Below are 262,492 nucleotides of genomic sequence, written 5' to 3' on the forward strand. Positions count from 1 at the left end.
CCTGATGATCGGAATCCAGACGGTGATTTTTTCTCTTGTTCGGTCAATGGCCCCAGATTTCTGGGTAATGACAAGGCTGTGCCACTCTCCATGCTGTACAGAACCTTGTGCCCTGTTGGGCATCTGGCGAATGTTACTTGATATTAATAGTAATAAAGCCTTTTCCTTTAACCTTCCGATCATCTTCAAACGAGGAATCCAGCTCTGCCCTCTCACTAGGAGTGGTTGGCTTACAGGGCTTGAGCTGAGTATGATGTCATTTACCTCATTATGAGATGGGAAGATGAGTGCTTCCTTCCTGAGTGTAGCAGAAGCTGTTGGGAGAGAGGCCAGGCCTCAGCTCAGGCGGAGGAAGGGCGTGTGGTCTTCGGGGGAAGCATATCAAGTGCTACAAGGGTCCCTTGAAAAGAAGGTGACAGAAAACCACCAATGGAAAAACTGGCCTAAAGCAATCTGGGTCTGAAAGTGAGACTTAAAGGAGAACCAATCTGGGAAAAGGTGAGGTTTGAATGGAGAGAAATCAAATACTGAGCATGACTTCCCAGCAGAGAGTCGAAAAATGTGGCCTTTCCAGCAGGGAAGATCTTATTAATAATGCTGATAATGTAATAAAATGTACAGTTGCGAGGTATTTTCCTTCCGAGAGGTCAAAGCGTTCTCCCGTATTGTCTCACTTGAACCCTCCACAATCTGATTTGATGGTGACTGTGGCTGGGACTGAGGTGGGGAAACTGAGGCAGGGAGAGGGGTACTAAACAAAATGACGCCAACAGCATGATCCGTCTGGGGCAAAGGCAGACCCCACGTGAGGGCTCCAGACCTGAAACCCAGGGTTCCTGTTCACTGACATCTCATAACTACAGTGATGAAGTACAGATAAAGTAATAAGATCAGGGGGAAAATGGGCATTTGGATTTGGGAGTTTTTAGGCCCAGACGGGCAAATTAGCTCAGATCTCTAAGATGGGTCCCCAAATGCCACCCCCCAACCTAACACAGGGCAGCCCTCTCCCCTCTGAACTCCCACCACAGCCCTGCCCTGCCTTGCCTGTTCTTGTGCCCTGATTGTACCAACAAACATCGCATTGTGTTCCTACCTACTCTCCTGTGCTGGGGGCTCCCTTCCCCTCTTTCTCCACCTGTATAACCCCTGAGTCCTTGTATTAGTTTCCTAGTTCCTGCAGTAACAGAATGGAAGTTTATGGTCTCACAGTTGTGGAGCCCGGAAGTCCAAAATCAAGGTGTCTGAAGGGCCATGTTCCCTCTGGAGGTGCTGGGGAGGACCCGCTCCAGGCCTCTCTCTGGGCTTTTGGTGGTTCCTTGGCTTGTGGCAGCATAATTCCAATCTTCTCATGGCATTACCCTGTGTGGGTGTCTGCCTTTGTGTCTAAATCTTCCCCCCTTTTTTTTGTGGTACGCAGGCCTCCTACTGTTGTGGCCTCTCCCGTTGAGGAGCACAGGCTCCGGACGCGCAGGCTCAGCGGCCATGGCTCACAGGCCCAGCCGCTCCGCAGCATGTGGGATCTTCCGGACCAGGGCACGAACCCGTGTCCCCTGCATCGGCAGGTGGACTCTCAACCACTGCGCCACCAGGGAAGCCCTAAATCTTCCCCTTTTAATAAGGACACTTTGGGATTAGGCCCACGCCACTCTGATAACCCTCATTTTAAACTTATCTCTGTAAAGACTCTAAATCCAAATAAGGCCACATTCTGAGATACTGGAGGTTAAGACTCCCATATATCTTTTTGGGGGGACACGATTCAACTCCTTAAAGCCACACATTGATTGTCGCCTCCTGGCTGAGGCTGGGCTGGGTGCCCTTCCTCTGTGCTTCTCTGGTGTCCTGCGTGGTGCTCGTCACACCACATTATCAAGTCCACTCATCTGTGTCCCCCACCTGACCATGACTCTGAGAGAAGGAATCCAGAGTTTCATCTCCATAGCCCCAGAGCCTTCTCAGCCCAGTGCTGGGAACATCGTGGGCATCAGACGTTTGCTGATGAATGAACGCAGATGGTCATGGATTTTGCAAGCTGTGCTGCTGGCCCCGTTACCTGCCTTCACTGCAGGATTGCAAGGGAACACATGGTCAGCAGGCTTCAGTGACCTCTGTCCAGACTCTCGCATCAAGGACAACTAGGTGAGCTGGCAGATTTAGTCCATTTGTCTCACACCAGCCTGGTCCCAACAGCTGGAAAGTTCAGCAAAGACAGGGACCCACGGGGTGAAATTTCAGGGCCCCAAACCTTCGCCCTGAATGTCACCTTTCAAGCTCTGCGCGTGAATGGTTGCCAAAATGCAGAAGGAATTTTTTCTGGTTGTTTTCCTAACTGGCCTTTCTCTGAACCCTGTGAACCTCTTCTTCTAGATGAAGATCCTTGAGGTGGAAGAGCAGCAGCAGACTCACTTCTCTTCCAGTGGGTGGGAAGTCGCAAGGCTGGTGCTGTCACCGCTTCTTTGCGCTCGCGCTTCCTGCGTGTCAAAGGCCACTTGGAGCTGCCCCCCTCCACCCCCCTGTTGCGACTGGAGCAGCCAGGAGCACTGCTTGGTGCCAGGCCCTTTGCTACTGTCTGTAGCCCCTGGCCTTCTCAAACCAAGTTTTAAAATAAAACCACTATCTTCTACCTCAGCAATGGTAATAATGCTGAAGATTCATTTGGAAGTAAGGCCACAACTGTCCTTCAGTAACTGGCACACCTGTGTTGACCTTTTCATCCCAACTTAAAGAACTGTGAAACAGGGCTGTCGTCTCTGTGCAGCTGTGCACCCAAGGGAGCCCAGTCAATGAATGTTGCGGTGGATTCACTTGTTCCCAGTGTGTTCTGGTGCGTTTGTGGCAGGATAATCCCAATTTGCCTTACACACTTCCTTCCGATGTGCTAAGATCCTTCATGATGAAAGCAAAGTACACAATCAGGTTGAGAGGAACAACACAGCACAGGTGGAAAGGTGCCCATTGAGGAAGAATCCCACCACTTCCATTCGGCAGAGATTCTTTAACGTTCTTGAGGGTATGATTTCCCCATCCTTATAGCCTTTGCTTTCTACCACTGGTCATTTTGATAATAATGGCTAGCTTTTTATTATGTATCATTTCATTGATAATAACTGTGATCATTTATTGAGCACCTGCTAAATACCATGAAGCCTTCAGAGTAGTCCTAGCTGGAGCACTTAGGCAAGAAAAAAAGAAAGAAAAGGCATTTACTTAGGAAAAGAACTAAAATTGTCTCTGTTTGAAGATGATATAATTTTATATATAGGAAACCCAAAGATTCCACCAAAAATCTCTTAGAACTAATAAGCAAATTCAGTAACACTCCAGGATATAATATTAACACACAAAAATCAGTGGCATGTCTATATATTAACACTGAAATATTTAAAAGAGAAATAAACAATAGCATCAAAAACAACAAAATACGTAGGAATAAATGTAACCTGGAGAATTAGAAATCTGTTCACTGAAAGCTATGACACTGATGAAAGAAACTGAAGAAGACACAAATAAATGGAAAGCTATCCCATGTTAGTGGGTCAGAAGAATATTGTTAAAATGTCTACTACCCAAAGCCATCTAGAGATGCAATGCAATCCCTATGATAATCCCAATGACATCTTTCACAGAAATAGAAAAAATAATCCTAAAATTCATATGGATACACAAAAGACCCAGAACAGCCAAAGCAATCTTGAGAAAGAATAACAAAGCTGGAGGCATTACACTTCCTGATTTCAAACTATATTACAAAGCTATAGTAATCAAAACAGTACATGACTGGCATTAAAAACATATATGTAGACCAATGGAACAGAATTAAGAGCCCAGAAATAAACCCATGCATATACTGTCAACTGATATTTGAAATGGGAACCAAGAATACTCACTGGGGAGAAGATAGTCTTTTCAATGAACAGTGCTGGGAAAACTGGACATTTGCAAAAGAATGAAACTAGACCTCTATCTTACATCACTCACAAAAATTCACTTGAAATGGATTAAAGATTTAAATAAAAGACCTGAAACTATAAAACTCCTAGAAGAAAATACAGGGGAAAAGTTCCTTTACATCGGCAGTGGCAACAATATTTTGGATATGATACCAAAAGCACAAGCAACAAAAGCAAAAATAAACAAGTGGGACTACATGAAACTAAAAAGCTTCTGCACAGCAAAAGAAACAATCAACAAAATGAAGACACAACCTACAGAATGGGAGAAAATATCTGAAAACCATATATGACATAGGAGTTAATATTCAAAATACATAAGGAACTCACACAACCCAATAGCAAAAAACCCCCAAATAATCTGATTAAGAAATGGGCAAAGAACCTGAATAGACATTTTTCCAAAGAAGACATACAAATGGCCAACAGGTACTTGAAAAGACGCTCAACATCACTAATCATCAGGGAAATAAAAATCAAAACCTCAATGAGATATCAACTCACATGTATTAGAATAGTTTTTAGCAAAAAGACAAGCGATAACAAGTGTTGGTGAGGATGTGGAAGAAAGGGAATCCTTGTGCACTGTTGGTGGGAACATAAATTGGTGCAGCCACTATAGAAAATAATATGGAGGTTCCTCAAAAAATTAAAAACAGAGCCACCATATTACTCAGCAATCCCACTTCTGGGTATATATCTTAAGGAAATAAAATCATTATCTCTAAGGGATATCTGCTCCCCCCTTCCCATGTTCACTACAGCATTATTCAAAACGTTATTCAAAATAGCCAAGACATGGAAACAACCTAAGTGTCCACCAACAGATGAATGGATAAAGAAGATATATATATACACACATCTACACACACACACACATACATACACAATGGAGTATTATTCAGCCATGAAAAAGAAGGAAATCCTGCCATTTGTGACAAAATGGATGGACTTTGAAGGCATTATGCTAAGTGAAATAAGTCAGACAGAGAAAGACAAATACTGTACAATATCACTTATATGTGGGATCTAAAAAAAAGCCAAACTCATAGAAACAGAGATTAGAATGGGCATTGCCAGGGGCTAGGGTGTGGGGGAATTGAGGAGATGTTGATCCAAGGGTATAAACTTCCAGTTATAAGATGAATAAGCTCTAGGTATCTAATATATAGTATGGTGACTATAGTTAATAACACTGTATTACATACTTGAAAGTTGCTAAGAGAAGATCTTAAGTGTTCTCACCTCACATAAGCATATTGTAATTATGTGAGGTGATGGATATGTTAATCAATCTCATTGCGGTAATCATCAAATCATCACATTGTATATCTTTTAAAAAAATTAATTACTTATTTTTGGCTGCATTGTGTCTTTGTTGAGGCACATGGGCTTTCTCTAGTTGCTGCGAGCAGGGGCTACTGTTCATTGTGGTGTGTGGGCTTCTCATTGCAGTGGCTTCTCTTGTTGTGGAGCACGGGCTCTAGATGCGCAGGCTTCAGTAGGTGTGGTACGCAGGCTCAGTAGTTGCGGCACATGGGCCCTAGAGCTCAGGCTCAGTAGTTGTGGTGCACGGGCTTAGTTGCTCCGCAGCATGTGGGATCTTCCCAGACAAGGGATCAACCTCGTGTCCCCTGCATTGGCAGGCAGATTCTTAACCACTGTGCCACCAGGGAAATCCAGAAATAAAACTTTGAATTGAATGGAACTTAACTTTGTCCTCTTGCACTTCCAGCATAGAGCACATACACTTATGTCATATCTTACTGACATAACTGGAATCTTCCTCAATTGTCTCCCCCAGCCCCTGCTGCCCCCCAGTTGACACAAACAGTGGGACGAGGCAAGAAGGCAACCTGAGTGGAAGCACAGAATGAAGCAGCACGAAAGAGATGAAAATAACCTCCCTGAACCCCAGTAAAGCTCCAGCAGACTGGGTCCCATGGGCATCCTCGTGCAGCCTCACTGTAAGAGCTGTGCCTTGGATTCCTGTCCCCACACTTTCTACAGACTGTGCAGAAATGATACAGGTTCCTGCACGCCTCACAGGGCAAGTAACTCAGCTTCCGTCAGGCTAACAGAGACAAAAACGTGTCACGGGCTCCTACAGCGGCCATTCACTGTGCCAAGGCCAGAGGCCCTGCTGGACAGGAGTCCAGGGCTTGAGTCACAAGCGTTTGCAGGAACTGAGTAAAGGAAGAGAGGAAGCTGAGAAAGGACTCTGGCTGACCCTGAAGACAGGACCAAATACGTGAATTTTCTTCCTTTTAATTCACTTCTAATTCCTCCACGTGGATAAAATGAGTATTCTTCTGGGAATGTTTACAAAGGTGGACTTGTGATATTTAACAAGGGGCTTGAGTCACAAGGGTTTGCAGGAACTGAGTAAAGGAAGAGAGGAAGCTGAGAAAGGACCTTGGCTGACCCTGGAGACAGGACGAAACGTGAATTTTCTTCATTTTAATTCACTTCTAATTGAGTATCGTTAAAATGAGTGTTGTTCCGGGAATATTTACAAAGGTGGACTTGTGATATTTAACTAAAGCATTGTTGACCCTGCAGGAGGAGCTGGAGGTGCTAAGGCAGGAGAAGAGCCTTCATCCCCCTCCACTGCTTAAAGCCTTCCAGCAGCTCCCAGTCCCTCTGGGAGCAAGTCCAGGCATCTTGGCCAGCACAGCATGGCTCATGCTCCAGCCCCAGGCCACCTGCACTCCTGTGCTCCTGGCTTCCAGAGATCCTCTTAGACACCCTGCTCTCCTGTCCCCAAAGAAGCTGTGCCCTGTGCCTAGAACAATACCCCGACACCTGCTCATCCTCACATCACTGCTTACTCACCACCTCCTCCTGGAGACGTCTCACCTCCCCAGAGGTGCGGTCAGTACGTTTCCTAAATTCTCTCCTAATGCCTCTACTCCCCATCGAAGCACTTGTGCCAATGGAAACTGCTCGTTACTCGATGGAAAGCTCCCTGAGGGTAGGGTTCAATGGATCACTACTGTGCATCGAGAGGATGACATCATGTTGAAAACCTGAACTTATAAATGAATGAGTAAATAAATACAGGATATTAAGTTTGATTTATTCCCTCTGCCCCTGGGAGCCCTCTTCCATCTTCTCTAAAAATAGACCCCTCTTGTTGACAGGGTCTGTCCAAGCAGGGAGTGTCAAGCCAAGGACCCAAGGGTTCTTTGAGTTTTGACTGTATCCCATTAAAAATACAATCCATAAACCTCGGCCCAGGCTCCATTCATCAGACACCAAAGGCCACACCTGCCATCATCAATAACAGGGCTGATCTCGCTGTCAGCACCAGGAAATGAGGAGAGTGATGCAGGCCCAGTAACTCAGGGACACCAGCATCTGTACTAGCTCTGACGTTGCCTTTGGAGGACCAAAGAGCGTGTCTCAAGGCAAGGGGGACTCCTTTGCTGCAAGAAGAGAACTGTGCAGCTATGAAGCTTCGCTGCTGGAGGGAAATTAATAAAATGTTACTTTGTCATCTTAGGTGTAAATTTATTTTTCATCTGGATCAAAGATATACTGCATTTTCCTTATGAATACAAACATGCTGCCTGTTAGTGTCGACCTGCTCAGGAGAAGGAAAACCAACGTAGATTCCTTTCAGTGCTAGAGCAGGGGGGTAAGGCTGTGTATTACTAAGGTTAACCCACTTAGGCCGAGGACATTCTGGCACTTTTCTGTCTTTGGAGTTGTCTGAAGGAGACTTCAGGGAATAGCAGCAACGTACCGGGGAGACCAACGGCAGCATTTGCCCCCATACAAACTCCAGACAGAAGGACTCACACTCGACATCCTCCCCAACCCTCAGACCCCTGAAAAGTGCCCTGCGGAAGACACCCTGTAGGCTGTCCACCTAGTTCTCAACAAGCCCCCTTGCCAAGCTAGGCGTGCCAGGCGTATCTGTACTCTGTGACCCACCCTCCCGGCTACGGGTGGCCTAAGTTGGGCCAGAGTTGGAACTTTGGAGTCAGGGCTAGAAGTATCCAGTTTCAGTCTGGGCTGGCCCCTGAAACAGAGGAGATATAAAGACCCAGGGGCTTTGAATACAGCCATTTTCTGCCAAGTGGACCGAGCAGTAGAGAAAGCCAGTGTAGAGAAAAGGAGCAGGAAGCAGCTGCAGAAGAAACAGAGACAAGAGAGCGGCTTCCTGGGTCTCTCACTTAGACCCTCTCTGCTCCCTCCCTCCAACACTCTCCCCTCCAACCCTGGACCCCTGTCCATTGTAAGTGGATGACTGGACACCCTCAAACCCCACAGAGCTCTGACTTTACCTGACTGACCCTCCTTGACTTGGTTGAAAGCTGGATCAGAAGGGAGCTGATCCCGCCTGGAGGGGTGGGATAGGGAGGGTGGGAGGGAGGGAGATGCAAGAGGGAAGAGATATGGGAACATATGTATATGTATAACTGATTCACTTTGTTATAAAGCAGAAACTAACACACCACTGTAAAGCAATTATACTCCAATAAAGATGTAAAAAAAAAAAAAAAGAAAAGAAGGGAGCTGATCTCAGTACAGCATCATGCCTCTCTCCCCAGATCACGATGGCACTGTATGTGCACAACACATATGCACTGAGTAAGCTGATATCACCTTCCCCTGAGGCCTTTCAGAGGAGGTTGCTCATTCACTCGCTTCCCACACACCATGAAGACACATGGGTATTCTTCCTGCTCCCTATTGCTGCTTCTAGACATCACTCCTCCTCCCTTATAAACCCAAAAAGCACAAGTAAAAAAACAACAACTACTCCTCTGTGATATTTGTGACATCACAGTCATCACCCATTTTCACTCTGTTCCTCAAGGCAAGTTCTCCCATCCTATCGTGGGCCCTCATCAGCCCACAGCCTGACTCCATCCATCAATAATTTCTCCTTGAGACAGAAGACCCGTATGCAGAATTCTATAAGACACTGATGAAAAAAATCAAAGATGATACAAACAGATGGAGAGATATACCATGTTCTTGGACACAAAGAATCAACATTGTGAAAATGACTATACTACCAAAAGCAATCTACAAGTTCAATGCAATCCCTATCAAACTACCAAGTGCATTTTTCACAGAACTGGAACAAAAAATTTTACAATTTGTATGGAAACACAAAAGACCCTGAATAGCTAAAGCAATCTTGAGAAAGAAAAATGGAGCTGGAGGAATCAGGCTCCCTGACTTCAGAGTCTACTACAAAGCTACAGTAATCAAGACAGTATGCTACTGGCACAAAAACAGAAATATAGATCAATGGAACAGGACAGAAAGCCCAGAGATAACCCCACACACATATAGTCACCTTATCTTTGAAAAAGGAGGCAAGAATATACAGTGGAGAAAAGACAGCCTCTTCAATAAGTGGTGCTGGGAAAACTGGACAGCTACATGTAAAAGATGAAAATAGAACACTTCCTAACACCATACACAAAAATAAACTCAAAATGGATTAAAGACCTAAATATAAGGCCAGACACTATAAAACTCTTTGAGGAAAACATAGGCAGAACACTCTATGGCATAAATCACAGCAAGATCCTTTTTGACCCACCTCCTAGAGAAATGGAAATAAAAATAAAAATCAACAAATGGGACCTAATAAAACTTCAAAGCTTTTGCACAGCAAAGGAAACCATAAACAAGATGAAAAGACAACCCTCAGAATGGGAGAAAATATTTGCAAATGAAGCAACTGACAAAGGATTAATCTCCATACTATACAAGCAGCTCATGCAGCTCAATAACAAAAAAACAAACAACCCAATCCAAAAATGGGCAGAAGACCTAAATAGACATTTCTCCAAAGAAGATATACAGACTGCCAACAAACATATGAAAGGATGCTCAACATCATTAATCATTAGAGAAACGTAAATCAAAACTACAATGAGGTATCACCTCACACCGGTCAGAATGGCCATCATCAAAAAACCTAGAAACAATAAATGCTGGAGAGGGTGTGGAGAAAAGGGAACCCTCTTGCACTGTTGGTGGGAATGTAAACTGACACAGCCACTATGGAGAACAGTATGGAGGTTCCTTAAAAAACTACAAATAGAACTACCATACGACCCAGCAATCCCACTACTGGGCATATACCCTGAGAAAACCATAATTCAAAAAGAGTCATGTACCACAATCTTCATTGCAGCTCTACTTACAGTAGCCAGGACATGGAAGCAACCTAAGTGTCCATCAACAGATGAATGGATAAAGAAGATGTGGCACATATATACAATGGAATATTACTCAGCCATAAAAAGAAACAAAATTGAGTTATTTGTAGTGAGGTGGGTGGACCTAGAGTCTGTCATACAGAGTGAAGTAAGTCAGAAAGAGAAAAACAAATACTGTATGCTAACACATATATATGAAATCTAAAAAAAAAATGATTCTGATGAACCTAAGGGCAGGACAGGAATAAAGACGCAGATGTAGAGAATGGATTTGAGGACATGGGGAGAGGGGAGGGGAAGCTGGGACGAGGTGAGAGAGTGGCATGGACATATATACACTACCAAATGTAAAACAGATAGCTAGTGGGAAGCAGCCGCATAGCACAGGGAGATCAGCTCGGTGCTTTGTGACCACCTAGAGGGGTGGGATAGGGAGGGTGGGAGGGAGACACGAGAGGGAGGGGATATGGGGATATATGTACATGTATAGCTGATTCACTTTGTTATACAGCAGTAACTAACACAACACTGTAAAGCAATTATACTCCAATAAAGATGTAAAAAAAACAAAGAAACAAACAAAATATTTCTCCTCAGGGTTTCACAGAATGTATTTCAGGGTAAATTTGGGAATGGTCTGGTGAGAACTAAAATGTCAGGTCCAGCGTAACTATATGGTTTAGATATGGGGAGTTGAGTCAATCCTGGTGCGTTTGGCTCATGTAAGCAGCTAAACTAGAAAAGTCAGCTTGGAGAAAAGGCTCTTCTCCCTTTGACCTGGTAGAGCGCCTCAGCTCCCCACTAAAATTGAACTGAGTGGACATTACAGCTTTGGGCACTTCTCTAAGACAAGAACTTACTTTGCACCGTGAATAATACCCCAGATTCTTTACATTCCTTCAGCACCAGGACAGAACAGCATCATCCATTTATCCCACTGTACAGAGCCAGGATGGGAAGATGCCTCAGGAATGACAGTGGGTGTGTTGCTGGGGATTATCTAGTCTCCTCTTGTAAGGCTCTCAAGACCTCTATATGGTTTAATTATCTGTGAGCAATTAAACCCTTATGGGGAGAAGTATTGTAAAGTAAATTTCAATTATACACACGTGTAGCTGCCTGCACCTCTCTTCAAACCCCTTTTATTTCTTGGTCCCTCTGAGGCACGACAGCTGTGCATGTGGAAAACGATTAGGACTGGAGAGCCTCTTCCCACAGGATCAGAGAGCAGGTGAATGGTGTGACCCCCCCTGCCTGCAGCAGAGGCTACCGGGGGCAGCCCAGCCTGCCTGGCTCGGTGTAATTCCACATCCCTTCCCAGGGCCCTAGCACCATCCCCGAAAAATCAGAGAGTTGAAATGGGTTGGCATTTGAGAATCAGCTACTCTGGTGCCCAACTGCTGCCCACTGCTTCCTGGGTGAGAGGAATCATGCAAATGGCAAGAGAAGACATTTCCCCCTAGGAGGCCCTCACTGGTAATATTATGGATTACATAGGGCCAAGCAATACTCCCTCACCCTTGACCAAATCCAGATACCTCCAGGGCAGCTCCAGTGACAGATGTGCACAGGTCTGCAGAGTCACACCCATCGGCACGTTGGGCCCACAGAGTAGCAGCAATGGCTTGTTCTAGGAATCTGTCAGGAGGGCCTGCTGCTGGGTGTTCATCCCAGAGTAGCACACGCCACCACACACCCACACCCACACCCACACCCACACCCACACCCACATGCGCGCACACACTGTTCTTTGCCTCCCCGACCTGGAGCAGCTCCTGCGTGTGGTGCTGTGGTACAAAGAAGCCCTGGATGCTCGCAGGCGGGCGGCATGGCAGTGATGTTTCATCAACATTGATGTTTCAATGGTCTCGGGTGTTGCCTGAACTCTCAAGCTCAAAACTTACAATATCGTAATCAAATGGCAAAATTATCTAAAGCAATCACGTATATCTTACTTTCCATGTCATATATCATATGAATTACGTGGCATTATATAGCTCAAAAGCATGTAATTGGCCCACAAAATCCTTAATGTTCCAACTGTCCATCTTAGGAAATACCAACCAAAATAGAAATAATATGCTGCATGAGACTCCCTTTCCAATTCATATGCTCACCCAGACATTTGACCAAGCACACGAGCATGTCTAAATCCATCACTGGTGGCCACGCCGCGAGCTGACTTCACATGAGCCATTACTGGCCAGCCCTCACCAATCTTGTCCTGGACTCTGTGACCCTACTTCCAGGCCACATCTCTGGAGCTTCCACGCCCACTGTCCTGCCAGTTGGCCCACTCCACTCCTCCATACGTCTGCTAAGGAGAGGGCCTGGCCCCTTCTCCTGAAAAACACACCCAGTTATCGGCAAGTTACAGCATCCCTGACTCCAACCAAACGACATCATTCAGACCTAAATTGTTTCTAGAAAGCTCGAGGCAAATTTATCAGACAGTTGCCAAAGTCTGTGCTTTACTTAGAAGCAGCAACGCAAGGGCTGATTGAACCATTTCCAGAAAGACGCTCTAGTCATTCGTAAACCTGACTGACGGAGGCTCCATTCAAGCAAGGCTGGATGGGGAAAAGGACATGGTTCTCTTCCCAGGAAAAAGGAGAAAGCAACAGGAACAGCAAGACTCCCCTCCTCACACAGGAGAGCGGGCACCAGACAGGGGCTCACAGTGGGTGTTTGGAAAGTTTAGAGTTCTGTTTTAAAACCCAATGTCTTACTCAAGAGATTTTGATGAGTTATTTCGATATAAACTGATACCTTCCCAGTTTTAGATGAAAATAATCTGCACAGCAATTCATCTTAGCATTGTTTATAACTTTGAAAAACTAGAAGTCTATGTAGGAGACAACACAGTTAAAATAAGATGACTCCACTCAATGGAATATCAGGACATAATTAAACAAGGATTCTGAAGGAATGTCATACTATGGAAAATGCTTAGGATATAATGCTCAGTCAGAAGTCTAAGGGAACAAAGTGTGCATATGTTATGATTTCACATTTTAAAATAACAGTTATACAAAGAAAAAATATGGCCTGGGAGACAGTTCACCAAAATATAAATGGCGAATATGTTTAGGTGGTGGGATTATAGACTTTTTCTTTCTACATACCTATGTTTTCCCAATTTAATGAACACGTACAATTTTTAATGAACCTATTTGATTATAAATACTTATTTGAAAATATAAGTAAACTGTCTCAGACGCCGCACTATAAAAATCACAGACATAGGTGATTCTGATAAAAATCAGAAGACATAGTTAAGAGAATTAATATATGAAACTAACCTGTGCATCTGAAGGAAGATGAGGGGAAACTGAAGCAGGTTAGAAGCTGTTCATCTGATGGAAGATGACAGACAGCTGAAGCGACTGAGAAGCTCCTGGAATCCCTCTGGGAAAAAAATCATGGGACTTATGCTGTGGACATGACCCCCCCATTTCTCCTTTCTTCCTTCTGCTTTACCACAGGGAAACAAAGGATCAAACGACACTTTTCTTCTGAGAACTAGAAACAGTACGTTGAATGCCTGCCTTCACCTGGTGCATTTTTAATTTTGACATTTCCTGCTCTGAAACTCTCAGGAACTAGAGCCAGACACCAGGCACCTTATATATCCTGAAAGAACTGCAATTCCAGGAGAGGTTTTTAATCCATGAGAAGATTGTATTCCGGCAGACTATCATCTCTCTGTGGAAAGGAATCAACTTTGTCTTATTTATTATTGCATATCCGATGCCTAGCACAATACTTGGTATTAAAGGGTGTCTCAAAGCGTATTTGTTGAATGAATGCTTTTAAAATATTTTCTTAGAATCAGGGTTAGCCTAAGAAGAAATTGAAGTGAGTTCAAGGTTACTGAAAATTATATTTTATCATATTGTGGTATTTGGCTTTTAATTTGCTATGACTCTATGTTATTTAGACAAATAACTTTACTATTTTAATTAGTTTAAGAATTGGCCAAGAGCTTCCCTGGTGGCGCAGTGGTTGAGAGTCCGCCTGCCGATGCCGCGGTCCGGGAAGATCCCACATACCGCGGAGCGGCTGGGCCCGTGAGCCATGGCCGCTGAGCCTGCGCGTCCGGAGCCTGTGCTCCGCAACGGGAAAGGCCGCGACAGTGAGAGGCCCGGGTACCGCAAAAAAAAAAAAAAAAAAGAATTGGCCAAATTCACATGTGGTGTTACCTTTAACACAGTGTTTCCCACACATAAGAGAAAGAAGCTGAAGCCAAACAGCGCCGTCCACCTAGTGCAACTTACGTGGATTACAGACAGGCTGCAAAGGAGGAAATGGCCTCTGGAACACCACCCTTGTAAACCCAAATCAGTGGAATGAAGGCACTGGACCCTAACCACTCCCAAGAAGCGTACCTGTGGGTCCGCCACTTGGTACCAGGACTGCAAGGAAAACAGGAGCACCGCCTTGAAACCTCCCAGCCGACGACTAGACAATCACGGCGCCCACGAGTCTCCCGTCATGCCTTGCTCTGAGGCCCTTCTGCCAGGCCCCACCTGGAAGCTCAATTCAATCAAAGTTGCTTTACAACATCATTGGCTTCCATCATTAGTTTACAACGTGTCACCGGTTCGTGGGCTATACAGACAGTTCAAAGATTTCAGTGGTTCTCTCCTTTCCTGTCAGCTCGTCAGCTCCCTGCCATCTCCTCAGTGAAGGGCTCTGTAGATTCTTCCAAATGAATATAAAATAATAATAGTTAAAATGCTTTAAATAAGTGAAGTTCTGGCAGGTTTCGAGGGCTCTCCCATTTAGTATCAGACCCTCTAACCGTCAGAGACAGAATTGGGAAATAAAACTTAGAAAAACTTTTAAGGAAATAGGATTATTGAGTTTAGCAAAAAGAGCTGTGTAACACTGTCTTTCAAGTGTGGGAATGGCTTTCACACAGTGAAGAGCTACTTTTCATTTCCTCTAACGGAGGAAAAAGAAGAGCCCACTTTTAGGTGAAACTTGAGGTTTCTAACTTAGATATGTTACCTTTGGTTCTCTGATATTCCTTCCCCGGAATATTTTTTTAAAGTAGGGTAGCTTCTCAACTTTCTGAGATGCTTTTAAACAATTCAACCTGAATGCAGAAGACAGAGCAGGTGGTCTCTCAAGCACCCTCCCTCTTCAAGATGTTGGACACTCAAGAGTTTCAGGAGGAAATTGTACCTTGACATTTGATGGCCAGTTCAATTCTAACAACATTTCTAAAACACCAGGCACGTAGTTTCATACAGATGATGACCTGATAGCTTTCTCATCCACTTAAACCTACTGGTTGATTTGATCTCCTAGTTATTGGGTACTGTCCACCCTTCCTCCAGCTGTTCTGACCTGTTTCCTCTGACCCTTTCATCCTATCCAAGTCCCTGTGAACTCACACTGTGTCTTCTGCAATGAAGAGGGTTCTTTTCCCCTTAAGTCATATAGTCCTTTAAAAAAGAAGGATTATTAACCACTATGTTTTGGTCAGATTCCAACATGGGAAATTACATTTTGCCTCCCTACAATTTCTCCTGTCATTTTAATTAGAAGTACTATTTAATATCCCACTCAAAATAAAACCTGTTGCAGAGAGGGCTGCCTCCGAGGGAACTGCCTTTGCTAGCACAGAGGAGATGTTTCAGAGATGTGTGACTAATACTCCTGGGGCAGGAGCTGAGTACATTGGGATCCTTTGGGAGTAGAGGTACCTCCAAAGGATCAAATTGATTTTTATTTTATGCCTGCGGCAGACAATCCCATAAGACAGGTTTTTCCCTCCAGCATTTCGCAGTATCTTCTGAGATTCAGAATCAAGGTAAGAGCTGCTTGGTGATCTTGTGTGGATGACGCATTACACGGAGCTGACTATGACATCATGTCATCTTGTTCTCAGTCAGAGCAACCTGATGTGCCCGCCCTGCACACCCCAGCTCTGTGAGTCACTGTGTGATAGATTGTCCAGGAAATGCAAAACGATGCCCTTCTGAAAACTCACCATTGAAAAATTGAGGCTTCCGGCCAGGGAATGTAGAGAGGAAAAAAGTAAGCTCTCGGGAGGGGCAAGTTCTCATTCCTGTTTTTCTTTTCATTACTGTTCAAATATAAAATCCTACAAGGGATTGTGGCATTGCTAGTGCTTTTGTCATTGATGTTTTATTGCCTCAAAAATGAAGTTAATTTTCCACCAATTGAAACTTTCTGTTATGAACAGCTATGCCACTCCACATCCTAAGGAGCTTTTATCATCAAAAATGATGGACTGTCTATGTGTGCATTGTGAACGTGGAATACAATTGGCTACATAAGCTTCACTTGTGCCTGAAGAATCCTGTAATACGAAACAATCTTGATACATACAAACTTAGAGCGGATTTGAATAATGATAAAATAAAATATCAAGGATAATCTACTAAAGAAACAATTAAAATTTAGTCTTATCCAAATATTTCCAATCTGAAGGGGGAAGAAAATCATGTGCTAGACCCCAAACAGTGGGAATTCAACGTTTAAAATCTTTTCTTCTGTTTCTACCTTCCAAATGTCAGTAAACAAAAGAATTACTGAACCAAAGATCCAGTGAACAAAAATTGCAGAGAAACAGCAGAGATTAAGGAAACCAAGATGTTAACAAGGATAGAAGCTCTTTCTGGCAAGGCTGACCTTTCCAACCCAGCACATGGTACTTCTTACTCCTTTAGCTTAAGACATGAGGACAGTCAGACAAATTAGCAAGAGCCCAGACCGCCACGGCTGAAAAGCAGTCAGGCAGCCAGCACATAGTAAATACCTTCCCTTGCCTCCAAACCACTATCCTCCTGCTAGAAATGCACTGTTAATGGGCAGGGCAGCCTCATTTTGGGCTTTGGATGCTATAGGCTTGGTTTTGATCAACATCTGGTTAAATCCCAAGGAAGGCTGCCTCATGAAGGTGACACTGTGGGTTCCATGAGGAAGTCACTCCGTAGTCACTTCAATGGACAAAGAAACCCCTGGAACCACTACTGGATTTGGAGTCTGCCGACCAGGCAAAACCTGAAGGACCCTCTGGACCCAGACACTCTAATACACCACAGAGGAACTTTAGTTCTCTGTGCCACACTCCACTTGTCTAATCACATGGAGCAAGTTCTCCTCACTGGGTGTGAGGCTGAGAACACAGTGGGGTTTCCAGAAATACTTCACGTTACAGGTGCATTCTTGCCCAACAATGCATTCCCTGTGGCTTCACAGCTGGAGCACAGGATGCAGAGGTGAGAAACTGAGAATCAACTTTGGCTTTTTCCCAATATTACTCAGGGAAAGTCATGGGAAACCTCAACAGGAGTCCTAAATGGGTTCAAAGTCAATGTCCTGGAGAAAAACAGTAACAGTGACAGCTATTTTTTAAAGTTGTCAAAATTTCAAAGTTGTAATGATGTTCATCCAAGAACTTAGAAATTATGGGCAATAGCATGGCTTAAAATCAATGCACAAGAGTAAAAGATAGCCAAATGCGTCAGAGACAAGATGGCTCCCAGGCTTGTGGATTTGACCATAGCTTCATTGAAAGTAACTGCTTTTTTTCTTGCGGTTCGCGGGCCTCTCACTCCTGTGGCCTCTCCCGTTGCGGAGCACAGGCTCCGGACGCACAGGCTCAGCAGCCATGGCTCACGGGCCCAGCCGCTCCGCGGCATGTGGGATCTTCCCGGACTGGAGCACGAACCCGTGTCCCCTGCACCGTCAGGCGGACTCTCAACCACTGCGCCATCAGGGAAACCCAACTGCTATTTTTAAAAAGAATAAGTCAATCAAAAGAAGGATGAGTCAGCTCTGGAAGCTCTTATAGGCACTAGCTATTGATGTTATAAAAACATAACAATAATTGCATAGACAGAAATGGCCAAACTGTTTTCCAGGGAGGCTGTGTGCCGTTTTACATTCTTATCAGCAATGTATCAGTGATCCAGTTTCTTTGCATCCTCATCAGCATTTGGTATTATCATATGTATTTTTTCAGCCATTCTTAAAGGTGTGTTATATCTCATTCTACTTTAATTTGTATTTCCCTAATGGGTAATGATGTTGAACATCTTTTCATGTGTTCATTTGCATATGTACATCCTCTTTGGTTTTAAAATGTCTCCTTATGTCTTTTGACTAAATAATTGGATTATTTGCTCTTTTACTGTTGAGTTTTGAGAGTCTTAATATATTCTAGGTACTAGTTCTTTGTCAGATCTGTGGTTTGCAAGTATGTTCTCCTAATCTGCAGCTTTTCTTTTATCCTCTTAACAAAGTCTTCCACAAAGCAAAAGTTTAAAATTTTTATCCAGTCTGATTTATCAAGTTTCCTTTTATGAATTGTGCCTTTGGTGTCCCCCTTAAGAACTCTTTGCCTAGCCCTAGATCCCAAATTGAGTTTTCTCCTGTGCTTTTCCTAAGAGGTTTATAATTTTGCATTTTACATTTAAGTCCATGATCAATTTTGAGTTAAATTTTGTATAAGTTATGAGGTTTAGGCAAGATTTATTTTGTTGTTTCTGGATGTCCAGTTGCTCCAGGACCATTTTTTATAAAGCCTATCCTTCCTGTATTGAATTGCTTTTGTACTTGGGTCAAAATCAGTTGCAAGTATCTGTATTATTGAGTTCTCTATTCTATTCCATTGATCTACGTGTCTAACTCTCCATGAATACCAAACAATCTTGATTACTATTGTTTTACAATTAGTCTTGATACTGGGTAATGATTCCTCCCACTTTATTCCTCTCTTTCAAAATAGTTCCCTTGCCTTTCCATATAAATTTTAGGATAATCGTATCTATCTATATCTATAAAAATTTTACTAGAATTTTAATAGGAATGGCATTAAACATTTCATTCAGAGAGAACTGACATCTTTACTATGCTGAGTCTTCCAAACCATGAACATGATATGTATCTTTATTTAGATCTCTGACTTTTTTATTCAGTATTTTGTAGTCTGTGGAATACAAGTCTTATTTATGTTTTGTTAGATTTCTGCCTATTTTTTATTTGAGCAATTGTAAATGGTATTGTACTTTTAATTTCAGTGTCCACATGTTCATTACTCATATACAGAAAAATAATTCAATTTTATGCTGGATTCACTTAATTGTTCTAGGAGTTGAGATTTGTTCATTTGTTTTTGGGAGGGATTCCTTTTTGTTGATTCCTTGGGATTTTTTACAGAGACAATTATGTCATCTGCATATAAGGACAGATAAATTTCTTCGTTTCCAATCTGTATGCCTTTTATTTCCTTTTCTTGCTTTGTTACACTGACTAGAATTTACAAAACTATACTAAATAAGAGTGGTGAGAGCTGATATACTTGCCTTGTTCCCAGCTTTAGGGGGAAAGTGTACAGTCTTTCACCATTAAATTTGATGTTAGGTTTAGGATTTTTATAGATTCACTTTATCAAGTTGAGGAAATTCCCCACTAGTCCTGTTTTTCTGAGAGGTTTTTTTAAAATCAAAAATGTTAAAATTTTCAAAAAATTTTTGCATCTATTGATATGTGATTGCATCTATTATCATATGATTTTTCTTCTTTAGCCTGTTAATACGGTGAATTACATTATATGATTTTCAAATGTTGAACCAGTCTTGCATCTCTGGAGAAAACCCCATTTGGTCGTGGTGTATAATTCTTTTTATAGAATGCCAAATTCTATTTGCCAATATTTTGCAAAAACTTTTGTGTCTATATTCATGTGGATATTGGTCTATAGTTTTCTTTTTGTTTTTTTGTACTGTCTTTATCTGGTTTTTAGTATCAAGAAATACTGGTCTCATAAAATGAATTGGAAATGCTTCCTTTTCTTCTATTTTGAAGAGATTGTGTAGAATCGGCGTTAGTTCTTCTTTAAACATTTGTTAATATTCTCCAGTGAAAACTTCTGGGCCTGGAGATTTATTTTGGGAGGGTTTAAACTATTATTTTTTTATTACTTATTTATTATTTATTTTAATTTTCTTGGCTGTGTCGGGTCTTAGTGGTGGCACACGGGATCTTCACTGAGGCGTGCAGTCTTTTCAAAGAATCAATATTCTTTAATAACCTAAATGGGAAGAATTTGAAAAAGAATAGATACTTGTATATGTATAACTGAATCACTTTGCTGTACACCTGAAACTAACACAACATTGTAATCGATGATAGTCCAATATAAAATAAAATTTTTTAAACATTTAAAAATTTTAGAAAAAACCAACTTTTTGTTCCACTGATTTCCTCTACTTTTGTTTTTAATTTCATTGATCTCTGTTCTCTTATTATTTCCTTCCCTATGCTTGCTTTTCACTTATTTTGCTCTTCTTTTTCTAGATTCTTGAAGTAAGAACTTAGATTACTTTTCCTCTTTTTAAATAAAAGTATTTTAATGCTATAAGTTTTCTTTTCAGTAGTGCTTTAGCTGAGTCCCACACATTTTGATATGCTGTATATTCATTTTCATTCAGTTCAATTTCTTTTTACTTCAATATAATCAAAACCATGGATTACCTAGAAATGTATTGTTTAGTTTCCAGGTACATGGAGATTTTGCTGTGATCCTTCTGTTAGTGATTTCTAGATTAATTCCACTGTGGCCAGAAAGTACATACCATATGACTTCTATTCTCTTAAAGTTTCGTGGCCCAAGATATGTCCTGTTTTTATGTTCCATGGGCACTTGAAAAGAATATGTACTCTGCTGTGGTTGGGTGAATCTTTCTATAAATGCCAATTAAAGTTTGTCGGCTGATAATGTTGTTGTGTTCTTCTATATCCTTGCTGATTGTTTAGTTGTTCTATCAGTGTTATTAGAGGAGTATGGAAATCTCCAACTATAATGAGGAATTTGTCCATTTCTACTTTCAGTTCTATCCGTTTTTGCTTCACATATTTTGCAGCTCTACTGTTTGATGCATGCACATTTAGGATGACTATCTCTTCTTGGTATACTGACCTTTTGCCATTAAATAATGTCCCTTTCTGACTAATTTTCTTTGCTGTAAAGCTTACTTGATATTAACATAGCCACTTCTGATTTATTTTGATTAATGGTTGCATAATATATCTTTTTCATCTTTTTACTTTCAACCTTTCTACATTGTTATATTTGAAGTGAGTTCCTTATAGATCACGTACAGTTGAGTTATGTTTTTTAAATAAACCCTGCCAGTGACAGTTTTATAGTTGATATATGTAAAACATTCACATTTAATGCAATTATTAATATGTTGAGAATTAAGCCTGCCATTTTATATTTATATTTTATATTTTCTGTTTGTTCTCTCTGTTTTTCATTTGCTTCCTTTTTCCTATCTTCCTATGGGTTATAATAAATCTATGTTATTTTTGAATGTATCTCTTTGTACAGTATTTTTAGTGATTTCTCTGGGTATTGCATTATATATAGATAACTTGTACTTCTACGGACACCATGGGGGCCAGGGAGGTGGTCTCATCACCACTGGACAGGGGTGAAAATCTTAACACTCCATGCGGTCTCCTCTGACACCAGTCCAGGTGAGGGGTTTCCTTGTTCCAGTGTGGAGAGGGTAGGCATCTTTCCTGGTGTTGGTGGAGGCGGGCCTTGGTTCTTCTGTGGTGTCTGGCTGGAGTGGAGCGGTTATTGTCTAACCGTTTTCTGTCTTCCTAAGCTGCCCCTTTCCTGGTCCTTTGGCTAGAGAGAGCAGGCTTGTGTTGGGGTTCTTTCTGTCTGCACTTGGTGTTTCCAGGTTACAGTTTTATTAAGCTCCAAGTCTGGGATTTATGAGACAAAAAGAAAACCCAGGAAATTTACCATCATGTTGTTCCTTGTGTCCTGAGGTTCCTAGCTGGTCTGCTTTCTTCTTTTCATCTTTCAGAATCTTCTTATGTTTGTTTTATATATATTGTCCAGGGTTTGGGGTTGTACTTAGCACATGAAATGGGGAAAAGTACGTCTACTCCATCTTCCCAGAAGTGAAAGTGCTTCTTCCATAGCTATTTAATGAAGAATATTTAAAACAATAGAAAGAAAAAAAACAAACAATAGAAAGACTACCAGCACAGATGTTTTGAGAAGACAAATAGTCAACTAGCCATTATATTGTCAGATAAATATATTTATTATCAGATAAATATATTTATTGTCAGATAAATACATAGTAGTTATCACAAAATTTAAATTGAACCTGTATTTACTCTGATTCCTTTCATCACAAAATTGGGTTTCAATTTAAGGCAAAGAAGAGTTTTTTTGTAATGTGGAATGGTTCCTTTTAATAATTCAAAAGTTTTCAGTTGTAATCTTGATATTATAAATGTTCTTATATGAAAGTAAATTTGTATCAGATTATTAATAAATGCTTGAATTTTGTGGCAGGTTATAGATAAAGCAGTTCTCAGATTAAATTCTGCCACTAATACAAGCACTTATTGGCAGATAGCACAAAGGCAACCTGTTTTCTTAGCTAGATGAAGTCCCAGGCTCTGTCTTTTTTTTTGGCCAGACCACGGGGCATGCAGGATCTTAGTTCCCTGGTCAGGGATTGAACCTTTGCCCCCTGCAGTGGAAGCACAGATTCTTAACCACTGGACTGCCATTCCCTTTTTTCTTCTTTTTTTCCCCCCCAGGCTCATCTTCTTAAATGCTCTAACCACACACCTTGCATTAAAATAATATTCAAGAAAATCATGAATTCTAGAGCCAAATTCAGTTAACCTCTCAGTCAACCTCAAATGACCAGAATCTTCTAAATTGTGGGAACACAAGAACATACTGTATTCAAGTCTCAGGCACCAACCCCACACGTGAGGGAGACAGGCTTCCTAGCTTCTTATACCCTTTCATGCAAAATGGGAGAGTTTCTCTAAAATACTTTGATCAATCCATATATATTAAAGACCAATAATTTCAGCAAAAAAATTCTAAAAGCCATTGTACAAAATAGCAAACTATTAATTTCACCAAGGAGAACCCATTAGTAACGTTTAACAAATGTCTAGTCCTATTTTAATCCAAGATAAAGATGGCTGGAAGGGTTGAGGGGCTGTTTGCAAAGTATGTCGTTTGGTTAAATATCAACAAACTATTCCTAGAAACATGCATGCAGCCTAGGTTAACTGACTGCCCAAATGTGAATGAATTCCAAACAATTCATACACATACACTTACATGTCTATACTGAATTATTTAAAACATAAAGTTGTTGACCACATAATGCACACACTGTTTTAAATAACTTACCCTCCTATTCTCAACAACCCACTTAGAAGAAACAGCATATTCATATGTCAGTGTAGGATGAGCCCTCCACACCAAAAATTGTGCAGCACATTACTTTTATATTTTTATGCTCTTGTAAAAGCTAAGTGACTATTTATGCCCCATTTCTCATTTTTCCTGAAAACACCCACCAGCATCACGCTGTACATCACAGAGAATGCCGATTTAATTGCTGAGAAGTCAGGGCAGAAGGAAGGACAGAAGGAAGGCAGAAGTAGTGGACAGAGCATCTTACAGTTTTCCCAGAAGTGAAGCAGCTGGTAACCACCCTGTGTTGCAGAGTCACCTCTTGTAAGCTTCTGAAAGTCATTGCTTTTCTGATGCTCATACTAGGGTGGAGTAAGCACAGCATTCTTTAGAAAAGCTGTTTTCAGACTTTTTAAAAAAACTTCTATTGTAGTAGAACAGAGGGAAGGGTTGATAAAGCTACCGCTATCCAGCCCCCTCCCAGGAGGTGGTTCTCAAAATGTGGACCCCATCCCAGACTTGCTGAGTCAGAATCTCCAGAATTAATCCAGAATTAATGTCCAGAACCAGCATATTTAACAACCTCCCAGGTAACTTGGGAGATCTCTGCCTTCCTGCCTTGTGGAACACAGTTTGAAAATCACTCACTGCTACAATTAGTTTAATAGTCAACATAACACAGAGAGGAAATTACATCTCTATGGGCAACACTGTGTGGAAACAGAATGACCAAAAGCTGCAGTCACAGTGAACAATTAAAGGGCAACCACCACAGGTGGTCCTGGGGTCCAGAGCAGGAGTGTCCCTGCCCAACCGAGACCAAACCCAGGCCAGAATGACCTCTGGTCGCTTTTGCTTTGTTGAGCTATGAGGTGAATAGTCATATAGGAAAAAACAGGGGCTTTTTACTTCCAAATTCCTTTCTTTATGAAATAAACTTCTTTAAAAATTGTAGCTTATTGAAACACTTTAGTTCTTACTGAAAACCTCTTACCATGGAAGCGTGACATTTAAAGAGAAATATATTAGTCAAAGAATGTAATTAATAAAAGGCGTTCTTTCTGAAGTTGACACCAGTGATTTCATTGATCAGCACCATAAGCTAACATCAATCAACAAAGGGACATGGGTAGCATTCCAATCAGAGGACAGAAAGGAGGAGTTTGGAGGAAGTGTGTGGTATAAAATCAAATATATGTAGAATAAACTAATACCTATGCTCTCAAAAAACAAAACAAAACAAAATTAGCCCTCATAAGCCAAACCACTGCAAGAAGGCAATATTGTTGTTAAAATTGCTTTTACATGAACCGTTTATGTTTTCAATGTTTTCTGACTTCTTGTATTGCTTTTCCTGTATGTAGGGATTTCACAATTTTGGATATAAAAACAAAGCAATGTTTGACTATACTTTTAATACCCTAAAAAAACCCAGAATGCCCAAGAAGGGAATAAATAGATTTAAAAATATGTATTTCCAAAGAATATATAGTGGCATATGGGAAAGTTCTTTATTAATTTAATTTTTTTAAAGAAAAGCAGAGATATGAAACTATGTTTCAGTATAATGAGCTTGATCCCAATTTTGTAAACATATGAACATCTGTGTTTATTTGAGATGTATTAAAAAAAAAACTGGAGTGAAATATACCTAAAATTTTAACAGTTAACTTTACTCTGGGTATTAAGAGTATATTATTTTCTACTTTATACATTTTTGTTTCAAAATTGTCTACAATAAATGTGTATTCATTTTATAATTAATATATTTTTAAGTGACCAAGTTTCCATTCTCTCAAAATAATTCTAGGATCTTTTTCTATTTATTCATGCATGATTCATGTCCCTTTTAGCACTACCACCCCCAACCCATTTGAAAATATCCTTCAAGCACAAAGACATTGACCTCAAACTTCAACAAAGATCACTGAAGCTTTAAAATTCTATTCTAGGCATCTCTAGGTGCCATATATTGGCGCATTTATTTCATATATAAACAAGTTATAGGGTAATAAGAAATTTTATTATTTTTATCATATCAGGCAGAACCTGATGTGTCTGCCATTTTGCAATTCACATTCTGTTGTACTAATTTTAGGCTTTATAGAGGATATTTCAAATAGTAACAACTGAGACTTCACCTGTTGGAGAGTTATAGCTTGAGGATTTAAATCATGCATACATCCTGTTCCTAATTAAGGAGGAAGATTGTCATATGTCATTGGAGACAACATAACAGACAGCTGCTTCTACCACGCCAGCCCTTGCATCTGTCAAAATATTGCTTAGAAATACTTGTGAGGATAAGACAAGGATAAAGATACTCATGAGGCTGAGGATAATCACCAAACACACATGTACAAGACAAAAAAACTTGCTACATAAGATCTTTATTCTCAAGTTATTCCAGTAGCACATATAGCAAAGAGAGGGTTTGGGATTCACAAGGGACAATGGAAAGGGAATTCAAGCTCCAGAGTTGTTATATATAGGAGAGAGCTGGGGGCAGTAATCTCACTGATACAGAAGAAAGGTACCTGGTCCTGAAGCTGCAGTCAAACAGTCTTTGGTTCAAGTGCCAATTATCCCACTTATTACCTTTGTGACCACTGATGAATCACACAGCTTCTTTGATCTCATTTGCTTCGTTTGTGAAAGGAGAATGAAAATATCAAATGGATAGGATGACTGTGAGAATTACATGAAGAGATATATGCAAATTATTTAGGTCATAATACGTCTTTGGGTTCCCCAGTAAATGCCCATTCATTTCTGGTCCATCTCTGTGGAAGAAATTAAAGCATTTGGTTGTTGTCCGGAATTGGGTTCCATTGGCTCAGGAAAGGCAGTGTTGCTCCCAAGGTAGCACAAGGCCCTGACAGCAAAAGAGCAGAAGTCAAGCCTGAACCTTCTAACACTATGTTCTCCAACTATGGGTCATGATACATTAGTGGGATATACAACAACTTAGTGTGTTGTGACTAACATTTTTTAAGTGAAATGGAATGGACCGCATTAGAGCTCCTCAAATGTGGTAAGGGTAAATTTCATGGAACTCTTATTTTGGCTTCATATATGTGTGCATGTTCACGTATACATACTTCATTTTTACTGTGGATCAAGGTCAAAAATTTTTGAAAACTACTTCTTTAGAGAAAGCCGGGTTCCAAAGTCCCACCTCAAAGGCTCATGTCACACTGATTCAGAGTTTGAAAGAAGCGAGATAGGAACTAATTAGGAAGAGTGTGAGGGCAGGATTGCTGGAACAAGCCTGAAGTATCCACAATTCCTATACTTATCAATGGTTATGTAGTGAGCTAGGCTTAACATGGGCATAGCAGATCCTAGATACTAGACGGATTTGGTTCCCAGGATGCTGGGGGTTAGCAGCTTCCTTCACATTCCCCAGGAAAACCACTGATCCCCTCTACTGGGGCACCTGGGTTTTGTTTACCTTCTGCTCTGTGGTATGCCTCACCTACGACCAGTTTTCTTACTTCCCTCCTTCCACGCACAACTCTTGGGGCTGAGCTCTGTTCTCATCCTTCCCCACATCACCTCACTCGGTGCTCTGTGGACTCAAGGGCCCCTCGTTACATTCTACGGCCAGTCCCCACACTCTCCCTCCCCATCACATCCCAGCATCTGGCCCCAAGTGGAACTGATAGCCCACAGCTCAACTCAGAAAATCAGAACAGATGAAACCCTTCTCCAACATGAAGACCTTCAAATATTTGTCACCTCTTTAAATTTGATTAAATTAACTTGTATGTCTTCACCTAATCACCAGAACAGACCAGAGAGATGCAGCATCACCAGGAACCTCTTCCTAGGGCCCTGGTGCCAGAATGTTGCCCCCACCAGCAGGCAGGAGTCCTTCTGTGTGTCGTACCTCCCAGCTTATATTTGCCCACAAGGATCTCATGTACCATTATCAGGGGTCTTGCTGAGGTCCCAACAGCCTGGGTGTACCACTGTCCTGTGGGGCATTATCCTGATGCCATTGCAGGTTACCAGAATGCCGAAAATACTACCAGGAGGTCATAGGATGGTTTGTTGAAAATCCATTTGTAACACATAGTGAGAAAGAAGGGAAAAGAGACCAGGATGAGTTAACACACTTAAGATAGGGTGCAGCCAGGGTGGAAGGACCTCACTGCTTGAATCCTGGGTTAGCAGTGTTCATTTGTCTTCTCTCTCTCTCTCTCTCTCTCTCTCTCTCTCTCTCTCTCTCACACACACACACACACACACACACACACACACACACATGTCTTTCCTACTGATGCCATAGTTACAAAGATCAAAATTGAGATTTGAGCAAGGGGGCCCAAGGATGGAAGTTGCCCTGGGCCCATCACACATTGGCTCCATTGGAGAAACAAAGGGACAAGTACCTCTGACCACAGCTATAGCTCACCAGTTAGCTGATGACCAGCCCTGGGTTTATGTGTGTTTCTTGGGCAGAGGATACATGGGGCTAGAATGGCTATGTGAATTAGGACCTCATTAATATTATGTGCTCATTTAGTAACCTGAATACTTTATGCCTTTTTTTATATTTAGTATCTCATATATCCCATATACATTTATATGACTGAATATTTAATACCCAGGACCTCATGAATATCAGATATCTTTTGGTCACTTTACGCCTTCCCATCTATGTTTAACACATATGTCCTACTTACTAACTGCTTGCCTATATCTAACACACCTTAAAATGTTTCACCTATATTTTACAAATTTCTTCATCTTCTATAATAGAATTGACTTATTTCAAAAGCAAGTGCACATTACACCACTTTGCTCTGATTGCCAGTTTTGTAGGCAATTCATTTAAGGAAAGTTAAATTTCCTTCCATTTAGAAGGAAATTCATTTAAGCCAACCTAATTGACCTATATTGACATGCGGACTCAGCCTGGCCTCCAGAGCAGGCTGGCTAGGTTTAAACCACTACGAGCCACGTGAGTTTAGTCAAGTCACTTCTCTCCCTGTTTTTCAGTTTCCTCAGATGTAAAACAGGGATGATAAAAGTATCTACTGCACACAGCTATGGTGAAGATTAAATGAAACCATCTAAGCAAAGTAATTAGAGCAGTGCCTGGCACACGATAAATGCGATGTAAGTGATACTGTTATAATTTTCCATAGACTCCTCAGGCAGGTGCCTGGGAACATCTCTTTTTCATCTAAGCCATCATCTAGACTGAATGCCATCTCTAGGTCTGGAATCTACTTCCATCCCCTTTGGGAAGGTTAGGATGGTGCTTATCTTATTCCAGATTATGTTGACAAGGCAAAGCAAATGTAAACGTGACATGATTGCAACACAACGAGGTCAGCCCAACGCCTAGAGTACTACAATCTCCAGTTCACTTCCCCAACTGTCTCAAAATCACAATTTCCCACTTTTAACTCACAATTCCTATTCTCTGTAGAACCAATTTCAGCGATTTATCTGGCTACGGTTTTCTCTCTTCTCTGGCCCTGCTCAGTGTAAAGCTCGACATCTGTTAGCTACCCCCCGAACAAATGCAATCTGCCCCTCCGTCCATTCTTCACACTTAGCCAGGAATGCATCATCCTGGTGTCTTAAACCACAGCTCGCACATCCAAATTCCATTTGTCAATACCATCTGCATAGCCAGCCACCTCCCTCTAAGACCTTCCCCTATCGTGCAAAGGCAGAAATGATGAATAATGATCATAGCGACCACTTGCCAAATATCTGCTATGCGCCAGGGAGTGTGTTTAGGGCTTTCCACTGATCTCTAATCCTGGTACCATAGGCACTATTGTTAGCACCCACCGGCTTTCGTGTGAAGTGCCTCCCAGAAACCCAGAGACAGGAGAAACCAATACATAATAGATCAGAAATGTGCTGTCACCTTAAATAACCAGAAAGTGAAGAATCTTGCATTAATTGATCAAAACCAGATGGAATGTGTCAAATTATCTAAAGAAAGACTGTGTCACAAAAACTCTAGAAAGAAGTCAGTCATTAGTTGGTGGACCTAAGAATCATTCTCAACTCCTGCTCCCTCATCACTTTCCACTATACAGGATGGAAAAGCCAAATACTTGCCTTCCCAGCCTGCTTTGCAACTGGAGGGGTGGGGTCATATAACACAATTCTGGCCAGGAAGAAATAAGTGGGAGTCTTCTGGGGATGACACAGCAGTTTTTGCTTTCATAATAAAAGGGACAGGTAAGGATGACGCCACCCCTGCCTTCACCTCTTACTGCCTTGAATGAGAGATGTAATGCTTGCAGCCAGAAAAGACATGACATTTAGATTCAGACAGATCTGTACTCAAATCTGTTTCCTCACTTACTGGAGGTGTGGCATTGGGTACATTCCTTAACATGTCTTATCTGTAAAATGGGTTTAATAATACCTGTAGATGTTCCAGTGATAAGGGAATGATGCACCACAATGGTCAGATGTTCAGTCCTCAGCTGGTACATATAGTTTCCAAGTGGCAGCTCCATGGGATTGCCAATTATCATCAGAAGGCACTCTCCACTGTTGCTACTCTCTGGGTGCTTCATCCTTTGCTGATTTCCTTGGCCCCGTCCATGTCTCTGAAAAAATCCATTCATTAAACTTTCTCCAGGGGCTTCCCTGGTGGCGCAGTGGTTGAGAGTCCGCCTGCCGATGCAGGGGACACGGGTTCGTGCCCTGGTCCGGGAAGATCCCACATGCCAGGGAGTGGCTGGGCCCGTGAGCCATGGCCGCTGAGCCTGTGCGTCTGGAGCCTGTGCTCCGCAACGGGAGAGGCCACAGCAGTGAGAGGCCCACGTACCGCAAAAAGAAAAAAACCCAAAACAAAACAACAACAAAAAAAACTCTCTCCAAGTGACCATTTCAGCGTACCATGTATTTCCTGCTACAGTCCCAACTGACGCAATCACTGATGGAGTATGCTTGTTGTGCAGACTTCCCTCCAACAAAGAGGAGCCAGCCCAACCAAGTCTCAGAGGCCCCTTTGATCTAAAGGCCCCCGAGCCAAGCCTTCCTTCCCTTCATGTCTGCTGTTGACCCCTAAGTTACCAAGAAAGGATCCTGGCCCTGGCCTCCCTGCTGGAACATCAGTACCTGCCTCAGGGACACACACACACACACACACACACACACACACACACACACAGCCATACCACCCCAACCAAAGAAGAAGAAATAGCATCCAGGCAGCGTCAATAGCTGGATTAAATTTTCAGAGGAATAAAGAAAAATCAGGAAGGACCAAAACACTTTAAACTCCATCTAGTTTCATGCTATATCCCTAAAGCCTACTATAACACAGTGAGTGAGCTCAAGAAATGAATGTGCCTCTTCCCACATCCCCACCCCAGGCCTGGGAGAAGGAAAAGCAGGGGTGACAGGGCAGAGCCTCCCTTATAACTCTGCTGGAGAGAGAAGAAGGCCAGCAATGGTTAGGTAATCTCAGTAGTCCGGAACTACTTTCCTGTTACATATCATGCACACACCCTCCATTAATTCTGATCACGTTATCAAAATCTTCAGTTCCCTTGTTTCCATTTGGCATTACGTCTCTTATTTTATCCTGGATTCCTTCAAGGATCCTGACACACTGAGGTGTTGAGAAGCAACTTTCCTTAAGCTTGGTGGCCAACTTCCATTCATCATTCAATATAAACATTAACACAGCAGAGTCCCAGCTCCTGCTGAATCATGCCCTCTGTCTCCACACTCTTGGTAGCCTTGGGCTCCCAAGAGAGCTTTTGCTCCTGGCTCCCCTTGCTAAGTGGCTTGTTGGGCTGCCTGGGCATTCTGGGCTTCTGGGTGTAGGCAGCTCAGCACCACCTACACCATTCTATCCCTACTCCTGTTATCTTGGGACAAGCCTTTCCTGCTGCCAGGACAGTCGCTTGCTATTGCCAGCAATTCATCAGCAATCAGCAGCAATTAGCAGCAGCCTGAGTTAACACACATTAGAAACCACTCAGCAAACTCAGAAAGGAAAACCTCTGAGGATTTTAGAGAACGGCTGACCTCTTCCCATCCTCCAGCTGCAGAAGGCTTACACCCATCTCTCCAGAACTCTAAAGAGGCTGCCGATGTACACTAGGTCTTGTAAACCCAGAAGAGGCTATACCTTCTTTGGGGTCTGCAACATCTCTTTCCAGAGCTCCCACCTTGAAATAGGGTTTGGCTAGATGGCAAGCAACTAGCTTCATGCTGTCCTGTGATGAAGGCTCAGAAGTCATTCACCTTGAGCTCCTTCCATCAGCAAAGTGGCACCAAGGGATGAATCTTAACACCTTCATTATTCCATCTAAGCCACCAATTGGCGGTGCACACCAGCCAATGCCCAGATGTCAAAGTATTAAAAGACAAGACACAGCCATCAGTATGGAACTGCCAGTCATCTCTTGGAGAAAACCGCTCAGCATTAAACAAACATTTACTGAGCCTCTCCTACGTTCCAGGCACAGTGCAGGCACTGGTATCCAGAGCTGAGGAGTTCACAGCCTGGAAAGATAGAGTGAGATCTAGGTAGATAGTTACCATACAGTGTGATAAACCATGGTAGCAAGAGGCATTGGGTGCTGGGGAAGCCTATAAGAGGACACAAGAAAGCCTTCCTGAGAAGTTGATGCTCGAACAGAGCCTTAAAGAACAAATAGGACTTAGCAGGGCAAAGATGGCAGGGGGCACATCACGCACAGATGCTCTGATCCTGGGGCATTTGGGGAGCTGCACTGGTAGGTCAGGGGATGGGATGGGCACAATGCGGCAAGAGATGAGACTGAAGGAGGAGGGTCAGTGGAGGCAAAACTTAAGAGTTTCTTGATGAATTCCAAGGTTCTTTCAACCACTACCTCTATTTTCTAAAAATAGAGCCATGAAGGAATGGAATTTTAGAAAAGAAGAGAACTTGGACATCAACTAATGTCACCAAGTAAGCTAAGGCCCAGGAAGTTCAAATTAGGATTGGAGGCAGCACACGGAGATGATGGGATGCCAGTAGATCACATAAGACTTTACAGTTCACCAAGCTCTTTCATCATCACATATCAAGAACAGAGGGAAACGCAAACAAGTCAAAAGACCTAATCTATAAGCATGCCTCAACGACTGCCTGGCCTTGGGTCTTCAGTAAATCCTTTTATGGCTCTGGATCTGACTTTCACATCTACAGGGGGAAGAGGCAGGATCACTAGTGCTCTTTCCGGTTCTGACATTCCTTATTTCTAGAATCTGATACTACAGAGCCTTTACTGTCAAGTTGGAAAAAGGTAACTTCTCCTATGAAGACCTACAGTTGTAATTTTCTGAAGGTTTTCAGGGTGGCTCTAACTCATATTTCTAATCATAATCCATTTCCCATTTAAATCAACTGGTCGTGCTTAACCTAGCATCACCCTTATTGAAACTGTCTGCAATTAAACCTCCAAACGAGGTACCTCTGTAATCTCTAGAAAGCCCTCTGATCCCAAAGAAGTCATTGTCTCACTCCAAACTGACACTCTTTCATGATATGCAACCAAAGGCCCCAAAGGATAGCTTGCTTTCTTTTCTTGTTTAAATTTGGGCACTGAAAATCTACAGGGACATTTCATAATAAGGAAATGAATGTATCACACCTCTGCCTTCCTTGTCATTTATTATTACAGACATTTGCAGGACAGCAGGCTCACATTACTTTGGATCCATCCAGGCCTGCTGGTAATTCTCATTATGAGGCGAGGAGCACAGCCCGAGAGGCCCTTCATTTATCACGAGTGGAACAACGTGGATGTCACCGCAAGGACTGAAGACGCAGGAGGGACCAACTCAGCCCAAGCCAAAGGATTCCTCAGCAGCGGTGACCATGCTTCATGCAAACAACCTGAGAAACAAGAGAAAAGAAAAAACAGAAAATGTAAACTTCCTAACTTTTCAACAGTGGAGTTTTCTGTTTTTTGTTTTTTAAATCAGGGTTACGTGCTTCTAGGCACTGTGCTCTAGTGTAGGATCCGAACATGAAAAAACTCAGCCCTGCCCTCAAGGAGCTTACAATCAAACAGGGGAGATGGAAGAGTGAAAATAGAAGTTGCAAGAGATAGGTACCACGAAACCAGAAGTTGAGTTCAGAGAGGAGAGAAATCCCAGCACCCTGGGTGGGCAGTGACACCTGCAACAAACAGGGCAGGGGCAGGACTTAGGCAGGAAGTGGGTGTGCAGCATCTGCTTCCCAGGTCGCCAGGGGCCACCTCCCTCTCACCCTGCACTCTCCTTCACTTAATTATTTCCCTCACAGTTCTCATACCCCCTGAATTTCCTTCCTTCCTTCTTCCCTTCATTCTCTTGTTGACAGTGTGTCTCCCCCACTAGAAGGCAAGCATCACGAGAGCAGGACTTCACCTTGTTCTCTTCAGTGCCCAGAACAGCGCCTGGCATGGAACTGGTGCTCAGTCAATGTGTGAAGGCAGGAAGGCAAGGCAGGCAGGCAGGACACGAGGGAAGAAGGGAGGGAGAGAGGGGGGCAGGGAGGGCAGATACCATTCACAGAAATGGATTCATGTCCCTACTCATCTCTGCCTTGCATCCTATTGAGATTTTAAAGACTGCTGTGGATTACTTCCACCGAGAGATCTGCCCCGATGCCCTCAGCTCACCTAATTCTTAACCTGGCCCTAAATTCTTTTACAGTCTGGCTTACTCCCCACCACGCATCCCACAAAACTGCATGATCACTTGCACATGCTGTTCCCTGTGCCAGGAATATCATCCCTTCGTTACACCTTTACGTGCCAGATAAACGCCCGCTCATTCTTCACAAGTAAAGGTGGCAATTTAGTGATATCTAACAAAATGTTAAATACGCACCCCTTCTGACCCATCAGTCCACTTTTGTAAATGGACCCTTGGGTTTTCTCACACAGGGCAAATGTCACCTCTTCTGCGAAGTTCTCTCTGAACTCTGAAGCCGGCCCCTGGCTCCCCTGTGACCCAGTAGCACACAGAGCATCCCTTTCATATATCACGTATCCTGCAGCGTATAACTATCATTTACAAGTTGTTCTCCTGATACTGAACCTGAGCTCTTCACGAAACTTAACATTCTTGTGAGGAGACAGACAAACATGTAAGTAAGAGACCAAATAAATGCATAAACACATACTTTCAGATAAGGGCTGAAAATAAACAGGATAATGCAATCTCCAAGCAAAGAATGAGAATCTCCCTTTTCTAACTTATTGTGCACTTACTGTGTGTGTATTATGATTGTCATGTTTTCAAATGTAAATTCTCCTCTAAGGGTCTGTACTGTGAGTGCATTTTGATATTCTACGGGATGTTGCAGGCAACTGGGTCCTGTCTGCCCAAGTATGCTGTAAGATTATAACAGCAGAGACCATATCCTGTACATCTTTTCCTGCCCCCTGGCACCTAACATAGCAGGATTTCAATTACCCTCTGGTTGATTAGTCATAAAAGTAACTTAAAGCACAGGTGCTACTGATGAGTCTGAAGCGTCATCTTTGAATTAAATGTTCAAACACATGGAGACGGATGAACCCCAAAATGTAATGTTCACTATCAACCTGACAGAGATCTGTGCCTGGCCCCTGACCAGTTCAGATTTAAAAAAAACAAAAACAAAAAAAACCCTCTAAGGCTATAGATCAGTATAATTCTAACAGGTAACCTGAATTTATTGTCTTTAAAGTGAATTTATGACTTATGAGAATCTTTATTTTGAAGGAGTATAGAAACTTATAGGAAGTGACTCATGTGCAGCCCCTAATTTCTATACCCTCTAGTTCCTGTTTTATAGCAGCCTCATAAGAGAATAATTGCTATCATTAGACGTATGTTTGTAAAAGAAAACAACAATGCTTATTTAGAAATTCCTTCAGAATGCCAGGGAATGTTGCAGGAAATTGATATTACTGAATGGGTAAGATTTGGGGTGTCTTTTGCAGTAACAAATCTAAAATACCTATTTAAGAGAAAAATTACTTTCTCAGTCTTAACCTATAATATTCATACAAAAACATGCAGTAATTGTTCTTTTAATTATTTTCCTGTTTGGCTTTTTCTCTTTTGGTTTTCTAATGGGCAAACAATGTAGTCAGTGAAGAAAAAGGAAATTCTTTTCAGAACAAATAGGAGGGTAAAGAGAGGCTCTATATTGTTTGTACATTTAAGATGGGAACATTTCCTACACGAGGAAGAGAGTAGAGGTGAGCTAGTTTTCAATGGAAAAACATCACAGTGACTGAAATGTTTACTTTTTATTGTTGTTATGCACACCAAACTCCACAGGGTTCTTTTGTTGTTTAAAAATGAGGCATCAAAATTGTTACGATGATAATTTTCTCCACATTGAACTATAGATTCAACACAATGACAATTATGATCCCATAAGAATTTTTAGTGAAAATTGACAAGTTTATTCTAAAACATATATGAAAATGTGAAGGACTTAGGAGATCCTAGACCTTCTTGAAGAAAAAGCAGAAGAAGAAGAAGGAGGAAGAATGGGAGGAGAAGGAGGGGGAGGGGGAGGAGGAAGAGAATCATACATGTAGTTAATAAAAGTGAATAGGCAGGGCTTCCCTGGTGGCACAGTGGTTGAGAGTCCGCCTGCCGCTGCAGAGGACGCGGGTTCGTGCCCCGGTCAGGGAAGATCCCACGTGTTGTACGGAGCGGATGGGCCCGTGAGCCATGGCCGCTGAGCCTGCGCATCCGGAGCCTGTGCTCCGCAACGGGAGAGGCCGCAACAATGAGAGGCCCGCGTACCGCAAAAAAATAAATAAATAAATAAAAATTTAAAAAATGAATAGGCATTAGGAGTTTGGGATTAATATACACACACTACTGTATAGCACAGGGAACTATACTCAATATTTTGTAATAACCTCTAAGGGAAAATAATCTGAAAAAGATATTTCTGAATCACTTTGCTGTACACCTGAAACTAACACAACATTGTAGATCAACTATACTTCAATTTAGAAAAAATGAATAGGCAAGTCACAGATTGGGAAAAATCATCACCATATATATTATTATCATATCACCATATATATATTATTACTACCAGATGGGCAAAATTTTTTAATTTGTTTAAAAAACATTTAAAAATTAATATATATTTTCAAGAATGTGGCTCATTGGAAACTCATATATTGCTGACAGAAGTATAAATTTCCAACGACAGTTTATTCTCATTTGTTTCAGTAGTTATATTGAATTAGCAAATATTGAACCATTGCTCCTAGAAAAAATAAAGGGTTAGTTCCCTGCTAGTCTCTAGTCACAATATTTTTGTCAACCAATCAACACATAACCTGGTTTTATGTGTATTTCTATTCAAAGACACCTTATTTAACGTATACTGTTGATTCATTAATATTGAACTCATAGCCAACAGTACTATAACTCATACCTAAAGGAAACATCCAACACACATCTCTGTAAGGCACATCCTGCAGACAGTTCCTACTATGTGACTCTGCCCTTTTGGTCATAGCTGATTGGATCATTTGTGGACACCCGACTGAAGCTGGGCCAATCAGAATCTACCCCTCAAGAATTTAAACTGAGAGCCATAGTGCAGAACCATTGGCAGCTGTAATATTAATGGCGAATTCTCAAGTGAAGGTTGAGCTGTAGAGGTTCCCAGAACTGCCCTGCTTAGCACCCCCTTCCTGAATACTAGTTTTTCAGGTTTTCCTAGAATTCCATGAGGTTTCTTCTCACAAATCTATGTTCCACAAGTTGTAACTAAGACACAGTCATTTATTCATTCAACAAAATTTTCAAGCATCTACTACGCACCAGGCACATAGCTGGAAACTTACAGGGTGGACCCAGATGTCAAGACAACTAACTACACAAATAAGTGTATAGTTACTGGCTGTGAAAAGTGCCACAGCAGAAAAGCACGGGTGCTCTTAGGGAATTACTTTTGTCACAAATGAGATAACGTATGTAAAGCACTTAGTACAAGGCTTGGCTCCTAATAGGCTCTCGGTGTACTATATTCTTTGGCCAAATTCTCTCTAAATAATTGTCCTGGCACAATGTCTTCCTGGGTGAGGCTGGCCCATATCCTGCCAAGCTGTTCTAATTGGCTGCTAGTTTACTCCTTGCCTTTACTTTCTGATGCCAACGTATTAGTCCCAAAACACCACTTTGATTATACTGCCTGGTTGTATCCCATGCCAAAGAGTTTGGACTCTTTCCTGTAAGCCAGCTGTGAGGTCTCAGATGGGAGAAATGTAGGTAAGCAGGATTCTTGGTCACCTGTCTCCCTACTCCAAAGGAAAATAAAAATGCTGCTACTACAGAGGGAAAAAAGGAAGGACTGGGCGTCAAGCAGGCCACTGCTGCGCTCGTTATTTCTACTGAGTTAATTAAGTTATCCAGTTGTCCAAATAAGTTTTGACCAAGAGGGAGGTGAGGAGGGAAGGAGACAGCAGCTCTGAGGTAGGCCCTTCATCCTTCGGCACTGGAGAGAAGTCTTTGATTGCTCAGAACAGACTGCTGCAGGGATGGTCAGTTCAATAAAAAACGTTCAGCCACCTGCTCTGCCTTCCGCCCCAGAGCCCCAGTGGATATCTGGGTGCCAGAGACATTCTCTTTGAGGGGTCCCACCAGGTGCTACTCTGCCATCTCTTCTCTCCTCCTCCTTCTCTTTCTTTGCTTTATTCTCCCATTCTAAAGCATTTTGTGGCATTTAATATGGCTACACAAGATAACAGTCAAATGTAGGAGAACCTAGCTTGTTTACAATAGGACTTACACCTTCAGGAAATAGGGTTTATTCCTGGAAAGGATAATTAAGGCATAAGAGCTTTATTTTATGAATCATACCATCCTGTGTGGAAGCAAAGTGTACCTTATGAAAAACTCATTACTGTTCATAAAACCAAATCCAAATCTGCTCCTAATGGAGTAGTGAGTGACGGAACACACTCCTCTCTCCAGGGAGATGCTATGATACCCATTAAATGGCAAATTTGAAATGACCTAAGACTTAGAAAAATTGCTTATAAACTAGCACTTAAATGTAAACTCCTTGACTGTCAGCTATTCTTCTCCCCTCAGTTCTTAAATATAAGTTAAAAGAGATCCTTAGAGAAAGTTCAGCAGATAGGGCAGAATGAAAGCAATATTTTCTACCTCCATAGTGGCTTCTGTCAACCCAATCACTTCAATAGGAGTTGAGCTCCTCTCACCCTGAGTCCAGGAATTTCTGCTTTCCTCCTTACCACGAAGTGGAATTCTGTCAGGGACAGAGGCCACCTGTCCATGGCATTAGTGGCTTTGGATCCCAGTTACCTAGTCTGCCTCCCTCCCATCACTGACCCTTAAATTCTAGCATCGCTTTCTCAGGAGGACAAATGGAAAGGAGCTAATTTAGAGTTTCTCAAAGATGTTTTCTGGGGATGATAGTTTCAAAAGCCATTATGCAAAAGCTCTGGGGGCCTGAGAGAATAAAGTAGAAGCACTTTAGAAAGGATGAATGCTATTCAGAACAGACTTTAGAATGAACCCATATCTCCAAAACTGACGGCAAGAACCACTCACTTAACAAACACTTACTAAGCCAGGAACTTCACTTGGAGCTAAGTATTCAAAGATTAATATCAGGTAGTATTTGCCCTCAAGGAACTCAGAGTCTAATAGAAAGACAGCCACTTTAAATACTTTCAGGAACAATACAAGTTTATGCAATATTGAAAAGTATATTTGCTGTTTTGATGGCCAGCGTCCATTCCCCCTTCTGATATCAGCACCCAGTTTTGCCTCCCCCATTGGACGCAAGCTGGGTGGAATAACTCAGTCATCGTATTCTGCCCAAGACCCAAACTAAGTCAACTGGACGCCAACCACTGAGAATTATATAAAGGTGCTATGGAAATACAGGGAAGGATTCATAACTCTGCCAGGAAAGATCAGGGAGGACCTCTTGAAGTAAGTGATGGTAGGTTTGAGTCATGATGGCCAATTAAGAGTTAGAGGAACAGGGTCAAAAATAAAGACTTTCTAGGAGCATTATATGTAAAAGAAAAGAGACATAGCAAACAAAAAACACACAAAAAAGAACAGCACATTTGGAGACCAGACAGGAGCCAGGTATGACTGGAGTAGAGGTTGAACAGGCATGTAAATTTTATTCCGATAAAAAGTTTGAAAACAATATTGGTGTTCAGGCCTCACCCCACACCTACTGAGTCAGAATCTTTCGGACTGGGACCAGGCATTGGACTTATATAAAAGTTCCCCAGATAATTCTCATTGTAGTTGGAAAACCAGCACTCCAGGAAATAGAAGGCAAACACCTTACCTGCACAGCAAACCCTTCACGGTCAGGTCCCAGACTTCACTTTCTATTTATTTTTCCATCTCTTGTCCCTCTGACGTTTTTGTGCCAAAAATACTAAACTTCTTGCAGATCTTCAAACATACCGTGCCTCCTTGACCATTTTACATGGGCTCATCCTTCCAGCAGGGTTACCTTCTTCCTGGCTGGACATCTGAAAAGTTGTCATTCTTCATGGCCCAGCTGGAGGTCTAGCTTCCCCAGAGAGCATCCTCTGACTCCACGGCAGGTAGAGGACTTTCTTGCCCCACATTCCCCAGCACCTTCTCCCTCTGGTCCAGGGGAGTGACCATCTTACTGCTTTACAACAGTTTCCTTTTTTTTTTCTAACAACTTTATTGGAGTATAATTGCTTTACAATGGTGTGTTAGTTTCTGCTTTATAACAAAATGAATCAGCTATACATGTACATATATCCCCATATCTCCTCCCTCTTGCATCTCCCTCCCACCCTCCCTATCCAACCCCTCTAGGCGGTCACAAAGCACTGAGCAGATCTCCTGTGCTATGCAGCTGCTTCCCACTAGCTATCTATTTTACATTTGGTAGTGTATATATGTCCATGCCACTCTCTCACTTTATCACAGCTTACCCTTCCCCTTCCCCATATCCTCAAGTCCATTCTCTACGTGTGCGTCTTTATTCCTGTCCTGCCCCTATGTTCTTCAGAACCATTTTTTTTGGTTTTTTTTAATATTCCATATGTATGTGTTAGCATACGGTATTTGTTTTTCTCTCTCTGACTTACTTCACCCTGTATGACACACTCTAGATCCACCAACCTCACTACAAATAACTCAATTTCGTTTCTTCTTATGGCTGAGTAATATTCCATTGTATATATGTACCACATCTTCTTTATCCATTCATCTGTCAATGGACACTTAGGTTGCTTCCATGTCCTGGCTATTGTAAATAGAGCTGCAAAGAACATTGTGGTACATGACTCTTTTTGAATTATGGTTTTCTCAGGGTATATGCCCAGTAGTGGGATTGCTGGGTCATATGGTAGTTCTATTTTTAGTTTTTTAAGGAACCTCCACACTCTTCTCCATAGTGGCTGTATCAATTTACATTGCCACCAGCAGTGCAAGAGGGTTCCCTTTTCTCCACACCCTCTCCAGCATTTATTGTTTGTAGATTTTTTGGTGATGGCCATTCTGACAGGTGTGAGGTGATACCTCATTGTAGTTTTGATTTGCATTTCTCTAATGATTACTGACGTTGAGCATCCTTTCATGAGATTGTTGGCAATCTGTATGTCTTCTTTGGAGAAATGTCTATTTAGGTCCTCTGCCCATTTTTGGATTGGGTTGGTTGTTTGTTGATATTGAGCTGCATGAGCTGCTTGTATATTATGGAGATTAATCCTTTGTCAATTGCTTCATTAGCAAATATTTTCTCCCATTCTGAGGGTTGGCTTTTCGTCTTGTTTATGGTTTCTGTTGCTGTGCAAAAGCTTTTAAGTTTCATTAGGTCCCATTTGTTTATTTTTGTTTTTATTCCCATTTCTCTAGGAGGTGGGTCAAAAAGGATCTTGCTATGATTTATGTCAGAGAGTGTTCTGCCTATGTTTTCCTCAAAGAGTTTTATAGTGTCTGGCCTTACATTTATGTCTTTAATTCATTTTAAGTTTATTTTTGTGTATGGTGTTAGGGAGTGTTCTATTTTCACCTTTTACATTTAGCTGTCCAGTTTTCCAAGCACCACTTTTTGAAGAGGCTGTCTTTTCTCCATTGTATATTCTTGTCTCCGTTATCAAAGATAAGGTGACCATATGTGTGTGGGGTTACCTCTGGGCTTTCCATCCTGTTCCATTGATCTATATTTCTGTTTTTGTGCCAGTAGCATACTGTCTTGATTACTGTAGCTTTGTAGTAGACTCTGAAGTCAGGGAGCCTGATTCCTCCAGCTCCATTTTTCTTTCTCAAGATTGCTTTGGCTATTCAGGGCCTTTTGTGTTTCCATACAAATTAGGAAATGTTTTGTTCTAGTTTTGTGAAAAAATGCCATTGGTAGTTTGATAGGGATTGCACTGAATCTGTAGATTGCTTTGGGTAGTATAGTCATTTTCACAATGTTGATTCTTCCAATTCAAGAACATGGTACATCTCTCCATCTGTTTGTATCATCTTTAATTTCTTTCATCAGTATCTTATAGTTTTCTGCATACAGGTCTTTTGTCTCCTTAGGTAGGTTTATTCCTAGGTATTTTATTCTTTTCGTTGCAGTGGTAAATGGTAGTGTTTCCTTAATTTCTCTTTCAGATTTTTCATCATTAGTGTATAGGAATGCAAGAGATTTCTGTGCATTAATTTTGTATCCTGCTACTTTACCAGATTCAATGATTAGCTCTAGTAGTTTTCTGGTAGCATCTTTGGGATTCTCTAGGTATAGTGTCATGTCGTCTGCAAACAGTTACGGTTTAAGTCTTCTTTTCCAATTTGGATTCCTTTTATTTCTTTTTCTTCTCTGATCGCTGTGGCTAAAACTTCCAAAACCATGTTGGATAATAGTAGTGAGAGTGGGCAACCTTGTCTTGTTCCTGATCTTAGTGGAAATTATTTCAGTTTTTCACCATTGAGAACAGTGTTGGCTGTGGGTTTGTCATATATGGCCTTTATTATGTTGAGGAAAGTTCCCTCTATGCCTACTTTCTGGAAAGTTTTTATCATTAATGGTGTTGAATTTTGTCAAAAGCTTTTTCTGCATCTATTGAGATGATCATATGGTTTTTATCCTTCAATTTATTAATATGGTCTATCACATTGATTAATTTGTGTATATTGAAGAATCCTTGCATTCCCGGGAAACCTCACTTGATCATGGTGTATGATCCTTTTAATGTGCTGTTGGATTCTGTTTGCTAGTATTTTGTTGAGGATTTTTGCATCTATGTTCATCAGTGATATTGGTCTGTAGTTTTCTTTTTTTGTAACATCTTTGTCTGATTTTGGTATCAGGTTGATGGCGGCCTTGTAGAATGAGTTTGGGAGTGTTCCTCCCTCTGCTATAGTTTGAGTTTGAGAAGGATAGGTGTTAGCTCTTCTCTAAATGTTTGATAGAATTTGCCTGGGAATCCACCTGGTCCTGGGCTTCTGTTTGTTGGAAGATTATTAATCACAGTCTCAATTTCAGTGCTTGTGATTCATCTGTTTATATTTTCTATTTCTTCCTGGTTCAGTCTCGGGGGGTTGTGCTTTTCTAAGAATTTGTCCATTTCTTCCAGGTTGTCCATTTTATTGGCATATAGTTGCTTGTAGTAATCTCTCATGATCCTTTGTATTTCTGCAGTGTCAGTTGTTACTTCTCCTTTTTCATTTCTAATTCTGTTGATTTGAGTATTCTCCCTTTTTTTCTTGATGAGTCTGGCTAACAGTTTATCAATTTTTTTTATCTTCTCAAAGAACCAGCTTTTAATTTTATTGATCTTAGCTATTGTTTCCTTCATTTCTTTCTCATTTATTTCTGATCTTATCTTTATGATTTCTTTCCTCTGCTCACTTTGGGGGTTTTCTGTTCTTCTTTCTCTAACTGCTTTAGGTGTAAGGTTAGGTTGTTTATTTGAGATGTTTCTTGTTTCTTGAGGTAGGATTGTATTGCTGTAAAGTTCCCTCTTAGAACTGCTTTTGCTGCATCCCATAGGTTTTGGGTCATCATGTTTTCATTGTAATTTGTTTCTAGGTATTTTTTGATTTCCTCTTTGATTTCTTCAGGGATCTCTTGGTTATTAAGTAGTGTATTGTTTAGCCTCCATGTGTTTGTATTTTTTACAGGTTTTTTCCTGTAATTGACATCTAGTCTCATAGCACTGTGGTCGGAAAAGATACTTGATACAATTTCAATTTTCTTAAATTTACCAGGACTTGATTTGTGACCCAAGATATGATCTATCCTGAAGAATGTTCCATGAGCACTTGAGAAGAAAATGTATTCTGTTGTTTTTGGACGGAATGTCCTATGAATATCAATTAGGTCCATCTTGATTAATGTATCATTTAAAGCTTGTGTTTCCTTATTTATTTTCATTTTGGATGATCTGTCCATTGGTGAAAGTGGGGTGTTAAAGTCCCCTACTATGAGTGTGTTACTGTCAATTTCCCTTTTATGCCCGTTAGCACTTGTCTTATGTGTTGAGGGGCTCCTATGTTGGGTGCATAAATATTTACAATTGTTATATCTTCTTCTTGGATTGATCCCTTGATCATTATGTAGTGACCTTCTTTGTCTCTTGTAATACTCTTTATTTTAAAGTTTATTTTGTCTGATATGATACTTGCTACTCCAGCTTTCTTCTGATTTCCATTTGCATGGAATATCTTTTTCCATCCCCTCACTTTCAGTCTGTATGTGTCCCTAGGTCTGAAATGCATCTCTTGTACACAGCATATATACAGGTCTTGTTTTTGTATCGATTCAGCCAGTCTATGTATTTTGGTTGGAGCATTGAATCCATTTACATTTAAGGTAATTATCGATATGCATGTTCCTATTACCATTTTCTTAATTGTTTTGGGTTTGTTATTGTAGGTCTTTTCCTTCTCTTGTGTTTCCTACCTAGAGACATTCCTTTAGCATTTGTTGTAAAGTTGGTTTCATGGTGCTGAATTCTCTTAACTTTTGCTTGTCTGTAAAGGCTTTAGTTTCTCTGTCAAATCTGAATGAGATCCTTGCTGGGTAGAGTAATCTTGGTTGTAGGTTTTTCCCTTTCATCACTTTAAATATGTCCTGCCACTCTCTTCTGGCTTGCAGAGTTTCTGCTGAGAGATCAGCTGTTAACCTTATGGGGATTCCCTTGTATGTTATTTGTTGCTTTTCCCTTGCTGCTTTTAATATTTTTTCTTTGTATTTAATTTTTGATAGTTTGATTAATATGTGTCTTGGCATGTTTCTCCTTGGATTTATCCTGTATGGGACTTTCTGTGCTTCCTGGGCTTGATTGACTATTTCCTTTCCCATATTAGGGAAGTTTTCAACTATAATCTCTTCAAATATTTTCTCAGTCCCTTTCTTTTCCTCTTCTTCTTCTGGGACCCCTATAGTTTGAATGTTGGTGCATTTAATGTTGTCCCAGAGGTCTCTGAGACTGTCCTCAATTCTTTTCATTCTTTTTTATTTATTCTGCTCTGTGGTAGTTATTTCCATTATTTTACCTTCCAGGTCACTTATCCGTTCTTCTGCCTCAGTTATTCTGCTATTGATTCCTTCTTGAGAATTTTTAATTTCATTTATTGTGTTGTTCATCATTGTTTGTTTGCTCTTTTGTTCTTCTAGGTCCTTGTTAAATGTTTCTTGTATTTTCTCCATTCTGTTTCCAAGATTTTGGATCATCTTTACTATAATTACTCTGAATTCTTTTTCAGGTAGACTGCCTATTTCCTCTTCATTTGTTTGGTCTGATGGGTTTTAACCTTGCTCCTTCATCCGTTGTGTGTTTCTCTGTCGTCTCATTTTGCTTAACTTACTGTGTTTGGGGTCTCCTTTTTGCAGGCTGCAGGTTCGTAGCTCCCATTGTTTTTGGTGTCTGTCCCCACTGGCTAAGGTTGGTTCAGTGGGTTGTGCAGGCTTCCTGGTGGAGGCGACTGGTGCCTGTGTTCTGGTGGATGAGGCTGGATCTTGTCTTTCTGGTGGGCAGGGCTGTGTCTGGTGGTGTGTTTTGGGGTGTCTGTGACCTTATTATGATTTTAGGCAGCCTCTCTACTAATGGGTGGGGTTGTGTTTCTGTCTTGCTAGTTATTTGGCATGGGGTGTCCAGCACTGGAAGTTGCTGATCATTGAGTGGAGCTGGGTCTTCACATTCAGACAGAGATCTCTGGGAGAGCTCTCGCCAATTGATATTATGTGGGGCCAGGAGGTCTCTGGTGGTCCAGTGTTCTGAACTCAGCTCTCCCACATCAGAGGCTCAGGCCTGACACCCAGCCAAGCACCAAGACCCTGTCAGCCACATGGCTCAGAAGGAAAGGGAGAAAAGAAATAAATAAATAAAATAAAGTAAAGTAAAATAAAGTAAAATAAAATAAAGTTATTAAAGTAAAACAATTTAAAAATATTATTAAAATTTAAAAATACAAAAAGTAATAAAAAAAAAAGAAGAGAGCAACCAAACCAATAAACAAATGCACCAATGATAACAAACGCTAAAAACTAAACTAAGATAAAGATATAAATCAGAAACTAGTCAGTCGCATACAGCAAACCCCAAGTCTACAGTTGCTCCCAAAGTCCACCTCCTCAATTTTGGGATGATTCGCTGTCTATTCAGGTATTCCACAGATGCAGCGTACATCAAGTTGATCGCGGGGATTTAATCCACTGCTTCTGAGGCTGCTGGGAGAGATTTCCCTTTCTCATCTTTGTTCTCACAGTTCCCGGGGTTCAGCTTTGGATCTGGCCCCGCCTCTGCCTGTAGGTTGCCCTCTGGCATCTGTTCTTCTCCCAGACAGGAAGGGGTTAAAGGAGTGGCTGATTAGGGGTCTCTGGCTCACTCAGGCCGGTGGGAGGGAGGGTACAGATTGCGGGGCGAGCCTGCGGCGGCAGAGGCCAGCGTGAAGCTGCAACAGCCTGAGGTGTGCCGTGTGTTCTCCCAGGGAAGTTGTCCGTGGATCACGGGACCCTGGCAGTGGCGGGCTGCACAGGCTCCTGTGAGGGGAGCTGTGGATAGTGACCTGTGCTTGCACACAGGATTCTTAGTGGCTGCAGTAGCCGCATTAGCGTTTCATGCCCGTCTCTGGTGCCCACGCTGATAGCCACAACTCGCGCCTGTCTCTGAAGCTAATTTAGGCGGTGCTCTGAATCCCCTCTCCTCGCACACCCCAAAACAGTGGTCTCTTGCCTCTTAAGCAGGTCCAGACTTTTCCCCGGATTCCCTCCGGGTTAGCTGTGGCTCACTAGCCCCCTTCAGGCTGTGTTCATGCAGCCAACCCCAGTCCTCTCCCTGGGGTCTGACCTCCAATAACCAAGCCTCAGCTCCCAGCCCCCACCTGCCCCGGTGGGTGAGCAGACAAGCCTCTTGGGCTGGTGAGTGCTGGTCAGCACCGATCCCCTGTGTGGGAATCTCTCCGCTTTGCCCTCTGCACCCCTGTTGCTCCACTCTCCTCTGTGGCTCCGAAGCTTTCCCCACACCTACCCCACCCCATTCTCCGTCTCCACCAGTGAACGGGCTTCCTAGTGTGTGGAAAGTTTTCCTCCTTCACAGCTCCCTCCCAGAGGTGCAGGTCCCATCCCTATTCTTTTGTCTCTGTTGTTTCTTTTTTCTTTTGCCCTACTCAGGTACATGGGGAGTTTCTTGCCTTTTGGGAAGTCTGAGGTCTTCTGCCAGCATTCAGTAGGTGTTCTGTAGGAGTTGTTCCACATGTAGATGTATTTTTGATGTGTTTGTGGGGAGGAAGGTGATCTCCACATCTTTCTCCTCTGCCATCTTGAGGGTCCTCTAGACAATATATTTTAAGAATTCAGTCTGCTCTCATCTCCTCCTTATAGCTGTCATTATCTTTTCTATCCCTGGAGATTTATTCTTTCCTTCAACAAATATTTATTAAGAACCTACTTTGTCTAGGTGCTGGGATACAGCAGTAAATTTTAAAACAAAAACAAAAAAACCCAATAATCTCTGCCCTCACAAAGTTATATTCAGTGTGAGAGACAGGTAACAGAAAAACAAAACAATAAATAAATATAATTCTAGACAACAAGTGCTATGAAGGAAATAATCAGGGTGTTTAGGTTATAGAACTTTTCGATTAAGCAAGCTCAGTAGAACCAGAAAGAAGAATCTATCTGGAGCCCTGCTGACTTTAAGTGGCCAGGAGAAGGGCTTTCCATCCCTCCCCTGGGACTGACAACCCTCTCTAAAAGATAACAAACTGTTAGGAAGCAAGGGATTCTGATAGAAGTGCTCAATCCAGGAAGTACTTTTGTACCCAGCAGACCTCTATACAGGCCTAGGGAAACTCCTTCTACTCTCTCAGACAGCACTGGCAGGATTCTGGGACAGCTACAGGCACCAGATAAACCAAGCAGATCAAAATAGTACCACAGGGCTTCCCTGGTGGTGCAGTGGTTGAGAATCTGCCTGCCAATGCAGGGGACACGGGTTTGAGCCCTGGTCCGGGAAGATCCCACATGCCGCGGAGCAACTGGGCCCGTGAGCCACAACTACTGAGCCTGCGCATCTGGAGCCTGTGCTCCACAACAAGAGAGCCCGCGATAGTGAGAGGCCCACGCACTGCGATGAAGAGTGGCCCCCACTTGCCACAACTAGAGAAAGCCCTCGCACGGAAACGAAGACCCAACACAGCCAAAAGTAAATATACATAAGTAAATTAAAAAAAAAAATAGTACCACAAAGGCTCTGAAATTAAAATGACATTGAAACCAGTTTCCAAAGTAGGCCAGGACTTACATACTAAACCTGAACAGGGTGACTGTCTTTTAAAATTAAATAAGATCCAGAGTCTTCTGACATTCATGATATTCAGGATACAATGAAAATCACCTATCATATTAAGAAATAAGAAAATCAAAATGTGAATGAGAAAGACAACAGATACCAACACCTAGATGAATCAGATGTTGGAATTATCTGGCAAGGATTTTGAAGCAGCCATCATAAGAATGCTTCAACAAGCAATTAAAAATGCTCTTGAAATAAATATAAAATCTCAGCAAAGAATCTCAGCAAAGAAACAGAAGGTTATAAGAAAGAATCAAATGTCAATTATAGATCTGACAAATACAATAACCAAAATGAAAAAAACTCACTGGATGGATTCAACAGTAGAGTGGAGATTTCAGGATAGAATCAGTTTGCATAGAATTAACTCAGTATGAACAACAGAGAGAAAATAAGCTGAAAAGAAATGAAGAGACTCAGGGACTCATGGGGTAGCAACAAAAGATCCAACATTAGTATCACTGGAGTCCTATAAGAGAAGAAATAGAGTGGCTAAAAGAGTATTCCAAGAAATAATGGCTAAAACCTTCCCAAATTTGGTAAAAAGTAAACATAAAAAATAAACCCACAGATACAAGAAACTGAGTGAATTTTAAATAGCCTAAACCAAAGAAACCTATACCAAACACATCATAATAAACTTCTGAAAACTGAAAACAAAGAAAAAAATCTTGAAAGCAGCCAGAGAGAAATGACATTACCTATAGTATGAAAACAAATTTGAATGATAGCAAATTTCTCAGATTTCTCACCTGAAACTATGGTGGCAAGAAGCAAGTAGAACATTTTTCAAGAGCTGGGGGGGAGAAAACACTGTCAACCATGAAATTATATCTGGCAAAACTACCCTTCAGGAATGAGGGGGAAATAAACACATTCCCAGATGAAAGAAAACTAAAATGATTTGTTGCTGGCAGACCTACCCTTAAAGAACAGCTAAAGAAAATTTTTCAAAAAGAAAGAAAATGGTAAAAAGAAGGAAACTTGTAGCCTCAGGAAGGAAGAAAGAACAACAGAAAGAGTAGAAATAATGAGCAAATACAATAGGCCACCCTTCTCCTTGTGAGTTTTCTGAATTATATCTGATGTTTGAAACAAAAATGATAACACTATCTGATACTCAAGACAATGATATTTAAAACTTGAAAAAGGGATCTAAATGAAGGTAAGTTTTCCTCACTTCACTCAAAGTAGTAAAATGCTGATACCATTAGACTGTGATAAGTCACATGGGTATATTGAAATACCCATAGCAACTACTGTGAAAATGATATAAAATGATACGCACAAAAACACTATTAGCTGACAAGTTCATCATTTGTACAAATTCACTGAGCCTGGTTCTAAAAAACACAATGTTTTACGTTTAATACTTGACAATTTAAGAAAAATGGGTGTTTGACTCAACCAGAAATTGTTATTATAGCCTGTCAACAATATATAAATTACTAGATGGCCTGCTTGATATTCTTCTCCTGAGATGTGTTTAAGAGGATTTTCTTTATCTCATACTGAACTTTATGATACTCACTTTCTTGGTAACATAGATGAAATTACCATATATTCAACAGACAAGATAAGATTAGCAGGAAAGTATATTTTTAAAAATCCCCCCAAAAAGGTTGGTCCCTTTATTAGGACAAAATTAACCATTGAGGTTAAAAAAATAAATTTCTAGCTCAGAGAGGGTTACTTTAGATAGAGAAGTCAGGAAAGGTCTCTCCTTAAAGACAATGCTTGAGAAGATCCTAGGATAATGAATTCCAGGTAGAATGAGTACTTTCCTTACGCAAAGATTCTCAAGCAGAAAAGAGCTTGGGTTTGTTCAAGTATTCTACTAAGTCTAGCTCATTCATGTGTGCACCTTCTCTTATAGTTTTTATTCCCTATAACACATGGGTTCTTTTTTCCATAAAAGTTTTATTAACACTTGTTAGATGGAGAAATAACCAAGCAATAACAAAATCAGCAAAAATGGGGAAGTTACTAAGGTCCCAGTAAAGTCAGAGTAAATGAGGCCTGAAGTTGTCTTGTACCCATCTTCTGCATCTCTTTGCAAGTGACTCCACGGAGGCATCTATCTTTCTACCTTTCCCCTCCCTAAGACACACACACACACATGCACATGCACACACACACACACACACACACACACAATTTAATCTTATGGATCACTTCTCTAGCTTGGTACTTTTAATATGGAAAATGAGTGTCAACTTGTGAACAATTTAAAGTGACCTTAGATTACTGGTTCTCAACCAGGAGCAATTTTGCTCCCCAAGAAACATTTGGCAGTGCCTGGACACATTTACACATTTAGATTATCACGAGTGGTAGTTATGTGCTACTTAAGTGGGTAGAGGTCAGGGATGCTGCCCAATAGCCTACAATGCACAGGACAGCCCCAGATAGAATTATCTGGTCTAAAATGTTACCTGACTTAGATTATGATTATAATTTCCATCCCAAGGGAATTTCAAGACCTCTGTCTCCCAATCCAGTGTCTAATCCGGACTTCTCCTTGAAAAGTTACCTTACTCATTTCCAGAAGATCAAAACACTGTGGGCAGTAATTCCGAAAGGATGTTTCATGTTCCAACAATTATATGACAAAATTGTTCTATGGTTAAATAAATTTTATAAATTTTATAAATGTTTGGTCATCATGGGTTCCTTTTGTATAGGACTTCTTTGACCCAGCTAGGTCAATAGCATGGCTAAGGCCACAGGTCAGAATGGAAATGAACACCAAGCATTACAGCAAGGGCTCTTTAATGACTACCAAAACGGTAGACAAAGAGACTCGAGTCTAGCAATTCTGCTGATGGAGACTAGAACCAAATAGCACTGCTGTTACGCACACCCATTGATTATCTTCACCCAGACACCCAGCTGGGGAAAGCTAGGGAGATACATGTAACACCAGGAACAATAAATATCTAGGTAGGAATTTAGATCCAGTATTAGTTTCCTAGGGTTGTCATAATGAAGTACCACAAACTGGGTAACTTGCACAACAGAAATACATTGTCTCAGAGATCTGGAAGCTAGAAGTTCAAGATCAAGGTTTTTTCAGGGTTGGTTCCTTCCGAGGACCGTGAGGAAGGAGCTGATCCAGGCCTCTCTACCTGACTTATGCACAGTCTCCTTACATGGTATTCCCTCTACGTATGTCTATCTGTGTCCAAATTTCCCTTTTACAAGGACTTCAGTCATTCTGGATGAGAGCCTACTCTAATAACCTCATTTTAATTTGATTACCTCTATAAAGATCCTATCTCCAAGTAAAATCACATTCTGAAGTACTGAGGGTTAGGACTCCAAAACATCTTTTTGGGGGAAACACAATTCAATCCATAACACAAGCTAGTCCAATCTCTTTGTTTGGGCTGTAGTCAAAATGGTTGTAGTCAAAAGCCAGAGTAGGGAGGAGAACAGAAGAGAAGCCACATGTTGAATAATCAGGACTAATTATGGACATTTGTGCTTTCCAAGGTAAATAAACCGAGCTATCATAAATGCGTCAGCATTTACTTTCAGACTTAGTGTGACAAGAGTTTAGGCAAAGGGCGGTTGTTCTTCTCACTGTCAGAAGCAATCCCAAAGTCTGTCAGACACTGGACACAAAGCTCACATCTGCACCTGTGGTGGCCCTTTCAAACCTATCCTGTCTTCTGCACCTGCTGCCATTTATTCATGTTCAATGGCGTTGCAAACTGCAGCAATTACGTGGATGCTGACCCAAAAGTCACCAGTGCTCATGAACCCCTTCCCAGACATTGTCCCCCCCTAGAGCACATGCTGCTTTCCGTTAGGAAGTCTGGGTCTCTTGGAAACTAGTCTGTGGCTAGTGTGGACAGCAATAAGTGAACCGCTGAAGCTGGTGCGCTTTGAAGTTTGACTGGGAGCCATAACCCAGGGAGATGTCCTTCCATATCAACTGTCACTGGTAATCACATGGCGCCAAATGTCTGCACACTCTCACCCCTCCTCTCTGTATTTTTAATTTTATTTAAAATGTCATTTACTATGTCCTTACTATGTGGCAAGGGCACAACAACCCTGTGAGGTAGATACAACTTCTATTCCCATTTTATATAGAGATGGGTAAACCAGAAGGCATTGAACAGTTAAATAACTGGCCTGAGGCACACAGCCAGTGAGTGGAAGAACTCACATTTGAATCAGGCAACCTGGCTCCAGAGTCCAACTTTTAATCACTGGGCTCTGACTTTCCATTGGCTTTGAGGGCCAAGGTGGGAGGTTTCCAAAGTGACATGACAGTATTTGTTTAGACATGATTATTGAGGCAACCTCTGAATGTTCCACTGTAAGTTCTAAATATATAGACACTGCTCAGAGTAACCCCATGAGATAGGTACTATTTCAACTCCCATTTTACGGTCTGGTAAACAGAAAGACACAAGGAGGTTAAATAACTTGCCCAAGGTCACTTAGAATGTATCTCCAAAATAGTGCTAGATGCTGGAGATAGATCCGCGAACGAGGTAACCACGGTTTCTGTCCTAACTGAGCTTACACCACACACAGAGGCTCAGACAAGTAAACAGGTAATTGGAACACTGTGGTAAGCGTCAAGGTGAAGTTCCACGTGCTATCGGAGCACATGGAAGCAGTATTTAGCCCTCCCTGGTGATGTTAAAAAGACTTCTTGAGGATTGATACTTTGACTTAAACCTCACAATTGAGTTAGACAGGCACAGAGGTAGATAAAAGGAGGAAATTGTTCCAAGAGAGGAAACTGTACTTGTAAAATCAGGAAGCAAGACAAAGAGCATGGTTCGTTCTAGGAGACAAAAGAAATGCAGTATGGCTTAGTGTGTAGAATGCAAGCAAAGGGGGCGACAAGAGGTGAAATGGGAAAATAACACTATGCTCGAAGAGCAATGAGGACTGGCTGAGTTTTAGGAGGTAAAGTAGCATGATCAGGTCTACATTTCATAAAGACAAGGATGGGTTGGTGGGGGGAGACTAGAGGCAGAGTGACACATGTCTCCATCCTGGGAGTCACTGCAATAAGCCCAGCTTAATACTATAGTGACCAGACCTAAACTTGGTGATTGATTGTCTATGAGGGGTGTGTGGTATAAAGATATATGTTTGGTCTTTCCCCCAGTTCCTGGCACAGAGCTCCTAAAACCCTTGGAATTTCCTGAGTGATAGGATTGTCTTTTGTTATTCATAGGGAGCCCTTTTAGAGCACATCTGACTTATGTTATGTGACTTAGAGTCACAGAAAAACCAAGAGATTAGAGGGTTGGAACTTTCAGCCCCACCCACTGACCTCTGGGAAGGGGGAGGGAGTTGCTGGAGATCAAGTTCTATAAAATCTCTCGAACATAATTTGATGAGCTTCTGGGAGAGAAAACATAAGGAGATGCTGGGAGGGTGGCATAGCCAGAGAGAGCATGGAACCTACATGTTGCCTCCCCCATACCTGCCCATGCATCTCTTCCAGTTGCCTGTTCCTGAGTTGTATCCTTTTATAAATAAATCAATAGATCAAGTAAGCAAGTTTTCTTCTCATTTCTGTGAGCCATTCTAGCAAATTATCAGACCTGAAAAGGGGCTCATGGAAGTCCCGATTTACAGGTCAGAAGTATGGTGAGAATCTGGTCTTGAGACTGGGGTCTAAAGTGGGGGCAGTCTTGTGGGATTGAGCTCTTACCCTGTGGGATCTGACTCTATCTCCAAATCGTGTCAGAACTGAGTTAAATGTGTGGGACACCCAGTCATTACCCACTGAGAGTTGGAGAATTGCTTGGTATGGGAAAAACCCCACATATCTAGGATCAGAAGTACTGAGAGTAGAGGAGAAAAACAGAGTTTTCCTTTGCAGGGTGAAAGAGATGTCCAGTGTAACTCCTAAGTCTCTGATTTATACACTTAGATAAGCAGTGTTGCCATTTGCTGGGTGGAGAACACAGAGGAGAAATAAGTTGGAGCACAGCAGTAAAAATGCATTCCATTTTGGACATTTTGAATGAGTTCCATTTCGAAACCAAATGGTTTCAAAAGCTGTAGGACTTCCAAAAGCAAATGGATAGATGGATCCAAAGCTAGAGAGAAATCTGGACCTGAGACAGAGCTTTCAGAATCATCAGCAAATAGGTGGATATAGAAGCCAAGAGAGTGGGTGCACTGACTCAGGACAGTGAAAAAAGAGAAGAGGGTCTCATGTGACATCATCATTTAAGGGTCAGCCCGGAAGAGGAGCCTACAGAACAGACTGAGAAGGATCCTTCCAAGAGGTAGGAAGGAGTTCAAGCAAGTGGGTATCATGGAACCCACAGGAAGCTAAAGGAAGACTTTGCACACAATTTCGTGCTCTAGACAGGTCACTTAGGACAGTGACTGGGGTGTGTCCATCTGATTATGCCATATTAGAAAAGCAAAATGCTTGTTTCTGAAGGTTGTTTAGGAAGACAACAGCGAGCCCTATGAAAAGAGATGAAAAACTAACAGTCATTTCTTATCCTTTACCATCCTGGGCTTGGCTGGTAATTAGATGGATAAATCACTCATGATCTTTGGGTGTCACTTGCAGCAAAAGGATAGCATCTTCAACTCTGTTTAAGAGGCAGTCACATAATAGTATCTAATGTTGAACTAATTTTCTATCTTTGGGTTCTTTTTCCATCAGAGATTTCTGAAGAAATCCCATTATAGTCAGAGATGGAGTTGGATAAAATTGTGAAGGACAGAAAATTTGACTTAACGATCCTTAACTTCTACCCCCTGCCAACGATCTAGTGTCCTACATTTTCCCATTCCATCTCCCCAGACACTATGATCCCTCAAGGCAATACTTCCTACAGCTGTGTGGGCCGCAGACATGGTTTAAACTTTTCCCTATATTCTTTCCACTTTCCATCCCCAAATCAGAAACATCTTTCCTACTTCCCTCTTCTTTACAGCCCCGTGGGCATGAGATAAACCACCCAGAGACATTGCAATGTAAGGAAAAAACCTACTGAATTTAGAATCAGAAAACCTGGTCTGGATTCCCAGTTTTACCTCTTATCAGAAACTGTGTGACATTTGGTAAGCCATTTTTCCCATTAATCTCTCTCAGCCTCAGAATTCCTACCTCTCAAAAGTATACAGGTTAGATTTAAACAAATGTATGTAAAAACACTTTTTTAATGTAGTATAGAGTCATACACAGTTTTCCCAACTGTATCTTATAGAATTCTTAAAACCACAGTTTTTCTGGCATGGGGTGAGATTTCTTTGGTATCTGGTGAAATATTAGACTTTTTTCATGTAAGTTTCTGGGAGACTGTTATTTCCGAAACTCTGTATGAAGGAACAAACACCTCATTTCTGGGTGGGCTGAGTTCTGGTGTGTTTAAGTCAAAGAGGTGTGATGCACCTCAGAGGAGGAATTTCCTGTTACTTCTTGTTACAGCATCTCTGTATAGAAACAGCAAACTCCTAGCATTTTTATGGTGCTTTGTCATTTCTAAAGCATTACTGCACATATGATTTGAAATTACCCCAGGGTAGCCATTCCAAAGTGTGATATCACAACAGATAGAAGGCAGAAGCAGATATGAAATACTCAACTGTCTTCTATTAAGCCAAACATAAAAGCAATCAGCAAAAATGTAAAACAAGGTAACTTATCACAAATATTTTTTTGATTTGGAAAGTATACTAGGTTTTCATAAAAATGTGTTACTTATATTAAAATGTAATGAGTTTTTAAAAATGAATTAATGCATAATTGTTTTAATTTCTAATATGGAAAATATCAATAGATACAACCCATGTCAACCAAGCTGGGAGACTTAATAATTTTTAAGAGTTTAACAGGGTCCCAAGACAAAAAGAGCTTGAAGATTGTTGCCCTAGTGTGGTGCCCAGCAAAATGGAACTTTATTTTTTGTTAAAAGAACTGCCATTTGGAAATTGTTAATTGTTGTTTGGTTTCTGATGGTAGCAACATGCAGCTGCCTTATTAAAGTCTTCGCTTTTCTCAGACAAGTCACCCAATTGCCCTTGAATCACTCAACAGTCATTGTGCCGGCATCAGGGCCCAACTCCCTCACCCTGACCCATACCCCACTGACACAAGCTTAAAGATGGGCCAACAGGGTTGGTGCATTTGCTTAAAAGGCCCAGGGGCTTCTGGTGGGGACCAAGAGGAAGGAACTGAGAACCGCACCTCCTTTTCTGCCTGCTTCAAAGTTACCTTAACTGTCACCTGACCTGTGCTGAGGGGCAGGTAAACCAACAGTACTCCTCAGGGTCACCCTGAGATCAGGGGTCAGGCAGTCAAAAGGGATCTCACCAGGCCATGGAGGCAGTTAAGCCCACAGAAGTGCCTGCTGTTCCAAGAACAGACTGGAAAGGCCATTTCAGTAAAGAAAGTTATCACTGAGAACCTGGGGCTCTCGTGCGTGGGGCACCCCCAGGTGAGAGAAGCATTCCCCCTCCCCATCCTGCCCCAAGTCAGTTGCGCCAGAGCAGCAGTGGCAGCGGCAGCGAGCTTTGTATTTATCAATCTTTGTACCACCGCACTTTCTGCAGCACAGCCCTTGAGTGGGCCTAAAGGATGCCCGGGTTGGGGCAGGGCGACAGCAGCGGGTAGAAGCAGCAACAACATCAGGCTGGAACCGTGCTTACAGCCCTGACCACTTTCCTCCCTGAAAGGCAATACTGACCAAGGCTGACCCCCTGGATTAAGTCCCTGGGGCTCATGGACTCATCATAAGAGGGCCCCTTCCCACCCTCACCTCAGATATAGGACATCCTGCTAGAAAGGCAGGTGGCTGCTTGGGTGTAGCTTTTTTTTTTTTTTAACGTCTTTATTGGAGTATGATTGCTTTACAATGGTGTGTTAGTTTCTGCTTTATAACAAAGTGAATCAGCTATACGTATACATACATCCCCATATCTTCTCCCTCTTGCGTCTCCCTCCCACCCTCCTTTTCCCACCCCTCTAGGTGGTCACAAAGCACCGAGCTGATCTCCCTGTGCTATGTGGCTGCTTCCCACTAGCTATCTATTTTACGTTTGATAGTGTATATATGTCCATGCCACTCTCTCACTTTGTCACAGCTTACCCTTCCCCCTCCCCATATCCTCAAGTCCATTCTCTAGTAAGTCTGTGTCTTTATTCCCGTCTTACCCCTAGGTTCTTCATGACTTTTTTTTTCTCTTAGATTCCATATATATGTGTTAGCATACGGTATTTGGTTTTCTCTTTCTGCTGTACTTCACTCTGTATGACAGTCTCTAGGTCCATCCACCTCACTACAAGTAACTCAATTTCGTTTCTTTTTATGGCTGAGTAATATTCCATTGTATATATGTGCCACATCGTCTTTATCCATTCATCTGTTGATGCACACTTAGGTTGCTTCCATGTCCTGGCTATTGTAAATAGAGCTGCAGTGAACATATTGGGTGTAGCATTTTGAAAAAACACCATGGGGTGGCATTGTTTGCACTCTAAACTGATGGGACTAGACACCCAGTTTCAGTTTCATTCCTGTGGCAGGCAGAATCATGTCCTCCCAAAGATGTCCAAAGTCCTAATCCCTGGAACCCATGAATATGGTACCTTACGTGGCAGAGGGGCTTTGCAGATGTCATTAAAGTGAAGAACCTTAAGCTCAGGAAATTCTCCTAGATTGTCCAGGCAGGCCCAGTCTAATCACAAGAATCCTTAAAGCAGAAAACCTTTCCCGTTATGGTCAGAGACAGACTTGACCACAGAAGAAGGTGCAGAGAGAGGCCATCTGAGGAAGGCTTTCCAGGCCCTTGCTGGCTTTGAAGACAGAGAAAGGGGGCCATGGGCCAAGGATGCTGGAAAAGGTAAGGAAGCAGACTCCCTCCTAGAGGCTTCAGAACTGAACTCCATTCTACCGACAACGTGATCATTGTGCAGGGGAGACCCATGCTGGAACTTCTAAGCTCCAGAACTATAAGATAATAAATTTGTGTTGTTTAAGTTTGTGGTAATCTGTCACAGCAGCACTAAAAACCAAATGCCATTACTAATCAGGGCCTTGCTCAGAGGGGATTCGTAAACTCTCTCAAAGAAACTAGCTTGAGAATCATGTGTGGAAAGAGCTGGAAGGGCCAGCTGAGCACAGAGTGAATGAACGCCTCTGGAGAAGCTGAAGCGGCGGATCCCAAGTAGCAGAGACATTGCAGGAGACTCGAGGAGTCCTGTGGTAGCCCACCCCCCGGCCCAGGAGCAAGTGACCTTGATGACTACCTGAAGAGCTGGGATTATTGAACTCTGTTGCCGATCACCTCAGGTCTTCATGAATTTTTGAAGTTACCTTAGGAACCATCTAGTCCTTGCATCTGCCCAATATATGATTCTCCTCCATCAAATGGCAAAAGGTCTTTCTGTGACATTGTGAGCATTTTGTTTGCAAGTGGGGACCTTGCTATTGGCTTCCCAGAGGGCCAAGGGGAGCCCATTCTCTCATACTTCTGGGCAAGGGCTTGTGTCAGAAGAGGTCGAGGCAGTACGGCACCATGGTTAAGAGCACGGGCTCTGGAGTCAGACTCACCACTTACCAGCTGTTTGACCTTTGGCACTTTCTCCGTTAACCTCGCTGTGCCTCAGCTGTAAAGTGGGGAATAATCACAGTACTTCCTCATGGAAGATTTAATGAAATGGGGCATATAAGGTACCTGACACACAATAAGTGTTTTTATTAACATGTAGCCAAGGGTTACATTACTTTATTACAGACCAAACAAATGGTCCTTAAGGAAAGATTCATCCATGTGTTCACACCTCTCCCATCAGTGCAACTGACAGAAACAAGTCACAGCTGCCAGCCAAATTAAAGTTGGATCATGTCTGTTCCCAAGAGCAGTAAAATTATTCTAAACAACTCAAATAATAATCTTTAACCCTTATTGGGGATTGGCCATGTGCCAGGTACTATTCTAAGCCCTCATTTAATCTTTGTTTAATCTCCTATACCATAGTACTATAACTACTCCCATCTTACAGATGAGTAAAGCAAGGAACAGAAAGGTTCAGTAATTTTCCCAAGATCACACAGCTGGGAAACAGTGGAGCCAGACTTGCATCCAGTCTGCTCTGAGGTCCAGGCCCTTAATCACTAAAACATACCGTCTTTAAATCAAGCCATGATATGAAACATACGCCATGAATAAACCCACATCTTAAGTACTGGCCCCCTCACTAAGAAATAAGCAAGTATTGATTGGTCGTTAATGATTTAAAGGAGCTAATCTTCTTAAAGGGTCAAAGGTTTCTTGGTAAGTTTTCAATAGCACAGTGTGGACCAGGCTTAACTGATCTTACTTAAACACTTTGGTTGGGTGCTGTGAGGTGTTTGAAATTTTTCAACAAAACTAATATAGCTTATAATATTACTTGAGGAGGAACATGAGAAGTACTTTCGGATGATTTATTCTGCCTGGCCCTATGCAATCAAGGCATTGTGCAAAGAAGGAAGTGGTTTGGGACACTATGGAAAGGAAATACTAACCCAGGCACAGGCCTAAGACGTGACAATATCCATGTATCCCTTTGCCCCTCGAGTTTCTCCCTACAGGCATTCTTCTAGCACTTTTCCTTGCTGGATTATTCTGTTTTTCAGTGGCTGCCCAGTGACCCCAACTGAGTTGCTGGTTGATCTCATCTCTAAACCGTTACATTCTACTTTGCGCTTTCCCTAGGTAGATCTCAAAAGGATATTTAAAAACTAATTACTTCTCCTCTGAAGGAGGCCCCCTCTGAGACCAGAAAAGAGTCATTCTGGGTGTAAATGAAAGAAAATGTCATGGGAATGGGGAAATTTGAGCCTCCTCTTCCCTGCCTGACGCTGTCCTTGCCATTCCAGTGAACGTTACGTTTGATCCCGCCTGGATCCCCCTTCTTGTCCTTGCGTTTCCTCCTGCCCAGCTGCTTTTAGGGTATTTGGGTTGAGGCTATAAAGTTAAAGTTCTTTATACTTAGTTTTCTTCCTTGCTCCCCACTCCCCATTCCACCATCTTAGCCAAAGCAATTCCCCCAAACAATGTAAAAAGACCTTAATTAAAATGTTCTCACGTGGCTCAACTTGCTGCTAAAGCTCCTACCCCCGGCGCAGCAGCCTATCTGTCTCTTTGGGAAGTTACTGAATTATCTCAAATGATATAAAAATCAGTTTCTAAATCAAAGTCACATTCACTGTCCATTATCACCTCTCCCCTCCCTGGTGCTTCCCCATTTGGTTAGATTCCATCACAGGCCCTGAGTCGTCGGGACACCATCCCTATCCTCTTGGCTACTATTGAACACTCGCCATTGATTCACTGCTCAGGAAAAGCCATGGTTCTCCGTGATTGAAAGGAGGCATTTTGAGTCCCTGAGCCCTTGCATCAACTAATTAGCAGCAAAGGATGTGAGCAAGGAGACCCTGTTCATTGGCTCATTAACTCGCATACCCTAGACCTGTGTAGCAGAGGGGAAGCCTTGACCAAAGCCTGGGGCTCTAGGAAGGCTTCCCTGTCAGTCAGGAAGGAGCTGGAACAGCGATCACAACGTTACCCGCGATGGCTCAGTGCGCCTGCGCAGAGCCGCTTCCCTTAACGAGGGAGAGGCTCCGAAGCCTCCCACGCCGTAGGAAGGAAGCAGAGCCCTACAGCGCTACATCCCCGCTTCCTTTCTGTCCTTAAAACTCGGTTCAGCGTTTCTTTGTGATGTACCTCACTTCTACCAGCTGCGAGGGCAGGAGGAAAAGCAATTAAGGGCATTATTAATCACCAAGTTCCCACTGAGAAGGGTCAAACTGCAGCAGGATTTGACAAAGCGACAATCCTATCACCAGTGGAAGTATAAAAGTAGATAGCTCAACATCTTAGAGCTATATTTGGGCTTATTCTTTCTTGGTCCTAAAAATCCTTATTGGAGGTGAACATCCCGGAGGTGATTAAAAACTTGCCTTCCTTTGAGTTTTGGAACTGTTTGAGTTCTAACAATATTTGAGTTTGGCAAGCTTTGAGTCTCTCCTTTGGGAAGTTGCAGCAAAAATGAATTGGAAAATGTATCTGTGCTTTTACAGAAAAGAAGAGAAAGGGTCTAATTGCCTTTTATTATAATGTCTATACTAGAATTTCTTCTTTACTGAAATCCATGGAAAATCAGGAAAACATTTTACTGAATTAGCTATGTAAATGCATTAAAAATATCTATTGAAATTCTGTTCATTTTATAGGATTAGCTCTATTCAAAAATTCTGAAGTGGGCAGTGTTTCTTTCGGTGACTACAAACTTTTACCCCAACCAACACTCATGTAGGGGCCCACTGGTTACTGCCCCTGAGTGATCTGACTGCTCTTCATGCTGCACTTTTATCTGTGTGGTTCCTACATATTAATTTACTCAATCAGTCAAGAAATATTATTGAGCATCTATTATGGGTCAGGGATACAGTAGAGAATAAAAAAGGCACTCTCCTCCCTTGTGAAGCTTATAATCTAGCAGGGAAGACAAATACTGATTAACCAGAATTATTAAACATAAATTATAGATACCACATTGCAGATCCAAACTAAAACGAAGTCACTTATGCCAGGGACACAACGGAGAAGGTTAATGCAGATGCATAAAGGAAACTTAACCTAACCTTACAGGAATTTACAACTCTTCTCAGAAATCAGCAGAGGACATCAGCCAATACCCAAATGCCAATTCTGTTCATGCCATCTCTGGACTTCCTTGTTCCCCTAATTTACGTACCCTTAGCAAGTAAGAAAGAAGACCACTAGGCAACCAATCAGTGGAAAAAGGCAAATAACTTCCATATTTATTCACATAAATATCCCTCGGCCTATGAGCAACTAAGACCTCATTGCTCCCACAGTCTTTAGTTTCCTGGCTTGCAGGTCGAAAGCCTTGCAATAAACTCATCCTTCTGTTTTGTTTCATTCAGTGTGCAGAGTTTAGTTTTATACATCATTTTACCTTTAAGTCCATGAGTACGTACATCTAAAAGATAATCTCAGGTTGTCTTACCTATGCTGCTAACTATATTAAGGGAGGAGTTTCTCTCGAGCCCTCGGGGTCTCTGTTGCCTTTAGCTCAAAATAATCCATATGCCAAAGTAACACATCTTGGGAGGCCTGTTCTGTTGGGAGGGTAGACAGCCTCAAGTAGCAGATCGTCTTGAACTTAAAAAAGGCAAGGATCTAAAACCTCAAGGAACTCTAGCCAAGAGAACATCTGTAAGATACACAAAGACTGATTATAAAATGTATTGAAGCGGATCACCCCAAAATATGCCACTTTGGCATAAGGATTATTTTGAGCTGAAGGCAACTGAGAAATAGCAGACACAGGAGGAGCTTTATGCCCTCCTCTATCTGACTAAAAGCAGGACATAAACTTACCTTTCATAAAGGAAATTTCCATTTATAAAGGTACCCCCCTGTCCTATACCAGGAAGAGAACACCAAGATGAATCTGCATAAACAACCCTTATCTACTATTAGCTTCCCCCATACATTTCTTAGTGACCTTCCCACAATTTAACTCCTAAAAACTCCCTTTTCCTTTGTCTAATTACTTCTCTGCAATTTTTATCACCCTTTGTTAGAATGATAAATAAGTCCCCAGGTCTAACCACCTCTTTGGGTTTTTCCATTCTTTTCTGTGAAGCCCCTGTGCACGTAAAAATATTAATATCAAAAAGTTTGTATGCCTTTTCTCCTGTTAATCTGTCTTTTGTCAGTTTAATTCACAGGCCCTCAGTCACTGAACATAAGAAAGTAGAGGAAAAGTTTCTCCTCCCCTACAGTTTCAATGATGAAATAACTGTCACTAGTCCTCTTTGGCTCTTATGTTCTCTTCAATGTAGATTTTACTTAAGATTTCATAGGAGAAACTGACAAAGGAGGTTACATTATATACCTTATGAGATTCAATGTAAAAATACTCCATTTGATATTTCAGTTCTCCCAAAGTCCCTCTTTAAAGCCAACTATCTCTGAGGCATCTTACTTCCTCTGATCCTAGGGCCTTCCTCCACAACTACAGAAACATTTCAGCAGAACTCCAGCTTCTACCCCTGAATCTGCATACCCCAATTCATTTTAGGTTCTGCTGAACAAAGAGTATCCTAGTTCACAGACTCCCCATCCTTGGAAAGTAACTGCTCACCATTTTTACTACTTGCACAAGTCCTTCATGTTAAAATAAGAGAAGCCATCTGGATGCAGCCAAGTTTCTGCTATGTGTGGCTGGTGAGGAGAGGTGAGAAGCAAATGTAGAGATGGGAAGGAGGTCCTTCCCAAAAGATGGGTCCAACAATCTAAATCTTGTACTTATTTCCGAGTTCTCTCAGGATGTTCAGTTTTAAACTTTCCAAAACCCATCTCTTTAGGAAAATTGAGGAAATAAAATACACTATTTCTATGACAATAGAGAAATGTCTAAATCTATATGTTGACTTCACTGAGAATATCTTTCTGTAATGGTCCAAAATCTCATTTTACTAATTGAACAGTAATCTGAATGTATAAAAATGAAAGTAGGGCTTCCCTGGTGGCGCAGTGGTTCAGAGTCCGCCTGCCGATGCAGGGGACACGGGTTCGCGCCCCAGTCCGGGAAGATCCCACGTGCCGCGGAGCGGCTGGGTCCGTGAGCCATGGCCGCTGAGCCTGCGCGTCCGGAGCCTGTGCTCCACAATGGGAGAGGCCACAACAGTGAGAGGCCCGCGAATCGCAAAAAAAAAAAGTTAAAAATGAAAGTAACCTTTTCAAGATGTTGAATTTCCATGGGCTACTGGCTCCCTACCCCAAAATCAACCCTGAAAAAAACACATAGATTTATAGAAAAGTGACTAGTCTTTTCTTGCATTCTTAGAATATTAACAGAAATTGAATATGTGAGAGGCCACAAAAAGAACAATAAACTTCAAATAATCAGTATCATACAAACTCAGCTCTCTAACCATAGTCCAAAAAAATTTTGATCAATAACAAAAAGATAAACTTTTCAAAACAAATCTCGTATGCTTAGAGACTAAAATATTACTAAATGACTCTTTAGTTAAGACAGAAATAAGGAACTATTTAAAACTGAATGAGAATGAAGACATTGCAAGCCAAAACTTTGTGGAAGGCAGCTAAACCATACTTGAGGAAAATGTATAGCTTTAAATATATTTACCCGGAAACAAATATCGTAAATAGATGACTTGGTCTTCCCTGGTGGTGCAGTGGTTGAGAGTCCGCCTGCCGATTCAGGGGACACGGATTCGTGCCCTGGTCTGGGAAGATCCCACATGCGGCGGAACGGCTAGGCCCGTGAGCCATGGCCGCTGAGCCTGCACGTCCGGAGCCTGTGCTCCACAACGGGAGAGGCCACAACAGTGAGAGGCCTGTGTACCGCAAAAAAAAAAAAGATGACTTAAGGATTCAGCTGAAAATGTTGAGCATTACAGAGCAAAACCAAAGAGACAAGAAGGAAACAGATAATAAAGATAGAAAAAAAGAATCATTTTAGAAAAAAATAGAAGATTAACAAACCAAGAATTACTTTTCCTAAGATTAATAAATAATAAATATAGAGTTTTGGTAACACTGGTCAAAGAGAAAAACAGACAAAATGGAATAAATAAAATACAGAAAAAAAGAAAATACCTAAACATACAACAGGCACATTGACAAAGTTTAAACTGACAGTAAGTATTAAAGAAATTGAATCTAAAAAAATCACAGCCTCGGATGGTTTTACAGGTAAGTTGTTCCAAACTGTCTTATAAAATCTAACTTATACAAGTTGATCCAAAATAGGAAAAGAGTAAAAGATTCCCAGTTCATTTTACACCACTAGTATAATCTTTTACTCAAACCAGGTAAGAACAATAGAAAAGAGGGAAATTTAAGCCTGTTTCAGTTTTACACATAGTTGCTCATAAACTAAATAAAATATTAAATAATTGAATCCAACAGTGTATTTTTTTCGGTATAAAACTGTATTCTATAAGAATTACAGAAATCCTAGCCTTTATGAGAACATAACTTTTAACAATGAAACTTAAGTTTAGGTTTATAACAGAGAAAAGTCACCTTATCATAGCCATATAAAATGAGCACACAGGATAAGAAAAATACCTTTTTCTTGGTTTAGCCTATAGCTAAACCAAAAAAAGCATATACTTTTTTTTAAAAAATATTTAAATATTTATTTATTTATTTTGGCTGCGCCAGGTCTTAGTTGCAGCACGCAGGATCTTCATTGCAGCGTGTTTAGTTGTGGCATATGTACTTCTTAGTTGTAGCATGAGAACTCTTAGTTGCGGCATGCATGTGGGATCTCATTCCTTGACCAGGGTCCCTGCATTGGGAGCATGGAGTCTTACCCACTGTACCACCAGGGAAGTCCCCCAAGTATATACTTAATGGAACAAAAGTACACACATTCCTCTGAAGATAAGGAATAAAAGCAAAGTTCCAATATGATTTTAGAGGTTATGGTTAACTCTAAAATAAAAGAAAAGGAAATAATAGGATGGGAAGAATAGGATGGGAAGAAATAAAAATATTATTTGCAGATGATAAGATCATCAATCTAGAAAATATAAGTGTATTAACAGACAGTGAGTGTTTGAGAACTAAAAGAATAGAGCAAAATTAACAAACACAAAATCATCAGTAAAAATCAACAGTATTGGGACTTCCCTGGTGGTGCAGTGGTTAAGAATCTGCCTGCCAATGCAGGGAACACGGGTTTGAGCCCTGGTCCAGGAAGATCCCACATGCCACGGAGCAACTAAGCCTGTGTGCCACAACTACTGAGCTTCCGTTCTAGAGCCCACGAGCCACAACTAGTGAGCCCATGCACTGCAACTACTGAGCCTGTGCTCTAGAGCCCACGAGCCACAACTACTGAGCCCACACACCTAGAGTTCTGCTCTGCAACAAGAGAAGCCACCACAATGAGAAGCCCATGCACCACAACGAAGAGTAGCCCCCGCTCACCGAAACTAGAGAAAGTCTGCATGCAGCAACAAAGACCCAACACAGTCAAAAATAAATAAATTAATTAATTTTTTAAAAATCAACAGTATTTCTCACAACAGCAATAGCCAACTAGAAAAAATAATAAAAAATAAGATACCATTGAGCAGAGCAACAAAACTCTAAAATATCTGGCATTTCATTTAACAAGGATACACAAAAACACTGTGGAGAAAACCTTAAAACTCTAATTTGAAAAAATAGAAGATTCACTGTATAAATGTAAAGTCACTTCACTATACTTGAAAATGACAACTTAATATTCTAAAGATATCATTAATAGCCAAGTGAATATACAAATTTAATGCAATCCCAATGAAAGTTCCACTTGGATTTTTTTTGAGGAACTTGTTAAACTTATTCCAAGTTTATATGTATATTTAAAAGTCCGAAATTGCTAAGTCAGCCTAAAATTGGAGGGATAAATAAGGGAGCTTACTAAATAGTAAGACATACAACAAAGCCACATAATAAAAACGTTCTTGTTCTGGTACAAGAAAAACATATAAAATCAAAGGAATGAAATAGGAAACTCAGAGTCAGGAACCTAATATATATTAAAAGTAGTACTACAAATCATCGAGAAATGACGTATTACTTAGTTCCTCATTTAAGAAAATAGAAGACTCCCCTGGTAGCTCGGTGGTTGACAATCCACCTGCCAACGCAGGGGACAACAGTTTGAGCCCTGGTCCTGGAAGATCCCACATGCCACTGAGCAACTAAGCCCATGTGCCACAACTACTGAGCCTGTGCTCTAGAGCCCACGAGCCACAACTACTGAGCCTGCGTGCCACAACTACTGTGTGCCTAGAGCCCGTACTCTGCAACAAAGAGAAGCCACCGCAATGAGAAGCCCACGCACTGCAACAAAGAGTAGCCCCCGCTCACTGCAACTAGAGAAAGCCCGCGTGCAGCAAAAAAGACCCAACACAGCCAAAAATAAATAAATAAATAAATAAATAAATAAATTTATTTCTTAAAAAAAGAAAATAGCTAATCATGTGGAGAAAAATCAAAGTGGATTTCTACCTAATACCCTAATCAAAGATAGACTCCAAATGGATTACAGACCTAAATATGAAAGATAAAATATAAAGTTAATAGAAGGAAACACAAGAAAATATCTTTTTGATCTAACAAAACAAGTGATAGCTTTTATTACCTCAAAATTAACTATCATTTTTTAACAGAGGACGACATGGATAAAGTTGAAAAATTAAAAATAAGATAGTTTCTTAAGCTGACAAGTGATTAATATACAAAATATATGATAACTCCCGCAAATCAATAAGATAAAGGCAATCAGCTCAATAGGCAAAATGGGCAGACAATATGAATAAGCAATTTATAAAAGAGAAAACTGAAAAGGCTAACATGCATAGAAGAGATTTCCAACTCACTGGAAATCAGAGAAATGAACAATAAAACAACAATGGATTCTTACACTACCCTTGTAGATTGGTAACAAGTTGAAAACTGAATAATGAAAAATGTTTATAGGAACATGCACTCCTCATAGGAGTATAGACTACTGCCATTCTAGAGAGCAATCTGTAATTACTTAGTCACATACCTAGAATCTAGAATTCTCAGAGAATAATAAAAATGCTGGGAGAAAACAGTTACTATACATATAATATATAAATATATTTATATTAATAAATATTTTAATATCAATATTAATATTATAGAAATATAAATATCCAACAAAGAACTAATATATAAAAACTCATAAATTCATAACAAAAAGACAAAAAATTATAAAAAAGCAAAGAACTTAAATGGACACTTCACAAAGAAATATACACAAATGGCCAATAAGCAATGAAAATGTTCTCAATCTCTTTAGTCATTAGGGAAATGCAAATTAAAACTACAATGTGTTACCATTTCATATCTACTAGAATGGCTAAAATTTCAATGACAGTGGAAAATATTGACAGGAACATGAACACTGAAATATCATATATTACTGGTAGAATTATAAAATGAGACAAACACTTTGGAAAGTTATTTGTCAGTTTCTTATAGAGTTAAACATACATCTACCCTATGACTCAGGAATTTCACTCCTAGGTATTCACTCAAAAGAACTGAAACATACATCTACAAAAAGACTAGTACAAGAATGTTTGTAGCAATGTTATTCATATTAGGCAATAAACTGGAAATAATACAAATGCCTCTCCACAGAAAAGGGGCTACTACTCAGAAGATAGAATACTACTCAGCAATATAAAAGAATGAACTATTGAAACCGAGTCCTCCTAAAATCAAGCTCCCCTGTCAAGTTTATGATTAACCTCTCTATCCAAAACTTTATTCCCTTTCTTGTGCTTCCCCTATTCCCCTCAGGATTGAGGAGTATCAAAGAAGAGAGGGGACTGAAATCAAGGGACACTGCAGGACCCTCCAGGGTACAAAAGCCCCTCTGTGTCCCCTGTTTCTTATTTGTAGGAGAAGGCTTTGGTCTCCTAGAGCTTCCCTGAGTTCCAAAGAGCAGACACAAGCAGTTACTAATTAGGGAAGTGAGGGAGTGCAGAAACAAAGGAAAACCAGTCAAGAAACAATAGTTCAGCAATAAAATAGAGTCCTAGTTCCTCCTCAAGGAATATACATAACAATCTGATGCATATCTTTGAGTTTGATGTAGAAACTAAGACTCCTGCCCAGGTGGAGGATGGTGATTACATGCTGACCACAAGCATGCAGACCCCAGATTAGTAAGAACTAGAAGGTTGATGATTAAGATTCCTGAAATATCACCCTGTTACCTCAGCACCAACCCATCAGGAGAAAATTATACACCTTATAGCCCTCACCCCAAATGTTGCCTTTAAAAACCCTTCCCTGAAAACCATCAGGGAGTTTGGGTCTCTTGAGCCCAAGCTGCCCACTCTCCATGCTTGGTACCTGTCAGTAAATGCTGTACTTTCCACCACAACCTGGTGTCAGCAGATGGGCTTTGCTGCAAGGCTGGCAAGCAGACCCAGGTTCAGTTCGATAACACAATTGATACACACAGCAAGTAAATGAATCTCAAAAACATGTTGAGCAAAAGAAGCCAGATACTGTGAACTAAGTACTGAATGATTCCGTGTATATGATGTTCAAACACAGGCAAAATAATCCATGGTGATGGAAATCATAACACTGTACATGTAAAACTGTACCCTGTAACTTACAAGGTCCATAATGTAGAAACAAAATGATATACCAAGAACATCAAGCCAGTTTGGCAGAACACCAGGGAAACCGCAGATATGGAAACAACTTGCTGACAGCACCCTGACTAAACATTACACAGGTGCTTTAAGGGACTAGGATGACTCATAGTGAACTTGAGACCTCACAGGCCAAAAATCCACTGTGTGTTGCATACAGAACACACCCCCTCCCCTGAATTTGCACACGTGGCCCATGAAGAGGCATGACGAACAGACATGCCTGCCCTGAGCAGAAGACTCTTAAAACTTACATTGAAACTTATACTGACTTTCCACCAATCATTCCCAAGCCCCCTCTCCATCTTGCTCTCTACTTCCACGATAAACACCCTACTCAATAGTCAATCAATGAGGGAGACAGATCTAAGCATCGCCTCCTGTCTCCATGCTTGGCCACCCAGCAATAAAGCCTTTTCTCTCTGCAAAAGACTATCGCCTCAGCATATGGCCTTTCCATTGTGAGGCAGGAAACCAGACCACTTGCTTGGTTACACATGTGGGTTGAGAGTTGACTTGCTGGGTGAACAAAGGAACTTTCTGAGGTGATGAAACCGTTCTTTATCTTGATTGGGATGGCAATTATACAAGTATGCATTTGTCAAAACTCAGTGAATTGTGCACTTAAGATCTGTACATTTGACTTTTGTCAAAAAAAAAATCACCTAATAAAAAATATTGGGGTGATATCACCAATAGAAGGAAGAAGAGATATGGACAAGTAAAAGCTGTGAAAGTTAACTCTGGGGGAAAAAAATGCAATGGTGAAAAGAATGAAAGTAGACACAAAAATCACAGATCTCACTGATTAAAGCAATGTTCCTTGAGATTAACTGAAATCAAACTCTTCTATCTCATTTGGCTCCAGAAAATATTTTCTGAATCCTATAGGATAAATCTTGACCACAATTAATTTTATTTTTTGAAACAAACAAGTCTTCAGTGATTTTTCTTTTTTTGTGTATGTGACTCAAAATTTTCTTAAATATTCAGAACGAAAAATGAAACTTGAAAATCGCTTTATGTTATTCTGGTTGTTGTTTGTGAAGAATTAACATGATACTTTTAAATAAATTTTGAATTAAAATTCATCCAGCAGCCTTGTTACAACCTCCTACACGTATCCTGATATAGCTGCAACATTGCCTTGGGAAAGCTACAAAGTCTTGTTCATTTTATTTTATGATCATCCTTCATTCAGGTAATTACAAGAAAAATTCAGCAAGCATGAGGCAAAGTACTATAATAAGGCTGTGCATTTCAGAGTCCCTTTTAAGCTAGCCTGTTGTGTTTTTATTTTGCATTCTGATATTTTGCCTTTTTTTTCTACTCTCTCTTTATTAAATTCTGCATTCACCTTTTAAAAACTCATCACATATATTATATTCAGATTTGCCAATGCAATAAGACAAACAGTGTAAGGCTTTTTATCAAAGTCTCTCCCAACCCTGTCTTCAGTCACTGGTAAATCTAACAAATACTTTAGCTGAAATGGTTCATATTTAGTCTTGGACAAAGGAGTAAAACATTATTTTCCAGCACAAGGAAAACTCCTAACTCATATCTCCTTTAAAAAAGTTTTCTAATTTTACTTGCTAGTATCAAAAAATGAATAGCATAAATTCCCCACATTTTATAAAATTAGTGGCAAGTTTTTAAAATAAAAAATCTCTATAGAGAATGTAACATATCAAAAATCTCAAAGTTGAAGATTCTCTGAATATAACAACAGAAAAGACAGATATAAAGAACAAACTAGTGGTTACCAGTGGGAGAGAGAAGGGGGAGGGGCAAGATAGGGGTAGGGAATTAAGAGATACAAACTACTATGCATAAAATAAATAAGCTAAAAGGAAATATTGTACAGCACAGGGAATATAGCCAATATTTTATAATAACCTTAAATGGAGTATAAACCATAAAAATCTTGAATCAGTATGCTATACACTTAGAACTAATAAATATTGTAAATCAACTATACTTCAAAAAAATTAATTCTTTTTAAAAGTTGAAGATTCTCTTCAAATCACTATTGTGTTGGGTAGGAAAAAAAACCATTACTTTCCAGTTTGGGTCAACGGAATATGAATTGCAGAAGGACAGGGGTGGTATCTTTTCAGTTCAGCATTGGTTCTGCTGCCTGCCATCATGCCTAGCACATGCCTAGCCTATTAATATGTATTGAATGAACAAAAGGAACAGTTGTTCTCAACCAAACAAGGTATCATGAGATGTTGGAGTGCCATCATGTATTACAAGATATGTTCAAAGCAATTAGTCCTGATAATAAACCTTTCTTCTGATAACCAAATTGTTTTAAAACTTTTTATTCTTGACATACTTTTAGATTTACAGAATAGTTACAAAGATAGTACAAGGAGTTCCTGCATACCGTCACTCAGTTTCCCCTAATGTTAATGTCCTGCATAATCAAGTTACATTTACAAAACGAAGACATTAACATTGGTACAGTTCTATTAACTGAACTGTAGACTTTATTTGAATTTCACTGATTTTTCCATTAATGTTCTTTTGTAGGGTTTTTTTTGTTTTTCAGGATCCAATCCAGGATACCATCTTGCCTAACCTTGATTATTTGGGAAAGATAGTATCTTTCAGGTTTCTTCACTGTAACGTTACTATTTTTCCCTTTCCATACCCTATTCCTTAAAAGCAAGCTGCTACAGGGAGATCAGCTCTGTGCTTTGTGACCACCTAGAGGGGTGGGATAGGGAGGGTGAGAGGGAGACACAAGAGGGAGGGGATACGGGGATATATGTATACATATAGCTGATTCATTTTGTTATACAGCAGAAACTAACACAACATTGTAAAGCAATTATACTCCAATAAAGATGTAAAATAAATAAATAAATAAAAATAAAACAATAAAAAAAAAAGCAAGCTACTAAGTCAAACTCACAATCAAAAGGAGAATTAAGCTCTACCTCCGGACAGAATTTGTGACTATATGTCAAAAACACCACAGTAATTAATACATGTAATTAAATATCTTTGGGGAAATACTTTCAAGCTATGCAAATATCCTGTTTTTCTTTAAAGTTTCACCTACTAGTTTTAGCACTAAGTGCTAAAAGAACACTTTTCTCATATGGTTATATATAAATGTTATAGCCAATTGAAAATTACTCCTATAATGTCACTTTCACTCTAATAGACACTGTTGGTTGCCTGTCCCTTCCTGACTGCTAACAGAACTCTAGCTTCAGAGAAGGTGAACCTCTCTGCCATTTCCCTTGCAACAAATGTTTGGTTTAGAAATTGACCCATGGGGACTTCCCTGGTGGCGCAGTGGTTGAGAATCTGCCTGCCAATGCAGGGAACACGGTCTTTGAGCTCTGGTCCGGGAAGATCTCCCATGCCGTGGAGCAACTAAGCCCCGCTCACCACAACTACTGAGCCGGCACTCTAGAGCCCGCGGGCCACAACTGCTGAACCCACGTGCCACAACTACTGAAGTCCGTGCACCTAAAGCCTGTGCTCTGCAACAAGAGAAGCCACCGCAATGAGAAGCCCGCGCACCGCAATGAAGAACAGCCTCTGTCCACCGCAACTAGAGAAAGCTCGCATGCAGCAACGAAGACCCAACACAGCCAAAAATAAATAAATTAAATAAATAAACCTAAAAAAAAAGAAATTGACCCATGACAGAATTTAGGCCAAGGAGACATGAGAAGAAGTCTTGTCAGGGAGGTTCCATCAGATTCTTCTTCACTCAAAAAGAGACACAAGAAAGGGATGTCCTGTTTTCTATCCTTTAGGCATAGCTACATGAAAATATAAAGCTTGGAGCTGCCATAGACAACTTGTGGCCATGAAAGGATAAACCTGAAGACAAAAGCAAACACACTGAAGACGGTGGAGTGGAAAGATGGAAAGAGCTTGGTCTTGATGTTGTTGACTTGCTGAACTAACCAATTCTGGATCCTCTCTAACTCTGGATTTAGTTTTGTGAAAGAATAAATCCCCCTATTATATGAGTGATGTTGAGTGTTACTTGCAGCTGAAAACGCCCTGATGCACTTCATTTCGAGAGACTTTCTTGAGAAGTGGGGAAAAGGGTAGATTTACAGCTCCCAGTTAGAAATTGTACACAACCCTGGATATGCACGTGGGTGTGTGCCCTGCATATAAACTTCAGTGGGGGAGTGTGTCACAACAGAGGAAGAAAAGGGATTGAGAAAAGTGGCTGTGTGAAAACATATCTGGTTACAGTGTTAACTTCTAAGAGTCAGCCTCAGCACTAAAGATAGGTTCAAAATCATTCTAGGAAATTTTAGCAAGTAGAAACTTTTATTATCCTCTGTTGCTCATTCTTTTTGGTTCTCATTCTTTTTTCTTTCAAAATATTCAAAATCCAAAAAACTAGTATATAAGGTTAAAAGTAGAAGTAGAATTATTTTAACAGGAGGTCAGTAATTAGAAACACAAGATGTAATATTGACCATCATTTTCTTACCTATTCATGTATTTAACAACTTTTGTGAATCTGTTATAGTACAGTATAAACTAAGTCCCTCATGTTATCTTAACTCACTGAGTGATCCCATCTACCCCTTGATTAAATAATTATAAGCACTGCCTAATTCCTTTTTGAAAGTCAACAATTGCTACTTTCATTTCACTTTGAAAGGACTACTTTTTTCTTTTTAACATCTTTATTGAAGTATAATTGCTTTACAATGGTGTGTTAGTTTCTGCTTTATAACAAAGTGAATCAGATACACATATACATATATCCCCATATCTCTTCCCTCTTGCATCTCCCTCCCTCCCACCCCTCTAGGTGGTCACAAAGCACCGAGTTGATTTCCCTGTGCTCTGCAGCTGCTTCCCACTAGCTATCCGTTTTACATTTGGTAGTGTATATATGTTCATGCCACCCTGTCACTTCATCCCAGCTTACCCTTCCCCCTTCCTGTATTAGCAAGTCCATTCTTTAGTAGGTCTGCACCTTTATTCCCGTCTTAACCCTAGGTTCTTCATGACCATTTTTTTTGTTTGTTTTAGATTCCATATATATGTGTTAGCATACGGTATTTGTTTTTCTCTGTCTGACTTACTTCACTCTGTATGACAGACTCTAGGTCCATCCACCTCACTACAAGTAACTCAATTTAGTTTCTATTAATGGCTGAGTAATATTCCATTGTATATATGTGCCACATCCTCTTTATCCATTCATCTGTCGATGGATACTTAGGTTGCTTCCATGTCCTGGCTATTGTAAATAGTGCTGCAATAAACATTGTGGTACATGACTCTTTTTGAATTATGGTTTTCTCAGGGTATATGCCTAGTAGTGGGATTGCTGGGTCGTATGGTAGTTCTATTTTTAGATTTTTAAGGAACCTCCATACTGTTCTCCATAGTGGCTGTGTCAGTTTACATTCCCACCAACAGTGCAAGAGGGTTCCCTTTTCTCCACACCCTCTCCAGCATTTATTGTTTGTAGATTTTTTGGTGATGGCCATTCTGACTGATGTGAGATGATATCTCATAGTTTTGATTTGCATTTCTGTAATGATTAATGATGTTGAGCATTCTTTCATGGGTTTTTGGCAATCTGCATATCTTCTTTGGAGAAATGTCTATTTAGGTCTTCTGCCTATTTTTGGATTGGGTTGTTTGTTTGTTTGATATTGAGCTGCATGAGCTGCTTGTAAATTTTGGAGATTAATCCTTTGTCAGTTGCTTCATTTGCAAATATTTTCTCCCATTCTGAGGGTTGTCTTTTTGTCTTGTTTGTAGTTTCCTTTGCTGTGCAAAAGCCTTTAAGTTTCATTAGGTCCCATTTGTTTATTTTTGTTTTTATTTCCATTTCTCTAGGAGGTGGTTCAAAAAGGATCTTGCTGTGATTTATATCATAGAGCCTATATTTTCCTCTAAGAGTTTGATAGTGTCTGGCCTTACATTTAGGTCTTTAATCCATTTCGAGTTTATTTTTGTGTATGGTGTTAGGAAGTGTTCTAATTTCATTCTTTTACATGTAGCTGTCCAGTGTTCCCAGCTCCACTTATTGAAGAGACTGTCTTTTCTCCACTGTGTATTCTTGCCTCCTTTATCAAAGATAAGGTGACCATATGTGTGTGGGGTTATCTCTGGGCTTTCTATCCTGTTCCATTGATCTATCTTTCTGTTTTTGTGCCAGTACCATACTGTTTTGATTACTGTAGCTTTGTAGTATAGTCTGAAGTCAGGGAGCCTGATTCCTCCAGCTCCATTTTTCTTTCTCAAGATTGCTTTGGCTATTCGGGGTCTTTTGTGTTTCCATGCAAATTGTGAATTTTTTTGTTCTAGTTCTGTGAAAAATGCCAGTGGTAGTTTGATAGGGATTGCATTGAATCTGTAGATTGCTTTGGGTAGTAGAGTCATTTTCACAATGTTGATTCTTCCAATCCAAGAACATGGTATATCTCTCCATCTGTTTGTATCATCTTTAATTTCTTTCATCAGTGTCTTATAATTTTCTGCATACAAATGGACTACTTTTTAAAGCCTTAGTAGGTTATTTAAATACATTAAATGCTTACCACTAGTCAGTACATACCATGGCTTTCCTGTTCCTAGTTCTTTATAATTATGATGTATCATTTAGTTGTCCATATTTCAACATCAAATTTTTTTTCCAAGCAGAGCTCATTAATACCCTGAGACTATGTATATTGGAAATGTCTTTCTGTTATACTTATTTGTAAAATAACTTGGCTAGGTATAAAATTGGAATTCTTCATAGAAATTACTGCACTTTTTTCTGGCATTTGATATTGTCATGGACAAGTCTGAGGCCAGCCTCATATTTTCTCCCTGTAGGTGATGTTTACCTTTTTTTGGTTGGCAAACCAAAATAGGGTCAATGCACTTTAGTCTGAATTTCCTGATTTCTACTTTTTGCATTCATTGCAATAAGGAAACTAGTTAGTTCTTTAGGAAATTATTAGTTCTTTAGGAACCTGTCAGTGAAAGAGAATGCCAGAGCAAGTATTGCTCAACATACATATGGATTCTTTAAAGCATGTTTATCATCATCTCATCTTTTAAACTCACACTACTTGGTTCCAAGCTTTAAAGTTGAATAGTTTTTAATTCCTCTTTGAAGCAGTCACAGAAGAGGTTAAGGTTGAACTGCTCTCCTGGCCTCTTCCCCTTAATGGTTGAGAGAGTGATTAATACCTCTTTGGCACAGGGATGATTTCATCCAGGGATACAGCAGAAGTTCCATTTGCTTCCTCAACCTTAATCTCCAGTTCTCTCTCACTGCTATGCCAAACTTTTTCAGTGTAGTTTATGGGAAATGAGTCATGGAGCCACTGAATTAATTGCTCTTGTTCCAAGCACACTGGGAAGTCTAGCAGCGGACAGAATCACATGACTCCAGAATAAATAATTCAGACATCAGACCATTGTGGTGTCTGTCCAAAGTGAAAATGTCTAGGAAAGGCCACAGTCTCAATTTATTCCTGGTTTTTCTTGACCTCCTTATAACACACTTGACAATACATTTTTGTTCTCTTTGTGCCAAATAACATAACTACACAGCCCAGAGTGCTAATTATTTCAATTCACATGAGCTAAGCGATTGGAAGTTTTTTCCTAAGACCTTCAGACAATCGTACAGATTGAATCTCAGTTCTAAACCCATCCATTCACTACTTCTACACCTTCCTTTTACCTGCAAAAAGTAAAGCAAACCTTGCCCTCTTTTTTTCATCTGGCTATCTGCCTCTACAACACCCAGGTGACCTCAGTTCTGCCCTGAATTGGAGAGGCAAGGAGGTTATCTAACTGATAAGGATCATGGGACCTGAAGACTCATTCACTCACTCACTCGTTCATTCAATATATATTAAATGCCTACAAAGCATTGTACTAAGTACTGTGGAAAAATAATGATGACTCAGATCCAGGGCTTATCCTGAAGGAGTTTACTGTCTACCAGTAGAGATAAAATATGCATATAAATAAATAACTATTATAATGCTGGGAGAGAGTACGATGCAATCCAAGGAGAAAGAGAGCCATAAGGAAAAGCTATTGGGTACTAACTGATAGAATCTAAGAAAGTTTCATAAAGAAGGTGGCATGTAAGGATAAGTAGGGTTTGAACCTTGGAAAGGTAAAGAAGTACATTTAACCTCAGTTGCAAGCCTGAACAAAGGCATAGTGGTGGGACAGAGCACCAGAACATACAGCATCTCCCAACAGTTCAGTACAGTGCAAAGAATCCTGGACTTGAATCAAAAACATGGGGCAAGCCCCAGTTTTCTAGCTTTTAGTCCTGTAACCTTAGTCATTTAACTTTTCTGAGCTTCAGTTTCCTTATATAAAGTGGGAAAGATAACTATTGCTCAAACTTGCATGATATTGTGCAAATAAAATAGGGTAATGAAGAAGTGAAAGTGTATGATTATAATTAAACTCACAGCCCCTTTTCTTAAGAGTCTTCTCTCCATTTGCCCTGAATTTCTACCATCTGATTTCTTCCCACATTTTCTCTCATCTTGCCTTCATAACCCCATCCTCTCCCATCAGAAAAATAATACAAATCTCATAAAACAGTCATCCCTGCTTCTTCCGAGGCTGAGTGTAGGTGGTATTGTTTCCCTTCTGAGGATGGCTCCAGATTGACACCCTTATTAAAACTGTCCACAGAATTTACACCCTTTGATGAGCCCCACTGAGAAACAGAAGGCTTCCAAATTCCAGCACATTGGAGTTGGTATTTTTGGCTCCTCTTTCATTGCCATTTCACTGCATTAGAGATATAGATGAGATGATCTAATCATGGGTCAAAGTCAAACACACATACAGATCCTCAAACTATTTCTTCTGATAATCACATCAGGATTTCCTTGAACCTTAGGTTATAGATTATAAGCAATTATGTTTGTATGATGAAACTCCTTCTAATTCAAACCTATAATCATAGCAGAACTAAAAAATATAAATATTCATGCCCATTATAAGTTATATTGTTGATCTTGATCATTTACATTTATATATCAATCGAGGAAAGTCTTCCTCTTGGTCCTGAGTCAAAAAGCTGGATATAGCAAAAGGAAACTCACGGGGACAGAGTTTACGCTTTTCATCTTTGTATTCCCAGTGACTGATACAGTGCCCGGCACATACTAGATGCTCAATAAATATTCACTGGACAAATTAATGAATGAGTGAAAACTACATCTCAAATCCTGCCTCTAGCCCCAAATTCCAACACAAAGCATGTTCCATTTGTACCTTAAACTCAACAGGTTACAAACCGAATTCACCATCTTCCCCCTCAAAAAATAATCCTCTTTTCATGATTTTCTATTTCTATTAATGGTACCACCATCCTCTGAGTCACCCAAGCTCAAATCTGCATTGCTTCCTCATCTATACTCAGCCCCTTCCTAACAGTTATCAATTCCTATTGATGATATTTTAATGATAATCTTGACATCTGTTCCTTCTTCTTTCATTCATCTCCACTGTGGACCACCTAAGATCATGGACCAATTTATCTTCCTATGGCTATGATCATTTTGATCCCCAGAGGGTAGGGGGATGTTTCCTTTGTCAGATGAACTGTCTAAGCACTTCAACCTGGCACTATGGATCCCCCATGATCACATCTAGAATTACCTTTCCAGCCTTAACTTGTACAAGTCCATTACATACACCTTATGTGCCGATTCAACAGGATTACTATTTGCCATTCTCTTCAGACCCTACACCTTTTCTCTAGCCCGAAGGGTCTTATGTATCCTTGATGTCCAGCTCAAACATTTCTTCATCCATAAGTCCTCACTGACCTCCTCAGCCAGAATAAGTATCCCATCTATGACCTCCCAGATCACTTAGTTCAAATCTCTCTTATGAAACTTACCACATTTGGCTTTGCATTTTAGAAGTTGGTGCCCTTGTTTTTATCATCCTCACTAGTTCATAAATTCATCTACTTGTCCAAAAATTTGTATGGAGTTCCTGCCATGCTCAAGGAGCTGGAATGGACACTTAGGAGTCAGTAATAAAGAAGACAGTCATGGTCTCTGCCCTGGTGAATCCTCCTTTGCAGCGAAAGAAATAGGAGTGTTCAAGGAACAGGAAAAAGCCAGAGTGGCTAAAGGGGGAACACAGATGGAGCAAGCTCAGGGATGTGGACAGGCTCAGCCTAGAAGGGGCCTTTTGGGTCATGATAAGGAATGGTGTAATCTTCTAAATGTGAAGAAGCCCTTGGTGGGCTTTATACAAAGGAAAGAGATATTGGATTTGGATTTGTCAGAGGTCTCACTGGCTGCTGAGAATGGGTTGTAGGAAGACCAGTTTAGGAGGCTATTCCCATTTCTAGGCCAATAATCACAGTGCGTTGCTCTAGAGTGGTAACAGTGAAGATGGAGAAAAGTGGATGAACCAGGGGTACATTTTGGAGATAAAGTCCACAGGACTTGTTGATGGATTGAATGTAGACGGAGAAAGAAAGAGGAAGTAAGAACTTCTAGCTCTTTGACATGAGCAATGGTGTGGACATCATTTACTGAAATGGAAAATGTAGGCACAGCAGGTTTAGGAAGGTGGTGGGTAGATGAAAGAAACTTGAACATGTTTGAATGCTGATGGAAATAATCCAGTGGAAAGGAAATGACTGATGATACATGACAAAGAAGGAATAAGTCCGAAGGGGCCCCAGGGTCACAAAGTCTGGTGACAGTCTAGGTGTTGGAGGGCTCAGTGTTACTAAGTAAATGAGATCTCAAACAATGGACCCCGGTTAGTTAGGATGGAGGAACATTGGGTTACACATACATGCATGAATGAATGAATGAATGAATGAGTCTGTTCAATGACCACAACTCTCTACCCTGATCTTTATACCTTTCAGAAGCAACATTAAAAAAAGAAATATTAGAACATTTTTATAATTGGATTACGAATAATTTTTTCCATTGTCTGCATTTTATACATTTTCTACAATGAACATGCAGTATTTTGTATTAAAACAGAAAATGAATAAATTTTTTAGATAAATATCTTGGGCTTACAGAGATAACCAAGTTCTGGGCGATTTTTCAGGGGGAAGGAGGAGAATAGCACGGTCAGCATTACAGTGTTACTCAAGGCATTTGCTCTGTTTGCCTGGTCTCTTCACCTCATCCACACTGAGCATGTATATCCTCCCTAAGTCAGCTGCTCAGGTCCCAGGCACCATCTTCCACCTGCAGGAGCCACCACTCATCTGAGCAATCTCCTTTACCCACATCGAGAGTCTAGTCAAGGGGCCCACCACCATTTCTCAAGCCACCATTTATAGTTTTTTAATTTTTATTATTTTTTTCAATAGGTATTATATTCATATATTTTAAAATTCAAAAGTCCAAAACACCATACAATATCACTTATATGTGGAATCTAAAATATGGCACAAATGAACCTATGTACAAAACAGAAATAGACTCACAGACATAGAGATCAGATTTGTGGCTGCCAAGTGGGAGGTGGGGGAAGGAGAGGGATGGACTGGGAGTTTGGGGTTGGTAGATGCAAACTATTACATTAGAATGGATTAACAAGGTCCTACTGTACAGCACAGGGAACTATATCCAATCTCCTGGGATAAACCATAATGGAAAAGAATATTTAAAAAAAAAGAATGCCTCTATGTGTATAACTGAATCAGTTTGCTGCATAGCAGAGATCGGCACAGCATTGTAAATCGCCTATACTTCAATAAAAATAAAAAATATAAAATAAATAAATAAAATTCAAAAGTCCAGACAGTATATAATGAAAACTTATACTATACCCCTGTTCCCCAGATACCCAGCTCCCCTCCCTAGGGGAAACAAATGTTAGCAGTTTCTTGTGTAACCTTCTAGAGATAAATTTTGAAACAATAATTTTTTAAAAAACATCTTCATTGGAGTATAACTGCTTTACAGTGGTGTGTTAGTTTCTGCTTTATAACAAAGTGAATCAGCTATACGTATACATATATCCCCATATCCCCTCCCTCTTGCATCTCCCTCCCACCCTCCTTATCCCACCCCTCTAAGGTGGTCACAAAGCACCAAGCTGATCTCCCTGTGCTATGCAGCTGCTTCCCACTAGCTATCTATTTTACATTTGTAGTGTATATATGTCTATGCCACTCTTTCACTTCGTCCCAGCTTACCCTTCCCCCTCCCCATGTCCTCAAGTCCATTCTCTACGTGTGCGTCTTTATTCCTGTCCTGCCCCTAGGTTCTTCAGAACTTTTTTTTTAGATTCCATATATATGTGTTAGCATACAGTATTTGTTTTTCTCTTTCTGTCTTACTTCACTCTGTATGACAGTCTCTAGGTCCATCCACCTCACTACAAATAACTCAATTTCGTTTCTTTTTATGGCTGAGTAATATTCCATTGTATGCATGTGTCACATCTTCTTTATCCATTCATCTGTCGATGGACACTTAGTTTGCTTCCATGTCCTGGCTATTGAAACAATAATTTTTTAAATGTATTACATAATGGAAAAAAATTTAGGAAAATTAGAAAATACAAATAACCACTAAGAAGACAATAAAACCATCCCTCTGATGCTGTTAATATTTGGGTGTATATCATTCCAGATTTCTATGTGCTTAAATTACTTATGTATATCTAAAAAATTAGAATAAAACAAAATAATTAAAATAATTTTAAAAAATTATTTTATATCTCTATGTATCAATTATTTCTCAATATCCTCTTTCAAAATTTAGATTATACTGTAAACTTTTTCTAATATATTGTGAATATCTTTCCATGTCAACAAAGATACTGGTACATAATACCTTTTTTTTTAATTTTTGAATTTTATTTTATTTATTTTTTTATACAGCAGGTTCTTTTTAGTTATCCATTTTATACATATTAGTGTATATATGTCAATCCCAATCTCTCAGTTCATCCCACCACCACCACCACCCCTGCCACTTTCCCCCCTTGGTATCCATATGTTTGTTCTGTACATCTGTGTCTCTATTTCTGCCCTGCAAACCAGTTTGGTACATAATATATTTAATGGCCAAACAGAATTCCACTATTTGAACATAATATTTAAACAACCCTTTCTTCCAGCACATTTAGATTGATTTATATTGTTTAATGTTGTGATGAATATTCATGAGTATGTGTGTCTGTATCTTTCTATGTATCACTGATGATATCTAGAGTATATATTCCTACGAGAAAACTGCTAGGTCACTTTAAGCCTTCCAGAAGGGGCATCTCCAACAGCTGCCCATGAAAACTGGCACTTCAGTTTTGAAAGACTGCTGGTTCCTGATTGGCCGTGAGAGGAAGCTATTCTCATCTTCCTTTCTAGTTACTTCCATGCCCAGCACAATGTTAAGAACATAATTAAGAATTCACTAAATACTTTTTGCATGCAGGAGCTGAATTCATTTAAAAATGGCTACCATCTCCTAACACCCACTGTCTCTTCAAGCCTCTCCCTGTACCTCTTTTCCTCACCCCTCACCCAGGGATGAAGTTAAATTTTTAAAAATCGATGAGCTCAAACACAGAGTTGGAGAGAACATAACTACTGTAAGTGCTTTCTTCACAAAACACTTTAGCTAAAATGACTGACAATCACTCACACATAATCCAGTTATCATTTTTTGAGGGCCTACTGTGTGCTGTGCCAGGTACACCATTCATATGATCTTTTATCCTATTCTATGGGGTAGGTGTTTTATTATCCTCAATTTATAGACAGTAGCTAATGATTTTTCAAAGGGACTCACATTTATGGGGTGATTATCATGTTTGGGGCACTGTTCTATGCATTCCATATTCATTCATTCAACAAAATATGCCTTTAATATCTGCTATGTGCTAGGCAATAGAGCAGTGAGCAAAACAGACAAAATCTCTGGCTTCACAGAGTTTATACTGGGGAAGGTGAACACTTATGAAGCTAAACAAGGAAACTAAAGTGAGATTGTGAAAGGAACCTAAATGGAAAAATGGTGATATGAAGCTCTCATTCATCCTTGCAGCAACTATATGCAGCAGAGACTGTTAACTTCTTTTTACAAGTAAAATAATTTGAGAGAGAGGTTAAGTAACTTGCCCAAGCTTTCTGGAGCTTAAGTAGATGAGCAATGGATGGACCAAGGGGGGCTGCGGAGGGTACACAGCCCCCACCCCAAGCTTTGAAATGAGTAACTTGTGCTTTCTCCGTCTTCGCTACAGAGCCCTGGAAAGCAGCCTCGAAGCCCCAAGGCCTACCAAACTTGCACAACACTACCATATGATCACCACAGCCACTGCTCTGTGGAAATTCTGCAGCTGCTGCATAAAGGACAGAGCTGGTGCGTGATTTACCAATGACAGACAGAGCGGATTAGCACTCATCCTGAAGACAATTGTGGGAGACAGGCATCATTATCTCAGTAGGGACACCAACGCTTTTCAGATGAGCAAAAATGAGAGAAGTTAAGTCTCTTGCCCAGTGTCATACAGGTAACAAAGGCTGAGGCAGGATTCCAACCCACGTCACTCCAGTTCCTAAAGCTAAGGGAGACGATGGCCCCAGTGTGGACATGGCTCCGGACTTCGAGATGCCTTCCCAGAGTCACCTCTTCTGAGGGCAGGCACATCAGATGACCTAGAGCACAGCTGTCTGACTCCACCAAGGTCTTTGAGAGAAAGCGATAGGTGTATTGGTGAAAGAAAGTACTTATGAAATCATTTCTGAGGAAAGAAACAGAAAGACTCTTCACAAGAAACCAGCCTCAAAGCAGCAGTGTGAAGAGATTGGCTGAAAGGAGAGGTGATCTTGAGTCTTAAGTACTTTTCCACTCCCTGAACAATTTATTGGGCTCCCTACCTCTCCCACCCTTATGATTAATAGAGCTTCAAGAGCTGTTCAGTCTCCAGGCCATTTTGCTTTAGGGAAGCTTTGATTTGAAAAATGAGACAAGTCGTTTCAGTGCTGTCATCAATAGGAAATTAGAAGATAAAAAGAAATCTATTTAAATGGCTTTTAAATATTCACAGGGAAAGCCGTAGGGTCTCAGCCACATTCCTCTCCTCTGTCCCTCTTGCCCAGACAACCTGTCACATCAGAATAATGAACACAGTCTGTGCCACTGTCAGCAGATGCTGAAGACAGTGCGGCCAACGTGGCCTGAGCACTTGTCCCTCAGGAACTTGGGTCTTTAGGGATGTGCTTCCATAAAGGGTCTTTGACACAGTTTCTCTCAAGCAGGATGCAAGACAAGATGGCTGGAGAGTTACAGGCACAGGAAAATGACAATCTGATTCAAAAGAAGCCTTTAAGATTAGTTCTATACAACTATTTCCCTTTCTTTCAAGCATCCAAGAAGATCAGAACCAAATTTGAGGATCAAGCACAACACTTGAGGCCCCTGCAGTCGACAAATTTGTGGTCTTCTGTTCGTCAGAGAGGCAGGACAGGACAGTGCTTAAGGGTACAAATTCCAGTATCAAACTGGTTTCAAGTACTGGCTCTACGGCTTACTACCTATGTGACTTTGAGTATCATATTTAATCTCTCTGAGCCTCAGTTCCCTATCCCTCAACAGGAAGATGATAATAGCACTTACCTCAAAGGACTCTTTTAAGGATTAAATGAAATAATGTACACAAATTCCTTTGCATGCAGGAAGAACTCAATAAACATCAGCTGCAATTATTGGGAAAAAAAAAGCCTTTAAGGGGGTAAAAATTGGTACAACCTCTTTGAATGCAACTTGTCAAATGTATCAAAATTTAAAATGTGGATTCTCTTTGACCTACTGGTGCCACTTCTAGGACACTTACTAGAACAAGTGTGTAGATACATGGAAGGATGTTTGCGTGCACACTTTGTATTCTGAAAAACAGCAAAGTAAACATGCATCCATGGAGGAATGGTTAAGTGAATTACAATTCATCTATGCGAAGCTATGTATTATTCAGTGAGTAAAAAGGATAAGATGTTTCAACAAAAAAAAAGGTCCACAAGATATTATTCTGTGCACAGAAGTAGGATGCAAGGCAGTATATTTGGTATGAACTCATTTATATAAAATACACAGGTACATATTTATATTTGCATTTAAAAGACCAGAACGATCCACACCAAACACTAGCAATCATCAGATCTAGGCAGCAGGACAGGCTGGGGCTTCGGGGGAGCAGCCTTTCACTCTTTACTGTATGTGGTTCTCTATTAGTTGAGTTTTGACAAGCAAGAGATATTTTATAATTTTTTAAAGATATACATTTTAAAAGACCTCATACTTTTTTGAGCTTAGCCACTCATGGAAAGAGAAAAATTAAGCAAATCAGGTACACTAGCAAATGAAGCTTTAAGCATAAAATTATGTGGTTCATTTTAGCCCTTCCAGTTGGATAAAATTCAAGGCAAAAAATAATACAATTATGAAAGTTTTACTTTGGGACACACAGTGCACATTTGATCTCAAACTGTTTAACTGAATATATACTTTGTTTCCATCTTTATCTTTGCAACCTTAGTTTTATTTTCTTTTCTGATCTATGAATTCCCTTACAAACCTGCATACCTGCCTGACAGGTGCTTCCATGTGGATGTTTCAATGTACTTCAAACAAACACGTCTGAAAACAGATCTATCATCATCCCCAAATATCCTATTTTTTCTAAGGATAGTCCCATTCTCCCCACCACCCAGGCTCAAAACTCTACCTCTAGTCGACGAGTCCTCTGTCTTACTCCCTCAGCAGACTGATGGGCAAGTACTTCTTGTTCTTCAACTGCAGTATCTCTGACATCACTTCCTACTTTGCCATTCCCAAGGCTAACCCCTAACTGCAGGCCTCCCACCACAGGGTCACCTTGTGTCTTTATGACAGTACCTGTAATACTGTGTCGATCAACCCACCACGCCCACACCCCAAACACAACCCCTAATAGACCATAAACTTCTCAAAAGAAGCTTCATGTTCTGTTCATTCCAGCGCTCAACATCCTGCTTACGGCCCAGTGGGTGCTAGATTAATACTTTTTCAGTGAACAAAGAGATGGAAAGAAGTAATTGGCCTTTATTTCTAGCAGGTTCTCCTTTTCCCATCTCCTCATTCCCCAGCCATTTTCTTCAACAGTTCTCCCCAGCTGATACTAGCAGCAGCAGCATCGGTAATTTGCCACTTCTGGGACGAGAGCACAATCTTTTCAAGTTCAGCCATGAATAGGATTTAAAGGGCTTTGTTTGATATATTCAGTGGTTTTCAAAGAAAACTTGAAAAATTCAAAGCTACAGAAACCGAAAAACCCCAATTGGCCTTAAACTTCCATTGAGACTCTTACAAAACAGTAGAAATGAGCATTTATGAATCATCAGAGGGTTAAAGACCAAGTTCCTTAATTATCAATCTTTAAATACTATTTTATGATGGGAATGCACATGCATTAGGAACAAATCACGTAATTTAGAAATCGCTTCTAAATAGCTCTCTGACTATGATGTCCAGCTTATTAGGACTTGTTAATATTCTATTACTTGGAGGTCATTAGCACACTCCGCTAGCAGTGTAGATCATATAATATCAAGTGACAAGGGGAGAACGTGAAGTATCCCAGTTATGATCTCTCTTCAAAAGGTCTGTCGTGACCTTCTCCCCAGAGTGTGAACTATATCTTGCAAAGTCTGAAAATACTACAACTTTTCTCCATTCAGTGGGCTACTGGGCGGGGAGGGGAAGATTGCCTAAAGAGAAAAATAGCTGACATTTCTTATATGCCTTCTACATGCCAGGCACAGTTCTAAACCTTCACAAAGACTTTATGAGGTATAGGTACTGTTATTATCCCCATTTACAAATAAAGAGACAGAGTCCCCAGTTGAGGTTAAGTAACATGTCCAAGGTTACATAGCTTCTAAAAGGGAGCCAGGTGTGGTAGACACAGAGATGTACTACCCGGACCCGCCTTCAGGGAGGGACTTGTCTCAGCTTCTGGGAGCGCCACCAGCGACAGCCTCAAGTGGTCAGCTTCTCAGAGTCCCCCTCAGCTGTGTCCAGAGCACCTCGCCAAGAGCACACCCTCCCCAGGGCAGCCCAAACCCAATGGCTGATCACTGCCAGGGTAGAAAGGTCTGACCGATGGGGCTCTGTGAGGGACAGCTGAAATGGGTCATGCCAGGGCCCCCCATCGAGTGGGCTGGTGCTTTGCTGGACCTGCAGTCAGTTCCACTCCTCCCCCTGCCCACACCGTCCTCCCTCTCCTGTCCACAGGGGTCCGTCCCTCTAACTACCACGCATACCAAACTCTGTCCAAAGACCCCAGCCCAGGACACCAGGGTTGGAGCCAAGTAGCCTGACTCCACAGTCCTCACTCTTAACTCTCCACTGTCTTCTCTGGTAGAATGGCAGACAGAAGAAACCTGCAAATCATTCTATAGCCTCATCTTAGCTATTTATTCCTGCCCCTGCTTATACCAAACATATCTTAGAACTGTTAAGCATAAGCAATACTATGCCATGCTTTGGCTCAAATTCTAGAAGGAGAAAAAAAAAACTGAGGCCTTGATACCAATATCAGGCCCCCAAATACCGTTTTCTATTCTTTGAATACCCTGAGATATACATATGCGTTATGTTTAATTCTATAATCAACTCACCAATCCATAGGCTTTCTCTCCTCCTGCTCATCTTACACTACTCACTGCTTAAACTGTGAACTACATGTAGTCATGCTGACAAATTTTAAGGTTTCCGTTAACTCCAAGTGGCTGATTGCACACTCACGGTCCTGACTCAAGTAACTTTAAACTTTATACTTTCTGCAGGGAGATGCTAGCACACGAAGGGAAGGACAGTTAATTTCTCTCTCTCTCTCTCACTCTGTCTCTCATTCCTTCCCTCCCTCTCTCCCTCTCTGTTCTCTCTTGCAAGATATCAACCGGCCAACTTAGAAACAAAAGCTAAAAGGACAAGTGCAGACCCAGAGGTTCTCCCAAAAAGTTTTCCCAATATCACAAACTCCTAGGTGGAACACCTACCAAATGCTAATGGAACTGTCAGCTGGGCACTGATTCATGCTTAAGGTGCAGCAAATTCATGAGAGCCTCAGAAATACTTATCCTTTAATACCAGATTACCTTAAAAGTACCTTCCAACCAGAAGAATCTGGTCGTACATAATGTACCAGAAGTACATAATGCTGTGGTAATTTCAAATGGAATCAAGAAAGAAAAATCACCTGGGTGTATAAATGAATGAATCCAGGTTGAAATAATACACACCTGCACTTGCTATAAACACTTTAATTTTAAAAATAAAACAGAAACTTCCATTTCATATAGCCTTGTTGCTCTTTTCTTCACCAAATGTTAGTGTGTTTTAGTGATAAATGCTTGTAGTACATTACAAAGAAACAAAGAGTTTTCTAAGAAGATACTCATAAATGATAAACAGAAAACCTAGTCTATAAAACTCGAAGTGAAATCCCAGAGCGGCAATTATATAACATCCTCTGAAAATGTGTAACAAGGCTTGACCTTGGCTCCTGCTTGTACTTTTAGATCATAAAAAAAAATCACCCAGGAGGGTATGAAATTCAGTGCATAGAACATAGGTGAACACAAAAATGCATGTAGAAAAGAAGCCACCACCAGATCATCTCAAAGCTGTTCCTATAGTTAAAACGCTGCCTTTCTGACTTGCTTGCAAGGAGCAATGGTGTCCCATTGAACAATTTCATCCTTTTAATGTCATCAGGCACTTATATGAAGATGAACGTGCAGGCTTTTAACACACTTCCTTCGTATTGCTAAGAGTATACACCTCCTCTGGAGAATGTTCATTCTCCTCCTTAACAAAGAGCATGATCGTCTCAACCCCTGGCCTTTCTTCTTTAATAAACAGGGAACTTGTACATAGGCTGAAAAACGTCATTAGACATACTTCCTTTAGTCATGCAGTAACTTAGCTGCCATGGTAATCTTTGGTAAACTTGAAAAGTACTTTGGAGGGGTCATTTCTAATGCTCGTTTTTAAAATTCTAGAACTTTTAAAAGTCATAGAGGTTAAAGAGGCTGAAAAAGCTTTTCTCTTCAATGCCTCACCATGGACTCACCGAATTGAGCATAGCTCTTCACAATATGACATCCATTACATCTCCGACAATGCTCACTTCATCATTTCCCACCTCAGGATCATTGTTATAGACTGCCCATATCTTCCCAACTGAGTGAAAGCATTAACCCAGGTCTCTGTGTCAGTGAAGGGAATTAATTCATGAAATAAGCACTTTCCCTAATAGTCCCCAAAGCTCACAATTGAGCACTGTCACTTCGGCCTCCCATCAATAATAGGGTGACAAAGTACACTCCGAAGCAGTTTAACAAAGGAACATCAGATAACTCGGGACTTGAACATATCCAGGCTGCTACCCTAGGAAACACGGTCGGACAGGAGGCTCTGATGATTCACGGCTCTAACCCACTTTGTTCGTCAACCACGTCCAGGCTCAAAAGGCTTCAGGAAACACATCTGAACGACTTTTTGGCTAATAGTCACATTTGACAACTGACCTTTAATCTTTATTTCACATTATCCGTCTATCATTAGCCAAGGATAATACACGACCATTTTTCAAATGTAATTTCATGGACTGAAGATGTTCTAAAGGCTTTTTTTTTTTTTTTTTTCTTGGCGGTACGCGGGCCTCTCACTGTTGTGGCCTCTCCCGTTGCGGAGCACAGGCTCCGGACGCGCAGGCTCAGCGGCCATGGCTCACGGGCCCAGTCGCTCCGCGGCATGTGGGGTCTTCCCGGACCAGGGCGCGAACCTGTGTCCCCTGCATCGGCAGGCGGACTCTCAACCACTGCGCCACCAGGGAAGCCCTCTAAAGACTTTTTAACCAAAGAAAGACACTATTATTAGCTTTACCAGACTCTGACTATACTCTGGATTTTTTTGAAAGAACTTAATTAAATAAAATTAATGGTTTCACTAGAGTTGAATAAGCAGTCACACACTATTTGTTTCCTTCTTTTCTGCAGGGCTCTCTTGGTCACATTACAATAAGATAACACACATGAACTAAAGCGGTCCAGGCTGCATGGTAGAAGGAGCACTGACCTGGAAGACAAGAGTCTGCTTTGACCTTAAGCAAACCATTTAATATCCCTTAGTCTATTGCCTCATCTGTATATACGAGGATTGAACAAAATAGGAGAGCATGTGACTCCAGTCAGTGTAGCTGAAACACAGAGGAAGAAGTAAAACAAGGCAGGATGAGGTTTGGACAGGTAGGCAGGGGCCAGGCCATGTCTTGTAGGTCTCCTCAAATATTCTGATATTTACTTTAAGAGCAGTAGGATAAAATTCACGTATTTAAGCAAGGGAGTAATGTTGTTACCAGCCAGGGTTCTTGGCCTTCCCCAATCCATAGAAATTTACTACAGACCAGACAAGAAATTCAGGCAAGGCTTTATTGGGGCCCCTGCTGCAGCAGTGCGGAGTGAGAACAAACAACATGTTCCCCTGCTTGCTCACTCCCAGAGGTGGGGCAAGCTTGTTCCTTACATGGGGTGAAGATAAGGGTGTGTCCAGGGCTCAGGCCAGAGGGGTGGCTTAGGTGTTTTGACCACCCCTCTGGTGGTGTTGTGTGCAGGGGGCAGGCTCACTACCTGTGCTTTTGCTCCCAACACCCTATTTTTGCTCCAGGCTCTTCAAAAGTGGCAGTTGGGGTTTTTTGGTCTCTTTGTATCTTTTGGGTCCAGAATTTGCCCCAACTGTGCATACCCGCAGTTATTTTTAGTCTCATACAGTTTCTTTGTATTTTGTTGCTCTAGGAGAGGTGTGTCCAGGTGCAAGCACTGCAGCACTGCAGCAAAGGGTCCCAGGTCCCAGCAAAGGGTCCCAGGTCCCAACCTGTCTCAGTGTGCTCAGAGATGTATTCTGGAAAGCTCCTTGTGGAGTTTAGATTGGAGATCACAGCAGAGACATGGAAACCAGTCAGTAAACAGCTTTAGCAGCCCAGGTGATAGATGGTAAGTATTTAGACTAGAATGATGGCAATGAAGATGGAAGTAGGGTAATGGATTTAAGAGATACTCAGGAGGTAAAATCAACAGGATTTTGTGGCAGAGGATAGAGAGAAGCACTTGTCAAGAATGGTTCCAAAGTTGACAGCTCATACAACAAGCTAATTGGAGACGCCATGGGCTGGAATAGAAAACACTGGACGAGAACCAGTCTAAGAGAAACTGTTCAATGTTTACAAGTTCAATTTGAACAACTTGAGTTAGAGGTGCTTTGAAATATCCAAATGGGGGTGTCAAGGCAGTAGAGGGGTCTGGAGTTTAGAGAAGGGATTTGAGCTGGAGATATAAATTTGAGAGTCACGGGTGTCAGGCAATTGAAACCATGGTAGGGAGCAAGTATAGAGTTAGGAAAGAAGTCCTAGAGCCAAGATCTCAGAATCTCCAACAATTTAACCTCAGAGTGTGGAAGCAGGAGCTGTGAACAAGACTGGGGAGGGAGAAGCCACATAACTGAGGGGGAAACCAGAATGTACTGTTAGAGAAGCCAAGGAGGAAAGTATTTTCTTGGAGGGAGAGCTCAACATTGAATTTAGTGACTGGAGGTCACTGATGATCTGGTGAAAGTGTGTGAGCTCAGAAGCAAGATTAGAATGAGGGGGTTAAGTCTTTAAAACTTTATTTACACGTAACAATTTATCCCAAAAGAATGTTAGATAAAGGGGAGTCACAAAAAGAATACTTCAATGAATCATGTTTAAAAAGAAAAAAAAAAAAAAGATTGGCTTCTGAGCAGAGTTCTGTTAAAGACCCAGACTGCTCTGTAAATATAGCTACAGTGCAGGTCTGTTCCCTCCCTCCCCAACACAGTGCCCTTAGGTGGAGAATTTATACTGCATTTGAGTACAGGGCAAGCCTTCACGATTCACAATCCCAACAATCCCCAGAGCCTTATTAGTCCTCAGAGTCTGGTCAAGGAAAACACTAACTACATGACACTGCCTTACTGCAAGCACTTTGGGCACTTAGTCACCATCACAGACACTTGCAGAGCATATTCTATGTCCAAGGGACCATGCTATGTGCTGGAGCACAAAGAAAAAGTCTGTAGGTCAGTTTAAACCTATGGGGGGACTACCCTGGGGGTCCTTCCTACATATGACTGCATGATTCTTCCTCCCAATATGAGCCAAATGGGAAACTATCATGTTTTTCGGAGGCATCGAAGTTTGGTTCAATCAGCTCTCTGAATACGATGAAATGATCCTGGGGACAACACCACCTTCCTCTCCCCAGTCTTCTTCGGTAACTGTGCTCATTCAGTCAGTCAGTCGTCAGTCAGTCAGTCATCACTGTCCAGTCATTCAACTACGTTCCAGGCTCTGGGACTGGCACTGGGAATGCAGTGGTGAGCAAGATGGGCATGGTCCTTGCCCCTGTGAAACTTACTGGGTAGGGGATGTTTCTGTTAAGGATGTGATGGTCTGCACAAAGATGAGAGGTCAGTGGCCATGACTGATGGGGTGGGGCTATCAGCCTTTTACAGATGGCTGTGTTTACGATCAGGGAACAGTTCCCTGTTATAATGCAGCCATTATGGGACCAGTTTGGAGGAAGAGTGAGAGAGCCTCCCAGGAACCATGGAGTGGCTGGCGGTGGGGAGCGGTTTGGGAAGGCACCTGTAGGTGCCCAATAAACACACTGATAAAGAAAGACCTTACCAGCAGCACTTTATTTATAAAATGATAGATGCTACAATTTGGAAGGGACCTTCAATGTCATGTAACCTCCTACTATTCTCTAACACAGGGTTCTCCTCTACTGCAGAACCTGCATCCAGCCTGTTTTACAAAGCAGCTGATTTCATTGCTGGATGTGGTAGTATGGCATTTAGCCCCTACCTCCACCCCTTTCCTTGGTCCTAGGATGATCTGCTTATGTCCCTGCCCCTGCGGCTGAGGCCACTTCACTACTATCCGTAGTAGATCCAGCCCTGCCCCAATGTTGAACCAATCCTTTTAAATGAAGCTATATCCCACCTTCAATGGATTGTTAAAAAGTGCCCAGCACAGTGCTTTATCAAGCTGACTGCTGTCTTACTCCCCGTTCTCCCTGCCTTGGCCCCAGGATCTTCTGGTTATGGGATCTTGGGATGCTTACTGCTACCAGGGGTCCTTCTAGAGACTCAAGACCTATCGCCAAATCCTAGTTCCATAGCTGGGCCTCTGCTTGCTGCTGCAAGAGCCTCTCCCTCCCCCGAAAGCAGGACAATGTTCTGCACACCCATTAGAATGTCCACCTGTTTGGTTCTAGACTCAGGAATTCTGAGCCCCAGTCCCTATTTTGATACTTCCTGGCTACGTGAGCTCAGGCAGGTTGCTTACTGTTTGCAGCCTTGGGGTCCTCCTCTGCAAAAAGCAGGGTAACAACACCTATCTCATGGTGAGATCAAGATGATCAAATGAGGTCACCTACATCAGTCATACTGCAGGCCCTGGACCTTCAAGCCATTCCACTGAGGATTGTCCCCTTCCTCAAATACATGAAACCATCATATCATCACATCAGGTGATGGCCCCACCTGAAGGTCCTCCTTTGTCCTCAGTACTATGTGGTAACACCCCCTCTGAGATGCTCCCTTTTTCCCATAACGTCACTTTCTCTCACTATCATCCTCAGTTTTCATCATACTGCTCCCTCCCATCCTCCTCTACAATTTTCCAGTTAATGACACCAGTCTAGACTCTTCTTCTAAGAGAAGTGAGTGTAGGAAAGCGAGAGGAGGCTGGGAGTCCCACGAAAGTTCCCGAAACATGTGTGCATGGGGAGAGTGGCTGCTGCTTTTGAACAAACCTCATTAGTTTTCCACCTGCCTCCATGCGTGGATCTCTCTATTGACTGTGATTAGGCAAACTTGGTATTTGTTTTAATGAGCATGTCAGGTGTGCTTCGCTGTAACATTATGTATGATTGTGGTATTAAAGTAACAACTTGATGACAAGCATAAGAATACATGGAGCCGGCAAAACACAGGTCCGGCAAACTTCTCTCCTCTAACAGTGGCATAATGTCTGCTGGCCAGTAGGAACCTCAATGTTCTCTAAAGCAATTCCTGCAGTGTGAAGAAAATTCAGATAGTGAGGATCCATACCTAGTCATTATTTCTGCCAAACTTCTTTGGAGGCACAAGAGTGGCCTGGGGCCCCAGCTGGCCAGTTGACTACTCCTCGTGAGCTGGTCTTCAGACCACATGTGGACTTTCTGTGAAGCTGTTCGGACTTGGGGGAGGGGCATGCTTTTTTGGGGGGATACAGAATGCCAGAGTGGTTTTAGAGTCACATCACACCTGAGTTTGAATTCTGATTCCCGTTGCATAATCTTAGAAAACTTACTTTCTCTGTGGATCTTGGTTTTCTTATCTGTAAAGTGGAGATAAAGGATAATGCCTACTTCGTGGGGTGTTGCAGGAATTTAATAATGTTCTAGCTGCCAAGCACGTAGCATAGTACATGGGCCCTCAATAGGCTCTTTATCAGTGGCTCGAACTGCCAAGGCATTAACTTTCTGTTCACTGTCACAGGTGTTGGGGAGAATATTCAACCCTAGATTTGTCTTCCCTTATTTCCCTCCTCCCTCCAGCCTCAGTTCTCCCTATCCTGACTGCCTCTCTCCACCTGTATTGCAAAATGTCAAACTCTCTTCTGAAGGATGCACGTAAGCGACCAAAAGGACGGGAACTGCTGACCTCTGCTCTCTCTGGCTCAGACAGTTGTCTGGCAGGACCAGGAGAGGAGCTCACTGACAAGGAGGTGCTCCCCCTTCAGCGCCTGCCCTTGGTTACACGTGTTGGGTAGGGAGAAAGGGCGACCTGCTGGAGGAAGAGCCCCAGCATTCTCTGGGGTGTGCACAGGGCAGCACCAAGGAAACCAGCACATCACAACTGAGTCAGTCGCCGAGACAACCACTTTGGACAAAAATCCACTTTCATTTCTTCGATTTCACCATATACCCTCTAGTTATTGCTCTGACCCTTCCTTTCACAACACACACTTGCACATATTTCACCCAAATCACTTAAAGTTGGTAGTGAAGGACCAAACATCATGGGCCACCACTTGGCCATTGTATCTTCCTTTCCTGACTCTAGAAAAGTGTGCTGTGGGAAATGTACAAATGACAACGGCGACGACGACGACAACAAAATTGATGGAATAGCTGCATTCTTATGACAAATTATAGTAAGCCAGGAGCCTTCGGAGCATTTCCTGTTGTCACAAAGGCAAAAAACACATTTCATTATCTAGAAAGTCTGAGCATCAACAGGGCAATAACGCTGACCTTTAGGCTTATTCTTTTTCCAACAGTATACAGGTCCTCCTTAACTTGGGGCCAGCACTGTAGCATTCTGTTCTCTTCAAGTTGTTCAATTCACTGTTCTTAAAATGTCAAACTCTCTATATGTACACATACAAAATGGTTTGCCTTGTGGGTTAAGGCCATCTACTCCTTGTGCCATCAGTGAACCAATGATAATTTCAGGGTGCGATCAGCTGAGGCTGGGTGTGAATATAATCTATGCTCTCCTTGGGTTTCCAATCTATGCTCTTCTTAGGTTTTACTGTAAAATGAATTCACATTTCAAATATTGGAGGCTTTTTTGAAACTGAAATATCTAAAATTTTTAAAATAGCTTGGCTTTAAGATCCACAAATAATCCAAAAACGTTTTAATAATTAAAGGCCTCAACCTTCTCCCTCATGAAAAATTTAGCCAGAATTCCTAATGAAATAAAGTGATTTGAACTTTCACTCATATAACATAGGATTAAATGTTTCCAAACCAGTTTTGCTCAAAAAGATCCAAAAGGCCTAAATAATTCATTGACAGTCAAGAATTGGATATCATTTATAAACCCCAAGACTGGGGTTGAGCTGAATGAGCAGACAAATAATATATAAAGCTAGACACAGCTTGGTGAGGCCTTCCCAAGCGGGCAGCACAATAACACCTCAGCCCTCACAGCAGAAATAGCAATTCATCACCATATGCTACTATCTTTTTTATTTAAGAATAGCATTTAACAAGCTTATTTTAGAAACTGATTCATTTTCATTTTTAGGAAATTTATAGACTTTAAACCTTCTCCATACTGTGTGTGATTACACTTAATTAAGGTTCACATCTTTCGCAGAAAGTTGGAACATCAGTTCTAATTTTATACACTAGTGTGATCTACAGCATAACGCGTGAGACCCAGGTTCTATTTCTGACTTGGTCACTACTTTTCTGGCTTTTCTTAAATGCCTCAGTTTTTCCATCTATAATACATGGGCAGAGTTCATTACAACTTGTCAGAGTTCATGACAACAAATTATGTCATCAGCGTTTATGAAACTATCAAGCCCATACTGTGTGGTAGACACCATCCTATTTGCTAAAAATACAACAATGAACAAGAAAGACATGTTCCTAACCTCACAGAGCTTACATTTGTTCCAAATATTTTTACTGCCATCCAATCACTGATATGACACTCTCAGGAACCACTAAGGACACACAAAGTCACTAAGACAACCAAGTTAACAAATATTTGTTGACTATAGACAATGTGCAAGGTATTGTTCTAGATGCAATGAGAGAAAAAAAAGTCCCTCACTAGACCTATGCTGCGAGAGGACAGAGGACATGTCATTGCGCTCTGTGCTCTCAAAGTCTAGCAGAGTGCCCGTACTCAGCAGGTGCTCAATATATAATTGTTGAATGACCAAGTGAGTGAGTTTGTGAGTGAAAAAAGAACCATGAGTCCTGCTCTCAAGAATCTAATGGGGAATTTAAAGCATCTGTGCGTCTATGCATCAACTACAGTAAATCACAGTATGTTGTGAAAAGACGTGAAGGATACAGAAGAATTAAAAGCATGAACTCAAACAGATAGTTGTACACCAATGTTCAAAGCAGCATTATTCACAATGGCCAAAAGGCAGAAACAACCCAAATGTTCATCAACAGATGAATGGATAAACAAAATGTGGTATATTCATACAATGGAATATTATTCAGCCTTAAAAAGGAAGGAAATTCTGACACATGATGCAACATAGATGAATCTTGAAGACATTATGGTAAGTGAAATAAGCCAGACACAAAAGGGCAAATATTGTATGATTCCACTGACATGAGGTACCCAGAATAGGCAAATTCATTGAGACAGAAAGTAGAGTGATGGTTACCAGGGCCTGGGGAGAGAAGGAATGGAGTTAGTGTTTAATGGGTACAGAGTTTCTGTTTGGGATGAAGAGAAAGTTCTGGAAATGGATAGTGCTGATGGCTTTACAACAATGTGAATGTTCTTAATGCCACTGAGCTATACACTTAAAAATATTTAAAATGGCAAATTTTATGTTATATTTTGCCACAATAAAAAAATAATGATAGTTATAAAAAGACATACAGGAGTTTGGGAGGCAGTGACAACATCTGCCTGGCTTAATCAAGAAGAGGGTTCCTAGACGCAGTATCATTTGAGCTCGCTCTGCCTTTTAATGCCTACAAATCAAAGTTTTCATTGATACGAATAAGAAGCAAGCATTCGTTTTCGTATGGATCACCAGTTTTCGTTTTTGTTTTTTTTTCTGGTACGCGGGCCTCTCACTGTTGTGGCCTCTCCCGTTGCGGAGCACAGGCTCCGGACGCGCAGGCTCAGCGGCCATGGGATCTTGCTCCGCGGCATGTGGGATCTTCCCGGACCGGGGCATGAACCCGTGTCCGCTGCATCGGCAGGCGGACTCTCAACCACTGCGCCACCAGGGAAGCCCGGATCACCAGTTTTTTATGGCTCCTTCTTATACAAGAAACTGGTAAGAGCGGTTGCTCCCAGGGAGAGGCACTCGAAGTCTGGAGGGTAAGGGATCTAATGGCCTGGGGTAGGAAATGACTTACTTTTCACTGTACATTTATTCCTTTTTTATCTTGTACATTTATTCCTTTGTTGTTTAAAATACTAATCTTAAAATAAATTTTAAAACAAATGACTCCTGATCCACTTTACAAAGATTTCCTAAATGTGGTCTGAAAGATACACCAGTTGTCTTAATTTCCTATACTTCTTTTATTCAAAGGACATTAAAATAGTTAATGTTCCATGTCAGAAGCATTAATCAGATAACTACAGAAGCACCTTTTCAATTGGAAACTCTAACCATCTGAGGACGTAAGTTCTGTGATTTTGAAATCTCCCTCCTTGTTAATCACCCCTCAACACACAAACATAAAGAACTAATGATATCAAATTATGCAGACAGTACAGTTTTAAACTACCAACACTTCCTTCCAGGCATGATTAAATCAAGGTCTTGGCCTGGCTCTTTTATGCTCTGTGTTTTAATTTTGGATCCTTTCCTAACAAACTGTAGTTTATCCATTTATTCCTGTGGCATAGATGTTTGTGATGGCAACGGCCGGGTTAAAATACCAGTTTTGTTAGACTCTTTTATAGCTAGCTAGATATGGCTAGGTAACTAAGCTCTAGCCTGTGAGAAGTATTGTGTCATTTTCTAGAAGATTCCTCAGCCAGGAGATGCACGCTTTTGCCCTTCCCTTTGCCTCCTTCCAGGAAGCGATTTTGAGGATAGAAGGCATGTGATCAGGATGGAGACCAGATGCTGAGTCACTGATGGGATCCTGAAGCTTCCATACACACCTGGCTCCCTCCTATGGATTTCTTTTATGTGGTGGAATAAACCACTGTGAGGTAAGCCATTGTTATTTGGAGATTCTGTTAGGTGTTGTTTACATAAGCTTTCTGTCCCTTCCTCCCCCCTCGCCCTGCATATTCTTTCTTCTTCACGCCCACTTTTCTTTTCTGTAATTCCTGTACTTTCGCACACTGTGATACACTCTCTATTTTCTGGAAGCTTTAGCTCTCCTGCACACCACACCTTTCGGATCCCCTCTGTCTTTTGCTTAGGGCCATTACTAGGTGTTCTCCACCACCTCTGACTGCTGTAGCTGCTTTATCAGCCCCATCGTGCTGTCCTCCACACAAAATGCTGCACACTCTGCAGTTCTGCTTTTCTGCTCCTAGTTTCCTTAGGAACGTCAGCTCCAAGAAGGCAGAGCTGTCCTATCTATTCACAGCCATATTCCTAGAACTTAGAACAGTGCCTGACTTTGAGTAACTACTCCATAAATATTCCACTGAGTTCACTAAGCAAATATTTATTGAGCACCTAGTATGTGACAAGCACCTTTCTAAGCACCTGGGACACCTCAGTGAACAAAACAGATAAAAATCACTTCCCTGGGGCACTTACATTCTAGTGTGGGAGAAAGAAAAGTAAACAACTAACATTCAATCAATCAGTCAATCAATATAAAAAATGAAAACTAATCCAGTATGTTACCAGGGTAGAGGTGCTATGGAAAACCAGAGCAGAGCAAAGAGGGTTGGGGTCTCATGGTGAGAAGATGGGCAGGAGGGAAAGTGGGTCAAAGTTTTAAATAAATAAGCGGGAAAGAGTTGGCCCTCAGAGAAGGCAACATTTGAGCAAAGACGTAAAGGTGGTGAGGAAGAAAGCCATTCAGATATGTGGGAGAAGAGCATTGCAGGCAACTAGTACAATGAGGGAACAGCTAGTGCGAAAGCCAGTGGCTTCAAGGAACAGCATGGAGGACGAGCCCAGAAGAGAGTGAGCAGGTGGAGGAGAGGTGTAAGGAAAGGTCAGAGAGATCGCAAACCCTGCAGGTCAAGCTCAGTTTTCTGGCTCTTATTCTGAGTGACATGGGGCTCAGGAAAGAAGAAGGACAGGATATGGTTTTCATTTTAGAAGAACACTCTGACTGCTGTGTTGAGAACAGATTATAAGGGAACAAGAATGAAAGCAAGGAGACCAGTAAGGAGATCTGCAGTAATTCAGGGAAGAAATGGTTAAAACCTTGGACCAGGATGTAGCAAGGGGTAGGGAAAATGACCAGATTCCTCATATACTTTGAAGGTGGGGGGCAGGATTTGTGAGCCAATTGGATATGGGATATGGAAAAAAGAAAATGACTTCTTGGATGACTCCAAGTTTTTGGCCTGGGTAACTGGAAGAATGGTGTTGCCATTAACTGAAATAGGAAAAGCCGTAGGTGAACCAGGCTCAGAGGGAAGATTTTAGTTGCTGTGTGAGGCGGGAGAAGTATACTATACATTCAAGTACAGGTGTCCAGCAGGCAGCTGGATATACACACTTGGAGTTCAAAAAAGTTCTGCATTAGGAAGATAAACTTTGGAGTCATCATAAATATATGAAAAAACGGCTCTGGACAATGATAAAACATGTTTTCTTTTCTTCAAGGTGTTCTAACATTTTGTAGCTGCAGGAATGGCTTCCAAAGAGTGTGAACAAGACCAGTTATCAAGAAAACAAGTCAAAACCTCTGTAATGCTTTCCATTCCTTCATTTTTAAAGCATCGTGTCTCAAAATATGGTCTGCAGATCCCCTGAATCAGAATAAAGCTGACTTTTGTAATTAGCACACTTAGTGATTCACATGCATACTCAAATCTGAAAAACACTCACTCTGTGTGTAACTCTGTGGCATGGAGTGTCATTTGGAAATTTCCGCTTTCATATGTGGGTTACACATGATGGTCATAGCCTAAGGACAGTCACCAGGAATCCCTGATATCCAATTCACTGTATAATAGCCTGACACATGTTGCATGGGATTTATCAATATTCAATAAAATAAATTTCTGGGCAATATCCTGAATCATTTCCTGCATCATCTCCAGAGCAACCTTCATCATCCACCTTTGCCATGTATCTCTCTTGCTATGAGTTATAACAATTTTGGTCCAAATAAGCATGATGCTTCAGGACAGATGCTGCTGTTTCTCAGCCATGCCTGATTCTCTGGTGTCAACACTTAGAATCCTGTATTCCCATCATAGTTTTTTAGTTGTCTGTAATCTCAATTTTTTTCCTTTACTATTTTTCGCTTGCTGTTGAAGTTTAAGAGCATATGTGACTATGCTATAGTCTGATGAACTGGAAAGTCCTTACAAAGTAATTGGTTACTCAGAGAAACAAACACAGCAGACACTTGAAAGGATTAGCCAGGTACCTTTCAGGTTAATGCAAGTTCCAGGAGATTGTGCAAACACACTTAACAGGTTTCTTGATTAATTATTTTAGGCCCAGATTAACCTATAGTAATTAAGTAATATATTAGAAATGCCTGGACCAGGGAAGCCATAAATCCAAAGATCTCTTCAGATAGTTTGTCAGAATGTGTGGCAGCTATGGGCTTCACTCATGTACATTTCCTGCCTGACCCTTTTGGGTATTGGAGTTACCATTCCTACCTAGATCAACTGTTCTTATAGGTTGAAGATCCTGGAGCTACACTTTCAATCTCCTATATCAAAAAAGAAAAAGAAAAAGCCACTTGACTCATTATGCTATGGTGAATCTGGTATTAGAGAATCTTTAGAAAGTACTTAGGTCATTTTTAAATCATAAAACCCAAATTTGTGGTTTCTCTAGGTTTTATTTTCCAAAATTCTATGCATTTCTGACTTCGGTTCTGCTTGACAAAAGGTTTGTTTTAAATTATAGCTGTCACTTTCATTTGTGTCAATTCTAAAATGATATCATATTATATTTTTATAGTTTTTTGGTACAAAACACTATTAAGTTGGATTGACAGGTGCACCGAAATTCACCAACAGTGCACGGAGACTGAGAAACCAGAACAGGAATCAGAGATCATAAGGAACCACAACTACATGCTTATGAGAGAGCCTGAGACTGAGGTCCCTGGCCTATAACATCTCTGAAATGGGCTCAGACCTGACACTTGTAACCCAAAGAGGACAGGACCCAGGAGTGGGAAAGGCAAAGGATGCAGAGTCAGAAAGTACCAACTCTGATGACTCACTGGCATTATCCTAAGCACCCGCTCTGGCCTGGACTCTGGTGCTGGTGGGAGGAGAGCACAGGGGAGGCCCCAGCCAAAGACAGTAGTTGGAGGACAGGTTCCCTGGGGAAGTCACTCCTCTTCTCTGAATGTAAACAGGAAGGAGCGGTAGCATCAAATAAGGAAACATTCACTTTTCCTAATTAAACTCATGAGCTTATGACTCTCGGCAGGCAGCAAGTTTGTAAGTTATATCATTTTTTATTTTCCACTGGTTACTACTAAACCAGTCGACAAGGACTGCATAAACATTAAGCTACCCTTTCAAACTTTTATCCTCCACTTTATTTAGATGGTACTTCATTCAGATCTTGTTTCCTCCTGGGAGGCATTGGATCTTATTCCCAAAATTGTGAGGTAGATGATTTCCATTCTTTTTCTACACATAAGTAGGAAGCAGGTGGTCATGAAAAATATTGGGACCAGTATGGAGTATGATGGGAAGGGAGCAAATACATGTGCCAGGGGTACATTACAATGTCTGGGAAACCCTGCCACACTTTTTATATGACTTCCCATGGTGGCATTTTGTCCTTTCAATTACAGTAACAGTCCCTATAATGCAGGCAACCTGTTGTCTTTTTGTTCTGTTGCATTAGGCAGTCACCAAGTATCTGTTGATTCATAATCGATGCAAACCAGAAAAGGAGAAAAATAAAGTATCCTATCATATGTCCATTTCCAAGCCTGCAAACACATGAGATGCTGTCCTGAAGGCTTGGTAGAAGAGCTGCAGTGTGCAGTTGATGTATATGGCTAACCTGGGAGTTGTAAACAGGGAGAAAAATATAATGTAACAAAATGTTCTCAACACTTATTTGCTTAGAAGAAATTATGATTTGCAAGGTATCGATAGTGTCTGCTAAATCGTCTGTATTAAATATGTTGCCAAGGGAATAAATCCTTTTGTTGCATATTATGAGAAAACAGATTTCAACAAGATGCCAAGAGGAGGGAAAGAAAAGGGAAAGGATATTTGGTAAAACATCCTTTGTTAAAATGGCAATTGCTGTGCCCCCTTTTTTTATAGCTATTGAAAGATGATGAAGACAACAAAAACTACGTCCCTAAATATTTCAAACTATATACACTTATACATAGAATTATACAATATTGCCTCATTTAGCAATTCTTTTTATAACAATTATATAAGATAATTCACAGAATTTCCTCAAAGGGATCTCCAACTGCTCTAGTAAAAACTAAGAAAATAACTGAATTCCTCCACAGGAGCACTTCCAGTAAGTCAATTATGATGAACTAGCTGACTGTGGACTCAAACCTGGCTAACAACATCCTGTGTTTACTGGAAATACAGATGCAATGCTTCAAGCCATGGGGAGCAAGATGGGCGGTTAGACTCTTTCTCTCCAAGAACCCATAAGAAGCAGAAATAAGAGCTGAGACGTAGCAACATCATCACCATTTTTAGACCAGACAAGGATGGATGCAGCTAGAGGCTATTGGCGTTCTTCCCTCTCCAGGTCCTGCCTCCTTGACCTTTCTCCTGGCCCGTGCATGCCTCTCTATTACCTCTGCTCTACCAGCTGCCATCACTCTCCAAAGTCCAGGCTTGCATCATTTCTCCCTTGAACTAAGGCAGTTTCCTACCTATCTGGAATCCTTGTTTCCAGTCCCTTTGCCCTTGACTGCCACTAGACTGAACTTTCCATCAATCTACAGGCTTAAATCACTCCATTCCATCAGCTCCTTAATGCCTGTAGCTCCTGGAGAGCGGGAACACTGTCTCTCACTCATCTATCCCCAGTGCTGGCATGGCTCCTGGGACATAGGAAGTCTTCAGTAAATGTTGGGTGAATACAGAACAAAGTGTGATATGCAAATGCCTCCACAGTCTGGCCCACCTGATCGCCACAGCCTCATTTCCTGCTAGCCCTCCAAATGTCTCAGCAATTCTGAACTGTTCTGTTTTCCCAAACACATCATGCACTTTCACATTTCTGACCTTTGATGAAGCTGCTCTCTATTTAAAATGTTCCTCACCCATTTCTATTTTGTTACCTCTTAATTCATCTGGTGAAGTTCAGACTGAGAGGCACTAAATGAACAAATGAACACACAACTCTCGGAAGAACCTGGCCTCTCCTCCTGTATCTCACTGGCAGGGCTTCCCTGTCAACACTCTTCTCTCCGTCTCAGTGCTTCCTGTCAAGCGTCATACCCCACCATATCCCCCTAATATTAACTAAAACAAGCTATATGACCCTGAACCAGATTCAGTTTCCTTATTCATTTTAAAAATGCAGTTGGCAGACAGATTCTGGAGTGATGTCAGCCTGGGTATCTGTTTCTAATACTCTGATTCTTATTTCTCCCACTTTCTGCTAGAAGATCTGGAAATGAGAAAGTATATCATGTGTCCAGGAAACAGAAGAGTAATTCAGCATATGAAGCACGTTGTGTGTGCAGAAGCAACAGGAAAGGGGAACAGGAAGGTAGATTTGGTCTGGATTATGAATATGCCCACATGTCATACTTCATTCCATATCATTTAATAAGCAAAATAAACAGCTACGGGAGAAAGAGGTGTGTGGATGTGTGTGTGTGTGTGCGCGTGGTGCATGGCCCACTGTTACAGACAGAGGCAATCCCACACCCATCTGAGACATTTGGTTCCCAAGAAAACTGAGCCAAGCAGCCAGTGGAGGATGCAGCCTCTGGAATGTTGTTTACAACTCCAGGAGGACTCAGCCACTGCAGAGAAAATGGCTTCTCCAGCCAAGCCTGGTACAATGCTAAGATTGCCTGACGGGGAACCGGAGCTACAGACCCTGAACCTCCCCAGAATTGAGAATCATGCTGCTCAAAGAGACCCCACATCCTGCTCCATATGGGATCCAACCCCACCAGCTGACATGAGCAGGCAAAGAGTTTACAGCCCATATTTGAACAGGTGGCTCCTACTGAGGCAGATTTAATGGGGTAGAAAACCTAAGGAGAACTTTAATTAAAATGTAATGACAGGGCTTCCCTGGTGGCGCAGTGGTTGAGAGTCCCCCTGCCGATGCAGGGAACACGGGTTCATGCCCCGGTCCGGGAAGCTCCCACATGCCGCGGAGCGGCTGGGCCCGTGAGCCATGGCCGCTGAGCCTGCGCGTCCGGAGCCTGTACTCCACAACGGGAGAGGCCACAACAGTGAGAGGCCCGCATACCGCAAAAAAAAAAAAAAAAAATGTAATGACAACTCTTGGGCAGATTTATTTAAAGGGAAGAAATATATTTCAGCATGAGTTACTATTTAGTGACTTTTGAAAGAAAAGAATTGTGCTCCAAGAATTCTATGCCTGTCCAGAACATCATCTATATGGAAGCTGGAGAGTCTTCTCACTGGTGAGCCCCCTCCCTCTGAGACTTCCCTCACTTTGCCTACACCTGAGTGAGTAACAAACCTGTGAATTACTTGCTATCATGGCTTTGGCGTAGTATGTCTTGACATGAGTATTTTTAAAGGAGCGAAGAGTGGGCCCAGCAGTGAACAAACCACAAAAGAGGTCAAAGAAGAGCATTTTCAAACATAAAAGAACTCGGAAGTTATAGGGTGGGCCAAAAAGTTCATTCGGAATGAACTTTTGGTCAACCCAGTATACCACCTACTCACTTTTTCTGAGGAAGTTATGATAAAGTATAAGAAACAGTGGTGATCCATAAATCTAGTAAAATATATAGTTATATCAAAATACATGGAGGTATTATGTTTATGTAATACAAAAGACAGCCCACTTCTCAAGAGCAGGAATGGAAACCAAAAGGGTGAATAATATCTTCAAGGTACTGAGAGTAGGTAACTATCAATCTAGACCTGCATATTCAACTAAACTATCTTTCATTAATTAGGACATTTTCAGATAAACAAAAACTGTAAGAGTTTGCTATCAGGAAAACTTAATGAACGAATCTTATAAGAATATACTTCAGGAAGACAGAAAATGACCCTAAAAGAATTTTAAGAGACAAGAAGGGAAAATGAACAGAGATATTTGTAAACATCTAAACAAATTGGGAAATTTAAACATATTATCTATAACTAAAATAATGTCTAATTTAGGAGTTTTAAAAAGATACAACCAAAATACTGGCCAAGAATAGTGAATAATTTGATGGAGGATGATCAAAGTTCACAACCTTCTATTATTTGGCAGGGAGTGTTAAGATACTGATTAACCTTAGACTTCATGAAGTTAAGTATAAATGGAAAAAATCCAGATGCAACCTTGAAAAGAAAAAAAATAGTGTCTAACTTCTAAACAATTAGAGAGAAAAAAAAGAATTAAAGAATAAAAACAAACTATTCAGAGAAAAAGAGAGGAAAATAAAAGGACCAGAAAACCCCAAAAACCTGAAGACAGTTAAAACAAACCCCAAAATATTCTAAATTCCATTGAATGTTAATGAATTAAGCATGCCAGTTAAATGAGACTGTGAAGTGGATTCTTTTAAAGTCCAGCTATAGGGCTTCCCTGATGGTGCAGTGGTTAAGAATCCGCCTGCCAATGCAGGGGACACGGGTTCAAGCCCTGGTCTGGGAATATCCCACATGCTGCAGAGCAACTAAGCCCGCAAACCACAACTACTGAGCCTGTGAGCCACAACTACTGAGACTGCGAGCCACAACTACCGAAGCCTGTGCGCCTACAGCCCATGCTCCGCAACAAGAAAAGCCACCGCAATGAAGAGTAGCCCCTGCTCACCGCTAGTAGAGAAAGCTCATGCACAGCAACGAAGACGCAACACAGCCAAAAATAAATAAAATAAAATAATTTAATTTTTTTAAAAAAGCTTTAAAAAATATTTATTCCAGGAAAATACAGAGAACTGAGTGAAAATCAAAGTACCATAAGTTTTGTGAGAAGTGGTGAAAGTATTACTTGAAGGGAAAGGTACAGCTTTAAATACTTACATATAAAAAACAAAGTCTGAAAATTAGGAACTTAAGTTGAACTACAGAAGCTTTTTTTAAAGAATAACAATATCGGGGCTTCCCTGGTGGCACAGTGGTTGAGAGTCCGCCTACCAATGCAGGGGACACGGGTTCATGGCCCAGTCCAGGAAGATCCCACATGCCATGGAGCAGCTAGGCCCGTGAGCCATGGCCGCTGAGCCTGCGCGTCTGGAGCCTGTGCTCCGCAACTGGAGAGGCCACAAGAGCGAGAGGCCCACGTACTGAAAAAAAAAAAAAAAGAATAACAATATCTAAGTTGAAGGAAGATGAATAAAAAAGCAGAAATTAATAAGATGGAAAATAAAGATACAATGGAGAGTATCAAGTTAAAAACTAGATCTCTGCAAAAACTAATTAAATAGAAAATCCTCTGGTAAGATTGATCAAGAAAAAAAAGAGAATAGACAAAATATTAGGAGTGAAGTGATAGGCATAACGTCAGATAAAGAGGAGAATTTTCTGAGAGACTATTATGAAAATGTTACGCCAATAAATTTGAAAAATTAAAAGAAATAGACAAATTTCTAGAAATATGTATCTTACCAAAACTGTTTTGAGAAGTCAAATGACTCCATCTCGAAATGAAATCAGATGATAAAAACCCTGCAGAAAGTAGGCATAGAGGGAACTTTCCTCAACAAAATACAGGCCATATATGACAAACCCACAGCCAACATCGTCCTCAATGGTGAAAAACTGAAACCATTTCCACTAAGGTCAGGAACAAGACAAGGTTGCCCACTCTCACCACTATTATTCAACATAGTTTTGGAAGTTTTAGCCACAGCAATCAGAGAAGAAAAAGAAATAAAAGCAATCCAAATCACAAAAGAAGAAGTAAAGCTGTCACTGTTTGCAGATGCCATGATACTATACATAGAGAATCCTAAAGATGCTACCAGAAAACTACTAGAGCTAATCAATGAATTTGGTAATGTAGCAGGATACAAAATTAATGCACAGAAATCTCTGGCATTCCTATACACTAATGATGAAAAAATCTGAAAGTGAAATTAAGAAAACACTCCCATTTACCATTGCAACAAAAATAATAAAATATCTAGGAATAAACCTACCTAAGGAGACAAAAGACCTGTATGCAGAAAATTGTAAGACACTGATGAAAGAAATTAAAAATGATACAAATAAATGGAGAGATATACCATGTTCTTGGATTGGAAGAATCAACATTGTGAAAATGACTCTACTACCCAAAGCAATCTACAGATTCAATGCAATCCCTATCAAACTACCACTGGCATTTTTCACAGAACTAGAACAAAAAATTTCACAATTTGTATGGAAACACAAAAGACCCCGAATAGCCAAAGCAATCTTGAGAACGAAAAATGGAGATGGAGGAATCAGGCTCCCTGACTTCAGACTATACTACAAAGCTACAGTAATCAAGACAGTACGGTACTGGCACAAAAACAGAAAGATAGATCAATGGAACAGGATAGAAAGTCCAGAGATAAACCCATGCACATATGGTCACCTTATCTTTGATAAGGGAGGCAAGAATATACAGTGGAGAAAAGACAGCCTCTTCAATAAGTGGTGCTGGGAAAACTGGACAGGTACATGTAAAAGAATGAAATTAGAACACTCCCTAACACCATACACAAAAATAAACTCAAAATGTATTAAAGACCTAAATGAAAGGCCAGACACTATCAAACTCTTAGAGGAAAACATAGGCAGAACACTCTATGACATAAATCACAGCAAGATCCTTTTGACCCACTTCCTAGAGAAATGGAAATAAAAACAAAAATAAACAAATGGGACCTAATGAAACTGAAAAGCTTTTGCATAGCAAAGGAAACCATAAACAAGACCAAAGGACAACCCTCAGAATGGGAGAAAATATTTGCAAATGAAGCAACTGACAAAGGATTAATCTCCAAAATTTACAAGCAGCTCATGCAGCTCAATATCAAAAAAACAAACAACCCAATCCAAAACTGGGCAGGAGACCTAAATAGACATTTCTCCAAAGAAGATATACAGACTGCCAACAAACACATGAAAGAATGCTCAACATCATTAATCATTAGAGAAATGCAAATCAAAACTACAATGAGACATCATCTCACACCGGTCAGAATGGCCATCACCAAAAAATCTACAAATAATAAATGCTGGAGAAGGTGTGGAGAAAAGGGAACCCTCTTGCACTGTTGGTGGGAATGTAAATTGATACAGCCACTATGGAGAACAATATGGAGGTTCCTTAAAAAACTAAAAAATAGAATTACCATACAACCCAGCAATCCCACTACTAGGCATATACCCTGAGAAAACCATAATTCAAACAGAGTCATGTAGGGCTTCCCTGGTGGCGCAGTGGTTGAGAGTCCGCCTGCCAATGCAGGGGACACGGGTTCGTGCCCCAGTCTGGGAGGATCCCACGTGCCGCGGAGTGGCTGGGCCCGTGAGCCATGGCCACTGAGCTTGCGCGTCTGGAGCCTGTGCTCCGCAACAGGAGAGGCCACAACAGTGAGAGGCCCGCATACCACAAAAAAAAAAAAAAAAAAAGATTCATGTACCAAAATGTTCATTGCAGCGCTATTTACAATAGCCAGTACATGGAAGCAACCTAAGTGTCCATCAACAGATGAATGGATAAAGAAGATGTGGCACATATATACAATAGAATACTCCTCAGCCATAAAAGGAAACGAAATTGAGTTATTTGTAGTGAGGTGGATGGACCTAGAGTCTGTCATACAGGGTGAAGTAAGTCAGAAAGAGAAAAACAAATACTGTATGCTAACACATATATATGGAATCTAAGGGAAAAAAACAGGTCATGAAGAACCTAGGGGTAAGACGGGAATAAAGACACAAACCTACTAGAGAACGGACTTGAGGATATGGGGAGGGGGAAGGGTAAGCTATGACAAAGTGAGAGAGTGGCATGGATATATATACACTACCAAATGTAAAACAGATAGCTAGTGGGAAGCAGCTGCATAGCACAGGGAGATCAGCTCGGTGCTTTGTGACCACCTAGAGGGGTGGGATAGGGAGGGCAGCAGGGAGTGAGACACAAGAGGGAAGAGATATGGGAACATATGTATATGTATAACTGATTCACTTTGTTATAAAGCAGAAACTAACACACCATTGTAAAGCAATTATACTCCATAAAGATGTTAAAAAAAATGAAATCAGAACTTTAAAATCTCCTCACAAAGAAAATGCTAAACCTCCATGATTTTATACGTGAATTCTACCAAACTTTCAAGTAATCAGGTGTTCCAATCTTATACAAACACTACCAGAGATGAGAAAAAGAGGAGTACTCCCCAACTTAGCCAGTAATGTTACTGTAGCATTGATATCTAAACCAGACAAGGACAGTACAGAGGAAAAGTAACAGGCCCACCTCACCCGTGAACAGAGGCAAAAATGTAAACAAAATGTTAGCAAACCAAATCTAGCAGTACAGAAAAAGACAATATATCGTGATCAAGCAGGTTTATCTCAGAATGTGAAATTTGTGAAATATATAAACATAATTTACCATATTACCATATTAAAAGGGAAAAACCTTTATGATAATTTTAATTGATACAGAAAAGTCTTGATAATATTCAACACTGACTCATTAGAAAAGATATCTGCAAATTAGGAGTTGAGTATAGAGTTAATTACCCTATACAGGACATCATTCTTATTATAAAACATTATAGAAGGATTTCTCTGAAAACTAGGAATAAGTTAAGGATATCTACAATTCTCAGGGAAATGCAAATCACAACCACAATGAGATATCACTTCACACCTGTTAGAATATCTATTATCAAAAAGACAAAAAATAACAAGTGTCAGTGAGAATGTGGAGAAAAGGGAACCCTTGTGCACTATTGGTGGGAATGTAAATTGTCACGGCCACTATGGAAGACAGTATGAAGTTTCCTCAAAAAACTAAAAATAGAACTACCGTATGACCCAGCAATTCCACTTCTGGGTATTTATCCAAAGGAAACGAAACCCTAACTTGAAAAGATTATTTGTACCCTCATTCACTGCAGCATTATTTACATTAGCCACGATAAGAAAACAACTTAGTGTCCATCAATGGATAAATGGATTTTTTAAATGTGGTGTATATATATATATACAATGGAATATTATTCAGCCACAAAAAGAATGAAATTTTGCCATATGGAAAAACATGGATGGAGCTTGAGGGCATTGCTAAGTAAAATAAGTCAGACATAGGAAGACAAATACCATACAAGCTCACTTATATGTGGAATCTTAAAAACAAAAAAAAATTAACAAAAACCCCCAAAACTCACAGACACAGAGAACAGACTGGTAGCTGCCAGAGGTGAGGAGTGGGGAGGGTGGGTAAAATGGGTGAGGGTGGTCAAAAGTATAAACTTCCAGTTATAAAATAAATAAGTCCAACAGGTGTAATGTACAGCATGGTGACTATAGTTAATACTGTATTGTATATTTGAAAGTTGCTAAGAGGGTATCTTGAAAGTTTTTATCAGAAGGAAAAAAACTGTAACTATGTGTGGTGACAAATGTTAACTAGATTTATTGTGGTGATCATTTCATGATATATACAACTACTGGATCATTATGTTATACACCTAAAACTAATACAACATGTTAACTATGTCTCAATTTTTTAAAAAAGGAAAGAAAACTAAATCAAGCTAATCAATCAATACAGGAGCAGAGAAAAATAGGTATAGAAAATACCATGTAAATAGAAAGCATAGAATAAGATAATAAATACAATATAGCAGTACTCACAATATATTAATTAGTCTAAATGTATTGATGAAAAGTCACAGACTGTCAGATTTGATTTAAAAAAACAAACCACCAACAAAATCCAGCTATATACTGTTTACAAGAAACATATCTAAGGCAAAAGGACATATGGAGTTTGGAAATAAAAAATGGAAAAAAATAAATCAGATGAATACTAACCAAAAATGGTAACAAGAGCTATAGTACTATTGAAAGCATTATTCAGGATAAAGATGGTCACTATGTTGTGATAAAAGGATAAAAAAAATTCATCAGGAGAATTTAGTAATTCTAAATGTCCATGCCCTTTAATAACATAACATCAAAATACAGAATGGAAATTTGGTAGAATTACACATTGATAAATCTATAATCAAGATAGAAGATTTCAACACACATCTCACTAACTGATAGGTCAATAAGATAGAATATCAGTAAGAACATGGAAGATTTAAAAATATAATTAAGAAATTCTATTTTGGTTATGTCTTCACTGGTCTAAAATCTTCCATGGCTCCATATTACCTCTGGGATCATATCCAAATTCTTCCTGTAATCAAAACAGTATGGTACTGGCACAAAAACAGACATAAAGATCAATGGAACAGAAGAGAGAGTCCCAAAATAAATCCACACACTTATGGTCAATTAATCTACGACAAAGGAGGCAAGAATATACAATGCAGAAAAGACAGTCTCTTCAATAAGTGGTGCAGGGAAAACTGGACAGTTACATGCAAAAGAATGAAATTAGAACAGTTTCTTATACCATATACAAAATTAAATTCAAAATGGATTAAAGACCTAAATGTAAGACTGGAAACCATGAAACTCACAGAAGAAAACATAGGCAGAACACTCTGACATAAATTGTAGCAATATTTTTTTGGATCTGTCTCCTAAAGCAAAGGAAATAAAAGGAAAAATAAACAAATGGGACCTAATTAGACTTAAAAGCTTTTGCACTGCAAAGGAAATCATTGACAAAACAAAAAGACAACCCACTGAATGGGAGAAAATATTTGCTAATGATATGACTGATAAGGCATTAATATCCAAAATATATAAACATGGTAGAAAATATTTGCAAACGAAGCAACTGACAAAGGATTAATCTCCAAACTTTACAAGCAGCTCATGCAGCTCAATATTAAAAAAACCAAACACTCCAATCCAAAAATGGGCAGAATACCTAAATGGACATTTCTCCAAAGAAGATATACAGATTGCCAACAAACACATGAAAGGATGCTCAACATCACTAATCATTAGAGAAATGCAAATCAAAACTACAATGAGGTATCACCTCACACCTGTCAGAATGGACATCATCAAAAAATCTACAAATAATAAATGCTGGAGAGGGTGTGGAGAAAAGGGAACTCTTTTGCACTGTTTGTTGGAATGTAAATTGATACAGCCACTATGGAGAACAGTATGGAGGTTCCTTAAAAAACTAAAACTAGAACTACCATACGACCCAGCAATCCCACTATTGGGCATATACCCTGAGAAAACCATAATTCAAAAAGAGTCATGTACCACAGTGTTCATTGCAGCTCTATTTACATTAGCCAGGACATGGAAGCAACCTAAATGTCCATCAACAGATGAATGGATAAAGAAGATGTGGCACATATATACAATGGAATATTACTCAGCCATAAAAAGAAACGAAATTGAGTTATTTTTAGTGAGGTGGATAGACCCAGAGTCTGTCATACAGAGTAAAGTAAGTCAGAAAGAGAAAAACAAATACCGTATGCTAACATATATATATGGAATCTAAAAAAAAAAGAAAATGGTTCTGAAGAACCTAAGGGCAGGACAGGAGTAAAGACACTGATGTAAAGAATGGACTTGAGGACACAGGGAGGGGGAAGGGTAAGCTGGGACGAAGTGAGAGAGTGGCATGGACGTATATACACTACCAAATGTAAAATAGATAGCTAGTGGGAAGCAGCCGCATAGCACAGAGAGATCAGCTCAGTGCTTTGTGACCACCTAGAGGGGTGGGATAGGGAGGGTGGGAGGGAGATGCAAGAGGGAGGAGATATGGGGATATATGTACGTACAGCTGATTCACTTTGTTATAAATCAGAAACTAAGCATTGTAAAGCAATTATACTCCAATAAAGATGTTTAAAAAATTATATATATATATAAACAGCACATACAACTCAACATCAAAGAAAAGAAAAAAAAACTCAGCCCAATTAAAAAATGGGCAGAAGACCTGAATAGACATTTTTCCAAAGAAGACATACAGATGGCTAACAGGCACATGAAAAGATACTCAACACTGTTAATCATCAAAGAAATGCAAATTAAAACCTCAGTGAGATATCACCTCACACCTGTCAGAATGGCCATCATCAAAAAGACCACAAATAACAATGTTGGAGAGGATGTGGAGAAAAGGGAACTCTTGTGCACTGTTCGTGGGAATGTAAATTGGTGCAGTCACTGTGGAAAACAGTATAGTGGTTTCTCAAAAAAGTAAAATACAACTACCATATGACCCAGCAATTCCACTCCTGATAATATCTCCAAAAAAATGAAAACACTAATTTGAAAAAATATATGCACCCCAATGTTCAGAGCAGCATTATTTACAATTGTCAAGATATCGAAGCAAGCTAAGTGTCCATCAACAGATGAATGTATAAAGAAGATGTAATACACACACACACACACACACACACACACACACACAATGGAATATTACTTAGCCATAAAAAGAATGAAATGTTGCTATCTGCAACAACATGGATAGACTTGGAGGGTATTATGCTTAGTGAAATAAGTCAGACAAAGACAAATAATGTGTGATATCACTCACACGTGGAATCTAAAAAATAAAACAAACTAGTGATATAACAAAAAGGAAACAGACTAACACACATAGAGAACAAACTAGTGGTTACCAGTAGGGAGAGGGACCAGGGGAGGGACAAGATAGGGGTATGGAATTTAGAGGTGCAAACTATTATGTATAAAATAAATAAGCTACAAGGATATATGGTACAACACAGGGAAGATGGCCAATATTTTAGAATAACCATAACTGGAGTATAACCTTTACAAACTGTGAATCATGTGCTGTATACTTGTAACTTATATAATATTGTACATTAACCATATCTCAATTTTTAAAAAACTGAAAAAAAATCCAAATTCTTCCTCTTGATCCTAAAAGTGCTCCACATTTGGTACTGCTCTACTTATCTACCCAAGCTTATTAGCTTACTTCTTACCTAGCTTATTTCTTACAACACAAATCATCTATTCTAGACAAGCAAACTGCTAATGGACCAGAGAGAGGAAGCTCTATGGGGTAGTGCTTACGTAGCTGGGCTGGAATTAGACTGCAAAGATGCGGATCCTGGTTCTACCATTTACTAACTGCATGACTTTGGGCAATTTACTTAACCCTTATGATCTTCAGTCTTCTCATCTATAAAATGAGGATACTGGTAATATCTACCTCCTAGGCCCACTGTGAAGATTTATGAAAATAAGCACTGCCTGATACATTGTACTTGCTCCATAAATGCTGGCTACATGTCTTTATTCATATCGCTACCATCTACTGGAATGACCCTCTTCCTCCTCCCATCTATTCAAATTCTATGCAGGCTCAAAGGCCAAGTTATTCTTCCATAAAATCTCCACCAGTTACTCCCTTCATTATCTCCCTCTTCTACAGTACACTAGTTCTCAACCTTGTAGGGGAGGGGTAGAGAGTCACAGAGGTCTTAGAGAATCTGATGGGGAAAAAAGACGATCTTCTTAAGAGTTCTTCACAAACGCGTGTTTGAATAACTTATCTCCCACTCATAGAACTCTAAAACTGAGAAATAATGTTAGCCCATTTTTCAGATGAGATGATGATCCCTTGGGGAATCTGTCCCCAGGTAATCAGGCCAGAAATCACCAAGACTCATTCTCAGAATGATAATTACTAAACATGCCAGCAATGTTATTATATTTTATTCTATAGGAATACCTTGTTTTATTGTGTTTTGCTCTATCGTGCTTCGCAGATTCTGTTTTTCACCAATTGAAAGGTTTGAGGCAAACCTGAGTTATCAGATGATAGCTAGCATTTTTTAGCAAGAAAGTGTTTTTAATTAAGGTATGCACACTGTTTTTTTAGACATAATGCTATTGCACATTTAATAGACTAAAGTATTATCTAAACATAACTTTTATATGCATTGGGAAGCCAAAAAAATTCATGTGACTTGATTTATTGCCATATTCACTTTATTGCAGTGGTCTAGAACCAAACCCGCAGTCTCTCCGAGGTATGCCTGTACTTTACCTTCCTTGTATTGAAATTTTCTGACTAGTTTTCTCTGAAGCAACACCAAACTATGAAACACAAAATTGCCCCAATTTTATTATTTGAGGGAGTTAACTTTGAAGCTTTCTTTAAAACTTTTCTGTAATTATAATAAACAAAGAACATCATCAGTTCTAGGTCTCAGGCCAGAAAAGATACAAATAAAGCCAATCCACCATAATCTTTCATTCCCAGACATGACTTTATAAATACTTTAAAATATAGCTTCTATCGGGGCTTCCTTGGTGGCGTAGTGGTTGAGAGTCTGCCTGACGATGCAGGGGACATGGGTTCGTGCCCCGGTCCGGGAACATCCCATATGCCGCGGAGCGGCTAGGCCCGTGAGCCATGGCCGCTGAGCCTACGCGTCTGGAGCCTGTGCTCTGCAACGGGAGAGGCCACAACAGTGAGAGGCCCGCGTACCGCAAAAAAAAAAAAAAAAAAAAGAGCTTCTATCTTCTTACCTACAAGAATGTTTCCAGAACAACTAACAAATAGTAAAATAATCTATACTCTGCTCATTCTCTACCCTTTCTTCCAATTCTCAAAGAAGTTTAACGGTAAGCAAGAAAAAAAGAAAAAGGAAAAGCATCATGAATAACCTACAAAACACAATAATCAACCTCCACGTTATTAAAAACTGATTAGCACATCTGTAGTCACAGTCTCCTTGTGCACACAGGAAGCTGTTTCACCATGTGGAGTCATACAACCAGCCTAGGAAATGAGATAAATGACTCAGGAAGAGGGGGAGGTCTGTACATGGATACATCAGTCAAAAACCAGGAGAGAAAGCACTTTATAAGAAAGTAATATTGGAGTATCTGAAGAGCATAACTTTTTAACAAAAGAAAAGGATCATACAGATGAATCGTAAAGGCCACCTAGTCAAAATCCTTCATTTTCCAGATGAAAAAACTGAAGGCTGAGACCTAAACCATGGATTCCTTTGAAATCCACAGGCTTTCCAGAGAAGGGAATCTAGGAACCACCATAAGAAGGCAGCTTCCTCCCCAGCTGAAATTCACACTATCTTGTATAATGAGGCAATTGAAATAAATACTGGAAAATGCCAGGAACATTATTTATACATTCTAAATAATAACTCCCACTTAGGCCTTAGGGGAGAGTACACACACCACAAGCAACTGGATCTTCTGGATCACCAAATGCCCAGGGAGCTGGCTTAGACGGCAGTGCACTCTTGGGATGCTGACAAGGATGCAGTCACACACCTACCTGCCACTCAGAGATCGTTTCCTTTGCTCTCTTCCTTTGGCAAGTAAAAAGACCTAGAAAAAGAAAAGTGTACGCTACAGAATTTACCATATATAGGGTCGTGCTTTTTAGGTTTTCCACCTGTTGTTTTCATTTTTCACAGACATGTTCTAAAAAAGAATGGGTTAATAATGTTTAGAAACAATTTTTGGTTAAGAGGGCCAAGAATTAATGTTTATTTGGCATAGGGGTAACTTCCCTGCACATTCTTTTCTTAAAAATAAATTTATTTATTTATGGCTGCGTTGGGTCTTCGCGGCTTTCTCTAGTTGCAGAGAGCGGGGGCTACCCTACATTGCGGTGCGCCGGCTTCTCATTGCCGTGGCTTCTCTTGTTACAGAGCATGGGCTCTAGGCATGCGGGCTTCAGTAGCGCGCAGGCTCAGTAGTTGTGGCGCACAGGCTTAGCTGCTCTGTGGCATGTAAGATCTTCCCGGACCAGGGCTCGAACCTGTGTCCCCTGCCTTGGCAGGCAGATTCTCAACCACTGAGCCACCAGGAGAGCCCCCTGCTCATTCCTGATATTGCTCATGTGGGAAATTTAGAAGAACATTTTTTTTTTTTTAGAAGAACATTTTGATTGGCAGATCGGCATATGTTCACACATGGTCTATAACTGCGAAGACAAATTGAAGGCCGTGTGGTGATGCAGTTGCTTTCTTTAGGGGAAAGGCATTCAGGACTCGGTTGCCTAATTGGGAGTAAATCTACTTTCAAGCCATTTACAAAAACTGTTCAGATTTTATCGACTTAAGAAAAACACAAAAAAAGATTTCTTACTCATTGCAATTTTACTTTTGTAAGTTAAAACAGAATAGAAAATGATCATTTAATAAATGGATCTAAATTTTTCTGTTATTGGACTCTAAGTACAAATATCCGTAAAATTCTGGACCTTCGGCTCTCCTTTGTATATCACTCTTTCATTTTTATATTGAACTCTAAATCTAAAGCCAATTTCATTCCCTTGGGATTTGATGATGAAGTCTCAGGAATGAACACCATCAGCCAGTGCCGCGTGCTCAACTCACAGGTGATTAAGATTTTGGCAAGGGCTTCCCTGGTGGCACAATGCTTGAGAGTCTGCCTGCCGATGCAGGGGACACGGGTTCGTGCCCTGGTCCGGGAAGATCTCACATGCCACAGAGCGGAGTGCTCCGCAACGGGAGAGGCCACAGCAGGGAGAGGCCCGTGTACCGCAAAAAACAAAAAACAAAAAACAAAAAAAAGATTTTGGCAAACGCCGTTTTCTGAAGTGCAACCATTGTGTATTTTACAGAGAACAAAACAACTTACGTCAGTTCTAAAATGCTACCATCATTTTTTTTGCCCTCAAATCCAAAGTTCCTTCTAGGCAAATGTACAATGTTCAATCTGCTTCTCCACTAACCGCACAAAACCTTAGCGCTGCATCTTTTTCCTTTTTAAAACGAAATAATAGATTTTGTGTATGGGTTTCTGACTAAAACTGAAGCACATAAATACACAGATTTTTATCTATGATTAAGAAATTTTCAAAATTAAATTTTCACTTCAAGTACTTCCAAGTTAAATTATAAGTCAGTTAAAAATGAACCATGTGGAAATAATGTAAGTGTTTTAAGGGTCTTTTTCTATTATTTTATCAAATTACTGGAACATTGGATTTCCTAGACAAAATACTCAAATTAACTATGTTCACAGCAGGATTAAAGAATGGTCGAATCAACCCTAATGATTTCCTTTACCAAAAAGGGGCAACTGAGAAATGTTTAGAAAGTAAATCTAAGTTAATCAAAAGAATGAAGAAAGAAAGTGCTTACAAAAATGTTTAACTGACCAAACTAGTTGTGTTTTGAGGGAACCTGAAAGGTAGTACTTTCACATGTTTAACCTTCTTGCCCACGGTTGGGGGGAGGGGAATCTCCCTATAGGTTACATTGCTACAAAAACATAATTGTTGCTTCTTCTGTCCTGTCCCTCATTTTTGCCTTTCTTGAGAAAAGTTCTTAAGGCTCTAGAAAATAGCTAAGATGGAAAATAGGAGTGGGTAAGAAATATCTGGAAAAGAAGCATAAGGAGAAGTGTCATCCCACGTGAGCAGTTTGGGGCCAGATCACAAATATGCAAGCCCAAGAACAAGGCAGAGAAGGGAGTTTTTGAGGAGAAGAGTGATTTGGCCAGATCTGTGGAAGATAAATCCTCTAGACTAGCTCAAAGAGAGAACGAAGTAAGGAAACTCTTAGGATGCTCCAGGGATAGGTCCCCAGGTATCAGTCAAGGTCCTGGCAGAAAACAGGTAGCAGTCAGGCTGGGTAATTTAAGATCAACAAAGGCAATACTACAAGGATGTAGACATGGCTTAAGGAAATTCACAAAGGATAGGACTACAATGGCAAAAGCCATAACCACTCCGAGGCCTGCAAGAACCAGGGGAATAATTAGAGTAGCTGGGAGAGGGTGGCTGCATGGAGAGAGCTGCCTGATTGGAGCTATGGCCTTTCAGAGGAACCAGCCAACCCACAGTAATAACCACAGAGGGCTAGGGACAAACATGCCCTCACCTCTCCCTCTTCACATCCTCTGATCTTCTGTCAGTGCCTCCTCTGGCCGCACGCAGCTGGAAGCCAGGGGCAGGAGCAGAGTGGAGAGAGTACCGGGAGAAGTAGACAGAAGAGTCCCAGTCTAGGGGTGAGGTCACGGTAGTGGGAATGAGAAAGGAACAATACAGAGACAAATTTAATAGGACTTTTAGACCAACTGAATTTAGAGATGGGAAGAGAAAAGCCAAGGATGACATCATAGGTTCAAGCCTTGCTAGACTAGAATGGATGATTACATCAACTGAGCCTGTTTTTACTAACCGTTGTATTCCCAACGCCCAGCACAGTGCCTTGGCCATGAAAAACCTTCTATAAACATTTGTTGGAGGGGAAAAAAGGTGGATGGATGATGGAAGAAGCAAATTTTCAGGAAGATGATGTGGTATGTAGTCTTAGACACATTGAGTTTAGAGTATGGTAGAAGAGCCCAGCAGGTGGTTGGAGATTTGAGTCCAGTGCTCTGAAAAGGAAAGGGAGAAAGATGTACCTCTAAGAATCATCTGCACAGAAGTGGCAGCTGACACAATGAGAGTGGATGAAATGGCATAGAGAGCAGGTATAAAGAGAAAAGAAGTGGGGTCTGATGACCAAACTGGGGATCTATCTGCAATATGGGACAAAGGAAGAAAGACAAAGGGAAAAACCAACAAAAGGAAACGACAATATTTACAACCCTTTGCCGTACTGTTATAGTATATTCACATATATCTGCACATCCCTGGTAAGCTCTCTTTTTCTTACCACTGCACAATCTTGCCCAGCATAAAGATGATACAAATGCAAGCTGGAGACTACCACATACCTATCTGCCTCAATAAGGTATTTTTTAAAGCCCCAATCCTAGTCTTACTAGTTTTGCTCACCTTGAATCTAACAGCCAACATTAATCCCTTTTTAATTTAGAAATTAGGCTTATTCTTTCAAGCAATCATGTACTGAACACCTATTATGTATCCAGCACTATACTCAGCAAAGTGGAAGTAAAAATCAGTCTCTGGTCATCAAGGAATTAAAATCGACTTGGATTATAAAGAAACACTTGAGCATAAAACAACTAAAGTTCGGTTAAGAGCTGACCTATATGATTTGAACCAAATAGCATTTCATCCAGTGAGAATACCATTCAACGCCTATCGACATCTGCTCTTTTTCCCTAACTCAGAAGATTGACAAAGGAGCTAAATTCTACACAGCTGTACTTCCTATTTAAGGCCCAACCATGCCATATTGTAAATTTCTCTTAACCTTTCTTTCTTCCCCACTGTTCCATAAGGTCTCGTTAATCTTTGTATCTAGTGTCTCAAACATGGCAGTCATTCAAATGTTTGTTAAATGAATGAATGAATCAGAAGCTAAGCCGAGCCCAGAACAGCCATAGCAGTGTCCTTAACACTCTCCTATGGCAAATCCCAAATGCTTTAAGGGTCAAGGAAGTTACCTAACATTACCTTTGACCTAGCCTTGGCCCCATGGGATGACTGGTATTAAAAACTTGGTGTTGAGCATTAAGACAAAGGCTCAGAAAAACCCCAGCAAATCTTAAAATGCTTTTAGAAAAGAGGAAGAAAGAATATTAGAGCCCAATTCCTGAGGCATAAAATGTGCTCACTAAATGTTTGATGAGTGAATGAACAAAGGAGAGCTGAGGAAAGCCAATGAGCTCAAGAAGAGACCAAACTCAGGGGGGCAGGTGTGATAGGTGGGGCTGTATCTAAAGCCCTCTCTAGCTGACACTCAACTGAATCTATTTCCTAACTAACGGCTATTATGTCCATTTCTATGGATTAATTCTCCAGCTAACCCCTTCTTCACTAATCCCAACTTCCCATTAAAGGAAAACAAATCCTATAAACCACACAATCATCAGTGCCTCCTACACTGGACTGTACATATTCATCACCTCGATATTTTGTTAAAATGAAGGTTTTGAACCATTACATCTGAGGCCAGATGTAATGAGGCCAGAGATTCTGCATCTCTAACGAGTTCCCAGGTGATGCTATACTGCTGGTCTACAGACCACACTTTTCCAGCATGAAGAGCCTAGAAGACATTGCAGATAATATGTACGTAGTCTTAAAATCACAGTTAAGATAACTCCTGCTCCCACACTTCCTAGTTGTAAAATCTTAGACAAGTCATTTTACTGAGCCTGCCTTTGGAATATGGTGCTTACTAGGTACCAGGAACTAAGGCTTCAAATTTATCAACTTATGAATAGGACTTAAGTTAAACAACCTGTCCAATGTGGATACAATAAACCCAGATCTTATTCTAGGAGTTTGATTCAAGAACCTGGTGCTTAATCACTGTATAAGATTGCCTTTTCAGCACAGCTCCCAGAGCCATTATGAAGATTAAATAATAATTGGTACTTAGCTCACATTTACTGAGCACTCATAGGCTCCAGACCTCTGTGTAAGCTCCCTTGGGAGCATATTAACTCATTTATCTTCATGCCAGCCCTAAGAGGCAGGTACTATTAGTATCCCCATCGTACAGGTTTTAAAATAGGCCCAAATAAGTTAAACAGCTTAAGGTCAAACACTAGTGCAGTCAAGGTCGGAATCCAGGCAGTCTCGCGGCAGAGCCCGGCGCTCTTTTGCCACAAGCCAGCAGAGGATGCGGCCCAGGGTTCCGGGGACCAGATATCAGCTCACCCACTCAGGGCGGTCTAACTGCCAGGTCCGCTCACTCCCAAAACAAACCAAGCCCTCGTCTACACGTAGCTTTACGTACATCTGTGGGAAGTGTCTTTCTCGGCCCACAACCCGGACCCCCATGAACAAGTCAGGGCTCTGGAGAAAAATAATTTGTCAGGTCCTAAGAAGAGCTGATTGGCTAAACATCTTGAGAACTGACTTACACTTAAACTGTAACACAGTTGCTCCGGGACCCCCTTAATCTGCGGCCCCCAAAACATGCACCGCAGGCTGGGCTCCGCGCGCCTACTCCGCCTACATCCGGTCTCGAGCCCAAGGGCCGCCTCTAATCCCATTTGCTCTCCAACACCGCCCTCTGCCGGCCTTCCCTTGGGTCGCCGGCATTGTGAGTCCCTTCCGGGTGTCCCGGAAGCGGAGTTTTCTCTTCCGGGACGAGCGTCTGGGCGACCGCACGTGGTAGTAGCGCCGGGGCTTGAACCTAGCTGGCAGAGAAGTGATTGCAACTCTCTTCCAGAGAGAGGGAGCCAAGCCGGAGCCATGGAGGGTCAGAGCGTGGAGGAGCTGCTGGCAAAGGCGGAGCGGGACGAGGCAGAGAAACTGCAGCGCATCACGGTGCACAAGGAACTGGAGCTGGAGTTCGACCTGGGTAACCTGCTTGCCTCGGACCGGAACCCTCCGACCGGGCTGCGGCACGCGGGACCCACGCAGGAGGCCGAGCTGCGGGCCCTGGCGCGGGACAACACGCAGCTGCTCATCAACCAGCTGTGGCAGCTGCCCACCGATCGTGTGGAGGAGGCGCTGGTGGCGCGGCTGCCGGAGCCCACCACTCGTCTGCCGCGCGAGAAGCCTGTGCCCCGGCCGCGGCCGCTTACGCGCTGGCAGCAGTTTGCGCGCCTCAAGGGCATCCGTCCCAAGAAGAAGACCAATCTGGTGTGGGACGAGGGGAGCGGCCAGTGGCGCCGCCGCTGGGGCTACCAGCGGGCCCGCGACGACACCAAGGAATGGTTGATCGAGGTGCCCGGGAATGCCGACCCCATGGAGGACCAGTTCGCCAAGCGGATTCAGGCTAAGAAGGAACGGGTGGCCAAGAACGAGCTGAACCGGCTGCGTAACCTGGCCCGCGCGCACAAGTTGCGGCTGCCTAGCGCGGCCGGCATGCACCCTACCGGACACCAGAGTAAGGAGGAGCTTGGCCGCGCCGTGCAGGTGGCCAGGGTCTCCACCGCCTCTGTGGGGCGCTTCCAGGAGCGCCTGCCCAAGGAGAAGGCGCCCCGGGGCTCTGGAAAGAAGAGAAAGTTTCAGCCTCTTTTCGGGGACTTTGCAGCCGAGAAAAACAGCCAGTTGGAGATGCTGCGAATAATGAACAGCAAGAAGCCTCAGTTGGACGTTACGAGGGCCACCAATAAGCAGATGAGGGAGGAGGACCAGGAAGAGGCGGCTAAGAGGAGGAAAATGAGTCAGAAGGGCAAGAGAAAGGGGGGCCGACAGGGTCCCGGGGGTAAGAGGAAAGGGGGCCCGCCCAGCCAAGGAGGGAAGAGGAAAGGGGGCTTGGGAGGCAAGATGAATTCCGGGCGGCCTGGCTTGAGTGGCAAGAGAAAAGGAGGGCAACACCAAGGAGGAAAGAGGAGGAAGTAAATTTCACCCTCGGACCTGCTTGTAAACCGAGAACTGTACTTAATGTTAAGTTCTAGGTACAGTAGGGGGATACAGAAGATGGGGCCGCTGCCTGCATCGAGCTTCAGGTTAAAGGGCTAGGCTTGCCCTCCTCTGAAGATGGTTGTAAATGTTTGATTCGACAAATTAATGCATTTCCCACAGCCAAAACTTTTGCTGGAGATTAAAGGATGTATTTAAGGACATACGAATTGGAAAGAATTTGTGATAACTAGGAGTGAGTTCTGTTTTTAAACAGCCATTTTTTTCCTCTCTCTCTTTAAACTTTGGATGGGGTGTAAGGGAGAGAGCTGGTCGTATTTCAGAGACTTTTAATAGATTGGTATCTGCATTATTTTGATAACAAGCTTGTGTATTTATCAAAGGAGAGGGACAGAAAAGTTACATTTTCAGAACGGTTGTAAAGGTTATTTAATAAAAGTGTCTTATGTAATGTTGCTTTTAACTTTTTGGCTACTGGTACAAATCTTAAGTGAAGCTTGTGACCTGGATACCTGGCACAGATTACTTTCATTTACTTTCTAGAAAACATAGCAGCTAAATTATGATTTCAGTGAGACCACTTTTATTAGAAAAGCTCATACTTCTTTTGGTATCAGATATAATATTGAAAGTGTAGTACAACTGGTGCCTCTTCCAACACTGAAAACATTAATTTGCTGTAAATGATAAATTGGGGCTTCACTAAATAATAGTAATAATCCTCATTAATCCTAATTTTATACTTAAATCTTTATCAACATTTATGTCCCCAGTTTTTTTAAAGCTTCAAGTAGGTCTGTTTGGGGAAGAGAGAAAGAAACTCACAAAGTCCTTACTTGGAACATTATCTTTTGATTCATTTGTCAAATTTACCTGAGCTGGTTTGATTAGGAGGTGAAATGTTTACAGCTATTCTGGGTCTCTTTCCCTAATTGATGTCAGTAACTCATCTTTATAAAAATACATATCTCCTGAAAAGGGTTCATAGTACATCTAGAATGGGGGGGTAGTGCTTTTTTGCTGCTGTTATAGGTCTGAGGAGCCACTCTTGCTTTTTGGTCTGACAATTGATAGGAAATTAAAATTGAGATCGTTTGTCTCTCATTTTTTCACTGTTGTCTCATCTTTGTTACTTTTAGAAATTGCTATGAAAGAAAAGATTAATTCAGATTTCATAATAGGTTACTAAAACACAGATGTTCAGTTGTTACTGTCTTAAAATACTTTGTGATAAAGTTAACTCTGCCATCATTGATCATTGTTTCCACCGGGACCTGGAAACTTGGAGCTGCTAAACCCTGGCCCTCCCTTCCCACATAACCGTGGAAACAACTACTGATAAAACCATTTAATGGTATCCTGAACAACTTCATCAAAAGCCAAACCATTCATAGACCATTTAACACCTTTTAAATTCTTCTCAACTGTCTGGGATTTTTTGTTTTTGTTACTGTTTTGTTTGGGAATTTTTCTGTCTTTTGTTTTGTGACTTGATCTAGCAGTTGGACACAATACTGGCCTTGTAAAAATAAAAAAAGACCCTCGGGCTTTTCGCAAAGTTCTTGTTTACCGTTAAAACAAATTTAAATGCAGTGTCTTAATTTATTCTGAAAATACTCTGAGAAGCCAAAATAGCAGTCAGAGTGGAAAAAGAATGCCCTTGTTTCTCCCTTTCCCCACGTCCCCAACTTGTGACATAGTTTATATAGAGACATAGGAAAGTACCCCAAATCCCTACGGAGCAGTTACCTGTGTGGCAATTTCAAAGGTGTATGGTGAGACTTTGCAGCTGGGGCAGTCGTAGTTCCGACTGGTGGGAAAATGGTCCTCTGCCAAGGGCTGTCGCTGGGGCCGGAGACCGCGGCGCGGGTGGGCGGAGGAGAGGCGGCGGCCGGGATTGGCCGGTGGAGGAGAGGCGGCGGCCGGGATTGGCCGGAGACGGAGGGGGCGGGGCCGCGGAGAGAAGCACTCCGCACAGCCATGGCCGCTCCTCGCGACAGGGTAGCGCACTTGCTGAGGCAACTGCAACGCGCAGCGTGAGTGCGGGCGGCGCGGGCTGGCGGGCAGGGGATCAGAGGGTGCGGCCGAGCCCACGCAGCCCCCGGGGAGCAACTCGCCCGGGCCGGCACGTTCTTCCTCGTGTCACTTTCGAGAATTTGGGGACCGGGTACCGCAGTGCGCGGCGGCCTGGACGGTGCTGTCTGCCAAGCAGCTAAGCAGCCAAACGGCCAAGCGCGGCGCGATAGGCTGCTTTTCCTCTGCCTGATCTGCAGTTTAGGAAAGTAAGGCCCAGAGAGGAGAGCGCCTGGTCCCAGATCTACGCAGGCAGCGGAGAGCTTGGAACAGTGACCCAGAGAAATGCATGTATACAATCAACACATATGTATCGGGTGTATGTAATGTGCCCAAAACTATTCTAGGTGCCGGGGATACAAAGACGAAAGACTCTGCAGCAAAGTCTAGCAGGGAATTGCATGAGCGGACAGGAGTGAAACGGGCCTCTGCAGAATGCAGCGGACAGAGGGTGTAGAAGAGAGAGGGATGAGAGAAATCACCAGGAGCTTGACTCCCTGGCATGTACAGGGCAGTCAGGGTATTAAACGTTATGACACGTCTGACTCGCCCTCCAGAAATGCCGGGTACATAGTAGCTGCCTGATAAATACTTGTTGAATGTGCAGGTGCACAAGTCCGCCTGGGAACACAGGGGGGAAAAATGAGCTAACAGGTGGAGATAAATAGGGGGAAAGGAGGGGACTAGAGAGGAATTTCAGGCAAAGGGAAGAGCAACCAGAGACAAAAGCCGTAGTTCCAGGATCTAAAAGTAGCTAAAGACTGGACCTCCCATGATAGGAGGACGTGAGGAAAGAAAAAACAGATGGCGAAAGACCATGAATTAGAAAATAGCCAAATTTACTGGGCACTTACCAAGCACAGGGCGCTGTCCTACACACTTTACATGTACTACTACTAATAACTCTAATCCTTACAACAATGCTATGCCAAGCTGTATTATTATCCTTCTATTACAGATAAAGAAATAAAGGCATGGAGAAAACTAATTTGCCCAGTGTCATACACTAAGCAAGTGGCACACCCATAATCTGGACCCAGGTGTTCTGGCTTCACTATCCTTGTTCTCAGTCCTATGCTAAGGAATTTTAATTGTGTCCTGTAGGTAACAGAAAGCTGTTGAAGCAATAGTCCTCAGTGTGAAACATACTCTTTAAGATGCCCCATGAAAAAAAGAATCCCATGGCCAGATAAGTTTGCGAAACTAACCAACTGCTGCATCACCCTGTGGAGTCAGGATATACGTCAGCACACGTAGGACACTGAGAGCTCCTGCAGGGAAGAAAAGAAACAAAAAGTTTAGCTGTATTTAAACTCTTTGTTCTAAACCTGTGTCATCACAGAACTCTTTATCAAGCAACCCCATTCATATCCCTTGGAACCAGTGTCACGTAGAACGTGTTTTTGGAATAGCTGCATGCAAAGGAGGGTGGCATGATTAGGATTAAGCTGAAGCTTTCTGGCGGCAGTGGAGAGGAAAGACTGGAGGTAATTGTCAGGCTCCAGCTAAAAGGCACCAAGGAGCGGCAGTTGGTACAAGAGGGTAGATGTAAGAGATATGGAGATGTAAGAAAAATTGGTTAGAATCAGCAGGATTTTGTGTCTGATTAGTGAGACAGGAGAAGTGGAGGTTTCTGGCTGGGGCATCGGTAAACAGTGGGGCCATTTACCAACGTAGGGACTGTAAACTTTAGGAGGAAGATGATAATCATTTTGAGTTGGACATGCCTCACGTACATCCAGGTGAAGACCCCGAGCAGGTAATTGAATACATTGTTCTGGAGCTCGGGAGCGAGTTGGAAACACACCCATATAGAGAGAGCAGTTGACACCATGGATGTAGAAGCAAAGGCCTTGACAAACTGTATTCCTAGAAGAAAAGGGCTGAGGATGAAGTCCTGCGGAGCAGCACTGTGTGGTGCTTTGTTCTTTGCATTTTTTTTTTTTTAATCCCATGTAGAAAGTGAGAGATTGCAGGTAAAAATCTTGGAAAATTGGGAAATGGTATCATTGGGCCCACGTTTTGCCTGGGGAAAGTCTGCCAGAGCTGAGGTGAAGCTGTGCCCACCTGCTTTGGACAGGGCAGCACTCCAGCTTCCTGAGAGACAAGTCCCTCCACCCCAGGGCAGCCCACCACTCAGTCCACACACACAGCAGCTGTGCTGACAGCCAGCTGCTCTGGCCTCATTTCCATTACCTGCTGGCCCCTTTAGGCACTTGGATTTGCACATGCTTTGCACTCTGACTGCTGAAAAAGGAACCAGCATTAAAGGATAGAGGGGTGACCAAAGAGGTGAGAGGAAGGAAGGGAAGGAGGGAAGGACAGTTTGCAGTGCTCTCATCCCCAGGGTACCGCAGGGAACCAAGCAGCCTAACATCCATGGGACTTAAGTGTGTGTGTGGTGGTGTGGGGGGGCCGGTGGGGTCAGGCAGGGCAGATAATAAACAATAAACTAGTAAGTAAAACTTAGAGTATATTTGATGCAGCTAGGTACTAAAAAGAAAGAGAAAGCAAAGGGGGATGGGGTGTTGGAGGAGAGGATGCAATTTTAAAGACAGAGAAAACCTCAACTACTTACAGTTTCCTGTGGCTGCTGTAACCCATTACCATGAACTTAGTGGCTTAAAACAACACACATTTATTATCTTACAGTTCTGAAGTTCAGAAGTCCAAAATCAGTTTTCCTGGGCCCAAATCAAGGTGTCGGCAGGGCCACATTCCCTTCAGAGGCTCTAGGGCAGAGTCCATTACCTTGCTTTTAACAACTTCTAGAGCTACAGCGCCTGCATTCCTTTGCTGGTGGCCCCTTCCTCCAGCTTCAGAGCCAGCAACGTAGCATCTCACTTCAGCGGTCACGTTGCCTTCTTCTGTGTCAAATCTCCCTCTGCCTCTTTCTTAGAAGGACACTGTGATTACCTTTAGGGCCCACTCAGATGATCCAGGATAATCTCTCCATCTCAAGATCCTTAACACATCTGCAGAGTCCCTCTTGCCACACAAAGTAATATAGACAGGGTCCAGGGATTAGGACCGGAACAGCTTTTGGGCTCAGCTCAGCACACTCACCAGGGAAGTAACTGTTGCAAACCACGTGGCTCTCTGGGGACGTATCTGGAGGTGGAGCATGCCTGGCATGGTTTCAGAACAAGGTGTCTGGATCAGACTGAGCGAGAAGGAGATGAGGCCAGAGACACGGTGGGCATGTCGGGGTGGCCAAGGACGACCCTAAGGTTTTTGGCCTAAACAACCAAAGTTGAAGTTGTCATTAAGCTGGGATAAGGAAGAGGCTTTGAGGGGAAGACCAGGAGCTGAGTCTTAGGGACAATGTGAGATGCCTAATAGACATTCAAGTGACGATGTCAAGTAGGAAGTGGATTCTGGAGTTCAGGAGAGAAGTCTAAACAGAAAGAGTAAAGTGGGAGTCATCAACATAGAAGGTGAGCAAGGCCATGAGACCAGGTGAGGTCACTCAGGCAGTGAGTGTGGTAAGAAAAGAGAAGGATCTACGGGCTGAACGCTGGGACCCTCCAGCATTTAGAGTCAAGAGCATGAAAAGAAACTAGGCCAGGAGCAGGCAGTGCAGTAAGAAGAAAACCAGGGAATTGTGTCCTGGAAACCAAGGGAAGGAAGTATTTCCAGGGAGGAGGGAGTGAACAGGAGGATGCAAATGACAGGTCTGAACTGAGAACTGAGTGGTGTATTAGCACCGAGGGGAGGGCCTTAGCGACCTGGTAAGTTTGTCAGTGGAGACATGGGGCAAAGGCTCATTGGAAGATATTCCAGAGAGAATGGGAGAAGAGAAATTGGAGAGAGCAGGTGTAGTTGGCTGAAGGGAAGCGGGGAGGTGGGGGCAACAGTGGGAAAGGGAAGGGGGACAAGAGGAAGTTGTTGGATGATGGTTGATATAATATGCGGAAGTCAACATTTTCCTACTGATGGATCAGATTTGGGGGCAGGGAGATTTTGATGACGCAGGAGAGGAAAGGAAGAACTGTTGGTAGTGATGCTTGACGTTTAGTGCACAGGGGAGAGGTTGGCCTTTGCTAAGAGCGTGGCCAGTTTATTAATAATACCAGGAGGGAAGCCAGAATAATGGTGCCAGAGCCAGATGGTGGGTAGATAAGAGCCTCGCTCTAACCCTGCGGATTTCAGGGGCCCAAGGATGCGTGGGAGAAAAGGAAATGGAGTCAGTGGATGTCGGCGAGGAGGAGAGAACCAGAGGAGAGCAAGCAAGCCGGAGGGGTTAAGAAGTTGAGAGTTTTAAGCATGAAACTCTTAAATATGATGACAAGGATCAAGTAAGGGGGAAGAGGCTAGGACATACAGAACAGATGGAGGTCCCAAGACAGCAAGAGGGGGTGGGATTCAGACCACAACTAAGGAGTAGGAATGATGAATTGAGTGAGGTAGCCTGAAAACTTGAAATATATATAATAAAAAGAGAAGGGGGGATGGGTGCTCCCACAGTCCTTCGTGTTGGATAGCTTCAAGTTTGGATTTTTCCTTCCCTTTGAGTCTCTTTTTTTGTCCTGGAGGGGCGTAAAGCAGGGAAAGACCTCGAAAGTAGTGCCTTGTGAAGGACAACGCCAGGGCCTTGCCTAATGCCGGTTTTCCTGCGGGAGCCGGCAAATGGCTCAGACCCGCTGGGATGCTCTTGGGAAACAATTCCACGTGGCGTTCTCAGCCGTGTCCACCAGATGGCAGCCTCGGCTCATGGTGGCGCTCACACCCGCCCACGCCCGTTTTCACTTAATTCAGTTTTTGAGATCTTGACCGTCAGTGAGTTTAACCCTTTTCCTTCCTTCCCCCGTCCCCTCTCAGATGTGTTCATTCTAAGTTTGCAGGCCGGAGGCAGGGGGGTGGTATGCACGCACGTACCTACTGGACTCACCGGGATAGGGTCCCCTGGGCAAGAGAGAGAAACATAAACCCTTTTGCGAGGCTCAGTCGGATGGCGAACAGCAGGAAGAGAAGCCGGAGAAGAGACCGTCCAAGAAATTGGAGGCGACCAGGACAGGAAGGAATACGGAGGTCAAGGGAGGGAAAGTCTCGAAAGAGGAGGGCGTGGGAAATCCGTAGAGGAGCGGACTGAGAACTGAGCCGGGGTGAGGGATTCGGCGAGAAGGTGACAGATGTGACAGTAGGTGTGACAGTAATTATGCGGACCCGGAGGGTGGGGCCGGGGAGGGGCCGAGCAGGCGGAGCCGAGAAGGGACGGAGGCGCGAGGTGATGACCAGGGTGGCCTGCAGGCCCACTAAGGGCTTCCGGAGGAAACGGCCCAAAGCCTGCTGGAAGAAAGACGAAACACCCTGAAGACAACGGGAAAATAACACGGAAAGTTCCGCGGGAGAAGGATGGGGAGATGAGGTGCGAGTAGTTAACACTGGGTCAATTTGGCCAAAGCTCCTAACCTAGGAAGAGCTGAGACCCCATCTTTTTGGGGGTCTTAAACAATAGAAATTTATTTTTCCACAAATCCGGAGGCTAGAAGTCTGAGATCAAGGTGTCAGCGGGGTTGGTTTCCTCTGAGGTCTCTCTCCTTGGCTTGTAGACGGCCGTCTTCTCTCTGTGCCTTCACGTGATCTTCCTCTGTGTACGCCTTGCGTTATATGAGATTCCACCTTGCTAGCAGGTTCGCTCTGGAGACTCTCCTTGCTGACCTGATGAAGTAAGTGGCCTTGCTGGCCCAGGAATTCCAGGTGCCATCTAGGAACTGAGGGCAGTCTCCAGTGGACAGCCAGCAAAGAGCCAAGGCCTCAGTCCTATAGCTCTCCGCGCCGGTTCCTCACGTACCCCGGAGTCGCCAGAATGGGTTTGCGAGTGGCTGCGTCCATGTAGGTCCCGAGGCGGCAGCGGCCGCCGGGAATCAACCCGATGAAGCCAGGAAGCGGACAGAAGTCTTTTGGGAGAGCGCGCAGCGAGGCCTCGGGTGCCCGGCCGGAGAGGCCCTCAGGCGATGCCGGAGGGAGTCCAGCGCTTGCTCCGGGGGCCTCACCTGGCCTGCCGGTGGGGACGGGGACGGGGACGGGCACCCTCCCTTAAACCTTCCTGTAGCCCCAGAGCGCTCATCCCAGCTCCCCGCATTTAACTATAGCTTGAGAAATAAGTGGAAGAACGATCCTACAATGCTGGAAAGACTCCGAGTCAACTTTTTGTCCATGGTGATTTCTGGCTTTTTCTGTCGTGGGGTGTTTGCTGTAGCTACTACTCTGATAGCCTCTTAAGACCAGAATGCAATGTGTGTTACTTTAAGGCTTCTTATATTCTGGTTTTCTGGTTTCACGCTACTTTTTCTTTTCGTTTCCCTAGATGCCAGTGCCCAAGTCATTCTCATACTTACTCCCAAGGTAATAATACATTTTGTATTTAGCCACAATTTCAGTTTCCACTGTTGGCAATACATTTGGGGCAAAGTGTAAAGTAAGAGAATCAAGGCATGTGATAGGAAGATTGGTGAAAATTTTCACTTGAAATTGGTAGTATGAAGTTCTAATTATACTATCTCAGCTGAATGTATGCTACTGATTATGTTTTTGGCTCAAATATATATTTAATGCTATTTACAATGTCTTTCCATTTTAAACAGAATTATTTGCCAAAGCTAAAAGTGGTGACACAAATAGGATTTTAGGGTTGTCTGAGCTCATCAAACAGAATTAATCAAGATGAAATCTCTGAAAGGTTCTAATACATCCCCAAAGAAGAGTCTGAAGAACAATGTCGTTCCCAGAAGGAAAAAAATTGCTTGGATCAGTTTTTAAAATAACACTCTATTTCTTAATAATTAAAAATGACAAAAGTTTTCACTTCCTACAAACATCTTCATTCTTACCAGCTCCATTGTCCACAGAGCAGTGGGCAGCTCATTGTAGCTTCAACGTGTCCTCAGAATGTCACATGAATTATACTGACACAAAAACAGATTTCACCTCTTAGGAGAAAAGGTCAAATCTAAACAGTGGTAAGGGATGGAAGGGAGGGGCCTGCCCACACAGGATCCTAAGCAGAAACTCACAAAGAAGCCTGTTGGGATTAGAACAGATAGAGTAACTAACTGAGGGCTTTTTCCTGCCTAGAGAGTGACTCATCCTTCAGGACCAGCCAAGGGACCTCCCCCCCCAAGTCATTAACAGCCATCCACTAAGCAGAAGCGTGCCGTGCCTTCCAGGCCCTCATGGACACATGCAGAATTTTGTCTTCAGCTGATTTTCTGCAGTTCTTAATTGGTTTCAACAAAGAATCAGTAATTTTCCTATTTGGGGCTATAAAATTAGTAATTTAGAGAAAGATAATCTCAGTGTTTTCTAGGATCCAATTTATGTCTTTTCCTAAATTTTAGTAACAGGAGTAATAGATTATTTCTTTAAAGCCTGTTGAGATCAAAGAAATTTGCATTATGATTAAGGATACCCTTGCCAAAGGTAGATTTTTGTCCCGTTGTGATCTGTCTTGTAAAAAAAAAAAAAAAAAGGTAGTAAAAATTGTTCTGTAGACTTTTTTCAATCTTATGACTGGTCAAGACTGATAAAAATAAGTAGATGAAAACAAAGATAAAACCCACTAAGTAGAGGCCTCTTATTGTTCCAATATAACAGAAAATCATTTTTGCCATAACGAAACCTGATATTTTGTAAAGAAATATCAGTTTATAAAAATTTTTAAATTTCCCAAAGAAAACTAAATAGCTTACATGTATAAGCTTGAGAAATATAAATATCTCACTGTGATAAGTACCCCCCATAGAGAAAATCTTAATTTAAACAAATTATCACAGTTGCTATAAGGAGTGTAAGCAGGACTCCAATTAATGAATTTACTAAGAGTTGTTCCCTAATAATAATTGAACTCTAGAGTCTAGAGGATTTTTTTCTAGTGGATTTTTACACATTATGTTTTCAAAAGTATATTTTAATTTCAACGGAGAAAAGATTTTAAGTAACTCTATTTTCACACACTCTGCATCAAGCTAGCGTTACATTCTCTTAAAATGCAGGTTTTAATTTTAATCTAATAGGCAACAATGAAACCTGAAAAATGTATTTTAGGTAAGGCTTCAAGGGAAACGTTTATATTCACGGCTGAAAATCCAATTCACTATCAAATGACAGTATTTTTGCTCTGTTTTTGAGGCTACTCTGATGCTAATTTTTACATTTCTAGCTCCTGGACTTTCACCTTCTGGGAAAACAACAGATTATGCCTTTGAGGTAGATTTAATCATTCTTTCTTTCTTTTATGAATGACTTGAAAGAAATACAGTCAGAGTATTTTGCTAATGCATTATTATCTCATTTGAAGTCTGTTATTAATAGATGTTCCCTAACATTATTTTATCAGCACCTATTTAGCAAAGTACTTTGTCAGGATAATGGAATATAAATCTTCTGATAACACAAGTAATGTGTAGAATACTGTTTTCTGTACAGCCATTAAAATAGAGCAAATTCCCAGTTCTACGAACTCTCCAACTTGTATGATAAATCTTCTTTAGTTTCGTAATTATAACAACCCCAAAAGAGGTGCAAGTAATCGGTTGAAGCAAGAATAACGGAACAGTTAATTCCGATGAATTTTTATCATACTGTAATTACATAATTGTTTGTATAAATCCCTGTCTCCTCCTAGTTCAGGGGTCATAAATTAAAATGTGACCAGAGGCCTGACAGTTAGTCATTCCAGGAGCAGGCTGGGGGAGGATGGTGCTGAGTTTGCTGAGAGCACAGGCCCATCTCAAGGGTGCAGCCTGCCCTCAGCCCCCTGTGATTGCAGCCACACTGGAATGCAGCCCGGTGCTGCCCGATTATTCAAGAGAGATAGAAACCCAGATGGTCACATTGCTTTTTATTTTTAATTAGATAATAAGAGTCATTATCGAAACCAAGAAAAAAAAAGAGAAGAAGAAATTTAAACATAACATCGATCAAACAAAACATGTCTTCAGGCCGAAAGCGACCCATCATGCATTGGTATAAAAGCTCTTCTCTCAGCTGTAAACTTTATGAGGCCGTGTTTCTCTTGTTCGTAGTTGTGTTACCAGAGCCTAGCACATGCCTGGAATATAGCAGACACTCAGTAGTGTTGGTTGGATGGGAGGATGGATGGATGGATGGATACACGCATGCAAGGGTGGTTGGATAGATGAATGGTTGGAGGAGTGAATGAAGGCACTAAAAATACACAAAGATAACAACATTTACCTTGGAAAATAAGAAGATATTTGTTCATTTAAGTGTGGAGGCAAGAAGAGGCAAGCATTTCAAGTTGAGGGAACAATTGAGAGATTATGATATATTTGGGAAAAAATACATAATTCCAGTGTGACTGGAGCCAACGTTTGCTTAAAGAAGTACGATGAGTGTGAGGCCAGATGCGATGACCTAGAATGCCATGCTGGGGAATATATACTTTATTCTTTAGACAATGGGGAACCATTTCAGGGTTTTAGAAGTGAAATGACCAACTCTCTAAACACCCATCCCCTAAATCTCTTTTTATTTCCAGATGGCTGTTTCAAACATTAGATACGGAGCAGGAGTTACAAAGGAAGTGGGCATGGCAAGTATTTAAGATTTCTACAGTCTTCTACTATAAACGTTACACTGATTTGATTTTATTTAGGCTTTTTTAAAAACATTTATTTATTTATTTGGTTGCACCGGGTTACAGCATAGGGGCTCCTTAGTTGTGGCATGCAAACTCTTAGTTGCAGCACGCATGTGGGATCTAGTTCCCTGACCAGGGATCAAACCCAGGCCCCCTGCATTGGGAGTGCGGAGCCTTATCCACTGCACCACCAGGGAAGTCCCTGTATATTTTAAAACAAGTACAAATTGACAGCAGTTGAGTCTTTTGTTTTGGACTCAATGTTAAGTTTGCCAGAAGTATCTAGTGTAATCAAACCTAACTTATACATTATTTTTGTTATTGTAGGACCTACAAAACATGGGTGCTAAAAATGTTTGTTTGATGACAGACAAGAACCTCTCCCAACTCCCTCCTGTACAGACAGTGATGGATTCCTTGGTGAAGAATGGCATAAACTTTAAGGTTTATGATAATGTGAGGGTGGAACCAACCGATAGAAGGTATTCTTTGATTGTCCTTAAATTTACTTTAAGCAGAAGTCAGCACATACCAATGTTGATTGAAACTTGCCCCAGGCCTTATTTAATGGCTCGGCAATTTATTTCTGAAAAACCCGACATATGGCCTTTATTTTCCCTTCTCCAAGCTTCATGGAAGCTATTGAATTTGCCAGAAGGGGAGCTTTTGATGCCTACGTGGCCATGGGTGGCGGCTCCACCATAGACACCTGCAAAGCCGCTAATCTGTATGCATCCAGCCCTGACTCTGATTTCCTGGACTACGTCAATGCTCCCATTGGGAAGGGAAAGCCCGTGACTGTGCCTCTTAAGCCTCTGATTGCAGGTAAAGACTGTTTGTCTCTTTTATTTTGCAACTGGCAAAAGGCCTCAGGAAAGACACAAGCCAGTAATTTTTGGGTGTATGTTTTCCAAAGTTTCCTGATTTCTTCATTTCCATATAGTACCTTGTTTGGAGATTGAAACAGAGAGCCATTCATTCATGCTTAAAATTCTGATTTTCATTATTGCACAGACAGAGAAAATTTGGGTCACTAGTAAGAAAGTTTGCAGAGTTAAGCTATGAAGTCACTATGTGGAAGAGGAGGGAAGGTCATCGTCTATAGATTATTAGATCCTCCTGTGGGCAGGTTTGTCTTCTGAGCCCCTCTCGGTTTTGTCCCACTTTGCCAGCCACTGTGAAGTTTAAGGGGAACGTTCCCTTTTATTTTTCTGATGTTGACTCAACCCTTTCTTCCACCTAATGGCTCCTCAGCTGACCTGGGGCTTTGTCTCTGCCCTGGGACATGTGGCCAGCGTGGCCTCGTCACTCTGGGCGACACCTGCTCTGTGGCTGCCAGGGCACAGACACGCACATCCAAATTAGAATCGCTTGTCTGTTCCACACAGACCTTGGGACGTTTCTGTCTTGTCTTCCCTCCCATTTTATGGCTGTCAGCATATCACTGTCTAAAGTCTTACATCTAAAATGTACTAGCTGGACAATATCAGGGATTTTTTTTAATTTAATTAATTTATTTTTATACTGCAGGTTCTTATTAGTTATCTATTTTATACATATTAATGTATACATGTCAATCCCAACCTCCCAATTCATCCCACCACACCCACCCCCAGGAAAATATCAGTGTAAAGTCTTGTCCTCTCTCTCCTCCCGCTCTCCTACTCCCACTGTGAACGGGCCCTGTGATGGGGCAGGAGTGAGTTGACAGCGGATGAACTGCTTTGACGTGAATGAGTGATCAGCAGGGGGCAGCATAATTGATGTCTGGCAAATGGAACCCTCTGGTGAAACTGTGTCAGCATCACACAGAGGGGTGATTAGTGAAGTTTAGAAACTTGACAGAACTACAAAACCGCAGAGTCCAGCAAAAGCAGAGTGTTACTGTTCTTGCTGCCAAGAGGGAATAAAGATGTCTTTTAGAGATGGCAAATACGAGTTTTCTTCCCAGAGATGCCGAGAGGCCTGCTTTTGAATTCCCAACTGCAGCTGCTTAAGCTCTGACGCTAGAGGAGCCCGAGGCTCCCAGAACTCCTCCCTGTTAATACAGAAACAGACATCACACATACACATTAAACACACATGCGTGTAATACAGACATGGACATCATGCATACATATTAGGCATACATACATGTTAGTGTCAATACGGACATCAAACATACATGCTAACACAGATACAGGCATCATGCATACATATGAACTGCACGTACGTTAGGTTTACATGCATGTTAATGCAGACATAGACACCATACATGCCAAACATGCATGTGTATTGATGCAGACACTGCCATCACACACATATGTTAAACACGGATGCTGGCATGTTAATGCCAACACAGGCATCAGACCTGTTACTCACATGTTAATGTAGACACAGTCATACACATTAAGCATACATGCATGTTAATACAAATACAGACATCAGGTGAGCAAACAAGGGCAGCAAAGCTTTCTCCTCTAACCTTGCTCCTTATTTCCTAAGACTTAATTATCTCCACTGACCTTTATTTAGATGCTTTATTAAAACTGACATTTTTTTTGTTCAAGTCCCAACTACCTCAGGAACTGGGAGCGAAACTACTGGAGTTGCCATTTTTGACTATGAACGCTTGAAAGTAAAGACTGGTAAGAACTTTTGCCCATAAAAAATTTTTTTAAATTCTCTCTCTTACCTTTCAACCAACTCCACCCCCTTTTCTTTAACCCTAATATTTAAAATTCAAGGAGTTACAGAGTTAAGGAAAGGGTATGTACATAGACACATTTTCCTTCATTTCCCACATACATATAAAAAATATGAAGCAGTCTAATAAACACGTTTTTGAGAATTACCTACAAAAGCTTATTGAAATGCCATGAATCTTAATTGGCCATTTTTCTGCCCAAGTTAGTGACTATAGATCAGTGATAAGTGGTTATTCCCTTTCTCAGACATCTTTTTTACATTCTAACTCAATTTCATTGAGGTGTAATTTTTATATAATAAAATGTATACATTTTAAGAGTCTAGTTTGATGAGTTTTGACAAATATATACCACAAGTACCCACCACCCCAGTCAAGATACAAAACATTCCCACTTCTCCAGAAAGTTCCCTCATGCTCCTTCCCAGTCAATCCCTCCAGCCCCATTCCCAAGTAACCACCATTCTGCTTTCTACCTTCTTTGTCATCTTTATCCTGTCTTCTTCTCTGACTCTCAGCTAATGTAGGGGAAATGTCCCTCACCTTGAGTCTGGTTCAATATCCTTCTTCCAGGCCTTCGTAGTGGAATAGATTGGCATTGAACTGCACATATATGGTAACTTCTCTTTTTAAATTACATTATCCTTTGACATTGTTAAAGATAATAATAACAGAAACCAACACTTAAATACTACCTTAAATTTTTTTAAAGACTTTCCCGTCGTATTATCTACTGTGATCCTTACAACAGCTCCGGGAGGGATGGAAGCCCTGTGTTATTAGAGTCTAATCTTACAGAGAACTCAGAAAGGCCCAGACACGTACCAAAGACGTGCAGCAAATCACAGAGCAAGGACCCAAACCAGTGGTTTGCTAGTAAACCAGCTCTCCAGAGTTTAATGAGTAAATAAGCCCTGAGAGCTTATTTACTTCCCTGGAGCTGGGAAGACATGGGTATAGTGGCTCGTGTAAACTGCAAGGGGCTTCGGCCGCTGAAAAACCTGGTTTCTGACCCCAAATCTCTTCCCGCTAATCCTTGCTGCCTCCCTATATGAGAATGAATCTTATCTCATATTTTAATTTTTTTTAAAGGCTAATGAGATCTGGAGACTTATGGTATATTTTTTTTAATTAATTAATTTATTAATTTATATTTGGCTGTGTTGGGTCTTCGTTTCTGTGTGAGGGCTTTCTCTAGTTGCGGCAAGCAGGGGCCACTCTTCATCACAGTGCGCAGGCCTCTCACTATCGCGGCCTCTCTTGTTGCGGAGCACAGGCTCCAGACGCGCAGGCTCAGTAGTTGTGGCTCAAGGGCCCAGCTGCTTCGCGGCATGTGGGATCCTCCCAGACCAGGGCTCGAACCCATGTCCCCTGCATTAGCAGGCAGATTCTCAACCACTGCGCCACCAGGGAAGCCCTCATATTTTATTTTTTTTAGGATAATTTGTTACCCTAAAGTTATTTAAATTTTTAAAAATTGTGTACGTACCTATAGCCTCTGTTGAAAATCCCTGCCTTAGGTATTGCTTCGCGAGCCATCAAACCTACACTGGGCCTGATCGATCCTCTGCACACCCTGTACATGCCTGAGCGGGTGATCGCCAACAGTGGCTTCGATGTGCTTTGGTAGGTACCCATGCCACCTGCAGGGGCTCTGCCGGTACTCGGTCGACGGACAGTATTTTACTGCTGAAAGCCCTTGTTAAGCACTCACTGATTGTGCGCCACAACAGCGCTGGCTTTGGCTGTCATTATCCCCTTTCCTGAGTGACAAAGCTAAGCTGTAAAGATGAGGTGAGGTCCTAGGTGAGCCACAAACCTGCTGTTTGGGATGGACCGGCCCAGCCACAGCTGCAGCCACGGGGACACAGGGAGGGGAGCAGCGGCAGCTGGCAGGCAGCATCTCAGACCCACAGCACTGCCTCTGCTGCACTAACCAGGGGATGCCAGGGCTGCAGCCTCAGGCACACAGCAGGGGCGGCAGCGCCCACCGCCGGAGCTGGAAGGGCTCACTGTCGGCACTTCACACGCATCATCACTTCACCACGGCTCTGTGCCACACAGAAAAGAAAACTGGGCTGGAGGTGTTGAGCAGCTTGCCCAGGGTCACACCACGTGCTCCCCGGGCTTCCTCTGCCATGTGCTGACGGCTCCCTCATCAGTGTTTCTGCCACAGGCCTCGCTCCCGAGCTTTGGGCCCTGCGTTCCAGCGGCATCACGGGGACCCACGGGTGCTCCACATTCACCTGGTCCAAAAGACCCTATTCCACCCACTTGCACATGCACGTTTCTCCTCATTTTAATATCTCTGAAATCAAGGCATATCTGTATATCTGTGGCATGGCAGTATGGTTTTCTTCCTCAGTGGTACTTTTTTTTTTTTAATGGTGCATCTTATAAAGCATGGCATCTTGAAGTTGATGAAATCTTACAATTCTCTCAATGCCTCCACCCCTCACTGCTTCCCCTCCTGGGTCCCTGACCTTAGCGAGCAGCAGGACCCAGTATGGACTTCTCCCTCGCCACGTGCCCACACCGAGCCACAGAGCCCCTCTCTTGTCCAACTCAATCTCTCCCATCTGCTCCCGCCTCAGCTCAGGCCTGCCCCAGCTCTTGCCTGGACAGTATCCAATCTCCTTATCAGTCTCCCTGCTTCCATCCCACAGTCCTTCTGTCTGTCCTCCATACTGGCCTCAACAAGCTTCCAGAATGCAATATGACCACCGTGCATACACACGGGCATTTATACACACACACACACACACACACACACACACACACACACACCCCTCTACCTTACAAGTCTGTCATTGCCTTTCCACACCTACTGTCTGAAAGCCAAAGTCCCTGGAATGTCCCCAGTGCTGAGCACTTTATCTGCTTGGAGAACTCTTCTTTCACTTTGCACTGGAGCATTCTGTCATTGATGGAGCCTTTGCTGACCCTCCCCTCCCCTCCCCTCTCCTTAAGAACCACTCTGTCCTTTGCTCTTACCCACTGGGGGCCTGTGCATTGCTTCGGAGACACCGCTTTTCACACCCCAGTCTCCCTCACTGCACCGCGGGCTTGGCAAGGACAGGACCATCTCATGCGCTTCTCCATCCCTACTCCTTGGCACAGGGACTGTCACATCATTGGTACTCAATTAACAACTGTCGAGTGAAATTCACAGAAGCAGGAGGCAGCAGAGTTAGGATTCACATCCAGGTCTACCCAAGTCCATGGTCTGCTTTCCTTACTGCATTACACTGCCCGCCAAGAGACTGGAGAAAACTGTGTCCAACTCCATCCTGGTCAATGTTGTCAGTACTCTGAAGAGTTGTCCTCTAATAACTTGGAAATAAGATTACGCTCCCTAGCTGTGAACTGCATAATAAACATATAACAGACTAAAGCAGTCATGTTTAAATGAATGACTCACAGACCCAAAGACTTTGCTGTCAGTAAAAGCGGGGAGTGGGCTCAGAAGAAAGGAGAGTGATGGCAGTGGCCCTTCCAAGGACTGACCACGGGAGAGCGCACGTGGCCCGAGGAGTCTGCCCCTGAGGCCCAGCAGCCTGTTCTGAAGATGGACACACCCTTGTATTCAACCTTAGAGGCAGTTCCCCTCGTTAGGGCTCCATGGGCTTTCTGACCAGAATTGGGCATCCACAGACTTGCCAATAGGGAGAATGGATACCTAGAAGACTCAGGTGTCTGTCCCCCTCAGCAGTTATATTTCTTGTTATAAATCAATAATCAGACTTCCAGGTTTTACACATAGTTCTGTGAGCTCAGCTCAGTGAATCTGCCCCTTAAAGACAGATCTGATCTTGTGCCCAGAATCAAGATGCACAGCAGGGCAGAGGTTTAACTCTGCACCTTGGTGGACTCATCAGCACCCCGTCCACCCCACGTGGACACCTCCTTCTTGCCTTGCCCAGATTTTCTGTTTAGAACCACAAACCCATAGCTTTTGTCCACCAACTAATTCTTTTTGAAGTTCTAATACTTTTTCAAAAGATGTTATCTGCTTCACACATGTAGAAGTAAATTCTCCATTCTAAGACTGAAAACTATAACTCATGCACAAAGTAGTTCATGTTATACTGTGTTCCCAACAAATCGTTGATCTAGCTGATTGTGTTTATTCTCATCTTCTGCAGTCGATTAGCTAGAATTCATGGCAGGCCAGTAGGTAAAGGAAGCTCTGATGCTTTATTCTTAAAACAGCCAACCCTGAATTTAGAGCATGTAAGAAGAAAGAATTAGATTTTTTGTTCAGGCCAAGAATTAAAAATAATGGTGAATGATAAGTTTTACAAAGTGCTGGTACTTTACATATGTGAACTTAATTTTCACAGCAGCACCATGAAGAAAGACATACAATGATTTATCCTCATCTTAGGATCACAGGGAGGATGGTGACTCCCCTCAGGCCCACAGTGGGAAAGTCTGGTGCCAGAATTTACATCGGGGGGGCCGACCCACTGCCCTGCACTCTCACAGGAGGCTAGTGTAACTATGACCCTTCTTGGATGGGTAATATGGTGTCTGATCAATGCAAGGTATAAAATGGTAAATATACTTTAGAAGGAAGTCATTTTTCAGATTCAGTGCTCTTCTTGATGACTTAAATGTTTAAAAATTCAACATCATAAAGATATACTGGCACTAGAAAGGAACCATATGTAATCTTATACATACTGGTCAAAACCACTGTAGTGCTGTTAATGTCAACTTCCCTGTGTTAATTGCTATAATAAGCAATGACTGTCGTGGACAAGAGGCTGATTAGTGACATGAGTTGTGCTTACCAGCACTACAGAGCATATCCACAGGGGAGTGAGTCCCGAACATTCTGAGATGGTTTGGGATCTGAATGGAGGAAAGGAGGAAAAGGATGCTTTCAACTGTGTGTTTTAAATATTCCTTGTTAGTCACGCCCTGGAGTCCTACACTGCCCTCCCGTACCACATGCGGAGCCCCTGCCCTGCAAATCCCATCACTCGGCCAGCCTACCAGGGCAGCAACCCCATCAGTGACATTTGGGCAGTCCACGCGCTGAGGATCGTTGCTAAGTACCTGAAGAGGTATGTCGCCCGGAGGGGACGGAAACGGAACAGAAAAGCCACCTTCCACCTTCCCGTGAAATGTGGCGCACCAGATCCTGAAATGTCCTGAGCAAGCCCGCTCACCAAAACAATCAGTCACTGTACGTACAGAAGCACCAGAGACCAGCAACCTCTGGAGGGAGCCCCATGAGGACAGATGAAAACTGGATCCTTTGATCTGAAAAGGCAAAGATCATGAGGGGACAACATAGGAGCCCCTAATTTATGAAGGATGCAGGTAGAAGGTTTATTCATCAAAGCCTCAAAACCAAACCGGGGGGAGGGGAGATGTCCTTTGAGGTCTGGCTACCAAGGGCAGAAATGAGAACCACAGATGAGACAGATGTTGGCCCTGCCCCATCAGGCCCTGTCCAGAGGCACACGGGGTGGACAATGAGCAAACGCACGTGAACTCAATTTAAGAAATAAATGTGTAGAGACGTCTGTCCTGGGAGATATGAAAGCCCTCCTGGAAAGATTCCTAAAAGGTTTGGGAAGGTTTGTGCACGAAATAGCCATAATAGACCCTTGAGAGAGAGCACAGATATACTTAGAGATGAAAACTGATCCCTGAGACATTAAGACTTGTGCAAAGTCGAACTCCCCTTTGTATTTATACACAGCGGAGGGCAAGAACGGGCAGGTTAGGACTAGATGTGAGCGCGGTGCCTCCTCGGCCTGGAGGGGGAGGGGCCTAGGACAGCATTTTGTAGTAGAGGCAGGGGAGGGACACAGAACTGTCTCCAGCTCGGAGCCCAGCAGGGAGGATTTGTCTGGGTAGAAGCAGATGCAGATGATGGCCAGCCAGGTGTCTGACGGGGACACAAGGCTTGGCATGGCCGCTGTGGGAGGTGAGGGGGCGAAATGGACAGAAGAGAGGCTGAAGCTCCCTCACCTGCTGTCTCACCTTGTTATCTGGGAATAAGGAACGAACACTGGGTTTAGGAAAGAGACACACGTGCCTGACTACTCCAGATGAAAGGAGGAAAAGGGCTGTGGCACTTTTATTTCATAGCAAGAGCCCTTACTCCAGGCAGGATCACAAAAAACCACGCGGGAAGGGGTGCCCTTGGCTGTCTTAGGGTTCCTCCCTGGGGCAGGGTTTCCAAGCCCTGGAGCAGGAAGGCTGAGCTGCATCTGAAACGGGCCTTTGAGAATTTGCTTTTCCAAAGTGGCACTGAGGAGGGATGGAGCAAGTGAAGGCTTGTCCTACAACAACATCCCACGTCCACAGTAATAAGTATTAAAATAACATGTGCAATTTCCACAGATACCAAAAGAGGTCTCCAGTGGGTCCGATTTGGGGTGGTATCACAGAGAGAAAGATGTCTGGGCGGCTCATTTGGCCAGTAAGTAGCCCCAGGCGACAGGGACTCACTGCAGCAAACCAGCCTGGGCCCTGGGCCTTCTGAATATGTGTTTACTCTGAGTCCACTCACAGCCGCGATCAAGGTCATTGACAAGTGAAGAAGAAGAATGAGTCTCAGGGCGCTTTTCTTGAGCAGCTTTCATAGTCCAAGGGTCAGTGCTTTCTTCCCCTGGCACTTTTATCCCATGAGCAGCCTGACAGCATATTTATTATGCCTTTGCTCAAACTGTTGATGAGAAAATATGTTTCCCTTTGGTTTTCGTCTAGAAGACAAGGTGTCATTTGAATAACTTGCCTAATTTTTCTTCCTATCGGGTAGCATTTCTTTTTTTTTCCAGATCTTTCCCTAAGGCGGCTCTTTATTCACTAGGAAATGCCAATGTAGATGTGTTATTGTTAGGTATTGATGTCATCCACAGGGCTGTCAGAAATCCTGACGATCTTGAAGCAAGGTCTAATATGCACTTGGCAAGTGCTTTTGCTGGCATTGGCTTTGGAAATGCTGGTGTTCATCTGTGGTGAGCAAATTTGAGATTTTATTTCTTCACCTAAAGCTATTGCCCTTAAATTTTTTTAATGTTTATAATTTAGGACATGTGGTCAGATTTTAAATATGCTATAGAAAGAAGATATTTAACTTTGTGTCCCATAATATTTTCTTAATTCAAATGCAGTTTATCGGGTCATAGATTTTTTTTCTTTTTGGTAACAGCTTTTTTGAGCTATTAATTATTCACATACTATGTAATTCACCCATTTAAAACTTTCAGTGGTTTTTAGTCTATTCACAAAGTTGTGCTACCATTACCACAATAAATTTAGAACATTTTATCACCTTGAAAAGAAATCCTGTACCCCTTAGCTGTCGCCCACCAATCCTCCTATGCCCCCAGGTCTTAAACAACTACTAATCTACTTTCTGTCTCTATGGATTTGCAAATTCCAGACATTTCATATAAATGGAATCATATAATATGTGATCTTTTGTGCCTGGCTTCTTTCACTTAGCATCATGTTTCCATGGTTCATCCCATGCACATATTAGTACTTCTTTCCTTTTTACTGCCAAGCAATTTTCCATTGCACTGATATACCACATTTTATTTATTCATTCATCACATGATGGACATTTGTGTTGTGTCCACTTTTTTGGCTACTATGAATATTGCTGCTTGAATAGTCATGTACAAGTTTACCTGGTGGACATATGTTTTTATTTCTCTTGAGTATATACCTAGGAGTGGAATTGCTGGGTCATATGGTAACTCTGTTTAAATTCTGAGGCACTGCCAGGCTGTTTTCCACAGTGGCTGCACCATTTTACATTCCCACCAACAGTGGATGAGGGTTCTGATTTCTCCACATCTTCATCATGTGTCATGGGTTTTTAAAACGTCAAAGACAGGATTTTTTTTCTCCTAATCTCTCTCAAAAAGAAGGGGATTAGAATATTTGTCAATAGCCAGAATTAGTCTTTTGATCAGAACTTTATTGGTATGTTGCCTTAAACTTGAAAACCAGTGAACACGGAGAATTAAGAATTGGCCTTTGCTAGGAGAGCGCAATGAAATGTTCACCCTCAAACTCTGCTGCTGAGAGGAGCATAGATGGGTACCACCTTTCTAAGAAGCAGCTGAACAAAATCTGCCCAGAGCTTGGAAAATGTTTATACCCTTTGCCCCACTGATGTTACTTGTAGAAATGTAGCCTAAAGAAATAATCATGGTATGGTCAAAGAATATCCTTATAAGGATATTCACCTAAAAGTTATTTATAACTGAAACTTTTAGGAACAACCTAAATTCCCAACAGTTTGGGAATGGTTAACTGAAGTTTAGTACTCAAAGAATAAAATAGCTATTAAAATATTATTTTAGAAGAATAGAAAATAATATGGGGAAATGTTTATAAAGAATAGTAAGTAACAAAAGCAATGTCAAAAACAGTGCACAATACGATCATAAACATATGCGTAAGAAGACTACAAGGAAATATTCTATAATGGCTATCTTGAGGAAATAGGGTTATGGATCATTTTTCTTTTTTACAAAGAATATATATAACTGTTAAAATAAAAGAAATCAAACTAAAATATTGGCTATTGTTAAAAAGGTACTTTGAAAGTTACATGAACCCTTTCACATCACGGAAGCATGCTAAGCGATATTTTTCTGAATACTATGAAGCCCGAAAACAGTAAAGCACGTCCCTAAGTATCCAACAACTCAGAGAACCGATAGCTTCTGATCTGCCTCATGAGAGATGTCAGGCATGGGGCACCTTTTTTTGGATAATCATACAATTCACCAAAATACTTCATCTGTCTATGAAATGTAAATCTTTTAGCAAATAAAAACAAAGTCATCCAATAACCCACATTAATAGACTTACAGACCATTTTACTATTGTAGAACATTTCATTTTCAATATATTAACTGTAAATATATTAACTTGTCACAATGTGTATCTTCTGGGTCATCTAGTAAATTATCATATTGTCCTATTTGTTCACTAACAATTCGAGAGGATAAAGAGTTTTCCCATTAAAACCAACCAAAAAATCCCCACAAATAAAAACGAAAATGCCTTTTCTGGATAGCCTTTCAGGCTGAAACAATCACGTATGATTCAACTCCCATTAGTACGTAGCATTTAAAAGAAGGTATCAATCATTGGCAAGACAGATCACTGGCGGAACAAGCTTGCATGTCTAGTGCAGTACATCTTGGCTCATAAAATTCCCACCGACATCTTCAGTTTGTGAAGGAACACACTGCCAAGGCAGTGCAGAGCAAGATAGGAAATGCATACCCTGAAGATTATTAAAGAAACTTCAAAGTGAATTCTTGATTTCTTCAAGATCATAAGCTTAACCAATGTGCTTGGCCAGCAACTTAAGCATCAATACTTTTTAACGGCATACAATTCTGTGAGCATCTGAATTTTAACATTTCAGAAGTTTTGTGAATGAAAGCACCAAATATCAACTGCATAATAATGTATCCCCATAGGAATCAAAGAAAACAGAATGTCTAACTTTGTGGGTTAATAATATTGTCAAGAGACTGTGAAGGGCTCTCCCATAGAGTATTGTTAACTTGACTTTCTGATATCTGTATGTCAACATATGGACTTTCTTTCTTTTCTAGCCATGGAATGTCTTACCCAATTTCAGGCTTAGTGAAGACATATAAAGCAAAGGATTATAATGTGGATCACCCACTGGTGGTAAAATCATAATCACTTCTTTAATTTCATCTTAGACTCCTCTCAATTGCCATAAACGTATTTGTCAATTCTTGATTGCCTGGAGTACAAGGTAAAGTAATTTAATATCTAGAATACGCATGTTGAAGACTGGCTCTGCCACGTCGGTCACCATGTTTCCTTTCTCCCCAGCCCCATGGCCTTTCTGTGGTACTCACCTCCCCAGCAGTGTTCACTTTCACGGCACAGATGTCTCCCGAGCACCACCTGGAGATGGCAGAAATATTGGGTATGAACCGTTAATCATAACTCTGTGACCCACATATGTGGAGCATTTCCTAGGATGCTTCTGAAGATAAACCGTAAAGAATAATACCAAAAAATATTGCTTGGGATAATTTAATAATAAAATGTCAGTGACCTGCTCAAACTCCTATCTAGCACTAAAATTCTGTAATTTTGTGCTTCTAAGAGTCTATCAGCAATGAAATGGAACCAAGTGCTGCTTACATTAAGTTTACAGTAATAATATTTCCACTGTTTTCGTCCCCCAGGAAAGTGAAACTGTTTATATACTATTCATGTTATATATGGTTTTTGTTTTGTTTAATAGGAACTAAAAATGAATCTAAATCAGGAAGTAACAGTAAGTTCCCAGTTATAGAGAACCTAAACAACTAGAAACTTTATAAAAAGTTCCCCAAAGAAGAATTTGTTTGCTTTTTTTTAGGATAAATAATGTCTATAATAATATACTCACAGTGCCTTTTAAATCTTACAAGAAATACAGTTACATTTAGGGTCGCTTTAGTGTTAAGTAAAATATTGGTATTTTTCTAATACAAGAATTCTTTTAAGGAAACTTAAGTATTCAATTAACTTTTAAAACATCTCTTCCCCTACTTGTTTTAGAAAGGGAAAAGCTAAAAAGAAAACTGCATTATGCTCCTCTAGCTCGAGCCGTTGGAGAGAGTAGTTCCAAGAAGGTAGGAATGACACAGATATCCTTCCGAATGTGTTGCTTCACCTCCACCTCCCACTGCTAGGTTTCCCGGCATGTACGGCCAGAAACATGGTGCCTACTTTTCCAAGGATCTTGTATCCCTTTTCCCTTTTGGACTGGGGATATTGTTCAGCTCTATGTTGGGACTCAGACCCTTTGTAAATACGTAAACAGGCAGGAGCCCAAATAGTAGGCTAGATGTATGGTAAACGGGAAAACTTTAGAGAGCCTAAACCTAACATTCCAGGCCACCAACAAAACTACTGAGAAAGCAAGGCCTCTATTAGACAAAACCCAGGCCAGAGGAACTACCGGTACTTTCCTCTTGCATAGGAATCTTTGGTTAATATTATTCCATATTTAGCCATTAAATATTTTTGTTGTTTTAATTTTTACTGAAGTATAGTTGATTTACAATGTTGTGTTAGTTTCAGGTGTACAACAAAGTGAATCAGTTATACATATACATATATCCACTCTTTTTTAGATTCTTTTCTTATTTAGGTCATTACAGAGTATTGAGTAGAGCTCCCTGTGCTATATAGTAGGTCCTTATTAGTTATCCATTTTATATATAGTAGTGTGTATATGTCAGTCCCAATCTCCCAATTTATCCCTCCCCCCACTTCCCACTTGGTAACCATAAGTTTGTTTTCTACATCTGTAACTCTATTTCTGTTTTGTAGTTCATTTGTGCCCTTTTTTTATATTCCACATATAAATGATATAATATGACATTTGTCTTTCTCTATCTGACTTACTTCACTCAGTATGACAATCTCTAGGTCCATCCAAGTTGTTGCAAATGGCATTAAATATTTTGATTCCCTATGTAATCTTAGATTGTCTTAGCTTTATACCAATGTATTCTCTTTCCTACCTTCTCTTTTTTTCTAAAACACTTCACAGGAAAACCTGGAGCTTTGGATGGCAGCAATTCCGGGAACATAAGAACCTCATAAACCCCGTATCATGTGTCACCCTCCATTTAATCCATATTTGAGCTGCCGCTGTGTAATACAGACTGGCCTTGTCGGGCAAGTTTTACCTTCCATCCAGCTGCTCTCCCAACTAGCTCTGTATCTGGTTCTATTTATACCTTTTCCTGGATAACATAAACAGGTCTCTGTCAGAGAACAGAAAGGCTAAAACTGATTTAATAAGATACTTCAGTATGGAGTGAACCATACCTTCTAGTCTCTTTTTGACCTATACAGAGAAAGTGGACTTGGACTACAGCATGAGGCATTTTGGATAATAAATAAATAATGCTACCTTCTGATTGCGGCACGTCCCGGCGATGACTGTGTCCAACCAGAATAGATGGGGGCGTGGGGCGTGGGTGCTAAGGGTTTAGGGTTGATTCCCTTCATCTGGGAACTTTCACTGCCACCCTACCTGAGGGCAGAACCCCCTGGCTCTTCCAGATTGACATCTCTATGCTTCTGTGTATTAATTAGTAATTATGTTTAAATTCTGCCCTTACGAATCTCCAATCCCTGGCAACCTTCTTCCTCATTCACCGATATCATTATTATCTACATGTTAAATACTGCTTTCTAAGAGTCTCCTTATTCTTAATTCTGCCTGACAGGTTGCATAATATATATTTAGAGGGACCTGCCCTTTGGCAACAGAGTCCAAAACAGTTTTCTAGCTAGAGAGAGGAAACATACTCCTTCCCTGGCCACACCTAATCCATTTTTGTCATTTTCCTCCTTTTTGGCAGTTAATGTTGGAGTTTTTTGAACTTCTGTAGATCCTTGTCTCACAAGGTGTTTGCAAAGGGTTTTTCTTCTCCTCCTAAGCTGTCACCTTGAGAAAGGACATTGAATGTGTAGACCTCTAGATGTCAGCAAATTCCAAGCCTTGAAAGTTACATAAGCTGTGTTTTCTCCTACAGATGCTCATTCCTCCTCATCCAAACACCAGCCTTCTTTCTTGGTCTCCTTCCTGTGCCTCTTTTCTGGGCCATTTCTCTTCTTCCCACCACACAGAGGGCGAGCAGCCCACTGGAAATGTGAGAGCCAAGTTAGCGCCCCCTCCTCCCCGCTCTCCGACTTCTCTATGGAGGCTCTGGGGGATCCCAGGATGGCCTGTCTTCTGCGGGGCTGACAGCTGAGCCGGCCTCCCGGCTGGGGGCACAGCGGTGCCCTTGTCCTCAGTGTGAGGGGCCGGCAGCAGGTTATGAATTCAGCTATCCTTGTGACTGAATCACACCCAGGGCCAGCTTCCTCCCCTCTACAGTCAGTGCTTTGTGTCTTCCAGGAGCCGACACCCGCACTGCCAGGATCCCAGATGCTGGGCCTGTTTTGGCAGACACGCTGCGGAAATTCTTATTCGATCTGGATGTGGATGATGGCCTAGCTGCCATTGGCTACTCCAAGGCTGACATCCCCGCATTAGTGAAAGGAACACTGCCCCAGGTAAGAGACGCAGCCCATCCTCACTGCCTTCTAAGAAGCACCAGGCTCCAGGGGAGACACGGTCCATTTGGGGCATCTTAGGGAAGAAGATGACAACCCAGGTCTCTCCCCACCAGGCAGCAGCTCACCCCTTCCCCAGGGGGAAGGGGCCAAGGCTCCCTCGCCTTTATATTCTTCCATTAAACTGTGGCTTACGTGAAGCTTTGACGATGTAATGAAAGGATCCTTTATAAAAATTTAAGGCAAAAACAACCAAGTTTATCTTGAGTATAGCAGAATTTCCCTTTTCTCCATTTCTGCTCTTTTAAGAGTCCCCTATAAAACTATGTGAAGCTATTCCAAAAGGGCCACTAATATTATTTTCCATTATAAAGAGTTACAGATTCTACTATTTTGTGAAGAATAGACATGGCTTTTAAATTAAGATGATTACAAAATCACTTTTTAAACATATTTGGGAGATTATATATTTTATACATATATATATGTATACTTATTTGTGTCACTTTGAGTCTTATTTCATTTATTTATATGCTCCTAAAGAATTTAAACTGAAAAAAAAAAGAATTTAAAATGAGCAGCTATCATTTATATGGTAGAATTCTAATAGATGTAAAGTTTCCCCTCTCAAGGTTCTCATGAAAAGAGTTTATCCCCCATTGGACCTCTCTTCCATTTAGGATCAGATACCCTTGTGTTATAGCACCACAGCCTAACAGGCCAAGACCCTGTTTGTTGTAATTCACCATAAAATAGAGAGCTCAGAGCCAGGAGATGACACCATGCTCACCAGGCCCAGAGCACTCACTAAGTCCTCCTGTCCAAAATGCGAAAGGCGGGCTTCCCTGGTGGCGCAGTGGTTGGGAGTCCGCCTGCCGATGCAGGGGACACGGGTTCGTGCCCTGGTCCGGGGGGATCCCGCGTGCCACATAGCAGCTGGGCCCATGGGCCATGACCGCTGGGCCTGCACGTCCGGAGCCCGTGCTCCGCAGCGGGAGAGGCCACAACAGTGAGAGGCCCATGTACCGCAAAAAAAAAAAAAAAATGCGAAAGGCAAGGGTCACTTAAACACCATGAGGATATTCGGAAAAGACAAAAATTCTAATTTGAAAAGATACGTGCAATGCTTATAGCAGCATTATTCACAATAGCCAAGACATGGAAGCAACCCAAGTGCCCATCAACAGATGATTGGCTTAAGAAGATGTGGTATATATACAATGGAATATTACTCAGCCATAAAAAAGAATGAAATATTGTATTTGCAGCAATGTAGATGGACCTAGAGAATATCATACTAAGTGAAGTAAGACAAAGACAGACAGATATATGATATCACTTATATGTGGAATCTAGAAAACATTACAAATGGGTCTATATACAAAACAGAAAGAGACTCAGACATAGAAAACAAACTTATGGTTACCAAAGGGGAAAGGGAAAGGGGGAGGGATAAATTAGGAGTTTGGGATTAAGAGATACTAACTACTCTATATAAAACAGATAAGCAACAGGGATTTACTGTATAGCACAGGAAACTATATTCAATATCTTGTAATAACCTATAATGGAAAATTATCTGAAAAAAGTACATATATATAACTGAATCACTGCTATACACCTGAAACTAACACAATATTGTAAATCAACTATACTTTTTAAAAATTTATTTATTTGGCTGCGTTGGGTCTTTGTTGCTGCGCGTGGGCTTTCTCTAGTTGCGGCAAATGGGGGCTACTCTTCATTGCGGTGCGCGGGCTTCTCATTGTGGTGGCCTCTCTTGTTGCAGAGCACGGGCTCTAGAGCGCAGGCTCAGTAGTTGTGGTGCATGGGCTCAGTAGTCGTGGGGCACGGGCTTAGTTGCTCCACGGCACGTGGGATCTTCCCGGACCAGGGCTCGAACCCGTGTGCCCTGCACTGGCAGGCAGATTCTTAACCACTACTCCACCAGGGAAGCCCTATACTTCTATTTTAAAAACAACAACAACAAACAAACACTATGAGGATAAGGCAGTTCTCCCCAAAATTAAGGCATTCATGTATCTATCCCTGACGTTGGAACAGAGTTAACAGCTAGAATATCCACTCACACAGCATCCTGCTTACCACAATTGGCAGTGCTTTTCCCTCAGCCCACTTCAGTTAAGTAAAGGCCTCAAACTGGCTTCTTCCCTACTTAGCAAGTACTTAGAATGTTGAAAACCTCACCACTCACATAAGATAATATTTGTGTGGATTGGATTCACAGACTTATCTGTCCATAGGAGCAAGGTAAATAATAGCAATGAACACAGTAATTTAAGGCACTAGGGAATGGTGGGGACTTTGGTGAACTGGAAAGCACATGACCCATCTCATTGGATGAGCAGCTTTTCAGCTACAGTTTATTATCACCAAGCATAAATTCAGTTCCCAGTGTTGGTAGAACTTGCATTTTTAAGAAAAATCAGCAGTTGGGATGTTTGTGTTGAATTCCTTGATTTCCCAATGTACAAACAAAACATGGCCCACGGGCCATGAGTTTCCCTGATTTAGGGTCAGGCCCAGTGGGCTCAGTTGCATCCAAAAATATAAATGAATGAGAAAAAGAGGAGTCTCACAGTATAGCAGAGACACTAGTTCTAACCCACAGTCCTAACCTGTAAGTCGAAGGGACTAAATAAAAACTATGACCATCGCAATCATTTTTTCAAAACCTATTAAAGTTCCATGAAGGTAGGAGCCTGTCTGTTTTGCTCATCTATCTGCTATAGCACCTAACCCGGGCTAGTGAACATTTAAAGGAGCACATTCCTGCAACCCTCTCCTCTTAAATCTTCTGTCCTTGTTTTTGAGCAATTTCCTTAGACTTAATAGGACCCAGCCAATGAAAAGGAGCCATGAAAGCCTGTCCAGGAATACCAGAGACCAAGCGGCCACCACGATTTTGATGTAGCCTCTGGCTCTTAGAGCATGGTCCCAGCAAGAGTGTCCACTCTTCAGGGGGTCCTCTGAAAGGTTCTGCTTGTGTATCCCAGGAAAATGTTCAGGCAGATGTGTTTATCAACCTCCAAGAATGGTATTCATGAGTTTCAGATCAAACTGGATGATATTCTTGGCCATTTAATTGCTGTGGCAATGCATCTTCCAGCCATCAGCACACACTGGCAGGTGTGGACGGTTTTAATTCTACTGTACCCAGGCTTCCACTTTCAAAAGCTGCTCCAAACAGCAACAGATCCAGACTAACACTTGAGACCATCCTCTAAAATAGCAAGTTAATTAGGTATCATTCTGAATGCCTCAGTGCACATGTCATACTGGGAAATCACAGATAGCAGAACCTTAATTAGACAAAACTAATTTCTTAGTTTCACAAAAGATGCAAGGTAAATTGATTCTTTCTAATACAAGTCATGTCTATAAAGTAGGAAGCCAGGATTTCCTCAAGCTATGTTCATAAAGCAGCCCCAAGGTGGATGCTGCCTTTTTTTCCTTTGATCATGTTTTCACGATTAGGAGGAACACAGTTAATTTTAATTCACTGGCACTAGTTCAGTTTTGAAGTCAATATGACAGATTTATATGCAGGTATGGGGAAGGGGGGAATATTCATAGGACTTTAGAAGGCATATTGGAAATAAGCTTGTCTGTTTTGCAGTTGAACTACTGTTGGGTTTTTGTTTCGTTTTTTTTTTAGTGAACATTTTACAGGAATGCTATGGCAACTTCAGAATTTCACACATGCAGCAGACAAATCTTCACTTATTAGTATTACAGGATTTAAGGCAGTGAGAGGGATAGACTCTTCCTGCAAAGAACATCACCAGAAAGGATATTTCATGCAGTCAACATCTGATAAAGCTTCTTTTATGTTCAGCAAAGGGGGATCGGTTTTCTCTGGAACAACCAGGCCAGTATTCTTAACCAAACACCACAGCCCATACTGGTGGCAGCAAATAGCAGCCCTGTGTACAGAGGTTTCCAACTGCCATAGCCGGGCTGCTCGGGGAGCAGGCACGAATAAATCAATCTTCCAAGCTGGATTTCTGAAACCTCTGGAAAAAAACATTTACATTTCCCATCAAAACATTTCATTACTGAGGAGAGCTGTCTACCGAAATGAGCACTTCCACTCCCTGGCAGACAGGCCTGCTAAAATGTTATTTTATGAATGTGCTAAAAGTAGTAGTCTGAATTTATTTCACTGCCCATGTTAATCAGTTGTCCTTCGGTCTTATGTGTCTATAAATAATAGCAGTGCGGAACACATCTGAATCCTGAGAGGCTGGCTTTTGTATGGCACAAGTGATACGTGCAAGGATATATCACAAACTTTACGTCCTTGCCCCTGTTGAAACAATCGTTGGGGGGTTAGAAAGGTGAAAGAGAAACTCACCTCAGCTTGGCCTGAGCTGAGAGTCCTGAACTACTTCATGCAAGATGAACGGGGTTGTTTTAAGGGCGCTTGAGCTCATCAGATAAGACGCTCTGACATTATCAACAGAATAATGTGGCAACTTGGGCCATAGCAAATACCGAACTTCCGTTCTGCACCCTGCCACAAACGTGCGCATAAGTCACCGTGAACAAGTCTCTGCCTTGCTATGGATTTTCAGAATGCTTTAGGGTCTGTGCTGGGATATGAAGCTTTACCTTGGCTTCACCCATCCTCTTCAGCATTGCCCCCCATCCTTCTCCCATCTGTCCAGCCATTCTTTTTTTTTAAATTGTGGTAAAACATACCTGACATAAAATTTACTATTTTAATCATTTTTAAGTGTACAACTCAGTGCCATTAAGTACATTTTACAGGGTTGTGCAACCATAATCACTATTCATTTTCAGAACTTTTAAATCATCCCCAAAAGAAGCCCTGCTCTATTGCTAAATGGTAAACAGCAACTCCCCACTGTCCTCTTCCCCCAGCCTCTGGTAACCTCTGTTCTACTTTCTATCACTGTGACTTTGCCTGTTCTAGGTACTTCATGTAAGTGGAATCATACAATATTTGTCCTTTTGTGTCTTCACTTAGCATAATGTCCTAAATGTGTCAGAATTTCATTCCTTATTATGGCTGAATAACATTGCATTGTATGGAAAGGCCACATTTTGTTCATCCATTCATCTGCAGATGGACACTTGGGTTGGTTCCACCCTTTGGCTATTGTGAATAGTGCTGCTGTGAACATCAATGAACAAGTATCTGTTTTAGTCCTTGCTTTCATTTCATTGGGGTATATACCTAAGGAATAGAATTGTTGGATCACAGGATAGTTCTGTGTTTAACTTTTTGACAAACTATCAAACTATTCTCCATAGTGGCTGCATCATTTTACATTCCCACCAACAATGCACGAGGGTTCCAATTTCTCCACATCTTCACCAACACTTGTTATTTTCCATTTTTTGGACAGCCATTCTAATAGGTATGCAGTGGTAACTTGTGGTTTTAACTTGCACTTTCCTAATGACTAATGACATTGAGCATCTTTTCACATGCTTATTAGCTATTTATATATCTTTTTTGAAGAAACATTTATTCACGTCCTTTGCCTATTTTTGAGTTGAGTTGCTTGGGGTTTTTTGTTATTTAGTTGTAGCAATTATATGTATATTTTGGATATTAATCCCTTATCAGATATATGATTTGCAAATATTTCCTCCCATTCTGAGTTGTCTTTTCACTCTCTTAGTAGTGAAAAGACAACTTTTCACTACTATTCCTTGATGCATAAAAGTTTTTAATTTTGAGGTAGTCCAGTTTATCTATTTTTTCTTTTGTTGCCTGTGTTGTGTCATATCCAAGAAATCATTGCCAAACCCAAAGTCATGAATATTTCCCCATTTTCTTCTAAGAGTTTTAAGGTTTTAGCTCTTACATTTAGGTGCGTTTAAAGTTAATTTTTGTATACATCCTTTCTTCTTTTTATTCTTCCTTTTACCTGACAAATACTTACTGATGTCTTACTATATACCATGAATTGTATGTGATACAGTTTAGAAAATAAAGTCCCTTCCCTCCCTTGTGGAGCTTACGTTCTAGTGAGGAAAACAGACAATGGTCATCTAATCAAATCTACAAATAAGATACAAATGAAATCATTTCAGATAATGATTAGTGGTCTGAAGGAAACCTGGGTAATGGGATAGTGATTTCACATGGGACAGTGTGGCGGGAACTCCAGTGAGTGTGGTCAGAGAAGGCCTCTGATTGGAGGTGGAGTCAGCCAGGTGAAGATCTGGGAGAAGCATTCCAAGCAGAGCGGAAAGGCCCTGAGATAGGGTGAAGATTCACATTTTCATGGGACTGAAGGGGGACCAGGGGTCTAAGTGAGATGAGCGGGTGGGAGAAGAGTCAGAGCTGGGGTTAGAAGACATGGTTTTGTTCTAATTGCAGTGGGACGTCATCAGAGGGTGTTAAGCAAGGGAATGGTGTGATAAAACTTGCAATGCAGAAAAATCACTCTGGCTGCTATGGGGAGAACGATGGGGGAGTCGGAGTCCTATCTCGTATGTGTGAACCTTGAGATGCCAATATCCCCCCTCCCATCATCTTTATTAACCCAACCAGTAACTACTGAGCACCTGTTTGCCACGTGGGGCGCTGGGCACAGCCCTGCCCCGTAGAGCTTCGCTCTCCTACCAAGTGTTGTCCCACACAGGTGCTCATCACAGATAACAGACCCAGAGACCCACAAACATGCAACCAAAACACTGGCACGTTTCTTAATTTCATTTAGGCCTGGAAATTTGGGGATTAAGGAGCCACTGACGGGAGTGTCAATAGCAGTAGGAGGTGCTGGTGTCTTTGCTGACTTGACTCAATAATCGCTGGAGAAAGTAAGGAAATCACTGAATTCATTTGGGAAGGTAGAGATAAAACCTTAATTTTTTTTTTTTTTTTAAAAAGTCACTTGCTGCCCATAGCCTGAAAGTTAATGTCCTAGTGAAGTCCTTTGTAATATACATGAAGTCCAAGTTGCAAAATATACGGTCTTTGAAGCCAAGGATGACCCCGTTCTGTCTTCCCTGGCTACACACGTGCCTGGGACAGTGCCCTCCACACAGGGAGAGCCTGGCAGGGGCACCAGACTGGCGTGGTTTGGTCATTGTAGGAGGTGTTTTTCCTAAGGTTGGTTTGGTTCTGTACATTTGAGCAGAAGGCTATTCTCAGGACCTCAGGCAAGAGTAATGGCTTTGAAAACTTTGCAGGAAAGAGGCATCACTCGATAAACTTCTGAGCTGGGAATCAGCTAGTAAGAAGCAAACAAGAAATATGATTTTTAAAGCTATGACTATTGTCAAGTCACTGTTTCTCATGACTGAGTTAATTTACATACCTCGAAGCTTTTACAAACTGTCTTTGCAAAGCCCTGAGTAACTCTTTTTGTTTACTGTTTCAGGAAAGGGTCACCAAGCTTGCACCACGCCCTCAGTCAGAAGAGGATCTGTCTGCTCTGTTTGAAGCGTCAATGAAACTGTATTAATTTTCATTTTCACTGAAAGAATTACCATTGGCCATCGTAATTCTGAAAACAGAAGTTGATCTAGCAAGAGCTTTGTCTTTTCACCTCCACAGATAACATCCCTGTTACCAGCTTGAATGTGATATAATTTTATCCTGTAGAAGATTCCCTGATGCTCCAAGTCCAGCTACTTCCATAGAACACACTGGACAAATGCCCACCGTGCTGGACCCTCAGCCAGACTTTAGAGGTCCATGTTCCTGCCCCAAACCCTGCAGACTACCCCTGCTCCAGGTATCAAAAGGGCAAACACTCAGTATCTACCAAAACTATTAATGTGTGTTATCCTATGCCCAGTAATCAACCCCACATCTAGAAATTTATCCTATAAAATACTACCACAAGTGTGTAAAGAAATATGGCAAGGATGTTTCTGGCAGCGCATTTTCTAACAATAAAAAATTTGAAAGATCTTAAGTATTCATTAATATATGGATAAATAAATCATAGTATATTAAATAATGGAATGCTTTTGTGCTACTAATGAGAATAACTCTACTAGAAATACGTCCATGATAAACTGCTAAGTGAAAAAGAGTAAGTTGCAGGACAGTTATATATTAATATGGTCTGATTTTTACTTTTTAAATTATATATAAATATATGTCTATATATACATATATCTAGAAAGAACGTTACACATCAAACTTAAAAGGGATCACTGAAGAAATGGAATTTGGAGGATAGAAAATTAAGAGAAAATGTTTACTCTATATTTTATACTTTCACTTTTTATTTTACAAACATCTGTATTGTTTGCATTTGTTAAAATAAGCACATATTTTCTAATTCTAAAAGAGGAAGAGAAAAGAAAGAAAAACATCACTTTGCTGTTTTAGGTCAGACTCATAAAACTACTAGTAACTAATATTTAAAAGGTAAAAACAAATCCAAAGGGGTAAGATATTAGAGATGGATCCTCTGGTGGAGCAATTGTTCTTTTGAGAAAAACACAAACAACCTACATGGTAATTCCCTCTTTGGAAAATGGTTCTGGTGCTCAGAATAAATTAATTCAAAAGCAAGCTGTTTTGCGGTTTACAGACTTCAGGATGCAAGTCGAATCCTGGTAGCTGGGTCATCTGCCTCCTGTTATTCCCAGCCTGCTGAAACGTCTATGGCTCGTTTTTCCTCCCAGTGGTGAGTGCACTGCTTTGGCAGTCTAGATCTCAGTGTACTTGCAGATTTATCCATATTTTAAACTGCATTAAAGTTTTCATCAGAAAGTATATCAAGTAGAGTATATAATTACATATATAATTATATGTAATTACTAGGCATAAGATGTATGCATATATAGTACATAATTACATATTATAGTATATAATTATATAAAGTATATAATTACATCAGGATTTTAAAAAACATGAGAAGGGCATTACTGTGCCATTCAACCTGCCTGGCCCTACTTTATCTCTGTGAACATCTTTGTTTACTTGGGATTTTAAAAGTAACATTTAAATATTGTTTATTGGGAGTCTTTCTAATTACACACATAAGATATGTTCAGTACCAAAAACCGGTAGTACAAAGAGACACACAGAAGAAAATATTTGTTCACATTGCACCATCTAGAAGAGAGCCACTGTTAAAAAGTAACAAAACTTAAAAATATATGTTCTCCCCATAATTTTATACACATATATAGATACATTATAGATAACTATGTGTGTGTGTGTATATATATATATATATATATATATATATATATTTTTTTTTTTTTTTACTTAGGAACAGTATCATTAAGGTATAGTTTTAGTTCCTACAGAGCATTCAAATGCTTTATGCCAAGTGCCCAAAAGGCAAGCACAAGAGAGTCCCGACAGAATTTCATCTCTACCATCAGACTATATCTAGCTAAAATTCCCTCCAGCTTTTCAGGAGAATTATGGATTCTGAGAGCAGAAGCTTTGTGAATAAGGCAGAGAACAGTGAAACTGCCAATCTGAGATCCTTCGGGAAACTTTAGTAAAAGTTGTTGATCAATGTCTCAAAATACATTTGGCGTAGCAAAAATACATGTGTGCCCCAGCCCCTCAAAGAAAGTCCAGGTAAATTCGAGACCTCTTGTAATATATTTTGCAAGGTGATGTGGCATCATTAGAACAGCATAAGACTAGGGAGTCCAGGGGTCCAGGGCCCTGGATTCCACTCCAGCCCCTTGGTCTGTCTGAGTCTTACTTTATTCAACCAATTCCTCTCCAAGCCTGAAAATACCATAACTAGATTTTATGTACTACCTTGTCCTTACTGTGAGATTTTGAGTTTGGGAAATTTAATGTAAAATCAATTTAGATAGGAAAATGCATTCTTTATCTCTCTGAAATATTTGATGCCATTTCCACCAGTAACCAGATGTCTCACTGTGACTCACCAGGAGGAGTGTTTGGCATTCATACTGATGATGACTTTGTAAAGGAAGGATTTAAAGGTCAAGCATGAAGAAACAGATTTAGGAAGTCTTCGTGTTTTTTATCCTAATACCCATCATTTTGGCCCTTACAATTTGAGAATATACAAAAGATGTGTTTCTTGACTTTACCAGCTATTAAAAGAGTGTGAGAGATTATGTCCATTTCTGTAGCAAAAATATATAATTGTTTTCTGAGAAAACAAGTACATTTTTCTAAGTCAAATCCTATTTATCTACTGATTTCCTTAAAAGCTCAAACAGTCCTTAGGGGTCACAGCTTCATTTATATGGATTAATGTACTTGCTAAGGAAAGGAAAATTAAAGGAATAGTATTCAAAAGTTTATTTAATATTACTTTCATAAAATTATCATATATGGTGGCATTTTCACTTAAAATACATCATCCCTAATTTATTTCTTGATACAAAATTACTAATTTGTTTCAAGCAGGTCATGTTTCTCTGATTTTTGCCAAGTGCCATAATAAATAGCTGGCGTGTTGCACTCCTGTCCCTCCCCTGTGCACAGGGAGGGTTGTGCTGGGTTTGGCATTGTTAGTGTAGCTGTGGACACAGCTGTAGGGTATTTTCCAGTGGTCAGTGAGGTAAGTCTGCTCTTGTAAAACAGAGACAAAGTACAGTATCAAAATAGAGAGAGAGCAAAAATTGCTTTTCTGGCCTTTTAACCCTGAGAAAGATTAATGGTTGTTTGCATTAGAAACTACCCTAATCAGGGACTGTTGCCTCCGGGGAGTGGGTATGAGAAAGGGGGCTATTCACCTCCAGGTCAACATTGCACAGGTTGCTGGGTCTCTGATGAGCAGCAACCCCGAGCTGAGACAGCTGCCCGGGCTCTTCCATTAAATGCCTTGCCCTCTGGGAGCTGTTGAGGAGGCCAGGCCACATCCCGCCATCACCATCACAATGGCCTGCGGGAGGCAGTCTCCAGGGACAAGTCGCACTTTGAATGCGCAGAAATTGGCTCTTGAAGCCCTAGGTTGAATTACTGGCAGCTGGGGGTGGGAGGGTCTAGTTTCTCATGCTATTATGCTTTCCAACCACCCCAACTCTCACAATAAATGCATACCCTTCACAAATTGCAATAACTGTTTGCAGTTTTGGCCCATGTGAAATCCCTCATGAAATTATGTGCAGGACAGCTAACTTTGTGTGTGTGTGTGTGTGTGTGTGTGTGTGTGTGTGTGTGTGAGTGTGTGTTTCCCAGCTCCCCACTCCTTTTCTTTTTTGAATTTTATTTTATTTTTTTATACCGCAGGTTCTTATTAGTCATCCATTTTATACACATCAGTGTATACATGTCAATCCCAATCTCCCAGTTCATCCCACCACCACCACCACCCCGGTTTCCCCCCTTGGTGCCCGTACGTTTGTTCTCTACATCTAGGACAGCTAACTTTAAAGTAACTCCATTTCATTCTTTCTGGCTTTAAAACTGGCTTTTTTATTTGAGTGCTTTTAATTGGTTTTCTAACTGATTAAAATAATCATGAGCAAAAAGGAAAAAAAAAACTACCATCATGCCATTACCCAAACACAGCTGTTATCATCTGCTATATTTCTAACTTTTTCATTTGGGTGGTGTAATCTCTAGGTCTTTTCCCCTAAGGAATGCCATTTTAAGTATTTTCTATGTTGCCACATAATCTTCATAACCATTACTTTAAAAGGCAGACAACAGTTTATTGAATAGGAATTTAATAATTTATTTATTCTTATTATAGGGCACCAAAATTGCTTTCAAATTTTTACTCCTACCAATGCCACAGCAATGAATAAATGAAAAGTTGTATGTGGCTTTTCTCATATTCTAAATTAACTTCTTAGGTTAATTAATCCCCGAATGGAATTTTTAAAGTATGGACATTTTTAGGGCTTCCCTGGTGGCGCAGTGGTTGAGAGTCCGCCTGCCGATGCAGGGGACACGGGTTCGTGCCCCGGTCTGGGAAGATCCCACATGCCACGGAGTGGCTGGGCCCATGAGCCATGGCCGCTGAGCCTACGTGTCTGGAGCCTGTGCTCCGCAACGGGAGAGGCCACAACAATGAGAGGCCCGCGTACCGCAAAAAAAACAACAACAACAACAACAAAAAAAGTATGGACATTTTTATGGCTCTTGACTCACATTATCAGATTATAAATACCTCACTATTGTTTTATGATGGTATATCTTAACAGTGCACATGAGCAGATTCAAATTCTCAAAATTATGCAACTTACTTCAGTGTTATAATTTTGCATCTTAAGTGAAACTGTAAACCACCAAGTCTACTTTTTTGTGTCACTTATATTTTCTTCCCCTTCCAAGCCTGTGGGCCTGTGTTACTACATTCATGGTCCTCAGTTTTGCTGGCCAAGGAGAAGAAAACCAAAAGAGCAACATATAAATGTCCTTTTCTATAATGGTGTTCTAGAATCGTCTGGGGCTCTGAGTGAAAAGACTGCTACATGGGGAGGGAGGTAAGCAATGCCAAGGAATCACCCACCAATATCCCTTCCAAGGCTCTAAGCTGCTCCTCTAATCAGAAACCTCCCAGACCTGCGCAGGTGTGCGCATTGGTCCCACCTTGGCTTTGGCAACATTACTGCGGACCACGGTGAGCTTTATCTCAAACAGGGCGTTAGAGAAAAGAATGTATGTAGAGCAACAGATACATTAATGAGATGTCAAAATAGTACCAACAAGCTGAGTGGCCACCTGAGTAAGGACAGGCTAATTTTCTTTCATTTTTTTACATCTCGTTTAACCACTGCATACTCAGCACATAACTCAGTACCTTGACGAAGCAAGTTCCCAAAGGAGAACAAAGGGGAACATGGATTTGGGGGAGAGGGGGAGGCAGGGATGGGGTTTGTTTGGAGAGTGGGGGTGAGCTGGGGAATGATTACAAAAACATGACATTTAATTGTATTTTTTAAGCAAACTATTGATAACTTATAAATAAAAATATCAAATCTTATGAAACACAGTGGCCTATTTGCTAGGGCATCTTCCACAGCTGGCAACAATAATAAACTAAAGACAATAATAAGTTTATTTATTGGGTAATTTATTGAGCCCTTAGCCTGTGCCAGACTCTTTGTCAAGGAGTTGCCTACTACGAGAAGCAATGCTATTATCATTTTTGTACAAATGAGGAAATTAAGACTCAGGTTAATAAAAACAAACAGCCTAACTTCACACAGCTGATAAGTGGCAGAGCCAGCTTTCAAGCCCAAGGTTCTCCTGACCCTACCTTCCCACCACCAAGTTCACTGCCTGTCGAATGCCTTCTGTTGTCAGAGACTTCCCTGAATCCCATTTACACACTGTAGATGCTTGTGTACGACACAGTACCTTGAACACAGTAGGGACGCCATAAGTATTTGTGGAATAGGGGACTGTATTTCATTAAAAGAGGGAGAAGGAGAAGAGAAAAGGAGATTCTACAAGCCTTTGACATGTCAGAGGGGAGTCAAGCTGGCCGAGCTGGTGGCCACACGGATGGGTGTTAGAGGTAACAGAGCCGCCTTGGGGTGAAGCCAGCCCTGATCGCCACTGACTGAGTAACTTGGGTGATTCACTCAGATTCTCTGAGCACAGTCTTCACCTTACAGGGTTGTTATAAATGCCTACAGGGAGTCACGTGTGGTAAGTGCCTAGAACAGTGCTCGGCCTACAGTCTGCCCAGCACTTGTGAGTTCTCCTCCCTCCCGGAACACTAAGCTGGCATCAGATCTCTACACGATGTCAGCTGGGCACCAAGGGCTTCCAAACTTCCCTCAGGACAAGAATGACCTGGGATGCTAGTTAAAGACAGAGGTCACCAGGCTCTTCCCCCATCCCCCAGAAATTCAGATCCTGTCAACCCAGGTTGGAACCCATGGATCTATTATCGGTTGGGTAAGTTTCACTTCGGAAAATTAAACTGCACTTGGACCAGTTGGGCAGCCTCTCAGCATAGGTGGTGCAGAAACAGAGCATCAGTCCCAACCTTCAGTATGCACAGAAACTTCCGGAGGGCTTGTTAAAACGTGGGTTGCTGGGCCTGGTCCCCAGAGTTTCTGATTCAATAGGTCTGGCTGGGGAGCAGGAATCTGCATTTTGAACTAGTTCCCAGGTGACGCTGCCACTCTGACACACTTTAAGAACCACTGGACCCATGGATTGCAATTTTCTCATGCTTCAAATTTAGGAAATTCCAGCTGGAATTAGTTCTACCCAGCGTGTAGCAGGACCATGGGTCCATGGTGAGGGTCAGGACAGGACCAGGACACTGACCACAGGACATACCTCTCCACCAGACCAGGGCCCCCAGCCCCAGGCGCTGGGCCCCCTCTTCCCCGCCATGACAGCCTTGCCAAGAAGCCCCTGTCTCCCTTGTTTCCACTTTCTTTTCAGGCTGAGGCCTTTCCAGGGTGTGAGGACGTTCTGCTTGTCAAAGCCCAAGCAGAAAGTAAACACTCACGAGTGACTGTAGCGCTTTGGAAGGCCACGGTATTGGCAGCAACCACGATGGGACTATTAAAAAATACACTATGTACCAGAGCTCTGAGTTTCATTTCAGTATAATTGGTATAAAGAATATAAAACTCCCAACTACGATGTTAACAGACTGGTAAGACCACTATGTCTTATCTCTGTTTAAAAAAGAAAACAAAAACTCTCCTCGTTACGCTCCTGTTTAAAAAGTTATTCTGGGAAAAGTTTCCATTTTACCTGGAAAGTGGATATAGAAGGAGTAAATACATATAGAGTTTTGCATGTAATTATTGGTAAAGAATCCTTGGATATGAATGAGAATAAAATGAGCTGTGCTTCAAGGGACCAAGAGAAGGACGGCTACTCACATCCAGTTAGGAAAAGACAAGCCAGGCGTCCTGAGCTCACTCAGAGGCACCCCAGGCTTCTCTGCTCTTCCTCCTGACCTCCTTGAACTATCATGTGCCCGCGAGCAAGGGTGTCGGATGCTCTCCTCGGAAACAGGCAGAGGCTGGGAGGGCTGGTTCCCTGTCATGCTACCGAACCACCAAAGTCTATGGATTTAAGAATTTGACTTGACAGTTGAAATCGAGTACAAAGAAAAGGATATTCCCTAAGTGTGTGGAGGGGTAGAGACGGAACAGCTCTCAAGCTTCGCCTGAATGCCCACTATGCCCCTGCACTGGGATGGGAACTGCTGCATAAACGAGACCCAGCCTCCCCACTCAAGGGACTGGAACACGGAAAGTTCCGTGGGAGCAGAAACACCGTGAGTGGGTGAGCACTCATAGCCTCTACCCATTCTGGCTCCTACAAGGAATTTTGGCTTTGCTAGCTTGGGCCCCCAGCCTTCTCTGGGGGAAACTGGGATACCCAGCATGATGGACTGGATTGTTTTTCCCCCAAATCATGTGCTGAAGCCCCAACCCCCAGTACTTCACATGTGACTGTATTTGGAGACAGGGCCTGTAAAGAGGTGTGTGGTTAAATGCAGTCCAAAGGGTGGACCCTAATCCAATCTGACTAGTGTCCTTTTACGAAGAGGAAGTTTGGACACAAAAGCAGCACCAGATATGCACACAGAGGAAAGAACATGTGAGGACACAGCAAGAAGGCACCATCTGCAGGTCAAGGAGAGAGGCCTCAGGAGAAACCAAAGCTGCCAGCGCCTTGATCTTGGGCTCCCAGCCTCCAGAGCTTCCTGTTGTTTAAACCCTGTGGTGTTTTGTTTGGGTAACCCTAACAACTAGGGTTTGCTAGCAAAAGAGGGGGAGCCTTGAGGATTTTACATCAGAAAGGGCTAAAAGCCACTGGCAGAAAAAAGATACTTGTAAATCAGAAGGCAAGAAGGAAAGGACTGGAGGCCCCAAGTTGTTTAGAGAGAGTCTTGCGGGAGTTTAGGAGAGAGGAAGAGATTAGGGGCAGCTGCAAGCCAGGCGTTAGAAGATAAATAGGGAAGAGAGGTTTGGTTTGGTTTTTAAAGGTTGGTTCTGTGTTATGAATAGAACTCCCTTTGGAGCTTCTTAGTAGATGGTGATGATGAAACAGATTGTTTTAAAATTTTGCGGTGATGGTTTTGCTAAATTGCAACACCAAACCAAGACCAGGTCCAAGTTAAGGGGTGTTGCGTTATAATTTTAAAACAATGTAGTAAGCATAGTGATTAAAAAAAAAAAAAACCAAGTCAGGGAAGGTTTCATGAAAGAGAGGACTCCTGGGTTGAATTCTGAAGGAAAGCAGAGTTAGATGGGAGATAGGAAGTTGGAAAGATGGTCCAGGTAGAATGAACAGCATAAACTATAGCATGGAGTAAAAACACGGGGTGTGCAAAGAGTGTAACAGTTTGGTATTGCCAGAGTGTCATGTGCAAGTCAAGAGGTGGTAAGTTGAGGCTGGAGAAGTCAACATGGTGCCCAGTGGAACTTGGAACGAATCCAGTAAGGTGCTAAAAAAAAAAAATCATTAGGGACCAGCTGGAGTGCCAGAGACAGATGTGTGTTGGAGATCAGGCACTCAAGACAAGAAGCTAGATTAAGAAGTGACTGATACTAATTACAGAATAACGAAAAAATCATGATAAATAAGCTAACATTTCTTTCATCTTTCTCTAGATCTTCTTTTAAATTTTCATTTTGAAATAATTGTAGATTCACATTCAGTTGAAAGCAATAACACATAGAGATCCCACATACCCTTTACCCAATTTCCCCCAACATAACATCTTGCACAACTGTAGTATAATAGCACAACCAGGAAACTGACGGTGATACAATCCATCCACCTTATTCAGACTTCATCATTTTTACATGCACTCACTATGAAATGTTATCACATGTGCAGATTATGTGACCACCACCACAGTCCACATACAGAGCATTTCCATCACAAGGATGCCCTGAGCTACCTTTCAGAGCCATAGCCACTTCCTTCCCTCCCCCATCCCTGACAACTGCTAATCTATTCCCTTTATCTATAATTTTGTATAATTTAAGCTAGGACTCTTCGAGATGGACTATTTTTCCACTCAGCATAATTCTTTAGTGATTCATCCAGGTTGCTGTGTATACCAGTAGCTCCTTCCTTTTTATTACTGAGCAGTATCTCATTGTGTGGATGGGCCACGGTTTGTTTAACCACTCCTGAAGGACATCTTGGTTGATTCCAGTTTTTGGCTATTATGAATCAAGCTGCTCTGAACAGTTGTGTACAGGTTTCTGCATGAACACAAGTCTTCATTTCTCTGGAATAAATGGCCGAGAGTGCCATGTGGTATGACTTGGTTAGTTATGTAAAGAACTGACAAACTGTTTCAGGGGGCTACACCATTTTACATTCCCACCAGAAATGTTTGAGTTTCTCCACATTCTCATCATCATTTGGTGTTACCATTATTTATTTATTTATTTATTTTTGCGGTACGCGGGCCTCTCACTGTTGTGGCCTCTCCCGTTGTGGAGCACAGGCTCTGGACGCTCAGGCTCAGCGGCCATGGCTCACGGGCCCAGCCGCTCCACGGCACGTGGGATCTTCCCGGATCGGGGCACGAACCCGGGTCCCCTGCATTGGCAGGCAGACTCTCAACCACTGTGCCACCAGGGAAGCCCCCACTATTTTTTTATTTTAGCTGTCCTGGTGGGTAGGTAGTGAGCTTCCATTGTGATTTTAATTTCCATTCCTCTAATGGCTAATGATGTAGAACATCTTTTCATGCACTGATTTGCCATCTGTACATCCTCTTTGGTGAAATGTCTGTTCATGTATTTTGCCTGTTTTCTAATTGGATTGTTTACTTTCTTACTGTTGAGTTTTGAAAGTTCTTTATATATTCTACATGTAAGTCCTTTGTCAGATAGGTGGTTTGCAAATATTTTTTCCCAGTCGATTGCTTGTCTTCTCATCTTCTTACAGGGTCTTTCACAGAGCAAAAGTTTCAATATATTTTCTTTTTTTATTGAAGTATAGTTGATGTACAATATTATATAAGTTATAGGTGTACAATACAGTGATCCACAATTTTTAAAGGTTATACTCCATTTGTAGTTATTACAAAATATTGCAAAAGTCCTTAATTTAATGAGATCCAATTTATCACATTTTCCTTTTATGCATCATGCTTTTTGTGTAAAGTCTAAGAACACTGACTAGCCACAGACCTCTAAGATTTCATCCTAAGTTTTTTCCTAGAAGTTTTAGTTTTATATCTAAGTCTGTAATCCATTTTGAGTTAATTTTTGTATAAATTATGAAACTTAGGTTGAGGTTCTTTTTTTCCCTATGCCTGTCCACGTGCTCCAGCACCATTTATTGAAAAAGCAATCTCTCCTCGATTTTTTTTACCTTTGTCAAAAATCAGTTGGGCTTATTCATGTGGGTCTACTTTTGGTTTCTCTAACCTGTTCCATTGATCTATCTATCTATCTCTCCATCAATACCACACTGTTTTCGTTACTGTAGCTATCTAGTGGGCCTTAACACTGGATAAAATGATTCCTCCTATTTTATCCTTCTTTTTCAAATGTGTTGTAGCTATTCTAGATTCTGCACCTTTCAGTATAAATTTTATAATAAACTTGTCTATGTCAACAAAAAAATCTTTCTGAGATTTGATAGGAATTGCATTAAACCTATTGATAATTTGGGGAGAACTGACATCTTTAGTATGTTGAGTTTCCAATCCACAAACACAATATGTCTCTCCATTTATCTAAATCTTTGAATTCTTTCATGAGCATTTGTAATTTTCAGGACACATATCCTGAACATGTTTTGTCATATTTATAGCTATATACTTCATTTTCTTTGAAGCAACTATAAATGGTATTGTGTTTTTAATTTCCATTTCCACGTGTTTATTGGTAGTATGCAGAAATGTGATTGATTTTTGCATACTTACCTTGTATTCTGCAACCTTGCTGAGCTCACTTATTAATTCTATAAGTTTTTTGTAGATTCCTTGCGATTTTCTATGTAGACAATTATGGCATCTGCAAATAGGGACAGTTTTATTTCTTCATTTCCAATATGTATACCTTTTATTTCATTTTCTTGCCTTATTGCATTGCTAGAACTTCCAGTACTACGTTAAATGGGGGTGGTGAGAGCAGACATCCTTCCCTTGTGCCTGATCCTAGGGAGAAAGCATTGAGTCTTTCATATTAACTATGATGTTGGCTGTAGAGTTTCTGTAGATGCTTCTTATCAAGTTAAAGAATCTGTGTCATCTTTTTAAAATATTATAACATAGTAGCTTTTCTTACTTCCTGGTGTTCATGCTTAGATAATTTATTGGAGTTAGGTTATTTTTGTAATCAAAGGACAAAGTGATCTTCTCCATTTCCATTATAATCCTGTTAACGTACCCACGCAGGTATTACAATTTCCATTTGTCACATAAGCTTTTTAAAAATAGAGACTCCAAGAGGTAAATTGATTTGCCCAATTTACATGTAAATTAGTAGAGTCAGACTGGGTCCTAGGGCATTAGTTCAATAACATTTACTGTAAGCCTAATATTGATAATATGGTTGAACTCTTATGTGCCAGGCACTATAAGCGCTTTACATGCATTATGCCATTTAATGCTCAAAACAGCCTGACGAGGCAGATATTACTATCACCCCCATTTTACCGATGATAATACAAAGCCTTAGAGAGGTTGGATAATTGAACAAGGTCACACCACTAGCAAGAAGCAGCAAGTGATTTGGACATAGACACAGATCTTGGTCTTGAAAACCACCCAGTGCCAACTCCCGTGCCAGGTTTTAGGGATACAAAGCTGGATGAGAGACAGTCCCTTGCCTGAAGGAGCTCACAGTTGAGAAGGGGAAACAGATCAGCATATTTGCAGCTTGGGCCCTGAAGAAGCCATAGCCCCAGTTAGTGAGATATCTTTCCAATGTTAGAGGAGCTCAATAATATTTGTTGAGTGAATGGCCAAGCAGAAGGGAGGGAGGGAGGGAGGGAGGGAGGGAGGGAGGTATTATTCTGGTTTCTTGGACAGATCTAATGTTGGTCATATTTTATGTAGAAGGTAGTTCTTTCTAGTACTTTATACTTTCTAGAAGTAGAAAGAATTCCTTAAACCTAAATATCTACCTGCCTCTAGCCAGCCTGGTCAATTTGCATAATTGTGCTGGGTAACAATCACTGAAAACTATCAAATATAAAGAAAGGGACTGAAGCATCATGGAATATCAGAACCAAAAAGTAGCAGGATCTGGTCATCCAGAAAGAAGAGCAAATCCTTCACACACAGCTCTGTGGAATACCCAGGTTAAGCCACAACTGCTGCCCAGGACAGGTTTTACTTACCAAGTAACTTTGACCTCAGTGTTCCCAAAACTCCACCATCCCACAAGACCACCAACACCAAGCTCACCTCTCCTTCTTCAGAGTCTCATCAGCAAGTAAGCTTTCCTACAGGGCAGAGACTCGAGGAGACACTGTGGAGGATGCTCTCCCCTCCCCACTGTGTCCTTTCTCCCCTCCCATCCCCTAATTATCCCCCTCCTTTTACTCCTCTTCCTGTTTTTCCTCTGTGCTATTCTATGACCACTGGGAATTATTCATTCCCAAAGAGGAAAAAGAGAAACACGAGTTAACACTGATTGAGTGTCGATTCTGTAACAACTTCTAAGCACTTTACTTATTTTACAGTTTTGACATTTCAACAACCTTATGAGTTATTACATCTTCCTCTTCACCCCAAACGCAGACACAGACACACACACACACCTCGTTCAAGCCCACCATCTCTCACCTGGATCACTCTAGTCGCCTTTTTGTTTTTTAATTAATTAGTTAATATATTTATTTTTGGCTGTGTTGGGTCGTCGCTCTGCACATGGGCTTTCTCTAGTTGCGGTGAGCGGGGGCTACTCTTCGTTGCAGTGCGCGGGCTTCTCATTGCGGTAGCTTCTCTTGTTGTGGAGCACGGGATCTAGGCGTGGGCTGCAGCAGTTGTGGCTCACGGGCTCTAGAGCGCAGGCTCAGTAGTTGTGGCGCACGGGCTTAGTTGCTCCGTGGCATGTGGGATCTTCCAGGACCAGGGCTCGAACCCATGTCCCCTGCGTTGGCAGGCAGATTCTCAACCACTGCGCCACCTGGGATGCCCTCTAGTCGCCTTTTAATGGTTTCCCAGCCTCCACTTCTTAACCCCCTGAAATCCATTCTCCATCCTGCCCTCAGGATGGTTTTGATAAAACACAGATTGTCTGAAAGCCAATGGCTTTCCCTTAAAGTCTTTCAGTGGCTTCCCGTGGCCTTTACGAGGAGGCACACACCCTGCAGCAGACAGGCAGGACTGTCATGATCTTGCCGCTGCCTCCCCGCCCACGCTCCTGTCTCCCCATGGATCCTTCACTGTGGTCACACCCTTCTCCCTGGGGGAGTCAAAGAACCCTCCTCTGAGGTCTCCTCTGAACTCCCATAACATCCTCTGCATGCCTGTACTATGCTGCAAAAACGTCTTACTCTGTGCACATTTATTTTCTTGTCCATCTTCCCCTCTAATCTGGTAACAGAGGATAAAATTATGTCTTAATTATCTCTAGAGGCTTACTGCCTAGCAGAATAGTGTGCATGTACAGCAGTAAGTTTCCAGTAAGTATTTGCACAACAGAATGGAAAGGAGAGAACAAAATTCTCATTAGCCAAATTCTCCAACTTGTTTTTTTTTTACTTTTCTTTTTTTACTTTTTTTTTATTGGAGCATAATTGCTTTACAACGTTGTGTTAGTTTCTGCTGTACAATGAAGTGAATCATCTCTATGTATATATATTTCCCCTCCTTCTTGGACCTCCCTCCCACCCACCCCCATCTAGGTCGTCACAGAGCACCGAGCTGAGCTTCCCGTGCTTTATAGCAGCTTCCCACTAGCTATCTATTTTACACATGGTAGTGTATATATGTCAATCCTGATCTGCCTCCAACTTTTCAAGTGAATTAATACAAAGCCTGTGAGCCCCAGATCCTCTGCAATAACCAGTGAGTGCTGGAACTAACATCTTTTGCCCAATATATCCTGATATAAAAAAACCTGACAAAAAGCAAAAAGTGTTCTAGGGCCCACTTTTTAAAGTCCTGGTGCACTGAGAATGTTGGGAGGGCAGCTTGGGGGGTCCACAGAACTTAGGAGCCTCCTCTTACAGATCAATGGAGAGAACCCCCCAGCTGAGCCAATAAGGAACAACTTTATAAAGAACAGACAGTTATTTAGCCATACAAAAGAAAATCTTCCTACCGGTAGTAACACCATTGACATCTTAGCAGCTTTTGCATTATGAATCTGACACTGCTTTCTTCTTCAAAGCCCAATCTGAGTGCTTTTGATTTTTTTTAATGAAGTAATAAAGCCATCAACACACAATAAAAGCTATGCAATATTTATAATCAGGTGTCTCTGGAGTATATTTTCTGTTGAAGAAAAGATTGAGTTACTAGGCCTTCCCTTTCAAATCCCTTAAAACCTCAGCTTTAGAATGAGAGACTCAAACTCTTCTCTTGGGTCTTAATTTTTATACGGCTTATTACTAATTTATCCGCTCTAAATCTCCTCAACATAGCTTCAGCTCCTTCCACGGCTGAACTGGCAGCCGGCTGATCTTTTTATTGGTGGGTAATGGATTTAGTTTGCTGACACAGGAACAATGAGAGGATAAACAATTCCATTTGTGGCCATGAAATTCCCCATCTGTTGAGGGCGTTCAGGCCTGGAGAGGGCTGGGCAGAGCAAGCCGCCACGCCTGATTTTAATGGCATCCGTCACACAGGCTGAACCTGTGGCTTCATAAATCAAGAGCTAACAGCATCTCTGGTTGCTCTTGTCATTAACTCGCCAGCCGTTGAAATACCCAAGAATTTACCGTAACGTTGAGCCTAAAGACCTGATTTGCGATTCTGATCTCACCGAGAGACCAGAGGTAACAAGGGAAGCCAGAAATCATTTTCCTAAGTCAAAGAAAAAGAAAAAACTTTCAGATGCACATTCAAATATTTGTGAATGAAATATATAATACTTGGAATGGGTTTCAAGATACAACCCATTGGTTGGGGGAGTGGGAAGATGTATAGGTGCAAAAAGATTGGCCATGAGCTGATCACTGGTAAAGCTGAGTGATGGGAACCCGGGGGTTCATTATACTATATTCTTTACTTTTATGTTTGTTTACAATTATTCATAATGTTAAATGTTAAATTATCAGAAGTTAAAGTTAAAAGAAATACTGGAAGATAACTGGAAAATGGAAGCTTCCATTGTTTAGCATAAGCATGTTTGCCTAATTCTTCTTTTCTTAAAGAGAAAGAAAAGAATTGTGCTCACACAGTAGCTGGAGCATTTCACAAGGCAGATCGGCCATGGCCACCAAGCAGGAAAGCCACACACCTCGGAGGGAGAAGATGGCGCAGCACCTGCCGTGGTTTTTAAGGAAGCCACGCCTCCCACAGCCCAAGCGCTAAGGCCGGGAGCCCACGGTGCTCGGGAAGCCTTAGCAGTCCCCCCACCGCTCCCTCTCTCTTTTCATTTTCCTCTGCTGCGAGTTACCTACTGTCCCCATCACTTCTGCGTTTGGAGGCCTCTTTCCACGGATGTTCAGTCTTAGGTGCTTTAATTCGGCGGCAATTTTTTGTCAAAGAAATAGAAAAGGAAAGAACAATGGGAAGGGAAACAACCAAAGGCAAGTGACGGCGCCTTGTGCAAAGGACCCATTCAGTTCATTTCTGCTAAGCAAGTCCCTCTTAATCCCACCCCGGGCACACTACCTTAAATTCAGCTGGATTCCCCAGAGGAAGCTCTAGGTGTGTCCCCATTAATCCTGAAATTGTTGGAAGGCCGGAAGGGGAGAAAGAGAAAAATGCACATACCTATCAGCCTCCCCACCTCTAAATCCTATGCAAATAGAACATTGCTCTAACTTACTCAAGCAAGATATAATCACTGAATACCTACTCTGTGCCCAGTACTACGCTGGGCACTGGGGTTACCATATTGAACAGGGCACGTGGCCTTCTGGGGGCAGGCAGACCAATTAACAAGCAACCACTACTCAGTACAGTGCTGCAGTGGAGTTCAGACCCCTGACCTGCCTTGGGAATCTTCCAGTAGAAGTGATGCTGAAACTGAGCATGTCAAGGGCAGAGGCCAAGAGTCAGTAGCGGGATTTGGCTGGTGGAGAACCTCTAGAACCATGGCTACAGAGTCTTTGAAATGTGACTAGTCCAAATTGAAATGTGCTGTAATATAACTAAAATACACAGAGATTTGGAACACTTAGCATTTTAAAAAGTCAATATGATTAGAATATATTTTAGATCTATTAGGTAAATAAAATATATTATTAAAGGTAATTTCCCTTATTTCTCTGAACTTTTTAAGTATGACTACTACAACATTTTTAATTAGATATGTGGCTGCATTTTATTTCTATGGGACGGTGCTGCTGTAGTGGCTCAGCGTGAGCTGGGGAACAGTATGGGTGAGAGGCACCTTGAAGGAACTGAGAAAATGTACAGGCCCCTGGTGTCAGCAGAAAAGGGACAAGAGTCAGTTAACGTCTCCCCTTGAATATCAAACTTCACAGGGCCAAAACTTAGCTTCCGATCCACAGCGAATGCCAGAGTCGCCACCCTGATTCTCCAGGACCAAGACACTCCTCTCCCCTTCCGAGTGCTGGTGACTGACAGCTCACAGCTGAGGCCCCCCCAGAGCCTGCCCTCCACCGGGGAGGGCTGCCTCACCCGAGATCACACCCCTTCCCAAGGCGGCCTCCGTCCAGTGTTAGTCGAGTAGGAGGCCACTTAGGAGGCCTGCCCAACCACCTTGCCCCAGTTCGGATAACTCTGGAGGCTCCTTCCTGCGGCTGGCTGAGTCCCTTGTTGGGACCACAAAGCAGCTCAGCAACTCCCTCTGCTCCATCTCACTTCCTTCACTTCCACCCCAGGGGCTGATCCTGCGACCACCGGCCAGCAAACTTCCTGCACACACATCTCAGCTGAGTCGGCTTCCTGGGAACTTGACCTGCAATGGGAGCTCCTCACCCCCCAAATCTCTTCCTCTTTCACTCTTCCCCTGGTGCCATTATTAACTCCTCTCTTTCTCTCGTACCCACAGCCTACTGGTCAGAAATCCTACTGGTTTTACCTTAAATTATATCCAGAATTTGACCAGTTCTCACCACCCCTCCCACCACCGCCCTGGTCCAAGCCCCCATCAACACTGGCCTCCCCTTCCACCACCGTCCTGGTCCAAGCCCCCATCAACTCTCACCGCCCCTTCCACCACTGCCCTGGTCCAAGCCCCCATCATCTCTCACCTGTGGTACTGCAGTGACCTCCCAACTCCTCTCCTGCTCCTGCCCTTGCCACCCTTCAGCACCTCTCAACAGAATGAAGCTCTCAAGTCAGGTTATGGAGCAGCTCTGCTCAAAGCCCACCGGTGACTTCCCATCCCACTCAGAGTAAAGGCTAAATCCTTGCTCCTTGCTATGACCCAGCGTGGCTAGGACAATCTCAGTTTATACCTAATGTCCCAGCATAATTTTAATAGCAATTGCTTTCACTTTCAAAATTAGCCTAGTCTGGAGCTTCCCTGGTGGCGCAGTGGTTGGGAGTCCGCCTGCCGATGCAGGGGACACAGGTTCGTGCCCTGGTCTGGGAAGATCCCACATGCCGCGGAGCGGCTGGGCCTGTGAGCCATGGCCGCTAAGCCTGCGCGTCCGGAGCCTGTGCTCTGGAACGGGAGAGGCCACAACAGTGAGAGGCCCACATACCACCAAAAAAAAAAAAAAAAAAATTAGCCTAGTTTGGATCATCAATTATATGGTACCTACTATAAGGCTCTTCATGAAGGAGCCTCCTGCTACCTCTTGGACCTTATCTCCTACTATCCTCCCCTTGTTCACTCTATTCCAGTGACTCTAGAATATTCTGCAAACAAGCAGACTCCTGCCTCAGGGTATTTGCACTTGCTGTTCCCTTGCCTGAGACGTTCTTCCCCCAGTTACTTGTAGCCTAACTTCCTCACGTCCCTCGGGCTTTGCTCAACATCACCTTTCTGATGAGGTCTTCTCTGGCCACCTCATTTAAAATTTTAAATCTCTACCTCAATCCTTCCTATCTTTCTTCCTTACTATATTTTTTTCTCCTTTTTTACCCTATCACTGTTTAATACATTGTATATTTTACTTATTCATCATGGTGTCTTAGTCCATTCAGGTTGCTATATACCACAAACTGGGTACCTTATAAACAATAGAAATTTATTTCTTACAGTTCTGGAGACTGGGAAGGCCAAGATCAAGGCCCCAGCATAGCCATGTTCTGGTGAAAGCCCTCTTCCTGCTTCATAGCTGGTGCCTTCTTGCTGTGTCCTCGCTGGTGGAAGGGGCTAAGGAGCTCTCTGGAGTCTCTTTTACAAAGGCACTAATCCCACTCATGGGAGCTCCACCCTCATGACCTAAGAACCTCCCAAAGGCCCCACCTCCTCATACCATCATACTGGGTATTAAGATTTCTACATATGCATTTTGGCGAGGCAGAAACAGTCAGACTATAGCATCTGATTATCATCTGTCTCCCTCAATAGGAGATAAGCTCCATGAATTTACACTTAATCATCCCCAGTGCTTGACGCATAGTAATTGTTCAATAAATATCTGTTGAAAAAAAATGAATGAATGAAACATGGATGAACTTCAAAAAGAGTATGCTAAACAAAAGAAGCCAGACACAAAAGGTCATATATTGTATGATTCCATTTATATGAAAAAACCAGAATAGGTAAATCCGTAGAGACAGAATGCAGATTAGTGGTTGCTAGAGTCTGAAGGGAGAATGGGGAGTGATGACTTAACGGATACAGGGTTTCCTTTTGTTTTTGCTTTTTTTAAAATTGAGGTAAAATTCACATTACATAAAATTAACCATTTTAAAGTGTACATTCCAGTGGCATTTAGCACATTCACAATGCTCTGCTACCATCACCACTGTCACCACTACCTAGCTGCCAAACAGAGGAAATCAAGCTGCAATAATAGGTCAAGCAAAAGTTCTGTCATTTTCGGGACTTCTCTGGTGATCCAGTGGTTAAGAATCCGCCTTCCAATGCAGATGACACGGGTTCGATCCCTGGTCAAGGAACTAAGATCCCACATGCCACAGGGCAACTAAGCCCGTGTGCTGCAACTACTGAGCCCACGCGTGCCCTGGAGCCTGCGCACCACACCTAGAGAGAACCCTGCACGCCACAATGAAGAGCCCGTGCAAAGCACCGAAAGATCCCGCATGCCGCTGCAAAAGATCCCGCATGCTGCTTCAAAAGATCCTGCATGCTGCAACTAAGACCCAACACAGCCAAATAAATAAATATTTTAAAAAAAAGTTCTGTCATTTTCAAATGATTTTCTTCCAAATAAATGTGATATGATAGATTCCTCTTCCTTCCTGAACTTTTCCCTGGATAAAACCATTGCAGTGTCTAAAAGCACACGCTTTGGGGCAGTCTGCTTGTCTCTGATCCTGACTCAGCATCTAACAGTTACAAAACCTTACATCAGTGGTTCTCAACCAGGGGCAAATTTGTACCTCAGGTGACACCTGGTTATGTCTGGAGACAAGTTTGGTTATGACTGATGGAATGCTACCAGCAGCTAATCTCTAAAGGCCAGGGAGACCACTAAACATCCTATAATGTACAGGACAGTCCCCACAACAAGGAATTATCGGGCCCCAGATGTTGAGAAACTCTGCTTTCAACCAATCTCTGAGCTGTTTTCTCAATCAACTGTTTTTTCAACCAATCTCTGAGCCTCAGTTTTCTCATCCGTAAAATGGGGATATTAGTTCTGGGCCGACTTACAGGGTTGTGAGGATTAAATAAAATAGTGAGCAAAGGTCTCATAGCATAGTGCTTGGCACATAAGTGCTATTTTTAAAATATTATTAGGTCAAGCCTGTATCTGATTATCTCGATTATTGCAGAACCAGGAATTAGGTGAACCTTATTCACCTAAGAAGACCAGGTGAAATTTGCCTTCTTCCCCAACTCAAGCCCTAGATGCGAGCTTCTAACATGGAAGCATCACAAGGAGATGGAGCACACCAATAGGCTTGCCTGATTTAGCAAATAAAAGTACAGGACACACAGTTAGATCTGGATGTCAGTAATTCAAATAAATTTTTAATTTCAGTAAAAACAAATAAGTTTAAGTATGCCCCATGCAATGTTTGGCACATATTTATACTAGAAAAACTATTTGTTATTTCTCTTAAATTAAAACTTAACAGGGTAACCTGTATTTTATCTGACCACCTACACCCCAAAGCACACGCCCTCTGATACGGAGAGTCTTCTTCACGCACAAAGAGCCTCACTTTGCATAAGTTAGAAATCGAAACCACCTCTCTCTCTCTCTGAGGAACTGAAAGGAGAATGTGCTATACCTGCTATAATTACAAATGTATCCCCAATTTCACAAAACAAGCCACTGAAGATGAAACACAGAGGTTTCTCAGAGGCCCACAGCCTGGTGCCCCCCAGTCTGCAGATTGGTGCTGGGTGCGGTGGTGGGGAGTCCAGGTTTTAGAGCCATGACTGACCCGGGTTAGGGGCTTTCTTCTGTAAAATGGCAGTAGGCCCACCTCCCAGGGGTATAGTAGGCCCACCTCCCAGGGGTATAGTAGGCTAACGTGTAAAATGCCTGGTACACAACGGGTGATCGACAGTGATGCCACTTGCATGGTGTCTGGCTCATGATGGGGTGGTAAACATGAAGTGAGTGAATGACTGCTGTATGGGGCCAGCCAGGAGGCCAGAGGCCACCATTCCTGTTGGAGGTCCGCCCCACCTCTGCTCAGCCACTAAATCTGCATCCCTCAAGTGATTTTAAAGCCACATACTCCTGGGCACCATTCTGGATCTTTGGAATCAGAAAGAATGGGCCTGGGGCCCAGGAATGAGGATGTTTATCAAGCTGCTTAGCAGGTCTGGGTTAAGAACAACCAGGATGAAGAACCATGGATCCAAGTCTTGGAGGAGGGCTCTGACAAGAACCCTCTTCTTTCTTCTGCTCATCAGAGGTTCTTAGACTTCAGCGAGAGCAGAAGCCCTGGAAGAGCTTGTAAAACACAGATTGCTGGGCCGTACCCCAGCGTTTCTGATTTAGTAGGCAGGGTGGGCCTGAGAATTTGCGTGTCTAACAAGCGTGATGCTGATGCTACGGTCTGTGGACAACTTGAGAACTACGTCGCTCCATCCAAACCCCAGCTGCATATCATCATCACCAGGGGTATGTATAAGTACCTATGTCTGGGCCCTAGAGAATCATATTTAAGTAGTCTGGTGGGGGACCTGAGCTCCTCAAAATTCTAATGCATCCGGGTCAAGGATATCTGCCCTCCTTAAATGAACACCATGCGTGAACCCCAAAGTGCACCTTGGAGCCAGCGCGGAGGGCCTCTCAGGAGCTCCTCGAAACTCAGTCTCTTAGGCCTCGCCCCCAGTATGCGGAATCAGAGCCTGCATTTTAACAAGAGCCCCTGGCAAACCCATCACAGTAAAGTCTCAGAAGCAGTGCTTAGGCTCCGGCCTAAATGGAATGTCTTCAGAGAGGGCTTCCTCTAGCACCTCCGCCAGGGTAGGTCTCCAGAGCCCTCAGGTTGGAGAGAGAAACACAGAGGTAACACCACTCAGCCTCTCCCGTTAGCCAGCCAAGCAGGTAGCCAAGCATGCAAGAAAGTCTTCCACTAACGTTGACTGACTGCTGCTGAGTAAGTGTAGAAGCAAAATTTTAAAACAGAAGTAAGTGGGCATCCACACACTAACAGTGCAGAACCCTCCGCAGTGAATTCCCCTAACCTGGGAGAAGAAGACCCCTAGGGCAGGAAAGACTCTGTTAACCGAGGCTTAGCCTGGTCCTGGACAGGGGTGGCTACCAGTACTCAGAGGTGTGGTGTATACTTACTACTTAGAGTTTGTATTCCAGCATGAGGGCTCAGCCACCCACCCCTCCATGGATTGTAAAGTACCTGAGCTAGGAGGACCCTAACTGTCGATCGCAGTCAATATTCTGGACTCAGAATACAGAAACCAAACAGGATCATTCTGGCAAAAAATTAATAATGTCAAATTTCACCAAGGGTGTAGGGAATAAGTCTCTCATATCCTGTTGGTGAAAGTGTCAACTGATGAGAATTTTTGGAAGGCACTTTGAAAAAATCCCTCAAATTTTTAAATATGCATAAGCTGTGACCCATACTCCCACAACTAGAAATGTAACCTACAAAAATATTAGAAGAAGACATATATAAAGATACATATATAAGGATGCTCTTTGCAGCACTGTTTCTAATTTTAAAAACTTGAAATAAGCTCTGGGTCTATCAAGAAAGGAGTGGATAAATTCTTACAATGTAGTAGTCTCCTGCACATTTAAAGAATGGAAACTATGTATGTCCCCACATGAATGAGGGCGTGCATGTACGTGCGTACGTGTAGTAGAGTTCCATTTCTATTTTTTTTAATTATACATATATATACATGAAAAAAAGTCTGCAAATACACCCACCAATCTGTAAACAATGATTGCTTTTAGGAAGTGAGGCTGGAATGGGGGAAGTGGATTTCACTTTTTCCGTATACCTATCTACAATTTTTGAATTTGTTGTAATAAGCAGGTATTATTTTTATTATTTAAAATATATTTCCAACAGGTAAAAATGATTTCTTAAGAACTGTTTATCTCTGGATGTGTTTCCTAACATAAACTCATTTAGTTACATGTTTCAGTCTTATTCATTAGACATAGTACAATATACTCTAATTAAGTTTAGGCTTTCTTAGAAAAAAACCTAATCCAGCATGGACCCCTTGAGATTAATTCCAGGTGATCCTGACTGGATTCTGGGTGCCCTAGAGGGTTCTTAATTTCAATTTCGTATCAGGTCCTTGAAACTACATTTGTATCTTTTAGCCTCTGCCCTTTAATATTGCCTCTTATTAAGCATGTGTTAACCCAAAGCCAGGATTTCTTTTTAATAAATTGCTGTTAAACCAGGTCACCCCAATTCTGTACTTCACTTTTTTAATGTAAAGGGAGATGTTTTCATTTAGTTTTGTTAAGTTTCATCTTGTAGTTTTTATTACCTAGAGTCTGTTACATAACTTCTGTCTTCAACATAATTTTGGATCTTACTTTCTATTGTACTAGGTACTCCTCTAAACTTTATATTATCTAAAAATGTAATCACTGTGGAGGTTACAAAACTTATAGACATATCTTTTAGACACGACTCTGCTTAGCTGAAAATGACCAAAACCTACTTAAACTTAAGCACAAAGGAAATCTATCAGATGGAGATGGAGGTATCTTATTGACCACGAGACAGGAAGACCACGGGGCCTGAGAGAGACAAGGCAGAAAATGGGAAACTATCAAGCCTGGGCAATTCTCCCTCCCTCCCTCCCTCCCCTCTGTCTTTTTCAATCTCTCCACACCCACCCCTCGCTCTCCCAACACTCCCCTCACCCCCCACCCCTCCCACTGGCCCTTACCTGAGTGCAAACAGAACCACAGACACACCTGGTATAGGCCAGGGTGAAAGGATCTGCTCCCCTCCCCCAGCTAAAACTCTTTACCCTGAGTTTCCATCTGGGCCTCGGGCCCCTTCCAGAGCAACAGTTCCATTTCTGTCCACTGGCTTGCCCTTAACTCTGCCCCCACTGGCCTTGAAAGCCACCTCAGATGTTAAAAGTCAGTACCTTCCCTCTGGCCTCAGGCCAAGGCCCAAATTTTGTTTCCAGGAAGCAGCAGTTTGGGCTATATGTTCGCTCTGGTTCAATCAAATGTGGCCAAGGGGACAAATTCAGGTGGAACAAACATGGCTCCCCAGAGCCATCCTCTGTGGCTGGGTGCAATTCTCAGAGACACAGGTGTAATGTTGACAACCACCCAATGAGTAAATGCCCCAGATTTGTCTATAGCAGAAATATCAGTGGTCACCAAATCCAAGTCTAAGAGAGTATGGCTCAGGTTCTCCCTGGTTCAAAGTAGGGGGGATGGCTTTGGAGGTAAAGAACGGACTACAATTTAGTGGTTAATTACATTGCCTTTGGAGTCAAGTTACGGTTTAAATTCTAATTCTGCCATGAACTACATACTTTAATCTTGGGCAAATTATTCAATCTCTTTATGCCTCAGTTTCCTCACCTATAAAATGGCAAAAATAGCTAGTCTCATTGAGTGGTTGTAGACATTAAATGATATTATATATCAGGCTTCCAGGCTCTTAGCAAGCATTTAATAAATGCCAACTATCATTATTAGTATTACATCACCATCTGGCCGACAGACACATGAAAAGGTGCTCAACATCACTAATTATTAGAGAAATGCAAATCAAAACTACAATGAGGTATCACCTCACATCAGTTACAACAGCCATCATTAAAAATTCTACAAATAGCAAATGCTGGAGAGGGTGTGGAGAAACCCTCTTACATTCTTGGTGGGAATATAAATTGGTGCAGCCATATGGAAAACAGTATGCAGGTTCCTCAAAAAACTAAAAATAGAGTTGCCATATGATCCAGCAATCCCACTCCTGGGCATATATCCAGACAAAACTATAATTCAAAAAGATACATGCACCCCAGTGTTCACAGCAGCACTATTCACAATAGCCAAGACATGGAAACAACCTGAATGTCCACTGATAGATGAATGGATAAAGATGTGGATGGAATACAATGGAATACTACTCAGTCATGAAAAAGAATGAAATATTGCAATTTGCAGCAGCATGGATGGACGTAGAGATTATCATATAAAGTGAAGTAAGAAAGAGAAAGACAAATACCATATCACTTATACGCGGAATCTAAAATAAGACACAAATGAACTTATCTACAAAACAGAAACAGACCTGCAGACATAGAGAACAGACTTGTGGTTGCCAAGGGGGAGAGAAAGTGGGGACGGAATGGATTGGGAATTTGGGATTAGCAGACGCAAACTATTACATATAGAATGGATAAACAACAAGGTCCTACTGTAAAGCACAGGGAACTATATTCAATATCCTGTGATAAACCATATGGAAAAGAATATGAAAAAGAACGTATATATGTATAACTGAATCACTTTTCTGTAGAGCAGAAATTAACACATAGTAAATCAACTATACCTCAATAAAATAAATTTTTAAAATATTACATCATTATCAACATGAAGAAATAAATCTGTAATGGTGTAATGAAAGGCCATGGGTTTGACATAATACACCTACGCTTCAACCATACCTTATTTTTGTGTATGTATACAGAATATATAGGATAAAATATAGAATATATATAGGACAGTAGGATATTTAGGATAGTATACAATATATTAGGACATTTAGGATAATAAAAATACAATCTCCCTGTAGCTGGGCACCTCAAGCGTCAGGCACTGCTTGCTACCCCCATTCCTGCAAGCACCTGCAGGCTTGTACAAGGAGATGCTAAACACACAGCTCTCTAGAAATGTCAGCCTTGTCATGTACTGGCATGAGGCGAGAACGCTCTGGAAGAACAGTCCTTTTGTTTAAAATAGAAACTTTCAAGGAAGCCAAATTAACACATGACAGATTACTGAATAGCCAGTTCTGGAGGGAGGGGAAAAAAAAAAAAAAGCCTCTTCATCTCTGAAATGAAAAGGGGAGTTGCTGGTACCAAAATTCACGTTTCCTTTTCGGTAAAATCCTCCAGCCACGCTTGGCGCTACCCGAGTAGGCGATTTCACTTCATCACCACTTCACAAAAGACTTCCAAATTCACTGCAGCAGACACGGCAAAATAAAAATGTTAAATACATCCTGGCCGCGAGGGGACTGAAACCTCCAGGCTCCATCAAAGGTTCGCAATAATAGGATTCATAAAAAAAAAAAAAAAAAAAAAAGACAGATGGGATTAGAAAATGTTGCAGTGAAGACTCTGGAATGAGATGAGATCACAGCACCAGCCTGTCTTTTGTGGACCGGCACAATGATCCCCGAGCCAGACTGGATTAGGAAACCTCGCGACTAGGGGTTCAGAGAGAGGCCTCCGGTTCCCAGGCACTTTTGGGGAGAGAAGGCTGAAACGATGCATCAGATTTACAGCTGCAGTGATGAAAATATAGAAGTTTTCACCACCGTGATTCCTTCCAAGGGTGAGTAAAATTGCCCTCGACTGTTTCCTTAACGTGGCAGGCTAAGCAGGAGAGTAAAGACAGTCATGTGCTGCCTTATTACGGTTTCTACCCCCAGGTTTCTGAGGTCGGATGGTCTCTCTGTTTTGACCGTGTTTGTGGTTGTTTCTGAAAAGGAGGCATATGAACATCAATCATTGAGAAACAGTCCATCAAAGGGGAAATGAGGGCAGCTAACTACTCCTCGTTTTACTTAATTCGATACTGGCAACCCAGTATGCCAAACGAAAAGTGACAGCAAGCCATTGTTTTAGGAAACAGACATGAAAACAAAATTCCCAGGGCAGACAGATTCTTTCCTCTTCTCCAGTGAGCAAGTGGGCTCTGAAATGAGAAGCAGCTGGCTCAAAAGTATGATTTCTAACTGTGCCGTGAAATATGAGGAGGGATCATATTTCTGGCAGTGGCCTAAAGTCCAATGAAGCGGTCCAAGAATGCCCTGACCCAGGCTGGCCTCTGCACAGACCCCAGGGCCATGCTCCCAAACTTAACCTGGCACTGGCACCGCCAAAGAGTGTGACTTTGTACAAGCCCTGCTGCTCTGAGGTGAACGGTGTCAAGGCCCGGGAAGGGCTCTGTGTCCCTGGATAGTTCCCTTGCCCCCTGCAGAGCTGGGCCCTCTCTCCTGCCGCCCCTGTGCTCTCCCTGCAGCCCCTGTATTGCTGGGAGAGCCTGGGACCCCGGCTTAGCCCCTGATCTCATTGTCAGACTGAATGAAGAGGGCCGGATGGCTGCTGGTGCTGTGACCCCCTGTTCAGACAACCCCTTTCTTCTTCCCATGTCAGCCATCGACACGGCCACTCCTGGGGGGAAGGGAGAGACTCAGCCTGGCCACAAAGAGAAAGCCAGCAGAACATAAATTAAGCTTTAGACATCTATTGCCAGTCAGAGGGAGAGAAGAAAAAGCTGGGAGTCTGCCCACGTGCTGAAGTTGGGACACCCTCTGGAGACTCGGGAATGTACCTGAAAAGTCAAAGCCGACCCTCTGACCCAGCAGTTCCACTCCTGTAAATGCTCTTATACGTGGATGCTTACAGGGCCACTGGGTCCCCAAGGGCAAAACTGAAAACAACTTGAATGTCCTTGAAGAGGGGAAGGGGTAAAATGTGGTGTCATCAGACTCTGGAATACTCCACAGTAGTCAACAGGGAAAAGAACTGGCTCTATGTGTGTGGACACAGCTCCCAAGAGCATCATGTTGAGAGAAAAAAAAAAAGCAGGCTAGAAATTATTAAATTTGTACAGTATTATACATTGTTTATGGATACATATCTAGAGAAAAGCATAAAAAACATAGGCTGGCAAGACACAGATAAAGTTAGTGATAATAGTAGCCCTGGAGAGGGAGGAAAGTAGAATTGGGGAAGAGTAGAAAAGGGACCAAAACTTGTCCTCTCATTTGTTATTCCTCTTGTATGAGAAGAAAACAAATTGAAAGCAAACATGAAAATCTTAAAATGTCTATGTTCTATAATTTTTTTACATTTAAAAACATTTAAGGGAGAAAAACATCAAAGCTGAATGGTCCTATTCAATTAAAAACTTATTATACGATTCAGGAGCAACGTCATACTTCACCTGAAGAAAATCATTCAAAACAGGGCCTTTGAATCCATTTGCTTAGCAGAGTAGTCAAGAGACCCACCACCACTTATACGCTGTGTGACCTTGGACAGGCACTTAACCTCTCTGGGCCTGAGTTTCCACTCTTATAAAAAAGGAAGAACTAGAACTTACCTCCCAAGGTTATTATGGGGGAAAAAATGAGATATAGACAAAATACATAAAGCATCTAGAACAGTACCTGGCATGGCAGTAAGCACCATTAAATACATCACTTACAAAGTGATTTCTATTTTTATTCCATATTCTGAGCAATGAATATGTTTAGTCAAAGATAAATATTCAATCCTGTATTTCTTTTCTGCCATTTTTATTCATGGCCACCTCCTGGTATTAAATCAGTCATCAGTATTCATGGACATGTCACTGCTCAGGAAGCTGTTCTCTAGAAAAGGAATATCCGCAGTTTTATCTTAGACTGTAAGTGGAGAAGTCCGCCTCTTCCTACGCCTTGTTGTGCCTCATCTCGCCTCCTCCAGAGCATCAGGCATAAGGCTCTCAGTGGGCGAAGACGGGGCCAGGTCTTCCTAAGTCACTGCTTATGAGAGAGACTGGTAACTCTTCATTCCATCCCCATGTTTCCTGCCTGCAGAAATATAGGCTGGTTTGATTTTCTCTAACAAGGGTTAGAGTCCTCCCAGGTATGCCCTTTCCCACACGCTCCTGTGCACAAATTCAGCAACCTAGTGTTTAAGAGCGCAGGCCTTGTTCCACCACCAACTGTGTGACCCTAACCCTCAGTATCTACCTAAGAAATAGATAGAGCCAATGAAGACACCCGACCCCAAAGAGTTGCTGTGAGGAGTGAATGCGAGAAGGAAGTAAGTCGTCACCTAGTAAAGCTCAGTGCGAGCCATTATCACATTTATCGTCGTCGTATTATATCCCTGTTTTCCAACATACACACATACATATATAATGGGTTCAACCTAAATCTACGTACTTTTTTTAGCTGAGCCATCTTAAAGCTCACAAAAATATGGCAACAGCAAGTGTTATGGTGTTTCTCAAGTATTTTAAGGCACAAGACATAGATCAAGTCTGTAACTGAGGACAAGTGTGTATTTTTACTTCCTAGAGAGAAGGAGAGCCCTTTAAGGGAAAGATTTCATAGGCACAATTCACAGTAAATATAAACGATAAAATCTGTGGTTTTACCAAGAAGTTATACCAGAAGTCACTTCCTGAAGCTCACCAGTGGGTTTAATTCTAGGGTGAACAGCATTCAAAATAATTCTCTTGGGGATAAACAACAATGCGGCGGGGTTGGCAAGGGGAGCCGGGGAACAGCAGGAGGAAATGGAGAAAACTCCAGAAAGAGAACTCCTGACGGAGGCTACAGTCTCTAGAAGTTATCACCTCTTCCTTCCACCTGCCCTCACCTTGCAGAGAAAGAGGAGAATTGTATCAATAATAACCACCACTAATTCCTGGGAACTCACTCTTTGCCAGGCGCCGGGCCAAGGGCTTGATAACGATTAGACCATTTAATTCTCACCGCAGCCCTCTGAGGTAGGTGCGAGTTTTACCAGAGAGGAAAGTGAAGCTTAGCAAGGATGAGTCATTCGCCCAAGTCACACAACTGGCAAGTGGTCAAGTTGGGATTTACACCCAAGTGAAAGGAGTCTGGAGCCCTGGCTCTTAACCAGCCCTCTGCTCGCCTGGCTTCATGGCAGCAGGCGCTCTGCAGAAAATCACACAGCTCTCACCTGAGCACTAATCTGAGATGTGACAAGAAGTCATTTCCATTCTAGGCAGGGCAGTGGCAGGGTGGGATTTCACTTCCAAGTAAATCACTTTAGCATCAATGTGCAAAAGAGATGTCCGGGTGTCTCCACTTTCAACAAAATGCACACCTTTTTCCCAACCAAGTAACTTTTTTATGGCTAATTGATTCTTCAAGTTTTTTTTATTTACTGTGGTAAATAAAATTTACCATTGAACTATTTAAGTGTTCAGTTCTGTGGCATTAAGTACATTCATATGCTTGTGCCACCACCACCACTATCCATTTCCTGAATTTCTTCATCTTCCCAAACTGACACTCTGTACCCATTAAATAACAACTCCCCATTCCCTCCTTCTTCCAGCCCCTGGTAACCTCTGTTCTACTTTGTGTCTCTATGAATTTGACTAGTTGAGGTATCTCATATAAGCAGACTCATACAATATTTGTCCCTTTGTATCGGGCTTATTTCACTTAGCTTAATGTTTTCAAGGTTCATCCATGTCACAGCATGTTTCAGAACGTCATTCTTTTTTAAGGCTGAATGATATTCCATTGTATGTCTATACTACATTTAGTTTGTCCATTAATTTGTTAATGGACATTTGGGTTGTTTCCACCTTTCAGCTATTATGAATAGTGCTGCTATGAGCTTTGGTGCACTGGACCAAGTAACATCTAAAATTGCAATTGCCCACCTCCTAGAGTAATGGAAACAAAAACAAAAATAAACAAATGGGACTTAATTAAACTGAAAAGCTTTTGCACAGCAAAGGAAACCATAAACAAGACAAAAAGACAACCCTCAGAATGGGAGAAAATATTTGCAAATGAAACAACAAAGGATTAATCTCCAAAATATACAAACAGCTCATGGAGCTCAATATCCAAAAAGAAAAACAAACCAGTTAAAAAATGGGCAGAAGACTTAAATAGACTTTCACCAAGGAAGATATACAGATGGCCAAGAGGCACATGAAAAGATGCTCAACATCACTAATTATTAGAGAAATGTAAATCAAAACTACAATGAGGTATCACCTCATGCCAGACAGAATGGGCATCATCAGAAAATCTACAAACAATAAATGCTGGAGAGGGTGTGGAGAAAAGGGAACCCTCCTGCACTGTTGGTGGGAATGTAAATTGATACATCCACTATGGAAACCTCCAGTATGGAGGTTCCTTAAAAAACTACAAATAGAACTACCATATGACCCAGCAATCCCACTACTGGGCATATACCCTGAGGAAACCATAATTCAAAAAGAGTCATGTACCACAATGTTCATTGCAGCACTATTTACAATAGCCAGGACATGGAAGCAACCTAAGTGTCCATCGACAGATGAATGGATAAAGAAGATGTGGCACATATATACAATGGACTATTAGTCAGCATAAAAAGAAACAAAATTGAGTTATTTGTAGTGAGGCAGATGGACCTAGAGTCTGTCATACAGAGTAAAGTCAGTCAGAAAGAGAAAAACAAATACCATATGCTAACACATATATATGGAATCTAAAAAAAAAAGGTACTGATGAACCTAGTTGCAGGGCAGGAATAAAGAGGTAGACATAGAAAATGGACTTGAGGACATGGGTGGGAGGGGAAGCTGGGGCTAAGTGAGAGTGGCATGGACATATATACACTACCAAATGTTAAATAGATAGGTAGTGGGAAGCAGTCGCATAGCACAGGGAGATCAGCTCAGTGCTTTGCGACCACCTAGGGGGGTGGGATAGGGAGGGTGTGAGGGAGGCTCAAGAGGGAGGGGATATGGGGACCTGCGTATGCATGTGGCTGATTTGCTTTGTTGTGCAACATCAACTAACACAACTAACACAGTATTGTGAAGCAATTATACTCCAATAAAGATCTATTAAAAAAATAAAATAAAAAAATAAAATTGCAATCGCACCCACCTCTTCTTCCCAACCCCCCTCCTCTGGGCCCTGTCCCACTCCAGGTGCAAACCCTCTCCGTATTGCTACTGCAGCTACACCAGTCTCACAGGTGTTCTCTAAAACCATTCCTTTCTCTCTCTTTGCAGTGCCCAGTCCAGCCAGAAGAAGAGTCAAGAGCTCTCAACATCTCTTAACCAAGAATGTAAGAAAACTTCAGTTTTGATCCCTTTTGTTGACTTTCATTAAAAAAGCAGTGTCTAGCTTCTTCACTCCCCACCTCCCCCCTACATCCACACTCTCCACGGCCTGGAAAAGTTTTCCGTAGCCCATGTTGCTGTTGCATTCTCCATCCTCCACTTAACCAAAACAACTGACAAATGTCAACCAGACAACAAACAGTCCTGAATTGGACCCCCTTCTGTCATTTTCCCCACAGAGAATAATTTTCATTTTATATACACATTTTTTTCCTTAAACAGAATCCACAGTGTAGGTAGAGCATCCCTGACTTGGGTGTTCTATTGTTGGCATTTGCAATGTTCCACTTTTTCACTATTATAAATAGCAGTGCAATGAATTTGTACAAAATACTGTTTTTTGGATTAATCCTATGGTGCATAGGCCTCAAAGTGTAATTAACAAGTAAAAGGATAAGAACAGTTTCATCCATCCATCCATCCATCATTTGCATTCCTACACCTGTGCTAGAGTGGAGACTAGAACAGTGATTTTTTTTATTTTTTTTATTTTTTTTTTTTTGTGGCACGCGGTCCTCTCACTGTTGTGGCCTCTCCTGTTGTGGAGCACAGGCTGCGGAAGCGCAGGCTCAGCGGCCATGGCTCACAGGCCCAGCCGCTCTGCGGCATGTGGGATCTTCCCGGACCGGGGCAGGAACCCGTGCCCCCTGCATCGGCAGGCGGACTCTCAACCACTGCGCCACCAGGGAAGCCCAAAACAGTGATTTGTAAAAGATGGCTTCTGCTTCTAGTTTCGTCACATACTACCCGGAATTCTGGACAACTGCTAGGCTTCCAACAATGCTTTTCCATTTCCCTCCAGCCTCACCAGCACTGGCTTTCATTTCTTTGTATTATTTTTTGCTTCTTTAATAAGCACATGCATTACCTTAAAATTAGTTTACATGTCTTTAGAGCCTGTGAATTTCTCATTTTACTTACAGATTTCTTTATACATAAGCTGTCAATACATCTTTGCACTTTAAAAGTTTTATTTTAATTGCTAATTGTTCCCTCCTGGTTATACTGGAGTTTCTATCACAATTGTTTTTGTAGAACACTATTTTGATTTTCTAAGTATCTCAATTTTTAAAATCCTATTCTCCATTTAAAAAAAATTTTTTTAAGTGTCCTGGGAATGAGATTGGTTTTAGTCTTTGTTGTTTTATATACATTTATTACTTTTTAAATTCCCAAAACAGGATGGGCCCATTACAAAATTTCAAATACTAAAAAGATGTAAACTATGATATCAGAAAATCCTGAGAAGCTATAGAACATAGTGGTTAGGTATGCAGACTAGAGTCAAACTGCCTGGTTTCTTCCATTTCCCACTTTTAAATCCCAGTTCTATCCATTTCTAGCTATATGACCTTGGGCACGTTGCCTAACCATTCCAGGACTTGACTTGCTTAGCATTAAAATGGGGAGAGTGAGGGCTTCCCTGGTGGCACAGTGGTTGAGAGTCCGCCTGCCGATGCAGGGAACACGGGTTCGTGCCCCAGCCGGGGAAGATCCCACGTGCCGCGGAGCGGCTGGGCCCGTGAGCCATGGCCGCTGAGCCTGCGCGTCTGGAGCCTGTGCTCCCCAACGGGAGAGGCCGCGGCAGTGAGAGGCCCGCGTACTGAAAAAAAAAAAAAAAAAAAAAAAAATGGGGAGAGTGAGAGAGCACATCCCAATAACCACTGGAAGGAGCAAATGATTTAATACATGTAAACTGCTTAGTCCAGAGCCTGATACATACTGAACATTCAATAAGCACTGGAGTTTTTTTAATGAAAATTTCTCATATAACAATGTATAATTATCACGCTTTATTGCCCAATAACATGCTGTTTTGCAATTTGCTTTTTTCACTATATAAATTTTGAGCATCTTTACATGCCAATTAATACATACAGATCTTCCCCATTCTTTTTAGAGGCTGCATAGTATGCCATTGTATGAATGAATGTACTATAATTTTTTACCCAAACCAAATCTGATGTTTTCTAGATTAATTATTTAACCAAATCATCAATAAATGAGGTTTCCCCATTTTCTCCAGTTAAACAATGCCACAAGAAATATTCTTGAACGTATTTTTTATGTTCTTATGCAAATGTTTTTGAGGATAAATTCATAGATATGAAAATGCTGGGTCATCAAATCAACACCTTATACTTAAACGTACACAATGTTATATGTCAATTTTAAAAAAGAAAGAAAATGCTCAAAGGATAAGAGCATTGAAAAAATTTTATAGCTATTGCCAAATTCTTAGCAACTGTTTTAAACTACCTTTACCAGAACACCTGAGCCAACACTATATGGTATCAAATGTTGTTAATCTTTGACAATCTGATAGGTGAAAACATCTCATTGTTTTAATTTGCATTTCTTTAGTAATTAATATCATTCTTCATCTTTCCATAGATTTTGATATTTTCTCCCTATGGGTTAAAAGACATGTCTTTTGCTCATTTTTCTGTCAGTGGTTTATCCTTTTTTTAAAATGACTTTGAGAATATTTCTATACTAAGAAAGAAAGGGCTTTTAATGGGTTCTTTGCTGTAGTGCAAGAAATTCTTGTATTTCTCATGATCCCTAAAAACTTCGGCACACAGTCTAGAAGGAAAATGCTGCTGACTTTCAAGGAACAGTGGGTGTCACCAAAAATGGAAAGGGGAGGGGTTGTTTGTAGGTAATTTAGAGTTTGAGCACAGACTTGCGTTTGGCATTACAGTTGGTCCCTGACTTATGACAGTCTGACTTTCATGATTTTTGTCTTTACGATGATGCCAAAGCGAAATGCATTCAGAGACCATACTTGGAATTTTGAATTTTGATCTTTCCCCAGGCTAGTGCTATGGGGTACAACATACTCTCTTGTAATGCTGGGCAGCACAGCAAGCCACAGCCTCCCACCAGCCACACGATCACGAGGGTAAACAAGGATACACTTAGAACCATCCTGGACCCAGACAAGCATTCTGTTTCTCACTTTCAGTACAGTATTCAGTCAATTACATGAGATATTCAACACTTTATTATAAAATAGGCTTTGTGTGAGAAGATTTTGCCCAACCATAGGTTGATGTAAGTGTTCTGAGCACGTTTAAGGTAGGCTCAGCTAAGCTATGATGTTTGGTAGGTTAGCTGTATAAAATGCATTTTCAACTTATGATATTTTAGGGGTGTTTATCAGGATGTAACCCCACTGTAAGTCAAGGAAGATCTGTACTCTGGATCTGAAGGAGCCACAAGTCATTCATGACTCTGGGAAGATCCTTTGGGAATTAGGAATATTTAGTTTTCAATCAAGTTCTTGCCTTGAATTTCTAACCTTAAACAGTGTTTCTGTCTGAGTCACCACTTATACCAATACCTACTGGCTTTATAAGGACAGAACTGTGATTACAAAAGCTTAAAAATGGAAACTAAATCATACTCTCTAGGAGATAAATAAGGTGCTAGGGAAGAAATTTCTCAAGGGATTTAGAACCCAAACAAAGGAGACAACTCTCTACGGTGGACGTGAAGCCACAGGGGCATGAGCTTCACAAAGCCCCCAAAACATGGGGCACCGCCTCCTGGAGTATCCACTGACTTCAGCCAGGCTCTGCAGAACCAAGCTCCCAGCTTTCCTGGGAATGGCTTATGACTTTCCCTCCCTAAAACATTTTTACTCCAAGGGGAATAAAAATGACTCAAGTATATGAATACAAATAAAAATTGCTTTTGATGGAAAAAAAAGAAAAAATAGAAGGTAGGGTCTTGTCTTCAAATACGCATTCTTCCTCCAGGTAAGACAGCTTAATAATGCTCCCTGGCCTTTGAGCTCTCCTCTGAATTTCTAATTTCCCCTAACGGCATGACTCATCCTTTGCTCATAAAACTCAGACCCAGCTGCACAGAACATTCAAATTAGAAAAGACAGGAAAGGTCTTAGTCTACCTAAGACGGGGGAACTGAGTCCCAAAGAAGAAAGAACTATCTCTGACCTTTTCTTTTTTTCATCCAACTGGCTCTTGGCTCCCCTCTGAGTTCCCAAGAAAATCGTTCATATTTTGCAGCTGCTCTAATGTACCAATATTTAGGACTTTGTCCCGAAATTCTTATTTGTCTCTATTCTCACCCCTCGGGCTACCATACGGATGTCAGGTTCCTTCCTTTACAAGTATCTCTTTCCTCTCCGAATCGTCCTTAGCGCGGCACTTTCCTCTCTCTCTGGACCCCTCGTAAGTTACATGTTCTTCTTCTACAGCCACCCAGTGTTCCTTCTCTAGGCGGCTTCACTAGTCTTTTTCTCCCCATCCCCTCTGATTCTTAAGCAATTTTACTGACGTCCTGATCATCCTGATGCCGCAGACATCGTAAGAGCAGCTTAAAGGAATAAATTTACACCAAAGCGTGGGTTAGTTAGGGCTTCCACAGCCCCTTCAAAATAAGCAGCAGCGCCATCATCAGGAAAGATGAAGGAACGGGAGTGCGAATGTCACATTCTTCCCGGATTCCAGCCTTGTGGAGGAGCAGTGATCTGATGTTTCCATCTGGTGATCTGATTTTTCAAAATGCACTGAGCAATCAGTTTGCACTTGAAAGTTCTTACCTGGATGGCAGCACTTCCATGGGTCTGACAAAGAGCACTTCCTTAGAAGTTATGAAACCATGATCCTTGTTCAGGCTGCGCCCCTTACAGCTCTGTGACCTTGAAGACACCCGGCTTCCTCTGGCCTCAGTTTCCCTGTGTGTAAAATTAGGGAGTTGGGCTAGAACTTTACTCTGGATGCCGTCAACCAAAATCATGATGATCCTTCATCACCTAGGTCTCCCCCGTCTTTCTAACTCCCTACCAGCCCCCTAGGTCTCTGATCTGAACCCAGCAGGGAAGCATCAATTTATCACAGTGAATCTGTTACACAAGTACAGCCCCTACTTTCAGCAGGCAATTCGTTGAACTTGGAAAGGGAAATCCAACATTAAACACGTCTCCCCTTCACCCCTTCCCCATTCCCCAATCTCACCCTTGTACTCAGGGCGCTAAAGAGCCTGTGCTCAGACCAGTTTGTTCTAAGACCAGCTGCAATATCCAGCCCGGACCGTATCCTACAGACCAGAAAAAAACCAGGCTGTCGGGAGGCTTTCGGGAGGCCACAGCCATGCACCCAGCTGTGCGTTCCCTGGCGTGGGCCTGACGCACTGCCCTGAGCCCTCTCAGAGCCTCCACAACTGTGGGGCATGAGAAGCAAGCGCGAGGCCAGCTAAGAAAGGGAAATCTTCCGAGCTGAGCCCTCTCCTCTGGCATCCTTCAGGGCCGAGAAGATACCCTGCTGAGGCACTGGGCCCTCAGTCAGGACCTGGGAAGTAAGCAGCCTCACTCCCACCCCAGGAAACCTACATCCAACAGGGGGCGGAGCAGCTAATGCTCCACTGTCTCCCTCCCCATTCCCTCCTCCCACCCACAGTGCAGAGAAGGGCTGGCTGAAGTTTCTTGTTCCTAAAAGGAAATATTTGCTTTCTTTTCAGGGGAGGAAATGCTGGGCCTCCCCACTGGACTCCTCAGGCTTTCACATCCTGCCTTACTTCCTCCTTCTACAAAATGGGTCGGAAAACACACCAGTCCTTACTCATTAGAGGAATGCTGAAAAAATGAAAACAAAATTCAAAATAGCTGTGATGAGAGGTAGACAGCCAAAGGCTTGAATGTCAGTAATGAGGCTCAGGTCTCTCCCGTTGGACCTGGAGGTCCACATTCCAGGGGGAACCCTGAGGCCAAACGGTACACGTGTCCAAAATGCCATTAACCTAGGAAATTCCAGTATTCTGGGCGACACCATGGCAGAGTGCAGTGCTAAGAGGAGGGAAGGAAATGGAAAAGCTGAGGGGACTGTCTGTGCAGGGTGGTGAGTCCAGACCACCCACTACTGCACCTTACAGCCCCCAGTGAGCTGGCGTAGGGCAGACGGGTGCTGCCCCCAGCCTGCACTGAAGGCTTGCTAGAAAACCAACAGAAACACCACCTTCTAATCATTTTGCAATTTACAAACATATCAAATCAACACATTGTACTCCTTAAACGTATACAATCATATGTGGAAATTTATATCTCAGTAAAGCTGGAGGAAAAATATTTTTAATTATTGGGGAAAAAATCCCACATGCTGCAGTGCCCAGAAGAGAAAGGGCACTAATCCTAAATGATCCTTAATTATCATCATCTTTCTCCAAAGGCAAAGAATGAATGAGTCTGGGTCCTAAAACGGGCCTGAGAAAAGTTAATTTCCTAAGCCAGATAAGACCAAATGTGGGATATATTACTTTTTTAAGCAAAGGACTATTTGTGATAAACTGAAGCAAAGAGTGACAGCTCCCCTTCCTCTGCTGGGGACGGACGTGACCGCTTCCTGATGCTGTAGGTAAACAGGTGGCACAGGGAAAGAGAACCTGCTGTGTTCCTGAAATCTCTGCGAATGACCAGCAGTGACTCCGCCCCAGTACAGCAAGGGTGGTCAAGAGGATGACCCCTTTCCACATAGCCTCGAAGTACCAAAACTGGGGTTTGAACTCAGGTTCGCATGACCCCAAATGGAAATTTATCTTCTTCATCATTGACAATCTGATAGGAGAAAAAACAACTTGTTTTAATTGGCATTTAATTAGTGTTGTTCAGCACCTTTCATGTTAACCGGCCATTTGCATGTCTATTGTCAATTAGCTGGGTTTTGGCCCCATTTTTCTATTTTTTTCCTCTTTATTGATTTGTAAGAGTTTTATGTACATAGCAATAATTCCCTATTATATGTAACAAATGTTATATTGAGCCATATTCTATTCTAGTGTCTGCTGTTGTTTGTTTGTTTGTTTTTTAACATGCATCTTTGGTCTGTCTGGTATTCATTTTCGTATGAGAAGTGTGGACATGGATCCATTTCCCCCAGTGGCCTGACATTTATTCCAACAATATTTATTAAAGGTCCAATTTTTCTCCACTGAACTGAAATATAACCCTATTATAATACTTAAAAATTCAGTCTTATTTGCTTCAGCTTCCTCCACAATTGTTACATTGGACAATGGAGGGGAAATCATCAAAGGCTCGACTGTAAAGGCTGAAATGGGTCCACCTCACTCACAGATAGACTGAGTACCAGGATCTGGCACAGAGGTGCCCTCGCAGGATGTCTGTAGAAGGAAGGAACGAGTGAGCAAGAGAATGAGTAAATACAAACCTCAGAGAAGCTGCAGTTCTAACCTGCTTCAAAGGAGTGAAGACATTCAGAATGCGCGACCCCAGTGTCATGGCTATGCATTCAAACATGCACGATATGCGCCCCAAATTGCTAAGATTCCCTTTGTCACCCCCGATATTAAGATAAAATATGGTACTATTTGTCTCAAATTTGTACATTTAAATTATTTCAATGATCTAAGTATTTTTATTATCATTTTAAAGGCCCATTTCAGTGGGCCCTGACAAAAGGGGTATTCCTCTTCATGTACTTTCCCAAAACCACTATTCAGCAGGGGATCATTATTGAAAACACCTTAGCGTGTAGCGTTCCATTCTGGCTTGCCACAGTTTCCACTTACCGAGCCACAGGTCGTGGAAACTCATCTCTCAGCTCCAGCTGACAGGCACTCTACAAAGTAGAGGAAACGTGAGCGTCCGGGAGCCGTGCCTGCTTTCTCTGGCCAGCAGGTTCTTCCTTTTTACAACCTGGGAATCAGCTGGGCCCCAAGCCCTCTGCCTAGGTCTTCCCTCCGCTGGAGCATCCAGAAAGCTGTCCTCTACGTGAACAAGGGCACCCACTGAGCTACAAAGACTGTAAGAGCCCGATTTCCAGGGCTTGTCCTCATTTCAAATAGCCTGTTCTATTGTCAAACTATGTCCAGCCCTGGGCAGTTAACTGGCCCCAGTCTGGGGCCTGAGGGCTCAGTCTTCTGACTCTGTGAAGGGACAGCTGGTGAGGAGTTCCCAGAAACCTCATTTTCCTGCACCATGGTGCCACTGGACATGCTGAAGTTAAACACAACACTTCGCCGTTTCAGGCCAGTCTCCCCAGGTTTCCTCGCTGCTCCCAGCAATGGCTGGAGTCAGGAAGGCTCCGTGTCAGCACGAGGTCCGTCCGCAAAGCTGCAGTCGTGGCCTCAGCTGTGGAGGCTGAGATTCTAGGGGAGGAACAAGCTGACGGTCCTTCCTCCCCCCCGCAGGTGGTGATCGAGTCCGACCTCTACACGTCCCGGCCCCTGGAGCTGCTGCAGCACCGCAGCGACCACCGCGACGGCGAGGCCCGCAGGTCGAGCTACTTCCAGAACGCACGGCCGCAGGGCGCCCACCCCGCCAAGACCCCCGCCAGGCCCGGTACGTGCGTCACGGCCCGGGTCCCCGGAACCTCCCTGGGGGGCAGTGGTCCACTTAGAGCAGCTGCCGCGGTGTCCACGAACTGGCTTGTGTGGGCTCTAGCCACGTCGTGATCCTCCCTGGCGTCCTCCATCATGCCCGGTGGGCGGAGCACCTGCACGTGGGGCCGCCGCCTTCCCCAGTGCATGCCGGTCCTGCTCTGAATGCACCTGCTCGGGCGCCCCCCCCCCCCCGCCCCCACTGCAGCACCACAAAACTCCTTCTACCTTAAAACACTCGCTGCTGGGTCTGCGTGATGAGCAAAGATGCTCTCATCTACCGCCTAGCTCCACAGGCAGTCCTGCGGAATTCAGGAGGAGGTAAACATCATTAGACGCTGGGGGGAGAGGAAACCAGTGTACACATGACGCATGAAGCGAAGGAAGCTTACGTTATTTTACAGTGTGTGTGTGTGTGTGTGTGTGTGTGTGTGTGTGTGTGTGTGAGATTATACAGGCTCTTCATCAGCTGCCATCTTAAAATCCCACCATTTTAAATTTGAACGCCTTAAACTATTTCAACAATTTATAAAAAGAATTTAGAGACAAATTTGTTTTGAAAGCTGGAAGCATTAGAGTCTTACCTTCCACACTATTTTGAAAAATGGCTCCCACCCCAAGCAGTTAAACAGGAATCTGTGTCTAGCCTGCTGAAGTCTGTGATCGTATTTAGCCTTTAATTCCTGGTTTAGGTTATTTCTGTTATGCCCACAGCCTCAAGTTATTCCTATTTTTAACTCCAGAAATACACAAAAAGTCTTGGACATCCTTTTCAAAGCTGTTGGGTGTCAACAGTTTTGTATGTTAGAAGAACTGAAAGTAGACTCCATTGAGTATCTCTTTATCCATCCATCTCCTCTCTTTCCTCCCTCATAGATGTTAGATTGGATCTCTAAGGTTTCTTTGGTCACTAACACCCTGATCCTGTTTTTAAGATCCTACGTGTAAGAACCCATAAGTCAAGCTATATTCTCTAGTTAAGGGATTACATATATACATTTTTATGGAGAGTGAAAGCCTTAGGGAAACCACAATGTGCCTTGCAAATTGAGAAGATCATTTTTTTCCCTCTGTCTATATATAAGTGGGTGGGTGGGTGGTGGTTGCCTGTGCGTAGAAAGAAAAAGAATATCTTCTCTACAAAATCACAAAATGAATTTAGAGCCATGTTTCTCAAATTTTAATGTGCAGAAGAATCACCTGGGAATCTCGTTTTTATGCAGAGTCTAATTCAGTAGGACCAAGTAGGGCCCCAGATTTTGTTTCTAATAATCTTCCAGATGATGCTGATGATGTTGGTCCAAGGACAACATACTGATTAGCAAGGATTTAGGGAAGATCTAATGGGTGGTTCTCCAGGTGGCATCCCTGGAGCAGCAGAACCACCTGGGAACTTGCTGGAAATGCAAATTTGGGGTCCCACCCAAGACCTATTTAATCAAATTCTGGGGTAGGGCCCAGCAATCTGTTTTAACAAGCCCGCTCCCAGGGTGACTTTCCACCTCCCTGAAGGTGGAGGCCCACTGATCTCTGCAAGCACCCCCTGCCGATCTACAGAAGCGGAAACTGAAACCATGGAAACTGACTTACCCAAAGTGCACTGCTCATCAGCAGCAGAACTGAGATTAAACCTCATGTCTCCTGATTTGCCAGCTAATTGCGTCTTTCCCCCAGAAAATAATGTCTTTCCAGCTGTCTGGTTTTAGGGGCTACTTTCCTCCCTAAGTAGCTTGTGGAAGCTTGGACTGAAGGGGAGAACAGCAAGTTATGAAATGGAGAGACTCTGCCCGACATATGACAGTCAGCTCATGCAGGGAATGTGCTAGTCAGGTTTTTGAAAAAAAAAGAAAAAAAAAAAGATTGAGCTGGGCATCGATTCAGTTCCTTCAGCTCCCACAATCTGACAGATTCCAGAGGGGATGAGAGGGAGGGAGGGTTTCTGAGTCAAAGCCAGACCCACAGGAAAGGCTGGGCACCAGCCTTGGGCACGAGTTTTCCATCCTCCAGTCAGAAGGATATGTGTCTCCAGGGATCTCAAATCTGGAGACGTGTTTCTTTTCTGAGCTAAAGGAGAAGGCTCCTGGGTGCTGTAGCCTTCTCACGTGGGAGAAATATGCTCTGAGGAACCTTGGAAAGAGTGGGGACTCTGAAGCCTTGAGCAGGTGAACCTCAAGGGCCCGGAAAAGGGGACACCCACCTCCTGGGCTGGTGGAATGTCTCCACTAGGATGTCCTTGGGACATCTCAAAATCAACTTGTTCAAATGGAATTCATCTTCCACCTTCAAACCTCTCTTGCTTTCTCAGCTGGTGCCACTATCCATCTTTCTCTTGCTTTCTCAGCTGGTGCCACTATCCATCTTTCCAGCAAGCCGCTGGGATGTTTATCCCAATACCCCCTTGTCCTCCCCACCCCCGCTCCACACACTAACCACTGCCAGTGTCAGTTCCTCCGTATGTCTCATCTCTCCTTGGTACCAACCTCAGGCTACCGGGTCAGACTCCCTTCATCCCTTGTGTGTAGCCGCCAAGCCTGGTCGTCAGCTACCAGTCCTTCTTGCTCCACAGGCTACCAGAGGGTAGCCTAAAGCAGCATCCCTCTGCTTTAAACACTGTGTCCTCTCCACCCCCAGATGCCCTCCAGACCACGCCCAAGGTTCTCCAGGACCCAGTCCTCTGCTCACCTCTCCAGGGCCACCTCCTGTGACACTCCTATCCCTGCCAATCCATGCACAGAACAGCCCTGAGCTGTGGTGTAATTGTGACCACTCATTATATTCCGGACCTTCCCCGATACGTTCTCTCTGCAGATTGCCCTCCCTGGGTCTCCCCACCTAGCAACCTCCTCCCAGAATGGGTTAGGGGGTCCCTCGGTCAAGTTTTCCCAGCCTTGCAAGACCACCAAAGAGGTCAGCTTACCATTCCCTAGATCTTCCTCACCCAGCTTCATCGTAATTGCCGTGCATCTCTAAAGCCTGTTTCCTCATCTATTATGACGTCTACCTGTGAGGGTTGTAGTGAGGATTAAATGAGACAATGTTTATGAGTCTTACACTCAGCACAGCGACTGACACAGTAAATGCTCAAAAATATAAGCTACTGTCGTCACTGACGCCAGAGCACGGCACACCGTGGTCTGATCTTGGTAGGCTGTAACTTCATTTTATTGGCCTTGAGATGTTTTCCTCGGGGTGGGGGGCTGGTGTTTCTCTACGCTGTAGTGTGATAGCATGGGGCTCCTCCAGGAACATCTGCCCCAGGAGGGACTCGACTGAAGGCCAGCCTTCAGTGGAGCCCCACTCCACCCCATCCCCGCCCATCACCAGCTACCTCAGCTCAACATCTGGATTCCCAGCAGCGGGTCAAGCCTCAAATAAAGGCATAGAAAGAAGGTTCTCACATACCTCTCAGGCCAGTGCCTCAGGACTCCGATAACCTCCAATTCTCCCACATTATGAGGCTTACTTCCCACAGCAGGCAGGACTTTGAGCTCATTTTCACAGAGGCATGTCCAGGAGCGGCAGGTTAAAGGACTGATCCCAGCTATAAAGACTTAACTCCTGATAACCTCTTGTGATCTGGCGCTTTAGGAAGAAAGGAGGAGCTGAGGGCACATTTTCTGAGTCCCCTACTGCAGGCAGACCCCGTACTGAACACCTCCACACACGTGATCTTATTAGACCTTAGTTCTAACCTCCCCAAGAGCGCCAGGGGTGCAGGTGACCCACTGGACAGTTATCCCATTGCCCAACCCTAGTGCGTGATTTTGCTGCTCAGTACAAAGGCCCTTAGAATATTCCTGGCTTGTGATTGATTAGCTAAGGGATAACTGATGCAGAACCCGGGGGAGCTGGAACCCAGAGTACCACTGAGTAACGTCCCCTCCGTTCACCTTTGCAGTGGGGATTTCTGAACCCAAATCAGCAAATCTGTGTGGGAATCGAGCATACAGCAAAGCTTTGGTAAGTAAAATCAACCTGGTTAGTGTATCTGCTGTGCTTTAACCTTCTTGTCCTGTCCGTGCCATGAAGACAAAGTGTCCTTTGTTCCAGGCCTGAGGATTATTAGAAAAGTGTAGCTGAGGGTTCTTTGCTCCTAAAGCCTACCAGCTGGTGGCACGCCACTGGCCGCCTCTCTCTTTCTTGCCAGAAATTCAGCTCTTAGGTGGACAGAGGGTATTACCTAGCGGACATCTCAAACAGGGGGGAAAGAAGCAGTGTCTGTGGCAGGCCCCTGCCAGGTGGAGGTGTCTGACCAATTCCCAGGGGCAGCTACGGGGGTAAAGAGATGCAAGGGTCTCGAGCACTGTGAAAACACAAAACACCATCACCTCAGAGGAACTGCTGAGCCACCTCCCACTGGGAGCTCTGGGGCAAGGACTGTCCATCTGGGCTGCCCGAGTTGGACCCAGCTGACCGATCCTTTATATTTTCTTCCCGCTCTTTCATGGCATGCAGGCTGCCCAGGACGGCATGACCTTGGGCGAGGTGGCCCTCTGTAGCCAAGGACACCGGAAGGAGCTGAGGGCCACCTGCTCCCCGCCCTCCCCAAGGGGGAGGGCAAGGCGGCTTGTCCTTCCCTGAAGGGGGATCCGGTAGTGCATGTCTGGGTCTAGCTCAGCGTCACCCTGAAAAAATACATCTCCTTCATCATCCTCTGGGAATGAATGTGGGTGTCCCCTGGGTTAGCACAGAAGGGGTGGAGTGGTGGCTGGAGGTGAGGTCAGCTCGGGCATCCTGGGCTCCGCGGGCATCAGCTCTCGAGATTCATGGAACTAGAACAGACTGGAGAGAGTGTCTGAGTCACCCGCTCGTCCTTACGGAACAAACTGGACAGAGACGCGAGCGCTTTGCTCCTGGTCTGGGCAGGAAATCGAAGCCAATTATTTCATTTAGGTCATCCCTGTACTAGGAAAACCACACAAAGGGCAGGGATGGGACAATCAGGGGCCCCCTGTCCCAACCTGGGACGCAGGGGAAACTGAGGATGGCTGGGCCGTTACCACAGAGTGAAGGTGGTCAGGCTGCGACAGCTCGAACTGCTGCCCTCAGCTCAGCCCGAGGCTAAGGGGAGAGGGCAGCTCACTACCTTGGATTACTTGCCCCCAGCCCCCGGGCTGGACTCAGTGTCCTTGGCAGAGAGGAAGCTGCAGCTGGGAGGCCAGAGCGAGGTGGGATGGGACAGGGTGGTGATGGGGAGGTGGTCACAAAGGAGGGGGCGACAGTAGTGCAGAGGACAGAGCGGCAGCATGACTGACCCTTTCCTCTGGGTCTGAGACGGTAGGGCTGGGGTCCTGCAGCTCTTTGGAGCCCCCATCCCAGGGCAGAGAGCAATTCAGAGCTCGAACAGCTAAATCTGATTTTGACGCTAACATGCGCTGGGGCAAACAGGATGGTGGACGGCCCGGGAAGAAGCATGTTTCTGGGCTGCTGGCACAATGGGGAGGGACAGCTCCCGAGAGGCCACAAGGTGGCACAGTGACTCTCCCCACAACCTTTGGCCCGTGCGGGAGAGAAGGGGCAGTGACTCCTGGTGTCCTCAACCTGGAATTTTCCAGCAATTTTAGGAATGTGGTGATCTTAAGCCTTCCCTGGGGCATGGGGTGGAGGTGCAAAGCGGAGGTCCACTGACTGAACAAACTCCAAACTCGGGACCTAGCCCTGCTTGAGCTACCAGTGATTTTTCAATTCGGTACATGTTTCTTGAGCACTCACCACCTCCTTTAAGGAGAGCTCAGGAGGGCCGCCAAAGGGTAAGCCCCAGACCCTGTCGTTCGCATGCCATTCCTGGGGAGACTGCACCGGCATAAGAAACAAGTAGACAACCGTAAAGAGAGAATTGGTGGGATGCCAAAACATATCACATAAGGACTCAGTGCTGTGGGGATGCAGGAGACAGAGAGAAATCAGCTGGGGCACCAGCCTGAGGGGAGGCTTCCTGGAGGAAGTGGTCTTTGAAGGGTAGGCAGAGATGAGGCTTGATCCAGAGAATGAAGGAAAAGCTGGGTGAGTGAATCCAGGAGGGGCCCAGGGTGTGTGGCAGGTCTTGTGGGAAAAAAGGAGGTCTTGTCCCAAGCGACTGGTCCTGAGGCTGCCGCAGAGAAAAGGGAGAGGGTGACACTGATCTTGCAGAACCTGCAGGATTTGACAACAAAGTGGACACAGACCATAGGGGTGCAAGGGGGGACAGAGGCCTCGCAAGACTGAGTTGCTTGCTTTCAAGTTTCTCTACGTAGGTGGTTCTCAAAGTGGGATCCTGGGACTAGAGCACTTGGGAACTTGTTAGAAATGCAGATTCTCGGGCCTACATGAGACCTACTGAATCAGAAGCTGGGGTGGGCCCAGCATTGCATTAACAAGCCCTCCCGGGGGCACCTGGTGCCTGCGGCAGTATGAGGACCATTGCCCTGGGTTGATGGTAGTTCAGTTTAGCTGATGCCCTTTCCAATGGCTCCAGCCACTGTCGGAGCTGGGGACATGGCACCATCCTCACACTCCCTTCTCACAACCTAGATGCCTCCGGTGGCCCGGATCTCGGTGAAAGCTCCCGCCGTCCTGGAGGCGGCAGCTCTGGGCTCGGAGAACGGAGCTGTTCTGACCAGAGGGTAAGTGCTGTGCCTCCAGCCTGGCTGCCTCGGGGCTCCCCACCCGCTCCTGTCCTGCTCCTGGGCCAAAGAGTAACAGGTGGCCGTCTGTCAGACCCTCAAGAAGCTAAAACAGAATCCCTGCCAGCTGTAAATTACCTTTTAATGAGGGCACTAATCCCGGGTTTCTGTGGCCACATCAACTTTTCCCCTAGGATTAAGCCGAAGTGTTTTTGATGGTTTCCACTTCATTAACCCCACTCTTTAGACTAGGAGAAGTCTAAAGAGGGAGGGGTTTTGGTTAATTAGACAAATGTAATCACAGGCCATATGCAGAGCCTCCTGAAGGCATGCTGGTGTCAGAAATGCCTCACGAATTAGATTAAGGGCCCCTGCCCAGGTAGAAAGTACACAAGATACAAATGTTTCAAACCAAAAGCAGGTTACTATTAACTCTGACCCAGAACCAGCAGCTAGAGTAGCAGGAGTGATAAGCCCCCCAGGAAGGCCCTCACTGCCTTCAACATGGCACAAAGAAGATGGCAATAAGAGTCTTAAACTCAACTCAGCGTGTACATTTACGCCCCCTTCATCATCTTCCAGACTGGAGAGAGCAGAAAAGTGGCTTCGGGGATGATGAAGGGTGTGGGTTCTTGACTCAGATCTGCCTGCGTGCCTGGCACCGCTGCTGACTTGCTATGACTTCAGGCAAGTTGTTCAGACCTCCGTGTCCTCGTTTCTTTAAAAACAAAACAAAACCCAAAACATGGGGACGATCATAACCTCTTGAGAGATTACTGTGAGAATAGGATGAGATAATGTGTGAAGAGCTTAGCACCAACGGTTGCATCATTTTTCAAGAAGCTTACAGTCTGGGAATCGGAAAGACACGTGCTTGGCAAAGTGATAGATGCTCACATATGAGGGACCATGCACTACAATATCAACCCAAGGTATGCACACCTTGAAAGCTGAGGGAGTTAGAGGAGGAACAGACCAGTGTGAAGCCCTTTTAGGTGAAAGAAAGCCATCTAGAATGAATGATAAAAGCCAAGCCACTCAACGTATTGGGACCTAGTTAGAGAAAAGTATCTTTTCGATTGTATTAAGTTTATAGTAGCAAATTGTTGTGAGCAGCAATGGCTGTTACTGCCTGCTGCAGTAACCAGCAAACGCGAACCGTGTGCCTCAAGAGAGGCGCCCTTTCCATCCGCGCAGCTGCATCGCAAAGGGTTCTTCTAAATGGCCCGTTTCTCTCTAAGCTTAGACGTTCTCATTTCCATTTGTTCCTGGACCCTGGCTATTGAAAAGAAAACGAAGGCCATTCTTTCACTGAAGGAGAGCAAGTGAGAAAAATGAACATTTATTGATGTGGACCATGTGCCAGATGCTTTGTGACCTTATTTTCCTCCTCACAAAAGCCCCTTGAGTTAGATGAAATTATCCCCATTTCGCACATGAGGAAGCTGAGGCTAGCTGAGGTCAAATCACTTGCCTGAGGTCACACAGTAAGTGGGGAGCAGGATTCAGCCCCAGGGCTCATGGGCTTTCAATAGCTGATGCTTTGTGACATCTGCTCTTTCCAGCAAGATCGTTTGTGTAGAGGTGGAGGGATGGCGGGTTGGGGTGAGGAAGGGTAGAGTTTGGAACAAGAGCAGAACTTGGGATCCATGAGCCAGTGTGCTCAGGGCCACCTGCTTCCCTCTCCCCATGCAAGGACCTCCCTGGGGCAGGGGGATGGGGTGTCATTCCTGCGTGGGCCCCAACAGCGACCCTCCACCGTGGTCACAGGATGTATGAGCAGAGGAGGAGCGAGGGCTCTGGCTCCTCTTATCGAGGGCAGCAATTAAAGAAGGACAGGCTCAGCGCAGTGACCGCCCTCCTCACCCACCTGTGCATTTTCTGTAGATCCAGGCACCTCAAGAAGATGACTGAAGAGTATCCTACCCTCCCTCAGGGAGCAGAAGCCTCCCTACCGCTGACAGGAAGTGCTTCCTGCGGCGTCCCCAGCATCCTCCGGAAAATGTGGACCAGGCACAAGAAGAAGTCTGAATACGTGGGAGCTACCAACAGCGCCTTTGAGGCTGACTAAAGGTGACCCTCCCCAGGTGCCCTGCACTGGCCCGAGTTCACTGCACAAGGGGAGGAAACTTCCAGATGGGAACTGAGCGACATTCACCTCTGCTACTAGCTGGTCCACGCACATCACCCTCCAGTACTAACTAATCGCCCCGGCTCAGGAAACGGGAAAGGAACCTCCCTCGAAGGCAAAAGAAAACTGTTCCTTCTTAGAATCGATAAAGCCATTGGTCTGAAAGTGACTTCGGGAGGTCATCAAGTTTATATCCCTATATTTAAGCAAAATGGCACCAAAATCAAACTTTCCCAACCCATTTTAAAGACCTCCAAGGAAGCAAGCAGGCAATTCCTCAGCCTTCCTTGTGAGTCGTTCTAATTTCCAGTATAAATGTAAGAATTTGATGTTTCAGGCACTTGGAAGCACAATGGTTCTCACTGTTCCTGCCACCATATTTATTTCATCTTGATGAGGTACGATTTTTAGTGACAAAGCGCTATATATATTTACTTAGTAGTTCTAATATTCATTTGAGTGTATCGTCAAGATCAGTTCTGATGACACTTGGCATGATTGCATGAACTCTGTATTCTTTTACATGTGATTTTTCTATAGGAAAACATGATTTAAATCTTTGAATGCTAACATTTTCTGAAGTGACACAGTCTAGTGGAATTAATAATACCTTGCTTGGGTATAATTATTTTAACTTTTGAAAATGCTCTCCCATCCATTACCTCTTACATTCACAAAATTCCTGTTAAAGAAAGCACAATTATTCCCAGTCTACAGATGGGGAAGCTAAGGGCCTTAAGAGGTTATGCGACTAGATACCAGGTAGTGGAACTAGATACCAGGTCCTCAGCTTCTGCACCAGACTCCTTGCTTTGCCTACTCTAGTAACTGATTTGAGGATGGTTTTGAGGGGTAGGAATATGTCTCTGGGGGCAACATTTGAAGGAAACGATTTGACAAAGTTAGAACCAGTACATGATATAAATGATGTAAACCATTCATATGGTTTCATAATATATCATATTATGCTTTCCTTCTTTTAATGGAAATGTCATCATCAATTCTATATCAACATCAGTAGCCTTAAAATGATAACATAATGATAGTTACCATTTATTAAATGCTTACTATGTGCCAGGTGGGTTAGTGAGCACTTTACATACATTATCCCGATCTTTCTGTCAACTCTGAGTTAGGTGGCCTTCCCCATTTAATAGACACGGCTTTAAAGTAGTTAAATGATTATTAGGATTACCCTAACCCATATGGGTGTCAGGCTCCAATGCCTGTGTTATATCTACTCCTTCATACAAGAATATTCAGAACATAGAGAAGAACCAAGGCTAGTAAATAATTTTCATATCAAATGCTAAGCATAATTGATTGGCACAGGCTGCCTAGAGTGCTGTGTGGAGCTAGGATCTGAGATAAAGGAGTGCAGTGATCAACTGGTAATGCCTGCCTGTGGAGCAGATTAGTGGGATGTGCCTCACATATCTGTCATCTGTGGCCTCAACTCTGCCCCCAGAAGGCTTGTTTTCTAATTCAGAAGCTTAAATTAATCCAACCCACTTAACAAAACCAGTGACTCCATGGTGAATTTTAGTCTAAGACCAGGTTGGAAATTGCCATTTTTTGGTTACAAGGAAGACCTGGGCCACATCACTGGTCTCAGACTCAACTGTTATTCACATGCTGCTGCTCCGTGACCACATGTTGCTTTTTGATCTCTAAATTACCTGCTTCCACATCTCCAGGTGAAATGTAAGAAGGCATGGGGGATAAGGGGCCTGGGCTTCCGGGCTTTCACCTTGCTGACCTCTGCTCTTCAACCATTGTTTTAGACTCCGAACACCCAGTCCTCCCATCAGAACATGACTTGGAGATTTGGGCATCAAGTGCTCTTTCAATGAAGGTCCCAATGGACTGTGTAATCGTCTTACAGTGTATGGGTGAAGGGGCCCGGAACAAAGGTAGGGAGAAAACAGGTAATTCACACTGGACCTATCGGAGTATCCTATGACTATTTATTTTAACTTATTTACTTTATAACTGATGTCCTCTATTTGTATGTGGCAGCTGGAGATCTATGTAGGCTGGAACTTATTTATTTTTAATTTAAAATTTTCATGATGAAGTGTTTGCCTTGTATAGAACATTTTCATTGGCCAGTTCAAATAAAAATAAAGTCTGCTTTGTTTGTGACATTAATAAATCAGCACAAGAGTATGCCTGGGGCTCCTTCATTGAATGAGAGAAGGCTTTCACAAAGGGAAAGAATTATGCATCTGTACCTCATTGCTCCTTTACCTAAATGAAAAGGATTGTGAGAAAGAACCCAGCATGTTCTTTCCATCCTAAGGCAATGTCTGGTTTTGATATTATGGGCCCTGCCCAGCAGTCAGCACTGGAGCCACTTCTGTTGAGGTCTGGCCTGGCCTGACCTGTGCTCTCAGGGTTCACCCTCCTCCCTGGGATGCTGCCCTCAGTCCCCACCACAAACCCCAGGGGGCTCAGTGACCATCCCTCTGTGCCCACCTCACGGTCAGCCTGTCTGGAGACCGCCCCCGTGACTCACATCACAGCCACTTGCCAAAGGACGCCAAGGCTGGCTGCAGATGGCTGTCCGGGAATGAAGGAGCCTGGAGTCCTGTTGAGCCAGAGGCAACAGGAATTCCAAGACATCTGGGGTAATAAAGTCACCTCTGTTAGGACCAAGTCCACTCACATATTTCAGTTCTTACTGGATGCTCTCTGTGGCAGGCCTCCACCCTGCCCCTAGATCAGGCAGATGGGCAGTGGGTAGGGAGAGCAGCGACAGCCAGAGCCCGATTTGAAAAGGTATCACGTGACACGTTGTCTCTAAGTTGGCAGAGACCTAGGGACATGCAAGGAAAAGCACAGACGAAAAGACAACTCCCCTAAGGATTACAGTTCCATTTAGTTTTCAATTTCTTATAAGAATGTCAGCCTCTGTTGAGAGGTTTGTGGTGAAGGCGTTGCCACGGTGCAGAGGGACAGAGATCTCAGGGGGTGTCACTTTGGATGTGGGACAAGACTCATACCTATGAATGTCCTTTGTTGGGAGAGGCATGTGCTGCCCAGGGAGTGGAACTGACCTACAGAAAGACCTGATGTGTGACTCCATCATTGACAGGGCAGCTGGGTCTGTGCCCCTCGTTGGGCCTGTGGAGAGACAAGTACGGAGGCTCATACCACCTCACCCATAGGCCCTCCTTCCACCCCCTGTGTTCCTGGAAACCTCGTAAGTCCCAAGCCCTGGGCTAGCCCCTAGGAACACAGGTTGCCATGAAGATAAACTCCCTTCCCCTGGAGCCAAACAGCCAGGGCTTTGCCTGTTGGCCTAAGAGGTGCCTGTGCTTTTCCAGGAAGGACAGGGGGATCTGGATCCAGCCCCAAGTAGGGAGGGCTACCTGGAATTCCGGGCAAGTGCTGACCCACGTTTTGGACTCGATCCGCAGAAGAACAAGTTGAATTTCCTACTCTTTGACCACCTGGGTCCCAGAATTCTTCAGGGAGAAGCCCCACTTAACACCACCCAGCTTTTGCTCACAGACTCCACGGAGCTCAGGGTTTTGGGGGGGTAGAGGAGGTGGCGAGGACATCAGGAGTGCAGCAGCAGCCCCCGATGAACAAGACACAGCTACTTCTAAAATCAAACGCCATAGCCAGTCCTCCAAGGGATCACATTCTCTGGGCGACCACGTTCAGATACAGGGCAAGAAGCAAAGCACACGATGGAAATGGTTTCTTTGTTTCACTCAGGACTGGCTCTGGCCGCACTAAAACTGCAGCGTGTTCTGTTTCTCAGTGTCTGCCCACCCCACCCCTGCCATCTTCCCAGTCTGCATAAGCACACACATCATCTTTCTGTCCCTGTCCCCCCTTTCCCTCCCCCTGCTCCTTGCCCTCTGGTGGGGCCTGAGCCCTCCCGGTGTCCTCTGCCCACCCAGGACTCCGACCTCCTTTATCCCACGAAGGGCCTCCCATCTTGGGTACCCCATGCTCTGAACTTCTCCAACTTCCAGAAACACTCACTGGCTATGAAAGCTTGAGGAGCTGTTGAACCTCATGGAGACTCAGTTTCCAGAGTAGTTAAAAAGAAAATGTGGTATCTTCCTCCGAATGTCCTGGAAAAAATGCAACGAAATGTGGGCATGAACATGCAGCCAGTACGCAGCAGTACGGCAGTGCGCGTGGGAAAGTGTGGCCGTGCTGCCACGCTAGCTGGTAAAGGTCAACGCCCAGAGCTCCCTGAAGCACCACCCACCCAGCCCCAGTTACCCAGGCCCTCGCCGGGACCCTTGCAGACCGCCGCCCCCTGGACCAGCTGCTGGGGGTAACGCCCAGCTCTAGCGTGCAGGGGCTCCAGGGCCCACTCAGCGCTAGGGCCAGCGTTGGTTCTCATGGGTCGTTTGCCCAGGCAACACCAGTTGTTAAAAATCTGTGCTTGCCTCCTGGAGACAATGTGTTTGAATGTGCCTGTCTTGTAAGTTGAGGCATAGACCGCATGATCGTAAGGGGGGCTAAGGTATGGAGGGGGAACCCTTTGAACCCTATCAGTCATTTGTGCCTTAGAGTAGGTGAACGAAGGAAAGGAGAAGAGGGTTTCTTAGGGACCAGGGGGTAAGGTGAAAGGAGGAGGTGAAATGCTGAGGCAGGGAGGGAAGAAAGGGCCTGGAAAGGAGAAGCAAATTCAGGCGACTTTCTCCACTTTGTCTAGAGACCTGTTTCTCACCACCAGTGTTTTAAATTCTTTGGAGTCGAAGTACGATAGGCCCGGAAAACACACGTCCTCCAGGAAGAAGAAAGGAAGTGGCCAGCACAGGTGGTACTGCAGGGGGCCCACTTGCCAGCCTGTGCGCCATGATCACCTAGGGGCTGGGGATGTGCACCAGGCTCGTGGCAGGAATCCTGATTCTAGACCCAGCCACACACTGACTTGCAGTGTGTGTGTGTGTGTGTGTGTGTGTTGTGTGTGTCCTGCTGGTCAAGCTGCTTACATTTCTCTGAGCCTCCACTGCCCCTCCTCTGTGACGCATGGATTCAGTTACCTGCCCAGTGGCCCTCACAGACTGATGAAAGCTCGAAGAGAGCCGGTGCATAGAAGGGCATTATGAGTTGCGAATTGCTTTCCCAGCATATGGTGTTGTGACAATCCGCTCCATTCAGAAAGAAGCAGAGCTGGGGGCGGGGAGAAGTGACTCAGGAAGCTCGGGACAGGAGTGAGGGCTCAGGAGCCAGTCAGTGGTCCAGAACAGAACCGTTCTCAGAGCCTGGAGCCTGACTCCCGGGCTGGGCCCGTCGGCAGCTGGTGGGCTCCAGGCCGGCGGGGCCCCAGGCTACCTGCTGCCCCCACCAACCCACCCTCACCCCCTCTCCAGGCGGCCGCCCACCCGGCCAGGCCAGGGCAAGCCAGGGGCCCTCGGCTCCCAGGCAGGAAGTGGAAGCAGCGACCGCTCCTTCGGCTTTGCCGACATTCAAGCGGCCCTCTGGCTCCAGGAGCTGAGCGCTCACTGCCAGATGCCGCCCTGGCCCCTTGCCAACGATCCCCACCAGCGAAACTCCCCCTCAGATGAGACCTACAGCGCACACTGGCTCAGGAGCTCACAGGCCCCGACGAGGCACGCTGGCCCCCGGCCCACCTGCCCCAGCCCTTCTTTTCCAAGGCAGGGAACAGACACCGGTACCCGCAGGACTCAAGACCAAAGAAGTACAAGGGCTCGGGGTCTGGAAGCAAGCTGGCCCGCTTGGGCGTAACTAGGCAGGGATTTGATGTTTCACAAACAAACACGGCTCCAAGGCACTCCTGCCGCTTGCTCAGGCCAAGGAAAGCAAGATAGTTACTCAAGGAACAGTGACCTCATCAGGAAAGCACGCCCCCCCAGTCTCTCACACAAACCCCGTATCCCCAAATAACCCAGGGGACTGAGCTTGTCATGAAAAACCCCAGAGAGGCACTGCCGTGTAGACCAAGCAGGTGGCCAGTTTAGAAGCTGGCTGGAAAGCGGGATGGAGACTTTTCCCTGCTGTCTGGAGAAACCATCCTCCCAGGGGAAGGGGTTCCAGCCTCAGGGTCCTGCCCTCTTGCCACACATAAAGAAACCAGAACAAAGCCGAGGCTCTTTGTCATCTGGGCTCCCTAGGACCCTGGCGGGGCTCTGGGTGTCAGCGTGCTGCCTCGGCAGCCCCTGCGAGCTGGCGCTCCCGTGAAGCCGCTCAGCCTGGTCCTGTTTCACTTCCCCATCTTCTGCTTTGTTCTTCCTCAGGATGTGGTGAGAGGCAGAGATTGGGGAAGGAAGCAGGAAGTAGGAGAAGGGATGCCTGGCTGTTCTTGCTGTTTACCCCCTGCTCCTTCAGCCAGGGGAGAGCAAGGACGGAAGGCCAAGCCTGGCCTTTGAAACTGGATAAACACACTGCTAGGTGCCTAGAGCTGTGTGCCAGGGGCTATGCAAAGCCACAAGCTAAACCCACACATCTTCCTGGGCCCTCCAGCTGGGGTGCAGTGAACTTCTTTACATGAAGATAAATGCAGCTATATCAACAAGCGCGAACATTACAGGGTGTTTACCATGCGCCAGACACTGTGCTAAGTGCTTAAAGTGCCTTGGCTCACGTAGCCCTCCAAACAACGCTGTGAGGTAGCTCTTCCTTTCCCCCACTCCATTCACCCCTACATAGAGAGAGAGGCTTGTCTGAAGTCACAAAGCCATCGGTGACAGGCCTGGAGACCTGACTTTGGAGACCACTGAATGTAGACGTCCGATTTGTACACTGCCCTCAGGAGCCCTACTAGAGGCGATTGCCATTGCTTCCTCCACACAGAGACACTGCCGGCCGGCCCTGACGGGGCACCTACCTGGAGGGGGCAAACTTGACTCAAATATTTCAGTTACGGTTTGAGGCTCTCTTTGGAGGTGTTGTACCAAAACAGCAACAAATTTTACACATAGATAGACAGATGGATAAATAGATGGAGAGAGAGACATCTTCCTCTTTCCTTCCCTTCCTTTTCTTTCTTAACCAACTTAGTCCTAAAGTTGTCTGCCCTGACAAAGCAAGACAGGCATCCATGCAGGGTAAGAGGGCAGAGCCATAGTGACCCAGAAGGGAGGAGGGCTGGATCCTTTTGAGATAAAGGACGCTACTGGAACAATTGGAGAGACTGGAGTGGAGTGTGCCAATAGATGGCAGTCATGTGTCCATGTTAGTTTCCTGATTGGCTGGTTCTGTTGGGGTTATATAGGGGAAGGTCTTTATATGGAGGCTATCATGCCAGCAACTTACTCTTAAAATTTTATTACTTTTACCTTTTCATTTAATTTTAAAACAAACCAGCAATGCATGCATATAGTCTCATGCTAAAAAAAACATCAAGCAATACAGAAACTGCAATAAGGAAGAACCTTTGTATTCTTTTACAAGTTAATCACTAAAGGGATGTTGCCTATACTCTTAAATTATACATAATGGCCCATCTCTGGGAACCCTGCCTAAACCCCCCAGCTAATAAACATTAAGATAAAATACCTTTGTTTAGCTCACAGGAAATATCCTGACCAGGCCCACCTGTGAAGGACTGCAGGAAGGAAGAAATTAACACACCCCCTCTGGAGGCTGAGCAGAACCAGGAAATGTCTGACTTTACTCCCTCTCTTCTTAGTGTACAAGAAGTCTGAATTCTAACTTAGGCAAGATGGTTCTTTGGGACACGAGTCCCCCATTTTCTCGGTCTGCTGGCTTTCTGAATAAAGTTTCTAGCTATTCCTTGCCCCAACAACTCGTTTCTCAATTTACTGGCTTCTCGCATGGCAAACAGTACAAGCTTAGACTCAGTAACAAATCTATTCCTTTAAAAATGTAATTCTCCACCCCACCCCTTCAACCTCAGTACATTTTTAAGAAGTCAACACTATTATTGAGGTGGTATTTTCATAGAATACAAGTATATAGGTAAGAGAATAGATCTTCAAAGTTCTCATCACAAGGAAAAAAATTCTATGTGAGATGATGGATGATAACTAAATTTGTGATGATCATTTCACAATATATACATACATCAAATCATTGTGTTGTACAAATTAAACTAATACAATGTTCTATGTCAATTACATCTCAATAAAACTGGAGAAAAATAGATTGGTTCAAGCTGGCAGAGTAGAAGGACGTGCGTTCACTCACTCTTGCAAGAGCACCGGAATCACAATTAACCACTGAATAATCATCAACAGAAAAACACTGAAACTCACCAAAAAAAATACCCCACATCCAAAGACAATGGAGAGGCCTTAATGAGACGGTAGGAGGGGCACAATAAAATCAAATCCCATAACTGCTGGGTGGGTGACTCACAAACTGGAGAACACTTATACCACAGAAGTCTACCCACTGGAGTGAAGGTTCTGAGCCCCACGTCAGGCTTTCCAACCTGGGGGTCTGGCAATGGGAGGAGGAATTCCTAGAGAATCAGACTTCGAAGGCTAGCGGGATTTGATTGCAGGACTTCTACAGGACTGGGGGAAACAGAGACTCCACTCCTGGAGGGCACACACAAAGTAGTGTGAGCATCAGAACCCAGGGGAAGAAGCAGTGACCCCATAGGTGACTGAACCAGACCTACCTGCTAGTGTTGGAGGGTCTCCTGCAGAGGCACGGGGTGGCTGTGGCTCACCATGGGGACCAGGACACTGACAGCAGAAGTTCTGGGAAGTACTCCTTGAAGTGAGCCCTCCCAGAGTCTGCCATTAGCCCCACCAGAGAGCTGGGAAGGCTGCAGTGCTGGGTCTCCTCAGGCCAAACAACCAACAGGGATGGAACCCAGCCCCACCCATCAGCAGACAAGTGGATTAAAGTTTTACTGAGCTCTGCCCACCAGAGCAACACCCAGCTCTACCACCACCAGTCCCTCCCACCAGGAAGCTTGCACAAGCCTCTTAGATAGCCTCACCCACCAGAGGGCAGACAGCAGAAACAAGAAGAATTACAATTCAACAGCCTGTGGAAGGAAAACCACATTCACAGAAAGTTAGACAAGATGAAAGGGCAGAGGACTATGTACCAGATGAAGTAACAAGATAAAGCCCCAGAAAAACAAATAAATGAAGGGGAGATAGGCAACCTACCAGAAGAAGAATTCAGAATAATGATAGTGAGGATGATCCAAGACCTCGGGAAAAGAATGGAGGCAAATATCGAGAAGATGCAAAAAATGTTTAACAAAGACCTAGAAGAATCAAAGAACAAACAAACAGAGATGAACAATACAATAACTGAAATGAAAAATACACTAGAAGAAATCAATAGCAGAATAACTGAGGCAGAAGAATGGATAAGGGACCTGGAAGACAGAATGGTGGAATTCACTGCCACAGAACAGAATAAAGAAAAAAGAATGAAAAGAAATAAAGACAGCCTAAGAGACCTCTGGGACAACATTAAACGAAACAACATTTGCATTATAGGGGTCCCACAAGGAGAAAAGAGAGAGAAAGGACCTGAGAAAATATTTGAAGTATTATAGTCAAAAACTTCCCTAACATGGGAAGGGAAATAGCCACCCAAGTCCAGGAAGTGCAGAGAGTCCCATACAGGATAAACCCAAGGAGAAACATTCCAAGACACAGTAATCAAACTGACAAAAATTAAAGACAAAGAAAGATTACTGAAAGCAACAAGGGAAAAATGACAAATAACATACAAAGGAACTACCATACGGTTAACAGCTGATTTCTCAGCGGAAACTCTACAAGTCAGAAGGGAGTGGCACGGTATATTTAAAGTGATGAAAGGGAAGAAACTACAACCAAGATTACTCTACCCGGGAAGGATCTCATTCAGATTTGACGGAGAAAGCAAAAGCTTTACAGACAAGCAAAAGCTAAGAGAATTCAGCACCACCAAACCAGCGCTACAACAAATGCTAAAGGAACTTCTCTAAGTGGGAAACACAAGAGAAGAAAAGGACCTACAAAAACAAGCCCATAATAGTTAAGAAAATGGTAATAGGAACATACATACCAATTATTACCTTAAACGTGAATGGATTCAATGCTCCAACCAAAACACACAGGCTTGCTGAATGGATATAAAAACAAGACCCATATATATGCTGTCTACAAGAGACCCACTTCAGACCTAGGGACACATACAGACTGAAAGTGAGGGGATGGAAAAAGATATTTCATACAAATTGAAAACAAAAGAAAGCTGGAGTAGCAATACTCATATCAGATAAAATAGACTTTAAATAAGAATGGGACAAGGACAAGGAAGGACACTACATAATGATCAAGGGATCAATCCAAGAAGAAGATATAACAATTATAAATATATATGCACCCAACATAGGAGCACCTTAATACATAAGGCAACTGCTAACAGCTATAAAAGAGGAAATTGACAGTAACACAATAACAGTGAGGGACTTTAACACCTCAATTACACCAATGGACAGATCATCCAGACAGAAAATTAATAAGGAAACACAAGCTTTAAATGACACAACAGACCAAACAGATTTAAATGATATTTATATGACATTCCATCCAAAAACAGCAGATTACACTTTCTTCTCAAATGTGCATGGAACATTCTCCAGGATAGATCACATCTTGGGTCACAAATCAAGCCTCAGTAAATTTAAGAAAATTGAAATCATATCAAGCATCTTTTCTGACCATAACGCTATGAGATTAGAAATCAATTACAGGGGAAAAAACGTAAAAAACACAAACACATGGAGGCTAAGCAATACGTTACTAAATAACCAAATATCACTGAAGAACTCAAAGAGGAAATCAAAAATTACCTAGAGACAAATGACAATGAAAACACGATGATCCAAAACCTATGGGATGCAGGAAAAGCAGTTCTAAGAGGGAAGTTTATAGCATTACAAGCCTACCTGAAGAAACAAGAAAAATCTCAAATAAACCATCTAACCTTATACCTCAAGGAACTAGAGAAAGAAGAACAAACCAAACCCAAAGCTGGCAGAAGGAAAGAAATTATCAAGATCAGAGCAGAAATAAATGAAATAGAAACAAAGAAAACAATAGCAAAGATCAATAAAAATAAAAGCTGGTTCTTTGAGAAGATAAACAAATTGATAAACCTTTAGCCAGATTCATCAAGAAAAAGAGGGAGAGGACTCAAATCAATAAAATCAGAAATGAAAAAGGAGAAATTACAACGGACATGGCAGAAATACAAAGCATCATAAGAGACTACTACAAGCAACACTATGCCTATAAAATGGACAACCTGGAAGAAATGGACACATTCTTAGAAAGGTATAACCTTCCAAGACTGAACCAGGAAGAAATAGAAAATATGAACAGACGAATCACAAGTAATGAAATTGAAACTGTGATTAAAAACCTTCCAACAAACAAAAGTCCAGGACCAGATGGCTTCAGAGGTGAATTCTCTCAAACATTTAGAGAAGAGCTAACATCCATCCTTCTCAAACTCTTCCAAAAAATAGCAGAGGAAGGAATACTCCCAAACCCATTCTATGAGGCCACCATCACCCTGACAACTAAAACCAGACACAGATACTACCAAAAAAAGCAAATTACAGGCCAATATCACTGATGAATATAGATGCAAAAATCCTCAACAAAATACTAGCAAACCGAATCCAACAACACATTAAAAGGATCATACACCATGATAAAGTGCGATTTATCCCAGGGATGCAAGGATTCTTCAATATACACAAATCAATCAGTGTGGTACACCATATTACAAATTGAAGAATAAAACCATATGATCATCTCAATAGATGCAGAAAAAGCTTTTGACAAAATTCAACACCCATTTATGATAAAAATTCTCCAGAAAGTAGGCTTAGAGGGAACCTACCTCAACATAATAAAGGCCATATATGACAAACCCACAGCAAACATCATTCTCAATGGTGAAAAACTGAAAGCATTTCCTCTAAGATCAGGAACAAGACAAGGATATCCACTTTCACCACTATTATTCAACGTAGTTTTGGAAGTTTTAGCCACAGCAATCAGAGAAGAAAAAGAAGTAAAAGGAAAACAAATTGGAAAAGAAGTAGTAAAACTGTCACTGTTTGCAGATGACATGATACTATACATAGAGAATCCTAAAGATGCCACCAGAAAACTACTAGAGCTAATCAATGAATTTGGTAAAGTTGCAGGATACAAAATTAATGCACAGAAATCTCTTGCATTCCTATACACTAATGATGAAAAATCTGAAAGAGAAATTAAGGAAACACTCCCATTTACCACTGCAACAAAAAGAATAAAATACCTAGGAATAAACCTACCTAGGGAGACAAAGACCTGTATGCAGAAAACTATAAGACACTGATGAAAGAAATTAAAGATGATACCAACAGATGGAGAGATATACCATGTTCTTGGATTGGAAGAATCAATATTGTCAAAATGACTATACTACCCAAAGCAATCTGCTGATTCAGTGCAATCCCTATCAAATTACCCATGTCATTTTTTACAGAAGTAGAACAAAATATCTTAAAATTTGTATGGAGACACAAAAGACCCCAAATAGCCAAAGCAATCTTGAGGGAAAAAAACGGAGCTGGAGGAATCAGACTCCCTGACTTCAGACTATACAACAAAGCTACAGTAATCAAGACAATATGGCACTGGCACAAAAACAGAAATACAGATCAATGGAACAAGATAGAAATCCCAGAGATAAACCCACACACCTATGGTCAACTAATCTATGACAAAGGAGGCAAGGATATATGATGGAGAAAAGACAGTCTCTTCAATAAGTGGTGCTGGGAAAACTGGACAGCTACATGTAAAAGAATGAAATCAGAACACTCCCTAACACCATACACAAAAATAAACTCAAAATGGATTAGAGACCTAAATGTAAGACCAAACACTATAAAACTCTTAGAGGAAAACATGAGAAGAACACTCTTTGACATAAATCACAGCAAGATATTTTTTGATCCACCTCCTAGAGTAATGGAAATAAAAACAAAAATAAACAAATGGGACCTAATGAAACTTAAAAGCTTTTGCACAGCAAAGGAAACCATAAACAAGATGAAAAGACAACCCTCAAAATGGGAGAAAATATTTGCAAACGAATCGATGGACAAATAATTAATCTCCAAAATATATAAACAGCTCATGCAGTTCAATATTAAGGAAACAAACAACCCAATCCAAAAATGGGCAGAAGACCTAAATAGACATTTCTCCAAAGAAGGCATACAGATGGCCAAGAAGCACATGAAAAGATGCTCAACATCACTAATTATTAGAGAAATGCAAATCAAAACTACAGTGAGGTATCACCTCACACCAGTTAGAATGGGCATCCTCAGAAAATCTACAAGCAACAAATGCTGGAGAGGGTGTGGAGAAAAGGGAACCCTCTTGCGCTGTTGGTGGGAATGTAAATTGATACAGCCACTATGGAGAACAGTATGGAGGTTCCTTAAAAAACTAAAAATAGAATTACCAGATGACCCCACAATCCCACTACTGGGCATATACCCAGAGAAAACTATAATTCAAAAAGACACATGCACCCCAATGTTCATTGCAGCACTATTTACAATAGCCAGGTCATGGAAGCAACCTAAATGCCCATCGACAGACGAATGGATAAAGAAGTTATGGTACATATATACAATGGAATATTACTCAGCCATAAAAAGGAACGAAATTGGGTCATTTGTAGAGATGTGGATGGATCTAGAGACTGTCGTACAGAGTGAAGTAAGTCAGAAAGTGAAAAACAAATGTCATATATTAATGCATATATATGGAACCTAGAAAAATGGTACAGATGAACCAGTCTACAGGGCAAAAGTGGAGACACAGATGTAGAGAACAAACGTACGGACACTAAGGGGGGAAAGCGGTGGGGGTTGGGAGTGGGGTGTGGGATGAATTGGGTGATTGGGATTGACATGTATTCACTGATGTGTATAAAATGGATGACTAATAAGAACCTCCTGTATAAAAATATAAATAAAATTAAATTCAAAAAAAAGTAGCCAATATCTATGTATATTAAAGCAAAATAGGAAAAAAAACATATTTACACGGATTATCTGAAGTTTAAAAATAAAGAAAAACATTCTTGGTATGTGTTCATGTACTTTAATCCATTACTTAGTCATATCTATCTTACTGAAATATTTTGAAGAATGTATTTTTTTATTGCAGTCTTGAAGATTTTAATTATTTAATGAAGTTGCCTGTAATTTTCTGCAAAGTTGCATTATATGATTAATAAATTTTAAATTGTTTATATCTTCAATTGATTTCTCTATAGACCACAATATTTTTAGTTGGGAAAATACTCTTTCTACAGATGCTAAAGTACTTGGTAAACTGAGAACAAATTATGCTAAATAGAAGAATTTATTCATACAAATTCTAATTCTAATTCACAATTCTAATTTATTTTTCTATATTGAAATATGTAAATAATTCAGACCAAATACTTTTATAGGTACTGTCTCTTTTCTTAGGTCAAAGTACATTTTTTTTCTTTTTTTAAACTGAGATATAATTGACATACAACATTATATTAGTTTCAAGTGTGCAACATAATGATTTGACATATACATATTGTGAAAAGATCACAATAAATCTAAACATTCATCAACACACATAGTTACACATTTTTTTTCTTGTGATGATCTACTTTCAGAAACTTTTAAATATACAATACAGCATTGTTAACTAAAGTCACCATGCTATACATTATATCCCCATGACTTATTTATTTTATAACTGGAAATTTGTAAGTTTTGATCTCCTTGACCCATTTTACACAACCCCGACCCCAAAGTACATTTCTTTTGCTTTTTTTTTTTTTTTTTTTTTTTTTTGCGGTACGCGGGCCTCTCACTGTTGTGGCCTCTCCCGTTGCGGAGCACAGGCTCCGGACGCGCAGGCTCAGCGGCCATGGCTCACGGGCCCAGCCGCTCCACGGCATGTGGAACCTTCCCGGACCAGGGCACAAACCCATGTCCCCTGCATCAGCAGGCGGACTCTCAACCACTGCGCCACCAGGGGAGCCCCCAAAGTACATTTCTTTAACAAATACTTGTGTAAGATAAATCTGATCAAACTAAGTTGTATCTATTTATGATTCTTTTTAATATTTTGCCAAATGCAGATGCTGCAAAATTGTAAGCCTTCTAGATATCATTCTATTCCACTTCAGAATCTAAATTTGTACAATTAAAAGTAGGAGTTTTGTCAACAGAGTGCCACAAATCAAGATCTTCCAAAGCACAAGCACGAGTATAGATTTTTTAAATTAAATCTTGTACAACATCTGAGCCCTCAATGTTTAATTGTTCAATTTCTCCTTTGCCTTTTTAGGGATAATTTTCAATATCTCCCTATTTGCAACTTGGTTTTTGATGGCTTCAGTTTGTTAAAAGCTTCCAACATTAAATTTTTTTGGCCCTTCCTTCATTGACTACTTCGATTAAACATTTAAAATTGATTTTAATCTAAAAGTAATCAGAAGACTTATTTATTAAAAAAAAAGTTTCTTCTGCTACCAATGAAGCCAGATTAATGTCAATTGCTTCTCTTTTTAGTATATATATAAGAAAACTTGTAATTGAAAATGAGTGAAATTAATCTAGAAGAAATGGTATTTGATCTAAATAAAAAGTCACGCTTCACTGAGCAATATGTAAATACATCTTCTGCAGCTGAGCAAAACTTTTAAGGAGATGCTGATGCAGCCTCAACAGATGTGTGTCTTCCGCTTTTTCTGTAGTCAGTGATATCACTATGGTTCCCCCACTGTGGACAATAAATGTCAACAAATGCTTTGTTCATGTTATAGTTTCATTATCGACTATCATTAAGACACAGACATCTGAGCATCTAATTTTTCATTAAGTACGAACTTTTCATTTTTCTACCTGATTGCTGGCAGAAAGATTTATTGCAAAATAAAGAGGCATTCTAAATGGGCTAGTGTCCCATTGCTGCTATAACAAATTACCACAACCTTAGTGACTTAAAATAATACGAATGTATTGTCTTACAGTTCTGGAGGTCAGAAGTCCAAAATCAGTCTCACTGGGCTAAAGCCAAAATGTCAGTTAAGCTGGTTCCTTCTGGAGGCTCAGAAGGGAGAATCCATTTCCTTGCCTTTTTCAATTTCTTGAGTCCACTTGTATTCCTTAGCTCATGACCCCTTCCTCACATCACTCCAAACTCTTGGTTTGGTGATAACATCTACTACTGACTCTGAGCTCCTGCGTCCCTCATATAAGGACCCTTGAGTACACCAGGCCCACCTAGATCATCCAGAATAATCTCTCCATTTCAAGACCCATAACTGACCTACATTTTCAAATGTAATATATTCACAGGTTCCAGGGATTGGGATACGAACATCTTCAGGGGGAGGAGGACATCATCCAGCCTACCACACTAAGCAATGTAAACACTAGATGCAGATTTACACAATACGGTGAACGACACAACCAATGTAGCAGCAGCTTTCAGATACTCCCTATGAGCTCTGAGGTAGAACTCCTTAGCCTCTTTCCTGAACATATCTCAAGTCCACCTATATTAGCCTGTATTTTCTCATATTTCACCTTGGCCCCATGGATTGCAGACTGGCACTTTGAGGGTACAGCATCACACAGACCAAAGGATGGGTCACAGCACAACTTACTGGTTTACCAAGTCAGCAGCAGCACCCAGCACCTGGTCCAGAGGCATCAGCTGCCAGCACCCGAGAAGAAAGGGCGTTCGTTATCCCCAGCTGCCCCTGTCCAGGGCGCTTCATTTTATCAGCAAACGTGCTGCATACTGTCTTTGAAGAGGAGTCAGGCTATATCTGGAAAGCTACAAGAAAAGAGGGCTGATGCTTAACTGTGTTTCAGACTTAACCATGCATTGAAGGGAGAACTCTGGCTGCTGCACTGTGTCTCACATACGATTGGTCAAGGAGTAAAATCTACCAAACCCACCCCTGCTTATCTCTGTACTAGCAGAAACAGTACCTCCTTTAAAAAGGAACATCTGGGGACTTCCCTGGTGGCGCAGCGGTTAAGAATCCGCCTGCCAGTGCAGGGGACATGGGTTCGAGCCCTGGTCCGGGAAGATTCCACATGTCGCAGAGCAGCTAAGCCTGTGCGCCACAACTACTGAACCTGCTCTCTAGAGCCCTCATGTCACAACTACTGAAGCCTGCGCGCCTAGAGCCCGTGCTCCGCAACAAGAGAAGCCACCGAATGAGAAGCCCACACACCGCAACGAAGAGTAGCCCCCGCTTGCTGCAACTAGAGAAAGCCCACACACAGCAGTGAAGACCCAACACAGCCAAAAATAAAGAAATAAATTTATTAAAAAAAAAAAAAAAGGAACACCTGGGACAAAGGCTAATCCAGACAGGATGCCAGAATAAGAGGCAAAATCAGGGACTGTCTCAAGCAAACCTAGACCTATAGTTTTACTCTAATAAGTATGATTCCTTTAAATTAGAAAAATTCCTTTAAATTAGGAGAAAACAAAAAAGCCAAGACTTAGCTGAGGAAAGACTAATAATATAATTGAGCTTAATGTCAATGGAATTTAACCTATATTTAGTTACTCTAAATTATGTAGCACTTTCTTTATAAGCAGCAATTAATAATAGCTTATTTTTACAAAGGAGATACATATTTTAGAGGAGATTTCTATTTTAGAGGTAAATGCTAAGAGACTGGATGGTAGGGCGATCCATCTATGGTCTCCTGGTTATTCATGAACCAATCAAACTTAAGCAAAGCAGCACCTACTGGCAACTATCCAAACTGCAATAACTGCACCTGGCAATTCAAAATCTAGCAAGTGACGACAACATCTAGTAACTCCCCTTAGGTCAAAACCTACCTTCAGGGCTTCCCTGGTGGCGCAGTGGTTGAGAGTCCACCTGCCGACGCAGGGGACACGGGTTCGTGCCCCGGTCCGGGAAGATCCCACATGCCGCAGAGCGGCTGGGCCCGTGGGCCATGGCCGCTGAGCCTGTGCGTCCGGAGCCTGTGCTCTGCAACGGGAGAGGCCGCAACAGTGAGAGGCCCGCGTACCGCAAAAAAAAAAAAAAAAAAAAAAAACACCTACCTTCACTGTGTGTTTATATCCCATACTGGCTCCTGCACGGAATCCTCATGATTGCATTCCCTTTCTTCAAATTTGCTTCCTAGGCTTCTGGCCCCAGAGCACTCCCGGGTTCCCTTATCTTGACTTTCTCTTTCGTCACTCCTTGGCTGGTTTCTCTTCCTGCTTCCACACCCTAACTGTAGGTGTCCCCCTAAAACCAAGGTCTCAGTCCTTAGCTCCTCCTCTTCACAAGCACCCTCTTGGAGCTTCACTTACCATCTGTCTCACTGAGTAACATCTCCTCCTTTCTTGATTCTCACACAGACTCCAGGTCCCATGCTCACGTTTCAGCTCAAGTCTCCAGACCTCACTATTTCCTTTCTGTGAATTCTAATAGCATTTATAACCCATACCACACAATCTGTATGTACACATGCAAACATATATATGTATGTGTGTATGTATCTCCTATGTTCTTCTCGACACATTTCCTGTGTGTACCTTTGCTCCCTTCCCAACCAGAGAGAAAGGTTTTCAGGCATGAAGGTGAGGTCTTTCATTCATTCATTCAACAAACATTTATTGAGAACCTACTGTGTGCAAATACTTAGATACATAAGTAGATAAATCAAAGATCCCTGGCTTACAGAGCTTATACTTTAGTGGGGTGAGGTGAGGTAAGGGCAAGGAGAGCCAATGAACAATAAGCTAATAAATAAGTAAATTGTGTTTAGTACATTACTGAGTGGCAAGTACTCAACTCACGTGGCTTGTAGCTATCGTATTGGATAGCGCAGGTCTAATGTCTTCACTCCTTGGATGTCATTTAACTTAACCTGGAAAAAAGTCAGAAACAAATCAAGCTGCCGTATTAGCATTCATTTTTCTCAGATGCAAAGCAGCCCCCTGCATCCACGTTTATCCTACCGCAATGCAGGTGGTGGGAGCAGGCTGGGGGTGTTGGTTTGTTTGCTTTTTCTGTTAAACAAAAAGCAAACAACAGCACGACCACATTAGCAAATTCAGGTGCACAGTCCCCGGGGCTCACACCCCCCGGGCTCAGAGCCATCAGATGATCCCCTTTCTCAGTTTTAAAAAATGCAACAAAACAAACTGTCTGGCCGACTCTGAAGGCCAATTACAGAGGAGAGGTTCCAAAAACATTTGAGAGATGATGTCACCGGAATGAATGGACTGCTTGCCAAGGTCTTGAAGAGAACAACCCTTAGATTACACAGCTTTCACAGTACTGTCTAATCAGAGACAGGAGCAGGCTGTTTCGATACAGCTTTGGGGGGCAGCGATTTTGCCAGAACTGCCTCAGAACCACCCTGTCAAACACCTCTCTTGGGTATCACCAAACCCCATTTGCACCCCTGACCTTGCTCCATTCCTGCCTCCACCATTTATGGGGGATTTTTGCCTACTCTATTGTTTTCTGTTCTGTGTTAGTCTTATATTTTATTTCCTTTTAATGAAAATTATATATAACATGTAATATTTGTATTTAAAAAGATAGGAGATCATATTTACATGTGCGTGTGCTCGAGGAGAGTATCTCTGGAAGGATATTTTTTAAACTGACAAACATCACTGCCTCCGGGGCAGGATGCTGAGGACTGAGGATCAGAAATGGGGACAACTCCCTCCTCACAAACTCTGTATTTTTTTTTAAATAATTTTTATTGGAGTATAGTTGCTTTACAACGTGTTAGTTTCTGCTGTACAGCAAAGTGAATCAGTTATACGTATACATATATCCCCTCTTTTCTAGATTTCCTTCCCATTTAGATCACCACAGAGCACTGAGTAGAGTTCCCTGTGCTATATAGTAGGTTCTTATTAGTCATCTATTTTATACATTATACATTTTTTACCATATGCATCTTTTACTTATTTTCTAAAGTCTTTTTTTAAAATTTATTTTTGAGCGGTTCAGGTTTACAGAACAAATGGGCAGGAAGTACAGGATGTACTCCCTCAGCTACCACACCCCATCACTAACATCGTGCACTGGTGTGGGGTTCCCATCTTACAACTGATGAGCCAATACTGATAAGTGATTACGAAAGTCCACAGTGCACATTAGGGTTCCCTTGATGTTGAACATTCTGTGGGTTTTGACAAATGTATATCGCGTGTGTTCGCCCTTATCGTATCACACAGAACAGTTTCACTGCCCTCAACATCCCCTCTGCCCACCCATTCCTCCCTCCTTCCCTCTAAGCCCCAGCAAAGACTGATCATTCTACCGTTGCCATAGTTGTGCGTTTGATTTTTCTTTTGCCGTGTGTATCTTTTACTCATTTTTCAAAAACCACTTTTAAGGCAGCAAAAATATTTTGGAAAAGTCTATTCAAACTGAGTCTCACAGGAGGGTCCCCTCCAAACTGTCATCATAAGGGAATTTAACAATATTGAACAAACCTCTATAAAATGTGTATTGAGGAAATTATTAAAAACAAAAATGAACATTTTCCGGACAGCCTAAGGAAAAAGGACTACATTGTGTCCCAAATAACTTCCTTTCCCTCCATCCCCTCTAGTGTCTAAAGAATAATTAAGTTGACATAATCAAGAAACTTACACAAAGCAGAGGTATTTGCCAATCTATTATTAATCGAAAGTAATAATTATGGGTGTTGCAACTCAAAGAGCAAAATTAGAGGACACGAGACAGAGAACTCCCAGATTCTCAGACAAGAAACGACACTCAGGATGACAATGCCCTTCCTGAGGGCACATAACTGCTGTGTCATTACTAGTGATTTTCCACTAGCTACCGCCCACCCTGACGACCTGACACACCCCTGGTGCCCAGCTTAGTCCCATCTTTACATCAGAGGAGCTCCGGAGGATTAGCACGGAGGTGATGTTCTGGGACTGAATGGGCGGGGATGGGTGAAGCTCTTTGTCTTACTTCATTTGGTAATAAAACTAAAACATAAGAGATTTTTTAAGGCTTTTTTTTAGGCTTCATTTTTAAGGCTGTATCAAATGTACTTGCATAAAAACAACGGTGTCAAAATGCCATGTGCCCTCCCCGACTTAATGGGATGCTAGTACACCTGTTGCTCCAAGGACAGGAAGTGGAAGCAGACACAGGTGGAAGGACTGTTCGGCCCCCAAAGTGCACGTCGTAACTTACACAAACCGATTTCCCTGGATTAAATGCGCTCCACCCAAACGAGTTGATTCATTCATTTTGCATTCCCTGTAGAGACTCTCAGAATGTCTGAGTTTTCTAAATCAATGCCAAATACCAATATCAGAATGAATCTTCTTGCTGGTTTCTAATCACAGGCTGTGATTTAAAACCCCAGTGCTGCAATTCTACCGTCTCCACGGTCTTCCTTCCAAAACACATGTCAGTTCACCACCTTCAGGCTTAAAAGGTTTGTATACAGAAACCAACAAGGGGTGTGACAAATGCCAAACATGGGTCTGAGGTCTCCTGAAGGAAAAACCGTGACCACAGCAGGGAGACTGATTCTCCACAGCACCTTTTGTTAGTTTGACTGAATTAAGAAAAGCAGCTGAGTCATCCTCAACTCTTAATCCTTATAAGAATCACCTGATGAGTTTGTTGCTCACTAAGTTACATCTCCTTTCTTGATACTCACCCAAACTCTAGGACTCCTCAGCTAGAGATCATCCTAGGTTAGGATGGGGCATTAAAGGGGATTCTGACGCTAGTGGTCCAGTTGGCTCTCAATCCTCAGTGAGTGAATGAGTTTCATTCATTTTTATTTTACCTTCACTTCACTGTGGCCCACATTCTTCTGGAGAAGAAACAGAAACCCAAAGGACACCCTTATTTAAATATTCAGTTATATCATTGACTATTTGCTTGTAATTTATATCCAAACTCTTTCTAGAATTGCTTAAGCACTTCAGTGCCTGAGGAGGATTTTGATGAGAAAGAAGCGTTGGGGAAAACTAGGTGCTGGGACCTCAGGTTCGGCAAATATTTGTGAGCGGCTACTGTAGGCTCAGCACCTGTTTTCATAAATGCATGCTCTCAGGTAGTCCCCCCAGCAACCTCATTTTCTAAATGAGGAAGTGAAGGCTCAGAGAGGTTCGATCATTTGTCCAAGGTCACACAGATACTGGGTGTGTTTGTGTTGTATCAATCCTAGAGCCGTCAATTACCCACAAGTGCAATCTATCTAAAGAAGGAAACATGCAAGCATGAAATCACCTGTCTTTAAATTAACGGCAAAAGAAAAAAACCTCTTGAAAATATTTTGAAATAATGGCTCCATGAGCATGACCAACAATAACCCCTCTGGAAAGGGGAAATAATCTGGCTACTTGTGGTTCGAAAAATGCTGCCCCACCCTCAAAGTCATACCTACCAAGTCCGCGAGCTCCCTACGTACCGTGCCCTCCTCTTGAGTCATATAAAGGAAACAGGGACAGGAAAGAGGGGGAATTCCATTCGACACTGAGGTCTTGTTTCAGGAATGAGTGACTCAGATGCCTCTGACAGACTTCCTACCCAACCAACAGCTTTATTAAGGAGGCACCGGCTTTCAGCACATACTTTATGGGACTTAGGCTTCCAGAGCCCCAATTTTTAGCATATGGGTCCCACATCTGCAGACAAAACCTTCAGAAAGCTCTGGGGCAAGTGACTTAGCTTCCCTGAACCACAGCATTCCCGTGAACACAATAAGGTTAATAACACCTACCACGCAGAGAAGTTGTGAAGAAGAAATAAGACAGGAGGTAATGAGGCTGGCACAAAGCAGGTCCTGGATTGATGGGAATTCCTTCTGGACGGCCAGGAGAAAGGAAGAGGGATTATTGTGAATAGCGGTGGTTAAAGTGCTTTCCCGTGGACTCCATTTCTTCAACGAGCATGAGTTGGGTGCCCACGGTGGGGCTGGAGACAAAAGGGGAAGGTAGGTGGGCCAGAGTAGGGCTCCATCGATAACGCAATGGGATGAATGAAGAAACAGAGGAGCAGCAAAGAGGCAGGGCCCCCGGAAGACTGACTTGTTCTTTCTGGAGTTTCAGGAGGACCCCAGGGGAAGGTGGGATTGTACGATTGGACAGGGCGGGGAAAGGGAGGTTGCCAGGTGGAGAGAAGGCATTTTAGGCAAAGCAAACAGGAAAAGCAAACACACGGAGACTAAGCATGTGCTCAGGGATTGGAAAACAGTCTTTTTGGAGGGAGTGGAGAGTATGGTGGCAAAGGCTGAAAGATAAAGCGGAGAAAGGCCACAGGGCGGGCACCTAAGGGCCCAGGAGGCCCTGCTCAGCAGGGGTCTTGAGTCTGGTTGGCAGTGGGCAGGCACGTGAAGCCCAGGAAGACAAGGGCTCTGAAGAGATCTCTGTTACAGTAAAGCTCTCACTAGCAGCTCTGCACATGACATGATGAAGAGTGCCAAAATGTTGAAAAGTGACCAAAAATAAACAAGGAGGCAGAAATAAGCAGAAAAGGCTAAGAGCCTGGATACTCCATGGGTTCTATAATTAGCATTTGAATAATTACACAGGATTGTAGTGAGAAGTTGCCAGAGGTTCATAACACTAAACCCCAGTGTATGGTGACTGCCATATGTTATGTGGTGTGTCCTTCCTAGTGGCACATTCCAAAGTATAACTGGGAGCCTATGGTATTCAAAAGGGCATATGGTCCAGTCAGTTCAAAACGGTCCCTCTCCCTAAGCAATGAGGTCAGCTCCTGACAGAGGTCAGTTTCCATCGAACACCTTGATTTGTTTTCTTGGACTCAGCTTACTCTGAGGGGCACAACTGTGCCCTGGAATACAGTTTTATAGTTTTGCTTTGCCCATTCATTCACTCACTTATTCATATAACAAACATTTGTGAAGACTTACTGTGTGCTGCTAGTATGAGGGTTATAAAAGAAAATGTGAAGATAACAGGAAGAGATGGCTTCTACCTTCAAAGCAATTGCTCCTAACGTATACACAGCTATAACAAAATGAAGTCTGCTAAATGGGCCTTAAGAAGAGCGCCAAAAAATTTACCACAGCCAAGACATTGAAGCAACCTAAATGTCCATTGAGAGAGGAATGGACAAAGAAGATGTGGTATATATATACAATGGAATATTACTCAGCCATGAAAAAGAATGAAATAATGCCATTTGCAGCAACATGGATGGACCTAGAGATTATCATACTAAATGAAGTAAATCAGACAGAGAAAGCCAAATATCATATGGTAGCATTTATATGTGGAATCTAAAAAATAATGATACAAATGAACTTATTTACAAAACAGAAACAGACTCACAGACATCAAAAACAAACTTATGGTTATCAAAGGGAAAACGTGGGAGGGGGAGGGATAAATTAGGAGTTCGGGATTAACAAACACACACTACTATATATAAAATAGGTCATCAACAAGGACCTACTGTACATCACAGGGAACTCTACTCAATCTTCTCTAATAACCTATATGGGAAAAGAATCTGAAAAAGAATGGATATATGTATAACTGAATCACTTTGCTGTACACCTGAAAGTAACACAACATTGTAAGTCAACTATAATATAAAATAAAATTAAAAAAAAAAGAACAGCACCATTATGGGGGCTTAAAGTGAGAAAGGTGATTTGAGAAACTTAGTTACTGCACATAATTTGAAAATCATGTATTTCTTAAGGTGTGCTCCACAGAACCAGAGCACAGGCATCACCTGGGAGCTTGTTAGAAATGTGAAATGATAGACTCTACCCAGACCTACCAAGTCCGATTCTGCATTTTAGTGAGATCCTCCAGAGGTGTGTATGCTCATCCAAGTGTGGAAGGCACTGGCTTAGAACCTCCAAGGTCCTAAAGTTTGTTTTAAATATGATGGTTGTCTTTTTTAAGTAAATGATAAGCAGAAAGTGATCAAAACTAAACTCCTCATATCGTGAGATTAACCTAACCACAACATAATCTTCAAAATTAGTACTTCTTTTCCTTAAGTGCCTCTTGTATTTCCAATTCTTCCTTTATTCAATATGAGAAGGAGGCAGGTGTGTGGGGCTCAAAGAAGAAAAGAGAAGGGGGAAAAAATAGGTCCCCTCTGGGAGGCAGACAGGGCTGGCAAGCTACCAGCAAATTCTGTTCTGGAAAATAAAGCCTCTGTGCTTTGAGGTGGTCTGAGGCCATTTGCTCTTAGATCTTTGTTTCACCTGGCCTGGCAGCTGTCCTGCACTGCTACATCAGCACCAATGCATGGGCTTTTTTGCCACTTTTATTTCATATGTGGATCTAGAAACATTTGTTGAGCACCTACTAAGGGCACAGCATGGGCTAAATGCTCTAAGGTCCACATAGGCATAGTCAAAGGTGTGTAGAAATAATTATAAGAATAGACAGAAAGCAAGTTGTACCAAAAGAGAGATACAAACCAAAGGCTATGAATGCTCAGATAAGGGAGGGAAAATTCCTGGCTCAGGAAATCCAGGAAGGCTTCATGAAGGAGGCACCAAAACCAGCTGGGCCTTGAATGATGATGACGATTTCAAGAGGTAATTCTGGGATTAGAGTTTTTGAGAAAGAGTATCTAGTCCAGAAAAAGTAAGGAGGTGGGAAGATGAAGGATTTCTCTGAGGAGGAGTGTGAGAGAGAAAGATGGAAAGAAGATTTGGGGGTAGTTATAGATGGCCCCAAATGCCCAAATGTGGGCAGCAGGAAGCCACCAAGGATTTTTGAGTAGGGCAATGACATCACCATATCTGTGCTTTGGAGTTATACACCAGGCACTCTTTTCTGGGGAAGGAGGGAGGAAGAATTTGTGAGACTCTCCTATTGCTTCCTAGATTCCCAGTTGAAGACACAGTTATTATCCTCTTCTTTCGTGTCCTTCTATCTCCCCACACCAGTACCACCCTCGCCTTCCTGCCAACCATGTAGTTAACAGATGCTCAGCATCTCAAAGTTAACTGGGGCTGGATGAGACTCCAGCCCCCACTGAGGCCTGCCCTGAGGCTTGGGAAGCGGTACCAGCCCTGCGTCCAGCAAGACAGCCATGGAGCACGGGTGTGCTCTAACGGCAAGTATGAAAGCAAGAGATTTATCAAAGTCAAGGGCTGTGATGATTGTCATTGGGCATGTTTATCATCAGAAAGGAGGGCTATCAAATAAGAAGCCCCTTTTGACAGTAATCTCCTTTCACCTATACTTGTTTCTGGGTACGTGCTGTTCTAAGAAGAAACGTTCAGTCCTTTTTCTCGTGAACCTGGTTCCCCTGAGCCGGCTGTTTCTTCTTTCTCCTAATAGCATCACAAAACTTGGGGACTGGATGGAACTGGCGAGTCCATCTTGCCAATTCCCTTCTTTAATGGGGAGGCTGAATGACTTGTCCAGTTGCAGTTGGCCAAGCCAGAGGAGAGCCTTTTAAAAGTATATAAATTATAAAAGCTAGAGGGGGCCCTCACATCCTCCCACCCTTAGAAGTGAGGGCTTCTCTGTCAACCATGTCCACAAGGCTGTTTTGTGTCCAGGAAGGGCCAGCTCCAGCCTTACTCTGGGCCGCAGGCCAGTGGGAGGGTCCTCCCACCAGGTGCCAGGGCGGCAGTACCTCTGACAGCAGAAGAAGGCGTCCCACCAGCGGGACCCAGCCTGGACATCCCAACCCCTGGACTGACTCCCATCCAATGTTCTGAGACCCTGCTTTCACTCTGAAAAACAGAATGTAATGGAATTTTAAACTGTCTAGACGAAAATTTTAAGCTAAGAAAACGGAACTTATTCTGCCTGGCCTAGACCAAAGTACAAAGAGGTTGGTGTGAAATCACTTCCTTGGTGAGAACTAAGTGAGACATCCTTGGTTGCTTCCCAGAGGGGGTGAGAAGGAGTTATTCTCCCTAGGCACTCTTGTGGAGAATCACTGTACATGCGGGGGACAGTCACTCCTGATGAAGTGCTCAGAGAGGGAAAGAAAGACACCTTCTCCAACATGTGGCCACAAGTCTCACTACATCAAAACATTCCCTTGGGCCCTAACCATCTTCTGCTTTGATTTAAACTTATAAAGGAGAAAAGCAATGGCCAGTTAAATAAGGCATGAAATACAGGAAGGTCTTGGCAGATTTTCCTTTTGTCCTGGGCTTTCTCTAATCACCTGTGCTAACACGTAAGGTGCAGGAGCCAAAGCCCCATTTCTGAAACAGCATGGGTCAACCTGAGGGCAGAGCTTTGCTTTGGTCTTGATTTATAGAAACAAGGCAAGACTCACAGCCTCAAAACAACCTAATGTCAGAAAACACTGAAGCCAGAAAAAAAATATAAAACAAAACAAAACAAACAAAAAAAGAGAGAAGAAAACACTGAAGCCAGAAAGACTGAGTTTCCTAAAGAGTAACAAAAAGGCAGATCAGAGAATTCTGTCACCCAACCAGCCAGGCTCATGAGGGAGGATAGGGCTGGACAGTAAGAAAGGTAAGCTGTCCTCAGTGTCCACTGGAGGCTGGTGCCAGAACCCTCCACGAATACCAGAATCAGCGGATGCTCAAGACCCTTATATAAAATGGCATAAATTTATATATATTCTCTACACACATCCTCTTGTATACTTTAAATCATCTCTGCATTACTTACAATACCTAATACAATGTAAATGCTATGTAAACAGTTGTAAATACACTGTAAATGCTGTGTAAATAGTTGGAAATACAATGTAAACACCATATGAATAGTTGCTGGAGTAAGACAAATTCAAGTTTTGCTTTCTGGAACTTTCTGGAATTTTTTTTTCTTAATATTTTCAATCCATAGTTGGTTGAATCTACAGATGCGGAACCTGCAGATACAGAGGGCCAACTGTAGTCTTCCTGATATTTATGTTAGTGTCCAATTTAATATAATGCATTCCATATATATAATTTTAATTTTTCTAGAAGCCATACATAAAAAAGCAAAAATAAACAGAAAATTAATTTTCATATTTTTATTTAGCCCAATGTATCCAAAATATTATCATCATGTAGTCAACTTAAAAATTATTAGTGAAATCTTTCACATTCTCTTTTGTACTAAGTCTTTGAAATCTGGCATGCATTTTATACTTAGAGCACACACCATATGATCCAGCAATCCCACTCCAGAAAAGATGAAAACTCTAATTCAAAAAGCTACATGTACCCCAATGTTTAGAGCAGCACTACTTATAATAGCCAAGACATGGAAGCAACCTAAACATCCATCAACAGATGAATGAGGAACATGTGGTACATATATACAGTGGAATATTACTGTCATTAAAAAGAATGAAATAATGCCATTTGCAGCAACATGGATGCAACTAGAGATTATCATACTACGTGAGATAAATATCATATATCACTTACATGTGGAATCTAAAAAAATGATACAAATGAACTTATTTATGAAAGAGAAATAGACTCACAGACATAGAAAACAAATTTATGGTCACCAAAGGGGAAAAGGGGGGCAGGGATAAATTAGGAGTTTGGGATTAACAGATATAAACTGCTATATATATTAAAATATATAGATATAGATAAAATAGATAAACAACAAGGACTTACTATTAGCACAGGGAACTATATTCAGTATCTTATAATAACCTATAATGGAAAAGAATATGTACATATAACAAATACATATAACTGAATAATATAAGAATATATAATATATATAACTGAATCGCTTTGCTGTACACCTGAAACTAACACAACATTGTAAATCAATCAAACCAGCCACATTTCAAGTAATGAACAGACACATGCAGTTAATGGCTATTGTACTGAACCTCTCAGAGTCAGGGAATTAAAAATAAATGGAAAAAATAATCTAAGGACACCAGTATTCATCTTGCCTGCCTACTGCAGTAGGGGAAGAGGCCATCATAAGTATTGATGGAAATATCACTGTCATCTGCATGGTCTTCAGAGAGCTTGTTCCACCTTCACCCTGACCCTGTGAACTGGGGATTATTCGCTCCTGATTAACAATAAGGAAACAGGATCAGTAGTCTGAGGGTTGGTCCAAGGTCACACCATGAACAAGTGGATGTGGGATTCAAACCCAGGACTCCTGACTCCTCGTGCTGGCCATACAGTGCTCTGGAAGAGCCTGCTTCCAGGCGACAATTCCTGAAACTCCAAGGGACTCTCGTGGCTTTGTTCTGTCCTGTCCCACACAGAATTCACTCTCTTTTTAGATGACCCGTGACACACCACCCCAATGCAGATGGACACCTATGCATATCACCCAGGGTTACTTCTTAGAAATGCAGGGTTAGGTGGGAAGCTGGGACCCAAGCAGGCTCTCCCTGGGCACACGTGTGGGCAGGGGCTTTGGGAGTCCCCTGGTGCACCCTCTCTCTTTGCCCCACCCCCCAGTAGGACCTGCTGGGCCCTCACCTGCTCTGCCTGCCCTCTCTCACACTCACCCCAGGCCTCTCCCAGCTCCTCGAGTCCCCGTAGTACATTTGCGCTGGGAGCACAGCTCTCCGCTTAAGTGCTGGGATGTGCTAACGTGCTAGACTTGGGGACACCACTGCCAGCACAACAGGGGCCTCCGGAGGGAACACCTAGCCCTGAAGAGGGCAAAGCAGTGGAGCAGATATTCAGAAGAGAGAGAGGGGTTTTCACACAGCCTCCCTCATGTCTACTGGTCCAGGACAGTGATGCTCTAGAACTCAACGCTCCATTCAGATCTAGACAACAGGGCCTTCAGCACTTCATCTAAACGATGCCCAAGCTGCAGTCCTGGATAAGTCACGTTTACTATAGTTAGAAAGGGTCACCCCAGATGGTGGAGACCCTGGGGCATATGGCAACAGATAGAGGAAGGCTCTGCTTTCCTCTGCATCTCCCACCACCCTCCCCTCATCTCATCCACACACACACACACACACACACACACACACACACACACTCTGCAAATCAACACTTGGTCAAGGAGCTGCCACATCTCCTACCTGCCAGGTCTTGCTCTGCCCATGAACACTGGGCTAAGATGTAAATTGGGGGATTCTCTCTGGGGGTTCCCTCCTCACCACCATCCTTTCTCTCTGCACGTGCAGGCCCCCTGGACCCTGTACAAATCCACCCCTCGTTGACATCCTTTGCATTCTGTCCTCCTAACAAGGGCCAGCCGTGCTCACCGGAGTGCAAACACCGCTCCGCGCTCCGCTCCCTGAAATGCCAGATGGACAGCCCCCCACCCCTCATTTGTGGGTCCACATCTGACAGAGCAAAAGGCTTTTATCTCAGAAGGAAAGAGACCGGTTCTGAGCGGCAACCCCGCCCCCAAGCACACATGGAGTCAAAAAGACATTTGTCCAAAGGGCCTGTCACAGGGAAAACTTTTGTTTTGTTTTAAGCATTTTCTCTTCCCGCCAAAATATCTTGTACCCGATGCAGCAGCAGCAGCAGCAGGTCCGTGGAAAGCCTGCCATCTGACCTGCTCGCACGTCCCTCTTCGCGTCCCATCTGGTGTCTGGCGCACACAAAGGCCCCCGGCCGCCCCGCCCCACCCTTTCTGCAGCCTGGGGTGCTTTGGGGCGGCCGCACCCCGCCAGCGGCCACCGGTCGTCCCGTCCCTCAGGCCCTCCCCATGCGAGGGGCTGGTCCCCGCGCGCCCCGCGGCCCGAGGACCGACAGGCGATGTCAGCGGGTGTCCGAACCCTGGGACCCATCAGGCGCTGGCACGAAGGATTAACACACGCGCGCGCCTCTGACTCAGCAGTTTCAGCTCCCGGGAACGAACGCGGCCTGGACTGCAATTTACGAGGGCGCAAAGACCCAGCTGCCACGGAGCCGCAGCACTACCTTTCTGCACAACAGCAAAAATCTGGAAACAACTCTGACAGTTAAGAATGGGTTGGGTTTCATCGATCGTGGAAATAGCGATTACAGATGATGCTGGAGACCTGTGTGTCTGTTGGCATCAAAGGACATGCACAAAAACACGCTTAAATATCAATAGCAAGTTTCAAAGTAATATGTATAATGTGATTCTGTTTTGTTATATATAAAAATATATATATATATATATATACACACACACATATATATATGTATGTAGAAAAAGTATCTATGCCAAGAGGTTAAATGATTATTTCTGGCTATTGAGTTTATGATTGATTTTATCTTCCTATATTTGATCATATTTTCTGATTTTTACACATGTCCTTAATTGTGTAATAAAAAAAGAAATTTAAAAAATGAATGCTGGAGACAGCTTTCTCATTTACTTATAGATATTATTTAAAGCCATGGACCAGATGAGGGGAAATATAGAAAAGAGAAGGAGGTCCAGGACAGAGGCCTGGGGACTCCAGGGTTTAGAAACTGGACAGAGGAGGAGAAGACAGGAAAGGAATCCAAGAAGGGGCAGCCAGTAAGAAGAGAGAAAAACCAGAAGTTTCCCAGAGGCCAAGAGAAAGAAGTGGCTCAGTCACTATCACTTGTCCCTGAGAGGTCAGAGAATGAGATTAGGACAGCAAATTGGGCATGGGTTGGCAAGATGGAATTTTATTAGATAAGAGGGAAGGCAAGGAAGTGGAGTTCTGCAGAGAAATGCAGTATGTGGAGGGCAGTGTCCACCAAGGGAGGGTTGTTTTCTCAGAGTGGGAAACATTTCAACATTGCTGTAGGATGATGAGAACCCTTAGGTAAAGAGGGAGTCAGTGATCCAGTAGCTAGGGATGCTGGGCAGAGAAGGAGGATTTGCAAGGGCAACCAGCTAGGGCGGGTGAGAGGCCAGCGGTCCAGCTCCTGGGACAGCTCACCCTCCACAAGGAGAAAGAAAGCAGAGCGTAGGTGCAGACAGTTTGGGAGGTGTGGCCAGGGTGAGATGAGGTATTTCTAGGATGTGTGGCAGCTGCCTGAGCTTGGACATCGATGTACATTTTACAAAAGATCAGCTGGTACTGTTGTGTGTTTGCCTCTAGCTGCTCTGCAAAGTGCTTCAGCCCATTACTGGAAGGAGCTTCTCCCACCCCTGCCTAAAGCCTATTCTGACTTAAGACTTAAGGGCTGCACCCTCCAGGAAGGTGAGGGAGGTGCTGTCACTAAGCCTGTTTCTAAAATTAAACTAGGAGGTCCTTTATCTCCTGAATTCTTAGTACAGAACTTAAAAAACAAAATAGTAGGAGCTCAATAAATAGGTGTTGAAGGAAGGAAGGGAGGAAGGGAAGAAAGAGGTGGGGGAACGAAGGAGGAGGAAGCGTCTGTGTTTTAGAATTGAGGAAATCAAAGCTCAGAAAGGTAAACATAGGTCTTCTGATTCCAAACCCTGCATATAAAATCAACCAAGAGTTGCATAGAAATATGTATTGTATTAACAGACACAATTAGAGCTACAGGGACCTTGCATATGATTATTGTCCCCATGTAATTATTAATAGCACCACATTTCAAGCTCCACACTGTCCCTGGGTTAGGTGATCAATTATTTGGTCTCCCAGTTATATTATATAGAGCTACTATAGCAAGTCAACAAAGGCCCCCTGAGTCACTGTCCCTTGAAAACACTCCCGTTGGCACCTTGCCAACCGAATGGAGTCATCAGTGGGCACTGAGTTCCGACTGGGGGTGGGTACTTGAGTCAAAGCATTCAGAACCACCTGCAAACTGAAAATTCAACCTTTATCATACTCTCATGTGGTTCAGTATCAGATTCTCCCTTTTAACCATCCCTGCATAGCCCTCAGTATTAAATATGAGTGTGAACTGGGCTACATTATTTTTATTTTATTATTATCATCACTTTTTTTTTGGCCAAGCCTCGGGGCATGTGGGATCTTAGATCCCCGACCAGGGATGGAAACCGCACCCCCTGCAGAAGAAGCGTAGAGTCTTAACCAGTGGACGGCCAGGGAAGTCCTGCTGTATTGTTTTTTAAATGTTTTGCTCCTACTCTCTTATTTTGTTACTGTTTTACTGATTATACATTCCAAACAAAACTAGATGAATTTTTAACACCTTTTTTGAGGTATAATTAATATACCATAAAATTCGCTCACTTTAAGTGTTCAGTTCAACGATTTTTAGTAAATTCACAGAACTGTGTAACCAACACTACAATAATTGGATTAATTTTATTTACATAATGGAAATCATTCATATCTTGAGTTTCCTATTAACATGAATTACTTTATGCACACAACTCCATCCCCAAATATATACTCCATATACCTCTCTCTCTCTCTCTCCCCTTGAATTTTGCACTAATTTATATCTGTCTCAGGAAATGACTTCATCTCAGTGCTTAATAAATGGGAATTATAAAATAATGATCATATTCTCAAGCATAATAGTCTGTATTTTTTCCAGGACACACCCCATCTTATGTTTTCATGCAAAGGGCGGAAAATATCATAACTGAGAAGACAGTTCTCCCCTTACAATGTAGGAGACAGGCAATGGCTGACAACTGATGATTTAATTACGTGCCTCAGAGAAGTTCTGCCTCCCAGGTCCCTCTCATCCCTCTCCTCAAGCGCTGTACCTCCTCAGCCACCCACTCACCCTTTATGGTTATTAGTAACCAGACACACTGCCTTGTCACTCAGAGCCATTTTCTCTGCATTATAAGAGAGGAAAATGCATGCAGCTGTGGGGAAGGCAATGAGCCTTATTTCCCGTGAGCCTCTTTGATATTTGTCACAGTCAACATTCTATATGAGGATTAAGGTTGAAATTTGCCAATTAACTTCTCTTTCATCACAGGACCTAAAAAGACATCATCGTGGCTGCACTGATTTCTACCACCACCATGTTCTTCTACATTAATATTATGAAATCAGCTACTCTGCTGAGTGCAGTGTCTGATATCCATGTGCCAAGAAAACTTAATGGCAACAAGGGCTAAATCCTAACCTCTCACCAAGCTTGATGTCCTAGTTCACTGGCCACCAAACACATTCAAGAACATCAACAATACAAGGAAGGACTTCCCTGGTGGTGCAGTGGTGAAGAATCCGCCTGCCAATGCAGGGGACACAGGTTCAAGCCCTGGTCCAGGAAGATCCCACATGCTGTGGAACAACTAAGCCCGTGTGCCACAACTACTGAGCCTATGCTCTAGAGCCCGTGAGCCACAACTACTGAGCCCACATGCAACCACTACTGAAGCCCGCGCGCCTAGAGCCCGTGCTCTGCAGCAAGAGAAGCTACCGCAGTGAGAAGCCCGCGCACGGCAACGAAGACCCAAAACAGCCAAAAATAAATGTTAATTATTTTTTTAAAAATACAAGGAATTGCCTAGAAGAGGGTAAAAGTCGTTCTAGAACCCTCCAGCAAAAAGCTATGGAGATGATATTTCTTACCCAAGAGCCCCAGGAGTGGTTCTCAAACTTTCAAATTTCATGGACCTGTAAGATTTCAAAAATATTGAGGATTTGGGGGAGTGACATAGATTTGAAGTCTGGCATATTTTGTCAAATAAAGACATCCTCATTGTTTTAAAAAGAAGGATTACTATTTAAACACCCCCAAAATGAGAAGAACATGTTCTCAGAATAAATGACTATTTGATAAGTGAATAAATTTTGTTTTATAAATGAGAATATATATATGTATAAATGAATCACTTTGCTGTACAGCAGAAATTAACACAACACTGTAAATCAACTGTACTTCAATTAAAAAAATCTTTTTTGTTTTACTTAAAAACTTATGCCCACCCACTTTCCTCAAATAAGAGCATATCCTCACCCCAAATAGACCAATATTGTCTTTCATGTAGACAATGGAATTAGAAAAACATTTGTTTCTAATTCTCTACCTAGATCAAAAATTGATAAAAACGATCCCAAACTGAATGCTAGAATTCAGGCAATAAAATATGGTGCTGCAATTCTAGTGAATGCCAGAGATCCTATGTTCTTATCCTATCCATCCCCACCTCCTTAATTTGCATGATAGCCTAGGGAAATAATTCCCTTTGCCACTCTTTCTCCATCAGCAAACCTGGGAAAACGTTCATCTTTATCACCACATCGTGAAAAGTTACAGCAAAAGAAACTGATTAAAAGACTCAAAACCACACAAATAAGTTCCCACTAGACCTACAGAGCTCAGCCATTGCAGGAAGTATAGATTTTATCATCACATCTATCCCCCAGATTCATTTATGACACCCTGGTGACATCATACACTTTCTCCTTTAGAAAGTGAACAGTAAACCAAATATGAAAGTATAAATCACATTTACTCCTTTACATTGGTTACCTGATGTTTATCAACCACCTGCTGGTGCACTGCCCTTCCCGTGTCCTGTGAGGGAACAGACGTGGATTCGATGCCGTCTCTGAGAAGGAAGATGAGCTGTGGACACAGAGCACAGGGCTTCTGAGCCAAAGGGTGGAGGCCCCGCTGGGGGCACAAGTTTTACATTATTACGATTATAGCTCTCATATCCAGCTTTTTTTTCACCTGATGTTCTCTTTATACTTTTCTGTGTTTGTATCTACATAGTCTGAAAATAGAACAGGCCTTGGAATCAGAAGACCCAAGTTCAAATGCAGCTCTACCACTTACCACCTACCTGCAAAGGCAGATGTAGGTCTTATGGGGCCCAAGGCTTGGGGGCCACTCTTTAGGAATACAAAACTGAGAGCAGAATTGAATATTTCTTTGGAATGAAAAAGGAAATCACAACACATTTCTCGAGATTTCAGTCTTTTCTTCTGAGATCTCTTTAGACAATTTACCAGAAATGCTAATACAGAAATGTTCTCTGATTACAATCTGTTCCCCCCGCCCCTGTCCCAGCTACCACATCCCACCTCCCCACGTGACTTCCCCGCTCACAGGGACCCATGCAAGTGGGGACCCTGAAGTTTAAGCTTCATTTGCTTTATAGTATGTCCACCCGCTCTGTGTGATCTTGGACAGGTCACAGAACTTCTCTGTTCCTCAGTTTGCTCATCTACAAAGTGGAATCATAATAGCTACCTGTGAAGGTTGCTGTGAGGACCAAAGAAAATAACGCAGAAATCAGTGCTAGAACCCGTGGGGACCACACAGTCTGGTTATTATTCCTCTAATTCCAATGACTGGGAGGTGGAGGCTATGTATGGGACACCCTGCACTGTTCCTCATAGAGACCAGTTTCCTTCCAGTTACATAGATTATTGTCATTTTTCAACAATCTATGCCTGCCTTCCTTATGTCACCTTTAATGGATTTTTAGACCAATAGATTTTGTGAGTTTTTATAGAGTTTTCTCTAGCAATTTGCAGTTAAAGGAGGAAGTAGGTAAAGCAACAATTTATCTGGGTCATCCCCTTAATTATTTCTTCTGAAAACAATGCCTGAAAAAAAATCTTTTTCTGGGGGGGCGGGGATGCATTGAAGCAATTAGAAAAATGTTAAAGGACTCAAGAGATTCAACGGCTCTGGCCTGTGAGCAGACGGGCCATTCATAACTTTGTAGTTTCTAATTCAGAGCAGTCTCAGATGAATTTCCTACCCAAGCTGGTCTGCTTATGGAACAAAAGCCTGGAGCTGTGTCTGTTTCACGCCCCATTGGAGGTGCACACTGCCAGGGCTGGCCTCTCTGGTGGCCTGTATTCAACAGAGGGACTCGCTGCCCTCAGCAATTTGGCTTTTACAAATCACTGCAGGGAAATCCAGTTTAGACAACACATAAACGCTTTCCTTTATACCACTGGGACTTCGCCACAGTCCTTTTTATCTTATAGGTAACCCACAAAGGTTTCAATGAACTATTTCCTGTTACTGCAGCCTCACCAAGAAAGGCACCCTCTTCTGGGGCAACTTTTCCAAAATGCTAAAATCTGAAGGTGACCTCTGAAAGTTGTCCCTAAGTGATCTCTTCCAGGTTTTACAACATAGAGCCCTCCAACGATCATTTTCATGTGGCTGCATTTTACCTGATATCCTACTGGCTCTGACAAACAGGGATTCATTAGGTACCTGTAAAATAATACACAATCTGGGAATGGTGTTAATACCTCAACAGGCAAGAGATGCCAAGTGTCTCATTTTAAACAATTTACCTCGGTTTTAGTCCTGCCTTTATGAAAAAAAAGCTTCTGCAATTACAACTACTCCAGCCTCAGCTCAAGTTACCTTACCTACATAACAAAGGAGGAAGGAATGGAGCCCAAGGACCACACGGTGGGCAGGAGAGATGAACGGATGAACGTAACAGGGAGGCTGGGTGCCACCTTCCAAGCAGATCAGACTAAGGGACAGGAGGACGGGCCAGACACCACCTCTGCGTGCTGGAGAGAGGAGACAAGAAACCAATTAACTAATTTTAAAGAGTGGGTGGTGAGGCATAACTATCACTTCCCAGGATTTTCCTGAGACTACAGTTTTCGCTTTCATAATTTAAAAAGTATATATTTTTTTTAATATTTGGAGATAATTAAATACTTATAAGTGAATTTCCTTAAATACTGAAAGTAAATATCTAATAACGGTGCCTTCTGTTAGAGAATTGACCTCAAATTTTAAATTAAATTTTCCGAAAGCTTCAACCCAGGTTTCTTCTCCACATCTTGAATTTTGGCTTTCATATTCTTCAAACGTTAGGCTGACCTGATTTTTCTTTCCAGTTACATCAATGTAACATGATGAATTCCTAATAAGGAGAGTGTATCCAACTTTGTAAAAAAAAAAATGTTAAGAATGGAACTAAAATACCGTAATAGAAAAAAGAGCATTTAAGATAAAGACCAAACAAATTTTTTAAATTCTTTAAAGATAAAATTCATCTTACAAGGGGCTATCTGGATAGCTTCTTTTCATTGACTACAATTCCTGAGCATTATGTCATTTGTGTTATATTTACTCCATTATTAAAAATTTGCCCATGGACTACATATCTACCACAAATGCAACAATTCACACTGTTAGAGTAGCCTAATATGAGAGGCTGAATAATGACCCCCAAGATGTCGATGTGCAAATCCCTAGAACCTGTAAACATGTTCCCTTACATGGTAAAAAAAGGACTTGGCAGATGTAATTAAGTTAAGGGTCTTGACATGGGGAAGAGTAGCCTAGATTACCCAGGTGGACCCAGTGTAATCACAAAGGAGACAGAGGGAGGTTTGACTAGAAAGAGGAATGTCAGAGGGATGTAGCATGAGGAAGGTTCCACCAACCACTCCTAACTTTGAAGATGGAGGAAGGGGCTAAGTGCCAAGGAACGCAGGCAGCCTCTTAGAGCTAGAAAATACAAGGAAATAGATTTTCCCCTATAGCCTCCAGAAGGAATGCAGGCTTTCTGACACCTTGAGTTTAGCCCATTGAAACTGACTTCAAATTTCTGACTTCCAAACTGTAAGATAATAAACTTGCATTGTTTTAAGCCACTGAATTTGTGGTAATTTGTTACAGCAGCAATTGGAAATTAATACAGCAGAGTATAGTGTATTAATTCCCATTTTACAGAGAGAGACCTAAGATCTTTCTATTTCAAACTTCTATGAGCCAAAATAGTTGAGCACAGTGACTTGAATAAGACGAGTTGATATTGTTACCAAAGCAGGTCCGTTGGCCAACTCACAGCAAGCCAAGTGCTGAGATGCCAAGGTTCACAACCCAGAAAGAATTTACTCACAAGGCAGCCAAGTACAGGGATGGAAGAACAAGTCTCATATCCACCTCCCTGAAGTCGATGGGTATATGGGATATTTAAGGGATAAGCAGGGAGGACTTAGGCGTGGAAAAAGGTGACTGGGGGCAGGGGAAAAGGTAAGATAATGTGTTCTGCACAGGCATATCTGGGTTACATGCTTCTCATATTCAAAAAGGAGGCCCTTGGGACTTCCCTGGTGGTCCAGTGGGTTAGACTCCATGCTCCCAATGCAGGGGACCCGGGTTTGATCCCTGGTTGGAGAACTAGATCCCACATGCATGCCGCAACTAAGAGTCTGCATGCCACAACTAAGATTCTGCATGCTACAACTAAGAGTCTGCATGCCACAAATAAGTCCGCATGCCGCAGTTGAAAGATCCTACATGCCACAACTAAGACTGGTGCAGCCAAAATAAATAAATAAATAAAACTATATAATAAACAGCAATATATAATGTTATAAGCAATGACTATACTGTGTATTAATTGATTGATAAATAAAACTTTTTTTAAAAAATGGAGGCACTTAACATGATCTTAGGGTAGAGTTCTCCAGTCCTCTGATGTCAAAAGACCATCCACTGGACACCTGCACAAGCCCAGTTTTAGGGTCAGTGGTCCCAACCAGCCTCAGCCGGCTGGCACTGGACAAGAGCTCCCTCCAATTTCCTGTAAAACAGTGGGGCTATGTGAAGCTGGGAAGGCATGCAATTAAAGAGAGAAAAAAAAGGAAGGAAGGAAGGAAAGAAGGAAGGAAGGAAAGAAGGAAGGAAGGAAGGAAGAAAACAAAAGCCAGCTTAATCAGCAAAGGCAGTTTAAGAGCAGAAGGGTTTTAACAAGCTGTTTCCCTATCTGTTGCTCTGCAAGACAATCTCAAGAATTCCTGTTAGCCACCAGCTTCTGTTCACTCTATGGGACCCAGTTTCAATATTCCTTGAGCAGGAATGACAAGATTATGGGCAAGAGCCAGGTGGGTGATAAAAACCAACCAATAAAAGCCAACCAACCTAGAAGTTAAAATTGTCTAAGGAAAATCCGTTAACATAATCCAATGAAACCCTTTACTTATTATTACATTGTTTTTAAAGAAAGAATTCACCCCAAAACTGCTTTTATATGCCTCTCAAGCCATTTCAGGTTTTTTAAAAAAATACTATTTCAATAAATTCTAGAGTCCTATGGGACTTAATGATAATAGTAAACACAGTATTCTGACAATTACAATAACTGATAAGGCCCCAACAGTATATGTTGAGCTTGATTTTTCTAGATTCAATATAGTTATAGTAATAGACTGCACATGTTTGGAGAGGAAGTTTCGGCCAGAAGTAGCTAGAGGTGGTAATTGAGAACCAGAGGTCAAAGAGCTTTCCTGAGAGCTGGCATCCCTTCTTCCAACACTCCCCAACTAGGGGCCCTCCTGAAACTTTGAAAGATGCTGAGGTCATGTTCAGGCATGCACCCTACACATCCTGCAGTTGTGGCCTCTGATCTTAGAATGCGGTGTTTCAGTGGACGCAGTAGAAGCCGAGAGAGCCTGCCCTGCTGAGGGGGTGTGCAGACTGCAGGTGTGTTCAACATAGAGCCTGGAGAGCAAACGCCAGCTAATAAATAAGTTTAGCTTCATTCTGTTCATATTCTTATATTTTATCTCTCTCTCTCGGGAGAGATTCTGCTCAAGCATCATTTCCCTGGGGAAACCTCTGCCTGACCACCCATCTAGTTGACATTGTAGACATGCATAAAACATGGCATTCCTTTCCTTCAGAACGTTCATCATGGTTTGTGGTTATGAACTCATTAGGATCATTGTTTGTTTAGTGTGTCTTTCTCCCCACTAAACATTAAATCAGGTAAGATTGGAACCAGGTCTGATCTGTTCCTACTAGTTTACGGTTATGGTCAACATTTGTTGAGAGAATGAATGAATAAGAACATGGGATGTAATCCTCTAAAGCAGCCCCGCTGCTGGCCTGTCAGGGAGAACGGTATACTCTATATAGCTGGAGCTTGAAACTCTCCATTCTTGGATCCTAGAATAACGCTTTCCTTTGCTTCTGAACCAAACTTGGTCTCATTATATTGGTGAGCAAAACATTGGTCAGGAGGACCCTTGTTCGGCCTGACTCCAAAGGGTCAGTAACAATGGCATGAGATTGAAACGAAGACTTCCTTTCTAGAAACCCAGATTTCTCATCCAAACATACGTATAATTCTACTTAGTTTGTAATCATAATTGTTGGTTCCCAAAACGGCCCCTGTACACAGAGGGAAAGGAGAGACTGAAGAAAGAGGCAGACCACCTCAGACTGTTCCAAGTGACCCAGCTTACATAGTGTCAAAGCACTGGGTTGAGGGGGCTGATCTACAGTCATCATCTGTCCAGACTGTCACCTCGCTGGCACAATCTACAGGGAATGAAAAATCTTTAGGGGAGACCCTCAAGATGGCGGAGGAGTAAAACGTGGAGATGAACTTCCTCCCCACAAATACATAAGAAATACATCTACTCGTGGAACAACTCCTACAGAACACCTACTGAACGCTGGCAGAAGACCTCAGACTTCCCAAAATACAAGAAACTCCCCACGTACCTGGGTAGGGCAAGAGAAAAAAGAAAAAACAGAGACAAAGAACAGGTATGGGACCGGCACCAGTGGCAGGGAGCAGTGAAAGAAGAAAGGTTTCCACACAGTAGAAGCCCCTTCCGGGCGGAGACTGCAGGTGGCGGAGGGGGGGAGCTTCGGCGCCGTGGAGGAGAGCACAGCAACAGGGGTGCGGAGGGCAAAGCGGAAAGATTCTCGCAGAGAGGATCGGTGCCGACCGGCACTCACCAGCCCGAGAGGCTTGTCTGCTCCCCCGCCGGGGCGGGCGGGGGCTGGGAGCTGAGGCTCGGGCTTCGGTCGGAGCGCAGGGAGAGGACTGGGGTTGGCGGCGTGAACACAGCCTGCAGGGGGTTAGTGCGCCACGGCTGGCCGGGAGGGAGTCCGGGGGAAACTCTGGACCTGCCAAAGAGGCAAGAGACTTTTTCTTCCCTCTTTGTTTCCTGGTGCGCGAGGAGAGGGGATTAAGAACGCTGCTTAAAGGAACTCCAGAGACGGGCGCGAGCCGCGGCTATCAGCACAGACCCCAGAGACAGGCATGAGACGCTAAGGCTGCTGCTGCCGCCACCAAGAAGCCTGTGTGCGAGCACAGGTCACTCTCCACACCTCCCCTCCTGGGAGCCTGTGCAGCCCGCCACTGCCAGGGTCCCGTGATCCAGGGACAACTTACCCGGAAGAACGCAAGGTGCGCCTCAGGCTGGTGCAACGTCACGCCGGACTCTGCCGCCGCAGGCCCGCCCTGCACTTCGTGCCCACCCCCCCCCACCCCCCCCCCCACCCCCCGCGCCGCACCTGAGTGAGCCGCAGCCCCTGAATCAGCTGCTCCTTTAACCCTGTCCTGTCTGAGCAGGAACAGACGCCCTCAGGCGACCTACACGCAGAGGCGGGGCCAAATCCAAAGCTGAGCCCCTGGGAGCTGTGAGAACAAAGAAGAGAAAGGGAAATCTCTCCCAGCAGCCTCAGGAGCAGCGGATTAAACCTCCACAACCAACTTGATGTACCCTGCATCTGAGGAATACATGAACAGACAACGAATCATCCCAAATTGAGGAGGTGGACTTTGTGAGCAACTGTAGACTTGGGGTTTGCTTTTTGCATCTAATTTGTTTCTGGTTTTATGTTTATCTTAGTTTAGTATTTAGAGTTTATTATCACTGGTAGATTTGATAATTGATTTGGTTGCTCTCTTCCTCTTTTATATATATAGAGAGATACAGATATTTTTTTCCTTTTTCTCTTTTTGTGAGTGGGTATGTGTACGCTTCTTTGTGTGATTTTGTCTGTATAGCTTTGCTTTTACCATCTGTCCTAGGGTTCTGTCTCTCCTTTTTTTTTATTACTTAAAAAAATTTTATTCTTAATAATTTTTAATTTTTTAATATATTTAATTTTCTTTTTTCTTTCTTTCTTTTTTTCTCCCTTTTCTTCTGAGTCGTGTGGCTGACAGTGTCTTGGTGCTCCGGCTGGGTGTCAGGCCTGTGCCCCTGAGGTGGGAGAGCTGAGATCAGGACATTGGTCCACCAGAGACTTCCCGGCTCCAAGTAATATCAAATGGCAAAAGCTCTCCCAGAGATCTCCAACTCAACTCTAACACCCAGCTCCACTCAACAACCAGCAAGCTACAGTGCTGGACACCCCATGCCAAATAACTACCAAGACAGGAACATAAACCCACCCATTAGCAGAGAGGCTGCCTAAAATCATAATAAGGTCACAGACACCCCAAAACACACCACCAGACAGGGTCCTGTGCACCAGAAAGACAAGATCCAGCCTCATCCACCAGTACACAGGCACCAGCCCCCTCCACCAGGAAGCCTACACAACCCACTGAACCAACCTTAGCCACTGGGGACAGACACCAAAAACAAGGGGAACTATGAACTGCAGCCTTCAAAAAGGAGACCCCAAACAGTAAGTTAAGGAAAATGAGAAGACAGAGAAACACACAGCAGATGAAGGAGCAAGGTAAAAACCCACCAGACTAGGGCTTCCCTGGTGGCGCAGTGGTTGAGAGTCCATCTGCCGATGCAGGGGACACGGGTTCGTGCCCCGGTCCGGGAGGATCTCACGTGCCGCGGAGTGGCTGGGCCCGTGAGCCATGGCCGCTGAGCCTGCGCGTCCGGAGCCTGTGCTCCACAACGGGAGAGGCCACAACAGTGAGAGGCCCGCGTACCACAAAAAAAAAAAAAGAAAGAAAAAAAACACCAGACCAAACAAATGAAGAGGAAATAGGCAGTCTACCTGAAAAAGAATTCAGAGTAATGATAATAAAGATGATCCAAAATCTTGGAAATAGAATGGAGAAAATAGAAGAAATGTTTAACAAGCACCTAGAAGAACTAAAGAGCAAACAAGCAATGATGAACAACACAATAAATGAAATTAAAAATTCTCTAGAAGGAATCCACAGCAGAATAACTGAGGCAGAAGAACATATAAGTGACCTGGAAGATAAAAGAGTGAAAATAACTACCACAGAGCAGAATAAAGAAAACAGAATGAAAAGAATTGAGGACAGTCTCAGAGACCTCTGGGACAACATTAAACCCACCAACTTTTGAACTATAGGGGTCCCAGAAGAAGAGAAAAAGAAAGGGACTGAGAAAATATTTGAAGAGATTATAGTTGAAAACTTCCCTAATATGGGAAAGGAAATAGTCAATCAAGTCCAGGAAGCACAGAGAGTCCCATACAGGGTATATCCAAGGAGAAACATGCCAAGACACATATTATTCAAACTATCAAAAATTAAATACAAAGAAAAAATATTAAAAGCAGCAAGGGAAAAACAACAAATAACATAAAAGGGAATCCCCATAAGGTTAAAGCTGATCTCTCAGCAGAAACTCTGCAAGCCAGAAGGGACTGGCAGGACATATTTAAAGTGATGAAAGGGAAAAACCTGCAGCCAAGATTACTTTACCCAGCAAGGATCTCATTCAGATTTGATGGAGAAATTAAAACCTTTACAGACAAGCAAAAGCTAGAGAATTCAGCACCACCAAACCAACTTTACAACAAATGCTAAAGGCACTTCTCTAGGCAGGAAACACAAGAGAAGGAAAAGACCTACAATAACAAACCCAAAACAACTAAGAAAATGGTAATAGGAACATACATATCGATAATTACCTTACAGGTAAAAGGATGAAATGCACCAACCAAATGACATAGACTGGCTGAATGGATACAAAAACAAGACCCATACATATGCTGTCTACAAGAGACCCACTTCAGACCTAGGGACACATACAGACTGAAAGTGAGGGGATGGGAAAAGATATTCCATGCAAATGGAAATCAAAAGAACGCTAGAGTAGCAATTCTCATATCAGACAAAACAGATTTTAAAATAAAGACTATTACAAGAGACAAAGAAGGACACTACACAATGATCAAGGGATCAATCCAAGAAGAAGATATAACAATTGTAAATATTTATGCACCCAACATAGGAGCACCACAATACATAAGGCAAATGCTAACAGCCGTAAAAGGGGAAATCAACAGTAACACATTCAGAGTAGGGGACTTTAACACCCCACTTTCACCAATGGACAGATCATCCAAAATGAAAATAAATAAGGAAACACAAGCTTTAAATGATACATTAATCAAGATGGACCTAATTGATATTCATAGGACATTCCGTCCAAAAACAACAGAATACATTTTCTTCTCAAGTGCTCATGGAACATTCTTCAGGATAGATCATATCTTGGGTCACAAATCAAGTCCTGGTAAATTTAAGAAAATTGAAATTGTATCAAGTATCTTTTCCGACCACAATGCTATGAGACTAGATATCAATTACAGGAAAAAAGTCTGTAAAAAATACAAACAAATGGAGTCTAAACAATACACTACTTAATTACCAAGAGATGACTGAAGAGATCAAAGAGGAAATCAAACAATACCTAGAAACAAATGATAATGAAAACACGATGACCCAAAACCTATGGGATGCAAAAAAAGCAGTTCTAAGAGGCAAGTTTATAGCAATACAATCCTACCTCAAGAAACAAGAAAAATCTCAAATCAACAACCTAACCTTACACCTAAAGCAATTAGAGAAAGAAGAACAAAAAAAACGCAAAGTTAGTAGAAGGAAAGAAATCATGAAGATCAGACCAGAAATAAATGAAAATGAAATGACAGAAACAATAGCAAAGATCAATAAAACTAAAATCTGGTTCTTTGGGAAGATAAAAAAAATTGATAAACCATTAGCCAGACTCATCAAGAAAAAAAGGGAGAAGACTCAAATCAATAGAATTGGAAATGAAAAAGAGGTAACAACTGACACTGCAGAAATACAAAAGATCATGAGAGATTACTACAAGCAACTATATGTCAATGAAATGGACAACCTGGAAGAAATGGACAAATTCTTAGAAAAGCACAACCTTCCGAGATTGAACCAGGAAGAAATAGAAAATATAAACAGACCATTCACAAGCACTGAAATTGAGACTGTGATTAAAAATATTCCAGCAGACAAAAGCCCAGGACCAGATGGCTTCACAGGCGAATTCTATCAAACATTTAGAGAAGAGCTAACACATATCCTTCTCAAACTCTTCCAAAATATAGCAGAGGTAGGAACACTCCCAAACTCATTCTACGAGGCTGCTATCACCCTGATACCAAAACCAGACAAAGATGTCACAAAGAAAGAAAACTACAGGCCAATATCACTGATGAACATAGATGCAAAAATCCTCAACAAAATACTAGCAAATAGAAACCAGCAGCACATTAAAAGGATTATACACCATGATCAAGTGAGATTTATCCCAGGAATGCAAGGATTCTTCAATGTATGCAAATCAGTCAATGTGATAAACCATATTAACAAACTGAAGGAGGAAAACCATATGATCATCTCAATAGATGCAGAAAAAGCTTTCGACAAAATTCAACACGCATTTATGATAAAAACCCTCCAGAAAGTAGGCATAGAAGGAACTTACCTCAACATAATAAAGGCCATATATGACAAACCCACAGCAAACATCGTTCTCAATGGTGAAAAACTGAAACCAGTTCCTCTAAGATCAGGAATAAGACAAGGTTGCCCACTCTCACCACTATTATTCAACACGTTTTGGAAGTTTTAATCACAGCAGTAGGAGAAGAAAAGAAATAAAAGGAATCAATATCGGAAAAGAAGTAAAGCTGTCACTGTTTGCAGATGACATGATACCATACATAGAGAATCCTAAAGATGCTACCAGAAAACTACTAGAGCTAATCAATGAATTTGGTAAAGTTGCAGGATACAAAATTAATGCCCAGAAATCTCTTGCATTCCTATGCACTAATGATGAAAAATCTGAAAGAGAAATTAAGGAAACACTCCCATTTACCACTGCAACAAAAAGAATAAAATGCCTAGGAATAAACCTACCTAAGGAGACAAAAGACCTGTATGCAGAAAACTATAAGACACTGATGAAAGAAATTAAAGATGATACAAACAGATGGAGAGATATACCATGTTCTTGGATTGGAAGAATCAACATTGTGAAAATGACTATACTACCCATAGCAATCTACAGATTCAAGGCAATCCCTATCAAACTACCAGTGGCATTTTTCACAGAACTAGAACAAAAAATTTCACAATTTGTATGGAAACACAAAAGACCCCGAATAGCCAAAGCAATCTTGAGAAAGAAAAGCAGAGCTGGAGGAATCAGGCTCCATGACTTCAACTATACAACAAAGCTACAGTAATCAAGACAGTATGGTACTGGTACAAAAACAGAAATATAGATCAATGGAACAGGATAGAAAACCCAGAGATAAACCCATGCACATATGGTCACCTTATCTTTGACGAAGGAGACAAGAATATACAATGGAGAAAAGACAGCTTCTTCAATAAGTGGTGCTGGGAAAACTGGACAGCTATGTGTAAAAGAATGAAATTAGAACACTCCCTAACACCATACACAAAAATAAACTCAAAATGGATTAAAGACCTAAATGTAAGGCAAGACACTATAAAACTCTTAAGAGGAAAACATAGGCAGAACACTCTATGACATAAATCACAGCAAGATCCTTTGTGACCCACCTCCTAGAGAAATGGAAGTAAAAACAAAAATAAACAAATGGGACCTAATGAAACTTCAAAGCTTTTGCACAGCAAAGGAAAACATAAACAAGACGAAAAGACAAGCCTCAGAATGGGAGAAAATATTTGCAAATGGAGCACTGACAAAGGATTAATTTCCAAAATTTACAAGCAGGTCAGCCCCCTCAATATTAAAAAAATGAACAACCCAATCCAAAAATGGGCAGAAGACCTAAATAGACATTTCTCCAAAGAAGATATACAGATTGCCAACACACACATGAAAGGATGCTCAACATCACTAATCATTAGAGAAATGCAAATCAAAACTACAATGAGGTATCACCTCACACCTGTCAGAATGGACATCATCAAAAACTCTACAAACAATAAATGCTGGAGAGGGTGTGGAGAAAAGGGAACTCTCTTGCACTGTTGGTTGGAATGTAAATTGATACAGCCACTATGGAGAACAATATGGAGGTTCCTTAAAAAACTAAAAATAGAACTACCATGCGACCCAGCAATCCCACTACTGGGCATATACCCTGAGAAAACCATAATTCATAAAGAGTCATGTACCACAATGTTCACTGCAGCTCTATTTACAATAGCCAGGACATGGAAGCAACCTAGGTGTCCATCGACAGATGAATGGATAAAGAAGATGTGGCACATATATACTATGGAATATTACTCAGCCATAAAAAGAAACGAAATTAAGTTATTTGTAGTGAGGTGGATAGACTTAGAGTCTGTTGTACAGAGTGAAGTAAGTCAGAAAACAAATACTGTATGGTAATACATATATATGGAATCCAAAAAATAAACCAAAAAAGATTCTGAAGAACCTAGGGGCAGGACAGGCATAAAGACACAGATGTAGAGAAAGGACTCGAGGGCATGGACAGGGGGAAGGGTAAGCTGGGACGAAGTGAGAGAGTGGCTTGGACATATATACACTACCAAATGTAAAAGAGATAGCTAGTGGGAAGCAGCCACACTGCACAGGAAGATCAGCTCGGTGCTTTGTGACCACCTGGAGGGGTGGGATAGGGAGCGTGGGAGGGAGACGCAAGAGGGAGGAGATATGGGGATATATGTATATGTATAGCTGATTCACTTTGTTATAAAGCAGAAACTAACACACCATTGTAAAGAAATTATACCCCAATAAAGATGTTAAAAAAAAAAAAGTAAATGAACCAGAAAAAAAAAAAAAAGAACATGGGTTGAGGATCCAGGCTCCTCTCCTCCTCCCCTAACAAATACTTGGTTAAGTTATAAATGGAGTCAGCGTAGGTGAGTCAAAATAAAACCGGAACACAACATCCTGGAACATTTAGAGAATATATGTTGAGGGCCCAGTGGGAGCTGGAACTCTTCAGAGAGCTACAAGTCCGCAAGAGGAGCTAAGGCATACATAAAAAACTACAACAAAAAAACAAAAGTGGGCTTCCCTGGTGGCGCAGTGGTTGAGAGTCCGCCTGCCGATTCAGGGTACACGGGTTCGTGTCCCGGTGCGGGAGGATCCCGCGTGCCACGGAGCGGCTGGGCCCGTGAGCCATGGCCGCTGAGCCTGCACGTCCAGAGCCTGTGCTCCGCAACGGGAGAGGCCACAACAGTGAGAGGCCCGCATACCACAAAAAAATGCCAGAAGTAATGACAACCAGCAGTGAGGGACAGATAAAGTGCAGTGGGAAGTCAGAAGAGGCAAAGTGAGTTCCAGTGGAGGTTACCCTGCCTAGTCCGTGAATTACCTCTCTTGATAACGTTCCACAGTCCCTTGCCCCTCAGTCTTTTTGTCACATACATTTGGCAGATGGATACGCTGTCTGCTTCCTCTGCTGCTGCATGTGATCAACGGGCCCCTGTGGTGGGCACCAAGGGCAGAGCAGACACACAGCACTGTGTCTCGGTGCAGGGCCCTGCCTGTGGTTGTGCACCCATCCAAGGGGACAAGTGGGGCTGGATGAACACAAAAGCATCATTACGGACCTAGCAGAGGGCCTGACCTCACACCTGCCAACCTGGGACTTCCCTCACGGTCCAGGGGTTAGGACTCGGCGCTTTCACTGCTGGGGCCTGGGTTCGATCCCTGGTTGCGGAACTAAGATCCGGCACTCCATGCAACACAGCCAAAACAAAACAACAAAACAACAACATCAACAAACAAAAAACCACACCTGCCAACCTAAAACAAGTCCTCCATGCTGCTTGGCAGTTCTGCTGTGTTTCCCTGATCAAATCCCTTCTCCATTCTTCTCAAGAATTGTTTCAGAAACCCTTTATTCTCCTCAGATCTCTGACGGTGCCTCTAACACCAACCATTCCTCCATTTTTTTCTCAGCAGAAGTCCCTGCCTCTTACCCCACAAAGAAACTGAAGTCAAAGAATTGCCTCTGCTGAGCTAAGTGCTCGCCCAAGGCAGGCCCCCATCCCGGGGAGCCCACTTCCAATGGTAGACCCAGGGCTAGAAAGACTTGGGCTCCTCACCTGACTTGGAACAACTTGAAGGGCCATCCGAGCCTCAGAAGTCCCCATGGAGCTGGCCAAGGCCTTCTCCTCCCTCTGCCCAGTCCTGCTTCCTTCCTTCTTCAGGCGTTGATTACAAGAGGGCTCCCTAGTTCACTTCTCTCTCGCCTGCTAATCCCCACCAGGGTCTGCTTCCCAGGGCATGTGTGTCCTCCCCGCTCTGTGCCCTCTTCCTCAGGAGCCTTCTCTGCACTGTCCTCCTTCTCCACTCATCTCAACACTTCAGCCCCTCTGGCCTTAAGGATTTTTGCATGTGGAACACTAGCTCCCTCCATGGGACCTTAACCTGCTGTTCCCCAATCTTCTTTACCTAACTACCTCCTGCCTATCCATCTGGCAGATCTCACTTCAAACATAACTTTCTCCTGAGGAAAACGGATCAGTTTCCTTTGTCACAGCCTCTCATAGGATGTATTTCTCTCCTTCCCAGCACTTAGAGTTCTGTCTGTCTCCCCTCCCAGATGGAAGCATGCTCCTGGGCTGCTTGCTTTTGCTATTGCATCCTTTGCGTTTTGCACAGCTCCAGGCAGTGTGCTAAATTCTGGACACATTCCCTTGGAGCTTACAATCCACTGAGAGAGACAGTCAGTCATACGGAGGTTTAAGAATGTAGCAGATGTCCCCAGCCCCTCGGTCAGTAAGGAGAAGAACTGGGATTAAATTAATGAACTCCAAAAGACTTAGGCCGAAAGGAGGGGAAGAGGGAAGGGAGAGTGGGAAGAATTATTACAATGACTATAACTTCTGAAGTTGTTCTGCTGTGGCCTGAAATAGGCAGTGTTTCTTCTGAATTACAGAACATTTTCTCTGTAAATTCCTAGTGATTTAGAACTGCACTGCCCAGTGCGGTAGCCACTGACCACATGTGGCTATTGAGCCCTTGAAACGTGGCTGGTCTTAGTTGAGATGTGTATAAAATGCACATTGGATTTCAAAGATTTGGCATGGGGAAAAAAAGAATGTAAAATACCTCACTAAAAATGTATATTAATCACGTGTTAAAATGATAATATTTTGGATATACTGGGTTAAATAAATTATTGAACTTTTAAAAATGTAGATGCCCTCTTATCTGACATTATTTGCACTCATTGTTAATTGAGCAAAAGTGTTCAATAACCTGGAGAAGACCTGTTAGCTTACTAACCGTCAATCAGATGAGTAAGTTAAGTGAATGTTGGTTAAGAGGACGTCAATACTAGGTAATTCCCTGGCGGTTCAGTGGTTAGGACTCAGTGCTTTCACTGCTGAGGACCTGGGTTCAGTCCCTGGTTGGGGAGCTACGATCCCACAAGTCTCGCTGCAATAAAAAAAAAAAAAAAAAAAAAAAACACCGAGCGAGAGAGAGAACATCAACACTAAATAAACAAGGTAATAACACATTGTGCTATAAAGCAATGTAGCTGACAAAGTACAAAGTAACTAGTGGACCACATTAGAGAGACGTATAATTGGAGAATATGGAAATTTCAGTGGGGCAGGAGTGAAAGCTTGAACTTTAAGGTGGCGGCAAGGTTCAGAGATGTAACTGGACTGTTATGGAGGACTCTGACAAAAGTTCATTCGGTGGAGTGTAGGAAGCTCTTACAGGTCAACTTTTGGTATATTTGGTATATTCAGCCCAAGGAAATAGTCACTTATTCCATGCAGCACTTTAACATAAATTTACCAGAAGAAATGGGCCCAACATATACTAGAGAATAATGGTGAGACATCCATAACAGTGCTAGCATTGTAGACTCTTACATGTAAGCATATGAACGGAATAGTGCAAGGCATAATTCGTTTGTATTTTCCTCTACTATCCAACCTAGGCTTAATTTTTAAAAACGTGTCATTGAAGTGTAATGTACATAAACACAGAAAAGTGCACATGTAATAGTAAAGCTTGAATTTGTATAAACATAAAACCATCCATAAAATCAGCACCCAGGGAATTCCCTGGCAGTCCAGTGGTTAGGGCTCTGTACTTTCACTGCCGGGGCCCGGGTTCAACCTCTCGTTGGGGAACTAAGGTCCCACAAGCTGTGTGGTGCGCCCCCCCCCCCAAATCAGCACCCAAAGCAAGAAATAGAGCACTGCAGCACTCCAGACACCCCCCTCAAGGTTCCCTTCAACAATCCTCCCACCCAGGGTACCACTACCTGACTTCTAATAGTATACATTAGTTTTGCCTGTTTTTATACTTTTAGAGAAATAGAATCATATATGTATTCTTTCGTGCCCTATGCTTAATTTTTAAAGAATCAATCCAAATCTCAGATGACTGAATGAATCCAGGCTCAGCATTTTACTGAGTTTGGACAAGCCTCTTAACCTAAGCCTGTTTCCATATCCATAGAAGTGGATTATAAAATGTTTATCTAATAGAGTTGTTGGGAGGATTAAATGAGATCATATATGTGACTGGCACATGGTTGCAGCTGTTACTTGTACTCAGACTTCCAGTCTGTGAACTTCCTGGGAGGTGGAAGACCCCTGGGCACAATTCTCCATAGTGTAAGGGAGGAAATCCACACTATCTGGGCGGAACTTCGCTACTTGATCTCACTTTTGGCCAAAGGAGGAGAGATGCCATTTCTGTTACATATTTATGCATCTCTTCTAGAATATCAGCTTCCTCAAGGGAAGCTATCCTGTTTACCACAGCATGCCCAGTACCTAGTGCCAGGTACTGTAAACACACAGTTAAGTATTGGTTGCTAGTTGAACAAATAAATAAGTGCTAACTGTACTGGGGCTTAGGAAATTATGTCAGAAACTGATCCAGTCTTTTGAGCTATGGTTGGCAAAATTACAGTAGTAAAACCAGAGTAAAGTCAATCTCCCTCCTTCTTTCCCTGTGCTGGCAAGAAAAATCCACTCAAATCTAGCACATTCTGTACTTGGAACTTGAATAAGTATACCGGATCTGAGACCTTCAAAAATAAGGGCAGGATAGTACACTGCTTTTAATATGGAGTTTGCTCAAACTCAACAGCTTTTAATGTACTGATGCCAAGATGCTAAAAAGTTTTTGAAAACACTCTCTTCCCAACATGTCAGCCATGAATAATTTTTTTCCTGGTGTACTTTATCTTGATTTTCCACCAATATTTTTAAACATCTTCTTGACATTATCCATTTATTAAGACAAACAAACAAACAAAAACGGCCAGGGAAGGGGAAAGTGTAATGTTCTGATGGAATTGCCCTTGGTTCCTTTTACCCTCCACTACTTAATTAAAAATAACTTTTCACTTCTCACAGAGTCACAGAGTGAGAAGTACCTCTTCAAAACCTCCCATCTGTTTTAAATTACAATTAAAAGTCTGATTGGCTGGCAAGCCTACCACTCTATAACTGGATAAATCAGGCAGGAAATCACATGGTTATAAAATGAACTAAAAGATTTTAACAAAATAATAGCTTACTGACTATAAAGCAACACTGGTTTTATGCAGATAACTGAGAGACCAAAGCTATTCACAACTGTTGTGTAAAATAAGTATAGTTAATATTCCCTAAGCATCATGACTCCTTTTATAACATTCTTTCAATTTAACACTTACTGAGATTTTCTAAGCACCACGCTAGACACAGGAGCTGTAAATAGCAATCCCTACTCTTCAAAACATGAAGTCTAGTGGGAAAGTTTTATGGAGACACCAGGATAATCAGGAAATGATTCACAGACCTGTGCCTTGAAGGCTGAGTAGGATTCTAACAGGTAGGGAGACAAAGACAAGCAGCCATGAGGAGAGGCACGGAGATAG

At 42.4% G+C, this 262,492-nt stretch overlaps 3 protein-coding genes and 1 long non-coding RNA gene across 13 annotated transcripts; 3 read left to right on the forward strand and 1 right to left on the reverse strand.

Annotated features, from left to right (window-relative positions):
• Nucleotides 1–25,490: 25,490 nt before the first annotated feature.
• On the reverse strand, nucleotides 25,491–200,331 carry LOC109548306 (uncharacterized). 3 transcript variants are annotated; one of them, XR_012327203.1, is made up of 9 exons: nucleotides 199,339–200,331; nucleotides 196,358–196,492; nucleotides 148,934–148,982; nucleotides 127,965–128,027; nucleotides 126,433–126,950; nucleotides 117,745–117,797; nucleotides 64,362–64,572; nucleotides 32,996–33,240; nucleotides 25,491–29,968 (listed from the first exon to the last, which is right to left on the reverse strand). It is a non-coding gene; the product is annotated as an uncharacterized lncRNA (long non-coding RNA). The 3 variants fall into 3 exon arrangements; XR_012327201.1 differs by having other exon boundaries at nucleotides 126,433–128,027; XR_012327202.1 differs by lacking the exon at nucleotides 196,358–196,492 and having other exon boundaries at nucleotides 126,433–128,027.
• On the forward strand, nucleotides 123,448–125,787 carry RRS1 (ribosome biogenesis regulator 1 homolog). Its single transcript, XM_019925252.3, has one exon. The coding sequence runs from the start codon at nucleotides 123,565–123,567 to the stop codon at nucleotides 124,660–124,662; it is 1,098 nt and encodes a 365-aa protein (XP_019780811.1). The 5' UTR covers nucleotides 123,448–123,564; the 3' UTR covers nucleotides 124,663–125,787.
• Nucleotides 126,641–160,065, forward strand: ADHFE1 (alcohol dehydrogenase iron containing 1). Of its 8 annotated transcripts, XR_012327200.1 has the most exons (16): nucleotides 127,998–128,515; nucleotides 133,067–133,104; nucleotides 134,918–134,964; nucleotides 135,613–135,723; nucleotides 136,259–136,312; nucleotides 136,688–136,842; nucleotides 136,989–137,185; nucleotides 138,910–138,987; nucleotides 140,567–140,672; nucleotides 143,966–144,118; nucleotides 145,928–146,026; nucleotides 148,658–148,736; nucleotides 148,908–149,004; nucleotides 149,628–149,701; nucleotides 151,987–152,144; nucleotides 159,530–160,065. XR_012327200.1 is itself a non-coding variant. In XM_073794456.1 (15 exons), exons 1-15 carry the CDS (start codon nucleotides 132,120–132,122, stop codon nucleotides 159,611–159,613), a joined length of 1,461 nt encoding a protein of 486 aa, XP_073650557.1. In that variant the 5' UTR covers nucleotides 127,998–132,119; the 3' UTR covers nucleotides 159,614–160,065. The 8 variants fall into 8 exon arrangements, 7 of the variants coding, with proteins under 7 accessions (XP_004326596.3, XP_019780810.1, XP_073650557.1 ...); XM_073794456.1 differs by lacking the exon at nucleotides 149,628–149,701 and having other exon boundaries at nucleotides 127,998–132,124; XM_033842793.2 differs by lacking the exon at nucleotides 149,628–149,701.
• VXN (vexin) lies at nucleotides 185,843–211,032 on the forward strand. Its single transcript, XM_004326550.4, has 6 exons — nucleotides 185,843–186,234; nucleotides 191,677–191,732; nucleotides 199,960–200,110; nucleotides 204,047–204,108; nucleotides 206,659–206,750; nucleotides 208,638–211,032. Exons 1-6 carry the CDS (start codon nucleotides 186,168–186,170, stop codon nucleotides 208,819–208,821), a joined length of 612 nt encoding a protein of 203 aa, XP_004326598.1. The 5' UTR covers nucleotides 185,843–186,167; the 3' UTR covers nucleotides 208,822–211,032.
• The last annotated feature ends 51,460 nt before the right edge of the window (nucleotides 211,033–262,492 follow it).

The sequence above is a fragment of the Tursiops truncatus genome, chromosome 17 (genome assembly GCF_011762595.2).
Source record: "Tursiops truncatus isolate mTurTru1 chromosome 17, mTurTru1.mat.Y, whole genome shotgun sequence".
Taxonomy (NCBI): Eukaryota; Metazoa; Chordata; class Mammalia; order Artiodactyla; family Delphinidae; genus Tursiops; species Tursiops truncatus.

Excerpts from the sequence above, each read along its gene's own strand:
- RRS1 (XM_019925252.3), top strand. The coding sequence starts at position 123,565 with ATGGAGGGTCAGAGCGTGGAGGAGCTGCTGGCAAAGGCGGAGCGGGAC.
- ADHFE1 (XM_033842793.2), top strand. The coding sequence starts at position 128,457 with ATGATAATCATTTTGAGTTGGACATGCCTCACGTACATCCAGGTGAAG. Across the intron at positions 133,105-134,917 it reads TTCTCATACTTACTCCCAAG|CTCCTGGACTTTCACCTTCT; the intron begins GTAATAATACAT and ends TTACATTTCTAG. Across the intron at positions 138,988-140,566 it reads ACGCTTGAAAGTAAAGACTG|GTATTGCTTCGCGAGCCATC; the intron begins GTAAGAACTTTT and ends TCCCTGCCTTAG.
- VXN (XM_004326550.4), top strand. The coding sequence starts at position 186,168 with ATGCATCAGATTTACAGCTGCAGTGATGAAAATATAGAAGTTTTCACC. Across the intron at positions 200,111-204,046 it reads CAAGACCCCCGCCAGGCCCG|TGGGGATTTCTGAACCCAAA; the intron begins GTACGTGCGTCA and ends TCACCTTTGCAG. Across the intron at positions 204,109-206,658 it reads GAGCATACAGCAAAGCTTTG|ATGCCTCCGGTGGCCCGGAT; the intron begins GTAAGTAAAATC and ends CTCACAACCTAG.